Source organism: Grampus griseus (genome assembly GCF_964374135.1).
Source record: "Grampus griseus genome assembly, chromosome: 9".
Lineage (NCBI taxonomy): Eukaryota > Metazoa > Chordata > Mammalia > Artiodactyla > Delphinidae > Grampus > Grampus griseus.
Window position 1 is genome coordinate 98,055,686 of NC_139003.1, and position 288,358 is coordinate 98,344,043.

The following is a 288,358-nucleotide window of genomic DNA, read 5'->3' on the forward strand; positions in this document are numbered from 1 at the left end:
CCAGAGGGCGGCCACCACCTCGGATCCGTGACCTTTAGCCTCAAGGGTGCCCGACCGCCTGTGTCAGTCCTTTCCCACCCCCTCCAGGCAGCCTCTTCTGCTGACAGACGACTTGCACCTTCCTCCGCTGTCCCACTGCTAAAATAAAGTCCAGCCTCCCCCACTAAAGAAGACCCGCCTTCACTTTCTTCCATGGACAGCATCAGGCTTCAGACACCCCAGCCCCACCCCATCTCCAGGTGTGATAGCCACGACTCTGGCAGTGGGGAAGCTGGCATCAATGGGGTGCTCAGCTCTGGAACCCCACTTAGGGGACTTCCCTGGTGGTCCAGTGGTTAGGACTCTGCGCTTCCACTGCCAGGGCCCTGGTTCAATCCCTGGTCAGGGAACTAAGATCCTGTAAGCCTCGTGGCTTATCCAAAAAAAAAAAAAAAACACTTAGAAAATGCCCCCTTCCTCAAAGCCTTTCTCCTTCCATGGCCACCCGGACAAGGCTCCCCGCCTCACCAGGACAGTCGGCAGGCTCTGTGGATCCCCCAGCCCCAGGTTTGCAAACTTGAGGATTTCATCCCCACACCCCATCAGAAACAAAATGCCCCCTTCCTATGCGCTGAGCAAGCCTCTGTGAAGGTGGCCTGCTGTGTTGTTGCTCTTCTTGGACGCCAGCACCATCTCAACGAGCGTCCTCAGAGGATAGGAGAGACATCGTCTACCAGCTAATGGTTGCTCCGAAAGGGCAGAAGGGGCCCGTTCCCTCCCTCTCTCCTTTCCCACTTGCCTTCCTTCTTCCCTTCCTTCACCCCGCCTTCCCCCACTCTCTTCTCCTCCTGTCTTTTTGGCCTCCTGATGCTCTAAATGCCAGGAACTCTGCTGGTTGTTTGACATTTAACTGGCATCAAGCCATGGCCCCTGTGCTCAGGAAGCTCAGACATGGGCAGCGGGAGTCAGCCTGCCCCCCCAGGGCTCCCTGCTGGGGGGCTGGAGTCGGGCCCAAGGCGGCAGCTGCCTTGCAACCTAGGCACCCCTATGCCAACCTCAGCTGCGGCCCCAGTCAGAGTTACCAGAGTCAGCAAGTAAGAGTTCAGGAGGCCCGGTCAGACTCAAACAACTGGATGACTCAAGATAAGCCATCTGGTTTAGCAGAAGTCCTCGTGGGGGATTGTCAGAACTCCAGAAACTACAGCATGGGGTCCTCTCCCACAAAGCCATCCACCGTGAGCTGGTGAAGGAACGGGTGATGTCCCAAAGGACAGCCAGGCTAGGGCCAGGTCACAGGGTTCATGTGCCCCGGGAAAGTACCGTCTTCACTCAGAGAGAGGGAATCAAGGCGTGAGAGGGGACGTGGGGTGCCGTAGCCCAGGCCCCTTCCTGACCCTGCCCTGCTGGGGTGGGGCGACCGTCCTCCTGCCTGCAGCATCACACCGTCTGCTTGCTCTGGCATGTGAAGCAGCTGGGCTGGGCAGGCGCCCACTGGGGTCCTCACAAGTGACCTTACAGGGAAAGGAAGCCTTAGTTGCACAGCGAGCCCTCTGCAGGTTCACAACCTCAGTCACTACGTACAGAATGCTCCCCTTCTGCTTCTGTACTTAAACCTCAGGACACGTCACGGGAATCGCTTTTCTTCCCCCTTTCTGCAGAGGTGGGGAGGTTGGCGGGGGCGATGTGAGCCCCCCAGGACGGTGCGGGGGTCCCCAGCCACCTGGCCTCCCCTGTGGGATGGAGACGCCTTGTGCAATTCCGCGAGTTAATCGTGCAAAGCGCCGACACGTGCCCGGGCCCAAGAAAGCTCTGTGGAGGACCCCCGCCACCTTCTCCTTCCGCCGAGCGGACGCCCGAGGGGTTCAGGCGGGGCTGAGAGTTCCTTACGGTTCCCGTCTATTCCGGATGACGAAGCCCTCCCCCGGCCAAGCATCCCGTTTCCCCGGCCCTGAGGTCCCGTTGGGGCCCCATCGCCTCCCCGGAAGGCTCTTCACAAGGCTGGACTACGGAGCCAGGGCTCAGGCCCGAGGGGGCGGTCCGCGGACCCCAGCACCTCCGCGCGATCTCCCTCCCGGGCTGCCCCAGGACCCGCCCCCGTCCCCCGCGCAGACCACCCACCCCTCCCCCAGCCCCGCGCGAGTCTCGGTTGGCGCGCGCCCCCTGCAGGCACTCCGGGAAACTGCGCAGACCCGGCAAGGAGGCATTTTCCTTAATATAAAGCTTTTTTAGCATTACAGCCGATTCTGAAAACACCCGCCCCCCAAAAAAAGACACCCCCTCCAACTACAGCTATCATTTTGTGTTTTTCTCTCAAGCCTTCCTTCCACGGTATTTGTGCTTCCACATATGACAGCAATGACAGGAAAGGTCCCACAGGCAGCAGTCGGGCAGGTTGTAGAAACCGGACAGTGGTTGTGAAGTGCAGGCTCTGTGCGCCGCTTCTCACACCCCTGCCCGGCAGCGGGAAGGTCCTGGGGTCCTAGGTGACCCTCCCTGCCTGGTGGCTGCTGAGGGGCAGGAAGCCCTGAAACTCTGTGGTCCCTGTCCGTCCTGGTCCACCGTGGTCACTAACCTGCAGGGCTTTGAGGGTGATAAGGAAGACCTCCGATGCATATACACACACATGCATACACACATATACACAGCAAACATGCACGCACTCACACATACTCTAGAGAGCAGACCCCTCCTCCAGAATCCCTGGGCCCAGTGGTGGCAAGGGGAGGAGAATGATGGACAGGGATGCAGCCCTCTGAGCCTGGGGGCACAATCCCCTCCAGGAGGAGAGGCTTCCACAAAGCCAGGAAGAGAAGGTGTCTTCCGACAGCAATGCTTGCAGCCTGGCACAGCTCCTGCTGTTGGGAGCACAGAGGGTCCTCCAAGACACAGAGACCAGCGGTCAGCGATCGCCTTAACTTCCACCTTCTCACCCTGGTAAATGTCTGTATTTGTACAAAGCACGTGCGTCCCTTGTCTTATACCTTGGCCTGCAGAGGCGCGCCTCTGTCACCTCCCTGGGTGAGGGTGCCCCATAAAGCAGGCGGGGGAGGAAGGGGGCGGGACGGCTGCAGACGGCAGCGCGTGGAGCGGTGCTCAGGCTGTGAGCATCTTCTGGATGACCTGAGCTCTGCTGGCCGCTACTCTCTGAGCCGCCTTCAGGTTCTCAGCCCTGCAGTGGGGCTTACCTCTGAGAATCCACCTCAGTGGGGTGTTTTGAAGATTGGAGGAGATAATGCCTGGCACAGAGTAAATGCTAAATAAAGTTTAAAGACTCCTATTGCTCCGAAAACTCATGGGCCTCTGTCCAGAAATGAGGCCTCATATCCTGTATTTATTTTAATTTACATACAGTGAAATCTCTCTCTTGTTGATGTAGTTCTGTGAGTCCCCACAAGCATGTGGAGTCACGTAACCACGGCCACGAGATAGGGAACAGTTCCACCCACCTCCCAGACCTCCCTCGTCACCCTGTCCCCAACCCCTAACCTGGCGTGTTCTCCCTCCTGCAGTTCTGCCTTTCCCAGAAGGTCACGATCATACAGTGGGCAGCCTGGAGCCTGGCTTCTTTCACTCGCCATAGCTTTTCTGAGATCCATTCAAGTTGCTGAGTGTACCTACAGCTGTTCCTTTCTTGCTGAATACATTCCTTCACGTGGGTGTGACGCAGCTTGTTATCCCCTCATCAGTCTAAGGATGTTGGGTTGTTTCTAGGTTTTAGCAATTACGAATAAAGCTGCTCTAAACTTTCACGTATAAGTTTTTGTGCGTACGTAAGCTTTCCCTTCCACTGGGTAAATGCCCAAGACTAGGATTGGTGGGTTACGTGGTAAGTGCATGTATTAAGTTTATAAGAAATGTTTCCTAAGTGGTTGCATGCCTTTTACGTTCGTACCAGCAATGGGTAGGAGGTCCTCCTGTGCCCTCACTTGGTCTCCTCGGCATTTTTTTAATTTGACCACTCTAAGAGAGATGGAATGATATCTCCTTGTGGTTTTAATTTGCACGTTCCTAGTGACTCATGACGTTGAGATGATTTTCTTGTGCTGATTTGCCATTTGTATCTCTTCTTGGTAAAGTCTCTGTTCAAATCTTTCCCCATTTTTTTCCAACCTTCACTCTTATGTGTAACTATGCCCATTTTCCACATATGTTTTCCTGCTTTCCTTTGGATAACTGGACGGATGATAGGCCCATCTAAGAGACCAAGCATATGTAAAATGCAAACACATGTTCATGTTTGATTATATGCCAGGAGCTCTTGCAATTCTCCTTCCTTACCAAGGGGGCAAGCAGACGCCCCGGAGCCGCACTCACACAGCGAGTCAGCATTCCTCAGCTATTTCACGCTGGTTACCTCTGCCCCTCCATTCAACTGGGTCTGGTGGAGGAGGGAACCGAGTACTCCCAATCTGACCCCCATGCTCCAACTCTTAGGAAGCAGGGTTGGGGACTCGTCATACCTGACATCTCGTAACAGGAAAGATGACAACGATGACACTGACGTTGATGGGGATGGTGACGATGCTGCTGGTGGTGGTGATGATGACAGGCATGGTGGGTGACGATGATGGTGATGAAGATGCTGGTGATGTTGGTAATGGTGACGATGATGGTGACCACTATGTTCCAGGCTTTGCACTGGTTTATCTTGTGCAAAACCTCATTCCACCTTCATTGCAACCATTTGAAGAATTGGAGTCTGAGGCCCGTGATCACACTGTGGGGACTGAGCAGCCCGACCGCACCCACGTGCAGAGCGGTGGAAAACGTGGAGATTCATCAGTGCACACCTCTGAGACGCTGCAGCGCTCTGCCACCCAGAGCCACCATTCCTCTTTAAGTCATTCCTGTTTAAAGTGAAAACACTTTCAAAGTACTTCCTTGCTTTGCTTTCTCTTTGTCCTTAAATGCTATGGCGGGACTTCCCTGGTGACACAGTGGGTAAGAATTTGCCTGCCAATGCAGGGCACACGGGTTCAAGCCCTGGTCCGGGAAGATCGCACATGCCGCCGTGGAGCAACTAAGCCCACGAGCCACGACTACTGAGCTGTGTACCATAACTACTGAAGCCCGCATGCCTAGAGCCCATGCTTTGCAACAAGAGAGGCCACCGCAATGAGCAGCCTGCACTCCGCAATGAAGAGTAGCCCCTGCTCGCTGAAACTAGAGAAAACCCATGCGCAGCAATGAAGACCCAATGCAGGAAAAAAAAAAAAAAAAGCAATGAGATCAGCAACTATACCTTCACTGCACTTATTTGGTTGGCCCCTCTCCACCATCCAGAGAGGTGATTTTCTTGGTATTTCCATCTTATAGACGAGGAAAGCCTTCCCCTCCGTCACCTTGCTCCTCTGTTTCCCAGGATTGCCAGGTCCCGGGCCGTGTGTGTGCAGCACACCTGCTGGGATAGACACGGCTTCTTGGCTGTCACCTGCCCGCCAAGGCCAAGCAGACGTGGAGCAGGCAGGGCCCATGGGGTCATAGCACAGCAGCCGGATTTTTGTCTTTCTTTTTCCTTCATGTCAGCTCAAGGGGAGCAGGCACTTGAAACTTCAGGAGGACCCAGTGACTACTCTGGTCACGTTTATACATAAAATGTCACTCTTGCTCGAGGAAAGATCCAACTGGTGTTGAGGACATGCAGGCCCTCGTAAGAATTCAAGTTTCCAACCTAACTCAGAGTTGTTCACCTTCCCCCAGGATTCATTGCTGGGCCCTTAGGAGGGGCCTTGGGAGGGAAGAGGGAAGAGAGTGAAAAGGCGCTCGTAGCTGGGCTCTGAGCTCCCCGTGGCCTCTGACAGGTCTTCACAGCCTGGATGCCCCACTGCCCTGCACCTCCCTGGACCTGGGCGAAAGTTCTCTCTTTCGAAAATCACTGCCGCCCTCCTGGGCCCCGATAAATCCGGGCCACCTCCAGCTTCTCCTTGCTCAGACCTGTCCCTCTGGCCGCTGAGGTACGTGCGAGGTTGAAGGCTCTCTCCCGGCTACAGGTCTCCTCCTGCAGCAAAACCCGCAGCCCAGACCCGAGCCCACCCACCTCCTGGTCAAGCCCGAGCCTCTGCTAAATTCTCACCAGTCTCCTCTTCACTGTCATCAAGTTCTGCCGCCCCCAGTTTCCCAATGACAAAAGGATGACCAAAAACACATCAGACTCGGGCTTCCCTGGTGGCGCAGTGGTTGAGAGTCCGCCTGCCGATGGGGGGGACACGGGTTCGCGCCCCGGTCCGGGAAGATCCCACATGCAGCGGAGCGGCTGGGCCCGTGAGCCATGGCCGCTGAGCCTGCGCGTCCGGAGCCTGTGCTCCGCAACGGGAGAGGCCACAACAGTGAGAGGCCCGCGTACCGCAAAAAACAAAAAACAAAAAAACCACATCAGACTCCTCCTTACCTGGCTTGAAGCAGTGGTGCCCACCTGTGTGCCCCCAGGAAGTTCTACCTGCTGGGGTTGGATTTCTTAATCTTCCCCTCCTGTCTCTCAGCTTCCCTTCCCCCACCCAGGTGTCTCCCCCTCCCGCCCCCACCCCCACCCCGTTCACTTCGCTGCACAGGCCGCCCAAGGGCTCCCATGACACAAAGGAGGAGGCCGGCCCTGCAGTTACAGGTTCGTCCTCTGGAGGCGCTTCGTATTTCCCAGCTGGAGAGTGTTGGTCAGAGAAAGCACATCTGCGCTTGGTTATCAAGTTCAGGTCCTGGAGGCAGCTGCGTCGGGTGGCGTGGCAGGGCCACAGCGGCTCCTGGGCTCTCAGGCTCGGTTCCCTGGCTCTCTCCACGCAGGGATGCTTGGATCGCTGTCTATCTCTCCCAGGGCTCTCTTAGTCTTGTAGATTCTTTCTGCTTTTACTTTTATAACAGCTTTATTGAGATACAATGCACACACTACACACTTCACCCATTTGAAGTGTAAGATGCAATGGTTTCTCGTATCTTCACCACAATTCACTGTCAACACCATCAATTTTAGAACATTTTCAACACCTCATAAAGGAGGTTTCCTTTGTTTTCATTCCTGGTATTTCTTTATACCTGTGCTCAGATGGCAAGGATGGCTGGGACGTGGGTGGAGGGCAGAAAGGCCGGCAGGTGGGACAGGAGGGAAAGAAAGTGTGGCGCACCCTCTCCTTCCTGCAGGAGCTTTGCTGGCTCAGCCGCTATTCATGCTGAGACAGGGAGACCACCAGACCGCCACGTTAGTCACTCCGGGACAGAAACCTTCTCAGCCCCAGCAGTTTGAGGCTCATCCTGACGTTTTTTCTTTACGCCAGTGCAGCACATCTGCCCTTACTTGGCAAAGTTTTCCCACCCTTATTGTAGGGGGTCACTGCTACAATGGATAATGCCTCGCTTTTTATTTTATTTTATTTTATTTTTTTGCGGTACGCGGGCCTCTCACTGTTGCGGCCTCTCCCGCTGTGGAGCACAGGCTCCGGACGCGCAGGCTCAGCGGCCATGGCTCACGTGCCCAACCTCTCCGCGGCACGTGGGATCTTCCCGGACCGGGGCATGAACCCGCGTCCCCTGCATCGGCAGGCGGACTCCCAACCACTGTGCCACCAGGGAAGCCCCTGCCTCACTTTTTGTACAGTGGGTCTCCACTTTAATCCACAAATACCATCAATCGGCCTGTTAAGGATTAAAGACTCTAATAATATTTTTTAAGATAACTATAGCTATGATTGAGTGCCAGTTCCCTAAAGAATTGCTGTTCTAAACTGTTTACATGGGTTCCCTCATTTAATTCTCAGGACGACAGAGAAAACTGGTCTGGTCAAGTAGCTTGTGAAAGTCACAGAGTGAACAGGCAGAAGAGCCAAAATTTGAAGCCAGACAACTCGGCTGCAGCATCCACGCTCCTTGTATTAAGACAATCTCTTTTCCATTCCACACGCTCTCCATTTGTAGGTTAACAGCTAACAGACACCGCGCTGGTCTTTGCGGTTTTGCCTGCTGTAGTAAGCGATGCTGCCACCAGGGGGAGATGCTGCCCACGATATACTCAGCCACCACCAGCTTCAGCACAAATCCTGGGAGACTGCGGATATCCCTTCAGCTAGAATCTTCCTGTCCAAATGGAAGGCAAAGTGCAGAAGGAGGGAACCATCTCCTTCAGTGAGATGGCTCACTGGGGGAGAGTGTGCAGGGATGGCTTCTCAGGGCCACAGGGAGGACACAGGCTCTGGAATTGCCTGCTGCCTGCTCGCAGCCTGTGGTCAAGTCTCTACACTCTTCCCACCCTGAGCTTCATTCTCTGTAAAAGGGCAGACCCCACTGCCGGCAGCTATCTGCAGCTGTTCATTTGCAGCAGCTAAGATCACCTGACTTGTCCCCGCCCCATTTGGGAGCTGTTGCTGTATCTTGAAAAAGGTAACCATAGCCAGCTTCCATAGCTTCCGGCCGAGGCTGTTGGCAGACTCAACCCATGCCTCTCGGGGGGTTCTGTTTGGGGCTCACATCCTGGCCCAGTCAGCAGGAATCACGCTCCCATCCAGCCCCACTCTGGTTTGTGCTGGGTGGATTCCTGGGCTCTTCAGCAGAGGGGAGCTTGGCCCCATAAACCAAGCTAACTGGCAAGTGGTTGCCCTGCACTTGGCAAACAGTAAGCACTCAACCCATGTCTGCTTTATTGTCCTAACCAACTCTCCAGGTTCTAGGCAACTTGACATGGTCTGTGAAACCCTGAAGCCTCCCCAGAGAGGACCCACGCCCTTTCCCAGGATCCCCCCGCCCTCCACTTTACGGCTCAAATTCTGGTCTATTTGGTGAATGCTCCACGGGTTCTCAAAAAAATGTCTATCTTGCTGTTGAGTGGGGTTCAGGATTTATCATTTAGATCCTGTGACTGTTTGTATTGTGCAGGCTTTCCATATCCTTCCAGATTTTCTGTCTATAGTAGTTCTATCAGATGCTGAGAAGGGCATGTAGAGTCCACACCTATACTATGGATTTGTCTGTTTCCTTTTAGCTCAGCCAGCTTTGGCTTCATGTTTTGAGCCTCTGCTGTTTGATGAGTGTCCATTTAGGGTCCTCATGTCTTTCTGGTGGACTGATCCTTTTATGACTGTATAATGTCCCTCCTTGTCTCTAGTAATATTCTTTGCTTTAAAGATGCTTTATCAGATGTTGGCACAGTGGTTTCTGTATTTTTTAAATTAATGTTGGCATGATACGTATTTTTCCATCCTTGTAATATCAACTTACCAATGTCATTGAATTTGAAATGTCTTGTAAACAGCATGTAATTGGGCCAGGCTTTTTGTTTTTGTATTTTCATTCTGCAATCTCTGTTTTTTTTTTTTTTGCTGTGTGCGGGCCTCTCACTGTTGTGGCCTCTCCTGCTGCGGAGCACAGGCTCCGGACGCGCAGGCTAAGCGGCCATGGCTCACGGGAGCAGCCGCTCCGCGGCATGTGGGATCCTCCCGGACCGGGGCATGAACCCGTGTCCCCTGCATTGGCAGGCGGACTCTCAACCACTGCGCCACCAGGGAAGCCCAATCTCTGTTTTTTGATTGGTGTAGTTCAAACGTTTACATTGAAGGTAATTACTGATAAGCTAGGGCTACATTCTGCTATATTATTGTTTTGTTTTTGCCTTGTTTTTGTTTCTCTGTTTCTGTTTCCTTGCCTTCCTTTGGTTATTGTTTAAAAGTTCATTTTGATGTATTTAGTGCTATTAAGTATAACTTTTTGTACAATTTCTGTGGTGGTTGTTAAATCACTTATTTAATCACTAATTTAATGTAGCCTATTGCTACATATATATGTGTGTGTGTGAGTGATTTGTCATTTTCTGCTGGTATCAGCATTTTACCACTTGGACTGATATGTGGAAACATCACCTCCATTGAGGTCCCTTCACCTTCCTCACTTTGCAATATCACTGTCTTGCGTATCGGATGGTAGTGTAATTTTTGTTTCAATCATCAAATCATATCTGAGTTATAATACCTGTGAAGAAAAGCAGAGTCTATTTTTCTTTCCATTGTTCCTTTTTCTTCCCTGATGCTCCAAGTTTCTTTCTTTCATCATTTCTTTTCTGTTCTAAGAACTTCCCTTAGCCCAATTGTTAAGAAGAGGCCTGCTAAAAACTAATTCTTTTAGTTCCTTCACCTGAGAATGTCTTTATTTTCCCTTTATTCCTGAAGGTCGTTTCACTGAACATAGAATTCAAGGTTGATATTTCTTTTCTTTCAGGCTTGAAAACTGTGTCACTTCCTTCTGGCCGTCATGGTTTAATATGAGAAATCCACTGTCGTCCTTCAGTATACATAATCCACCACTCCTTTCTGGCTACTTTCAAGATTTTTTCTTTGTCGTTAGCTGTCCTAAGGTTCATGATGATTACGTTTTGCGTGGATTTTTGTTGTTGCTGTTTCTCCTGTTTGGGGTTCACTCGGCTTCTTGAATCTGCAGGTTCATGTCTTTTGCTGAACTTGGAGAGTTTGGGTCATTTCTTCAAATACTACCACTCTCCTTCCCTTCACCTTCTAGGACTCAGTGATACAAAGGACGATTGTCCCACAGGTCCCCTCATCCTTTTAAAGTCTCTGCCATTCAGCTTGGAGACCTCGTTGCTCAGTCCTCAAGTTCTCGGATTCTCTCCTCCTTCATCCCCACTCTGCTACTGAGCCTCCAGTGGGCTTTTAACTTGTTTCATACATGTTGGTTCTGTAATCTGTTCGGCTTTTTTCATCACTTCCAGTTCTCTGCCGTGTCTGTTTCTGTTTCTCCGTGCATTTGTGACTTGCTTGTTGAAGCACTGTTGCAGCGGTTGCTTTAAATCCTCACCAGCTAATCCCAACACCAGATTCCTCTGGAAGCTGGCCTCAGTCAATTGTTTCTCATTCAGCTGTAAATTTCCTGGTTCCTGGTGCAATAGGTAATTTTCTGTCATATTCTGGATACTTGGGCTGTTATGTTAGGAGACCCTGGGTCCAGATTAAGTCTCATGTGTCAGCGGGCATGGCCCTGTGTAGGGGCAGCACCAGGTCCCAGCCGCTATGGGCTGCGTTCCCATCAACCGTTCAGGCTTTTGCTCAGCCTGGCTCATCCGCTGCTCTGAGGCTCTCACTGGCCCCCTGGGACTGCCTGAGGGGAGGAGGGGGTCTCAGTGAGGGAGGGGTGGCAGGCCTGCGGCTCAGAGAGCCTTCCCTGGCCTGGCATTTGCTGTGGGGGACCCCCTGCCTGTGGGAGACACAGGGTGCTTCCTGGATGGGGCAGGACCCTTGGCAGTGTCCCCACCACTCCAGTGTCTCTGGGCTGGGGAAGGCAGTCTCAGGTCCATGGGAACAAGAGGCTTTGGGAGCCAGGTCAGTTGTGGCAGAATCCCTTTTACTGAACCACCACAGGTGACAGGCTTTGGGGGAGCCCATCCCACCCCTACTATTGCTCCAGCCCAGGCTTGGGCTGTGGTCTGATTCCTCAGGAACTTTAAGGCCATTTGTTCTTGGACCTTTTTTCTTGTTACCAATTCAACAACCCTGCGCCTCAATTGTGTCCAGATACAGCCCATTCCCAGGTCGTAAAATGTCCCTTCCCAGTACCCCAGGTGCGCCTGGAAACTCCAATTCAGCCTTGACCCAGGCTCCATTGCCCTTGCTTTGTGAAATGTGACCCCTGGGCCATGGGGGCAATTTATCCGACGACCTATGAAACCACACACAAACCTCTAGGAGACAAAACACCACGACGACAAAGGGTCAGAACTGATGTCCCCCAGTGGGCAGGTGAGGGGCCTGTCACTGATGGATTCAGGGCCTGAGTGGGCGGGGTGGAGGGGCCGTCACTGATAGGTCCAGGACCCGAGTGGGCAGGGCGGAGGGGCCGTCACTGATAGGTCCAGGACCCGAGTGGGCGGGCGGAAAGGTGGTAACGGATAGGTCCAGGACCCGAGCGGGCAGGGTGGAGGGATATATCCAGAACCTGAGTGGGCGGGGCAGAGGGGCTGTCACTGATAGGTCCAGGACCCGAGTGGGCAGAGTGGAAGGGTGTTCACGTATAGGTCCAGGACCCAAGCAGGCGGGGCAAACGGGCCGTCACTGATACGTCCAGGACCCCGAGTGGGCGGGGCAGGGGGTGTGGTCACTGATAGGTGGCTAAGTGATGAATAGGGAGTGTGACGTTCCCCACATGGCAGGGGCCCGTCCAGCAAGGCTGGGAGTGCGGGGTCTCAGACAGTCCTCTGTGCAGCCTGGAGCCGTGGTGACAAATCCAGACTGTGTCCTTGAAAGCGCACCCGTAAGGGCAGTAGAACCAGAGCTCCTCCCACTTCACTCTCTGCTGTGACACTGATCAAGGGTCCAGGGCCCAGTGGGAACCTTCTGTTGGACAAGACTCAACCCATCTCCGCCCGCTCTGCCTTCCACTATTGGCATCAACCCCGGGGCCACTGCAGCTCCCGCTTCACAGCAGAGTCTCCTGGGCACCTCAGTAGAGCAGAAAGCAAAGCCCGCACGGGCTCACCCTGCCGCGAGGAAATGGAGTTTGGGTGAGGGAGCCAGCTCCTATCTGTCCATGACCAAAATGGGCCCGGGCTCTGTTTCTTTCCTGAGCTGGAACAGAAGCAGCCATGGGGGTTAAGCCACGTGGATGGTCAAGCCTCAGCCCTGAGCCACATCTGTGCCAGAGCCTGCAGGAGGAGAGGAAGGCAAGGCCAGGTGTGACCCAGTGTGTGTGAAGCTCTGGGGCCTGGCTAGGATGCAGACTTGGGCCAAGGCTTGTCCAGTGGCCACCCGGCATCGTGCTATGATAGTTGCTCCAGGCCTTAGGACGCAGAGGAAACGAGGGCAGCAGAGTCCTGCGTCCATCACCAAACAAGGGAGGGAGGTCAACCTCGGGAGGGGGCCCAGACCTGAGAGGGCAGAAAGCCAGCACAGTGGGGCTTCACCTGGTTGGGGGACGAACCCCACTAGCCCAGGAGAGCGGCAGGGTGGCGCTGGGACTGTCACCAGTATCTATTGAAAAAACAGGTGAACCCACCACACATCTTATATTCAGGTTCAGCACCCAACTCGGTAGACACCTGGGGAGTCCCGTCAGAGGCTCATCTACACGGGTAGCTTTCTCCTACGGCTACTGGAACAGGGGCTTTCTATCAACATCAAAGATGTAGCAGCTCCTATGATCAGTACCACACATTATTATGAAATTCTTAGAATCTCTGAATACAATTTTCAAAAGTCTCTGGGCAGAAATCAAACTATAATCCACTGATCCATAAACAATCCCCTTCAAACCCCCACATACACACACACACGGGCACACCCAGACCCGCACACGCATGTCCACACCCGCACACGCCTTCTGGGGTCTTCCCGTTCAAAACGGCAAACAAATGCCTGCCTCACTGAGGCTTCCCAAGTTTATACTTTTATTATACTCTGAATAGAGATGGTATTTAAAGAGCAAAGAAAATGACTATACAAAGGATTTATAGAACATTCATTTACATACGGGATACATTCTTTACAATATAAGAAAAGTAAAGATATCCACTACTAGGTAAGGCAGATAAGGAGACACGATGAGGTCTTTGATGCCGAGGATACGCACGGAGACCCTTAAATGCGGTGACTTAACACAGTTATAGGTTAACACTGGAGGAATACAGCGTAGGTTAATGAGCAGGTAAACAGGCCCTGGCTATGACACCTGTGGGGTGCAGTCCTCGTGCATGCCCCAGGACAGTACCCCTGTGCCCACGGGCACCCCAGAAGCCAGATGCCTGGGGATGCTCCTTCCCCCGCCTGCCCCAGAGTCAGTGTTGGCGGTGGGGCTGCCTGAGGTCTGAGCACGAAGTTCATGGACTCGTTCCATTTCATGCATATGTAACACACTGTCGTACCAGCTCCTCAGAAGACAGGGAATTGGCTTCCTTTCATTCCACCTCAGAGGGAGAGCCACTTGCTGGGAGGACACCTGCTGATGCCTTTGACTACTGAGAGTAAAAGTCTCAGCTGCCAGTCAGTTTCAAAAGCAAATGTCATGGCTTGTATGCTCTGGACGAGGACGGCCTCTGTGATTGGGGTGGTTGACGTTTCTCAGTCCTGCACCCCTCTCTTGCTCTGATTTCAATATGAGCCCTCTCTTCCTTCGTCAGAAGGATAAGGGACCTGGCCTGCGGTCCCTGGGTCAAATCTGGGGACAAGCATCTCAGGAGGAGGCCCCTCTGGGGGACAGCACAAACCTCCGCTCCCCCTGGCTGAGTTCTAGCTGTGAATGAAAAACGGAAATGCTAGACACCCCCAACCCCGGGTACCAAGGCATCAGGCCTCTGGAAGATGCCGGCACGTTCTCCTTAGCCAGGCCGCCCTGCGTCAGGGTAGAGGGTCCGCGAGGACCAAGGCAAACATTTGGCACAGAAATGAGGCACTTGTGTTGGTGCATCAATAGGAGCTAAACAGTGGACTCACCCACCTGCTTTCACGCACACACTCACACTCATACACGCGTACAACGCCCACTGCGACTCGGCCAATCCCACCTCTGCTGTCGCCGAGTCTGTCTCTGCCCCACTTGAAAACAGAAGCCACAAAGCACGTTTCCAAACGCCAGCGTGGTGACCGCCACAGTGATTCCTGGTGTTTGAAGAGCTGGTGCTTGATTTGCGAAGTGGAGGAGACGGGCAGTTCACGGGGGATGGAGAGCCATGGTGCAAGTGTCTTGGGTGACGGGGAAGGAGACTGGGGCCTCTTGCTATGGGATCTTGCAGGACCATTGGCTTCTTCTCCCAAACCTCTGACCACTGCCGGATTCAGGTGGACAGACCACGGCTCTGCGATATGCACATCAGCGTAAAGAGCACAGCCGATTAGGTGGCTAAGATGATGCAGAAGAGCTGGAAACAGCGCGGAAGGACTGAGATTCGTCCTCATCTTCACCCTGCTCAGGGGCCAGAACACAGGGATCCCGACGGGCGCCAACAGGCTGGGTGGAGACAGACCAGTGTTCCCTCAGGTCAGTGGTTCTCGGGATGATCTCTCCCAGGCCCCCGGAGGGCCGAGAACCGCGACGTGGAGGACGGCTGAGTCTCCAAGTAAGCGTGTCCCACCCCTCAGGACCCTTCCCCCCGCAGCGAGGATGTACCCACAGCCTGGAAAAGACACGTGGATGGTCAAGCGTTCGGGAAGGCGGCTTGAGGCAAAGTCAGCTTTCGGCAGCTGCCCGCAGGCAACGACGGCCCACGGAGCGGTCAACAGAGTCCGCACCACCCGTCTTCGTGCATCCGACACGGGGACAGATGCTCCTCCCGGAGCCCCGGCGCGGCAGGCGGCAGCTTTTGGACACCAGTACAGCACAGCAATGGCAAACCGTTCTCATAAATAACTTGGCATTACGTAACACATAAATTACACGGAAATGGGGTTTTACTCCTATCTTCTCACTTTCCCCTCTCACGGCCCAGGGCGCCGTTCAGCTGAGGCACGTGCGCAGACGCGGGGAGCCGTCCCCACGCCCAGGCTCCGGCCTCACAGTGGCCGCACGACCTCCCTTGTGCTCACCGCCCATCACGTCGTCCCCTTGTCCATGATGCCCCAGTGCCCCGGGAGAGCCTGACCCGCATAAACCTTCATCCAACATGCATCCCCTTCTCAGGTTAATCAGCACCTCCGTCGTGGGAGGACAGAGGCCCTGAGGTGCCCGCTGGACGGGAGCCCTCTGACATGACAGCGGCAAGGCACAGCCGGTCACTCAGGGCCACTGAGGAGCGGGCGGGCTCCCCTCCTTCCCACAAACACCAGAGTTCGAGGAACACGGGTCCCCACGTCCCCTTGCATGGTCCTTTCCTGCATGGGGACCGGGCGGGCACACCCGATGCCCAACTTCCTCCACCTGGAAAGCACTGGGCTACAGAAATGCGTCCATGAGCAGTGGCTCTCAGCTAAGGCCAGCTGGTGGCAGGGTTGTTTGTTTGTAAGGTTGGAGGAACCCCTTTCCCTCCTGGGCCTGGAACGTCAGGGTCACACAGGCCCTTCTGGAGTCTCCAGGCTGTGGGGGCTCAAATCTTCTTAGGGGAGCCGATCATGACCTTGGACACGAAGTTGACGATGGCACTGGCCGGCTGCTCGGGGTCATGCTCTGCAAACAGGTGGCACACGTTGTCTGTGGCGCTGCCCTGCTTCCGGGCCACAAATCCAAAGACCCTGCAAAAGGAAAGCCAGGTCAGCGTGCCAGCCGAGTCCTGTCCACCCCACAGGATACAAACCTCCGCTTCCTGTCGCACCGCCGCCACCTCTAACCTCTGCTTCTCCAAAGTCTCAGGGGCCGAGTCCCCTGCCGGACACCTCCAGATGCAGGTCTGCGTCCTCTCTGCCTCGCAGACCCTGCAGGGAGGATGCTGTGCCCAGACCTCACAAGGGAGGAACCTGACGGGCAGGACCGAGGAGTGCCAGTCACGGGTCTGGGACCTGAACCAAAGCCGCTGCTCCAACCTGGCCAGAACCCTCCGGTTCTGCCAGCTCCTGAGCTTCACTCCCGAGTCTCTGATGGGGAGGACCCTGGCTCTACCTCAGGAGCCGCCTACTCCCTGCTCACACGATCAGAGCAGACGGGCACACAAAACTCCAGGTGCCAGCACCCCAGCCTCGGCTCCTGGGGTGCTGGGGGCTCTCCCTGGATGCCCACGATCCCACCCACTGGGGCCAGAGGATGGGAGGTTAAAAACACGCCAGGGGCTCCCTTCTCCAGCCTCATACCCCTGAGTTACAAAGTACGTGCAGGTGAGGAAACTGTTTAAGAGCACGGAACAGGGCTTCCCTGGCGGCGCAATGGTTGAGAGTCCGCCTGCCGATGCAGGGGACGCGGGTTCGTGCCCCGGTCCGGGAAGATCCCACATGCCGCGGAGCAGCCGGGCCCGTGAGCCGTGGCCGCTGAGCCTGCGCGTCCGGAGCCTGTGCTCCGCAACGGGAGAGGCCGCAACAGTAAGAGGCCTGCGTATCGCAAAACAAAACAAAACAAAAAAGCACAGAACAATCTACTATTTTTCTTAGAAGAACAGAAGCCTTTATCTGAACAAGCTTTCAGGAGCCGCAAACTTAACACAATAACTACCATTATCCAAATCCAAATCCCTGGACTTGGATAATGGTAGTTTTTCCTTATCTGAGGTCTTTCTTCTCCTTCTCAGAACAATGAAGAATTTTTCTGTATGAGCTGAGTGGGTTCCACACCACGGGAGGGACTGGCTGACGGCACTCAAGTGACCCCCGCTGGGGCCACACACTCCACACGGCTGGGATCGCCGTGGGCCCTGTGAGCCAGAGCGGCCTGGGGGCACCGCCCCCCCCCGCCGGGGGCTCCGACCACTTTATCAGATGCCAGGACAAACGGCCAACGTGAAATTGGAATCCTGGGATTGGACCCCTGCAGTTAGACATTCGTGGTAATCAAATTTAGGTGACGCGGAGGACGCCCACCTGTGGGCATGCAGACAGCTCTGGAGGGTTCCGAGGCTGCGTGGCCACCGCAGAGCCTGGGCCAGGGCAGAGCCGTGCTCCCTCTGGGCTGACGCCCGCTGCACTCAGGCAGCGCCCCCTTCCAACACCCCGGCCTCAGCGCTGCTGCAGACTCTACCCCTCCTCAATGGCCAGAAACGCTGTGCAATCTCTTCACGCTATTTATACCATATTTTACGGGTCACAGGTAAGTACTGCTCATTCAGAGAAGAGCAAGCAGAAAAGTTAACCCTTCGCAGGCCCTTTCTGCCTAAAGAGAACACTTTCATTTCTGTTTAATGCCAAACGCACTAACACAACATTGTAAATCTATACTCCAATAAAAATTTTTTTAAAAAGGCCACACCCAAACCCATCGGCATTATTTAGTCATCTTCCTCTTTGGAAATCTGGGGCAGAACTCAGCTTTGGAGGCAAGCGTCTGTCTACTAAGAAAGAATGAAGACAGGCTGGCAACATACCTGGAGCAAGGGCCGTCTGTGATCCACCTTGCAAATTACAGAATAAGAGGAGAGTCACGTTAATTTCTTCATTAACTTAAAAAGCAAAGGAAGCACATGCACTGCTTAGTACAGATACAGACGTCTTACTTCCTGTCTTGTGGATCCAACGCACAGAAGATCACGCCGCTCACGGGGTAGTGCCTCCGGAAGAAGAGCCTGCCGGGACAGGGAGAGGGAGCGCCCATTACTGGGGTTTTGCAGTGACAACGCTGCCCTGGGCAGACCCCCAGGAGGCGGTTCGGTGGGGGGGGTGGGGGAAGAAGCCTATTTTATGCTTTTACTGGTGGTCTGGAGAGAAGAGCAGAGTGTACGTTTGTTAGAAATCAGCAGACCTACGAGGCTGGGCAGAGTGGTTCCGGGAAAAGTGGGCACTAGGAAAGGAGTGCGTCTCGGGGTGAAGGGAAGCACCTTGCCGAGTGAAATGGAGAAGCTGCCAGCTGAGTGGAGGGCGGGACCAAGCTGAGTGAGGCCCTACCTTCCTGCCCTCATCCCAGGAAAACACCAACTGTCTACAGCCCTCGCAGCTGCCTGTGAAGAGGGCGTCTGGTACAGACCACCACTCTCCCAGGACAGGAGCCAAGTCAGCCCCAACGAGGCATCTGACAGCATGTTGTAGACTGTCAAGGGCTGTGCACGTGAAACCCACTGGGAGGTGCTACTACCGCCAGGCCAGCACAGCCGCTGGGGGACCCACCAGAGGACTCCTCTGTCCTCGGTCCCGGCTCCTGTCACTCGTCCTTTGTTTCACTGTCAGCCCTCCCCGCTCCTCTGAGCATGGCCTGCCCTGTGTGCCCCACTCCAGCTGGGCAAGCGCCCCTCTCCTCTTGGGGGAGGTGGTATCTCCAGAGGCTGGTGGCTTTGATCTGGGCAAGGAGAGAGCTCATCAGGAGAAGGAAAGAAAGAGGCCAGCGTACGGGAAAGGCACAGGCAGAGCCGGGCATCTTTCAGCGGGAACACGGAGGACACAGCCTCTTTTGTCCAGCGTCAGCCAGGCTGAATGCGCGTTCCGTGTCCTGCGACAGGGAAGATCCCGGGTGCCACGGACGCGGCCCACCCCCATGGTTTTATAAGGACACAGGGAAACTAGAGATACAGAAAAAGCACACAGGTAGCAGGAGAAAAGAGAGGCTGTGGAGGAAGGAGCTGTGATTTCCTGCCCGACCCCCTGTCCACGCTTCAGCTGAGCCGTACCGGCACCTGCTCGTGGATATCTCATTCGAGTCCCTGACATCCCAAGACGGTTACCTCAGTGCAGCTTGAGAGGAGAGGAAACCGAGTGCATGGCATGAGGAACGTGCCACGGTGGCCCGTCGGGTAAAGCGTGGGGAGCAAGGACCCCAGTCCGAGTGGCAGGACCCACGCTGCACCTGACACTCCACGCCCACTTCATCCTGAGAGCAGTGGGTGGGAGCTCTGGGTCAGGGACCCTCCCAAGCCCAGGACTAGCTCTGGAGCAGGGGCCGTGGCAGGAAGAGCTCCAGGGCGCTGGGGTGAGCGCTGCCCCGCCGGCTGGTGCGGGGACTGGCCGCCTGCCCCTTGAAGCTCCGGCCATCACTCTGCTTTGAGGGTCGCTGACCTGGCTTCCTCATTAATCACAGCAGGCTGTTTCCATAACAAATAAACAATAACTGCCTCTGAAATGCCTTGGATCCTGAGGTCAAAGGCTCTGCTCGTGGGAGGAACACGCTTGCCATTGTTCCGTCCACGCACCTGACCCTGCTCTGTGCTCACCTGGAAACTGAAACAGCATCTACTGTCTAGATGTTCAAATGTTGTTAACTAAGATATAACAATAGACAATATCTAGATGATAGTTAATAATTAACATTAATTATTCTTATATACTATAATATTATTACATAATAATTAACATTATCTAGATACTGAAATAATATCTATCGAGGTCACACTCTCACCTGAAATGGGATGACCAAGTGTTAGAATGGGATGACCAACGATACAGAAGCAAAGATGAGTGGATTCTATCATAGTCTCTGAGTGTTTTTACAGAAATGACAAAAGATTTTTGCATTTGCAAACTACACACACGCACACACACACACACAGACACGTGTGTGTGTGTGCGTGTACGTGTGTGTGTGTGCGTGTGTAAGAGATACTCAAAGATCCATGTATCTTTTTAAAAATTTTACTGACTTCTAAAAAAACAGCATTTGGGCCTAATGTCAATAGTTTATATGTGTCTCTGGGGACATACAGGACCAAGCACAGAGTGACTAGATCATTGATTCGTTCCAGGACCGCTGAGCTTTGCCGGGGTGACCACCGCACGTGCAGGGGCCTGGGCAGAGCTGGTGGAAGGTCTCACCCCAAGTGGGGTCAGAAGCCCCGCCCTCCCCGCAGCCCGGCCGCCAGACACACTCACTTCCTCTGGTTGTCCGTCAGGGTGATGCCCTGGGCTGACACCTTGAAATGCACGACCGTGGACAAAGGAGGCGGCTCTTGGACCAGGGTGATGCTCAGGGCCTTCTGGATGGCTTGGTGGCCCGTGAGGGACTCCATCTCCACGGAGTTCAGATACCACACGTTGCAAGCTGGAAGACGCAGGGGGAAGAGGCGTTAACGCGTCTGCCAGACACGAGGGCCCCGGGGTTTATGAACAACATGCACATATGTGTGGCCAGGTATGTCTGAGGCAAACGCCCTTTACCCCTAATTCCAAAGGTGTGGAGTGACCCAGAGATGCACATGCCCCGAGGCCAATGCAGAGAATAACACCCTGTCCCGCCCACCCCCAACACACACACTGGAGCCAAGGAAACTCCTCCCACTGGCCCAGGATGCGTCTCCACCCCTGCGGCATTATTTACACCTGGTGTCCCAAGGGTGGGCTGGAGGCACCCTCCCCCGTCTCAGTGTGGGTCTGGGTGGGATAAGAACCCCACCACACCTGCAGTTAAGGAAACGTCCCCAGAGGGGAGCCTGCAGCCTGGAACCCCAAATATCCACCCCGCACGGAGTTCTGAAAGCAGCAGGCACCCAGAAGGAGTTGCTGTGAACGAATGACTTGCAGAGACTAAGAACACGGTCTGCGCGCAAAGAGCTGGGACGGCTTGTCCCGTCCACGTGCTGCCAAGGGGACTGGGGTTTGTCCACCGCCACCTCCCCTTGGGGGAAGCAAACAGCTGAGTGCGAACGAGACTTTGTAAACAGACTGATGGCCCTTTGAGCCTGGATCCCTGCAGCTCATGCAGAAGCTAACGTGGGACTTCGAGGCGTGTGACATCTGTGTGACTGTGGGACATTCAGACTCTCCCTCAAGCTCAGTCCTGCGGGAGCTGTGGCTTTGCCTGGCCACCCACCAAGGACGTGTCCCCCCAGGAACAGAGCCGCTCTTGTTCCCCGCTCTGCCGGATGCAGCCTCTGCAAGTGCGTGGGCTGTCTTAACTCCATCTCTAAAGGTCTTTAGATTTTCACTAAACAGAAAAGAAAAAGCTTCCCCTTGACTGGAGCAATAAGGTGAGCGCTGTGCCCTCGCCTGCACCATTTTCCTTGGGAGAGTCTCCCGGAGGCCCAGCCTCGGACGGGCTCCGTCTCCACCCCAAATTCTAAGACTCAGCAGCGGTCACACCTGTTGGCAGGTGTGCTGCCGCAGGCCCGCGAAGATGGGTTAAGAAGAGCGGAAATAACGTACAATGTCCCTGGTGTCGAGATGCAGGGCCGCTTAGGAGCTGCCAGCCCTCTGTTCTCTCCACGGCCAAGGCGACAATCCACAGGTACTCTTTAAGAAGCTGAGAAAGTTTGAGGATTTGGAAACTTCCACTTCAGCGAGGACACGATGATGAAGAAAGAAAGCAAGGCCTGGGGTGCGTGTAACCAATTCATCAGAAGAACGAGGCCCCTCCCTTTACCCTGGGTGGGGGCATCAGAAGCGGGCAGACCTGAGCCGGGAGCAGCTACAATCCTCTGATTTGCCGGAAGAGGCCTGCGTGGAAAGGCTGGGTCTTGAGGGAAGGTGGGAGATACCAGAGAACCGCCCAAACGCATGTTAACTGAGAGTTTCATCCCAGACACCAACCTCCCTCTATAACGTTTACTGAACAAGTCACTTTTACTCTCTGAAAAAGAGCTTTGTATTTCACTCCCATAATTATTAAAATGACATGGTGCCATTAAGCAAAGTCTTCAAAGAAGTTCCCCAACACACCAGTTGTCATTTCTCCGAGCTCCACCTGACACGGCTCATTCATTAGGACACTTACTCTGTGTCAGGCCTCGACCGAACGTCTGAGACAGACTATCTCATCACATCTGCATCAGGGTCCTGTGAGGAAGATTCTGTTATCATCCCCAATGTACAGATGAGGAAACTGAAGTGTAGAGAAATATGCCAGAAGCCTGGCAACTCCCCCGGGGGCTTGCTGTGATACCCAACCTTCGTGCTGGCTCCTGCGGTGCTGAGGGACCTGGTACCACCAGGTGCCAGGTAGAGAACACGGGCTCAGGAAGAAATTTCGCTAACATTCCTGAGGATGAGCTGTGATGTTTTCTTTTTTTTTTGAGCTGTGAATTTTACTTCGAGACATTCCTCAGCCATAATGATGCCGTCAGCAGCCCCATGTGACTGTCCTGACAGAGTGGCATCTTTTAAGCCACTGTCCCTCCTGCACATCTTGAGAGGCAGGGAGAAACCAGAGAGCCCTCCCTGAACGGCTGAGCTGCTGTGGCCACTGCTGCCCTCTCTGCATCCTCTTGTCCCAGCCGGCGGCACTGCCCCATCTGAGGATGCCGGGCAATGAGACACTCCGGGGAACTGCAGGGCCGGAGGCTGACCTGCACTTCAGCTCCTGTCTGAACTTGAGGGGTCTACTTGTGTCGTCTTGAGAAAGAGAGTGAGTTGGCCAAAGTCTTTAAAATTGCAGTTGCCCAAAGCTTTGACGAAATCGGGTGCTTTTATGAAATGCTCGCGTCCACCCGGACAGCCTTTCTGGAAGATGATTCGGCATTATTTGTCAGGAGGAGCTGAAGACCTGCCTGCACTCGGTAACCTGGAGGTCCCGCTGCGAGAGACCTGAGACAGGAAATATTCCATAACCAGCTGAGACAGCTAACCTAGAGGTGAAGATATTTGAGCCCCATACTCATTTGGTGGGAAGTTGGTTGGAAACAAACTATGTCCAAAAGGAGGGGAATGGTGAAATTAGCCCCTCAATGGAATACCAACTAACCAGCAAATGGTAATCACGAACCCTGTATAGCAACGTGGAAAAATGTTAGCGGTTTCTGGGAAAAGCAGAATAAAACTATCTGTGCCATGATGAGACCTATACAATGAAAGGCCTGTGTGCCTACGAACGGTTGGAGGTGTGCCTGGAAAATTTAAGACGGTTTGAGTTTAGGAGGGTGAATATTCTGCCTTGGATTTCATTAGTATTACTATAATGCTACTCGTGCAGTTACAAAAGAGAAAAAAGAAAATTCTGATCTAGTCACAATGAAATCCCAGAAAATTGGCACGAGCTGAACCTGGAGCGGGCGCACGTTTGCCACGACCCAGACTCCTGCTTCCTTGTAGCAGCACAGATCGCCTTTTGAGAAGGAACAGCCAGCCTGGGGGGCATCTCCCCCCGACGCAGAGCGGCACTGTCCCTCCTCGGAGCAGAGAGGGGAGCCCTCCCTTCTCCCAAGCACGTCTGGGGCAGCTCTGCTGAGCCCACGCCAGCCCCTTCCCTCCCCAGCAGAGGACAGGTGGGCCTGCTGTGCTTGTCCCCCGGGGCCTGGCCCAATTCGTCCAATTCCACCTGAGGGTGCATAGCTGTGGTGCGATGCTGAACGGGAAAGCGCCCGTCAAACCCGCGGCGGGAAGCAGAAGTGTTAAGGTCACAGGTTCTCACCCAGTCCTACCGCTGCCAGAAATTCAGGGTCTGAAGGTCACAATTCAGAACTCAGAGAAAGGAAGTGATGCAGAAAGGTAGCCTCCCAGTGCTGTCTGTGGTACTGAGAAGTTAGACGCACGCTAACTGGGCAACCGTAAGGGGTGGAATCAGCCGGCGGACGGTTCCTCAGCCACTGAAAGTGAGACCTAGGCTGTGTCTGCCAAAAACATGGGTAAACCCCTTATGCTAAGGGGGAAAAGGAAAACAGCCAGTGGTTGTACCTGGGCGACAGGTCGGTGGGGAATTCATTTCTCCCTTTTCTGTGTCTTCCTTTTTTTTTTTTTTTAAACTGGAAGAATTCCTATTACTTTTATAAAGAAAACATCCTTTACAGTACGGTACGTTAAAGACACAGCCCTAACGTTTATGGGATATCGTGTGGGGTCTGGTGCCAGGGCCTTCAGCTGCATTCCACTGCTTCAACAGAACCAATTAAGAGCTGACACTAAAAACATGAACAGCAATTCTTTTAGAAACTGCAGCAACTCACAACGGCCTCGGTATCAGATTCGAAGGGATTAAACTGAAGAGAACTGAACGCTGCAGACACCCCTGAGTGTCAGCACCTCACCTCCACGCAGAGGACACGGGCCAGGGAATCTCGAGGAGCCCTTGCAGGGCCAGGGGTCTGGGATTCTAAGTGAATTCAGACAACAAATGAAACTTAGTTTAAGGGGAGAAAGAACCACTCAGTTTCCTTAAGGTGGTCAGAGACCGGACAGCCTGATCATCTTCTCACCACGGTCACTCTGCACTTTTCGAACCAACAGCTAGGACCCAGCGCTCTCTGTAGCATCCTCACCCTTCCAGCTACATATCTGTGTCCTGACTCAATTCCTTGCCTTGTCAGCCGTGAAGGCAGCTGGATGGACATTTAAACCTTTGGATGTGTTCTAGAAACAAGAGATTTTAAAAGGACCTAAGCTCAGGGCAGTCATAATTTAACCCCGAGACATAAATGCCCAATCAGATGATTAAATAAGACCTCCAGGTTCTGCGTGAAGTCCTGTCCCTGGGAGGCTCACCCTTTAAAAAAGCAAAGCTTTCAGAGTTACTGATACGTGCCATAGATTATCTGAAAAGACGATACAGTGTAACTAAAAATTATAAGCCACAGCAGAAGAAAAAGCTTTAATATCTAAAAATAAAGGCTATTATAGTTCCATTAGGATCAACTAATTCATTGATTCATTTACTAATTCAACATGTATTGGGAAAATGTTAGGTAACAAGGAAGCTTAAGGAGAAACATGAAATGCTGCTTGTAATGAGATGATAGTGAACCAAAGTGCAGAACCCAGAGGCGTGTGTGCCCCAGTGCTAACTGCCTGGGGTGGGTGAGCAGGGCTGTAACCCTGAGACACCAGGTGGTGCTCCGATGGAAGCCCAGGCTCTGCCAGCCTCACAGGGCACGTACTCTGGAAGGGTTTGCTGCCATCATTCTGGAGCACTTTTCTTGAATGAGGTTGATACATGAGGTTGCAATTTAAAAATCATTAATGACATGTTTAAAAATTTTTTAATACATTTTTTTAAAGGTGCAGCTGAAACAAACATGTCAATCGGAGCAGACCTGATTTCACAGCCCACCTCCAAGGTCAAGTGCATGGGTGAGCAGTTCACCAGTAAGGCCTGCAGTAAAGTCCAGCATGTTCCCTGCAACTTTGCTGGGACCCAGAGACATGGGGACAAAGCTGCTGCTTTAACGTAAGGTAGCAATGAGCCCTAGTGGGCTCCAGGGACCCCCTGAAACAACCTGCGGGCTGTGAGCTCATGGTCTTTGGCGTGGGGACAATGCCTCACAACGCTGCTGTGGGACCAGCCCTTTCAATCGCGTCTACGTAGGAAAAGGATGAGGCCACTGCACAGCAAAGGCCACTCCTCTTGGGCCAACACAAGTGTTTTCACACGAAAGCAGAGCGGCAGGAGCACAACTACAGCTTACGTGACCACGTTACAGTTCCCAAGGCATTTTCAACATCCTATTCAACTGGTCCTGCAGCCACTGTGTCGGGGACCGATTATTATGATTATGTTGAGGTCTGCACGGCTAAGTGACCTGCCAGAGGCTGAGCCCCAAGTGGCAGGGCCTGGACTGGAACCCAGACTGGATACAGGCAGACGCTTCCTTTTGAGGCTTCAAGTTCTAGCATGCTTGCTATCTTGGACAAACTCCTGTCACCTTTGTTCTGGCCACGGATAACTTATCCTTTAAGGATAGTCTATGAAGAGTTCAACACTAAAAAAAAATTCCTTTTGAAAACAGAGGGATTTGACTTTAGCTGGGTAATAGAGTCAGTGATGTATAGTTTTACAGAGAAAAACTGCACAGACAAATAATGCAAATTGTACAGAGGAAGCAACAAGAAAATACCTGTATCTGCATATTCCTTCATTACGGAGTCACAGCTATAAAGTACGCTACAGACGTGAGGCACAGATAGAAGTACTTCTAGTCAGTCCTCCTGCAGACTCAGAGAATCCCTCCCCAACATTTCTGAGAGTAAATGTCTACCTTGAATGAAAGACCTCCAGTGGGGGAACTCAAGGTTTGGAGCCAGGGGGCCCCATAATTCTCTCCAGCTGTGTCTCTCCCTCACAGCCACACACCCACAAGAGCCCTGTGGTCTCTGGCTCGTCCACAACTCTCTTAAGCTGGGGTCACTGGGACTGCATCTCATGCTGCAAAAATGACCTGGCCTGAAACTAATAAGCTATTACAGCAGGGTTGCAGGATACAAAGTGAATACACAAGTCAATCACTTCCCTATATAACAGCAGAGAACAAGTGGAATTTGTACTTAAAAACACAATCCCATTTATATTAGCACCCCCAAAATGAAATACTTAGGTATGAATCTAATACAATATGTATAAGATCTATATGAGGAAAACTACAAAACTCCAACTAATAAAATCAAAGAAGTAAATAAACTAAATATTCCACATTCATAAATAGGAAGACTCAGTATATAATTCTGATGTCAGTTCTTCCCAACTTGATCTGTAGATTCAATGAAATCTCAGTCCAAATTCCAGCCACTTACTTTGTGGATATCAACAAACTAACTCTAAAGTTTATATGGAGAGCAAAAGACCCAGGGCAGCCGACACAATATTGAAGGGGAAGAACCAAGTCAGAGGACTGACACTACTTGGCTTCAAGACTTACTCTAAAGTGACAGTAATCAAAACAGTGTGGTATTGGTGAAATAACAGACAAATAGATGAATGGAACAGAATAGAAAGCCCAGAAATAGACCCATATAAATAGTCAATGGATCTTTGACAAAGGGACAAAGGAGATACAGCATTGCAGAAATAGTCTTTTCCACAAATGGTGCTGGAACAACTAGACATCACGTGTGAAAACAACTAGACACAGACCTTAAACTCGTCACAAAAATTAACTCAAAATAGAATGGCTATAAATGTGAAACGCAAAACCATAAAACTCTTAGGAAAAAATTTAGATGACCTTGAGTTTGGTGATAACTTTTTAGACACAATACAAAAGACATGATCCATGAAAGGAAGTATTGATAAACTGGATTTCATTAAAATAAAAAATCTTTTGCTCTGAGAGACACTGTCAAGAGAATGAGAAGACAAGCCACATGCTGGGAGAAAGTATTTGCAAAAGACAAATCTCACAAAGGACTGTTATCCAACATATACAAAGATCTCTTAAAATTTAACAAGAAGACAAACAACCCTATTGAAAAATGGCCAAACAACCTTAACAGACACCTTGCCGAGGAAGAGACGCATATGGCAAACAAGCACATGAAAAGATGCTCCACGTCATATGTCATCAGGAAAATGCAAATTAAGACAACAAGATACCACTAAACACCTATTCAGAATGGCCAAAATCCGGAACACTGACAGCACAACTGCTGGTAGGATGTGGGGAAGCAGGAAGACTCATGCATCGCTGGTGGGAATGCAAAACGGTGCGGCCACTTTGGAAGACAGTCTGATGGTTTCTTACAAAATAAACATACTCTTACCATGCGATCCAGCAATTGTGCTCCTTGGTATTTACCCAGAGGCACTGACAATTACGTCCACCCTGAAACCTGCATGTGGATGTTTATAGCGGTTTTATTCATAATTACGAAAATGTATAAACACTCGAGATGTCCTCCAGTGGGTGAACGGATAAACAAACTGTGGTACATCCAGACGATGGAATATTATTCAGCACTAAAAGGAAACAGCTCTCAGACCATAAAAAGACATGGAGGAATCTTCAAGGCATACTACTAAGTGAAAGAATCCAATCTGAAAAGGCTACGGAGACTGTATGATTCTCATCATATGACATTCGGGAAAAGCAAAACCACGGAGACAATAAAAGGATCAGTGGTTGCCAGGAGTTAGGGAGGAAGGATGCAGAGTTGGAGCACAGAGGATTTTTAGGACCTTGAAACTATTCTGTGTGATACTATAACGGTGGATACACGTCATCAAATGTCCAGACCCATGGACACTGAAAATATTCTGTGTGATACTATAACGGTGGATACATGTCACCAAACGTTTGTCCAGACCCATGGACACTGAAAATATTCTGTGTGATGCTATAACGGTGGATACATGTCATCAAACGTTTGTCCAGACCCATGGAATATACACCAAGAGTGAACAGTGATGTAAACTATGGACTCCGGGTGACTATGATGTGTCCATGTAGGTTCATCAACTGTAGCAAATGTCCCACTGATGGGGGATGTCATGAGGGAGACTGCGCATGTGTAGGGGCAAGGGCTATATGGGAATTCTCTGAACCTTCCTCTCAGTTTTGCTGTGAGCCTAAAACTGCACTAAAAAATAGTCTAGTAAGAAGAAACGTGCCCCGGGGAGCTCGCTGTCTGGAGGTCTGTGTCACCCTGGGTCAAACTGCGGACTCACTGATCTCTTTAACATTTCCAGCTGGAGGGGCAGGTCGCCCACACTCTCCCAACTGAAACACAGGCTGTGACATTTACTCCACTGAATTTGGTCATCTTTGGCCTGCAGAGTCCTGGCCCTGCTGCCAGGACACTTGAAGCCCCACCCAGCCCAGCCCTGTGGCGGTTTCCACAGAAGGAAACCTCCTCTGACACAGCAAGGAGAGGAACCCAGACCGAGGTAAGAAAGGAAGCTGTGTCCCTGAGCCCATCTCTGCCCAGGAAACTGGAGGAGCGGAAAACGCAGCGGGGACTGACCTGCCCCCTGCTTCAGCAGCTCGGCCGCAGAGTTGGCTACCGTCTGCGGAGAACTTTCGGCTCTTTCCTCCAACGGGTCTGCAGGAAGGAGCGAGAAAACGCAGAAGTGAGTCCACCTCCCAGGCCAAGAATGACCATGACATTGTGGATGCTCAGGACCGAGGCCCGGACGGTGATGCACAGGCTCTGCAGAGCTGGGCCTTCCTCCTGCAGACAAGGGCCCAGCGCAGAGAACCATCACCACGTTCCAAGCAAAAGCTGGGATGGCATAGCCCAGCAAAATAGCTTTCTCACCTCCGAATTAATTAATGTGAACAATTACATTTTAAGAGGTAAGTCAGGGCTTCCCTGGTGGCACAGTGGTTGAGAGTCCGCCTGCCGATGCAGGGGACACGGGTTCGAGCCCTGGTCTGGGAGGATCCCACATGCTGCGGAGCAACTAGGCCCGTGCGCCACAACTACTGAGCCTGTGCGTCTGGAGCCTGTGCTCCGCAACAAGAGAGGCCGCGATAGTGAGAGGCCCACGCACTGCGATAAAGAGTGGGCCCCGCTCGCCGCAACTAGAGAAAGCCCTCGCACAGAAACAAAGACCCAACACAGCCAAAAGTAAATAAATAAATAAATAAATAAATAAATAAATAAATAAATAAATAATAAAAATAAAGGAATTCCCTTAAAAAAAAAAAGTTAAGTCACATTTGCCTGTATTTTAAATTAATGATGTTTCTGGAATATAATACAATTATGTGAACTTGAGATTGTCTAGGAAAGTGGGGATATGCCTGATCGCCTGCTGTGGGTGCTATTTTTAAAAATCTTTTCACCATGAATATTTTGAAACAAACACAAAGGTAAAGACAATAGTTCATCCAGCACCTGACGTCAACAATATCAACATTTTGCTGATTTTGTAGAATTCTAAAATTTAAATGTAAATGACCTGGAAGGTCTCTGAGCCCAGGCATTTTATAACTTTGAGCTACAGAATCTTGGCTCCAAGGAAACTTTTCACAAAGCCATGACATAAAGACATGACCGGAGGCTGCAGGGGCAGCGGGCCACCTCTTCTTACCTGACCTGGGTAAACTATTCAGGGTTTACCCACAGAGTACGTGATGGCAAGGAAGTTCTGGTCTGATTTTTCTCAAGGAATCTCTTCGGATCCCAACACCCTGCGGGTGACCCCACACAGAGCCAGAGCAGCCCTCAGGCCCCGGCAGCGTACCTCTATCCGGAATGAGCAGTTTGCAGGGCAAAGCCAAGGGCGTGATGGAATGCTGACACACCAAAGCCGTCAGGCTCCCTGTGAAGAGATGAAGAGCAAACAGGCGTTAGCACTGCCCTAAATAGCCAATTTATCTCCTGAAAGGAGGCTGCTGTGAGGGGTGACCCCTTATAGTTTTAGCACCCAACGTGCCCCATTATTGTGGGAATTTGTGCAAAACTTCAACGAAGCCATAAGTTCAGCAGACGGCAAAGGGGCAGATAAAGGGAACTGCAGATGATTCTCAGCAAAGACACTTCATCACCAATTCATAACGAACAAGTCGCACAGTCTGCTGAATCTGAGGCAGCTCCCACCGGTACCACCGAATCATCTCTGTAAGGTGATGCTTTTCGCTCAAGCTCTGCCTGTGAGTTCATGCCGTCTTTCGGACATGCCCGCGGGGGCGGGAAGGCTCTCGTCTTACAGGGCGCCTGTGCTTCTCTTGTGCCCGGAGGGTGGGGTCACACTCAGGCCCCAACCTAGTCCACCCTTCTCTGCCCGCCTGCCTGGACCGTACCTTGTGGAATCTGCATTTCCAGTCCCAGCACCGTGCATTTTATTTGCTTAGTTTTGAGAAAGTTTTTAAGAAAATTTAATATCCAGTTTATTTTAGAGATGAGAATTGAGGAATCTCTGAATGGGGATGAAAAGTAAATGCTCTGCGTGAAGCCCCAGCGGAGCGATGGCAGTGAGTAGAGGCAACGCGTGCTCGTGGGTTCAGAACACCAAGTCAGGCTCTCAGCCACTTACCAAAATACGGTTCGTTGGAGCACCCTTTCAACCGCACCCCTTTTGGGGTGCACTCGATCAAAAAATGCCGAACGAGTTCATTGGCCAAATCTCCAGCTGTGGTAGAGGTTTAAAAGAAAGAGAAGAGAGTTTTAAAACATGAGAGCAGGGGAGGATGAGAGAGAAGGAAGGAGAGTCTGGCCCCCGCAGTAGGTTGGCTGCCAAGAACCACTCTAGGAATGGTAGCTGGGCTGCAGGAAGGCTGGCTGAGCACTGCCCGATGGGCAGCTAGAACCCCCTCCAGTGACTGTGCTTACAGGTGGAGGAGTCCTTAGGAGACAGCCTCAAACACTGCAGAATTCCCCGCGACGGAAATGAGCAGCTAAGAACTGGGAACATGGACCTCCAGCTCCTTTGCCTCCTAAGAGGAGAACTTAGAAAGACCCAGACACAGCATGATGACCAAGAATGAATCACTGGAAAGAGTGGGAAGGGTGCCAGTCTTCTGGGTAAGATTTAGCCAGGAGTCAGGTACACAAACCCCTCTAATCATATTGCTGCTACACAGACCTGTGTTCATGCCAGCCCACGAGCCCAAAGAGAAAGTGCATCACGAAAAGCCACAGAACGGCAAACTGTCTGATGGTGGAAAAGTACTGCACTATGCTAATGAGTCCCACAGACATTCACATTCACACTGCGCAGTGTTTCCGTCCTGCCTCGTTCAGCACCCTCCCTGGGAACGTGTTTCCATGGGAACGTGTCTCCATGGGAACGTGTCTCCATGAGAACGTGTCCCCATGGGAACATGTCTGCCTGCGGTAACTTCTAACATTTCTGATGGCAGGACCTGCTAGAGGTGGGTTTGGGCTCCACACCTGGGCCATGGCAGGCTCCCCAGCAATGCTTATTTTAAACAACAGTGACAAATATCAACAACATCGGTGTCAGCATTTCACAGGGGCAGTATAGCTGGTAGGAAAGGAGATGATCAGATTCCATAAAAGGCAGTACTGAATAAAAATGGGGACAAGAACATTTTGCCATTCAGTTGTGGGAGGAAAATGATCCACGGCTTCCAAACTGAAGGCAGACACAGAGTGTGGTCTGGATGCCAGTGGTGAGAAGTGAGTCAGTGGGGAACCCAGCTGCATGGGGATTCGGAGACCAGCACCCCACACATCTGTCGCTGTCCCGTCTCTGGGGTGCCAGGGGTGGGTGGTGACTTGCTGGGCTTTTTCCCGGTCAACTGTCCTCTCAGATCTATCCTTAGACTGTGAAATCCAAATGCCAAATCCAGGGGTCGGGTGAAGGCAAGGCAACCAGACAAAATTTCGCCCAGAGGATGCGCCTGGCAATGTTGCATGTCCTGAACTCTGCTATTCTAACATCCTCTATTTTGTTGCCTTTGCCTGAAGATTGAGACAAAGTGGGCCTTAGAGGCGGGATGCATGTCTGGAGGTAAGAATTATACACCACCATCTGTATTTCCAAAAAGATAATGCATGCAGTAAAAAAAAAAAAAAAAAGTTTTAAAAGCTTCAGCTGAAACCGAGGAGCCTGGGAGCTGCCATGCACTCACTTCTGCTCCCTCATCACCCATCCCTGAGGTTCCGGTCCTGAGTCTTTTCTGATATAATCATCACTCAGCATGTTTCCAAATACTGCCAAGTGCCTTACATCCTCCACAATCAGGGCCGAGTCAGCTCCTGAGCTACAAAAGCCTCTATTTAAACCACTCTAAAGCCAGTGGAGTGTTTGGTGGAGTTTCTCATGCAGGAATTCTGGATGCCCTGGGGCCCTACTTCCGAGGCGCCCCTGTTCTGCCTGATCTGCACAGAGCCTTCTCCCCCTTCACTTCCAGACATGACAATAGCCACAGATCTGGCCTCTGAATCACCTGCTCCTCTCAGCCTCATCCCCCCCCTTCTATTCACACAACCACTACCTTTGCCCAAACCGACCATCTAAGTTTCCTGAAAACCCTGTGGCCATGCCTGAAGCCAGACCCCTTGGAAACCAAATCTCATTCTTCAAGGTGTAACTCACTCCAAGGCAATTTTCTCCAGGAAGCTTTAAGCAGAGATTTCATCCCAGGATTTGGTACTGGGCACAGAGCGTGAGTGAAGCAGGTGAGTGTCATTTGGTTTAAACACCAAAGGTTCAGAATCTGTGCTTATTCTGATCTACCCTCGCCCCACCCAGGTGAGCCCAGGTGCCCTAGGAAGAGCCATGTAACTTGCTGACATTCCAGTACACAATCTCCATTTAGGGGAAAAGAATCTTTTCCCTTTCCTTAGAGTTTGTGGCATAGTTGGTTAAAAAAAAAAGGGCAAGGAGGGCAGGGTGCAATAAAAAGAAAAAAAAAAGAATAAACCAGAAACCGCATATTAGGGGACAGAGAAAGGGAAGATGTGTATTGATTTGTTGGGAACCGAGCTCATCCCTGAAGGAGAGGTGAGAAAGGACCTGGTGATACTGTATGTGAACGGGTGGTATCAACGTGAGCTCAGGAATTTTTTAAAAGGATACATTCCCTAGCTCAGGTCCTAGAGAGAAGGAGTGGTACTCGGATAGCAAAGAGCAAACCTAGCGATTAGATCTTGGTTTCTAGATACCGTTCCCCAATAAAAAGAACCAAGGATCTTTAGAGAAATGGCTGGGGCAGGGAAAGTACAAAGTAAGCCTAAAACACGTCTGCTGTTTCAGAAAGCTGGCGTGCTCAGGGACTAATGGGGGGTATGTCAGAAGGACAAGGGGCCGCTGGAAGGGCCTCACCTAGTCAAATCCAGGATCCTTGGAAACCAAAAAGTCATGGTGGCGATGGATTACAACACACAGGAAAGGGCATGTAGGGGCTTCCCCACAAGGTTGTGGCCTATGTTTGGGTACATGCATGTCTGCTTCATAGTAATGCTTACCTGTGCATGCAGGCCTCGCAAACTCTTCTATACATGGTTATGTTCATGACAAAAAGCATTAAAAAGGTAAGAAGAAGCCTTGCCTGTATTACACGTTATTCGGCTAGTATTTGCCCCTTGTGCAGTGTTGGACCAGAGAGGAAGAAGGCTTTGTCCTTTCCCCTAAGGAAGGATAATCTCATGACTCCAGGCTTGCACTGGCCTCACCTTCAATCCATCAAAATACTCCACTGGGTGTAGGAACAAGAACCGTGTATATAGTATGCCACATTCTATGTAAGCTTAAAGGAAAAACGCATGTGTGTGTGCATTGGACAGATAGTGAGAAGAATTTATTAGAGATGTCTACCCACAGGAAGCAGGAGGGAACTGAGGCATACAGGGCTGAAAATGGGAGCAAAGGTACCTTATCAGAGGATTTGCTCCATTGTTCTCACATCTGATCACCCATCAAAGCAATAAAAAAAAAATTACAAATAATTAACCTTCCTTCTTGAGCCAAGACAGTACTTACCAAAATACACCAGAAAAAATAAATAATAAGAAGAAAACCTATGAGTGTTGTTCCGGGTCACCCACCATCTCACGGGCACAAAGGTAACTGACAGGCGAGGTGCCGCTGAGAAGAGCCGGCGGGACCCACCTTTCTTGTTCAGCTGCAAGACGGAGGGTGGGGGCGTGGCCACCTTCATGGCCAGGCCATAGGCGCCTCGGAAGGAGTGGCTGTCCCTGACGATAAATGACCCGGGTTCCTTGTCCTTCAGCATAGCGATGGCTGCAGAGGGGAACAGAGAGACTTGACTGTGTGCCGGGGGAGGCCACGGCCTGTCTCCACTCAGGGCCGTGACAAGGGTGAGGGAAGCCTCTGTGATGACCCGAGGTTTCCTGGGGGCCTGACTGTAAAGGACACAGGGGCACAGGGTGGCACGTCCCTTTAGATCACAAAAGTGCTGCCTTCACACACGACTCCTGTTAACCCCGCAGCACCTGTGAAGGCCAAATGAGGACCCCCCCCCCCCACACACACACACCTGACAGCCCAGGAAACCGAGCCTCACTGGCTCAAGTGCCCAGACCAGGTCCCGGTACACACAGTGTGACCCGGCAGGAAGTCAGGCGGGGCTGCCACGCATTCCCCGCCGTGGCCCTGCCCTACGTCTCCCCGCGTGGCATTTTTCTTAGAGATTTTAGAAAGTGCGCTTTCAACTTTCAAAAGAAGGTAAGAAGTTTCCAATCCCACTTTCTGAAGACTGTGAGAGTGTACCCCAAAAGTTACTGAATATCTAATACGAATTCCAAGATTTGCCCCAGGGGGATCGTAGGTGGCCCTCCGTCCCGTGGCTCTGAGGCAGGCGTGGCAGTTATGGCCAATTGCTTCCAGCCTGGACGAGGCTGTGAACCCGTATTCGATGCGGCCGTCACCAGCCAGTCAGGGCCACGAGCTGCACCTGGCACTGCACCTTCCACCTGCCCCTGGTGAGGCTGGGAGGCATGTCACACTGTCACCTATGAAGAACATCCCTCCCCTTCAAGCTCAAAGTCTGGCTCCCCCAGGTCCCATGCTCAGGATACGGGAAGAAATCGGGATGGATGGATGGGTTAGGGTGACAGTAACCTCAAGGTGACGCAGCCCAGACACCGGCGAGAGTTTTCTCTAGTAACCAGAACATCTCTCAGAACGTCTCTTATAAACTTTACGTTTTACAAAAAGAAAACTAGGGATTTAAAATATAAGGCACTAGAAAATTACAGCCGTGGAAATGCCGCCTTTCTGGAGAGCCCGAGGCCCTGTCTGGAGCAGATGGGGGGCCCGGACATAAACTCAGGAGTGGCAGGAAGCCCCGTCACGCCTCAGGAAATAACCCCAGGAAGCCCTCTGTCCCAGGCCCCTGTGCATCCCGACTCCAGCCCCAAGCCCCCGGCGTGGCATTTGCTCGGCTGCAGGATGAAACAATTGGTTTCTTGTACACACTCTTCCATGGCAATGCCCCAGCCCCTGCCGCAGCACAAGGCCGTAAGGCAGGAGCCTGTACACTGACGCACACAGGGCATGAGGGACAGGAAAGCACAGTGCTCTCCAAGGGGAGCGGGTTTGGTAGGACCCTGGGCGGTGCAAGCCTGACACAGTGGAGTGAAAGCCCACCTGCTGCTCCAGCAACTCGAGGCCCGGGAGGGGAGGGTGGGTGGACCCCACGGGGCACCCCAGGCCTTCGCAGCTGGTTTTATCTCATAGCATGTTTTCTAAATATGGGGGCTGAAGACCTATTATGTTTTTAAAGTAGGGGAAAGACCACTTACAGAAGTTATAGTTTTCAATTGTGATAACCTCACCAGAGCTTCTTCTTTGTAAGTCACGATTTTACTTCACTGTGGTGGAAATAAGCACCCCAGCCTCATGGGAGGCCGACTTCTGGGCAGCAGAGAGAAGGCCAGCTCTGCTCCGGCCCGTCCTCCCCTCCCAGACCCCATCCCTGAAGCCAGGCCAGCCGGGCACAAGGGAGCCGGGGTCTCACGCGCCCGCAGAGGGAACCTGAGGGCGATGCTGGGCTCATTGTTTCTGGAGCAGAAACGAGCCCGCATTGAGGGTGTGAGAAGGAGCTCGTGCACACCCACGGGATCGTCATCGCCTCTCTCCCTGCAGCTGGTGTTTTCAAGGATTCGAGGGCAGAGGCCTGAGAGCACGGCTGGAACAACCATACTTAATTTCTACTTTACTTTCCTCCTACGGTTTTTATGTTCACCTTTAAAAAGTCCCAAGGTACTAATCTTGCCATAGTAATATGTGAACAATTGTGCCCCTAAACAGGCTATAGGGCTTTTTTTTTCCCCTCCTGAATCTCCCTGAAATTTCAGTACAGTTTTTCCAGAAAAAGGCACATCCCAGCAGTTACAACAAAACCCAGGGATGGCTTTCTTCCATCTGGAGAAGTTGACACACCCAACAGAACATTCATCTGTGTAGGTGTTGTCTATACAAAATATCTAGAAAATAGAGGAAGTTATGGTTTTGGAGTTCAACTGGAAAAATCAATGCCCAATGCACATATTAACTATTTTGAGATGGAATCCACCCCAAAGAAATATGTATATATTTTTTGCGGTACGCGGGCCTCTCACTGCTGTGGCCTCTCCCGTTGCGGAGCACAGGCTCCGGACGCGCAGGCTCAGCGGCCATGGCTCACGGGCCCAGCCGCTCCGCGGCACGTGGGATCTTCCCGGACCGGGGCACGAACCCGTGTCCCCTGCATCGGCAGGCGGACCCTCAACCACTGCGCCACCAGGGAAGCCCCCCAAAGAACTATTTTTAAATGTGTGGCTAAGATTAGGCAAATGACAACAGTAATTGCTACCGCCCAGCAGGTACCACCAAGGGAGGTCCCCTCCACCCAGATCGTCTCCCCCAAACCCCACGCGGAAGGCTTTCCCATCGCCATTGCGCAGGACGACCCGCCTAGTGCTCTCCAACCAAGCCTGCCTCTTCCGGAGCCGGAGCCTGGCTGTTCAGTCAGAGAAGGGGGCAGCCCAGCCCAGCCTTCACCCTGGTCTGAAAGGCTGAGCCGCCAGAGTAGGAGGGTCTGCTCAGAATACTCTAGGGCAGGGTCCCCAACAAGCACTTCTCAGGGTCTGTCGGGCTGGATGAGACAGCTGGAGCTAAGGGCCACAGTCCTGGGGGTTCTTGTGACCAGAGCAGGGAGGGGACGAGGAGGAGCATCTGGCCACAACAGAGCCTGGAACGTGGGGAGTGCACGGCACAAAGGCCAATTCAGGGACTCAGAAACCTCTCCAGGCCAAGCGAGCTCCCCTCATAGGAAATGACAATAGGTCCATTGAGCTCATGGGAAGAAAGGCACATTCTTACCATTTTTATTATCTGCCTAATTGAGTAGAAGGATTTCAGTGACAACGTCGGACAGCGCTGTCTTCCGGCCATTTAACTGTTCACGTCCAGGCACTTTTGAGAAACACTCCCCCGGAGAGCAGTTGCGATTTCTTCCCCACTGGCTGAGAGCAGCCCCTGGGGTATCTCCTTTCTGGGTATCCTGGCCAGCATCTGCCAGCCCCAGCCAGCTCCACGGCATCCTCTCTCGGAGGGACGTCCGGGAGTGATGAGCCCACCCACGGGCGGCCGTGTCGTCACCCCCAGGGAGGACGGTGGCTCCCGTGAGCAGGGCCAGCACGTCGCAGGGATCCCACGAATTCTGCCGGAGCGAGTGCTGTTCGCCTGAAGGGCTGCCCCAGAGGGACCACCGCCGACGGCATGCCAGCGTCCCTCTGGGACACCTCTTCTATTCGTGTTCCCGTAAAAAGTGACACGCGACTTCGCTGCTCAAAAATATTAACCATTTCTCATTTTTGCCAGCTGTCTTCCGACTGTACCGCGCACCCAGAGCTGCCGTGCTGCGTGTGACATGCTGGACTGAGTCCGCCAGCAGCTTGTCTTTCCAGCGTGACACAGGCAGGTGTGCCCATGAACGGTGTTAGAAAGACACCTCTCCTTCCCCCACCGGCTGGGGCCCATGATGTCTTCTCATCACGTCATCATTGGCAACGCTGGCCAAACCTTGTCTGGTGGAAGCCACCAGAAATTACACCCCACACACTAGAACGATCGTGGCCGGTGCCCATCCCGGCCAGCTCCCTCATTAGGACTGAGCTTTTCCAAGAAAAACGTAAAGGTTGTAGCCTTTCCCTCAAGGCGAGTCACGAAGTGACTTCCTCCAGCTCATCCGTCCCACCCTGACGCTCCCACCCCCGCGGTCCTGCTTCCCGGATGCAGAGCCCTCGTCCCGCCCACGCACCTTGCTCTCTGGAGATATCTGCCTTGTACCAGAACTTGGATGTATCTTGGACAAAGTTCACGGACACGTGCTTATCACCTGGATTATCTGCAAAACAGAATTCAAAAACAATAACTGTGAAGGGCGTTTTTCATTGCAACTCTCACCTCAAAGGGACCTAGAAATTCAAAGTCCCACCCTGGGCGAGGACGGGGTGCTCTGGGGAGAGCGCTCTCTTTAACTACAGGGGAGAAGCCTGACTCGGAGCAGGGAGTGGCTGTTTCATAACAGAAAACACAAAGACAGCGGGACACTGCGATCAGGCCTCTGCAACGTATTTCAACAACACGTAGTTAGAAAGACAGGAAGCGCACAGAGCAGAGCGGGTGTTGCTTTACTCCTGTCAGTGTCTTATTATACCTTTTACATTTGAAACATTTCATAATAAAATTTCAAAGGTATTTGTTTCATGTTTTTTTTTACAGTTACTGTCACAGAACCCTGATTCCAAGTCAAAGGGGAAAAAAACAGAACCACCCCAGGTGTCTGCATTTTCTGCTGTTGGAATGAATCTAATGTGAACGAACGCACAAGCCGGATGAATTGCGAGGCGGTGTTGTGCTTCGGGCTAGTGAGATGGAAAAGACGCCTTGAAGGCTCTGGATTCTTCTCTCAAGCCGCTCAGCCCAGCCCTAGCACTGGTGCTCACTGGGCAGGCCCAGCTGTAGCCCCAGGGTCCGTCCCTGCCCAAGTGCACCTGTGAGCACAGGGGCGGGCCCCCTACCCGTGGAGACGCGCCTACCTGGGGAAGGTGCAGCTCCCTCCGCAGCCTTGGGAAAGTCCGGGAGGATGTTTGGGAAAGGGATGCTCATGGTGCTGCCGCTGTGAGGGCTGGAGAAGCCGCTTGAGGATGGAGACACCGAGCCGAAAGAACGGTCCCCCTCCGAGGCCCGCTTCTTCTCGGGAAGGGGCGGCTGCCCGGGCAGGGTCAGCCCCGGGCCCTGCAGGCCGGGGCTGTGGTGGCTGCTCTGTCCAGGTGCCACCGTGAGAAAGCTGTGGGACAGGAAGCCGTTGTCGGCAGCCTCAGCTGCTGTCCGCGGGGCGCCGGGGGCCTGGGACGCTCCGTGGGAATTGGCCAGCAAGGCCCCCGGGTCCTCGCCGGGGGGGAGCCCACCTCCTTCAGGGGCAGTGCCGAAGCTCAGGAAGGCCTGGCTGCCTGGGGGGCCCAGAGCTTCCGGCGGCTCCGCCAGGGACAGCTCGTGGCCGTGGAAGGACGTCTGGAGCTCGGCTGGCGGGAAGTGGGGCCGCCCAGGGCCGTCCTTGCCGGGCCGGCTGCTCCCCAGCAGGGTCAGCGTGGACCTGGGGCTGGTGTCCACCCACTGGTGCTCGGCCGAGGAAGGGCTGTTCAAAAGACAAACCGTCAGGGGACAACACGTCCAGGGAGATGCCTGGAAATTAGCAACGGTTCCCACATGGCGGGGTGGGGGGGAGGCTGGGTGCCGAGGCTCCCCCTGCAGCAGCGCGAGACTCCCCGAGTATCTGAACTCAGGCCCTGCCCTTCCAGCCTCCCCCCTGACTGTTGACCCCAGATGCTCAGTCTGCAGCCTCAGGGACCGGGTGGGGGGTGGGGTCCGACCCTGCCTCCCCAGCCTGTGTGCCTCTTCCATCCTCGCTGTTCACCTGGCAAAGTCCCCTCTTCTCTTCAGTTCAAGACGTAGCTCAACTGTGTCCTGACTTTGAAGCCCGTGTCCACGTGTGCACAGGGATTAGCTGTGTCCTCCCTCTGGTCCCACCACGCATGCACCAACCATGGGATCTGCTTAAACCTCCCTCCCCCCGTTCTCTTTTTTTCTTCCCGATGCCCAACACAGGTGCCTGACATAGTCAGTTTTCGTAAGTGCTTGCAGGACAACCAGCTGATAAAGGATACATGGGAGATTGCCATATCGAAAATGGGAAATTCCAATATTAAGAATATTGGAAATTACTCTATATTTCGAAATATAGAAAGACAGCTAACACACTAGCAAACATGTATTTGCTCTGTGTGTGATGTCGAGTCCCGATACGCAATGTCCCCCTTTTTTGTAAAGAGAAAGGAGGTGGAATTAGGGTGGTAAATAACTGTAGGGCCATGTGCCCACAAGTAAAATACTAAGAAATGATTCCTACCCTGAGCATCTGAATTTGCTCAGCGGCAGTCCTTTGTGAAGGAGAAATAGGACATTTCTCTCTGGCTGTCTGTGGCCCATCCTTTCTGTCCTCCAATCCCACTGCGGGGTGTTCCTGCACCCCCCATGCTTTCCCGAACACCTGCACAAATTCCATGTCTCCGAGAGCAGCACGTCCTGCCTGCCCTGTCCACCCCAATCTGCAGCCCCGGGCAGGCCCCTTCCTAGCCTGGCCACTGCACCCCCTTTCCAGCCTCAGCTCAGATAACGTTTTCACAGATGCTCGGTCCTGAGCTGGCCACTGCGCCCAGACTCTAAGTGCAGTGTGTTCCTTGAGCACTCCACCTGCTAACAGTGAGGGTGGACTCAGGAGTTTTTATTTTGACTGCATTTTTGAAAAGTGATGGTGGTCAATCCACAAGGCAGCCCGGTGTCATGTGGAGGACAAGCCCCCGCCTTCCCTCCGTGGTGCTTGGGTTTGGGGTCTGTAAGAGCAGCCTGTGTTTGGTTCAAAGACCACCTTACCTCCCCCTCCGCTGGCTGGGGCTGCGGCCAGAAATCGTGCAGGAGGACGTGAACGCCCGCTGGAAGGAGGGCGCCGTGGGCATGTCGGCCCGGAGCGTCGCAGGTTTGGGTCCAGCGGGGCTCTCTGACATCCCCACAGAGTGACCAAGAACCTCAGGGCAGCCTCGTGGTTCTGGATCAAGGAAACACGAGCAGGCTGTAAGAAGCAGTGCCACTTCCGAAGCTTTCTGCAGCAGGAGGAGGTGCCCCGGCTCCGCCAAGTGCAGCGTCCTCGTGTCTGGCACATTTCCAAAAGGAGACACACCTGACCAGTCCCTGCGCGCGGCTTTCAACACGTACTGATAACCACCACCCACTGACGATGTGCGTTTACAGTGAGACGGGAAGGAGCCCAGTGTCTCACCCGAGGAACAGTTTGCCCTGATATACTTACCGTGCTGATGAGGTAAGCCATTTCCCACCCTAGAAAGGGTAAGGCCTCTGTGCAAACCACAGAAAAGACCCGCTTTCCATAAAGTGCCCGCCCAGCAGCACTTTGTGCCCCAGGTTGGGTCGCATGCTTTCGGCTAACGCTTCCCTCCGCCAGCACGGTCCTGCCTGCGGTGTCTTCACCCCCAAGAGGTGCAGAGACCACTTGGCCTGACCCCTGTCACAGGAGGAGGAGAAGCTGAGCACCAGGAAAGCCTGCCTGTCTGACACCCACACACCACAGGGAACTTCACACGATCCGCTGACCAGATGTCCGTCCCGCTCGCAGCCTAGCATCTCCACTATTTCTGGGTATTTTTTTTTTTAATATTTTGCCTTTTTTTAAAAAACTAAGCTTTGAGAACTGGACAAATCTACCATGGTCAATAAAATAATATTGTGAGAAATACAGGTTATTTTGCTTTCTGTCTTAAAACAAGGGAGGACTGATCAGAAAATAATAAAGTTGAAAAAATTTCACATCACTCAGTTCCATCTATCATCGATCGATCCATCCATTCACCCATTTATCCATCCGTTTACCCATCCATTTATCCAACCATCTGTCACCTATCCACCCATCTATCTATCTGACATCTATGCATCTATCAATCTACCTACAATTTTATGGAGATAATATCAAATATTTAATTTAAAAAAACTGATCAGGCATGCCAGGTAACAAAACAAAAACATGAAAATGAAAACAAAAAAATGAAAAAGAAAAGGAAAAACACCCACAGCTAATACAAACATTGGAGTTAAAAGATACAGACTTCAAAATAACTAAACTGAACATGTTTCAGAAACAGGCTCCATGCTCACAGGGCAGGAGAAGCCCCCAATGTTCACTGCTGGCCCCTCCACTGCGCTTGCAGCTGGTGGGAGCTTCAGGTCAGTCATGTTGTGAATTAATGAATGAGTTAACAAAAGCACCGACGGAAAAGTACAGGGCAGGGCAAAGCGTGGAAATATGGTTCAGGAGGCTGGCCCGAAAAGTGGGAGGAGGATCGAGACGCCAAGCAGCCCCTACGACCCCACGTCAAGGAGCAGCACAGAACCATGGGATCAGAAAAACAGTTTCCCCATCAAGTCTAGCGCACCCGCCTTCGGGCTGTTTGCGCGAGTCACGGGCGCGCCGGAGAGCACATGGCACGGGCATGCACACAGCAGCTCCTCGCAGGATCAGTTCCTCCAGTACCGAGGCTGCTCTCCGTGCTCCCCGTGCAGCGACGGGAGCCGTACGCTGGCCGAGTCCCAGGGCCGCGGCCACCTCAGGAATCCCACACCACACTCCCACGGCGCCCAAGAGCCCCAGCAAAAGAGGAGAAGCCGAGGGGAAATAAGATCCCGCTTTGTGCTCTTATCATGCTGCCTGTTCCAGAAAACAACCAGCACCGTGCTTCCCATGAAAGTGGCTTTGTTCCTAACTCAGTTAGAGCCAACTCTGGGGCACGTGGCTGGGTTCTGTTCCCTCTGGTCAGATCGGCCTCTGCCCCCTGCCCGGGCAACAGGAGTTAACCCCTAAGGGGGCGGCCAAGCACCTCAGAGTGGAGGCCCCGGCTTCCTGGCCCCTCCACGTGCTCAGAGATGCAGACAGCACGGGGAGTGGGAACCTCGTGGGAGGTAAGGGTACACCCTTCACTCTCCAAGTGATGGAGCGCTGGCCACCGGCCCTGCTGGGAATCCAGAGACATAAGAACGGGAGACCCACGTGGCTGGAGAACGACCTTGACATCGGGCTGCAAGCCCAGGCAGAGGCACCAGCTGCGTGAGTCGAGCCTGCAGACCCTGCTGCGTGGATTCCCCTCATTTCTCGAAGCGCACGCGCCCGAGAGCAGACAGAACGTGTCCTGGTTGGGGGTTTTCTTTTGTTTTTTTTTAATTAATTTATTTATTTTTGCTGTGTTGGGTCTTCGTTTCTGTGTGAGGGCTTTCTCTAGTTGCGGCGAGCGGGGGCCACTCTTCATCGCGGTACACAGGCCTCTCACTGTCGCGGCCTCTCTTGTTGTGGAGCACAGGCTCCAGACGCGCAGGCTCAGTAGTTGTGGCTCACAACCCAGTTGCTCCGCGGCACGTGGGATCTTCCTGGACCGGGGTACGAACCCGTGTCCCCTGCGTTGGCAGGCAGATTCTCAACCACTGCGCCACCAGGGAAGCCCCACCTGGTTGGTTTTTGTTCAACTTGCACATTTGCTGTTCACGGTTGAACGATAGGTGAAATTTCCAGAAGGACGACTGTACGGGGGCCCCGTTGCCGGGTGGAGGTGGGGATCGGGGCTCCGTCTTCTCAGCTCTGGACCCAGAAGGAGGCTCAGGGGTGCGGTGACGGCCACGGGAGCAGAGGAGAGTTCCGACACGAGGGAGGTCCTGCAGGCGACAAGCGTGCAGGCGTTGGTCCCGGCTGCCCTCCTCCCGCCTGCGGCTGGCAGGCTTTCCTTGGCTCCAGATGCCACAGAGAGCACGTCTGTCTGTCCTAAACCAACCACATGAGGGGCTCCAGGGTAGTCAGGCTTCTGCGGCCACAGCCCCCCTTAGGGCGTGTCCACAGAGTCGGGGGACTGGGGACCACACGGACCCTGCTGTACACCCCGTGCACGCCAGAGCTCTGGTGCCCAACCCGATCTGGGCTCTTTTGGGTCCCTGGCATCATCCCGGCAAAGTGGCAAGTCTGTTCCTCCTCTCACCACATTCTCACATTTTCCCTTTTCTGCTGACGCCCAGAGGAGGCCGCATAATACCTTCAGTGGTTGGAAATCCATCGACCGCCTCACTTCCTGGTTTTCTCTGTGCAGATGGTGCGTCCTGGGCTGAGGGCTGGGAGGAGGGGCCTCCCTTTGGGCTCCCGGGATGTCCAGCCCACCATCTCCCCTCTGCTTCCCCTTCCTGCACTTCCTTTACCCAGAACAGGGTGAGAGAGGGTCACAGGCTCTTTTCCAAAAGGCCTATTTTTAGGCTCCATTTGGGCCGCTACAGGAGGTTCTGTGGGAAGCTGGGTGACATTTGCTCTCTGGTCACCACTATTTACATCACATAGTATAAGTTAACAAGAAGAAAGGGAACCCTCGCTGCTCTCAGCTCCCTGTCATCCAGACCCTGGTGCTGAGGCCTTCACGGGAAGGGAATGGGCGGGCAGCAAAAGTAAAGGAGGGGCCCGCACATCAAGGTTCATCCCGTATGCCTCTTGTCTTGGAGGTAGGAACCACTACTTGCTAACAAAAGTCAGGGCATGTGACATTTAACAAAAAAAAAAAAAAAAAAAAAATCAACATTTTCCTGTCTCCTAGGTACATAAAAAAATCTTCAAAACGTATAAAAATTATTCACTCATATATTACTTACTCTTAATAGTTACAAATTGCCAATACATTTTTATATGACCTTTAATGAAAAAGAAAATATATTTAGCTGAGGTCAAGGTTATTCTTGCCTATCCAGGTGATGACACTTGAGTTTTGTTATTTAATTATCTAAACCGTCTCAACCTTTGGCTGGCATGTTCACAATAAACCTTTAGAAGTGAATGAGAAAATCTATTGATGGAATCCTGGAAGGCTGGTGGCATTCTGATAGACCAAATGGTACATGTGTACGCATCTATCTATCTATCTATCATCCGTCTATCTTTTTATCTATCTGTTCACCTTTCATCTATCCTTTATCTATAGCTATCTACCTATCTTTCATATCTATATCTATCACCATCCCTCCGACCTTCCCTCCTGGGATGACGTAGTTAACCAGGAAGTTCCCTTCTCCACCATTTGAGAGAGTTCTGCAAAATGGAACACTACCAAACCTTTTTTTCTCTCTCACTCTAGTTCTAGGTGTGAAACTGGGGCTGCTGGAGAAGGAGCACACAGATTCCCAAGTTCTAATCTGGGTTCCACCACAAGTCATGGACCACTGAACACACTCTCAACCTCTGGGACCTTAGGTTCTTCATTCACAGAATCCCATCAATTAGGATCAGAGCAGATGATTTCTTGAGTCTCTTTAGCGCTAAATTTCTCTCTCCATTGTTTCTTTTTCCTTCTGGTTTTGTCTCCTTTTGTAAATTGGTGGTTTCCACCTATGGTGATTTGCTCAGTCCCCCCTTTTATGTGTGTCATGTCTCAGCTCTTGATTTTTGCTTTATGGTTACCACGAGGTTTACATAAAACATTTCATATGTAAAATGGTCCTTTTTCTGCTGTCTACCTCTAAATTTAAAGTATTTTAAAAAGCAAGATTGCATGGGAAGTTCAATAGTAGTGATTTTTAAAAATTATTTATTAGATATTTAAATTTTGTAGGCTTTATACCGTGCACTTTTCAAACAAATTATTTATTTATTTATTTATTTTTTGCGGTACGCGGGCCTCTCACTGTTGTGGCCTCTCCCGTTGTGGAGCACAGGCTTTGGACGCACAGGCTCAGCGGCCATGGCTCACGTGCCCAGCCGCTCCGCGGCATGTGGGATCTTCCCGGACCGGGGCGCGAACCCGTGTCCCCTGCATCGGCAGGCAGACTCTCAACCACTGTGCCACCAGGGAAGCGCTATTTAGTTATTTTTATTTTTGGCTGCCTTGGGTCTTCGTTGCTGTGTGGGGGCTTTCTCTAGTGGTGGCGAGTGGGGGCTACTCTTCGTCGCGGTGCTTGGGCTTCTCATTGCTGTGGCTTCTCTTGTTGTGGAGCACAGGTTCTAGGTGTACGGGCTTCAGTAGTTGTGGCACGCGGGCTCCAGAGTGCAGGCTCAGTAGTTGTGGCGCACGGGCTTAGTGGCTCCATGGCGTGTGAGATCTTCCCGGACCAGGGCTCGAACCAGTGTCCCCTTCGTTGGCAGGCGGATTCTTAACCACTGTGCCACCAGGGAAGTCCAATAGTAGTAATTTTTAAAGGGAACTCTTATCTTGTAATTTTTTAGTTATTTGTATATGAACAACAGACCACTTAACCAATCTTCTTGAAAGCAAGGGAAAGATGGGCAGTCAGCCAGATATAATGTCAATTAAATAGAGAAAAACCCTGGAAGACTGAAAAAACAATGCTGCGATAGATGCTTTTTGTCAAAAATCAAAGTCCTGCATCTCTGGCCCCAGAGATGCTCTACAAACAGAGAAGGAAATGATCAACGGCCCCCATATGGATAAACACATACTTTCTTGATCTTGAATTTTTTCTTTTGTAAATCTTTGTCACAATCACATCATACGAATGTGTTCTACGGGTTAAGGTCACCATTTTCAGTAAGTACTAGGAGTGCTCTCCCAAGGATGAACTGTCTCTCTCTCTTCTAGAAGCATCAATGTTCTCATGCCCCCAGCAGGCCCAGAAGTGCCCCAACCAGCACTGCAGTCAGGGCCCCTGTCTGTTAACTGACAGGGGATCCTTCTGTGAAGTTCTCATCCAAACCGGAATTACCCCCTTCAAAAAATATATGCCACAGTTTTCCCTTTACTCAATAACACAGAAGAACCAGAAAATGCAGATAAAATAGCTCACTACAAGCAGGACCTTGTTTCTTCTTATTCTTTTAAGATGTCTCATTTCTATTCAGAGGTTTTGATTCAAGCATGCTGGAAAGAAAACACATTTGCCCCCATTGCATTGGTGTTGTGCGGGGAATTCTAATGTGGCAACAGTGGAAACAGTTTTTTCTTCACAATTGAGTCTTTCCAGGCAGTTTCTACTCTGATGATGCACTAAGCAAGGCCAGCTTCTCAAATGACTAACAAGGGCTCTTAGCAACCTGTAAAGAACGAGCCTCTTTCCAAAATGGGCTTTGGAGTGAGCTCTCAGGAAAACAAACTCCATCCTTCCTGCTAGACTTTAAGGAAGAATGGCATTGGCCCTGGAGGTCCTGAGGATACCTGAGACCCCCCAGAGCCCAGGGATGAGGGAGCCTGCACACAGAGCTGAGAAACTGGGGGTCAGGGTGTGAGGCCTCCTGACACCAAACTCGAGGCCGGAACTGCCCTCTGTTCTGGCCTCACTTACATTTCCGTTTTTTAAAAAACTGAGGTGGAACAGACATAACACACATTACCATTTTAACCATTTGTAAGTGTGCAGTTCAGGGGCATTAGGTACAGTTCACATGTTGCACCACCATCACCACCATCCATCTACAGGACTCTCGTCATCTTGCCAAACTGAAACTCCGTCCCCATGAAACAATGACTCTGCATCCCTCCTCCCCCAGTCCTAGCACCCACCCTTCTACTTTCTGTCTCTATAAGTCTGACTTCTCTAAGTACTTGATGTAAGTGGAATCACACAGTATTTGTCCTTCCGTGTCTGGCTATGTCTTAAAGGTTCATCCACGTGGCAGCATGTGTAAGAACTTCCTTCCTTTTCAAGGCTGAGTAACATTCCATCGTATGGATGAATCACATCGTGTTCAGCCCTTCACGATGGTGGATACTTGGATACTTGGGTGGATACTTGGGCTGCTCCCACCTTTTGGCTTCTGTGAATAGCTTCATGTCCTCCTTTCATGTTCCTTTGCCCAAGATTGAGTGGGGACTGGTTACTTGCACCAGAAAGCAGCCTCAGGGATACAAGAGCCTTGCCTCAAAGCTACTTCCAATCCAGCGGGAATCCAGGTAGACAAGAATGATTACGGCAGCTGTCAGGCTATGGGGAGAGATGGCGCCAGAGAGAAGAAAAGAGGCATTGACACAGGGAAGCTTTGCTTGGGCTGAGCCGAAAAAAAAAAACCACCAGAGGGAGTGTGTTCCAAGCAGAGGGAGAACCTGTATAACTCATGTGCAGAGTAAGGGGCTGATGAGGGCGACAGTGCGGGGAGCCACGAGACTCACCCAGGAACGGATAAACTGTCAGCAGGAGGCACAGAACATGCGAGATGAGGCCCGATCTATCTTGGTGAAGATGCTGTACCCATGACCCCCGGTTGGTTAGAAGTCTTAGGTTCTCAGAAAAACCGCTTTCTTCCTTCAGGCAGAGTCCCCAGTGGCTCTGGCTTTCCTCTGGAAATGGGACATGGCCTTCATGCTAAACTTTGTCCTGGATCTTCTAAGGACAGAGCCATCAGCCTGGAGAAGATGGCTGACACAGGAGCCCTGAAGCGTCTTCATCGGGATGAGAGCTTCCTCACATCAGGACCGTACCATGGAGACTTAAAACCACGTTCCAACAGAGGGCCAGGGCTTAAAACCCTCCTGTAATCTCACAGAGTGTCTTGTGAGTGGAAAGCCCTATTTCCTGTGGAAGACTTAAAGGCATCCAAGACATCCTCATAGGATCCTCACCTCTCAGAACCCCTAGGGCACCAGGGGGACCCGCATCCATTAACCTCCCACCCTACACAGTAACTGGGGCCCTAGGCGGCCAATTTCTCCCCTAATTTCAGAAGCCAGAAGTCTGCTGTTTTCCAGAGATTATCACTGCTCAGGTTCTAAAACCAGGTCCCTTCCCAGGCAGTGGTGTCTTCGCCCGGTCCTTCTAAATCACCCCGATTACACAACGTACGTAGCGCCGTGAACCCCTCGTTAGGTGGGCACCAGCCCTCTCAGTTCACACGGGCGGCTCGCTGCAGTACACGGCACTGCTGCGTAATTTAACCTGGATTTTCCCAACGTGTGCAGAAAAAGCAAGCTTTCTTCATAAATTACCAAGACACTACTACTAATTACTACCTGGGGGGTACCTAACAGGCTTCCTCGGCGCTTGAAACAAGCCCTCAGGGGTATCATGTCCTGGGCAGACCCAGGAAGCTAAGGCTCAGGGCGTGCTCTCACTTACACCCGGAGCGCACACTGTTTCCTCCTTCTAGTGGCCCAGAGATCCACCTGCCTTGGATTCAATGTAAGAGACCCTCTCTCGTTCCCAGGGTGGGCATGGCGTCTTCCCACAGGACAGGGCATCTTCCAGAGGAGGCGGCGCTGAGGGACGGGTACAAAGGGGCTGGGTGTCCCTGGCCCGGTGGAGCTGGGTCCGTGCTGCCCCTGACCCCGCAGGAACGTGAACCGATGGTACCCCTTCCACGGGGCTGGGGCGTGCTCTGGAGAACTCGTCATCAGGGGTCACGGCCTCCCCACAAGATGACCGTGGGACGCCACTCCCACTTCCTGTCCAGGAGATTTCTGGGGCTGTGGTCTTGGGACTGAGCCTCCCCTTCTTCCCTCTGGGCAGTGAGGTGGCAACAGGTGGCATTCTTTGGTTTTCATCTTTTTATTATAAAACTCTGCCCATGTGCTACCTCAACCCCACCTGCTCTAGGAAACAGGATTCTGTCCCGAGCTAAGGCTTCACATTCCACACAAGGATCTGATTATGGAAGGCCTTCTACTAAATTCCTCTTCCTCACTAACTTTGTTATGTATCTCCTGAACTTGCGTTGGATGTTTCAGGCGTCTGTGCATCCCTTCTCCAACCAGCCAGTGAAGTCCCTGCAGTGAGACGCATGCCTGCTTCACCTTGGTTTCCACAGTCACCCAGCACATGGTAGGTGTCTGTGCGGTAAACGTTTACCACATTAGCAATGCCGAAAATAATAATGTTGGGGACTTGTGGTTCCGGCCAAGATGGAGTAGCCCCACTCCCCCCCCCGGTCCTTGAATTTACCACTGCAGCCCTGGACATCACACAACCACACGCACAGGGAACTCTGACAGATGGAAAGAAGGACCTGGGCACCTGGGGAGGTGAGGAAGGACACCGTGGTGAGTTCCTTGGTTTCCTTACTGCCTCCCATAGATCCCAGAACTGTCAGACAAAAGCAGCTCCAGGAAAAGCCTGCTCGTCTAGCCAAAGATCCAAAACCAACCCATCCGAAAAGAGCAGCCTAACAGCAGAAAACCTTTTCGGCAATACCTGTCCTATTCCAACCGAACACCCACAGGACCCCCATCCCCCAATGCACAGGAGGAGGTGGCCCTTGACCTCCGCACCAGGCAGGTGTCAGCTGGGCGCAGGGTGAGCCAGCCTCCTTCCCCACCCAGCCTCAGGCCCCAGTGCAGTTGTGCGAGCAGACAAGCTGCATTTGCTCCTCGCCTGTGTCAGCAGGGCCAGCGGGAAGGTGCAGCTAAACATCGAAATGTCCACGTGGCCCTGGAACTGCACCTGGGCAGGAACACCGCCTAAAACGAGAAGACGGGATGAAAGAGAATCGAGAGCTCACAGCACGGTATCAAAAAAGTCCAGGGTAAAACCTAAAAGCCACTCATCACACCAAGAACCAGAACGTGAACAGGCATCAGAACCTACAGGACAACTGGAAAACCGTGGGAGCTTCTCAAAGCGACTGCTCTGAGACAGAGGGACGGCTGGGTGACATCAGGTCTACTCCTACCAACAGACGCACCAGGTAGGGACCCCGAGACCCGCACCTTCCAGGACCAAATCTTGTCCTGGGGGAGACTCTGCTCTCTCACCTTCTCAGAGCTGTCAAGGAGCCCCATGGCATTCTAGAAGCTTCTCTGTGTACACTCAGTCACCCAGGAAAGCCAGCTGTCCCAAGATGCCTGGGTCCTCCACCCAGTTGTGTCCTAATCATACCCTAACCCCAGTCCTTCCAACTCATTCCGCTGTCTCCCACTCCAAGTTTGTAAAATCCTACCACATGCCCTCCCTGCGGCTAAGCAGTCTCAGATATCAGAGAACACTGCTCCAGGCCACAAGTTCCCTGGTATTTAGTGGCAGAACTGGAAGCTGAACTGGTTCCCTGAATTCCACTTCGTCCAGTGCCCTTAAACTTCCATCTGCAGGATAAAGTGGGTGATGGCCCTAAAGGAGGAAACAGGAGCGTAGTCTGTGAAAGGAGGTCTTCTGGAACCCAGCTCCTCTGTAAACTGGGACTCAGTTACCTTTAAGTCACAAGAGAATGCCTGGTATAAAGACTGTCTCAGGGGCCTTCTGCAAAGTGGGTGGGACCGGGGACTCAGAACCAACCCTGGACGCGCCACTGATGGCTGAACACCAGCTTCCACGTCACTTAACACCTTTCAGCCACACACACAAAACCACCGTCACCAGCCAACCTGATTCCAACTCACCTGAGTGGCTTTACGCCTTTGGATGTTATTTTACTGTTTTCTTAAAATATAGGGAGGGGAAACTGAAGGGTAGGAGAGAAAAAAGACAACGTAGGCGACAGTCAGGACGACGGTCAGTAAACACTTCTTAATGTGTAAGCTGCTTGCCTAGAATTTTTGTTGATCATCAAACCCAAGTCCTACTTTCTTCATGCTTTCAGAGCAATGCTGCGGTGGCTACAGGTGCAGACCTGAATGTCCACGACTTGTAAATCACAGATTTCTCAAAGATGTTTTAAAATCCCGCTTATATCATGCATATCAACATTCTTTACAAAGAGAACGATAATGGAAATCAGAATAATAGCTGCTTTTCGCTGAGTACCTACGACTACATGCCAGGCGCTGTGCTAAGCTATACGCAGCCATCATCTGATTTATCCTCAGAAAAAGGTTTCCATGTGCAAATTTATCACCCCAATCTTATGGACGTGGAAAGAGAGGTGCTGAAAGGTGAGGTGAAGAAACTTGTTCAAAGGCAGTCAACTCACAGTTCTTTCCACAAGACACCCTTGCCCCGCATTAGGGAGATCTCAAAGTCAGCAGCCTTAATGTAATAGGATAACCGTGTCCTAAAGTCACTGCCTTTTGCCTCCAAGTATAGCGTAACGCTACCTCGGAGGAGCCTGCTGTGCGAGTTCCCCGCGTGCAGAGAAGGCTCGGGGCCTTTGGGAGTAGTCTGCAGCCCTGGGACCGCAGCTCCCACTTAGAAAGAGCGTCTGTAGGAAGCGCCCCAGAAGCCGGCTCCTGGGATCCCACCAGCCACCGTCACCCACAGAGGAAGAGAAAGATCTCTCTCTCCTGATAGAAACGGACCAGAACTCTCTTAAATACACCTTCGGAGTTGGAAAAGTATTTCCATCCTAACCAGATAATTTGTAACATACTGATATACATACGGAATTCATGGAAAACTACTCTCGTGTATATACTGCACTAGAATGTCAGGAAACATTTGAACAGACAGTATCATCCACTCAGCTGCGGAGAAACCTCCCAGTCCTAGAAGGGAGAACTTACAAGACTTTCAGGCCGGAAAAAGTGAGCAGGCAGACCGCTCACTGGCCTGGGCTTCCCTTTCTTAGAGGGAGTGTTCCTCTGTCTCCCTCTTGATCACCCTCATCCTTCCAGCTAAGACACACACACAGCGCTGTGTCAGCCCAGGGTCAGCAGATGCTGAACACCAGCGGGATCCTCAGGCACAGATGCCCCAGGGTGGCCACCCTGATCCAGGCACGTGCCACCCTCAGAGGCTGGGCCCATGGTGCTGGCCCGGCTCACCTCGGACGTTTCAGAGGTAAGATGCATGGAAGGGCCCAGACACTCTACCGTCTGGAAGCTCTGCTAATACTGTGGGCAGGTTATTTCAGTGACCGTGTGTCTTGTTTCACAGTCATGGATTCTGAAACCCTCCCTCTGATTGTTCCGAGAGTGGGCAACACAACGGGCAAACTCATTCTGAAACCCCAGCTTTGCTCCTGAGGCTGGCTTGCTGCATTTAGTAAAAGCACTGCTTCCCCTAAGAAGCAGGGGCACCTGGGAACAGCCTCGGGGCCCTCTGCCCTCGGGGCAGCCCGAGATCCCTCACGGGCTCTGGGGGTGGACGGACGGCCCTGGAACCGGGCAGGCAGGCTTTCTCGGTTTCAGCAAAAGAATGTGCTGTGCTGGGAAGCAGCCCCGGCTCCGGAAAGCCGCACATCTGTACACCAGGCTTTCCTCTGCCCCAGTGAGTCTCGGCAAAGACAAAGCATGGCTTTCTCCTGGAAGGAGGAGCCCTCCAGGCTCTGGGGCTGCGGCGCTTTGTCCCACAGCCTTCGGACCTGAGGGCTGTCCTCAAGTGACAGGAGACACTGGAAGGGTCACCCTCCTCCCAAGTCCGGTCTCCCCTGCTTCCTGGTCCTGGGACTCTGCATCCCACCTCCTCCCACTACCTCCGTCCCCGTCCCCTCCCCCCCCCACCACCCCAGAGATCAGGTTTCAGCAGCATCGCCCCGGAGACGTGGCCAGAGGCTGTGGAGGAGAGCTGGGGCTGAGCGCGGCGCTTACCTGGGCACCTTGGGGTGCTGGTCAGTCCATAGACGGGCCCGGGAGGTCAGGGGCCGGGCGGAAGGCGCTCCCAGGGCTGTCCCCAGCGGCGTCCCCCACCCACCGGGGCAGGGCGACTCTGGGTTCCGGCGTCCCGGGGGAATCGGGGCGGGACGCGGAACGGCCGCCTCTGAGGAGGCCCATTCAGAGGGCGGCAGGGAAAGAGCTCGTCCGGGGAAAGAATCCGGGCTTGCTGGGCGGCCGCTGGCTGTCGCGGGCAGCCTGCCCACTGAGTGCCTCCAAACGGCAGTGGCCCCGCCTCGCTCTGCTGCGCAGTTTGCTTCCTTTTCATTTCTTTTCCCCTTTTCCCCTTTCCCTGCCTCTAATCTCTTGCAAACTCCCAGCTGAAACCCTCTGCAGCTTAGTTTCAGCCCCAGACCCAGCACTACTCAAGGGACAAGCAGCTTGCGCGCACGCGCAGGGCTGGAGACTCCTGGGGGTCGCCAGCACCCCCCAAACCGCCCCCTCAAGCGGGCCTCCTGTCCAGGATCTGCGCCTCAAGAGGCATCTCCCCCAAAGGCAGACCTGCTTCCCCGGGATCCAATGCTCACAAAAGAGAAGCTTCCGCAACCGCCGAGTCCCTGGTCAGCTCCGCACTCCACCCCTGCCAGCCAGGGTCCACGCCCCGTCCCTTCCCCCCGGGGCAGGGGCATTGCCTCTCCTCCGCCCCAGTCCCCAGCCCCACGGCCTTCACTCCATCCCCTGCCCAGGGCAGCCTGGGGGACCTTCCTCTTGTCAAACCCTGCAGGTTTTCTTCCTGGCCACAGCGGCTCCCATGTCCTACCACTCCCAGTTTGCAGAGTCTCTTTTCTAACCACGTAGCCTGTTTCACCTGGCTGGTAGCTTAGTCCACCAACAGGCTGTTGGTGGGCCTAAACACATTCTATCCCTTTCTTCCCTCTTCTCTGCTCATGTTCTTCCGACTCTCTGAAAGGCCAGCCCCACCATGCAGCAATCTGGTGGACTCCTATATACTCTTCAAAGCCCGTTTCAAATGATCCCACATTTTTATAAGACTTGGGACACTATCCCCCTCATTCAGGTGAGTCCACGCTCTGTCCCTCGTGACCTGAAATCTGACAGTAACAAATCTCTATAGCAGAGTAGAGAGGCTCTGTTCCGTGTGTGGCTTTTGCGGCCGAAGCTCCAGGCAGTAGATACGTGCATTACTAGGTTTACACCCACCAAGCGCAGCAGGGAGTGGGCACTCGCCCCTTGCCTCTCCTGCCTTTCGGGCTGGGCACCGTCCCACTCATCTGTTAAATCCTGGTGCTTATGTCACCTACCCTAAAGTCTTCCCTGAAAGAGAAGGCCCCACATCCCTCCCGGGAGGCCCCTTTCCTGCTCACAGGCTGGCACTGGCACTGCCTCCAGCACACCACGATGGGACCAGGTGCCTGCAAGCAGGCTTCCAGGACACGCTCCAACCACACTGTGCGGAGTCACACCCGCCCCGCCCTGGTGCGACCCTCGGACACACTCATCAACCCGGTGACAGCTGACAGGTACACGCCTCTCAGCAGGAGAGACAGGCATGCCTGGGACCTGCAGGCTACCTCTCTAAGTTACAGGCCAAGAAGATCGCAAGGACCCTCTGCTCCAGAGGTCTGAGCAGGGCACACCCTCCAGCCTGTTTATGTGCCAGCAGGGCAGTGGCTCCTGCACAGGATCTGTAGGAAATGCCACAGCCCAGGGCAGCCCCAGCCAGCGGATGGACAGGCCTCTCCCGTGGCCCACCGCTCCCTGAACAGAGAGGAAGGTGGCCGTCTGGCAGCCAGGCCCAGGAAGGACAGTGACGCAGCAGCGCTCCCCAGGGTGGGTCCTTCCCTTCATGCCGGTGGACTCTGTGGGCCTGATGAGTCTGGGGCAGCCCATGGCCGGGTGGAGGGGAAGAATGCCGCCTGCGCGCTGCAGCATCTGTGACCAGGACAACTCCGGTGGGGATTTACAGGCACTTCACAACCTTCTGGAGATCTGTCCGCCCCTTTGCCTTCTCTCATGCTTAGCTGGAGCTACAGGGAAAAAGATTTCGTGCTTGTGCTGCAAGTGGCAGCAATTCTGATGAAAAGTCACATTCGGAAAACTCTTCCCCTAAGACTAGGCTGCCCCTACCTAGCACCTAGGATCTGGGTCAGCGGGAGCTGGGTACCCATGGGTGCTCACACCTGCAAGGTCACCCACGTACCCCTAGTGGAATCTTGGATCAAGTGCAGACACGGACTGTCCATTGTCAGCAATGCCAACCCTCCCCTGCACACGTCGTGCCGGCCACCGAGCCATCGACCCCTGCTGCCGTCCTCCACACTCCTAGAAGCCGTGTGCCTGCTTCCCTTTAAGTAAAAGGTGTCTCTCTCCTATTCACTCACTTATTTACTCAATTATGAGAAAACAGCACAAACTTTCATGTCGAACCTTATCTATGTTAGATGCCGGGAGGTACTGATGAGTGAAACACAGACAGACAATAGTTTGGAAGCTACAGAGGGAGAGGGACATAACCCCAATCCAGGCCCCCGTTTCCTGCAGGCTGGGTCCTTACGGAGCCCACCCCACTGGGAGGCACATCCCAGGGCGGGTGAGGGCCGGCGGGCTGTCCCAGGGACGGCCTGGGACCCGCTCCACCGTGGCAGGCGGGGCCGGACGGTCCTCCGACACACTGCACGGTCATGGCCGCATCACGGGAGGTGACCGCGGAACCGTGAAACACTGCTGGGGAGGGAAGGGGCGGAGAGCAACTATGGGGCAGGAGGGCGAGGCCTGGGCTGCCGTGAGAGGAGCGAGGTGGCAGGGCAGAGAGAGAGGCGACGCGAGTTCCTCTTCCGGGGGAAGCCTCAGAAAGCCTTAGCCATCTGGGATGTGAGCGGGAGGGCAGAGAAGCGTGAGGTGAGCCACGGACGCCAAAGTGATGGCTAAAGCACCTGGAAGGGCACGGGGAGGCCAGCAGGGTCCCCCTCGACGGCCCCCTCTTGCGTCTCCAGAGGGGCGTGTGCCGTCCAAAGGCACCAGCTGGTCAGTGTCTTCCAGCCCCCCAGCCCCTGACGGGCCTGCCGGCCTGACACGTCCTTACGGGGGGCCATGTTATCACCTCTCAGCACTCCGTCCCGCCCAGCGTGCACTCAATGACACGGAATCCAGGGCCGCTGCTCCCCCAACAATGGGGTATCTGCAGGGTCTCCCTTAGGACTCGGTACGTGACACAGCAAAGGAAGCTCAGAAGCCTTACGAGGAAGCTGCTTCAGAGAAAGGGGGCCATGCAGACAAACTGTGGGCTTCCCCCGCGTACACAGGAGGGCAGGGCGGGGACCACCGAGAGGAGATTCCCAGGGACCTGCGCGTCTTTGGCACAGGCTCTGCCCTAGTGAAACAGAACGAGAAGGGATCTTAGAAAGACCCCGAATGACCAGTACATCAGACAGGGATCCTCAGGGCCACTCTGACACCCTCCTGCTGCTTTCCCAGGCATTACGTGCCCGCCAGCACCCAGGGAGGCACTGCTCTGGGCTTCTTAAGGTCCAATTCAATGGTCTGCTTTTGCAGAGAAGAAATTAAAGACAAACCCAAAAAGCCATCCCCCAGGACCTCAGTTATACACTGACTTCACAGCAGCCCAACCTCACACTCCTCCAGGAAATCTAACTGTAACATCACACGGTCCGTCTGTCCCAGTGCGTGACCCATGGAGACCTGAGGACACACGACATTCACCCCAAGATGCCCAGCAAGTGCCTGCTGGGCCCTGGAGCATAGGAAAGGTTTTCCTTTTCGTCAAACTATGGAATTCTCATATTCCCCTGGCTTTTGTGTTTTCTATAAACTTGCTCTTTCTCTACACAGGCACCTATGTAAGTGCACGGCACGTGGTAAGAGCTGAAAAAGCAATGAATTCCTCAGTCCGAGCATGACTGTGAATATATACATCCAAGGTGCAGCTGAGTGCTATGCAATATGTATATGCAAAAACATACCAGCCCGTGACAGGATCTCAACCAAACACAAAGCTTCTTTATCTCATCACGGTGGTTTGGCCGGTGCCCCTCTCCGTCAAGGAGGCACCCTAATCTGGGGGTACCAGCTTCCAAAGGCACTGAGCCGGGTGGACCACAGACAGTAACCAAGGGTGAGAGGCAGACGGCAGATTTAAATCTTCACCCTTCTCAGGTCTCCTAATCCAAAATCTTCCCACGTGTATCCAGCAAAACGTGGAGTTTTCACCGGGACTGCCAGCCTGAGGTGACGAGAGTCACAGATTCATTTACCTCACACCATGCTAGGAATCCAGGCAGGGCAGCGGAGCGCCTTTGTAAGGAAAGGAAGAACTGCAAGCGGCAGGGGGTGAGTGCTTCCAGTAAGAAAACACCTCAACTGCTACCGACCAAGGCTGCACGTGCATTTTCTTTCAAGTCGTTCCCAGTTCTCAGAGGCGTCCTATCCCCATTCAGAGGGAAGGTGAAAACACACGGGGCCCGAGTGGTGGCTGGGTCTGCAGGCCTGCAGCCCACTCCAGGGCCGAGACCCACCCACGTCTCCAACCCCGGGGCAGAGCACAACTTTGATAGACAACGAGGCTTTGGAAACGCTTTAATGACAAAGTGCGTTGGGCATTTAAAAACTATATTGCAAGACAAGTTTCTGGTACATTCTCACGTACGTTATCACATACAAATCAATGTACATTTGGTACATTACCGTATATATGTAAGCTGAAATCTACCTTCATTTCTAAGAGATGACACCATGCACAGTGCTGCTATGATTAATTTGGCTTAAGTTTAAAAAATGTCTTAAGAGGTCTGCAACTTGTACGAGAGGTGTATAATGGCGACTGTGGGCCCACATGTGTCTGTCACCAAGTCTAGGGCCTGGTCCCAGGTTACTGGCCTGCGGGGCTCAGAATCAGGACAGCAGCAAAAACCCCATTGGAAGCACATCAGAATAACTTTTACACGCTGAGATTCGAGAGCAGTCCACCAGAGGGGGGACGAAGCGAGCTGATAAATAAATTTAGAGGGACTTCCCTAGTGGCGCAGTGGTTAAGAATCCGCCTGCCAATGCAGGGGACACGGGTTCGAGCCCTGGTCCGGGAAGATCCCACACGCCACAGAGCAGCTAAGACCGTGCACCGCAACTGCCAAGCCTGCGCTCTAGAGCCCGCGAGCCACAACTCCTGAGCCCGCAGGCCACAACTACTGAAGCCTGTGCGCCTAGAGCTCGTGCTCCACAACAAGAGAAGCCACCGCACTGAGAAGCCCAGGCACCAACACGAAGACCCAATGCAGCCAAAAATAAAAAAAATAAAATAAAAAATCTAGAGAAACAAAGACGCCTTTAAACTCAGAGCACGCAAACAAAAGATGCATTCAACGCGGTTGGGAAATCATCGGCTCACGTGGGGACACTTCCAAGCCTGCCTGTTTGGTGGATGAGGTGTCAGCACAGAATGCCAACATCTTGTATGTTCTGAGCTTCATCCCACTCGAGTGAATGAGTGCTCTCATCTCTGCGGACTACTGCTCACTGCACATGCACAGGCCAGCACTGCACACTGAGCTCCAGCAGCCCAACACTGATGTTTATTTTTAAATATAGTTTGAAGCTATCAACCTTCCTGTTTTCCATTTTCTAAATCTGGGGCAGCAATGGGGGTAGTAGCAATAGTTACTAACCATGTCAGTCACACGGGGTCACGTTCACCAGCAGGCGTCCTTTTGCACAAATCGGAGGGCAAAGTGTATCCCATGTGTATACAGATGTGGATATTCCTATACGTAGTTATACACACATATGTACCTAAATATAAACATGTTATAAATACATATATAAATGTATGAGCTTTGTAGGTTCTGCAAAATTCAAAGTCATCAGGGACATCTATAAATGTCACACACGTTCACATTCAGTACATGCTTTTATTCCTATTATAAACACTCTCGTTAAGTTTGTAAAATTTCAAAAGAAAAACTGAGCTGGGTCCAGGAAGAAAGGGGAGGTCTGCTAGAAACATTTTACAATGTGTCAAGCTTTGAAGAAGGACAACTTTTTTTTTAAAACAAAAATAAAGCATTGCCTCAAAGTAACCTCTCTCTTTCTCTCTCTCTCTCCCCCTCTCTCTCAACAAGACTTTCCTGGATATCCCTTTTCTTCCTCCCTCTGGCAAAACATCACCCATTTCTACCCTTTGAATCCAACTCCAAGAGGTCGCCACAGCACTAAGCAAACTCTGCACCCCTCAGGCCAGGGCCTCCTTCCTGCCAGTTCAGAGTTGCCCTGGGTCAGAGGTCTTCCTCCACCTTCAGTCCCTGCCCGCAGCCCCAGGCAGGGCCCTGAAAACACCAGTCCTTCTCTCCAGAACAAGGGTATATGAACTAGAAGCTGCAAAATGTATAAAGGCCTTCTCTTTCAGTAAACTAACGTTACAGTTAATGGTGCTCATTGAAGCCAAAAGTCCCCAAATGTTCCCTAAATCCCACTTGTAAAACCGTCAGGGCAAGACAATGTTCTGGAACTAAATAAAGATGACGGTCCTCCACGCAATGAACCGTTCACTTCAAATCGGTCACTTTATGTTACGTGAATTTTTCACTTCAAATCGGTCACTTTATGTTCTGTGAATTTTTCACTTCAAATCGGTCACTTTATGTTACGTGAATTTTACCTCAACTAAGAAAAAGAATCTCTTATGGATTAGTTGGAGGCTGAGATATAGCAGAAACAAATTTTTAATGAAACCTTTCTTCATATTTTTTTCCCATTTATTTTGAAAATATCGTCAAGACTCCTTAGCCTTTCAGCTACGAATAACAGTAATTTATATCTTGAACTTCACAATTTTCTCTCTTTTGCCTTCATGAGGATTGAGATTAAATGACCCCTTTACTTAAACTCTTACTAATATTTTTGTTTTCAAGAAACACATTTCCTGCTGAGGCTCTAAGATGTTCTGCGCCCAATTCAATGTTGGGGGTGGTTCCCCACACCAACAAGCAATGCTCCGACACCAGCCGGGGGTCCTACAATTCAACTCAACTCTACCTGGAGACAGCGTCAGAGCCCACAGGCTAAGGGCTCCGTCCCACAGGACTGCCCTCCCTTCAGACCAACCGGCTATATAGATCAGAGGTGGTCACGACCCCTTCCTCAGCTTCCAATAATTTGCTAGAGTGGCTCAGAGAACTCAGAGAAACATTTTACTCACTAGATCAACAGTTTATTCTAAGAGGCTATAACTCAGAACAGCCAGACGGAAGAGATGCACGGGGCAAGGCATGGGGAAGGGCGTGGAGCTTTCATGCTCTCTCCAGGCACCCCACTCTCCCCAAATCTCCACATGGTCACCAGCTGGGAAGCTGCCTGAACCCTGTCCTTTTGGGTTTTTCTGGAGGCTTCATTATATAGGCAGGATCGACTAAATCACTGGCCACTGGCGACTGATTCAACTTCCAGCCCCACTCCCCTCCCTGGAGGTCAGGGGGGTGGGACTGAGAGTTCCAACCCTCTAATCACAAGGTTGGCTCCCCTGGCAACCTGCCCTCCATCCTTTCCAAAAGTCACGTCATTAACATGACAAACATCGTTATGCTCTAATCACTTAAGAAATTCCAAAGGCTTTAGGAGCTTGGTGCCAGAAATAAGGAAAACCAAATATATATTTCTTTTTACAAATAAGAGTATCACAGACTCACATCTGGCATTTCTAAGGATGGTGGCCCCGGAGACATGTGTTTCCTGGGGTGTCATGTAGGCTGTGTCAGGGATGCACTGAACATACAGTCCCGAGGGCGGCCATTCCAGGCTCCTCCTCGAGGGTCCCAGGTGGGTAGAACCTGCTGTCTCTCCCCATGGAGCTCACGGTCCAGCCCCTGGTGCCAGCTGTCCTCCCAGCACCTACCGCCGCCCTGCCATCTCCCCCCGCTACCCGTCCCCAGTCCTTCAAGTTACGGCCTCCTCTTCTAGTTACAACACACTGCTAGGAGAACTCAGCAGTATGTGAATTCATATTTAAGTATTCATTATTTGAGTAAACATTTAAATATCCCTCACTCTCCTGGGGCAGGTACCGTAATTTAAAAGAGGAGCTTGCCAGGCCCAGGCCCAAGGCATCAGGAGCACATGCTGGGGAAGGGCAGGCTACTCTGGGCTCTGGTCCACCCATCACCAACCTCAGCTTGCTTTGTTTACTTTGCTTGTTTACTGCAGAGGTGAGGGGTTGGTATGAGCCGCCTGTGGCAGCGACGAGCCAGGCAGGCTCCCGGGACCCCTGGCACTGGAGTCTGGGGGCTTAAACTAAGTGCCACAGGACCTGGAGGGACACAGAACAGGATGTGTGCTACCCAGAGCAGAGGGCAAGAGCTGCAGGCAAAGGTGCACTGCCAGGTTCCAGGGGATAACATGGGCCTCTCCTGAGACAAACTCTCCCTCCCTGACCAAACCTGGAGATAGGGTCCTGGAGCCTCGATCTTGGCCTTTGATGTCTATCCTCGGAGGGCCCCGCCTTTAGCAAGGATTCTGCTAAGTCATCCCCCCTGCCTGCTCTCTGATCAAGTTCCTCAACTCCTCCTTGATGTCTAAGCCCTCTGCCTGTCCTCAGCAAGATCCTGTTGGGCCAGTTTGGCAAGAATGTTCCTTCCTTGATGCTCCTTAGTAACTTTTCATCCCCTGACCCTGTCACTGCTCTTTGGCTGTATCTGCTGCATTAGGATTTGAGCTCAGCTCCTTCCCCTGCTGCAACAGTACCAAATAAAATCTGTCTCTACCACCTTTCACTGGTGTCCTGCTCTGTTTCTCCCCGACATTTGTCTGCTGGTTGTCTGGGAAATAACCCGACACACCTGGGTTTACACTGACTAAGCGGGTACCTAGTTCAGTTTGATGTAATAAGACACACAGAGGAATTTTATGTAGTTAGTGTTGTACTAACTGCACACTAACTAAAGGAAGCCAGAACATAGCTGCCGTCGTAATATTAATAGCAACAAAGTCAGAAATCGTTACAAAGGCCCCAATCCATTCTGCTAGGGTCAGCTGATCACACCACCTGCATCTCCCACAAATCCAACCCGCCTCCTCCCACCATTTCTGAAATTGTTTTGATGCTCTACCCCACTGCCTACTCCGACTCCGGATCAATGCGTGAAAACAGAAGTCTGAGCAGTTGTCTCCCCGTCTCAAGACATACCCCATTCTTCTGTGGCTGCAGAGAACAGCTGTGGCTGGGCCTTCTCTCACCCCTCCACTGCCCTCCAGAGCCCCGTCTCCATCCCGTCCTGGTCCGCAGTACCCTCTGCCACAAGGCCCGCCCCTGCTGTATTTCCATCCCAAACGCCCCCCTCCATTCACCTAGTTAGCTCCCACTTACCCTACTCGCCCGTCAAACCCTCAGACCTCCTCACCAGGTAAACAACCAATGCAAATTGCCAGAGTGCCATCGTCCTGTCCTGGGCTCTTCCCTGTCGTGGGATCACTGGGCGCATCCCTGCTGTACCTACTGCCCTTCCAGGAGGGCAGGCCTGGGTCTCTGGGCTCACACCAACCCAGCAGAGCACTGCAGAACAGAAGTGCTCAATAATAAACACGGGCAGACTGCACCCAGGTCCACTCCACACCAAGTATTCCTGCATTTTATACTTTCACTTTTCATTATAGAAAATTCCAAAACATACGAAAGGAGACAGAGTAGTATGATGAACCTCTGTGAAGACGTCACCAGCTTCAACTGCTGTCAACTCACAGCCAATAAATACTGTTTCAACCACAGCCACACCATTTCCCCCAATGGGATTTAAATTAAACTTTTAATGTTGAGATCATGGTACAGTCACACGGAGATCCCCTATACTCTTTATCCAGTTCCCCCCGATGGTAGTATCTTACTAAGCTATAGCAGGATGGTGATATTCATACAGTCAAGATAGAGAACATTCCCACCCCACAAGGACCCCTCCACTCCCCCTCCACCTTTACCCCCTCCAAACTCCTAAGAAACACTAATATGTTCTCCATTTCTATAATTTTGCCATTTAAAGGATATTACGTTAAGTGGAACCATGCAGGATGTAAACTCTGGGGAATGGCTTTGCTCTGAAGATTCACCCAGGTGTGGCACCACCGCTGCATCAACATTCTGGTTCCTTTTCATGGCTGAGCTGTGTTCCATGGTGTGGATGGACTGCAGTCTATTTATCCACCTGCTGAAGGACACCCAGGTTGTTTCCAGTTTGGGGCCATTTAGAATAAAGCTGCTATAAACATTTCTGTTCAGGTTTTTGTGTGAGTGTTAAGTCTATTTCTTTGGGACAAAAACCCAGGAGGGCAACTGCTGAGTCACACGGTGGTTGCATGTTCAGTTTCTTTAAGAAACGGCCAAACTCTTTCCCAGAGAGGCTGCACCATTGTCCGTTCCCACCGGCAGTAAATGAGAGTTCCAGTTTCTCCACATCCTCACCAGCATTTGATGCTGTCACTATTTTTATTTTGAACCTTTCTGACAAGTCTGTAGTGATGTCTCACTGTGGCTTTAATTTGCATTTCACTGAAGGCTAACAATGCTGAACATCTTGTCGTGTGATTATTTGCCACCTGTACATCCTCTTGGGTGAAACATCTCTTCGCCTCTTTTGCCCATTTTCTAATTGGATTTTTTGTTTCTTTACTGCTGAGTATTCACAGTGCAAATATTTACTCCCAGTCTGTAGCTTGTCTTTTTATCCTCTTAACATGTTCTTTCCATAGCAAAAATTTTCAGTTTGAATGAAGTCTAATTTATCAATTTTTCCTTTTATAGATCATGCATTTGGTGCTAATCTAAGAGCCTTTGCCCGGCCTGGACCCCAAAGATTTTCTCCTATTTTCTTGGTAAAAGTTTTACAGTTTTCCATTTTCCATTTAAGTTTTTGATCCATTATACATTAATTTTTGTATAAGATGTGAGACTTTGGTTAATGTTCTTTTTTCTTTTTTTTTTTTTTCGCCTGTGGGTGCCCACTTGCTCCAGCATTATTTGTTGAAAAGGCTATCTTTCCTTTATTGACTTGTTTTGGCACTTTTTTCAAAAAAAATCAATTGGGCATATTTGTATGAGTCTATTTTGGGGTTTTCTATTGGTTTCTGGGTCTATCCCTCCACCACCACCACACAGTCTTAGTTACTGTAGCTATATAATAAATCTGGAAATTAGGCAAATCCATTCTTCCCACTTTATTCTTTTTCAAAATTGTCTTAGCTACTCAAGTTCCTTTGCCTTTCCATATAAATTTTAGAATTATCTTGTCTATATCTACAAAAAAACCTTGTCAGGAATTTGATAGGAATTGTGTTAAAACTATGCATCAGTTTGGGAATAAATGGCATCTGTACCAGGTTGAGTTTTCCAACCCATGAACATGTCTCTCCATTTATTTAGATATTCTTTTATTTCTTTCATTAACACTGTGTAGTTTTCAGCATATAAGTCTTGTACATGTTTTGTTAGCTTTATACTTTAGTATTTCAATTCTGATCTATTATAAATGACACTGTATTTTTATTTTTTTATTAACATTTTTTTTTGATGTGGACTATTTTTAAAGTCTTTATTGATCCTTCTGTTTTTATGTTTTTGTTGTTTGGCCGCGAGGCATGTGGGATCTCAGCTCCCTGACCAAGGATCGAAACTGCACCCCCTGCATTGGGAGGCGAAGTCTTATTAACCACTGGACCACCAGGGAAGTCCCGACACCTGTATTTTAAATTCAGGTTTCTACATGTTTGTTGCTACCATATAGAAATATAACTGATTTTTGAGTGCTTATCGTAATATCCAACAACCTTGCTGAATTCACTTATTTGTTCTGGGAGGTTTTTTAGTAGATTCCTTAGAATTTTCCCCATGGACAATCATGACATCTGCCAAAGGGACAGTTTTACTTCTTCCCTTCCAGTCTGTTATCTTTTATTTCCTTCTCTTGCATGGTGCCCCTGGAGAACTTTCAGCGTCATGTGGAGCAATAGTGGTGTTAGCTGTAGGGTTTTTGTAGATGCTCCGTTCTATTTTGCTGGGGTCTTTAGTCATTAATGGGTGTGAATTTTGTCAAATTCTTCTTTTGCATCTATTGACATCATGTGATTTTTCTTCTTTCTCCAGATAATACAGTGGATCGCACTGATGGATTTTCAAATATTGAATCAGTCGTGCATCCCTGGAATAAGTCCCACTTGGCCATGGTGTATACTTCTTTTTATATATTACTGAATTCTATTTGCTTCTATTTGGTTAAACAGTTTCGTGTCTATGTTCATAAGGGATAATTAGTCTATAGTTATCTTTTTTGCCATTGCCTTTGTCTGGTTTTGTTATCAGGGCAACATGACCTTCAAAGAATGAATTGGAACGTGTTCCCTCCTCATCTATTTTTTGAAAGGGATTATGTAGAATTAGTGTTAATTCTTCATTAAATATTTGGTAGAATTCCCCAGTGAAACCATCTGAGCCTGGAGATTTCTTTTTGGGGAGTTTTAATAAATTACCAATTCAATTGCCTTAATAGTTACAGGGTATTCAAACGGTCTGTTTCACATTGTTTACAATTTGTGCTTATCATTAAACACTACATACGTTGTCTGTAATATTCCCTTTTTGTCCTTTTGGCTTCTACAGGGTCTTCAGCAATAGCCCTATTTCATTCTGATATTAGCATATGTGTCTTCCCTCTCTTTTGTCAGTCTTTCTAGAGGTTTGTCAAATTCTTTGATCTTTTCCAAGAATCAGCTCTTCGGGTTATTTTCTGTTTCCCCGTTTATAATTGCACTGCTCTCTGCTTATATTTTTAGAAGAGGGGTGAATGTAGTCCCTAAGTGTGAGCCACCACCATCGCTGTGCCTCAGGGGTCAGCCACCACCCACCCCTCGACTGTGCACAGCACACGGGGCCCCCAGCCAGTGCTGTGTGTGTGTCTCTGAGCTCCCCCTGGGCTAACGTCCTCAGGGACTGCCGAAATGAAAACACGGAAGACTCGGAAGGTGTTCTTAAGATTAAACGGCTCCAATTTCACATGTTTGCTTTTTGTATCTGAAATCAAAGCCCTACTTCTTCCAAGCGGACACCTGCACACCCAAGTTCCTTAGACACACTGGCTGCACAGACGCCTAATCCACACTGGATGTGCGGGGCCGCACAGTCACACACGGACATGCTGGCCCACGCAGCCCACGTCTGTCCCAGGGCCTGATGCTCCAGGCCAGGACGGTCACCCCGCGGCGCACACAGGGCACGCCGAGCTCGTTCAGCCCCCAGGCCCTTCTCAAGTTCAGGAAGGGCTTGTGACCTCTACCCAAGGGCCCTAGCGGCCCACATTCGGAGCTGTTAGTGAGTCTGAAGGTTTTCTCTGGTACTTTCCTTCCTCAAGCTTATCATCCACCCTCTACTGCTGTCACCAGCATGTTTCCAGTGAACCTGGTCTTGGAGTGGTGGGATCTGACTGAATTCCGTGTCAGAGGCTGGGCTCTAGCCGGAATCCACTAAATACGTTCAAATTAGCCATTAATCGTGGTCGACTCCGGGAGGAGGGGGCTGTGTGGAAATGGAGGCATGGCCCTCTGCTTCTATCTAAATTATTAAAACACAGAAGAACAGACACACGGCTTCACGTGTGTGAGTCCGTGCACCACACACACAGGAACACAGGCACTTCTCATGCTGTGCTCCTACATGTACAAACAAATGCACCAACACAGCGCACGTTTCTTCTTACCCTTCATTTCAGTTACACCTGCTAAGAAAGACGTGCAGTTTAATTCTATGCTAAAAGCAAGCATCTTTGGGAAGAAAACTGGCCCTTCTCTTAAATGACACATGGATCTCGTTTTCTCTGGAAAAAGAAGGAAAATGGAGCTAGCTGTCATCACTACAACCTCCCCTGCGTAAGAGGTGGGATTTAAACACAATGTCTGCTTCCCCCTCCCCCAAAAGTGCATCTAATGAGCAGAAGTGGGAACCCTCACTCAGCTTCCCCAGGGCAGAAAAGCAGCCGCATAAGGAATCCACAGTTACAGAGAAGAGCGATTTTAAAGTGTAAGTTCAGCTTGAGCTACGTCCCCTCCCCTCCTGCCCGGGGCCAGGCCCGTCCTGGACTCTCAAGGCAGGTGGGGAATGTCCATACCAGGAAGGGGTGCTGAGGAACCCACCACTGCTGCGTTAACTCCCTCTCCGGGGCCAGTGCAAAGACAAATTTGACCCCGCAAGTATGACACGTGCCCAGGGAGGAAGCAGACCCGTCCAGAAGCGGCCACTCGCTGGGGAGATCCAGGATGGTGGCCGAGAACGTAAGGGGCCAGGACAGGTCTGTGTGAGCGGGCGAGGGCAGCCGTGCCACTCAGAGCAGGGAGCTCGCTGCTCTCTGTGGCCCCCACTTCCTCTGAAAAGGGAGGGTCGGGTGTTCCAGCTTCTTCTTTCAACTCCAAGTAATGCCACAGGGAGTTGAAAAGCACCGATGTTCGGCTGCTGAGAGCACCATGACCCTCCGCATCAACGCTTGTAAGTGCCCAGTGAGCAGAAGAAAACAGAAGCACACCTGCAGGACGCCAGGCAGAGATTCAACACCACTGCTAACCCCAGCGGACTGCACAACAGTGTCCCTGCACCTTCCCCAGCCAGAGCCACATTGCTGAGATGTGACACAACGTGGAAATATTTCTGCATGAGGGGACATCCAGAGCGGAGGAAAGGAGGTGGGTTTCTTACCAGGAGCTCCTTTGTACAGACCGCTGGGGCTGCCCATCTGCGGCCCGGATGGGCTGAACGGAGGATAACGTGGTCTTCTTGTCACTGGAAAGAGAAAGCAGAGTGACGAGCTGTTCCCCTCCGCTCCCTCAAGGAGTGGGATTGCACGCTACGAGCTCTGCTTCTTTCTTACCATACGGCGTTTCTGGAGACACAGGAAATGCTGGTGTGGGAGAGATGGACTCACTGCCACTGCTGGTTGGAGAGAAGATCCTGCCGTCGATCACACCCAGGTCTGGGGGATACGTGGTGATCACCGCCTGAAATCGGCAGGGGGCATTGGTTAGGTGAAGGCCACTCCCAGACAGCTGGGGGCCCCTGGCACCCACTGAGCCAACCCTTGTCTGAGACTGGAGACAGGAGGCAGCCATGGAAAACTGGAAGAAGCTTCAATAACAGTCAAGGTAGAGGGAAGTGTCTTGTGGTCAACATTACACAGCTCATAAGTGGAGTTAGCAGAGAGTCTGTGCAGCAGAGGGAAAGTGAGCGTTAAGTGAAAAAGGCAGGGTAAGTGTGTCCACAGATACGCAAAATACCCAATGAATTAAAAACACAGGCACAGAAAAGAGGCTGGCAGGACGTAGCCCAGATATTAGCACTGGTTCTATGTGTGTGTGTGTTAAGACTACTGGTGACTTTCTTTTCTCGTCTATTCTAGGTTCCAACTTTTCCACCATGAGAGTCAATGAAACCCTAATTTCAAAGGGTTCATCGTTTGGGGGTTTGCCAACCTGTCTTACTTCAATTCTGAATAAAAGCCTTAAGTACGCCTCCCCAAAGATGCTCTGTAGATCTCCCCACGGAGCACACATCCACGCGGACCCGCTTTCTTCCTCCCTCCCGGGGACGCCGGGAGGCCTTGGGTTGGGGACTTGGGGTCCTTTGCGATGACTTCTGTTTGCCCTTTGCTGCCGCCGTCCAGCCATGGAGCTCTGAGACCTCTACCCTCACGACCCACCTGCATGCTGGGCCCCTCATCCCCATTCTACAGATCAGAACACAGAGGCTCAGATGACTGCAGTGAGTGAGGTGCACGTCCGCATGGCTCTCTCGGGAGAGCGGGGATCCCACCCAGGATCCCGGCTGGTGCACAGCTGGGCTCCCCCCAACACCACCTGCCTTCAGGGAGGAACGCCGTGTGTGAGACGGGGGCGAAGGCGGGTGGGGAACTGAACTGGTGACTTGGGACGGGGCTCAGGCCAGGCTCTGGGGGGCGGGGTGCGTATACCTCCTTGGCGTTGTCTGAAGAGAGAAAAGGCGCCAGGCCTGGGGCCTGTTCCGCACTGGTAGTCTTGCCCCAGCCGCATGTGGAGAAGGCTGGCTGCTCCCCAGCATTGCTGTCATACTGCTCGAGGCTCAGCTTCCGGAATCTTCCGCCCAGCAGCTCGTCACCTGTTAGGAGAGAGACACGTGGGCCGCAGGCGTTTTCATCATGGAGGAGAGCACTGACCCTCAGTTAAAACTGACTTTAAAACTTCCCAGAGGCATTCTTTGTTTTATTTTTTCCAGTTCCAGAACATTTTCATCACCCAAGATGAAACCCCATCCACGCCCATTAAGGGGAGCGTTCACTCCCCGTTCCCGACCCCCAGCTCCTGGCAACCACTAAGTTACTTTCCGCCTCTACGGATTTGCCTATTCCGGACACTTCATGTACACGGAATCACACACTCCACGTCCTTTGCTGTCTGACGTCTTTCACCCAGCGTGACCCTCTCGAGGCTCATCCTGTTACTGTGTGAACTGGCCGTTGTCCATGTTCCTGGCTGTTTCTCCCAGCGTCAGCTCCACCAGGGAATCGTGCCTGGCCGGTTCCCCAGGGCCCGGCACACAGGAGGTGCTCAGGAAGCATAAGGAACAGAGAAAGGCTGGGACCCAGGATCAAGGCTTCTTTCCCCTGGCTAAGCGAGCAAGACAGATTCTTGGTGGTGGTCAAGCTTCACAGAACCCAGGGTGGGCCCCCTGACGGCCACAGGCCCTGGGACTTAGTCTGAGACCTCTGCCCGCATAATCCGTCTTCCCCTTCTCAGGGCATCTGCGGTCAACTTTGGGGTCACAGTGCCTGCACCTTGCCTTATGACCGCCAAGGAGGTAACAACCACTCAGACCAGAGACACAGAAATCTTTCTTTGAGTCACAAACATAAATACATATCCATTTGCCTACACAAACGGTCACCTTCTTGATACGTTGTCCTGCAACTTTAAAAAAAATTGTATCCGTTCTTTGTGACCTCTATGAATCACCTATTTGTTTATGCTCAATCCCAGTATACAGGTATAGTGATATCAGAATTGTTAACCTGTACACTTTTTATTTCCAAGTGTCAGAGATACTTTGTATTTCATAGCTGGTCCACACTGGTTGCTCAGGGGAGCCACGGGGGCTGCTGCACGTGGACGTGCAACCGAGGGCATCCTCAGACTCACGGGGCAGGGAAGAAGCAGCCCCGGCGAGCCGGCCTACTCCCTCCGGAACCGGCTTCTGGGCAGGACCAGGCACTAGGACGGCACCCAGGGCTCTGGGATACGACCAGGCTGGGTGTGACCTACAGCATGCCAGAGCTGTGTGCGAGCCCTGTCTGCCCGCGCCCCGTCAGGGCCAGAGTGGCCCGAAGGCCACACCACCTGCAGAGCTTCAGGGCTAAGTGAGGACCCTGCACGTGACAGCTTGACACTTAACAGCAAGAAATCCTGGGAGGAAAAAAAGCTTAATTCAAGCACCAACAGTCGGCATTCACTGTCCCACTGTCCAGTGCAAGAAATGTCACAGATCCTCAGCCCTCTTCCAACCAACTAAGATTCACTTTATGGGGGATGGGGGAGGGGTCGGGGGCTGCAATCGATCTGTGGACTCTCACGACTGGTGGTTTGGGAAACCTGCTGCAGGCTGTTAGGATGGCAATGTTTCTATCGATGATATCCTCTGAAAATTCAGACGTGTTAAGGGTTTCCCCTACAGTTCAGATTTAAGCGATGTAATCCCTACAACTGTGACGGTCACGATGACACTGCATTTAAAGATGGGGTTTAAATTACCAATGGCTCATCTGGAGAGACTCTGCCCGCGGCTGTGAACACGCTGTCACGTGAGCACCCCGGCAAGCGTCGTGCCCCTCCCTCAGCAGGGCCTTTCAGAAGCTGCGTGGAATTCAAAGGCTGCCGCATGAAGGGAGCTCCGTCCACAGAGGGAGAACACTCAACAGCTGTGCCCAGTGAGGAGAGGAGTGCGACTCCTTCGCGGGCGCCCCCCCGCCAAACCCTCCAGCTTCCCGAGGGTCCCTTCCTAGGACAGAGGCCAGCCGGGCATAGCCCTCCGTGTCACACAGGAGGACATCTGCTGGGTGCCATTCAGCTGGTGACCCAGCGGGCGAGATCTAAACCCGGTCTCCGAGTGGCCAGCACCTCCCAGAAGAATCCTTCCACCCCTCCTGACATCCTTCCTCCGTTTCCAACAGCTGCCCGCTAAGACCCGGCCTGGAGGGGCGAGGGGAGAGGGCATTAGGATTCGGGATTTGGAGGCTCGTGTCCACCCTCACCAGCTGGAGGACCAGCCGCAGGGCATCCTCCAGCCCCCGTTTCATTATGTGAAAAACGAGCACAATGCTCGCCCCCTTTTCTCCCCTGCAGAGAAAAACTGGGCTGAGGATGACATAAAATGGGTTTAACACATGCACACTGACACAGCGCCACCGCCGTCCTGCGGTCCTCTTCCGGGTCCCTCCTCGGGTTACCGCCCTCCACGAGGCCGGCGCTGCAGGACCGGCCCGACGGCCACAGACCTGCCCCCGGATGGGCACCTGGAGCCACCGAGGGAGCGGGCGCCGGGAGGCGTGAGGCCGCAGGGAGAGGCTGGCCCCCCGCAGGATCGGGGCCCAGGCACGGGCTCGCGTGCTGTCACCGGGGCAACAAAGGTGCAGAGTGGGGACAGAAGGGGCCCGTGCGAGCCTGGCTGCCCTGAGAGGCGGAGTGCCAACGCCCTCCTCCAAGGCTGCAGGGGTTACACAGAGCACGGAGCACCTCATCCAAAGGAACACCTCCACCCAAATCGCGCACTGACACCTGCAGCCCATCACAGCCAAGAGATCCAGAGCCCGCGCTGCCCCAAAGCCTTCCGGACAAGGATCTGGGGACGGGAAGACAGCTTCTGTTCAACATGCAGGATAATAAGTGGTGTTCTGTGGAAACAGCACATTGCCATCACTCCAACACGCTGTGTGGCGTGAAGCCCCAGAAAGGTGCGGAGAGTGTGGGCATGCTCCCCGACCTCAATGCCCCGTGACCTCAGCCCTGACCTTTGAACCAGAGGGTTCCAGGAACTGAAGCCCCATTCCGTGTATGGCCCTGCGAATAAAAACCAGCCAGCACAGCCTCGAGGATGTACTGCAAAGGCCCGGCTATAAAAACATGTCCAGGTGGCACCAGGGCCCAAGAGGGAATATGCAGAACTGAGGAGGGAGCTCCACAGAAGGAAGCTTAGATTTGTTTTTTTAACTGAAGGACAGTTTACAATGTTATGTTAATTAGACTTTTAAAACCTCTCTTCAGGTTTCCTGTAACAGTCCAGTTTCAGAGTAGCCGGGGAACTCAGTCTGTCCTTTCAGCTGATTCGGAGCCACGTGTGGCCTCAGTCCTGGGCTTCCTCCAGATGAGGCCCTGAGACAGTGTCCGTGAGTGGCCCCAGAAACGTCCCTAGGGAACACAGGGGTTTGCAACCATTTCTTGATGTTCTCTCTCTCGGGCACAAATGAAGATAACAAAGAGACTTTTCTTCACTTAAAAATCTCTCCTGGGGCTTCCCTGGTGGAGCAGTGGTTCAGAGTCCACCTGTCGATGCAGGGGACACGGGTTCGTGCCCCGGTCCGGGAAGATCCCACATGCCGCGGAGCGGCTGGGCCCGTGAGCCATGGCCGCTGAGCCTGCGCGTCCGGAGCCTGTGCCCCGCAACGGGAGAGGCCACAACAGTGAGAGGCCCGTGTAGCGCAAAAAAAAAAAAAAAAAAAAAAAAATCTCCTGTAAAGTGTTCTTCGTATCAAATACCACCTCGAGTGCCTTCACTGAACCTAAGTAATAGGGCATGTGGTTCAGCAGCTAGGGGCTTTATTCTTCAATAGTCATGGATCGATACTTCTCTGCTCCCCGGCCTGCAAGAGTGTGGTCACAGGCGGACACCGAGGGTCTATGCCAGGACCAACATTGAGAGCAGGCGTCGGGGCACGCACACAAGCTCCACAGGGGACCCCGTTTCCAGGCTGTGACCTGCACAGAGCATCGCTCTCCCCGCAGAGTGTGTCTTCCCTTCCCAAAGAGGCAAAGATACAGGCACCACGGTCATCAGAGACCAGGCCCCCGCAGGCGACAGACCCTGCCCTCCTATCAGACTGCAGTGTAGACAGGAGGGTCCCCAGCACCACCCCGACCCCAGGGTGATGCTCCTGGAGAAACGACGAGGGGTGCACGACGCAGCCGCGGCGCCGGGATATGCCCACATGTGCCCACCTCTGCCCGGGAGGAAAGCGGGAAGCAGAGCCCGGCCGCCTCACAACAGCCAGGCGGTGTGCTGTGTCGTTTCTGCCGATGAGGAAAATGGGGTCTCGAGTTGAGACCTGCCCCATCCCACACAGCAAGCTACAGACAGGGGTTTGGTGCACCGCGGAGCCAAACAAAAACCCCCCACTGCACACTCCACTCCCCCAGGGCGGCTTGTCCTCGCTCACCGGTGCCAAGCGAGGGGCGGGTCAGCCAGGAGGTGCCACTGTCCCCTCCCACTTCCAAAGGCCTGCTCAGTGCAGACGGTGGCCCACAGGCCTGGGCGGCGCGGCCCACCCACACAGACGAGTGGTGCTGTCGGCACCTCAGTGATTCATAATGGCTAACGCGGATGATGGAAGGGACACCGGCTGAGATCGGGGACCCTTCCTTCTGCCCATGTGCCAAGGGGCAGTGGACGCCCGCTTTGCTTCTCAAATCCTTCTACCCCTCAAGTGAATTTCAGATTAACAATGGCTTCTTCCTTACGATCTCTGGAAACGACCCCTTTGGCATTTGAGTAAAACCACTGGCTGGGGGTGTAGTTCCCAGAGCAGGTGAGCGCAGAGCAGCCTGGACCAAAGGTAAGAGGAGGCGGGTTTAAAGGCTTTCCTGTCCGAGAATCGTTGGTCTGACGGTGGAAGTGGGGCTGGGCAAAGGGCATGTGACCCCAGGCCCACCCGCTGGCAGACACCGGCTCCCCGGCCCGCTCGGGCAGTCCGCCTCTGGCCAAGCGCGGAGCAGGTCTGCCTCTGTGCCCACTGGACGGTCCGACAGACGTCTCGGGGATGAAATGAGGACTGGTCCAGGCTCAATGAAATAATGCAGCAAAAGCCAGTGCAGGATACAAGCCCACAGCAAGAACCAAATGTGAAAACTGCGCCACCAAACATGCCAGAGGAAGATTCATGCGGTCACTGAAAACCCTGTTTGATGGAATGTGAAGGGAGAAAACATGCTAAAACGTTATGTGAAAAGAGCAGCGTGGAAAAGTGAGCATGTGGCATTCTATCTATGAATTCATTTTGATTTTTAAAAATAAGAAAATGTACCAAAATGTTCACAAGAGTCTGTCTCTGGGTCGTGGGATTCTAGGCACTGTGAAGAGTTTTCTTTTTAAATATCTAATAGGTTGGCCAAAAAGTTCGTTTGGGTTTTTCCGTAAGATGTTACGGGAAACCGGAACGAACTTTTTGGCCCACCCAATATATCTTCTAAAGTGTTCACTAATAATAGGTCTTACTTTTAAAATCAGGAACACAAGATCCAGATCATTTTTAAGAAGAATAAGTTTTCTTTACATTTTGTAGAACTCTGAGTTGACCTCACAGACGTCCCCAAGTCCTTCTCTCCTAGTTCTAATTCTAGTAGAACTAACTCTGTACTAGTACAGGCACCCTCATTTCACTGCACTTTGCAGATACTGTTTTTTACAAATTGAAGGTTTGTGTCAACCCTGCATCACGCAAGTCTATCGGCACCATTTTTCCACGGCATTTGTTCACTTCACGTCTCTGTGTCACATTTTGGTAATTCTCACCATACTTGAAACTTTTTCATTAGTATTATATTTGCTATGGTAATTTGTAATCAGTGGTCTATGATATTACTCCTGTAATTACTTTTTTTGTTTTGTATTTTGAAATTAAGGTATGTATACTTGTTTTTTAGACATAATGCTATTGTACACTTAATAGACTACAGTACAGTGTAAACGTAACTTTTATATGCACTGGGAAACCAGAAAAATCTGTCTGAGTCACTTTATTGAGGTGATATTTGCTTTATGACGATGGTCTGGAGGCCAATCTGCAATATGCCTGACGTCTGTGGCCGTATTTAGTCTCTATGTGAAGCTCCACAAACACAAACGTGTTTGGTGTTTGATTAATCTATCATTCTGACAAGTCAGCTGGATCTTCTCATCCGATACAGAGACAATCCTATGGGAGGTGGCTTTCTGCACCAATAAGCTCAGAGGAGCTGTACAAGTTACCTTAATTTAAAGAGAGAAGGACTAGGGTGTCCGCGAGGTTGGGACGTGAGCACCGCTGGGTGGGGGCCCCCACCCCTCGGGTCATCCAACAATGGCCGGATGCAGGCTGCCCACCCTCCCAAGGGAGGGCCTTGATTCCATTTCACTCGACGAGTTGAACTGTATTCAAGAATCCACTCCATAAATCCGGCCATGACCATATTTCTCCTTCTCAGTAGAGAAATCAGATCCAAGAAAAGAGGAAACGGGAGATTGAATGAAAGCAGGAAAGAGTCGCTGCACTAAAGCCCTGTGCCTGTGCCGGCTGGGACCCTGCAGGTGGCTCGGCAAACTGCCCCCTCCCACGGGCCTTCCTCAGGCAAAAGGCAGCTGGAGCCGGTGCCCCTGCCCCTGCCCTGCTCGGCCCAGGTGCGGCCACTAGAAAACGCCCCAGGACACCACCGCCCTCCAAGTCACAGAAGCAGTAGGGTTCGGTGCAGAAACCGTGGCAACCTAGGACCACAGAGTTACCAACAATCTCCAGTGACCCGCACGTCCCCGCACGAGCCCGGCTCACATTCTCGGCCGCGGTGCCCGTGGAGGGTCGGTGTGGGAGCAGCTCTTCCTGTACAGAATGCTGCCTTCCAGTCTCGTGCTCGGGGTCTGCTTTTTTCCGCCAACACGTGGCATTGTGACGTGGTCTGCAATGGCCACACAACCAGACAAGGCCCACTCCTGGCCAGTCCCTACGCTGGTCTTCGGACCTCTCTCCTTTCCTCCTGTCACCGGAACGATGCACTTCAGGCCTCGGCACCCACCTACCCAGGCTGGAAAGGGGGGCAGGTGTCCCCAGGTGTTCCCCTCACTGCCACTCCCAAAGACCTGAAAATCTCAGCATTTTAACAATTCACTTTACTCACAGGTGGAGCTGGGGTCAAGGACACGTGCTGGGCCTGAGGGCATCCGGCTTTTCCAGGCACTGCCTTAGCCCAAGCCAGGCTTGGGGGGTGGGGCTGAGCTTCCCTATGGGACGTAGGAGCTCGCTGAGCCTGAGAGACAAGCAAGGCTTGCTCGTCCAGTCATTCAGGCCACTCGTAGGGATGGAGCCCTGCTGAGATCGGGGTCGGGTACTGCAACCTTACACGGGCCACCACAAGAAAGTGGCATGGGGTCAGTGCGGGAAAGTTCGGGGGTGCTGAGGAGAGAGCAGGAGGGCCAGTCCTCATACAGGGGCACCCGGATGCCCCCACTAAGCCCTGGAGACGTGGGGTTTTCAGGCCAAGACTGCGGGGTGCCCGTCAAGCACTCAGCACCTAGCACTGAATCCAGCCTAATTCGGGAGGTGGGTGGCATTGTGTTCACCAATTTACCCCTGATCCAACAGAGGTGCAAGCGGCGACTTTCTCGGACGACTAGAAAACTGTAAAAATACTAGAAAACTGGATTTTACAAAGCCAGGAGCCCCTTGGCTACTCTGCACCGAAATACAGTGAACTCCCAATTATGTAACAGAGTGCAGACACATGGTCGTAGGTAACTCAGAGCACACCTGTATTTTCCTTGCGCTGTGCTAGGGCATATTCAGATTTATCCGGTCGACTATCTGATCCTACTTAAAGAGGAACTTGAGAAGCAGTGAGGCAGGGTCACAGCACCCACTCTGCCTGCCCAAATAAAGCTTGCACCTGCGGCAGGGCCAGCACAGGGAGTCACTGCCCAGACCTCTGGCACAGGATACCCGCCTGTCCTTGAAGCTCTACAGCAGGGGGAAGTTCTCCTGCCTCACCAAACAGTGGGTCAGCCTCCAGGTGATTGGGACACAGGCCCAGGATGAAACACAAATGTGAAACAGTGATTCTCAAACGGGGCCGCACACCAGAATCACACTAAAAATGCGACTCTCGGGCCTCACCCCTTACCTGTGAAGTCACAACCCGCGGGAGTGAGGCCCAGGCGTCAGCATTTTTTTTAAACTCCCACGTTTCCAATACACAGACAAGCTCGAGAACCAGGGCTGGTCTCAACCCTGGATTCACACTGGAGTTACACAAGTGGGGAGCATTTAGAAGAATTCTGACCCCCCGAGCCACGACCCAGGCCAATTCAACCAGGCCTTTCGGAGGCGGAAGCTGCGTGGACACTCTCAGCACCTGCGTTTTGTTAAGTTCCCGGGTGAGTGCACTGTGCAGCCAGGCGGCAAACGCCTGCTCTGACAAGCAGGTGGAAACTCATGAGCTCCTAGAACATGACCTTCATCTTCTATCTGGGCCACTGCAAGCTGAAGCACCCTTAAGCTATTTATTTATCTTTATACGATTGTATAAGAATGAAGCCTGCATCAGCAAGGCTTGCACGGATGGGTTCTGGAAACTTCCTCGAATTCCCAGGAGCAAAAACAATCACCAAGGATTCATTTGGATTACTTGGCTCCAGAGTTAGTCTGAGGCCTCCTGACTTCAGCTCATTCAAATAAACATGTGCATCCTCTAGAGAGAGAGTGGAAAACGGAAAACGACAACAAAAAGCCCAAACACTCTTCCCAGCTTAAATGTTCCCAGGATGACTTAAGGAGATTTTCCTCCCTTAAGCTGAAATAGGGATTGATTCACCGGCAGGGTATATTCTTGAAGAGCTGGGTGACGTCTGTTGGAAATCCCTAGTCAGAGTGCAGAATGATGTTGAAGACCTCGGCAGGAGCAGTGGTTCTGGGGTGCCCTCTCTGACCCGACCGACCCCAGAGCCTTAGGAAAGCGTACAGGAACGAGAGCGGGCTCCAGCAAAAGCACACCAAGAGGCCGAGTAAAAGAGCCTACCTTTTGGGTTTCCCTGGTGGCGCAGTGGTTGAGAGTCCGCCTGCCGATGCAGGGGATGCAGGTTCGTGCCCCGGTACGGGAAGATCCCACGTGCCGCGGAGCGGCTGGGCCCGTGAGCCATGGCCGCTGAGCCTGCGCGTCCGGAGCCTGTGCTCCGCAATGGGAGGGGCTGCAGCAGTGAGAGGCCCGCGTACCGCGCAAAAAAAAAAAAAAAAAAAAAAAAAAAAAAGCCTACCTTTTGGATTGCAAAAGTGAAAACCCTTTCCACTGGGGAACTCCAAAGTGCTTGGTTAGGTGGTAGCATTTCCTCTAGAATGACATATTTAAAAGGAAATGATTGTGTCCAAAAAGCTAGGAAGGATACCCTTCTACTATAAGAAATTTCAGGAATACGCTCATGGTTTTTTTTGGTTTTTTTGTTTGTTTGTTTTTGCTGTACGCGGGCCTCTCACTGTCGTGGCCTCTCCCATTGCAGAGCACAGGCTCCAGATGCACAGGCTCAACGGCCATGGCTCACGGGCCCAGCCGCTCCGCGGCATATGGGATCCTCCCGGACCGGGGCACGAACCCGTGTCCCCTGCATCGGCAGGCGGACTCTCAACCACTGCGCCACCAGTGAAGCCCTACGCTCATGTTTTACTCAAAGTAAGCTTGTAATATAAAGCACAGATGTAAAAAGCCGCACAGCAACCAGAAGGCAAGGTCACTACTGGCCTCCAGGGGTCTCCAAAGCGGACTTTCAAACATCTGAGGGGGCAGCTCCTCGGCAAGGTAACAAAAGAATTGCCACGTGGCCCAGCAGTTCCACTCCTGGGTATTACCCCAAAGAACTGAAAACAGGGGTTCAAACGAATACTTGCACGTGAACGTTCACAGCAGCTCTATTCACAACCACCAAAAGGTCACCATCCAGAGATGACTGGATAAGCGCAGTGTGGGCTGTCCATGCAGTTGAATATCACTCAGCCTTAAGCCTGCAAAACCTTATGCTGAGTAAAGAGGCCCGATTCAAAAGGCCATACAATTCCATTTATGTGAAATGTCCAGAAGAGGCAAATCCCTAGAGACAGATAACAGATTAGGGGCTGCCAGGGGCTGGGGGAATGTGGAATGGGGGTGACTGACCATGGGTACAGATTTCCTTTTGAAATAACAAAAGTGCTCTGGAGCTAGACAGTGGTAATGGTTGTACAACATTGTGAAGGTACTTAATGCCACTTAATTGTACATTTTTAAATGATTAAAATGGTAAATTTTACATTAGGTGCATTTTTCCCCAATAAAAAAGATTTGAGGGGGTGATTTCTGTTTCCTAGGCTGGCCTGCCCAAGAGTTTTCACCTTGAGATGCATGTTGTTTTATTTTAAATTGCTTTCTTTTTATTTATCCTTTAACACGAGTGTTAGGGTGTTACATAGGTTTTTTTAAATTATGTGTTTAAGTAGTTTGCATCAGCTATGACTGATTTCAGGGTAGTGAAGATGGCATCAGAAAACAGATGTTCTAAGAACAGGACCATGGGCTTGAGGGGTTGAGAACCACAGCTGCAGGCTGGCCCAGGCAGTTCAGAGCAGGCAGGAGAGGCCACAACTCCAGGCCTTTCAGGGACGTCGGAAGATGTCCGTCAAGGTGACCACGTGGGGCACCCGAATCTGCCTGTTTGTGTGGTGAGGGTCACTGCAGCGAAAGGAACTGATTCATCAACTCTCAGATTTATAATGTGCCTTTTTTTAAAAAATTTGTTGATTTGTATTTATTTTTGGCTGCACTGGGTCTTCATTGCTGCTGCACGGGTTTTCTCTAGTTGCGGTGAGCAGGGGCTACTCTTCGTTGCGGTGCGCGGGCTTCTCACTGCGGTGGCTTCTCTTGTTGCGGAGCACGGGCTCCAGGCGTGAGGGCTCAGTAGTTACGGCACACGGGCTTAGATGCTCCGCGGCATGTGGGATCTTCCCGGACCAGGGCACGAACCTGTGTCCCCTGCATTGGCAGGCAGATTCTTAACCACTGCGCCACCAGGGAAGCCCCTTTAACATATAATTTAAACTGACAGGCTTTCCACTATCAATTACTGAAAGTTGATATATTGTGAATTTCCTTCAGCATAAATGAGCTCTCTGCCAGGAGCACTCATGCAGGGATGTCTGTCTGTCTGCAGAAGCACATGGGGAGCCCTGGCACAGTGTCCTAGTGCCATCTGCAAGCAGAACACGGGGTCTGCCAGGGTCCGACAATTGTGGGTTGGGGGTTGATGTACCATGAATAAAATATTTTGACAACAGGAAACAAGGAGCCCATAGGTATGAGGAGAACAGAGCTGGCTTCCTGCCATCCATGGATTCATAAACTTCACAGATTGAGTCATTTCTTTTGTTGCTTGGGTACTATCAGTTGAAATCTCCCCTCATTTAAAAAATGTGATCCAAGAAACCCACCGTTGAGCAGGGCTGCAGTGCAGCTGGGCGACCTGGGGGCTGGGGCGGCATGAGGCCACAGCAGCGCTCAGACGGGCTGTGGCTGAAGCACGGTCTGGTGTCAGCCCAGAGCAGGGGAGCTGCAGAGGTGCTGAGCGCCTACGGGGAGTGAAACGCCACCACATCTCAACCCATTTTACAAGGTCTCCCAGGGCTTTCTGAGACCCCACCTCTGAGGGGCCACTCTCGCCTCTGGGTGGGGACTGGCTCCCTACACTGCCCATGATAAACCTCGCTAAGGTCCCCGTGCCAATTCAGCAGAGACACATGGGTCTTTGGAGGGTCACCTGCATTTCCACCAACACCAGATCCCCTCTATTTACAAACATTCCACGTGTCAGGAAACAAAATGAGTAAGTCACTGGCACTGCCCTCCAGGGGTTTTGATCTGGTGGCAAAAACTGAGTTTAGTGGAATAAGGGCTCAGCCATGAGATGCATAGTGAGACAGATGGACGCTGTTTACACATTATAGTGGGCATGTAGGTCAGGCGTGATGCAGACAAGCTTCAACATAGCACCTAGAACAGGGCAGGAGCTGTGTGGCAGTGGTCACTATCATCTTTACCATCACCATCACCACCATCATCATCATCACCACCACCATCACCATCACCACCATCATCACCATCACCACCATCATCACCACCACCACCATCATCATGACCATGACCACCATCATCATCATCACCATCACCACCATCACCACCACCATCATCATCATCATCACCATCACCCTCACCACCATCATCACCATCACCACCATCACCATCACCGCCATCATCACCATGACCACCATCATCATCACCATCACCATCACCATCACCACCATCATCACCATGACCACCATCATCATCACCATGACCACCATCACCACCATCACCACCGCCATCATCATCATCACCATCACCCTCACCACCATCATCACCATCACCACCATCATCATCACCATCATCACCAGAACCACCATCATCACCATCACCACCATCACCATCATCATCACCATCACCACCATCATCACCATCACCACCATCATCATCACCATCACCATCACCCTCACCACCATCATCACCATCACCACCATCATTATCCCTACCACCACCACCATCCTCACCAGTATTATTATTGTGCTGATAGCAAGCAGACTTTCTCAGAAGATGCTTAGCCTTCACAAATAATTTTCATCTCAGAAATAACCAGAGCCACAGTGGGCATGCTGCTGCCTGCAGAGCTGGTGCAACGTGAGCTGTGCAGGACATGCAGCAGGCCCCAGAAGGAGCTCCAGGTAATACCATTCCCAACTCTCCACCACCAGATAAGTGGTGGTCTTTCTCATAGTCAGGACATGATCTGCAAAGAGTGAAGGATTTCAGTAACTTCAGGGTGCTGAGGTCTCTGCGACACACCTTTATTTACAGCCAGAATTAAGACACTGTGCAGCAGTCAGCATCTGGGGGCAAGATGCAAGGCAGGCCAGGGAGGGTCTCCCGTAGAAGATACAGCGTCTTGGAACTTTCCGGCCTACTTCCCATTTGTGTGCAAGACGTGAGGCCACTCTGGCCAGATACTGCCCCACATCAATAGGGCTGAGCCTCAGGCACACAGACATGGGACAATGCATCTGGGGCATGACAGCCACCATCCTGGGAATGTCATGGAGCCTTTCAGATTCATCGTCCCCTTCCTACTCAGCACGGCAGAACCGAGAGCCACATGTGGACCAGCTCAGCTCGGCAGCCCTGGCCTCCCCCACCTACGGGATGGATGTGTGACATCTTCCAAGCACAGGGTTCCAGCATCCCCAAACCTTCTGGAATGTTCCACAACTCAGAATCAGTTGGTTAGTGGTACACTTTTATGACTTTCCGTGCCATCCAGTGATTTTTTTTTTCTGCTGCTGGCTGATCTAGCTTTTTGCAACCTAGAGGTGTAAATACTGACATTTAAATATTAAAATCAAATGGGCTCCAGTGTCCTCTATACCAGCCAGGGAGGGAAGGAAGTTCTCTCTCCACCTCAATTCAAGTGGCCGAAAGCTACAGACATGCACATTCTTTTGATGGGATTTCTATCGATACAAGATGTCCCGGAATGAGAGCCAGAAGTCTGCATGCAGGCTGTTCTGAGAACCCTTTACACCGTCCAGATCCTTTTCATCAACGTAGTGCAAGTCTCAAAGGCACTACACTTCCCGGCTTGGCACTCTCCTAAAACAGGAGCTGACTCTGGAGTTGAAAGCCAAGCTCCGGGTCAGAAGGCCAGTCCTCGTGCTGTGAGCTATGAGCTGCCCCGCCGGCAGGTGCTCATCGCTGCTCAGGCCTCCTACCAGAAGCTCACGTGCAAATTTCAGAAAGGTGTCAGAAGATTAGCACACACATTGCTTATACCTAATCCACTGACATCACCATAGTTTTAAAAGTATAAAAGAAAACCGGCAAAAGCCCGAGGTTCCTATCAAACATGAATGGATTAATAAACACTCTAACTGAATTTGCATAATTAATAACCTAACGTGCTGAATTTTACGGGTCTGTTGAAATATTCGAGTCCTTTAATTTAAAAAATGTCATTATTTTTATAAGACAAGGAACTAGGAAAGATCTAAAATTAATATTCCAATAATTACAGCGATGAGTTTATCAGGTAATTTAAGAATAGCTAACGAAAGGGTGGAGGAAATGAAGAGACTTTCTAACATCCCAGGCTCTATGTTTTATTGCTACAAGAATAAAGGAGAAGTTGTCACTAGGGACTGAGTTCCATCAACTGGAAAACAAATGAACTAAAGGAGGCTGTCAGACTGTAACCTGAGCCTTGGAATCCTTTTCCCCCTATACACTCAGCTGCCTCCAACTGCTTCCAAATCTCAAAGGAGGTTTTAATCCAAAAAAAAGGTTTTTGGTTTTAATTTTTCCAAGCAATTTCTTTTAAGTAGGTTTGGTGAGATAAGAGACAGGGTGAAGATAGCTTTGTTCCCAATGAAACCTTTTTTTTTTTTTTTTTAAAGAAGACGTTGGGGGTAGGAGTTTATAAATTTATTTATTTATTTTTGCTGTGTTGGGTCTTCGTTTCTGTGCGAGGGCTTTCTCTAGTTGTGGCAAGCGGGGGCCACTCTTCATCGCGGTGCGCGGGCCTCTCACTATCACGGCCTCTCTTGTTGCGGAGCACAGGCTTCAGACGCACAGGCTCAGTAGCTGTGGCTCACGGGCCCGGTCGCTCCGCGGTATGTGGGGATCTCCCAGACCAGGGCTCGAACCCGTGTCCCCGGCATTAGCAGGCAGATTCTCAACCACTGCGCCACCAGGGAAGCCCCTGAAACCTTTTTTAAACTCAGCATCTCCTGAATGTGTCTGATTCCATGAATTCATACATCCAAATCCTTCCAACTATTTAGATGCTGCTATTACTACCGTTGTCCTACGGCTACAGGGTAAAGTCTGATAATCTACTCCCAGGAGGCTCTTCCAGCTCCGTCGAGCTCCAAGTTACTTACACCCAGGGGCACAGGTACTCCGGGAAGAGGGGATGCCACACACTTATGATCCAGGTACCCTACAGGGGCGTGCGGACCAGCACGTCCTGCACTTCCACCAGCCGGGTACGTGATAGGGTTTCTTTTAACAGAGAGAGCGAACAGAAATTCAGAGACTACATCCTTAACCCAAAGCCACACAGTCAGCCAAATGCACAGCTAAGCAGGACCAAGGTCTGCAAAGCTCAGGTAACCCAGGCCATCTGGACCCCGGAGGTGGGGGGGGGGGTCTGAAATCCACTCCATCTGACTGCAAAGCGGGCAGGGCCTCTGGGTGCAGCCACAGGGGCTGAATCCTGCTCTACTGCGAATGACCTATGTGACCTTGGGCAGGCCACTTCCTGACACCTCTGGAAACTCAACTGTAAGACAGGATCCGCCCCTGTAGCCGAGGGGCCTAAGAAGATGAAAGAGCCCCGAGAACAATGCCTGTGGGAAGAGCGGCACCCCTGCCCCATCATTATCCTGGCTCGGCACTCAGGGTCAGACCCGGGAGTAGGGGGAGGCGACAGAGCTCTGTCACCCCTCCTGTCTTTACTTTTAGGGAACCAGCTGCTGCCCCAGAGGTGGACGCACGCCAACACGCCGACGCGGGAGGGCCTGGCCTCACTCTCAGCCCCGAGGTGACCTCTGGGTCCTTGCAGCGCCACACCTCCCCCAGACCCCAGCAGGCTTGGACGTCTGCCTTGGCCCCATCCGCCTCCTCTGTGTGGAAGCTTCTAGATGGACACTCCATTCCTTGACCCGGACACCCCACCTCTGTCCCAGTGCCCCCGGCCTGCGGGGCACCCTCCCAGGCCGCCCTGGCCAGCTCTCCGGGGCCCACAGCCTCTGCTTCACCAACGTGGAGAGCCTGTCACAGGCCGGATCCCAACTCCCTGCCCCACGTCCACTCAGCCGTACACCCAGAGGCCACCTCTGTCCGCCACAGCTACCCCCAGCCTTCCCGGGTCTCGCAGGTGGGCAGGAAGGCCTGGCCCTGGCCTTGCACAGCCGTGCCCTAAGGGTGAGAGCCTGCACAGTGCCCACCTCCTATCCAGGACAGCCCCCAGAGCTGCAGGGTGCCCACAGGGATGCCCTCAGGGCCCGCGACCCTGCAGCCGGGCCTGGTGGCCGGGATTCCCGCCGCGCCTCTCGGCCCCGACTCTCCGGAACCTGCCCCTCTGGCATCCCTGCCACTGCCCGCCTCCAGCCACCCCCATGGCCCTGGCTCTCCAGCTCGCAGGCTGCTGCCCCACGGACAGCCTTCCCGTCCCCTGCGTGGCCAGCCAGGAGACATCTTCGGTACCTGGAGTGCACGGTTACCTGCCTGTCCCCATGAGGCTGTGCCCAGGGCCCCAACCGTCCTCCTCATTCCCCTCCCCCGGACCCTGCGTCGAGCCCGGCGCTCTTCCATGAATCCCCATTCTGCAAAACCCAGACCCGGGCAAGCATGCATCCCACGGAACAGCGGCTCACCTTGCCTCGCGGGGGCCCTGCCAGGGCCTTCTCCCGTGTCCTGCAGGCGGCCACTCGCCCGCAGCCCACCTCCCACACCGTCTGGGGCTGCGGGGCCGTTGGCCTGGCTACCCAGCATGTTCACGTGGGTGGGGATGGGCTCAAAGGTGGGGTCCAGCTCCAAGATCAGCCTGTTGAGCTGCTCGATGGACTGGTCGATGTCCAGGGTGGGTGAGCCAGGGGAAGGGTCTGTGCTCAGCTCCGGGCCAGTACCATTCACGACTCTGACATCTGGAATCCTGGGTTTGAGCGCTGCTTTGCCGGGAGGGGGTCTCTGCGTGTCGGGGGGATGTGGCCCGGGGCCTATGCCCCTCTGGACGGCCACTCTGCTGCTGGTCCCCCGGGTAGGGGTGAGCGGGACCCTAGGCTGGGTCTGCGCCAGGCCGGAACCGTCAGCGGTGCCGCGGCCGCCGAGCCTGGCCTCCCCGTCGGGGGTGAAGCCGTACTGGTGAGCGGCCACCATCTGCTGCTGGCGCACCCAGGTCTGCGTGGAGTAGCTGCTCTGCCCGTAGGCCTGCGTCGGGGCGGGCACGGAGGGCTTCCTGAGCACAGGCTGCGGCGGCTTGGGCTCGCGGCTCCCGAAAGCCTGCTCGCGCTCGTACGGGGGCTCCACGGCGAGGCCCAGATCGGGGGCAAGAGCGCCGTGCTGATCGTCGCCAGCGGCGCTGCTGCATCCATCAGACAGGAGGGAGTTCTGGCTGCTCTGGTGGCAGGTGAAGGGGCCCAGGTGGGCTGACTGGTGGCCCTCGGAGGAGGAGAGGGTCCCGATGCTGTCCACACTGTGCAGGTCGTGGCTGGGCATCTCGTCGTCCAGGATGTCCGTCTCTCGGTCCTTGGGGGTGCTGTCTCCGTTCACGTGGACCTGGGCCGGTACGACGTGGCGGGTCCCGCTGTACTTGCTGCAAGCATCACTCATGTCCTTGAGGGGGCTTCCAGAATCTTCGAGACCAAAGCCACTGAGCAGCTGATCCAGCTCGGCCTTTTCTTGGGGGCTCAGGCCCCTCTTGGGTCCCGGAGCCAGGTGCTCCTCGGTCCTGTCGGTCCTCACCGAGGCCGTGGAGTGGCCCGAGTCACTGCTGACAGACAGGGTGTGGTCGCTGTGGTCTGGGCTGCTGGCGGCCGGGACAGCAGGGGACCCACCTGGGACACTGGGATCCGAGGTGCTCTTCTTTCCCACCTTGGCATAAAGGCTGCCATCCACAGGGCCCTGCGTGTGCACCACTGGTGGGGAGAAAAGGAGAGACGGAGAGATGGACTGTAAGTCAAGGACGGAAAGGGGCTTCGCACTCTTGGAACAGGCCTATATTTCTGTCGGAACAAATAAACGGATTCACAGCAGACAACTTAAAACAATCAGGGCCAAAGATGCCTCTAGGGTCCCCCAATTCTACACACACTCCTGCGAAGCAAACGCCAACGAAAAACACTGAATAATCAAACATTTTCAGGCCCTGAATTGCTTCTACATTTTTATGCAAAGAGAACAGTCATTTAGAGAACCTCTGGGCCTCTCCACACTGGACTCGTCTTGCCTCGAGGGCTCACTGTTGATGGCGTCCTTAGTTTGAAAGCTGAACACGGCGCTGCCCACAAATCTCTAAGACTCAAGGATGGGTGGCGCCTGTGACAGGAGAGAGCTTCTGTCAGCATCTATGAAGCGGCCTCCAGGGATGCGGGTGACAGTCCTTGGGAAGCGGGACATCTGATTTAGGAGCCTGCCGTCCTCAACCTTCTGAGATCCTCTGAAACCTAAATATGCGACTCAACGAAAAGAGAAAACACAGGACTCGTCCCAGCCCTGCCTCCCCGTTAGGGCAGCATCTCTGGGCCAAGGAGGTGCTGATAAAGACACGGCAGGACCTCAGAACACAGAAGGGGAAGCACTGATCTCCACACGTCAGAACGGCCGAGAAAACAAAATGAGGCCTCAGAGGCAGATGGGAAGAGCGCTCCTATTAGTCCTGGCTGCGGCAGTCACCACTCCCTGGCTCACAGCAAAGAGCCGGGAGGGCACCCAACAGCAGAAGAGAGCTTGAGGTCAGCACCTCCCTCCCGCTCCATCCTCCTCTGCCTCCCTGTTTGCCCAACTGTGAAATTGCCGGCATACCACCACAATAACGGAGCTGCAGAGGGCTTGACCCACGCTGTCTGGGGTCCTGGGAGCCACTGCATGCCGGCAGCAACCGGGCCTGGAGCCGCTCTGGAGGGACCCGGCTCGGCTCTGGCCCTGGTGGGCTGCGTGCACTCCACCATCAGCAGCTTCCGGCTTTTTTAAAAAAATACCGGGGTGACACGCCAGGACAGAGATCTGTGGGGTATCTGGGGGTGCTGTGCTGAGAGCACATGCGAGCCCGGCTTCCTTCTTATCTCAACTGTGCCCGAGAGGAAGAAGCGGGGCTAGAAGTGATGGGGGATGGCAACCAAACACCGGAGTGCAGGCCGGTATGAATCTCAGCGACCCTCACCTTAATGCAGCGCCTGGAGGGGAGGGCTGGGGGGAGAAATGATACATAAAATACGGTAAATAAACCAAGTCTTCAAGGCAGGCAACTGGTGACGTGAGCATCTAAGTCAGAGGCAGGAGCTGGATGCAGCTGCGGGGTAATTGGGGCAGGTGTCAATGACAGCTGGTGACCACGAGCACCTATCACGGGGTGTGCACTCAGCACATTTCCTCTAACCTTCTAGCATATTCCCCTTCTAAAGAAAAAGAATTGATGCTGAAAGAGCATCAGTAACTTGCCCAAGGTCAAGGGGAAGCCCAGGTGGGACCAGAACCCATGCTCTCCGGCTCTGCAGCCTGGGAGCCCTTGGCCGCCCGGGGCCCTGCTCACAAAGAGGTAGCACTCGGTCATGATGCTCTGCGTGGGGTCAGCGAGTGACCCAAAGGTGCCAGAGGGAGGACCTGCTGCACCCAGCTTCGCACACAAGGACCGCGGAATGAGCGCCCCCAAGTTACAGGGCACCTGCAAACGTCACCCCTACAACCGTGGAAGTGCAGAATCAACCCATGTGTGAGCCACTAGGTCATCACGCTTAGGACGCTGCTGGGCTCACGCAGAACGGCCCGTGGGTGAAGCGGGAGCTGGAGCGTCAAACAGACACCAGTTCAAGTCCTGGCTCTACCCCAGCCCGGTCTGGGGCCACCAACCCTGTGTCGGCCCAGCTGCACAACAAGGGTTTGGCTGTGCTCTACATGAAGCTCAAACACGGGCACTGAAAGTCACAGCACACAGATGAGTGTCCTTCTAGCCCTTCTAGCCTTCTAACGTGGCTTCTGTGGGAGACCCTCTGTGGCCAGGAAAACTCAACTAAGGCAAGACCTGGGGAACCAGGTGTTTCCCTTCTATTCTGCAGAGAGAGCAGGAGAGCACACTCCCCTCTGTAAGAATCCCAGTCCCACCAGAGCGGAGGGGAGGCCAGGCCACACGACCAGCACACAGCCAGCCAGTGGGGATTTCTAGAAACAGATGTCCATGCGTCCATGACTCAAGTTCTTCTCCCTGAATCTAAATGAAAACGGACTGGCGCAATGAGTTAAGGGGAAACAAGGAAGCCAAGAAGCAGCTGTACAAAGATTCTTCTGATTTAAATTCACGCAGTGCCCGTTAATCATTTTGAGTAGAACCCCGTGGCGACCCCACGTGAGGGACAGTCCATAGGGCCTGCAGGAAACGGAACAGGACATTTCCCCTTGGCTGCGAGCTACGAGTAATCCCATTCTTATTATTTTTATTAGTAGCAGAAATCTTAAAATGATAATAAACGCATTAAAAAACAGCCCGCTTGCCACGGACTAAACACTGGCTCTGTGCGAGGCCGGGCGCTGGGCACTTCGGCCTTGGTCTCATGGGCTCTCAGAGCTGCTCGGGGTGGGGGGGGGTGGCGAGACACCACCGCAGACCCTTTGCTAAACGCCCTACCACACACACGGGTGACTGTCTATGTCAGAAAATGTCCGGTAAATGGTATATCTATAGGAAAAGGATACGAACCATCTCCGAGAATCCTCAAAGTCAGACTCGCCCAAACTTCTGAATCACTTTGTAGGAGCTCAAATCTTCCCAAAGGCACAGGGCCTCTGGGGGGCTGTCCAGGGGCCTCCAGAGACACCCTACTGCACCCATGCTTTGTGATCCCGGGGAGTGTGGGAGTCAGACTTGGGGTGAGGAGGAAAAGGGGCCTCCGGTACCCGCTGTCGCTGCCCTGCACTCCTTGCAAAAGGACTCGGACTGAGTTTCCCTGCACCCGGAGATGGACTCCTGTTCTGCATTTACTCTGTACTTTCCTGGTCAGGACATTTAGACTGTTCGATCCCCTGATTCTTCCCTTATAAAAGGGAATAATTAGTCTTATCTTTCAATGCACTTATAAGAATTAGAGAACATATATAAAGAACCCAGGACCTAGGCTCCTGAGATGGGTAGCCATAATTATCTTTTTTTTTAATTTTATGTATTTATTTATTTTATTTTTGGCTGCGTTGGGTCTTTGTTGCTGCGCGCGGGCTTTCTCTAGTTGCGGTGAGCGGGGGCTACTCTTCGTTGCAGTACACGGGCTTCTCATTGCGGTGGCTTCTCTTGCTGCGGAGCACGGGCTCTAGGCAAGTGGGCTTCAGTAGTTGTGGCTCGCAGGCTCTAGAGCACAGGCTCAGTAGTTGCGGCGCATGGGCTCAGTTGCTCCGCGACATGTGGGATCTTCCCGAACCAGGGCTCAAACCCATGTCCCCTGCACTGGCAGGCGGATTCTTAACCACTGCGCCACCAGGGAAGTCCTGAGGGTAGCCATAATTATTAAAAGCCCCTTCCAAGGTGGACAAGGCCTGGCATTCCCTGACTGTGCTCATTTCTTCCCTGTCCACCTTGCTGCTCTCAGACCACAGCAGGCACTCCCCTGCCCCAGGGCCTTTGCTCGTGCCGTTCTCTGCCTGCTGGGTGTTTGTCTGTGGCACACACCTACCTTCAGACCTACTGCAGACTGTCTCCCCCACAAGAATGTGGGCTCCAGGAGGGCAGGGTTTGTTTTTTGCTCCCTGTGGTGTCCCCAGCATTAGGAACCAGCCCCTGGCACCCAGTGGGCAGCGAGTACTGACAGACTGAATGCTCTGGCTTGTTCTCACAGGACAAAGCCTGGGGAGCTATTTTGGAAAGATGTTCAGCTGCCTTAGCTGGTTAAAAGACTAAAAATAACTAACCAACCTTCTGAAGGTAGAAGTGCCCATAGCCCTTGGCCACCTGCAGCCCCAGGGCCTCCGCTCCCCAGACGTCATAACCACCTCTCCCCCAGGTAGACCGCACAGCCCCAGCGAGTGGGCCTTCAAATGCAACCCGACTGGAAAGACGCCGACGTCAACGCGTGGATTCCAAAATGTCAGAGAAAACAAAAGGTGCAAACCTAATTGTGACCCAGTGTGCAGGCAGAGGGGCAAAGGTCCGAGGGACGTCTGAGCACTACCTGTGCAGCCACAGGACTGCGGGTGTGAAGAGGGCAAGACAGAGCCCTGGCATACAGTAGGTGCATAACAATGGCACCGCACCTTTGCTGTTTCCCGTCTCCTCCATCCTCCTGCCATTAAGATGGACCTTCCCAAGCAGGTTCGTCCCCACAGCTGCAGGGATGGGCGGGGTGCACCCACCTACTCATGGCCCGCCTCTAAACCACATCTAGAGAAGGGCGACCTTGCCTACGGGGCTGGTGTTTTGTTTTCTGAGACCCCATGTGAAAACTGCAGGGTGAGAGCAATGAAAACAGAATCACAGCCAGGGACAAAAGTTATCTGGGGGGCGTGGGGGAGGGGGTCACTGCACGACTGACTGACTGCCAAACCCTCCATGGAAAGTGAGACGCAAGCCCCAGCCTTGGTGTATGAAGCCCCCCAAAACTTTGCTCAGTCTCTAAGGACACCCTGACTTAATTGATGGTACAGTGCCCCTTTTAATTCAGACTTGGAAAAGTGATGCAGAAAGTAATTTTCAGAGAACCGATAGAGCCAAACTCCCTCTGTGATCCCTGGCACGGCTGGGGTCCCACTGCCACCACCAAGGGCTCCCAGGGGAAAGGAGGTGGGACCCCTGGGGTGAAGGAGGCTTGTGGGTATGAAGCTCAGCTCCATCTCGGAGCTCAGAGTGCTATCAAAGCTGGGGTGAGCGCGGGGCCAGCAGAAGACGTCTGGAAGGCATTCACTTCATCCGCCCCTTGCATCCTTTTGTAGATTTAAATGACCCATTTTAACTTTGTGCTTCCAGCTCAAGGGGAGTTTGGGGGAACTGAATGAATCCTCATTCTGCAGATGAAGACCCCAATCTCCAGGTAGAGATGCGACCCGCCCAGGACCCCCAGCTTTTCCACTGCAGGTGCAGGACAAGAGCCTTTGCCTGTGCCAGTGCAGGATCAACCACTTGCTCTGTGTCCTGTCCCTTCCCGCCATCCCTGCCCCACCGACCAGAACCCAGGGCCCCTTCCAAAAGGAGGCCTGTGAGTTTTCTGTTAATGATTTCCCTGCATCCGGGGGCCTAGTTAAAAATCAAACAAATGTTAACTACGGCTCTGATCGCTTCCGCTGAATGACACACCAGGAAGGTTCCCATCTGGAAAAGAACCAGAAGAAAGAGAAGAGCCAGTGGACATTCTTGCCTCGTTAAAGGGCAGAAGCCGAAGCACGGACTCCCCGCCCCTGCTCTGCTACCGTGGGCCGGTTCCCTGCCCGTTCCCACCCGACTTTTGAAACGGGGCTATCTCACAAGAAGGAAAAGAGACACCCCCCAAATATTTCAAAAGTAAGCAAAGAAAATGAGGCAGACCTAAAAAACGAAAACATTCCTTCTCATCCTGGCTGAACGCAGATTAACCGATGCCCACCTGTGCTCACAGGTATGTGCTCACAGGTGTGTGAAGAATTAGCCAAAGGGAAGGCAGCATCTCAGCTCCACCGCCACCCGAGCACCAACCACTCGGCTACCAAGAAGGCGTAGAACTGATCTGCAGTCAGTTCAGCTGTCCCCTGGGCCTGAGGCCAACACAAAAAATCCATTTCAAACAAAAGAGCAAACCGGAGGGCTTCGTTAAGCTCGCTGAAATCTTTCTTTCTTCTATATACTCACTCTACGCATCTTATGTTTTACTTTTGTGAAAGGTTTGCTTGAAAAGCAACTTTTCATTTCGAAAGAGCTAACAGGATCCTCCTTGCAAGTCTTCAACAGAGAAAAACAGAAAACTCCTCTCCAGGAACAGTCGCACGAGTTTACTGAGCACTCGCCACGGCTGCTAGTGAGTTGTTTGTGGAGATTGAAATGGAATACTCAGTAGAGTCCCGACAACATGCTGGGATGAACCAGCCTGGGGAACAGGGAGAGGGTCAAGATACGGAGGGCGGCAGGCACACTTCACGGCATCTGACGGGTTAGCAGAGGCAGAAAGAGAGAGCAGGACTGCAAGAAGGGATGCATCCGGGAACAGCTGCTCTCAGGTGAGGCTGCAAGGAATCGTTATTTCTATCATCAGAGAAAGAGAGAAGGCAGGAAAGCCGTCTCCTGCAACGGGGCTGACACTCTAAAGACAAAGGCTCTGTTTAAGCACCTCTTATGTGCCAGGACGCTGTCACGCTCCAGGGATGGACCGCACTTAATTCCCAAAGCAATCCTGTGAGGCGGGAATCGACAAGCCCATCGTATAGATGAGAAAACAGAGGCTCAGAGAGGTTATGCTAATATTTAAGATAATAAAAGGCTACTGAATAGATCATCTGGAATTCAAACCTACCTCTGCTTTACTCCCAAATCCATGCTTTCTGTTTTTTTAAAACACTGGAATTCTAAACCTGACCAACCACTTTAATGTGAAATTAACAATTTAATTTTGGAAAGGAATTTCCCTAAATGTTTTCTTTTTACAAACACACACACAAACACTCCTTAGAAACTACTTAAGCACTCTGTATTCCTCCCTAACTCCCGAAATGGTGCACTGTCGGGACAGGATCCTGTGTTTTGAGGCTGCCGGGTTGATGATGGCAGTGTTACGTCTGTTTCCTAGGCTACAGCAGCAGGAGCCATGGCAGGCTGCGCGTTTCTGTCCTTACAATGAATGAGCTGTTCCCGGGTACACCACTTGGTCCCTGCCTACCGCACCCACAGCCCCTTGGGAGCCCTGATAAAGGGAAGGCTCCCCGCCCACGCTGACTCAGCAGGAGACAGGCTGCGTCTCCGGGTGCAGACTGCTGAGCAGTCAGTCACTCCCGCCTCCTGCGGCCGGCCCCGCATGGACCACCTCCAGCTCGCCCCTCCAATCGGCTCACTCACTACTCGAGGCCACTCAGCTAAACCAACTGACCCCATCAAAATGTCCCAATACCAGACGCCATGAGTCTACCAGTCGCGGGCTTCCCGGGAAAAGTGTCTGAGAAGAAAGAAAGACAAATGATGCCATCACCTGCAACTACACCCAAAGCACTGAGTGAGCAGCCGGACTCCAGAGGCTTCCACGGACATCCTGAGGGAAGAGATCGGGGGCAGGCACTGGGCTCGCGGCAGGGAGGCTGCTACAAAGGGCCACCAGGGATGATTGGGGTGACAGACGTGTTCTTTGTCTTAGCTGTGGTGGGAGCTGCAGGATAGGAAGTCAAACCCCTAGATGCACGGTAACCAGAGTGAACTTTACTCTATGTATGTATTGGGTTGGCCAAAAACTTTGTTCGGGTGTCTCCATGCTACAAAAAACCCAAACGAACTTCCTGGCCAACCCAATAAATTACACCTCGATTTTTAAAAAGGTCATGAAATCAAGACAGAAATGAGGCTCACAGTGCAATGGGCCACCCCCCATGCACTGTGTCCGCCTGCCCCCTCCTGCCCCCCATCTCCTTTTCTCTCTGCTCCCGCCGCCGCCGCCTTGAATTCCTCCACTTTCTCCCTCTCTTCCAGGACCTTCCTTCCTCCTCCTAGACTCCCTGAGATGGTGAGAGCTCTCTCCTCTTCAGGACAGTTGTCAGGGTCCCTTCGTGCCCCCCTTGTGGCATAGAGCTTGTTTTAACTTTTTCACTGGAGTGATTTATGTGCACATCCTCAGTCCCCTTCTGGACTTTCTGGCATAATCCACCTGGGTGTGAATCCTAATTAAAAATCCTCCCCGCAGCTGTGTGACCTTGGGTGAGTTACTCAACCTCTCTGTGCTTCACTTCCCTTATTGGAAAAGTTGCCAGGCAACAGGTGTCTGATGAGGTTTGCCCCAGGATCACCATGGCGACTCGGTGAGACCAAACACAAAGGGAAAAAGCACAGGTGGGCACTGGGTGAACACTGTCCCTGCCCATCCCCACAGTTGTCCTGGTGATTCAGGGTTCCTGTCCGTGTTCCCTCCAGCCCAGAGCCTGGGGAATGATAAGAATGCCTCGTGCTGTCCCGTTAATGAGTATTCTTGACTCAGCCTGACTGACCTTACACTTCGGAATTATGTTGAAGCATTGCTTTTTAATAGAGACCTAAAGTAAAAGATGGAATTTTACAAAACCTACCTGAAGGTTCTATAACCCAAACTGCACAGCGCGGCCCTCCGGCCGGCCAAGCAGCCCACCTCCAGCTCTCACCAGCTGTAAAACATTGTTCGAGCCACGTGATCTGCTCGGCTTCTCAGCTTCCTCTGGGACCAATAACCACGAGGACAAAAGCCGTAGCAGTAAGCTAGCTGAGTGACGCCAAGGGCCTCTGCATCGTCTCAGTAGGCTCACCACAAACTCGCCTCTGCTGAAGCCGCGCGGTCGTGGGAACTGTGCCCCGTTCCACAGGGCTCAGAGGCAGGATGACAGCCACATGGGCGGATCTTCCAAAGCACACCCAGGGGCCTTCCTTACCTCTGCACATCTCGGGACCCTCACCCTAGTGGTTAGAGACCGTTTCTCCCAGACCTGCTGCAGCGGCTCTGACTGACCAGCTGTGGAACCGGCGACAAACTGCCCAGCTTTCAATTTTGAGAATGGGCCCTGGCACTGGCCCAGCCCTGCAAGACGTCGAGAAGCAGGCGAGCATCTCAGTGCCTGCTGTGTGGTGTGCAGGCAGAGGGGGCACCTGAGGTCCCAGTCTCTGAGGCCTGGCGAGCACTGCCACAGAGCAAAGCAGCTGGAAGGGGGACGGGCCCAGGGTAGGAGGCTGGGCTGGGCGGGGTCAGTGACCCTCAGAGCTGCAGGTGGCTTTGGAAGTGTCCCAGGGATGCCTCTTCCCTTGGGGGCCTGTGGAGGCTGCAGAACCTTCACAATCAGGAGAAACACCCAGGCTTGGCCGGCGTCCCTCTCAGCGGAGTCCTTGTCATCTCACCAAGTCAATGAGACTACCCTGTGTTTGCACGGAATTAGTTCCTATTCCAAAACTATCGAGGGCTAAGAAAGGATGGCCACACTGGGGCCTCTGAGAATATTACCTTTAGCCTACAACAGCAAAGACGGTGACTGATACGTCACAGGGGAGGTGAAATGTGCCTTTTACCCCTAAACAAAAAGGCAGAAGATGGTGATTAGCTGCTAGGAACCCCAGGGGTGTGAGAGCCTGGCCCAAGCCCCTCCTCAGGCCGAGTTCCAGAAATAACTCCACAGAGCACGGAGCTTCTCTGGATACGCTATCCTCATACCTTGCGAGCAAACGCCTGCCCGAACCCCCGAACCCAAAACTACCCCACTGAATGCCAGGCGGGGAAGTGGCACCTGGCCTGCCAGGAGGGCAGATGGAAACCGCTCCCTCTGGAGCCAAGTCGAGCTCTGTGTAAATGTTTTCTAAAACCGAGGCAGGCTGTAAATTCTTGAAAAAAACAGTGAGAGCAGGAGGGGGGGCGTTCCAGCCAGAGAGGCACAGGGCTGTCCAGGAAGGGACGCGCCAATGTCAGGGCCCAGCACCTGGGAAGCTGCAGCCACACCGATTCCAAGCGCTCCTGGCGGTCCCCTGGGCGAGGCCCGGAATGCTGTGATAAAGGAGCGTTGGGCTTCACAGTGGGGAGGCAGCAGGCGTGTCCCGGCCGCAGTGACATGCCCCAGACACGATGCTGGCAGGACCACTCCTAAGGGGGCCCCTCTCCTGTCCAACCAACACCCCAGCTCGGGCCATCCTGTTGAGGGCGCTTATCTTGGCTGCCGATTCCCTTCCAGGCACTCCAGTGAAAACAGGAGGTCCTGCGGCCCCACTCAGAGGCCACCTGGGCCAGCCAGCCGCAGAGCCGGCCACGAGCTTCTGCACATAAACCCCACTTCAAACCATCGCTGAATCTCCAAGGGCAGAAGCAGCTAAGACTCCTCTAAACTGCAAACAGTCTTCCCGGAGGCCTCCCTGGCCTCCCCTCTTGCCAGGTTAAAACTGCTGTTCAGCTCGTTCCTCACCAACGAACACCCTCTCCTCTCCCGGGAGCGCCATCCTATCCCTCTGGTACTTTTTCTGGCTGGCAACTCTCTGGTCTCAACTGAGGGTCTCTGCAGCCTAGCAGAAGCCGTGCACACGCGCGCACACACATGCTCCCTGCTCACCTTCCTTCCAGACAGCCCTGCGGCTTGTTCAGCCCACATCTGTTGGGCCCTGAAGAAAGCCTTCAACCCCAGAACGCAGCATTCCGGGATGGGGGCATGTGTCCCCCGCAGGGACCCAGCCTCCCTCTCTAGGTAGTGGAAGGTGGAAGATCTTGTTAGCTAAGAAAAGGACTTTGGTTCCACCCAAAAAGGCCAGTGCGATGTAAACACGAGGGCGGGGTTTCCTGCAATCAGGTTTAGTGAAATTTGAACCCTGGAGGCTCAGGAGGCGGGGAAAAGGCTTCTATTCGAGAGCCACCCAGCGGGACCAGCGTTCCCTTCCAAGCCTCCCGGGCTGACAAGCTGACGTGCAGAGCCAGCACCAAGCTGCCCGGGTTTACAAAGCACAGTTTCAGCATCGCTTGCTTTCTTCGGCATGTCTGCCAGGAAGTCTTTGCGTTTACACCCTCCATCTCCTGGGGCTGTGTCTCTCTTTCAAGCTCGATGTGGCCAAGTTCACTGTCAGTGTTAACTGCACACGGCCTATCTTTCGGGGATTCCTTGCACACCCAGACCTCCACGTGCTGCCCAGCAGCACCTCTGCACCTCAGGCCTCTTTCTGTGCAACTTAGGTGGGCTTCAGCGAACGGTTTCCCTCTGTGCCTTGATCGCATGTGGGTCACAGCACAGCCAAACGCTGCGAGTCTTAAATGAACCTAAGACACCAGAGCAAACAAGCAAAGCCGTTCTGCTGCCTCCAGGATCCCAAAGCACAACTGGAACCTTCACAGACGTCACCACCCAGTCAGCCTGAGGGGGGACACGGGACAGAGCCAGCAGGTCCCAGACACAGATTTCCCCAACAAACCCCCCCAAACGGCCACCAAGGCACAGTTACACCTGTGCTCAGGAGAAAGCGTCTCTTTTATTGCGGAACACAATGCACTGCTTGTGCAAGAAGGTCTATTCAGTTTGGTGTGTGGCAAAGGGTCCTGACCAACCCCCGTTCCTGTCGAGGGAACTGACATCATTGTGCCCACTCTGCAAATAACACGGTCACTGCAATAAAGGAAGTGACTAACTGATCACACAATACTTTGCGTCAAAGAATTCACATCAAAAGAAAAGACGTTAGAAACGGAAATCTGAAAGATCTGCTTTGAGGACTCAGAAAAATGGGGCCTGGCCGCGTTGCAGCACGTCCAGAGGGCGTGGAGGTCCTAGCCTTCTACAGGAGAGAGTCTTCAGGTCAGACCTCTGCATCCCAAAGCTGACAATCGTGTGAAGAAAACATAGAATAAGGTACCGACAATGAGGAAGAGACAGAAACAGCCGTACCCTGGCCAGTGGTCTCTTTTCTCCATTTCTAACAGAACGAAGCTGCGTGACTAGCTGTGTGTCAGAAGAAGCCTGGCCTTTCGTGTGGCTCATTTTCTACTGCGTGGGGCGCAGGGTGGGTTTTCCTCATGTTGACGGCAGCTTCACAAATGAACCACGACAGCCTCCGTGAATGCATGGCAACCGGCACCAGTGTGACCTTCAGATCTTGGCAGTTGTGCGGCTACTCGCGCCCAAAACACCGTCATGTTTCCTCCGCTCCCACCTGTGGGTTTCCATCACACAGAGCCCATTCAGGCTGTTAGTGTCAACCTCTCCTGAAACAACATGGTCTTGTGACACGCTGCTGATGTGTGGCCAAAAGGGAGCCCTGTGGCCCAGTGTTTCTGAAAGGCCTCAAACCTTTCAAAGCTACAGAGGTAGAATTTTGTGCGTGGGGTGACCTAACTGATACTAAAGAAGACTTGGTGGGTTCCCGAACGTTCCTGGGAGGAGTCGGCAAAGTGGGACAGGAGACCCGCAGAACGTTCAGTGTCATTCCTGGTGTAAGACCCATAAAGACAGAAGAAATATCCAGAAAAGGAAAACCAACTGGGACTAAAAGAAGTGGAAATTTCACAAAGTAGTAGGAAACATTGGCAGTATAAGAACAGCCCAAGGTCAAAACATGTACAAGAAGGCTCATAGCAGCATTAATCACAATAGCCAAAAGGTGGAAGTAACCCTCATGCCCACCTGCTGATGAATGAACCAACACAATGGGGTCTAGCCACACTTTGGAACATTATTCGGCCATGAAAAAGGAGGGAAGTACCGAAACATAATGAATGAACGCTCAAATCATCAGGCAACGTGAAAGACACCTGTCACAAAAAGCCACACACTGCATGATTCCACTTGTGTGAAATGTCCAGACGAGGGAAATTCACAGAGAAGGAAGACGAGGTCACCTGGGGCTGGAAGAGAAGGACTGGGGAGTGACTGCCAGTGGGCACGGGCTTTCATTTGGGGCTGACAGAAATGTCTTGGAATTAGAAAGTGGTGACAGTTGCCTGGCCAGACCCGGCCCCAGGCCCCAGAGGGACAGCTGCCCACCACGAGGCCGGAAGAGGTACCTCTGCCCCCGCCCCACTCCTTCCAAAACTCCTTTCCCTCTGGAAGCCCATGCTTTCCCTCCAGCCCCTCCTGAAGTACCTGCTTGGACTCCTAGAGCTACAGGACATAGAGTCTGACCCCAGGAACACCCTCATTGCCACCATCAATACCGTCGCCAAGAGAGCATCCCAATAAATGGCAGAGACCCATTTATTTAAAAGGAATAGGCGCGTGATAACTGTCTCTACAGAGACAAAATAAAGGATTTTCCCAGCTGCCCCTTCTTACAAAACACCTCCCTTTTCCCTTAATTCATGGGGAACTTTTCCCTCTTGAGGACCCCTGGGTCCGCTCCAATTTGCAGCCCTTTCCAAAGGGAGCGTGTGATAAAGTCACATCCGTGGGATCTGAAAGCCCACCCCCTCCATTCGGTAAGTCTGAAGAGATGGGAGGCAGGGTGACACTGCAACCACATCAGGCATGAGACGGAAGGAGGGGATGCGTGCACGTGCTGGGAGGAGGACGCTTACGTGCAGCTCAGCCCCTTTCTCTCTCAGACTTTTGCTTCTGGTGGTCAAACACTTCAAGTCTGGAGTCATTCCCGTATTGGTGACATTGCCAAAATGCCTGAGCCCTGTCTTGGCAGAAATGCACCAGCAGGCTCTGCAGGGAAGGCTGCAGTCCTGCCCGTTATTGAGGAAGTTCTCCCCACGGAGGACACAGAAGGAAATTCACCAGATTGGATCTGAGCTTAACTCACCCAGCCAACGTGCCACTGTCCAGGCCGGGAGGGAAGCGGCCGGGAGGGGCTCGACTGAGATGCAATCTGGTAAAAGTGGGTCTGCAAGAGCTTTTAAACAAGGGGACAGGAAACAAACCCCTCCCCACGCCACACGTACACACGCTCTGAGTTCACTCTCATGTACAAGTTGTGTGACTTGGGGTTTTAGGGAAACCAGGGGGTCGGGCCCACTTCTAGTTTCATCTCTCAGAGAACCCCCCAGCCGCTGGTCCCCAAGGCAGGGCGCCAGTGACAGAGTGCTCCAGAGACGGGATGCAGGGCACAGGCGGGGATCCCCGGGTGCCTGCTGCTACAGCAGGTGCAGCATCGAAGGGCAGGAGCGATGCCGACGCCAGTCATAAAGGGCAGGAGGAAAAAGTGAGAGCGGGAAAAACATGCACTTGGCTGGAGTCTAGGGAGGTACTGGAGCTGCAGGCAGGTCAACAGCCACCTGCCTTTCAGAACCCTGCCCCAAAGCACAGGACACGCTCGCTCCTGCGGTGGGTCCCACAGGACACGCTCGCTCCTGCGGTGGGTCCCACAGGACACGCTCGCTCCTGCGGTGGGTCCCACAGGGATGGGGGCAAGTTGGGGGCCAAGGACCCCGGTGAAGTCAAGCCAGCTCTCAGTGCCTCTGTTCACGGTCTGTCCTGGGGTAACGCTACTTAATGCTTCTAGCCATGCCCGGGAGACTGACACGGGCTACTTCATGCAAACTCGTCCAGGACGACATGAATTCTGAGTCGATCTCTCTGACACCACTTGGGCTAGAAAAGCAATGGATTCTGAGATGGCAGCTCAGGGCCGGTCATGACTCATTACCAGCTTCTGACATCGCACTTAACTCTTCTGACAGGATCCAGTCCATTTCAAAACGCTAACGCCCGAAGGACTTTACGGTTCTTAGCACAGATGGTGAGACTCTTGTATTTCAGATAAGATGAAGCCACGGCCCTCCATCCCAACCGCTGCCTGAAACCCCTTATCAGGGGAGGATTAACTCTGGGTCAGGGGTTCACACCTGGAAGGGGACCTGGCAAGGCCAGGGGGTCAGAGGCTATAAATCAAGAGAGCACAAGGAGGGTGCTTGCTGAGGTCTGAGCGAGAGGCCCACCTCATCCATCTACACGCAAATGCCATCAGCATTTGACACAGCGTGGGCTGGGTCAACGCCGTCACTCTGCTCCGTCAAAGCAAGCCATGCTCGGAAAAGCCTGGCTGGGCGCAGGATCTAAGCAAATTCTTCTCAGTCTGGATACAGAGAGTGGAGGCATTCAGTGAGTGGTGGCCGTGGCCAGACACTGATGACACATACACACACGTGCGCACACACACACATACACACATGTACACTGATGAGGCAGCCCCTACGTTCTGGAAGCTCAGCCAGCAGCGTTCCCAGTCTGCCAGCGGGGAGCCTGGCCTTGGACAGAGAACAGATCCAGGACCTAAGGTCCAATCCCCCAGGTTCCAGTGGACCCTGCTTCTGCTAAGTCACCAAAGCTTGCTTTGCTTTTCCAAATCTCAACACCCAACCACAACTTCTGGGAAGAAATGCTTTCAAATCCACGTTCAAAATGGCAACACCTAAATGTCACAAATGGACCTGGTACTTCTAACTCTGCACACACCCGTGGCCAGCCGCTTCCTGACCCAACTTGTCAGCAGGCCAACTGCCGCAGGCTCTGCAGAGCGTCCTGCCTGGGAGGGTGAGAGGACTGCGTCTTATTGTGAAGGTGGTGAGAAATCTAAGTCTCCCTTTCCTGCAACCAGCCCCCATGAAGCTCTGGGACAACTGTGGTCACCTGGGAGGCCGAGTCTGACTACAGGATGTTTATAAGGTAGCAGCTTGAAGTAGCAGAACCAAAACCTGGGGGACGGTGGCCCCCGTCTATGCAACCTTGGATCCACGAGTTTTACCGGTGGCCAGAAACTCATTCATTGGTTAAAGCCAGGAACAGAGGAAAGGGGGGCACAGCAAGGCTTCACGCCCAACCGTGGGCTGTTCTGGAAGCTTCCCTGCCCCAACCCCTGAGTTGAATCTGGCGGAGAATCTTAGTCATCTACCTCCTAAATAGGAAACCGCCTACTGCCCACCCAGAGCCACACCCGAATCCAGGGCCTCCAGAAGCCTCTTCACTGCTGCCCTCCTGTCCGGGCCCTGACACCGCCCTTCATCCAGCGCCTGCCGCCTCCTGCAGCATGCCTGCAATGAGGCAGGTACACGCCGGGCTCCCCCACGCCCCCTTCCCGCACCCCTGCCTACAAGAGCCATCTTCTTCCTGCACCTCCCTCGAATACACAGGCTGAGCAGCTGCTTCTCTTCCATACTTCCCTAATTCCTGGTACCTAGTCCTCCCAAGGCACATGGGGCATCTTATGGCCACTGCTGAGGTAGACAGAGAGAAAGGTACACATACACACACTTGCGCACACATACACATCCACACATGTACACATAAACACACATATGTACACACGAACACACACACACACCATGTATGTTAAACACATACACATATATACACATATATATGCACACGCATACATCTATACATACATATATACACACTCACATATACACACACACATATGCACACACACACATATGCACACACACATATGCACACATACATACACAAATACACACATAGGTATGTCTGCTTATTTTCTCTCCCTGAGCTCAACACAGCATCAGAAACATGGCAGCCCCTAAGGAAATCTGAGACGCGTGAAAAAGGGCAAATATATGTAGAATAGAAAAGAACTCCCAGAGCTGGGGTTATCTCTAGGATGATCTAATTAAAATAGGCCATTTCAGACAAGCACGTGCCTTGTGGAGCGAGACAGAAAGAGCAGGAGAGCAGCCCCAGAGCCGCAGCCCTCGTGGGAGAGAGGGGCGGGGCTGTGCGCACTTGCTTTGCTGGGATCCTGAGTCACTCCCGGCCTCCAGCGGGGGCTCAACACTGCCTCTGGGCGTGGCACCCCGAGTCCAGGGACCCGTGCGGTGCGGTGGGCACCCCCCCAGCCATCACAGCCTGCTGGCGCAACGCGCTCTGTGCCACGAGAAGTTGTAGCAGCAGCGACATTCATCGTTGAGCAGCGTCAGCACCAAGATGAGAGACGGGAACAGAAAGGTTTTCTGGGTGGAACAGAAAAGTCACCAGAGCCAAGAGCAAGGCCCCACTTGGTGTCGCCATGCTGTGCTGCCACCTGACCGTGCAGGGAAAGACAGACACGTGCTTCTCCCACATCTCAGGGTGCCACACACCTTCACCGACCTCATGTTAGACCAGGGTCTCCATCAATCTCTGGGCTTCAGAGGAAGTGATCACACTGTTTATAGGACCCCGTCATCTGAAGGATGTGCTCAGTGCCTCGTGCTGACCATTTCACTGCATCCTCTCAGCAGCTCTGGAGCTACACTATTCCCACCGCGCAGAGGAGGAAAGGACACAGTAACTTGTCCAAGGCCACACAGCACAGGCAGAGAGGCAGGAAAACAAACCCAGGCAGCTGGGGCAGAGCTGTGACGCTTAGACCTCCCTGGGACGGGCCGGTTGTGGTCCCTGGGCGCAGAGGACTTAGCCCCGCGGGAGGGACAAAAGGAACAGAAACAGTAAGTACAGCCAGTCCCCATCATTCGTGATTCCATATCTGAAAATTCACCTGCTCACTAAGAATTCCTTACTTGTAACCCTCAAATCAATACACACAGCATTTTCGTGGTCACTCACTGACATGCACAGAGTGGTAGAAGTTTCCCGGGTCCCACACACAGGCTCGTAGCTGTGGTGGAACAAAGGGACCCCTGCCTTCTGCTTTCAGCTCTCACACCATAAAGTGGCCTGCTCCAGGCCTATTTCATGCCACACTTTTTGCATTTCCGTGCACTTTGGCGGTGCTTTTTCTATTTACAGTGGCCCCCCAGCAAAGCACTGAAGCGCTGTTCCACAGAGCCGGAGGCCACGAGGTGCCTTACGGAGGAAACACGGGTGTAGATCAGCTCTGCTCAGGCACGAGTTACAGGGCTGCCAGCCAGGAGTTCAATATTAATGAACCACCAATATAGAGTCGGTAAGGGGTCTTTAGACAGAACAGCGCTCGCTGCCCTGTCCCGTCACCCGACGCAAGTGGGGCCGCCCAACGCAGCTCAACTCCATTTCCTGGGCCCCGAGCAGACGGCTCACCGTGCAGCCGGGGCCCCAAGGGCAGCGCCCAGAGATGGTCAAGCCCACTGGGGTAGACAGTCACATCTGTCCAGAAGCTCGCCACCCGGTGCCCTAGAAATACATCTTTTCTCTTCAAACTGTCTAGAGGGGATTATGCTGTCCGCAGGCCTCACCCTGGCCCAGGGACCAGCAGGTTTTCAGCTGGAAGGATGAGGTTTGCACCAAATAGCAGTGGGGTCAAACAGGCCCAGACTTGAGTCTCGTTTCCACGGTCTCTGTCCTGCGTGATCTCGAACACACGACAACTCACTCAGCTTCACCCGTGATCACCAAGAGTACACCACCCCGAATGGCTACCAGGACCCCTCACCAATGTCTAGCTTTTGATTTCTCTTGGGAACTGCCCCCTTTATCTCTAAAATGGGTCACAGGTTCGATGTGGATTAAATAAAATGGCATAGGAGAGGCTCCGGCAGGCTGCCCCGCTGTCTGCCCTCACCCCTTCCAACACCTCTCTCCTTGAAATAGCGCCCCACGAAATGCTGATGGGGGAGCGGGACCCCCATCGCCCCGCCAGGGCCACAGAGCCAGGAGCAGAGGAGTGACTCTCCACAATGAAGACAGGACACTTGGAATCACTTGTCCACATCCTCACTCAGACATAACCGGAGGGTCAAGGTCCCTGACAGAAGGCCACCGTGGAGGGTCCATTCCAGGACAGCAGGGATTTCCAAAGATAAATACAGCTTGCGTGTGTTTTTGGGGTTTTTTTTTTTTTTTCAATCAGTAGGGACTAGGGATGGAAGTGCAGATAGAAGAGGGCTGCAGCATCATTTTCTAGCCAAAAGACACGGTTCCACAGGCTACCAAACCCTGGAGAGAGTTTTGCCCTGATGGAAGCATGGCTGAGACTCTGTTTCCTGCCGGCCAAGGGCCCCGCCTTTGCAGGTCTGGGGGCCCAGCTGCACCTTCCTCCAGGGACCCAAGCAAGGGGCTGCAGCTCCAGGTGAGAGCTAAGGGCATCAGGAATGAGTTCGCCGATGCAGGTCAGCCTCACCGAGGAGCCCTGGAGAGCTGGGGGAAGGGAGGGAACTTCAGGAAGGGTAATGTTTCCATGTGAGGGAAGCTGTGTATGCCTTCTGGAAGGTGGCTATGCGAGGGGCTGCAGGGCCTTGGCAGCAGGGGCCACAGAGGCAGCACTTAACGACCACGAGAACTCGGAACGCCACGTGAGTTCCACCGAGATCAAGTGCAATTGAGGAGGGGCCAGATCGGGGTAGGGTATTAAGGGGTACAAACTACTATGTATAAAATAAGTAAGCTACAGGATGTATTGCACAGCACAGGGAATAGAGCCGGTATTTTACAGTAACGAGAAATGGAGTATAACCTTTCAAATTGCAAATCACTACGTCGTACACCTGTAACCTACATAATATGGTACATCAAGTATACCTCAATTTTGGCTTCCCTGGTGGCGCAGTGGTTGAGAGTCCGCCTGCCGATGCAGGGGACACGGGTTCGTGCCCCGGTCCGGGAAGATCCCACAAGCCGCGGGGCGGCTGGGCCCGTGAGCCATGGCCGCTGAGCCTGCGCGTCCGGAGCCTGTGCTCCGCAACGGGAGAGGCCACAACAGTGAGAGGCCCGCGTACCGCAAAAAAAAAAAACAAAACAGTATACCTCAATTTGGAAAAAAAGTAGATTCGAGCGGTCTAAGAAAAAAAATCAAGAGCTCCCTCTGATGGAGTGCAGTGTGGTGGGTGTACCAGGCACTGGAACAGTGCTTAGAGGTATGTGCGGATGCTTGACAGGGGCTCCAAGGGAGCAGTCAGGTGATGAAACCAGACAGGGGCCACCCCTGCCGTGAAACACACAGACGGCATTTAGAAACCGCGCCTGAAGTACGATAGTGACGCGGGCTTCACCTCTAGACAGCAGAAGGGTCTGCATCGCAAAAATACTGACACGAGCCCAGACATCCCCGGTGGACAAGTAGAGGAGCCTCACGCCCCCTGGCGTGGACCGCAGACATCCCCAGCCGCCGGTCCCTGCGAGCCCAGAGATGCACAAAGATGGGCACTGGCGGAGTTACCTCCACAAGACTTGCTTTTAGTTATTTAATGTCTGGATGAAAGTAACTGGACAAAAATGTTTTGATTTTTCTCTCCCAAATCAGGTCTGTTCTCAATTGGTGGCTGAAAAAGACGAAAGGCCAGTGTTCTCAAGTGCCTAGAAGAAGACTGATCCCTCTTCTTTGAAATCAGCCTCCAGGGGCTTCTTTCTATAAACCTGGCAGATGCCCCCCTTCATTCCTTTCCTCCTTCATGATACTTGTGACCCAAACTGCATATCCCGTGGCAAAGAGAGAATATGTTTGAGAGAGACAGACTCACAAAAACAGAGATTAAACGATGCAGCCATACAACCAGGACACCAGAGTAATGAGCAAACAGAAATAAAACCAAGCCTGATTCCCACGAGTGCCCTCAGACTCACAACGGCAGGGGTCCCGGACGGCAGGGTTCCCAGCCTCCAAGCAGACTACAAGGAGATTTCTGATCTAAACGTGAACAGGCTGCTTTTTCTGGGCCCTCTTCTCTGGTAACTGACACAAGGTAACCAGACTCACCTTCACCGTCTGCACTCAGGTTCTCGTACGAGTCCCAGCGGATCAGCGGGTCTGCCGTGTTGAAGTCCACAATCACCCCGTGGTCGTTTTGCAAATGCTCACACCCTGCAGGGCGGTGGGATGGGGGTAAGTTAGTTAGAGAGAAGCCGGTGCCTCTGGGCATCTGCCAGCGATGAGGCAGAGAAGCCTAAGTGTCCAAGCCCAGCCCCCTCCCACAAGCCCTCCAGTAATCAGAGCTGCTGTGCACTGTTTGGGATGAACTGAACAACAGTGAACACCACTTGGCAGAAAGGAAAGACGAACATCGGTCCTCCACCCCACTGGGTGCGGGGCTCTGGGCGCTGTCTCTGCACTAAGGGATCACCCGGATGGCTTGGCAGGTCAAGGACCCAGAGGATCGGCCTCAGGGCAGGTGGACGGAAGGGGCAGGTTTGGGCCCTCCCTCGAGGCTCCCTGATCATTCTGAGGATGTCAGGAGGGTTCTTACCCCACAGCCTTGCATTTAATAGTTCACACCTAAATCTATGGCACTGGGCACAGAAGTAGGGTGCTTCTTTTCCACAGCTATTAAAAACTGAATTAAAACTTTCACGAGTATGGACCTTGGTGATGGAAATGAACCATGTGCCTCCACGACAAAGGGACTGATTTCTCTTTAAATGTATCCTTAGAAGAAAGGAGAGAGTCTGTTTTGCTCATGAATATTTGCAGTCTACTATATTTCTAATCCTCTGTAAAAACATGTCGCTGTTTGTTGAGGGAGAAGTAAACAGGGCATCAAGACACAGCCCCGGTCCTAAGGTTGGGCCCTTCCTTGGGTGAGTCACACCACCTCTGGGGTCTTATTGACCCACCTGGGCCCTACTGTCTCTAAGGCAATGCCCTCCCACTGTCTAATATCCTACTATTTTTTAAAATATATTATATTTCCAATTATGTGCAGAGGTGGGAAGCCAGACAGAGGCCCCAGCCTAGGCACCACCCAGCCAGGACAGCATCCTGCCCCCTGGTTGCAGCATTCTGCATTCTACCCACCTTGAATCTTCTCAGGAGTGGCTGAGAAGACTAACTCAATCTTCCCATTATCAGGAAAACGGTCATCTAAAAAAGAAATCTTATGTCAACAAATTTGGAGACAATGAGACGGGAAAAGGTGGATGAATTTCGTCCTCATATTCCAACCAGGAAAACACCTTTCCCAAATCTCCAACAGAGCACCGATGACAGAGGAAGTATCAGTAGTTTCACCGTTTCTCTAGAAATTTTTCTTTGTTGGGTCAGTTGCCAGTCTCTTGTGAGACTGGTAATGATTTTGTCAATAGGTTGACTTACGGGTGGAGCGGGGGAGAACAGTGAAAGAAACACGTGAGGCCGCCGGGGGTCGCCCGCCGAGGGTCCACTCCCCACACCCACAGTCTGGACTCGGGGCAGGGACCTCACCTTTGCTGGCGTTGTCCAAATCCTCCTTTGCAAACACAAGTCCATAGCCCTGAACAGCCCCGGTGTGAAACTGCAGGCGGAAAATGACGTCTCGGGTGGCCGAGCGGTACTTCTTGTGGTAGCACTTGACCTGGGGTAAAGAGGGTGTGTCCTCAGGGGAGCCCGTGCCCGCGGAGGGCGCTTGTCGGGGGGTGCACAGGCCGCTCCCTTCCAGGAGGGGCTGGGAGTGCGCGCAGCCGCCAGCAGCTCCCAACCCAGGAGACGGGCTGCAAACGTCACCGCGGCTTTGGTCCTTCCGGAGGACACCTGCGCTGTTCCAACAGGACAGGAATCCCACAGTCCTCCGTCCTCAGACGGCCCACACCTCTACTTTGGAAGACAGCTGAGGAATGAAATTCCGTGGCCTCTTCCTCCTCGTTTCATCTAAACTCCCCATGTTTCACCTTAAAGCCTTTCTGTTCTCATGAAAGGAGGAGGTGGTCACCACTTTCTGGACTACGCTCAATATTTATGTTGCGTGCTATAATTCAGAGAGAGAGAGAGAGATGGGGAGAAGGGAGAGGAAGGGAAGGGGAAAGGGAGAGAGGCCTTGGAATTGAAATTCCACTGCTGGGTTGTCCAGACATCCTGAAGGGCCACTTGAGACCAGTCTCCAGAATCACCAGGGATGTGATTTGAACTCAGGCTGTGGCTCCGTGGTCCTAGGTCCCTGGGAGCAGCTCAGGCCCCTGGAGTGACTGTGCTGCTACGGAGGGTGGAAGCACCCCTTCCTGGCACGTGGCAGGGAAGGGTGGGCAGGGGAGGGGCCCTGGCGTCGTTTCCCACCTTTACACGGGGGCCTCCCTGCCCCTGCCTGAGGGGTCTGTGGACGGCGCTGGCCACGAGGAGGGCTCGAAGGTCATGGCGGGGTGGCGTGCTGCAGGAGAGGGGACCCTTCCTCCCTCCCATGGCAGGGCAGGGCTCCTTTCTAGGGCCACCAGGGGTCCAAGACCAGAAGCAGGCTGGATCTTGCCCTCAGACACTCAGCAGAGGTGGCCACTCCGTGCACTGAGCGTGCCTGGGAGGAGGGGAGCCTGAAGGTGCAGGGATCTCAGAGGCAGCCATGCTCACAAGAGAGACTCTGCTCGGAAAAAGCCGGGCTTCAACGATTCTGTGCAAGGTCACTGACCGTCCAGACCAGCGATGCGGGAGGATGCCTCAGGTGACCGGTCTATAACCTTCACCAGTGAAACCACCAGTCGAGAGAAAAAATAAAGGCCCAAGGAGCCGCGGCCAGCATGTCAGGAACTGTGCCCCTTAGGGTGGACCCAGAGGTCGTCTACCTTTGTGCTATCTACAAGGAGACAGTCTGATGAAAAAATGTAAACAGACCGTCAGGGGAGTGTTTCACGTTGACACACACGAGCTGAGCATTGACGAGGCGGGAGGTGCCAGGCGGCCTGTGCACACGCGGCCGGTGGGGATCGAGACTCAGGCCTGGCCTCCGGCCCCTGGCCAGGGAACCGGCCAACGAGAATTCTGCAGAAGCGTGAAGCCTTCAATTTGCTTTCCAACAGCAAATGGATCGCCGGCCGCAAGTCCTCTCCCGCCCCGTCTGGGGTCTCTGGATCCTCAGCAAGGCCCCCTCAAAGGCTGTCCTCTCAGCCTTCCTTCCAGAGTGTGCTACCCGCATCCTCACCCCTCCAAGGCCCTCGCCCCACACTGACCGCGCTGACCGCTCAGCAGAGGTCCCACACGTGCTGCGGTGGAGCCTCCCACGCAGAGGACGTGCCCATCTCTGTGGGGTGATGGACCACCCCCCCCGTTTGCCTTTTTCCACTGGTACCTTGGAAGTACGAGGGAAAAAGGGGAGAAGACTGGAGAAAAGGAAAGAGAGTTTCAGGCGCACACCAGTCTGGCCCTTAAATCTTTATCGATACTGAGGGGAACTGAGGCTGTAAAGTAACCCAGCAAGGCCTCCAGAAGCTGACATCCACTAAGGGAAGCAGCCCCAGGCCAGCCCACGGGGTCACGCTGCACAGAGCTGGCAGCTCCCCCAAGCTGGCCCCAGGTGGACACAGGGGCGTCGCAGGCGCTGGGTAGAGGCATACGCAGCCTCGGGCAGCGCAGAAGGCCCAGCGACAGCTCCCTTACAGGAACACCTTCTCCAGCTCTGAGTTAAAGGGTTCATCTTGCAGACAGCTCTTGACGGCAGCTCATGCCAACCAAGAGCCCCCGGGCCCGGCTCCCACCTTCCCCAGAACGCAAGACGTTCTGTGGGCTCCCCTCCTCTGGTCTCACCATCACTCATCACAGCAGACACACACACGCGCGTGCACGCACACACACACAAATCCCAGCCCACTCCAGGCACCGGGCAGGGGAAGGCAGAGGTCACCACACGCCCTGGGGCACGGGAGGGACAGCAAACGGGTTCACCCTCCCTAGGCTGCTAGCTCCCAATCATTCTGGGGCACCGGCACCTCCCCAGGCCCAGCACGACTCTAGTGGCTAAAGACTCCCAGTTTTTCACACGACAAGGGCTCAGGGTGGGCGGAACAGAGGGGCATCCCACTGCCGCAGAGCAGCCGCCCTCTGCGCACACGTGCCCTCGCCGAGGGGTTCCGGGGCCTCCTGACAGCCCTCGCTGGCGGAGACCTGAGCCTCCCACACTCCCGCCCGTTGTTTCACCGTGGACTTCTCTTCCCACTGCTCAGGACGGTACCCGCCATCCCCTCCAGTCCTCCTGGCCACCTCAAGAATGACCCCCACTGTCTCCTGAAGGCACAGAAAACCGCAGACGTCTCGGTCACATGGGGTCCTGGCGGCTCCAGCTGGAAAGGAGACGGACCCACCCAGCAGGAGCCCCGCCCGGGGGCCTCTGGCACCCCCTGCAGAGCCAGCAACGATGCGTCATCCGCACCAATAAATCTTCTTAGCATCAGTGACCAGAGACCAGAGTCAGGCTCCTAGCACTCCACGGAAAGGACCGTCAGCATTTTGCTTCACAGTAGTGCCCGACATGCGCCTTTTAAGGTAGGACGTATTGGTCACATTTTGCACCAATTAGAGATTGAGGTCTGTAATACCCCCTTCATCCCTCCAGCTTAGCAGTTCTGTTTACCTAGATCTCCCCAGAGAGTTTCTAAGAGCACATCAATCCTCTGCCTTTGGATCTTAGAGTATCTGCATTTGAAACAACAATTTCAACCCGCTTTGCTGGCGGCCCCGGCGGCTGTCTACACAGGCGTCAAGGAATGTGCGTGCTCGAAGACGATGCTACAACCACACAGGCTTAAAGGTTTAATAAGCTGGACGGCTGCCTACCTAAGTCAAAACACCTGCAGTATCCAGCGCCAGCACTAACCCTGATTTCACTTGGAGGTGAAAATGATTGCAGAGGGTGGCAAGGCTGAAACTCACTTCCTAAACCGTTAGTAGGTCAGCAGTACTGGCTGTGAAGGAAAACACAAGTAGATCCACTGGGCTGAGATGCAGAACGGAGCAGGCCCGATCCAGGTCCAGGAGACCCACGGCACAGCGACGGGGAAGGATGTACACACAGCAAGTCCCAGGACAATACGGCACAACAGCAGTCCTTTAACGACCCCCGCGGGAGCAAATCCAGAGGGGCCTGCGGACGCCTTCATCTTCCCTGATCTTACGTAAGTGCCCTTAGCGAGAAACAATACACTCAGGTGCTGTTTGTTTGCAATGGCTCCTTGAGAAAGGTCCCCTCTGTTTAGAAGCCGGGTCGCTGGAGCCAGGTCACGGAGCCCCGCCCCACAAGGACAGAACGTAAGTGGCCACGGGGTTTGCACAAGCAGAGGCGGCAAGACGAGGCATGTGGCTGGGAAAGTGTTTACAAGCCCATCAGGGCTCTGGACCACAGCCAGGCTCCTGACGGGCCTGCGGCCCATGCGAATTCCTTAGCGAGGTTACATAATGACACGGCTGTGCTCTCCAACGCCTCTGCCCTCCCACCCGACAGAAGCATGTTTACTGAACACCTGAGGCTCTGCCCTTTAGAAGTTCTGGGGTGGACTCGAAAATCTGACCCTCGGTGCAAGCACATCGCAAAGACGGGCGGGTCAGGTGTGCAGTGGGAAGGTGCCGGCAGTGTCCAGGCAAAGCTGGACAGCGGGTGGGTGTCACCAGGGCCCCCAAGTCGAAGGAATGACAGACGGAGCCCCCTCCACTTTCCCACGTAGCATTCTCAACCCAAAGAGCTCACGAGGCCTTACTTCTTGTAAACGGGACCCCTGTTACCTCTGTTAACCAGTCTCAATGCAGAATCCCTCATGAGGAAAGAGGCAGGTTTATCTGTGTAGGAGGCTGACATCTACCAAAATCAAGGAGGGGAAAAAAAAATCAAAGGAGAACATTCTGCCTCACAGGATGGTGAGCAAAGTGTCAACCTTCCCTGGGAGCTCCCTTCCACTTTGCAGAGCAGAGGAAGGCTCTGCAGACGCCAGCCCAGCCGAGCCCTCTGCCGCTGGGGGGGTGGGCAGCCTATCAAAGCATTCTCTGCAGCTTAGGATTCTGTCCAAGTCACAATCATTGCCAAATTCTTGATGAGAAATTAAACCGCCTACACATTTGAACCTTTACACAGAAAAGGCCCTGAGACATTCCCCATCTGCAGCTTTCTCCACTGAAGGAACGCCCACTGGGTTCGCAGAGGTGCGCACCAAGCGATGACTCCCTAAAACTGAAGGACAGGGCAAACCGCAGTGCAGGGGTCTCCCACAGCTCATCTGCGCCCAGGGGCTTCTCCCGCCTAGAGACTCTGGAAACCAGAGCCAACCTGCACAGCAGAAGGGGAGACAGCTCACGCTGCTCCCCAGGAAGCTCGGCAAACACCAAGGAACGTTCTGCCGCCCAGCTACTTCCCTGTGTTGATCCCTGAGGTCATTTTCAGGTTGAACCAACAGCCCTGGGATTCCAAGGAGCCCACAGATCATGCAGCATAATGTGTCCCCCAGAGATTATGGTCTGAGTGTGGGGATGCCCTGGGCCCGTCCTCCAGGCACGGCCTCAGAGACTCTCCTCCTCGGACACACTGGAATCCTCTCTCCCACCCGTGGACCTTCAGATCCTGCCTCTGGGCACTCGCGCACACACCAAAGCCTACTTGCACGAGAGTGATCTGCCAGCTCATCTCACTCAACAACTGGAACCTAAACTCTTGGAAGTAGGACCTGTGTGTGATTCCCGTTCACATCCACCATGTTACCCGTTCAGGACACACGCTGTGGGGAATGAACGAGAGAACGAATGACAAATCAGAGCCTAAGGTGCCGGAGAACGAATGGTACCTGATTTCACTATTAACCTTACTAGAATAGGTTTATTCTAGAATGGGTTTATTCAATGGACACAGGTATTACGGGCTGAATTCTGTGCCCCCAGAATTCATATGGTGAAGTCTTAAAGGTGGTTAAGGTAAAGTAGGGTTATATAGGTGGGCCCTAATCCAATCTGACTGGGGAGATCAGGACACAGACACAACACACACACACACACACACACACACACACACACACACACACACACGAGGGAAGATGATGTGAAGACACAGGGAGAAGACAGCCATCTACATACCAAGGAGAGAAGCCTCGGGAGGTACCAGCCCTCTGACACCTTGATCTCAGACTTCCAGCCTCCAGGACAGTGAGAAATGTCTATTGTTTAAGCCACCCAGTCTGTGGTACTTTGTCATGACAGCCCTGGGAAACGAATACAAGAGGCTAGAGCTACTCTGAGACTTCTTAGAGATCAATAGCTAAACTAAACCTCCTAGGTCATCATTTCCACGAATGGTGCAAGGAAAAATTACCCTGTGTGATGGAAAATTACCCATGTCCAGCTGTAACCCACATTGTCCTTCTCCCATCTGATAACGTTGCAAAAAATAAGTGCAGAGTGTACAAAAATGAACTGTAAACACAGGAAGTATAAATCAAATAATAATTCAGTCCGAAAATACTCCATGTTAAGAACATGGTGCAGGAAGGGGATGGTTTTATCAAGTTAAGCATTTCCTGTGAAGAGATCCCTATTTGCCGGCCTTTCCAACGAAAGCAAAAGTTCACAGACAGGGTGACTTCACGGCCCAGAACATTCCCCTCAAGAGACCCCATGGCGACAGGACACCTGAATGCCAGCCCTCTCGGGTTCCTGCAGCATCGCTCAGGGCTCATGCAGCCGGCTGTCCCCTCACGCAAGAGGCAGCTTGCAGTTCTTGCTGGGGTGTGGACTTGCCCAGGGACTCCCGCTTCAGGGGCGGCTCTGGGCAGTAAGCTGGGGACGATGGCACACTGGGCACAGGGTCCCCTCCTGGCTCCCAGCAAGCGTGAGCCGCCACCCCTGAGGAGCACAATTACTGGCTCGGGAGAGGCTGGGACCAGTCAGCCGCCTGCCTCAAGGGCTGGGCACCCACTAGGGAGGCAGACGAGGTACCCAGCCATGACGCATCATCAAACACGGCCTCAGGGAGGGCACAGCCGTGTGCCCCAGTCGTGCCTGATGTGGGTGACACGGGTGCGAGGCATTAGCAAGACCCAGAGGAAAGGGCCATGGGGCCGTGTGCAGAACAAACCAGATAATACGGGATCTCTGGGGCTAAGTGATTGAGGGCGCAGGACACCCAGGGGATCCTATGCCACATACAGGAGGCCTGGACCCTCTCCTCCCCCCGCGGGGAGGATGCTGGGCCACGGCTGCGGAACGCCGTGCTCAGACGGGGTCACGCTGTGAGGGCCAGGGCTCAGGGATTCAGGATCCATGTGGGGAGAGGATCTGCACGACTGACGAGAGAAGTGGAGCCAGGGGACGCCAGGACGAAGCTCCCACGCGGAGTCTGGGGAACCGGTGGGGACGGTCCTAGAAAGCAGCAGAATGGAGGCCAGGGGGCTGGCGGGTACCAAGGGCTGAACCTGAGGCCCGAGGACCGAAGGCAGAAGTGGAGAAGAGGCAGCGTGGGCCCAGCGAGAGAGACACGGGGCCAAGAGGACCAGCACTCGGGGGAGACGGATGCCCAGAGGACAGCAGCGCGGAGACCCGCCAGGAGCCGGAGGGGAACCGGCAGAGGGGCTCCACAAAGAGAAAGGGTCCACGTGACAGGCAGTGCCACAGAGACGGCCACGGGGATGCGGTCCCTGGGATGCGGCCGGAGGGAGGAGAGAGGGCGCGCAAACCATCCTTTGCCAAAACCTGGCCAGGAAAGCGGGCAGGCAGAGGCAGGGGTGCCCACAGGGGAGGAAAGGCCTGATCGCCAGGCAGAGAGAGGCCAGTTCTTCCACCCCAGAACCTCCGAGGAGGGCTGCAGCCCACGTGCTGAGGCCCACACCAGCCTTCTTGCCATTGCTCCCACTTGGGCCTGTGCCGCACCCCACCTCTGTGCCCCCGTGACCGTGAGGGCCCCTCCCAGCGCTGTACGAGGAGGAGAGGTCCACCCACTCTGACGGCTCTAGGCCGACGGCCCCCTAGCCACACCGATGTCCGCCCTTCACCCTCCCCACCCGGGCCTCGCGCGCCTCCAGAGGTCTCGGGCAGGTGCTCCCTGAACCCTCGCTGGCCCGACGCCTTCACCTGCAGCTGCTGCTTCAGGATGTGCCGCTCAGCACCGAGCAGACGCACACGTGTCCGCTGGAAGGGAAGCTTTTCGAGCAGGGCCTGATAATCACACTTGCGGACTTCCCGCAGAGAAGTAGCAAAGCAGGCACAGGGAAGGGCGAGTACCATTGGGCCACTGGCTCGAAGCCACTTACCAATATACCTGAAAAGAGCCAAGGGCTGAGCACACGCGGCGACAGGCGCCTTTCACGTGGCCATGGGTGCCCAGAGGCACCATCTTTCATCTGCAGACGGTGCAGGCGACCGCATCCCAAACTCCCAGGCCGGTGCCTCCCTGCTGCAGCAGGGCCGGCTTCGACAAGCTCGCCGTGTGCCGGGAGACGGCTCCCAGCGCCTGCAGCGGCACCGGCTGGCGGACACCGCGGGGTCCAAGCATGTCTGCCAGCGCCTCCTCCCCCAGCCCCGCTTCCCAGCTCCCCAGGGCCAAACGGCAACCACCCACCTGGGTCCCCTCAGAACGACCCCACCCGCCTGCTCCAACCACATCCCAGATGAAGCTGGGTGCACGTGATACTCAGGTAGGCGCCCTGCTCGCAGGCGGCGGTGCCGACGTGGGTCTAGGACAGCAGTGAGGCGCGTTAGGCGATCGCCCGGGGGCACGGGGAGGTGGTGGCCACCCCCAGGCCAAGCCTCAGTGGGCCCTCGGTCACAGCGCGAGGCCCTCACCCCCCGCCGGCTGCCCCAGCTCATCTCATCCCCACGACGCTCGCCTACGGTACTCATGCAGCAGAAGGGGGCTCGAGCGTGGACAAGACCCGTCTGAGGCCACCCAGTCCCCTTAAGCCGTAGACCTGCTGGGAGCCCAGGCGTGGGACCCAAGCCTGCCAGGCTGCGTGATGCCCCTGTTGGGCCTGCAGCTCCCAGTCTGCTGTCGCTTGTACGTAGCTGCAGGGCTTCCTTCCTTCCACTCGAGACCAAGGCCTTTCTCCCCCGCGTTCTCACTACCTCTCTAAGTCACAGTCCTATAAGGGTTACTCTCAAGGGGTGATTCAGGGCATTTTCAGGACACAGAAAAGAGCTCTGCTAACACCACGTTTCCCAAAAGAAGACGGCAAAATCCAAGTCCTGCACGATCTGGCTTCAACCTCCCGGGACAAGTAATTCCCACAAGGTCATCCTCAAGGCCTGGGAACTGCTGCACCCCCTGCCCAGGGCCTCACGCACACCTCTGAGGGCGCTTCCGGCTGGACCCCCGGCCGCCGGCCCCAGCCAGCAGGACCCACGCTGCGGTGCTCTCTGGATGTCCCGGCCGCGAGACGTCCACTTCCCCCGCCAGGCTCCTTTGGGACATAGACGTCCCTGCGTCCCTCCCTTCCTTCCTGTGCTAGGGCCCAACTCAGACGTTCCGAAAGCTCAAAATGGGACCTCTGGACAAATAACAGTACGAAAGGAAGCAGGGAGGGAAGAGACAGTGGGAGGGAGGGAAGGAGGAGGAGGGAAGGAAGGAGGACGGAGGAGGGAGGGGCGCAGGGATCCGGGGCAGATGAGGTGACTCGCCACCACCGGCCTCTGGGCTGGCAACCTCCTGCTGCCTCGGGAAGACCCTGCAGCCACCAGCCCGCAATCAGGTGCTCTTTCTTGGAGGGGGAGCCCCTCCCTCGGGTCATCACGAAGGGACCCGGCCGACTACTCATCACGGACCCCAGGGAGCACCCAGCCTGGCCATGCCGACTCCAAGCCCTCTCCCAGACCAGGGGCAATGCCCAGCCGGGCGCACGTCCCAGCAGCAGCTCCGCCCTCTCGCAGACGCTCTGGGTCTCTTGGCCTCCTTTTTAAAGGAGGAAAACTAGACCCAGAGGACAGAGCTGGTGAGCGACAAAAGTCACAGCCAGGTAAAGCCCTGGCTGGCGCCCAGCACACAGCAGGGGCCCAATAAGTGCTCAGCCCTTTGCCCAACAATCCCGGGAGGTCCAAGGAGACTCGGCCAGGGCTGCATGCTGGGTAGAGGAGCACAAGAGTAGGGGCGTCCCTCCCCTGCCCCGTCCCTCCCCTCTCTCCTAACCACAGAGATGGGGAGGCCACGAGCTGCTGTGCAGAGCCAGGAAAGAGAACCCAGCCCCAAGCCCTCCTCCCTCGGGGCAGCGCAACACCGTGGCTGAGAAAACAGGCTCGTGGAAACGTAGCAACCACCCTGCGCCTCGGCTCTCCCACCCATGAAACGGGATACTGGCTCTTCCATCTCAAGGTCGAGGAGAGGGTGAAAGACCATGACTGTAAAGTGCTCAACGTGCTGACTTGGAAACAGAGCCGTCTTGCGGTTGGTCTGCTTCTTCTTCCCCCTCATGCGCCTTCTGGGCCTGCAGGTGCCTCTCTGGACACAGACCCCTGAGGCCTGGAGGTGGAAGGGGCGCCCCCTAGGGAGCCCGCCAAGGGGGCGTCAGCTGTGAATGTGCCCGGGATCTTTACCTTTGAGAACCTTCCTGAGAACGCAGGATGGGGCAAGGCGGGAGTGCACCAACCACGAAGAAAGGGTGGAAAACCCAAAATATTAGGAGAAGTTAACGAGACTCCTCAACAACACTGGACGAGCCACTTAAAACAATAAAAAGCCAACTTGTGAACCGTCTTATCTTCTCGTCATGGGGTGTCCTGGGGCTCAAACAGATTCCAGGAGAGCTATTCTGTGCCCGCGGGAAGCACGCACGTGCCTTAAAGGTTTTCCTGATTTCAGACAAATTTCTCTTTTTTTAGATGCATGCACTTTTTTATATTCAAGATAGAAAAAAGGCGAAGGTGGAACAGAGCAGGGTGTTGCTTCTGCCCCAAGAATCAAAACTATCTGGAGAAATCACTGTTTCAGTCATAAACCAAGCTGCAATACACTAGCTGTATTTCCCACCTAGGCCACTAACGATAAAAAAACATTTTATGTCTATGCCCAGCCCTGGAAGGCCTAGGTCATGTTGAGACTGCACACCGTGCTCAGGTAACTGGAACCCTGGGAAGCGCAGTGGTTGAGCTAGGACTGTAATTTCAAGGGTGCACACAGCAAGCGGCTCTACCAATTGATCTGTTCCTTTCATTAAAAGAGGTTCGCTCAGAAAATTAACCCACTGCCTTAAGGTAGAGGCGACTTTCCATTCTCCCCTCAGGTTTTGTCGGGGCCGGGGTAGGGTGGGAGGAGGCTTTCATGTTCTTGCTTTAAAATGAACTTGCTTTTACCTTTCCAGGTATGATTACTGGCAGCAGAGGCAAGGCCGTGACACTCACCATGATGTCCCCTTTCAGGAGCTGGGCTGGCTCTATGGCGATATAGATCCTGCTTTGGTTTTCTGGGCCGACGTTGCTTTGGAATAAATGAGAAGGTACATCATTACGCGATTTCATGATTTAATGGAAAGAATACGTTCTGAGAAAAGCAACCCCACAATTGAAATTAAACAAACTATCCTGCTTGGCCCAGGAATCCAATTCCTCAGACTCTCTCCTACGAAAATGAGTCCAAAGAATGTATGAAAAACCAACAGGGCCAGGCAGGGCCCTGAGAGCAACGTCACAGCCAGCGCCCGCCGGCCCGCCCCAGGCCCGTGCACGATGGAGCGTGCGGCGTAGAGAACTGGCATGCCGATGCCAGCAGCCTCTGTGGTAAGCAGAGGGGGAGGCTGCCCAAGCTTCACCGGTGCCTGGGTCCAACAGGGTCCGGACACGTGACAACAGTTCATTCTGAGTGAGGACACGTGCTAAGAACATTTTTTACCTTTATTCATTTTCCATTGATGTGCATAAAACGCTTCTCCAAACAAAAAAAGCAAAGCAAATAAGTCTAGAATTAGTACATATTCTGGAAGTGTCTGCCTGACCTTTGTCTAAACTGCAAAGGGGAGAGAAAGGGAGACCACCGTGGCCCTGTCCCAAGACCCCAATGTGTTTACTTCCACACGGTGTGCGGGGCCCTCTCCTTCCCCCAGGTCCCAGCGTCCACGTCCCTTCACAGAGCCAACTGTGTGACCGCGGCGAGACACCTGCTGGGCAGGATGACGGGGGCACTGCACCCACGGCTCCCCTTCCGTCCCCTGCTCTTAGCTCACCTGGTTTCCCCCCCCTCACCCCTCCAGAGGGAGAGGCAGCCGGGAGCGGGCCCCCTCCCCGCCGGGCCCTCCGGAGGCCCCCAGGAAAGCAGCCACACTTACTAGATCCCCGACGTGTACATAGGCTGCATGGCTTGGTAGAGCTTGAGAAAGGGCCGGCATGCTGAAAGACACGCAGAATCGGCTGTCAACACGTGGAACTGAGGGCCAGCGCCAGGCGGCGCGCCTCGAGACCCTCACCCCGCGGGAGACACCCACCTCCGCCAGAGTCGAAGTTGGGGGTCCCATGCAGGATGACGAAATGCAGGAACAGGGGCGAGGCGTTCATCTTCACCGTTCCCGACAGGAGCCCGCTGAGGAACTGCACGTACCTGCGAAGGGCAGCCAGCTCAGGGCCCCTGCACAGCTCCCGAGCCCAGGTGGGGCCGGAGGGCAATGAGGAAACCCGCCTGCACTTCCGGGAGAGAACCCATCCTGACCGCTCACAGCAAGGAGGGTGGACGCACCCCAGGCCCCGGCCCACGCTCTGCAGAGCACGGCCGAGCCCACAGCCCACCGGGCGTCTCTGGGCCTTGCACGCTGACATGGCCGATGACCTGGAAGCACGGCCAAGGGTGCTTCCTGAGCGTGAGCCCTCACACGCGGCGCCTCTCGCTCTGCACCCCGAGTGCCGGTGGCATCGCTTCTGTCCATGGAACCCACAGCCAGGCAGGGCTGGGCCACGGGGCTGGCACGGTCTCCCCGCAGAGAAGAGGAAAGCAAGAGACCTGCCGTCCCATGGGCGCGCTCTCTGAACCAAACCACACGTCTGAGGGCATGAAGGTCACTCGGCTCAACTCTCAGTCCTACCCACCCCGCCTTCTGCTCACACTAGGAAGCCTAGTGGGAGGCTGGGGTCCACACCGCAGCCCACAGGAAGCCTTCGGATGCCACAGCCCACTGCGAGAGCCTCCCCTACCATAAAGGGCACGAGCGCCCCTGAGCTGCACTGCCCTCCCGTCTTCCGGCTTCTCTGTGCCCTCCCTCCTCAAGGCCCATCTCAGCGGCAGAGCACACGTCTGCCGTGTGCCGGGAGACCTGCCTTCTCTCTGAACACCGCACACAGCCTCGCGCGCCATGCTGACGGCCCCGCACCCTGCATGGGTGCCTGGCGGCCTAGAGAGAAGATTGTACCCTGGAAGCATTGCCTCACTGGTTCCTCCCGGGGCACAAGGTGGCAGCTGTGACCCCAAGTGGGCACACACCTGCCAACTCTCAGATGCCGCCTGGCCTCGGCCTCTGCCACCACCTGGAGTGTGTGACTCCGGAGCAGAGCCAAAGCCTACCCTATCCAACATCTCTGTGCATCTCTAATGACTACACAGAGCCGCGCAGGCGCAGGAAGGAAGCGTTCACTGAATCACCAGGCTGTGCGGCCAGCACGGCGTCCTCTATACCCTCCAGCCAGCCCACCGCAGTCCACCCCACTAGGAGGACCAGGGACCACCCCTTCCTCCCTAGGACCGAAGGCTAGTCAAGCTCAGCCTACTTAGGTTACAAAAATGCTGCTTTTCTCTCTCTGGCTTATTTCACTTAGCATGATGTCCCCAAGGTCCATCCACGTTATCACAAATGGCAGAATTTCATTATACTTTATGGCTCAGTAATACTCCACTGTGTGTGTGTGTATAAACACACACGCGCACACACACACATGCACACACGCACACACACACGCATTTTCTTTATCCATTCATCCACTGAGGGACACTTGAGTTGTTTCCGTATCTTGGCTATTGTGAATAAGGCCACATACAATAAACACAGGAGTACAGATAGCTCTTCAAGAGCCTGTTTTCATTTCCTTCGGATATATACCAAGAGCGGAATTGCTGGGTCATGTGGTAGTTCTATTTTTAATGTTTTAAGGAACCTCCGTACTGCTTTCCATAGTTGCTGCACCAATTTACATTCTCACCAAGAGTGCACAAAAGCTCTCTTTTCTCCATGTTCTCGTTACCACTTGTTTTTTCTTGTCTTTTTTTTTTTTTTTTTTTTTGCGGTACGCGGGCCTCTCACTGCTGTGGCCTCTCCCGTTGCGGAGCACAGGCTCCGGATGCGCAGGCTCAGCGGCCACGGCTCACGGGCCCAGCCGCTCCGCGGCATGTGGGATCTTCCCGGACCGGGGCACGAACCTGTGTCCCCTGTGTTGGCAGGCGGACTCTCAACCACTGCGCCACCAGGGAAGCCCTCTTAACTTTTTGATGACTGGCATTCTAACAGGTGTGAGGTGATGTCTCCTTGTGGTATGATATCACTCATAATATATGGAATCTAAAACAGCCAAACATATAAAAGCAGAGAGTAAAATGGCAGTTAGCAGGGGCCGGGGGCTTTGGGGACAGGACAGAATTTTTAAAGGGTACAAACTTGCAGTAAGTAGTAAATATGCCCTAGAGATACGATGCACAGTGTAGTAAATATTGTAGTATAATTATCAAACTTGCTAACAGATATAACTTAATTATCCCAACCACTAAAAAAGAAATGATAATTACTGTAACGCGACAGAGGTGCTAAGTACGGTTACAGTGGCAATCGTATGACAATACGTGAATGTAACAAATTAACCCCGTAAGCCTTAAATTTACACCATGTCATTTGTCAAATACACCTACATTTTTAAAAATATCGAATTTACACCAGCAATTCAGATGCAGTCCGTTATCTCAAGCAGCTGACTTTGCATACAAAGGAAACTGAACAAGAGAACATTTCTAGTAAATTTCAAAACCAAAGTTTAAAAACTCTACTTGAAATGTATCCTTTTAGAAAAAAATGTTAGAAAAGAACATTCACTTCAGCTTAGGGGCCCCTCCCGGTGTTTCAGTTTTCCTGGTGGCAAACCGCTCTTCCCTTTCAGAAGAGGACAAAACCTCACCCAAGTCACAGAGTCCAGACGCAAGCCCTGGAGGGCCCGGGAGGCCACGTGGCCGGGCCGTGGCTGCAGGAGCCTGGCCACCAGATGGCCCCACGTGCCTTCCCATTTTATCTTCTATGTCGACAGCAGACGTGCAGACACGAGAATATTCAGGTGACCTGTCCAGCTACTTTTTATCACCTAAGTGCCACGCACTGCAGATTTCTGGGTTCTCCGGCCATCACCACCCCCACTGCCGGGTCATGAGCACAGGAAAAGGGATCACAGACGCTGAGCTGGGGCCATGAGTCGCCACCTGCTCTGGACAGCAGTCTCCCCGCCTCCAGCACGGGTCACCAGACAACCCGCTTCCTCGGCCTTGTCTGTGGCCCGGCTGCTGTGTTCACTCTGTGGGCGCCTGGCCGTTCGCTCCTTCTACACTGACCTCAGGTGGCCCTTCACTCTCTGGACATCCAAGGGACCCACGAGCACACAGACCAGGCATCACAGAGGAGGGTGAGGGTCAGTTTCCGTTTTACGTTTTGATGCAGCCGTGGAGGGTCCTCCCCTTGCCCTGACACAGCCTGGCCGGCGCCGTTGCCCAGCAGCCAGAGGGGATATGAGAAGGTGCTTCTTTTAGGTGGCGTGTCGGCATGACCACAGAAGAATGTTGATTCCCTGCAAGCTCCCGAAGAAGGAGCCAGAAGACGAGGGCCAGCCCTCACGTGGGGTTAGGGACCGAAGGGAGGGAGTGCCCAGTCCTCTGCCTGGGACCCAGACACGGACGCCTGCCCTCCTGACCAGTCCATCATGGAACCAGTGCAAAAAAGCCCTTCTCATCTGCCCTTTAGAGAAGGCTGCTTTATATCGATTCCCATTTTAGGTAAATCAAAGACGTCAAATGTTATTATAAAATGCAACTTACTTCTTCCTTCACATGCTTCCTTGATAAGGAAAAAATACAAAATCGTTTTATATTTCACGGCACTTTCTATTAATGAAGCGCTACTTTCCAGCAATTATACTGCCTAACTTTGTGGAGCTAAAGTCATTTTGGGTGCTTGTTCATAGGATGCAATACAAGCACGATTTCTGAGTCCAAGTTCTGGATTTTGTGATCCTGCAGAAGTTTACCATAAGGCTTGTTAGCGGCATGACTGAGATCAGAACAGCCTTTAAAGAAAACCTCATGCCAACCCCATCACCCCGCCATCCACCTCTTAAGAGAGGGACAGGTGACAAGGGTCCTATATGTACTAACTTTTGTAAAGCGTATGGACAGAGTGGAGACAGCACCCTTGTCCCTTCCTTCCAGCTGTGATGAGTACAGTTCTGTGGCTGACGGTGGACATAAATGAGCCGGACGTAAGCCTGGGGGTGCCTCACCTGTGACCCCAGCCCACCACCAAGCACCCAGGCACGTCAGCATGGCCACCGGGGACAGCACAGGCCCCTTGCTTATCTCCGGGGCTTTCCTCCAGGGCCTGCAGGCAACTACCGGCAAATCCGAAACTCCAGATCGCACAGCTGAGCAGCCGTCGGCCCAGGCTCCCCCGGTGACTGTGGCCTCAGCCCAAGGGGCACTCCTGGCCCCCTGGGGGCTCATGGCAGCGGGTGAGGGGACACTCAATGCCATAAATTAAGCCTATCTCCTCTCTATGCACCACCGATGAGTGTGTGTGATGGGGGAGGAGTAAAGAAAACCTCTGTATGGGAAAACACATTTTTCAAGAATTTTTCATTGGCATGGCCTCATCCTGCTATTCCCAGAACCCTTTCACACCCTCATCGGTCCCTCTGACCAGCAGGCTCAGAAGCTCTGCTGCAGGCCACCCGAGCGTGACCCGGAAAAGAGAATGCTGTTCTTAAGTCCCAAAGACATCACATACAAAACGCCCGATAAAAACAACAAAGTTCATTGCTAATATACGCCGTAATTGCTGCTGCAGTCAGCAGTGGAGCTAGCCACCACCTGCACCCTGGGAGAGAGAGGACAGGTAAACAGGGCCCGTGTGGCAGGAAACTACCTGGAGAGCCGCCATCACTCCCAAAGAAAAACAATTCAGGCCACGGCTGAAAATAAGAGGGAAGAAGAGCAAAGGCCAGGATTCCACAATTAGTTCCTCCAGAAAAGTGTGGCAAGGATGAATGTCAACTCTTGTCTATGTGATATTCACCCACAGCACTGAAGGAAAGGTGTGTACGAATGAACGGACAGGGTGTCAGATGGCCTCTCAAAGCCCATCCCAGTGTCTTACCCGAAACAGAAAGTCCTCCCTGGTCAGCGCAGCTCTCACAGCCACACACGTCAGACAGCTCACCTGTCTCCCAGCTGTGCTCTTCTTTCTTTCGAGGGAAATAGTTCCCTGGGGATGAGGTTTTCCCCACCTCGTCGCAACTAGCAAGTACGATTAAGAAACCAAGCTTGCAGCTGGCAGGGCACTAACAGAAGAGCACACGCTTCCTTCAAGTTCCAAAGCAGCTGGAAATTTGCAGTTGTTCGTTGCATTATTTATAACCTCTTTCCAAAGCAGAAACTTACATGTGGAGTTTCCCTAAATCTTCCTACATATGTGAGTTGTACTTGACATAAGCTTAAATATCCCTGAAAACAAGTGTGAAATGATACTTTTGTAAGCAGAAGGAGCCACTGTGTCGGCCCATCTCTCCCTAAGGTTTCCCGGTGTCACCTCCATACACTCAGAGTGGCTACAGCTGCAGGGGAAGCACGGATGGCGGGGAGACGTGGGCAGGGCCCCATCAGCTCTGGCCTGTACGCCAGACCCAGGCTCGCTGGTTACCTAACGTTCCCCGGCACTTCCCCGCCCCGGCCGGGCTGGAAGGATAACACACCTCAGACCTCTTCCAGGCGACCCCCTGAGGGATGGCCCCGCTCCTCGAGCCCGCCCTGCAAGCCGGGGCAAGAGGACATGCGGAGTGGACGAGGCACAGGGAGCCTGCTGGCCTCAGCGGCCGCACTCCCTCAAAGACACATCCTCGGAGGAAGGATCTGCACATCTGCTTCTCTCGGCAGCCTTCTTGCTTCAAGTTCAAGGTTCTTTCAGACACTCAAGGCATCATGTCAAAAACTACAGAAATATCAAAACCCAAATAATGCTGTAATGTTGGGGAACTTTCCAGCAATTAGAAACACCCAGGAATCCAATCCTGGTGTCTGCATGCCCAGACTTTTGGCCTCCCTTCCCTCTACCTCATGGGACACAGGAATGACCCCCGCCCAGGACCTCCCTGGGCTCCCTTCTTCCGCACACCCTCAGGAGAGGTTTGCTATCCCCAAGAAAAAGCCGGTTACCTGTCATTTTCCCCACTAAACTCAAAGGGATGGGACCCGCTTGTCCCAACCCCTTCGTGGAAGGAAAGGAAAAGCGGAGAAGGAAAGGAGGTCAGAATTTCATTATTTAACTCCTCACTTCCATGATGCTGATGATAACTAATGCTGGAGGAGGATTTTCTTTAATTACTTATCGAAGTGAAAGGGACTCCAAGTTAACGGGAGCCTCTCTGACACAGCAGGCTCAGCAGCCCTGCAGGAGGTTACCCGGGGGCCTCCACAAGTTGCTCCTGGGGTCTGCTCAAGGCGGCAGGTGCAGGGAGAGAGAAGCGCTGTTGCCCGAGGAATTCTGCTGGAAGCGAGCAACCTCCAATGGGCCATTGCTGGCCAGGCTGCTGCAGGCCAATGGCTCGGTGGCTTTTAGGAGTGAGGCACAGAGTGACAGAGAATTTGCCGCCTGTCAAATGGACTTCCTGCCTCTCGAGCTCTTAAACCCAGTATTAATTAAGTGAAGGGCGGAGTAGGCTTACTGCTGAGGCTCTAAACTTCTTGGACCACAAACCCAAGCTCTCACCACAAGATGGATTTTAAAATGGTTTCTTGAGTTCAGTCCTAAAATACCCTGCAACGCTCCCTCCCCCTGTGGGCATTTGGGACCACGGCGATGGGTCCCATCACCACTGTGCCTGTCCCCACAAATGCGGTCATCACACATCCTCCGGGTCTGAAATATTCCTCCAGAGGTACTTATACATTCACTCAATCGTTCACCCGCTTCATTACGGGGTGGCAAGCGTCTTCCGATGCAGGTGCTGGGCGGGCTGGCATTCCCCTAATCTGTGGGTGCGGGGAGATTAGCCTCAGAATGCAAAAATTAACCCATGCCACCCTCATAAAATGTAAATACTACAGCTTCTGTCGTTCAATGATGCAGGAGAAGCATGGGCACGTTAAAGTGAGATGTTTCCCTTTTTCCACACTCCTTCAATGGTATTAAAAAGTCTGAAGCATGGGGCTTCCCTGGTGGCGCAGTGGTTGAGAGTCCGCCTGCCGATGCAGGGGACACGGGTTCGTGCCCCGGTCCAGGAGGATCCCACATGCCGCGGAGCGTCTGGGCCCGTGAGCCATGGCCGCTAAGCCTGCGCGTCCGGAGCCTGTGCTCCGCAAGGGGAGAGGCCACGACAGCGAGAGGTCCACGTACCGCAAAAAAAAAAAAAAAAAAAAAGCTGCAGTAGGTAGTAAGAAGAAAATGAGGCAAACATCCTTCCCCAGTGCATGCTGAGTTTTGGGGTGCGTTAGCCCGTTTACCCTCACGTCTCATGGAGGGGCTCACATGAATGTAACCATTGTGGAAACTGCTCAACCAAGAAATGACACTTAATGGTTCGAAATAGATCAAGGGTCCGTTTAACTGTAATACTAATAAAATGCTGGTTTTTCCCAGGCAGCTCACATGCCCTGTGGGATGGCCAGGGCACGGCCAAGCTCTGACCCGTGGGTCCTACATCCACCAGACATTCTGGTCTGAACACAAACAGACCCAGCCATGGGAAACACCCGGGACAAAGCAGGAGGTGCCTCTGGTGGTCCCTGAAATCCTTTTTTCCCAAGTGGAAATACTGAGACTCAGCTCTTGATCAAAATATACCTGTGACCCTACCTCCTGGAACCTTCAGTCCACCCAAGACCGCGGGTCCAGCCCTCTGGCAGTGGGGGGAAAGATGCGAGGCACAGGAAAACCATCTTGGCAATTGCCCGGACAATGCTTGTGCAAATGCCCTGCCACTTGCTTTAAAATAAAAATGCAGGGCTTCTCTGGTGGCGCAGTGGGTGAGAGTCCGCCTGCCGATGCAGGGGACACGGGTTCACGCCCCGGTCCAGGAAGATCCCACATGCCGCGGAGCGGCTGAGCCCGTGAGCCATGGCCGCTAAGCCTGCACGTCCGGAGCCTGTGCTCTGCAACAGGAGAGGCCACGACAGTGAGAGGCCCACGTACAGCAAAAGAAAAAAAACAAAAAAAAACGCAGTGTTCTCGGTTCCCATCTGCAGAGGAAGTGGGTCTGGAAGGCAAGTGGCTGCTGGCTCTTCTCAGGCCACACACCTGACCCTCCTCTGGTTCTTCTCCACCTGGGTCTGCTGACAGCGTGGATTCGCCTGGGAGCAGGCGGCAAGAGGAAGTCTGCTCCCCAGGGTCCCTCTGCAGCATCTGCCAGGGGCCACGCCGAGCAGGAGAGAAGGGCAGGTGGGCCAGGGGGCGCCGAGGAGAGAGAAGACTCCTGGGCCTCTGAAGCTGGCCATCAACAAACTTGCGTGTGTCGACAGCTTTACTGGACATAAACCGCTTTCACCTGCTTCCTACTGCCCACAGACCCTGTTAGAGTGGCCGTGACAGAGACCACGTGACCTGCAAAGCCCAGAGCAGCCGCCATTCAGACACAGTTCACAGACCCTCGTCCAGGAGACACCAGCCAGTCCCAATACAGAAATGGCACCAACACCAGCAGAGAGCTTGGAAGACCCGATGGCTACGCGTGTGGGGAGGGAGCCCTGCGTCCACGCCGGAGCCAGCCAAGGGACCCCGGCACCCACACGCAGGGTGGCTCACACTTCACCACTGGACACCGAGAATCCCTTCCCTCCTCATCTTGGCTGGTCCAGGGAGGTGCGTCTTCTGTCCCTACATTTTTTTTTTTTTCAATTGGAGCACAATTGCTTTACAATGTTGTGTTGGTTTCTGTTGCATTGGTTTCACTGTACAAGGAAGTGAATCGGCTACATGTATACATATATCCTCTCCCTCTTGGACCTGCCCCCCGATCCCACCCATCCGGGTCACCACAGAGCACCCAGTGAGCTCCCTGCACTATACAGCAGGTTCCCACTAGCTATCTGGTTTACACATGGTAATGTATGTATGTCAGTCCCAATCTCCCAGTTCATCCCAGCCCCACACACACGCTTTTAAACGTAAAATCTCATTCACTTTTCCACTCTGGCTCTGGGACAGATACATACCGTTTCTGGGACGGCTGCATTAAAGCTGAAAGTTTATCATCATAAAATTTCTTCATTGCAAATCTGTCGAGGGCTTGGTCAGCACTGGGGAAGCAGAGAGAGAGAGAGAGAGAGAGAGAGAGAGAGAGAGAGAGTGAGCACACGCTTTAACTCCATGGCCACCGCAGGAGGCCGGGTTGTGGGGAGTGACATGAGACAGGCCCCGAGGCTGTTCTGAGTGGCTGGCACTCACTAAGAGCTCCATTTTGCTACACCCCCTCCCCAGGGAAAATCCACTTTAGCCTCTCTTCTAGGGCCTCATCTCCCCCAGGAAGACGTTCAGGGCCAAGTGGAAGCCAGGCTTGCAAGGTCTGGAGTCCCCCCTGCAACAGCAGCACCCGATCCTAGGATGTGGCACTTTCTGTGCAGCATGTCCGGCAGGTGGGGGAGTCACCTGCCTGCCTTTTCTCACCTGTGGGCACAGGCCACTGTCCTATCTTAATAACCATCTAAAATAATAACGTTGTCTAAATAAGGGGCTGGGCTGGCAGGGGTGCACAAAAGCAAGGGTCACTTAAGAACTGAATATTTAACATACAGAGCACGTAAGTTTTTCAGAGTAAAAAGTATAGTTACATATTCACCTATACATTTTATTTTTTTATTTGTATTTTTTTTGATGTGGACCATTTTTTTAAAGTCTTTATTGAATCTGTTACAATATTGCTTCTGTTTTATGTTTTGGTTCTTTGGCTGTGAGGCATGTGGGATCTTAGCTCCCCGACCGGGGATCAAACCCACACCCCCCTGCACTGGATGGCGAAGTCTTAACCACTGGACCGCCAGGGAAGTCCCTCACCTATACATTGAAAAGTATTCCTTTTTCTGGAATTCACTCGTTTTATTAAATGCTGATAACGCATTTTGGTCAAGGTTTACGTTCAGCATTAATATTGTTATCAGCATTCATAATATTAGCAACAACTCCATCTTTATGAACTCTTATCTTTCTGGTGCTGGTACCAGAATGTTCTTCCTACTTTACTTTGTGACTTGAAGTGTCTGTTTTGATCTGGACACAGTTTGTGACAAAGGCCTTAAAAACGTCTGCTCGCTACGATTACTTCTGAGAACAGTATCTAAGGGGAAAATAGTAGAAATGATCGAAGATGTATCGAGGAGAATTTGTTATCACGGCATGCTTGAGCGTACAAGGTCATTAGACAGAGGCAACTGAAATTCTAAAGAAAACCTGCAAACGACCTGGATCGGCAGAATTGGTAAATGCTAAAATACATAATATTCTATTCATCTATTCATACTGTTAGTCCTACTAGTACCAGCAGCGTTAACAGCAGCTAATACCAGCACCGATGCTATTCCAACTGTCTTACGCGAAACGACACACTGAATTGTCACAAAACCCTGTGAGGCATAGCCATCATCCCCGCTTCCCAGGTGAGGACCCTGAGGCTTAGAGCCTTTCACGTGAGTTGCCTGACACGTGAAGCTGAGACACACTTCGATTCTTCAGAAAAAGTGGTGCGTTTAGAGACAGTGTCATTGATAAGCTGTAAGTGACTAAAGCTTAGCCTCTGTGCTTTCCAAAGATGCCAGGACTGCCCATGGCGCATGGAACTCTGGTTCCACACAGAGCTGCGCTGTTGTGAGCAGGTAAAGTCTGCTCTCTGACCAAATGTCTTTGGCTCAGCAGAGGGATGTGACGTGACCAGGAATCTCAATTTGTCTGGCACGCACACAAGTACTTATTATCACCAAGAAAGGATCTCATTTTTGCTCTGGGGTTGGGTTTCCTGCCTGGCAAGCCATGGGCTCCCCAGTTTGTTTCCAGAGAAAACATTGGGAAAGTCAAATTTCACTCCTTAACGCTAGAAAGGAAAGGGTTTATCGGCTAATGTGAATAGGCTTATATTTCCTCAGAATGGAGCGGTTCATGCTTCACAAAGTGGCCATTGAACAGAGGGAGCCGACGCAGATGCAAAACCCATAAAGAATGATATTTCTGAACTGGGTCTCAGTGTGAGCGGAGACGTGTGCTCGGAAAGGGCATCTGGGTCCACCAGCACGGCCAGCGCCAGGAGGGCTGGCACGCGGCCGCTGCCTCACTCGCTGGCCTCGCGGTGCCTGTCGTCCCCAGTGGACGGGACCGGCCTCCTGCTGGCGGCACCCACACGCCCACGGCACACCTCCTGAGAACCGGGCCAGACCAGGCTTCCCGCTCACGGGCCATGAGATCATGAGCAAGCTGCCTAAGTCCACCAATCCTCCGTTTCCTCATCTGTGAAGTGGGAGCAATGACTGCTCGCTCCTAGATTACCTGGGAGGATTGAGCAACGAAAAGGAAACGTGCAAAGTGCTTCCCAGAGGCCCACTGCATACAAACATGGCAGCCATGCATGCAAACCATGGCGGCCGTGGCCACGGCCATGTACAGAATTTGAGGCATCCAGTGAGACAGCACTGCTCTTCTTTACTCACGGTAATGTTTGTCCCTGTTGTTCTTGTCAGAGAACGACAGTGCACTCACTTTATCTTTGACGCCTCCATGAAGTCTTCAGTGTGAATCACTGCACACCTACGACAGTGTCTTTCTCACAAGTGCAAACCCTTAGCTGCAGCTGAGCTTCTAGGCACCAGGGACACGAGCCTCGGCCTCCAGGTCAGCTCCCAGGCTGACCGCCCCCCGCCCACCCAGCCTCAGAGCGTCCCGATGCCCACGGCGGTGAGGACGCTCCCCTCTTACCTGGCCGAGACATTGGTGAAGTGCATGTAAGATGATATGACCACGCCGATGCGTCCCTTTCCGCCCTGCAGGAGACAAGAGAGGTCATTAGAACAGGAAAGCACTCGTTCATGCACAGGATGGCAAAGAGCCTGCCTCGGAGGGGAAGCCAGCGTTACCCCCCTCTGGTCCCTGTTCTGGGGGACGGCAGCACCCAACTCAGCAGAGAACACAAATATGGGGTGCTGATGGCGGGAGCAGGTGCTATCCGGGACATCCGAGGACACCCCCGAGGGCAGGTCTGCACAGAGGCGGCCAGTCAGTTCCTCATTTCCCAGTGAGGCTGGAAAAAACCGTGTTGGGCAGAAGCCATTAGCGTGACTTAATCACCCAGGTGAGAGAGACCCGAACGCCCCACGCACAGGCTGAGAGGGCTTTGAGGGCTGCACACAGAGCCCTGAGACGTCCAGAGTAGCAGGACAGCAGATCCCAGGGTGCTGCCAGCATCACTGTCCCCACCTACCCAGCCCTGCCCTGTCACACACAGGGGACCCCCATCCGAGGCAGCGTCATGGAAAACGCATCACTCGATCCGTAACCACAGACATGCACAGCCCGGACAAGGCAGCCCGGCAGGGCCTCGGACCAACACTGCCAACAGGAGAAGGTGCCTGGAAGCACCGCAGCTCCGTGACCTCGACCACCACCTCGACCAGGCCACCTCGACCAGAACCGTGGACTGCCACCTTCTGAAACACACTGCCATGACCCAGAACGGCGACCAGCAAACCGCAGCCCACCAGCCCACTTCTGCCCACCACTTGTGTCCCTATGAGTTAAGGGCCACCTTAACATGTTTAAACAGTTGAAGAAAAATCAAAAGAATAGTATTCCAATGACACATGAAAATCATACGAAGTCCAAATGTCAGTGTTCATAAATAAGGTTTGATTGGGACCCAGCATGCCTGTTCGTTCAGGAGCTATTTCCACATGGCAGCGGCAGGTGGAAGGAGGTAGACTGTGGTGCCCCAAAGCCTTGAAAGTCCTGTCTGGGTCTTTCAAGAAGAGGCAGCAACCCCTGATCTAGAGTCCCATGAGCCACCATGGCTGTGACAACAACGTGCAGATCGTACGTCTATTCTTGAAAGGGAACGATGGAGGAAATTCAGGTCCAAATCTGGCATGTGACCGTCACCCAGGAGCGATCTCCTCTCTGTCTCATCAAGGGCATGCCTTACAGAAACTCAGTGCAGACACACACTCAGTCCTTCACTGCTGAACCCTGGCACCTGCAGTTGTCACTGCGCAGCTACTGGTATGTTTCTTGTATAAATTCACCTGCAAGTCAGGCACGCGGGGCGGCTTCACTGCCCCCATCTCCAGTGCTTTTCGTTACGTGCGCACAGGAAGTCTTCGAGCGCAAACAACGTTCTTTAGGACCAGAACAGCTTTTGTCTGCTCTTAACAAAAATCAGAATCGCTGACTACACAAGTCCCAGCGAGTATCCTCCGCCAACAACTCAAGACTAACCCGTGTGGAGGTGGGTGAAACTGTCCGGAAGAACCGCAGGCATTATCTACTCCAAACTAGTGTGAGGGGGGACTTGGGAACAAACACCACCCTTTGTATCCTGCAAGGAGACAGGGGTCTCACAGTCTGGCCTCAGTCTGCCCTCCCCAGGCCAAGACGGTATTCCTGGCACTCCTGGCAGTAAGAGCACATTCTGCAGGGCTGGCAGGTTTTGGGGAAAGTCAGCAATCTCACCCCCCACAGCAACTATGATGAACTTCCCTTAATGTCAACATCTGTAAGTTCAAATCACCAGAGGGCTTCTCTCTCATGGCATGTTTTCTAGCTCATCTTGGAAAGGGTTCATAGGTCACCAGAATTAGGGCAAGAGATGAGCAAACTGTTCCCCAAAAGTTTCAACATGTTCCAGTTTAATCCCACCAACAAGACTTTTCCCAAGAGGCAAGCGTAGTTTAGAGGAGGGACACGTTTTAGAGAACTCTGTGAGCTAAGTTCATCACTTGTAGCCCGGATGTTGTAAATAATATTATAATTTGTTTCATTAAAAAAGTGAACTGAAATGGAATGCATGGTGAAGGGGGTGCGTCTCAAGGCCCAGGGACCAGAATCCTCTGGAGACACAGCCGGCAGCAGGTCTGGGTGCACCGGGCGGGCATTTCTCCCCAGGGTCAGGCACTGCGGCTGCTCCGGGTGGGTTAGGGGCCACTGCCTCACAGGCCTGTGAAGGGATCTTAGGCAACAATGGCCCCTCAGTATTATCCTCACTGTGTCAAAATCACCAAGCCAAGCCCAGTGAAAAATACAGACGTTTTTTAATTGACAAGAATTTTTTTTTTTTTAAAGTCTCTTTCTTTAAGTTTTCACCAAAACATAAATGTGGAGAGAAGCTCCTCAATATAACACAATCCTTGAATAAAAGCTCTGGTTAACTTAATTTAGTACTAACGGGACTCCCTGGCTGTCTGAGGGAGAATGTAATCAAGTTAGATGTCAGAAGAAGGAACAAAAGCAGAGAGCAGCAAACGCACTGTGTGTACCCAGCGGCTTTTCCTCCGGGCCGAGTGACCCTCAAATGCCCCAAGTGTGGGAGCTCGGAACATGGTCGGCCCTGTCTACCCTCCTCATTCTACAGGCAGATCTCAGTGCCCTTGCAGGAAACTCACACAGCAAGTCTGATCCTTCGAAGGGAAGGTTCTTTCACACTAAGCTCCCTAACGCAAAGGGTTTTTGTGCAGCTTTTGAGTGTGAAAAGTCTGAAGGAAGAAACACTTTAAGGTGGAAATGTCTATTTTTTCGAGACGTCCTGATGGTCATAAGAATTTGGTGTAAAATATACAGGGCAGGGAGCAGCCCCCTTCTTCTGGGAAGGAGACCCAGCCACTGCACTCCCCGCCCCCGCTTCTCAAAGCATTCCTCCCACACGCTGCATGAGCTCCAGGTGTCTGGGAAAACGGATCAGATCTGAGGAATCCAGGGTAGTGCAGGAAAAGGCTACGGACAATCCAAGGCAGTTGAGAAACTGGAGAAGTAAGAGGAGAGGTAGGTTCCAGAAGATGGGAGGGCGGTAGGAGGAGGGAGGGGTGCAAAGCAGGTCAGCGCAGCCAGGACGATGCGCTGCTGCGCTCACAGCCAGCCCCGGGCACCCTGCAAGGGTAGACATGTCACGTCCCCTTCGGGCTGACCTGCTTGGAAAGGACCACAAGCCAGCTGCAGCGGCATCCTGCCCACAATGCCAAGCCAGTCGACTAGCATACCTCAGGCGGCACAGAGCCCAATGCCATGCACCTTAAGGGCCCCCTTCACTTTTTCAAAAGCGCTTCCCATGCAAAACAAAAATGCATGAAAATGAAAGGATTCCCTCCCAGGGGTCCCTAACCTTAGCTTCACCATGTGCAGCTATGCATTCAGGGACCTCCATCCTATACATTCTGAAGCCACACTCTGGGAGACTGGATGACTCTTCCCCCCCACCGACCCTTAGAATAAGTATGAAAACCTAACCACAAACCCCTAAAGAAGCTGGAAGTTAGAGCGAAAAGGTGGGCCCCCTGGGCCCCCGAGCGGGCGCTCACCCTGCAGTGAATGACGACCACGTGCTGGGGGTCGCTGTTCAGCCAGGCCTCCTGCGCCTTGCAGATGGTACACACCTTATCCAGGGGCGGCGCGTGCAGCTCTGGCCAGCCCACGTCCAGAATCTGCGGGGAGAGAGAGGAGGGTTCCTGGTGTCCATCTCCAGAAGCCCTACGAAGCCATCTCATGACGTTTTTTTTTATTTACCAAAATATTTCATTTTAGAGTAAAGAACAAGGCTGCATGCTCCTTTTCTAAAACTCAGTGGGAATTATGGCTCCTTCACTGGAAAGAAATATATGAAGGATTATGTTTTCCCCAGGAGACATCCACTCCCGGGTCTTATCTGCTTTTCTGCAGCTGGAATGACAATTCTAGAAAGGGCTTTCGGGAGCCGCTAATGGTGCGTGGCTCATGGGGAAAGAGGCCCAGGTCTGGCAAGATGTGAAACAGGAGTTCTCCGCAGGGGCTGCCAAAATTCCTCCCTTCAGACGAAAATCGCAGTTTGGGAAAACGCTGAGAGCCATTCCTCCACACAAAGGGCAGATAACTCCTCAGAGGGAGATGCCTATCACACGTGACACTCCCCAGAGGAGAGGAATGTGCCCAGGAGGGAGGGAGGAAGGCCTCCAAACCTCGGTTACAATTCAGGAACAAAGAAAGTCATCATCACGAGATAAGGAACCTGGCAGGTCTGTGGGCAAAACATGGCATCTCTGAGCCACCTGACACGTTCCCAGCTCTAAAGCTGAGGGCCACGCAGTGCTGTTATTTTTGCTTTCCGTTTACTTTTTTAAGAGGGGAGGGGAAGGCAGAGCTCTGTCTTATTATAAAAGCAATAGAAATTGTGTAAAATGATGGAAAAATTCAGAAAACCGCTGGAAGCAGGGAAAGGCCTACACCCCTTCCACCACTCAGAGCAAAAGCCTGTCCTGGTGAAACCCTTACACTCTTTTTCTATGTACAGTTAGCAAATACATAAATTCTATACTCTGCCCTTGTTAACGAGCATTAAAACAGGCAATTCCCCATGTTACTATTTTTTTTATCCTAATGGCTGCAAAATGTTCCAACATATGGAATACGGTATGCGTACATATACCATATATACCATAACTTATGCTTATGCAATCTTAAAAATTTCCCCCTAAATCTTTGCTGTTAAAAAGAATAATGGACGGAGAGGGAGTGCATGGATGTAGGGAGGTGGCAGGAAGATCTTTGAGGTGAAAATGTTCTGGATTTGATCGCAGTGGTGGTGACAGAAATCTACATATTTGAGATGGTACAGAACCACACACACACACACACACACACACACACACACACACACACACACAGCTGTTGCTCGTAAACCCAGCGGAAGTTGCATGCAATCTGTGGATGGTACCAATATCAACTTCCTGGCATTAATATTTTACTATAAGTTATGCAAGACAGTACCACTGGGGAAGACTGGGCCGGGGGTACGTGGGATCTCCCTGTATTCTTTTTGCATTTTCCTGTGAAGTTATAACTATTTCAAACTAAAAAGTGTTAATAAAAAAAATAAGCCACGGATATGAACAGTTCCTAATACCCCTCACTAAGTCATATTCCACAAAGACTTGCCACAAACCCTTTTTGCACAAGCAGGATAAGCATCGTGGACCTTTAACAAAACTCAGAATATAAAGGGCTAAGATGCATACCTTTGGGTTAAGCTTTGTAAGGTCATATCTCTTTTCCGAAAGGTTTAACACCTACAAAGGGGAAATAAGAAGCTATTAGACTAAACACGGTCCTCCGAGATCAAAGAGGATACAGTTGCATTCTCACACGCTACTCGCTTTCTAGATGTAGAGGATTGTAAAAGATTGAAATGTACAGATATGTAATTGTCCCAGAATGAAAAGCAAACAAAATAAAGAATGACAGCACACAGATCCTACGGAACTGGACTTGGCCCCCAGAAAGCATGGGCTTCGTCAGAGGAAGGACGTGTGGGAAGGAGGGCACCTGGTCCTCGGGGAGCCCAGGCCCTGACACTCCGAGGCAGCCCAGAGACCCTCGCGCTCACGGAGAAGCACAGCTGCCTGCGAAACCTGACCACACCTCGAGGAAAGGAACAAATGAGGACAACATTGGAGCAGAAGGGGCTCCCCAGCCTTCTCTCTCCGGAGGTGGACACTGCGGAGAGCTGAGAGGAGGGGTGCTCCTGGGGTGAGGGCCCGTGGTCCCTCTACCCCAGAACAAGCTGTCTCCTACACCTATGGACCGTGGGCCCCATTAGAACCTTCTTCAGAGGGCCGAGGCCTGTGGCCTGACAAGACAGCTGTGGGCAGGGAGGAGTTCTGTCCCCACAAGCACCTGTCAGGGCACACAATTCAGACGTACACGGGGGAAGAGATGCACTCACCCCGGGTTCTGAACTCAGAAGCCATGGAAGACACACAGGTGTGTCTTTCTTCAGATTGTTCAAAAAGGTCCCTGTCCCCAAACAAGGTGAGCACCCGGCAGCCTCGCCATTGTGCAAGGGGGCCTCTGGCCAGCGTGGAGGGAAGAACTGCCCCAGCTCCCGGGGCCCAGGCCCCAGGCCTTCGCGGGCTCAGTGAACAGCGCGTGGGGCAGGAAGGACGAGGCGTGGAGGGGACCCCCCATCCTGGGTCAGGTGTCAGGACGAGGACACCAGTCCTGCAGGGCAGGCGGCTCTGGGAGCGAGGATGGGCTGGGGTGATCTCAGGGGCTGGACCCCACCTTCCCTGCCTGTCACCAGGCCATGCTGAGGACGGGCGGGCGTCAGGGGGAAAGGCCACTGGGCCACGCAGGGGCTGCTGGAAGCCACCCGGAGGTCACCTCACCCTGCTCTGCTTCCAGGGCCACCCGCCCAGCCCTTCCAGGAGGCCGATAAGGATGGCAATAACTACCCTGTCGTTTAAAGAGGTCTTACAGGCGGGTCTGGAGAGGTGCGAGAAGCTGTCATTTAACTCAAAGAGCGGAAGACGGAGCCGCAGGGCCCTGCTGCAGGACCGGCACTGGCACGGAGGGAACACGCAAGAGCAAGGGGCGAAGGAGGCCGTCCAGGAAGACTCTGCTCTTCCGCGGTCTTCCTCAACTGGGGGCTCCATCCGACAGCCTCACGTGTGTTTGAAGTGGGGCCGGGACAGACGCCGGCTCCTGGATGCCCACCCTCCGTCCCCCGATTCCCTTCAGCAGGAGGGAAGGAACGGGGCTTTGGAGATGCGGACGCCAAGCCCAGCAGCCGGGGCAGAAGCCGGCGGCCCTTGGGGCGCAAGTGCGGAGCCCAGACGCCCCAGACCACCGCGGGCCGTGCGCGGCAGCCAGTGCGGCCTCTGTGCGGTGCGTCCCCCTCCCCGGCACCTCTCCCCATCCACCAGGCCCCCAAGGGCGCTGAGCTACGCAGGGATCGAGACGCCTTCCTGCCCACAAGCTCCTCAGTCCACGCATGTGGGCGCCTTCGCCAAGTTTCAGCCAACTCAGTGTCCCCCAACGTCCCCACCCTTGGTGTCCCCTCAACCGTCCTCACGCTCTGCGTCCCCGCTCACCAGGTAGTTGTCCCCATGCTTGGACCGCAGCATGCGCGTCACCTCCTGCAGGCTGTGCAGGTACGACTCCTCGGAGCAGCCCGCGGGGAAGGACACGGCAATGATGCGCTCGGTGATGTAGGTGAGGTCCAGCTCGCGGCCGTCCTCCATGGCGGGGCTCAGCCCTGCAGGCCTGGGAGACACACGGCAGGCTGTCAGGGGAGGGGCCGAGTGCCAGGACAGCAGAAGTCGAGGGACCTTCGCTCACTGTTCGCACCTGGACCTGATTACAGGCATCTGGGAATTTACTGTGCCCCATCCCAGGAGGGCACACATCTCAACTTCCTTAACGGTCACGACTGGGGCACTATAAGCTACGAGCAGGGAATACACAGAGGAAGAGAGGCTCGTGGCAGAGCAGCAGGCCTGATGGAGAACCTGCAGAGGGAGGGCCTCAGTGGGCAGGCGTCGGCTCAGAGAGCCTGGACCTTGGAGGGAGGAGCCTTCCTTGCTCTGGGTATCATGGCAGGAGTAGGCAGCAGGGGAGAAGCTCATGGCAGAGCAGAGGCCAAGACTGGGACACACCGGCAAGTGACTCGTCACGTCGACATGTAGCATCCTGCGGCAGGTGCGGAGGGCCCGCGGGCCCAGGCAGGAGGCTGGCCTGCCCTGCAGGGGGGATGAGCTGGGAGGGAATCTCAGCAGCTGGGAGGCAAGCGCTAGCGTCTCTGAGAAGGGCTGTGCGCAGGCTCTGCTGAGACCGCGCGTGGGTTAACCCGGGGCGTGCAGACAAGGGCAGGCATCAGGTATGGGAGGATGGGGCCTGGAGGAGGGTAAAAACGCCAAGCAATGAAGCCAGCAGAGGGGAGAGCTGCTGGTGTGGGGAGAGCCCGGAGCCCGGTGAGCCCGGGCTAATGCTTCCTGCACACAGCATCCAGGCTCTGCTTCACTCATCACTAGGACGGTGCTCTGGGGACCACGGGCCTCAGAGCCCCTCCCAGGAGAGGGCCCTAGGACTGCGGGTGGTGTCAGGGACGGAAGGTAAAACAACCAGCGGAGGGGTGCTGGGGTCAACCCCAAGACAGTGACAGCCCACAGTGAAACTACAGAAGGGTGCAGGACAGTCACGGGAGAGCGATTTTCGTCCATCAAATTCCCCACCACCAGCTTTAGGGGTTTGTACTTGTTGTTCGTTTACTACTCTTGTTACATGGGTTTCTCGCCTAATTCTGAAAAAATTTTAAAAATACACCAAATGGTTTTAACAAACTTCCAGGCACCCAGTCATCCAACTTCAAAACTGACACAGAGCCAACCTTTTTCCATCCACACTCCCTGCTACCTCCTCCATCACTTTGATGGCATTGAAGAAATCCCAGATATTATACGTCATTTCACTTATAAATATTTTTGCATTTATTTCTAAAAGACAAAGATATTTTTAGAAATATCTACAATGCCATTATCACGCCTGAAAGAAACAATATCTTTAAATACCCATTATCATAAATGTATTTTTTTAATTGGTTTATTCGAATTCAAACAATCACCGAGATTTTTCTTCTCTCCCTTATGCATCAGACATGAATGTAAAAGAGTTTTGTTTACTTTAAAAAATCAAATCACATTTTTTGACACTGGTATTAAAAAATAAAGAGCTCATCCCCAATGTTATGTTTCACAATCCAATCACAGCTACACAATTATTTACTGAATGTTTCCACAACCAGCGTTTCTAATGCTGGGAGATTACATCCAGAAAGAGACATAAACATGATATTTATCACCTTTGAGCATTTATCTTTAAAAATGAAAACGACATTAAGCTCACTACAGAATAAAATAACACTGTGCCCAGGCTTCGTCTGTGAGATCTGACCCAAGGCCAGAGGCACACAAAGGAGTTTCCGTGATGGCCACTCACCTGGATGGTTTGTCACAGCACAGAGAAGCAGGTGGTGAGGAGGCCCCCGGAGTCTGCAAATGACAAAACAAGGGTCATTCTCAAGTCCCCTGTCCTGCCAGCCCGCACATCGCAAACCTCACCGAGAAGGAGGGATGGGAGCCCGATCCTCTGTTTAATCATAGATGGTTCAGACCCTGAACTACTGGCTCCTCTTATCACCCGGGAGGGTCGACGGCTTATCAGGTCATCTCGGCCCTAAGACTCCAGATCCCAAGTGACAAAATTCCATTAACCAACAGCAGGACGGCTTCCCACGTGGGACAGCACAACAATCCCCCGTCGGGCGTCGGGGCAAGGTAAGCGGTCCCAGCACATGTAAACGCTTGTCCTGCGTGTCCTGGTATACAGGAGGCGCTCAGTCAACATCGGCCATTATTACTATCATTCCTGAGCTGTGTCCTTTGCCAACTTACACTGAAGTAACACACACCCATTTAGGATAAGCTGACACCATCCATAAGCGTAAGTTTGTCAATAAAGAACGAACTCCTTGAAGGCAGGCCCTCTATGCCTTCCAGTACCTGCCCCCATCACCTAACTGGATGACAGGGGCTGGGACTGCCCCATACATACCGACTGTTCACCCCAGCCTGCCGGTGAGGCTCCTGGCCACTCCTTAGGTGAGAAGCCTAGCGTGGAGGTGGGCTGAGGGACATCACATGAAGGCGATGCCACTCAGGGGGGTGTGGCCAGTGCCAAGGCCCTGCGGTGGGACTGTCTGCATCTCAGGGACCAGCAAGGGAACCAGTGAGGCCAGAACAGGTACACAGGAGGGGAAGAGTGAGGAGGGGATCTCTAGGATGAAAAAGGGAGGCCCTCCGGCAAGTCAGGGCCCCCAAGAGGCTGGAGAGAAAGTCCCTGCCTCCTTTCCTCGCCGTGCTGCCCCTGCACCCCACAGCAGCCAGCCGTGCCTGGGGCGACAGGGCCTGGGTCCATCGACCACGCAGCCCCCCGGGCTTCACTATGGGAGGCAGCAGTGTTCCACCGGCACTGTCCTGTAAGAGGCCACAGGTGACTGAGGTCAGGAAGCAGACCCACTCGTGGTCGGCCACCTGTTTCCCAGCAGGAACCCCAGGACGGAGATGTGATTCTCCTCACTTCACGGTTTGGGAAAAAGCATTCAGAAGTACCATTAGGTGTCTAGAATATCACAGTGAAGATGCAGTAGCAACTTCTGACACCAAAATTCTGGACTCTTTCGATCCCCCGGCCCCCGATGGTCCACAGCCCACCCTGCTCAGCCTGTCCCTGGGTCAGACTGGAATCACTGAAGTTAGCGGAGCTCTTCCCTGGGGAGCTAGTCTAGCCCTACGCTTGGAGGATTAGAGCAACCGTGAGCAAATTACCACTTCTAAGCCAGTTTCTGAGATTTGATGTGCATGAAATCCTGCAACGGGAGAAAACTTCATTCTGGGGCTGTATCTGGAACCAAGCAGATGATACGCAGGGGACGGGACCCCAGATACACTGGATAGAAGCCCCTTGGCTGCCCGGGGAGCTCTGCCGTGAGCAGATAGAGAGGGGCACGCCCCACGCCCAGTGGAAGGGGCCTGACCATGCCCAAACACCGTGCTTGTCAGGAAGGTGACATGTGATGTCTCTGTGAGTCTTTACTTGGAAGCAGAGAATTTATCTACTTCTGGGGCTAAAAAGCCAAAGTCTCCCTTTATCATCACAGTATATTTCATGCCTTAAGAATAACGGAGAGGGCTTCCCGGGGGCGCAGTGGTTGAGAGTCCACCTGCCGATGCAGGGGACGCGGGTTCGTGCCCCGGTCCGGGAAGATCCCACATGCCGCGGAGCGGCTGGGCCCGTGAGCCATGGCCGCTGAGCCTGCGCATCCGGAGCCTGTGCTCCGCAACGGGAGAGACCACAGCAGTGAGAGGCCCGCGTACCGCAAAAAAAAAATAGTAATAACTGAGAACCAACGTACAAAAGATTCTTGAAGACAGTCCCTTGCTCATGAGAAACCCTGCATCCTGAGCTCGTGGAAGTCTGAAGAAGCCTCTCTACTTGTAGCCCCCTGGCCCCCAGATCTGTGCTGGAAACGTCTTTTCTCCTGCTGTTTTGTGAGAAGAGAGCTGTCCGCCAGGCTTCCTGGGGAGCCTTCGGAGGCTGAGGGCTGCAGGCCACCACCGCTCTCCGTAGACCTGTGCCAGCGCCCCGGGTGATAGCAGCACAGCACCTGCCGTGTTCCTCCTGGTCTCCAGGGCGATGCAGCACCATCCCCACCTGCCTCTGCCCTGCCCAGCCTCCTTCACCTGTGTCCCCTTTGGCACATGCTTATCACAGCTCTCAACTTCTAAATGTGCTAAGAAAAATAAGGGCAAAGGGAAGAGACACAGGTGGAATCCGTGCTAAAGGTTAAACATACGAAAGGTAACCCACAAAGCCTGGGCTGCTTGAGGGGCTGCTTCTCCTTAAAGGTGCTGCTTGAGGCCCAAAGCTCATCTGCTTAGACCACTATGTAGTCCTGGGACCCCAATGAAGTCACTGGCCTCCCTGATAAAATGACAGCTTTGGATCCAGCGCTTCGAAGGTCTGGTGCAGCCCTGCAAACCCTGAGTCCACGGATCCAAAACAGAGAGGAGTGAGCCATCCACCAGATAAAGAACTAGATGACCTGCCCGGGGGCTCTCTCGTTTAACATATTTTTCAAATTATTAAAACTCATTTATTTTCCTAATGAGGTTATTTTTATATTTGAAATAGATGTAGCAATAGCAATTCTGCAATCATGTGGCCATCTTTCAAGAGAGCACAGTGACCACCATGACATTTGCACGCCGACACAAACTTCTGTTATTAAAAGAGAACAGAGAGGGCTTCCCTGGTGGCGCAGTGGTTAAGAATCCGCCTGCCAATGCAGGGGACACGGGTTCGAGCCCTGGTCCAGGAAGATCCCATATGCCGCAGATCAACTAAGCCCGTGCGCCACAACTACGGAGCCCGGGCTCTAGAGCCCGCGAGCCACAACTAGTGAAGCCCGCGCACCTAGAGCCCGTGCTCTGCAACAAGAGAAGCCACCACAATGAGAAGCCCGCGCACCGCAATGAAGAGCAGCCCCTGCTCGCCACAACTAGAGAAAGGCCGCGCGCAGCAACGAAGACCCAGTGCAGCCAAAAATTAATTAGTTAATTAAATTTTTTTTAAAAAAAGAGAGAACAGAGACTGGTGCACCATTCGCCAAGACCAGGGGTAGCTCAGTCCAGAACACATGGTGACACTGGCCCAAGTATCGCTGGGAGAGAAATGCTTTGCCACTGATAATGGCGCTTTTCTAAGAGGGCAGACCGCTGGAAGGAAGGCTGGAGTTCAGACAGGCACTCCACCGTTTGGGAGCAGACGAGGGACAGCCACATACTTCCAAACAACAGAGGGAGAGAACAGTGGGGTCCTGGGGTCCTGGTGGGGACGACCGGCGTGAAAAGGCCACTGGAAGCTCGCGGGGGACGAAGGCCAAAGCACGTGTCCAGAGTGGGAGGGCAGCTGCTCCCCGGGCGCACACCCTGCGGGCCCCGCCCGGGCTGAGTAAAGACAGGCACCCACGGTGCCCGGCGGGGAGGTGGTCCCCTGCGCTCACAGACGTGCGTGGTGTATGGGGCAGAGCGGGAGGCGGGATCCTCATCCACTGGGCAACACCACCTCCCAGGAGCCGCTGGCTCCCCAGGGTGCGTGGGGCTCCAGGCCCCCGGGCCCCCAGCTGACCTGAGGCTTACTTGGTTCAGTCAAACATCCTGCACCACCTCAAATCTACAGCCGAACCTCTGCTACCCCGACAGGAGGCCAAGAATTACTAGGGGCCCTTGTATCTTATACTTTTTCAAGGAAAAGATGTAGTCGATGCATGACAGTAAACAAACCCCTGAAAACCTTACTCTGGATGCAGAATGCGCCGTCGAAGGGTTTGGAGGAGGGTGCTGCAGTCAGAGCCAGCAACCGTGTCCAGGCCAAAGGACGCCGGGCTCCGCGTCTCCAATAACCATCCATGAGAGGCGGATCGCTGGCTTCCTGTAGGCTTCCACGAAAAGTGCTTGACAAATCCAACGCGGCAACGACACCGCACCCACGCCGCATCGCCAAGGGCCCCAGCAGAGCCTCGGGGACAACCTGAAAGGCTTACGTGAGGGCTCGGATTCAGGCTGCAGAGACAACAGCTGCTATAGGCCATGTGCCCCGTCACCCTCCAACGCAAAGGGCAGGAAAGAGGAAGGGAGGACGTTCGGAGTAAGCCCCACTACACAGCAAGTAAGCAGTGCGGCCTGGGCTAGAACCACACCCACACTGCTCACCATGGCCACCCTCCGGGCATCTCCCGGAGTCCCTTCCGGCCCTGGCGGCTGTGAACGCAGGGCCACACAGGGACAGCCGGCTGACCCAAGGCCAGGGTTAGCCACGTAGGCTGTCCCTGCATTACCAGGCCCTGCTCTCCTTCAGATGAAGGCCTCTAAGTACAGGTAACAGAACCCTGAATGCTCCAGCTGTGTGACCTCGAGCAGGCAGCATGCCCTCTCTGTGCCTCATGCTCCTTACCCATAACATGGGCTGATAACTACAGCAACCTTCTCCGCAAGGTTGCTGTAGAGTTAAAGCAGCAAAGGCCCGTCACAGACCCACAACAGGGCCCAGCACAGAGTAAATGCATTAATAGCATTTACAGCGACATATTCTCATGTGTTTTCTGGGAAAGCATGAAATGGTGTGAAAGGAAAATGGAACAGAGAAAGCAGTGCCTTAATGAGAACCACTCAGGGGTCAGTGAACGCATGTCGGCAGAGGAGAGGAAGCCACGGACACTTCCCTGTGAAGACACAGCAGCACCCATGCCTGTCACAAGCACACTTAGACACACACACACACACACACACACACACACACACACACACACACACGGTGGACAAATCAAGCCTGTGCTGCAGGGGTTGATGCTAATGCAGCGTTCTCATGTCCCCTTGCCACGGGGTGAAGGGTGGGGACTGGCCTGGCTCAGGAGGCCCTGGGTGAGCCCCAACCCAGCAGCCTACCTCATGGAGTCTCCCTCACTCTCCATCCTCACCTCGCAGCCCTCCTTTCAGTTCTCCCAACGCATTCGCTCCCTCCTGCCCCAGGGCCTTTGCACATGCTCTGCACCCACTTATTCAAGCCCCACCTGCAGCTCTCAGCTCAGATGTCATCTCCCCAGCAAAGGGGCCCCGTATGCATGTTCTGTCTACCTTGGTCTTCTCGACCGCACTGACCTCAACTGCACAGAAACAACCAGGGTGTGAATTCTTGTCTAAGCTCTACATTCCCCCCTTGAAGACACAGCAGAGGCACTGGCCGCTGGCTCCCAGATGCAGCTCAGCCCTGGGAGCGGTGTCCTGAAGGCAGGCAGCAAAACACAGAGGTCTGCAGGATGAAGGAAGGAATAAACCAAGCAATAATTTCAAAGAGTCAGAGGGGTGATCTGGCCATGTTAAGAGGCAGGGGGATACTGTTTAACATTTCAGTAACGAATATCTACCTAGCTTTATTTTTAGGATAACAAAAATAAATGGGGGACTTCCCTGGTGGCACAATGGTTAAGAATCCGCCTGCCAATGCAGGGGACATGGGTTTGAGCCCTAGTCTGGGAAGATCCCACATGCCGCGGAGCAACTAAGCCCGTGCGCCACAACTGCTGAGCCTGTGCTCTGGAGCCTGAGAGCCACAACTACTGAGCCCACATGTCACAACTACTGAAGCCCGCACACCTAGAGCCCATGCTCCGCAACAAGAGAAGCCACTGCAATAAGAAGCCCACGCACCACAACGAAGAGTAGCCCTCGCTCACCACAACTAGAGAAAGCCTGCGCGCAGCTACGATGACCCAACGCAGCCAAAAATAAATAAATAAGTAAATAAATAAATGTATAAAAAATAATAATAATAAATACATGGGGTACATTTACTATTTAAGTGGCTTAAACAGACTCATCATCTAAAAGAATAGCAGTCGGGCTTCCCTGGTGGCGCAGTGGTTGAGAGTCCGCCTGCCGATGCAGGGGACACGGGTTCGTGCCCCGGTCCGGGAAGATCCCACGTGCCGCGGAGCGGCTGGGCCCGTGAGCCGTGGCCACTAAGCCTGCGCGTCCGGAGCCTGTGCTCCGCAACGGGAGAAGCCACAACAGTGAGAGGCCCGCGTACCGCAAAAAAAAAAAAAAAAATTTAAAAAGAATAGCAGCTGAAGAGTAGCAACTCTCTGCACCGCCCCAAGGTTATAACATATGGACTCAATGAAAGGGGGGTGGTTGGTTATTAGGAAGAAATTTTCCATTGCACAGCCAGGTGGTGAAACACCAACTTCAGACAACCCATTGACCATCAAGTACAGCCTGTCCCCACAGACCGTCAAATATGGCTTCTTCTCACTGGCTGGGTGGGACTCACGCTGCGCCCACCCGGGTACTGGCTACTGTGACACACGTTCTTACCAACAGGATCCTCCAGATCACCCCGTGGAAGCGTTTGGTGAGATCCCCGCAAGGCGAAACCGGAGCAGAGGCCTTCCTCTCCAGGCACACTGCCGACCGTACTGGGGAGCTGGTCACAGCTCTCACCAGGCTCGCTCCCCGCGCCCGCTCACGGGGAGAAGGGTGGCACTGGGATCCCTGGGCTGGAGCAGGTGAAGGCTGCACCCCTGCTTCCCACCTCCCCTCGCCCCCTCTGGCTTTCGGGTGAAGAGCAAAGAAAGAAAGACCTTTAGTGAATACCATACCGGGACCCTGGCCGGGCCTGAGAACACATCAAGGGTGCCAGCTTCCCCAGAGTTGCCGGACCCGTGTGCCGGTCCCAGCCACGATGACCAGCCCCGAAACTTGCGTTGTGAAAGGTCTTATAAAAAGGAACAAAAGGCACGTTGCATAACCACAGCCAGATTCACAAGGAAGCACGGGACTTGGTGGCAGTGCACAGAGGTCACCGCCAGGCTGGGGACTGGGGAGGGGGCTCCATTAAGATCAGCTGAACATCTCTGTACATTCTGTGTTTGTTTCTCCAGGAAAATGGAGTTAAAAGTACATTTAAAAACTTTTTGAGGGACCTCCCTGGTGGTCCAGTGGTTAAGACTCCACGCGTCCACTGCAGGGCACATGGGTTCGATCCCGGGTCAGGGAACTAAGATCCCGCTTGCTGCGGGGCAGAGCCACGAAAAAAAAAAAAATTTGAAAGGCAACAGCTACCCACATCCAGTTCAAATATAAAGGCATTCATTTGTTCACTCATTCACTCACTGCCCGGATAGCAGGGTACAGGGGTGATGTGCACCTGCTTTGGAATCCTAACGCCTAGGTGAGGCCCCAGCTGTCTGACCTTCAGAAATTACCTCTCCGTTACTCAGTTTTCTCATCTGGAAAGTGGAGGTATTGGGAGGATTAAATAAGGAAACACGTGCAGCGCTAAGAACAGCACCTGGCACGTAGAAAGTGCTAAATGAATATCAGCTTTGCACTCAGTCCTCGTGTTCGGGCACCAGGCAGGGATTGGCCCCCGAAACGCAACTTCCCCACAAGCCCACATCAAACACAGTAACCATCCAGGACCACAGCACCGTTCAAAGAAATAAGACTCTGGGAAAGAAATCTTCCCAAAGTCAGACAGCCAGCAAGACACCGTTCCCTTCCAGAACGAGAATACCAAAAAACAATTCATCATCAGGACTGCCCACCTTAAGAATTTTTTTAGGATTGCCCACCTTAAGAATTCTTTTCTTAATGCTCCTACAGGTGAGCAGCGATTACGAAGAATTACTAGAAAATACACACCCCTCTTAAGTTAGGAAACTAAGGTAACCCCCAAGCTCAACTATGAGAAGCAAGGTTTTGTTCACACTGAGATTATGTCTGTGTTTATTTGTCACCAAATAATCAGAATTCTGAGCTGCATAGGCTGGTCTGAACCATATGTAACCCCGAGGCTGATGAAGGAAGGGAGGGAGGCGTCCCCAGGGCAGGAGGGTGGGGACAGTGCTTTCACAATCAAGTCCGATGTCCCCAGAGGGGTTGATGGGCAGAGGCCCTCAGCTCGGGCAGTGGCCGCCCCCAGGAAGCAGAGGGCGGGGGCCAGGGTCAGGGCTCGGTGCTCCACGCGACTTTCACTGCCCCATTGCCACTCAGCGAGGACAGGGGCAAACAGAGGAGAGACGCCAGGGACAGACTCGGTGCCAAGTGCAAGTGGAGGCCCTGCAGATCCCTCTGGGGAGGAACTCACTGTGCTGCGGAGGGGCACAGCCAGCTTCTCCTTGCAGAAGCAGCTCCCTCCTCGCGCCCTGTTCCCTCCCTGCCACTGGCCTGATGCAGGCGGAGGAGTGGTGACAGGAGGGGCAGCTGGGAGCACAGTCTCAGGGCTGCAGCACAGGGGCCCCAGCCCCACAGCAGAGCAGAGGGCTCAGTGAAAGCACGTAGGCCTGCGCTCAGGGCAGGGACACGGGCTCTGGCTGAGGGCTGCCTGCCAGGGCCCTGCAGGGACCGGCGAGGGACCAGGAAGGACCACACAGGGCGGGGAGCCGCGTCCTGCTGGCACCGAGTCCCACCTCCCTGGGGTGCAGAAAGGTTAGGTCCATCCTCGTAAGTTCCCCCAGGAAACTTGCCAGGGTTCCTGGGAAGGCAGGTGTCCCAGAAACTAACAGGTGCGTGCCCACCCGCCCGCCTGCCCTCTTTCTGTTCTTTTTAATTAGCACAAAACCAAGAAACAAACACACAAACGAAGTCAAAGAGCATAGCTGGACCAGAAAGAAGAAGCAGGCGCCACGATACCTCCATTAGCTCCTGAACTGTCACGCTCCTTGGGCTCCGAGTTTCCAGGAGGCCAAAAGGAAAAAGGAGGTGGTGGCTGGACACATGTCAGACTGTGGGGAAAACCGTGGCTGAACAGGTGGCCCAACCTGTCGAGGCTGGATTCAACCTGCTCACAGGACACCCGGAGCTACAAGAGGAAGGACAGCCAGTGCCGGGCCAGGAGCGGCCGAGAACCAGAGCCCCATCCCCCACTTCAGAACCAGAGCCCCATCCCCCACGTCGGAACCGGGGCCCCATCCCCCACGTCGGAACCGCCCTCCCCTCCCCAGCTGTCTACCCTAGAGGCTGTCTGATGGATTTCATTTTATGAAATGGTCGGATATGCTCCTTAAATTGAGAGGGAGATTCATGTAAGCCCATTTTATAGTTACATCTAAACAGGCATTCTTTTATTTTTTATCAATTATTCCATAACAAGGACATTTCATTTCTTCCCATAGAGGACCACGGGGAGGGTTGTGGGAGGCTCTCACAGCCCTGTCCCTGGAAGGATGGCCAGGGGGTGGAGGGGTCCGCTCTGGAGGAAACCACGTGGGGTCTCCTTCCAGGCCAGACGCAGTGGAGGCCCCGAGCTGAGGGGCTCCAGTTTCTGTCTTAGGCCAGCTCGGTCCCCATAGGACGGCAGGGGCTTCCTGAGAGGGGCCGCGGGGGTGAAGGGTAATCGGGCCACCTGTCCCTTTACCTGTCACATCAGCAGGATTTTTAACTCTTCTGAGCATCGTTTCTCACGTCTGTGAAATGGGTCAACGATGGCAGCCTCCTGGCTCCATGAGAGGACCGGAGAAGTCCAGAGGCACCTAGCCCCGTGTCTCATGGCGGTATCGGCTCAAAGCCAGACTCTTCACCATCAGGGGCCCCAGAGGGAGAGACGGTCCTAGCCCAACTCCCGCATTTCACGCATGAGAGACGTGATTGGGAGGGTAAGTGCACTCTGGTGGGGGAGCAGACGGGGCCAGGTGTGGTGCCCCAAGGACAGGCTGTTGACTCCTTACTCCGTGGTGATGGAGAACACGCCAAGCCTGGGGATCCAGCTCTCAAAGACACCATCAAATTCCCAACAGGAGCATTCTCGGTGCCAGCCAGGGATATGAGGAGCCCAGGAGTGACCTGCAGCCCCAGGAGAGACCAGACACACTCTCTAGGAAGTTAAGGACCTGTGTGATTATCGCTGGGGTAGTGTCACTCATCCTGGGAGGGCGAGAGCTCTCTGCAGAGAGAGGGCTTCAGCAGCAGTGACATGAGGCCACTCCGGGTGGTGCCCAGTGGGGCAGTGTCCTGTCCTGCAGGCCCATCCTGCGCCAGTGCCCAAGCTTCCCACCAAGGATGGCCCCACTGAAATCCAGGGGTCCAGAGGAAAAGGCAGGCCCCCTTTCTGAGAACATCTCTGAAATGGTGTTCCCTTTTTATAGGTGAGGATATTTCCCACATTTAAGTTGCTTAAAATGAAACAGAGAGGTAAATATAAGACTGTGAATGTGGAATTAAATGCTGGATGACAATGGATCACATTTAAGAAAAGACAGGGACTTCCCTGGTGGCGCAGTCCTTAAGAATCCGCCTGCCAATGCAGGGGACACGGGTTCGATGCCTGGTCCAGGAAGATTCCCACATGCCGTAGAGCAACTAAGCCCATGCGCCACAACTATTGAGCCTGCGCTCTAGAGCCCGCGAGCCACAACTACTGAGCCTGCGCTCTAGAGTCTGCAAGCCACAGCTCCTGAGCTCACGTGCTGCAACTACTGAAGCCCACGCACCTAGAGCCTGTGCTCCGCAACAAGAGAAGCCACCGCAGTGAGAAGCCCGCGCACCGCAACAAAGAGCAGCCCCCGCTCGCCGCAACTAGAGAAAGTCCACGCAGAGCGACAAAGACCCAACGCAGCCCAAAAAAAAAAAAAAAATTTTTTTTTAATAAATAAATAAAAGACAAACACATGTTGAATTAAAATGGAAGATGAGTCTTGGCTGGAGCAGCTGGGAAGCCACGTCAAAGTTTGGGACCTACTGCTCACTGATTGGAATTAAACTCTGTCTTGCCCTCGGAGAACCAAATAAATGAGGTCACACCATAACTGACTGGCCCCCCCACCAATCAATAACTGTATGGTCACTCCATTCACTCTGGAAGACAAATGCCTGCTACCCAGGGCTGCCCAGCCTCCACAATCCTGTACTGCCTCATCCACCAACCAGCCCACAGACGACCACGTCGCTGGCTTCTGTCGCTGCCGAGTTTAGGGAAACATTGTGCAAACCACTGAAACGTGAGCCTCAAAAGAAAGAGATCTGTTGTTGCTACAAACACGGGTGGGTGTTCACGTCCCCGGAAACGCACAGTCATCAGCGCTCTCGACCTAACCAGTTGTGTAAAACCCAGGGCAAATCCAGAGGACTGATGTGGTCAGATCATCCCCTAAGTCTCCTTAAGCTTTCATAACACTTGGAGGGAAGTTTAGAGGACTCATTGTGGGTGTACATTATGCAAAAACAGGACAGGGGAGCCTCAGCCACTGGACTGAACTCAAGGACAGGGCTATCAATACACCAAGGACATACGGCGACTGTTGTCTGTGTCGACAACTGTTGTCTGTGTCGACACAGTTAAATACTAAAGTGAGTCACGGTCAGGATTCTGCGGGTTAACTGACAGGTCAATTCAAGAACCACCTACACATTCTGATCATTTTTAATGACAGGTTTGACTGAATGTGAAAGCAAATCGATGACATGTGACCATCCTCCTCATGACTGTTATTACATGGAGCAGAGAAATGGTTAAAGCCACTTATCCCAGACCCATCCTAGTGTCTTCCTTGCACTATCTCTCATGACCCATATGGCGGCCCCCTGAGCCGGGAACCCTTACCATCCGCACTTTGCCAAAAGGGAGCTGAGGACCACATGCCCAAAGTCACCCAGCCAGTGAGAAGCAGCGATGGGACTCAGCTCAGAGGCCACCATGTCTGCTCCCAAACCTGTTTATGCCAAATGCATAAGAGGTTCCCAGCTCTTACTCACCACAGTGGGCCGCCAACTTCCCGACTACCCTAGCACCCCAAAAGCCAAGACCACTCAGCCCTCCACCGCGAATTCCTCCCAGCTTGGCCTCTCCTCCTGCCCGCCTCTCAGGTTTGTATGAGAATTGCCCACTGCAGGTTCGTGGGGAGGCAGCTGGGAAGTGGGCTAGGGTCTCTTCTTTCTGATGGGCAAGTGAGGGGAAAAGGTCTGAGGACCCCTAATCAATAACTAATCAATTGGGGACTCCCCTGGTGGCACAGTGGTTAAGAATCTGCCTGCCAATGCAGGGGACACAGGTTTGAGCCCTGGTCTGGGAAGATCCCACATGCCACAAGAGCAACTAAGTCCATGTGCCACAACTACTGAGCCTGTGCTCTAGAGCCCGCGAGCCACAACTACTGAGCCTGCGAGCCACAACTACTGAGCCCACGAGCCACAGCTACCAAAGCCCACGCGCCTAGAGCCCGTGCTCCACACAAGAGAAGCCACCGCAATGAGAAGCCTGCACACCACGACGAAGAGTAGCCCCTGCTCACCGCAACTAGAGACAGCCCGTACATCACAACGAAGACCCAATGCGGCCAAAAATAAATATATAAATTTATAATTAAAAAAAAAAAACTAATCAGCTGTAGTTCATTCAAGGTTGTCACGTTCTAAAAAGTCACCATGACATTGGCCGGCCTTCTTGTGCCTATGAGCAACAGCCATTGTAAACAGAAATCACTAACAAAAAGAAAAAAATGTGGCACTAAAAGAAATATACCTTGAAAAGGACACCTGTTTATTGATACTATTAGTCTGAAGGCTGAAACAAGAAGGCACCTTGTACAGCCTCAGCTGGTGACGTGCCCACAGGCAGCTCAAAATTTTTGCCCTTCTGCGCACATCCCTGGACAACCACAGAATCACAGTGAGTGTTGATTTGTGGATTACAAATAAAGTCTAGTAAATAGGCAAGTTTGCAAACATAAAATCCACAAACAATGAGGTGTGACTGTAATTTAATCTTTTTAAATTTGTAGGTGATTCAATCTTTGATTCACTTAAGAACTATCTGGAAAACTTCCCAATTCTAATGTCCCCATATCTGTCACAATAACATTATGACAAGAATCATAATCACAGTATCCAGTCATAGTTGTAAGTTTATGTGATATCATTTTTTTATACCAAGGGTGCCTTATGCTCCTTGGGAAGCTAAGCCCTGGAGTTCTCCTTCCTCTGTTTTTTTTTTTTTTTTTTTTTTTGCAGTGCACGGGCCTCTCACTGTTGTGGCCTCTCCCGTTGCGGAGCACAGGCTCCGGACGCGCAGGCTCAGCGGCCATGGCTCACGGGCCCAGCCGCTCCGCGGCATGTGGGATCCTCCCGGACCGGGGCACGAGCCCGTGTCCCCAGCATCAGCAGGCGGACTCTCAACCACTGTGCCACCAGGGAAGCCCTCTCCTTCCTCTTTGGAAGGTAGAGGCTGACAGGTTGATGCTGCCACGCTTCCTTCTGAAGACATGCACTGTCTCTGCCAGAGCTTTGTTTCCACCTGAGGACTTCCGACGCCATGCACTGAGCCGCTTGGAGCGTTTTCTAGACAGAGACCCTGAAGAAGCTGGCTCTGTGTTCTAGAAAGCGGACAAAAGGACTACAACATCGTCTATGCAGGAGGGAGAGGACAAGGGCATCAGGAGGTGAGAGACTGTTCCCAAGAGGAAGGGATCTCGGTGAGGCAGCCCAGCCCACCCCCTCTCCGTCCCCCTAGGCTGCAGCGTCCTCAATCATCCCCACGCCCAGCTCGCACAGCCCGCCAGGCTCGCTCAGAGTGGCCGCACCCCTGGAAGACATCTCCTCGTAGAGCTGGTGCTCAAACTTCAGCTGGCAGCACAGTCACTCGGCAGGCTTAGGAAAAGAGAGATCTGGAGTCAGGGGTGGGACCAGAGGATTTGCGTTTCTAAGTTCCCAGATTCATGCTGCCGCTGTTGTTCTGAGATCACACTTTGAGAACCACTGACTAAATAAACTATCTGTGCATTGCTTGGTTTGGACTAAAACCTTGTTATCACATACTCTGCTGGCTTTGCTAAAGCAACCCTCGCTGTCGTTTTCACTCAGTCCCCCAATCTCCCAATCACATTCGGAATGACCACTGCAGCAGCGCTGTCAGCCTCTACTTGAATATCCCCAAGGACAGGGAGCTCGCCACCTCACACACTTCCATTTTTAACTCTTAATTTTCCAAAGTCCTTTGTCACATTGGGTCTAAATCTGGGCTCACTCAACGTCTGTGCCTCACGAGCAAATCATATTGAAGTCAGTCCCTCTGGGGAGGAAGATGTACGATCTTCCCAAAGAGAAGAGTAAGAATGCACTTGGCTAGTCTGAAACTAACTTCACGTAGAATGACGGTTTTAAAAAGGCTTTATGAAGCAAACATTGCCATTTTAGAAAACAACGTATCACCTCTGTGTCCTGTGCTGACGAACTCAGCAGGTTTTCAGTGAAGCATTTCATCAAGCAGACACAGTGTCCTTCCAGATGTCAACTAGTCAGGAGGCCACACTGGCCGCTGGCGGGCAAGGCTTGAGCCCTCAGGAAGATAACTGGGCAGGATGGGGAGCTGGCAGCGGATCTCGAAACATGGTGGGCGATTCATATGGTGAAACAGTTACTGGCCACTGGGTGTCCATCACCAGCCCACCCTGAGCTCTGTGCCTTATTACTTGCATCCTGCACTATAACCCTGGGATGTGGAGACCAGGGTCCTGAGCTTCAGGTACCACCAGCTTCCAATCCCCACAGCTCCTCACTGAATCACTGTAAAGCCAAACCCAAACGTCACATCGCTTCATCTGATAAGGGTTTCAGTACCTTTAGAATGAAGACTTTTTAAAAAATACAACAAAATACCAGTATCGTTAGCAATATATTCCTTAATGGAAGCAAATATGAAATCATGTTTGTACACAAATATGGAATCAATGTTCAGATGTCCCTGTCTCACAAGTTTTGTTGTGGTTTTGTTTTTTCACAGTCTGATGGTTTGAATCAGGACCCACATCAAGTCTTACAGTGTTTATTTAACCTGTCTCTTCATTTCCTCGGAGGAGCACAGGTTCCTCCTCTTCTTGCAGTGTATTTGAAAACAACTGGGGTTCTTTTTACCCAGTAGAATTTCCCTGTTCTGATTTTGCTGACCCCTCTGGAAAGATTTTTCAGATCACTCTGGCCCCGTATTTCCTGTAAGCTGTGGGTGGGTCTGGGCTTGGTGTGATTCTGGTTTGATTTCTGGTAGGGACTGGGCCAAGAGGCGGCCTGTCCTTCACGTGAGGTCCACGTGACCCCAGCAGCTTCCTTTTTGTGAACAAGGAGGTTACAGAAGGTCACAGCCTAGAGCCAGCTGTTCAGTTACTAGTGGTCTGAAACATGACCTGTTCTAACGCTATCATTTTCTCAACATTTGTTAGCCGAATTCCTCACCAAATTAAACTTCCGCCCTTCATCTATTTTTAACTCTGAGGTACAGTTCGTACAAGAAAAGAAGGTCAAATGCTTCATTGCTTCTCTCATCCGATTTCACAAGCTTGTCCCCTAACATCCCACCAAGGGTAACTAACAAAGTTTTGTTGCTTGTTTAAGTAAGTGCTTTTTAAAGTCTGTTGTACAGGTCAGAAAATGATGTCTCAAAGTCACAAAGCTAACAGCTGTTACAACGCCGATTCGGGAAATGTCTGCACTCGGGGGATCGCTCCAGACCCAGTTCCGGAGACGGGCCCCCGTGTCCCAACGTTCCTTGGGTCCCAGGAGAGGGCCGGGGAGGAGGGCCCTAGGGCATATAGAACTTGGAGAAGAATCTGACTCCACACCCCTGGGCTCCCAAAATGACAGCCAGGGTCACTCGCCCCCCTGCCATTGCTCCCGGGCAGAGACTTAAACTTGGGCGAGTTCGCCGCTGTGTGCATTTTTAAGGAGTACTCCTCTTGCAGGTAAAAATACACTCAGGTAATTCAACTGCTATGGCAATATGACGCTTCTCCTTCGTCCCAATCCGGGGCATTAAAAAAATAAGCAGTTGTTTTTCCCCTTCAATGGTTACTGCTATTTCCACCACTGATCACACAGAACCATCGTCTTCAAGCATCCCTCCCACACTTAAAACCTGTGACTGCTGCGGAACCAGTGTCATAAAAGAGAAGAAACAACACTCAACCTGCGTTTTCTTATCCACTGCAGACTTCCAGCCCTCGGACCTGGGGACACCCCAGTCATTCCTTGAAAACATTTCCCAAGGCCCTTCCCTGGGAAGGAGCTGTCACGCTGGACGCTGCAGGCCCTGGCGAGCTGACCGCTGTCACCCCAGAGCGCTGGGCACGGGGGCCCAGGACGAGGATGGACATGGATGATGGGCAACCCGAGCCAAAGTGGTGGCGATGCCACGCCGTGTGTGCCACACCTGGCGGTGGATGTGCAGGGGATGCCGACATCTGACACAAGGACGGGAACAGACACGGGGAAGCAATCGCCGGAGTGACCGTCTGCAGCCGGGGTGGGTTTTAATCTCTAGCCGGGCTCCGTGCTGCCCTGGATGCAAGCTGACCCTGAGTTCACGTGTCCCCTGCAGCCTTCTCGTCACACCTGCAGGCGGGCCTGGCGGCCAGCAACACATAGCCACCAGCTTTCAGACCCCGGCTACAAAGGGGGTAGCTTATGATGGGGGGTTTTCTTAATTTGAGGAGGGTTGTCCCTCCTTCTCAGAAGATCCCTGAACTGAAACTTAAGGAAAGGCTCCTGATGGCCGACCTGGAGTTCCCACTAAGGAATTGCAAACGCCGGGCCTCTTCACCGGGCCACCTTCCCAGAAATCCTGACAATTCCACCCGCAAAGGTGACCAAAGCCAGGGGCCTGGATGTTATTTCAGGTGAGGGAGGGACCGGTGAAATCAAAGCTAGCGTAGACCCAAGTTTGGCCGGCAAGTACCTCCTTCCTGGAAATCTACGGGAACACACACCCAGCTGTGGGGATGGCCCAGGGCCGTGTTTAGGAGAGGTGCTGATGGCAGCTGCAGCCAGAGACCGGGCAAAGGTCAGGGCCCCCTTCCCGGAACACGAACTGGCTGAGCTCTGACCAGTCTGGCCTGGGTCCTGCTGATTCCTGGAAGGAATGGAAGGGGGTCTTCCCATTCCCACTGTGGGCTCACCCTGACTTAATGCCAGTCCAGCACCCCAACCTTCACAAAGGACGCTGAACTGAGAAAAGTACAACAAATGAGCAACTGAGAAATGAAGTAACAAAGTCATCAACCCAGCCCAGGAGCCCGGCCTGCTCTGAGATGCCCTGGAGGGGCTGGCGGGCATCTGGATCACCAGTGCACGGGAACCTCAGGAACAGGGAGCCCCCGGGCCGCATCTCAACTCAGTTGTTCAGCTTTTCCTCAACACTCCTCACTCTTCCCCCAAGCTGTAAATCCCCAGGCACTCCTGTCCATCCGTACTTGCTGAACACACAGCAGCAGCCAGCGTGTGCCCCCACTCGGGTGCAGGAGCTGCGGAAATAGGGCGTGAGGCTCTCCGCGAGCAAACACAGAGCCTCCAGCAGCACCGCAGGGCTAGAACACCCTGCCTCTCCAGCGGAGATGGTGCCCCAAGCTCTGGCCTCACACCTATCCCTCCATTTCGAGTGCTTGGCCATGCCCCAGCCCCCCGAGGCCAGGTGTGCCTGTCATGCTTCTCCCCTCCTAACTGAGCCTTTCAGTCTCCACAGGCCCCTTCAATGATCCTCCATGGGGCTCCTCAGATGACCCATCCCTGTGTAGACAGGTTACTTGGAGCACAGCTATCAGATGACTTAGTTTCGAGGTTAAACTCCGGGAATGCAGCATCGTTTATACTTTTATCTCTGGGTCTCACCCGGCTTTTACCAAAAACATAGATGTTAAGTTTGGTTCTCTTGATCGAGTGGAAGACTTGGACTTTGATCCAACAGGATTCTCGAGACTTTTTCTCTACTTCCTAAAGATCAGAGAGATTAAAGAGCAAAGGAAGTTTGCACGTCTCTGTTGGCCTGAAACAAATTAATATCACTGTGATTCTGGTCAAATATGTTCCTATGAGATATACAGCCTCTGAAGGGGCAGCCGTGCGTCCCAACGTGTGTGTGCGTGCACACGTGTACACGTGTTTGTGACTTTCAGAAAACAGCATCTATCTATCGCTCAGCTAAGACTCTGCTGTGGTAGGCAGATCCATGTCTACGCTTCTGAAGGTTTACTATTGGGGTGGAAACAACCTATAAGCAGGAATAACCAGCATCCAGTCGAAGACCTGCACTTATAGACGAGGACGTGAAATTCGTTCAGAGAGCCTGCTGTGGAAAGGAGCCAGCAGGAGGGACCAAGCTTCCAGGAGCTGCAGTAACACTTCTTTACAAATCAATATCTGACAGATAGAAACCTTGAAGTGTGTAGTTGTTACCAAATTGCAATAAAATAAAGGGAATGTCATCAGAGTAGGACTCCTTTCCCTCTGTCTCAAACTTCCAGTTATCCAATTTGGTAGGCATTCTTTCTGAAAGAACTCAATCCTTTTGAGAGACGCTGTCACGCAGCCACTGGTGGGAAATGTGACACTGACAGCACATGCGCATGGGCATGTGTCCTCAACAGTCACGCTGCCCTCGTGTTAACCTCATCGTTCATCACCACTTCCTCTGACTTTGTGAGTTTAAGCAAACGACATTGAACAAAGTCCCAACACACACACACACACACACACGCACGCACACACACACGCATACATACACGCCAATACAGAGGTGTAGCTGTCAGAACCCAGGTTGGAACCTCCAGCCTCAGACAGTGTAATCTGATTCCTAAGGTCACCTTTGACAGAAACCACCCATTGCCTTCACTTTAATTAAACAAGGAGAAATAAAGCCATCTGAGTTCAGTAAACAGCTGACTCAAATTTCAGCAGCTATTCTTAGACAACCTCTTCTCCAGTGGGAGAGACCACAATGGCCCAACCAAACAATGGGTGTGTTCGTGCCAGCCGCCAGGTGAGGGCCTGCACCTGCGTCCTCGGCGGAGGCCGGCACTGCCCTAACCGCCTCCCGCACGTGGCCCCGGAGGCCGAAAGGCAGACACACGGCCTCTTTCAAGGACGGCGGCTGCTCTGAAGAGAATGCACCTCTCAGACGCAAAGCAGCGCGGGGCTTCCGTAGGGCTGGATGCTCTGGGGAGGTGGCTGTGTGCTGCCCGTGGGTGCGACTCATACACGTGGACTCACAGTGTCCCAGCGAAAGCTGCACTGGCACCTGGGAGAGAGTTTCCGTTGGTGCCCTGATATGAATCCACTCCCTTGGGTAGCAGTGGAAAGGCAAAGATAAAATGGAAAAACAAACACTGCCCCGACGTCAAAAAAAAGCTGTCAGGCCAAGTACAGAGCTCCACGAGGCCTGTGTTGTGGAAAGATCCCGCAGTCAGTCCACCGACCACCAGCTGGACGCTCTCACGCCACCTACAGCCTGACCACAGGCTCTTTTCCACGGGCTTACTGAGTTCCTCTAAGCCTCCAAATGAGGGATGGCAAGAATCAAGGTCTTAGAAGTGCCTGTCCAGGGGCCATCACCCTCCCGCAGCAGAGGGCACGCTCTGGAACCGATCGAACTGGTTCTCTCCCAGCAGACGGCAAGAGAACAACCATCAAAAACAAAACACAAACAGCAAAGGCTACGGGGAACTGAGACCTGTTATCGCCCTCTTGAATTCACCGAACAACAAATAAGGCTTTTCCCCGCTCACTGTGTACTTTCCTTGTGCCAGAGCCGGAGTTAAGAATCTTCACACGTTATTTCATCCCATCCTTATCAGCGAGCTGCGAGGAAGGGGGTCGTATCCCCACTGTACCGAACAGGGAAGTGGAGCCCAGAAGCAAGAGGGCTCAGTTCAAGGTCACTCCTGTTGTCACAGCTCGCGTGAGACCCCGATCTGACTCTAGCCCCACATAATCACTGCTATATTCTGTGCTATACATGCATGTGAACATGTCTGTAGATCTACAGAAACATCTAGAACATACACATGACTCAGTCTTACAGAGCCTGACCACCTCTCCCATCACTAATGATCATGGTTACCTAGAAAAACAGTGATGCATCCACTGTACAGCTCAGTAGACCACGTTCTGTGCAAGTCCCACAGGTATGACCCAAACAGGCAATAAAGTATTGGGTCCCCTTGCCTGTTTCTAAACGCCATGCCAATGGGTACGGCCACATAATGCCAACGGGTTTGATAAGCTGCCCTTCAAAGCTTGTATCCGATGTCCCTCTGAAACAATAATTCGTCTCGATCTGGGCACAGGCTGGAGCATTTCTGTGCAGCTGTGGTTCAGCACCTTTCCCAGACGCAGTCAACACCCTGCATAACTTCCCACGTGGCACCTTCTCCACTGAGTTGCCTTTTCCCTCCTTGCCGATAAGGCACATGCCAATAATGTGGTTTCCTTTTTACACTGGCTTCCAGGAATCTCGGAGGCCTGTTTGCACGTTTCAGCCGCTCAGTTAACATTTACAAAGGGAGGTTTGCCTCCCAGACCTTTTTCTCAGCCCCACTGCCTGCCATTTTTAGTCGAACTTCACACCCACTTTTTAAGGCATCGCAATAAAACAGAGGATCTGCTACCAGAAAAGGCCTAGGAAAACGAGCATGGGGCAAACATCCAAGGGTTCAGAGCATGACAACCACATGAAGATTCCTTGATTCCTGTGTCCCCAACACCCCAGGTGGTCACAGAGGTGCCTTACCCGGCAAAGACTCTCACAGAGCATAGCTTTAGCAGGTGCAGGGCACCCGCGCCATCAGAGGCACAGGAAGCAGGAAGGTGGGCGAAATCCCCACCAGGACTTTGGATTCTGTATACGGCGAAACCGGGGCCAAGGGCAAGGTGCCGCGTCCAGCCTGGGAAGCACAGAGGACGCACCTAGTAGATATCCTGGAGAAGGCGCCGGGGCACACCTGTCTCCTCTCCTCACAGGTGAGGCTGGGAAAGGCACACACTCCCCGCACAGTGAGTCACTTCCAATTTGCAATAAGAGGGCTGTCGGCATCCCGTTGTCCCGAAAGTGCGCTGCGCCAGGTGTCCCGCAAGCTGCTGCTACGTCATTAACACCAGGCTCAACCCCCTCCAAGGGTTGGTAAGGAGGTGGGGGGCAAAGAAAACACCCAGCGGCACAATGACATTCAAGGAACATATCCATTTAAAGAGCAGACAAGAATAAAGATCTGCCAAAGTGAAAGTGTTATCACGGAGTTTACCTTCAATCTGATAGAAAGCAGGCATCGGTCAGAGCCTCTGCTCCAAAGCCACTGCATCGTGCCCTCCACGGACACCCTGGACACAAGTGCTTTGCCCACTTCTCTATCACTAAGAAAATGAACGAGGAGCATCTTTGCACTACAACAGGGGAAACTCGGGCTCAGGGAAAAGAATCCCTGAAGTAATTATCGCTGCTGGGAAAGGTAGTTCTTACAAAGGAGTGTATGATTCACTCATCTTAAGGAAAGTGTGCAAACAGCTACTGCAAGGTGGTCCAGGGTCCCTACAGAGCTCTGTGAACAAACGCTACAGCTCAAACAGAGGGAGAGGATCCTGGAGGGGTCGGGAGACTCCCCAAAGAGGGCACGGCAGGAAGGGCCCCAAGGAAATGCCAGGGACTTACCTGTTCCAGGTGGACTTGAGCACAGTGGGGACTCACCACCTAAAGGGAGAAGAAATACGGTAAACAGGTGGGTTCTCTCAAGAAAAAAAACGCAGCATCGTGATCAAGCGAGGCTCCCAAACCTGAAACTACCTCTGACCACATCCACACAAAGTTTCGCATCTCAAGACAAAAAAGACCTAGCGTTTACAGAGTCCAGATTTTTGTTCACTTTTGTAAAGTCCGCGTGCTTTTCAGAGAATGTCATGAAAACCATGGAGCCTCTCCCCAAGAGAAATGTCCAACGCTCATAAATACAGGACTTCATCTTTAATGTGGAAGACGGAGCAGACTCCCAGGCTAGGAACTTCTGACTAGGGTGAGCCCCTCTTCACCAGGCAGCAGGGGGAACGGGGGCCAGGAGAGGGAGCCGGGAGCTCTGCCTGGGGGGGTCTTCCAGGTGCCCCAGGACCTCACAAACACGCTCAGGGCTCGCGTTCTCTACAAAACAGATTGCCTTTTCTAGAACTATTTCCACAAGCGGAACCAAAACCAGAGTCTAAATGTGGACATTTCACTCTAGGCTGGAGCTTAGTGATCAGACAGTGGGGAGGAGTCCCTTGGACTCCACCCCGGCCCCCTGCAGACGTAAGCACGTTAAGAAAGACACACAGGCCAATGTGATGAGGCCACAGCTGCAATCACGTCAGAAGAAACACAGTTACAGGCACCTGGGACAACAGACCCAGTGGAGATAAAGACCCCAGCTCTGGAGACCCCGTCTTGGGTAGGACTTCCGCTCCACCACTTCCTCGCCATGGGCCCTTGGGCTCTAATCGCTCTGGGCCTCGGTTTCCCCATTGGAGAACTGGAAGTTGTAAGAGCTTGTGGCGCTGAGAACAGGGGCTGACACAGGGCAGCTTCTCCTCCGGGGAACACGGTGCCCTCCCTGAGCAGAAAGGGCTGTCGGCAGGTGAGGGAATCAGACCTGCTTCCTGCAGTTCTGGAAGGCCACGATCCTGGCACCTGCAAGCAGGATTCAGCTGCCCATAGCTGCGTCCTGGCTCTCCTCCCTCCAGACCACGTGTAGCCCCATCCTCAAAGAGTTTTCTAAAAATGTGTAATGGCAGGAGAACGCCCAGGGATCTGACTAATTGTCCTCGTGGGTTGCAGTGGGCAGCAGTGCAACCTTGGTTCTTGCCATGGTAACTATATATAGTCCTCAGCTTGTCTTACAAAGTTCCTTAAGGAGCGTGATACACACTCAGTCATTTGTCTGGGTCACATTATTACTCCGCCAGGATTCTGACTCATGTTCTCGTCTGGGACAGGGGCCCTCTCTCCTGGCACCCCATCTTCTTCCCCCCTACCTAGCATACACTTAGCAGCCGCTCTCACTGTCCAGAATCGCTGAGCTCAGAGCTGCTTCACTTTACACTGAGAATTCTTAGGAAGCAGGAACAGTCTTTGGAAATAGAGAGAGCTACACACAGATGCACGTAGGATGGTGCTGGCAGTCAGACAAGGAGCCCCTGTGGTCATGGAGCACGGTGATTAATTTTCCCCTGTGTACAGTCCTCACGTGGTGCAGGCTTGTGTCCTGGGGCTTCACTAAACGCTTGACACACTGGTGAGAAGTGTGCAAGCCACCAGAGCTCCTGCCTTTGACAAATCGTTATCTGTATTCCACGCAATGGAATACTAATCCAGCAATAGAAGGAAGTGAGCTGTCAGGCCATGAAACGATATGGAAGAAGCTTAAATACCTACTTGCGAAATGAAAGAAGCCAATCTGAAAAGGCGGCATACTGTATGATTCCAACTTTGTGACATTCTGGAAAAGGCAAACTATGGGGACAGTAAAAAGGTCAGTGGATGCCAGGTATCGGGAGAGGGATGAGATGTGGAGCACGGAGAAGCCTTAGGGCAGAAAAACTCTTCTTTGTGGTGCTGTAATGGTGGGTGTGTGTCACTATACATTCGTTCAAATCCTAGAATGTATAGCACCATGTAAATTATGGACTTTGGTTAATAATGTATCAATATTGGCTCATCAAGTATAACAAATGCACCACGCTAATGCAACATATTAATAATAGGGGAAATTATAAGGGAGGAAAATGGGTATAGGTTAATTCTCTATACTACTTGTCTAATTTTTCTGTCCATCTGATACTGGCCTAAAAATTAAAGTCCGTTAATTATTTTTCATTTATTGTCTGGAAGATGTGCTTGTTAAGAGAACAAAAGCAGGGCTTCCCTGGTGGCGCAGTGGTTGGGAGTCTGCCTGCCGATGCAGGGGACACAGGTTCGTGCCCCGGTCTGGGTGGATCCCACATGCCGTGGAGCGGCTGGGCCCGTGAGCCATGGCCGCTGAGCCTGTACGTCCGGAGCCTGTGCTCCGCAACGGGAAAGGCCACAGCAGTGAGAGGCCCGCGTACCACAAAAAAAAAAAAGAGAACAAAAGCAAAAGCCCTATGCAGTATCAGAAACTTGAGTTTTAAAAAGAGCAACCACTAGGAAGACAGTCCAGAAGCCAGGCGTGTCCTGCACCTCCCGTGCCCCCTAGAGCCGCATGAAGTGCAATGACACCGACCACCTGGCATGGCCCCAGAATGTCCTCCAGAGAACGAGAGAGAGCTCTGTGCTCTGGGGCTCTCTCAGTCCCACCTCCCGGGACCCCCACAATAAGCCCCATCTGTGGCTGACATCACCAAGCGCTGTGCAGTCCGCACCCCAATCTTCTCATTTATACTGAGTGCCTTCTCTTGCCAGGCGCTCGCTGGCCTTCACGGCAATACATCAGTAGAAAAACGGACAAGTCCTCAGGAAGGAGACACTGGCTAACACAAACTGCATAAACTGTACTCTTCATTGGGAAGTGAGCTGTGGCATGGGGTGCGGTAAGTGGGGCTCCCCAGTTCAGGGGAGCAAATGTCAAGCAGCAATTCTCTGCGTTCCTGCCAGAAAAGAGCCTCTGGTCCAGGGAACCGATTACAAGCCCTACTGTCTTGTTTTTACACGCTGCTGTGAAATGCAGACAGCAAATGTCTGAGGAAGGACCTTGAGTTAGAATGAACTTGCAAATGAAAATGCATAAGAAGTACCAACTCAGAGAAAAAGGGATGGTGGGGGGTGGCGGGGGGAAGCAACCTGTCCGTAGAGAGAACACTAATGTTTACATCAAGAACTGCAAACACCCACTTTAGTAAAGATCGTCATCAAGTGGACACACGGACACGTGTCCCTTCACACCAAAATCCCAGGATGGGAACTACATGAAAACAGATGAGATTCTTCAGGTACATTTCCTATTTCCTCCCTTCAAATAAGAAAGAGGGAAGCAGCTGACCACGGTCTGGCAGAACCACGGAGCAATCGTGGTCAGGACACAGCATGTTCTCACGTGGACCACCCTGCTCGGCATCAGAGAACGTAAGCACCGTGCAGCCTGACCAGAGGGACAGAAGCGCACGGCTTCTCCGGAGGGGCTACCTCCAGTGCTGGAGCCCACGTGGCTGCAGGCGCTCCACCGCCCCTCGGCTCTGCAGCCCCTGCCTGCTTTCCCCCTCGGGGGCTGCACGTCCTCGGGATGGAGCTACCAGGTAACCATGCCGAGGGCTGCTGTCCCGGGTTCAGGTCGGGCCAGCGAGGGCGGTGCAGGCTCACCTGCTTTCTCTCCCCATCTCCAGGGCGTCCTCTGATCGCATCCCTCACAGGACCGTCTGGGTCTTCTATTTTTGTTTGACAAAAGGAAAGACAGTGGCTCTGGGTCATTTGCGGGTGGCCTTGGTCATCCTCAGCGTGAAGGAGCTGGTGCCGCCTTAGCATTCGGCCTCTGCAGGGCCAGTCCCATCTCACTGATGGAGCTGAAAACCGAGCAGGCCCACAACTCCCTGAGGGCATGGCCAGCGCGTTTTTTCAGAGGGATCTGGCAGTGCCCCCCCTCGCCGAGCCCCTTGCCTGCTCTGTGAGGGGTCCTGAGCCAGTGGCAGCGGAACAGGGCTGCGTCACCTCCGGCAGGGCAACCCCCCGGGGATGCCTGCGGCTCAGTCACAACTGGGCCAGGGAACCCGCAGGTCCTTCTCCCCGGCCCCGCACAACCCGGGTAGCTGGTGAGCGTCCCGTCAGTGCCCCGGGGCGCTGAGTCCCAAAGAGGCCGGGCCACGGATCCTTCCAGGGAGGAGACGCGGCGGCCACAGAGGTCAAACTCCACATTCCTCTCCTGATACAAACGGATCCCCTTTCTCACCGGAAGGAGCCCGGGAGCAGGGGGGGGACACAGGATGTGGGAGGGACAGGGCAGGAGGCAGAGCCAGTGCCCACTAGTGACTAAGGTGGCCCCAGAGGAGGCCCCGGAGGCCTGGCCTGTCTGGGCTCCAGGTAGGGCCGAGTCACCGTTACCAAGGGCAACCACAAACAAACAGGGCCGTGCCCAGCACACCTGGCGACGTGGCGCCTGCTGCCTGTTGATATCAGCAACCTCTCCCGAAGCCAGCGGGTGGACAGGTGAGCAGGACAGAGGAGGGACGAGGGGGCCCTGCAGAAGTGACTGTGCCCCTGGGGGATGGAAGTGTGGGTGAGTGTGTGTGAGGGGGAGGGAGGGTAGAAGGTGAGTGTGACCGTGTGTCTGTGTGAGTGTGTGAGTGTGCGTGTGTGTACACACTACAAAAGCCCAGCCCTGCACTTCACTTCCCGGGGGGAACCATGGTGCTTTGTCTGCGGCGAGGCTCTTTCTCTGGAGGGGTGAGGCCGCCTCTGACAGCCCGCGGGGGCACCTCTATCTGCTTCTGGAGGTTAATCCTGGAGAGAGACTACAGCTCAGGTCTCCGCGTGCCTTACGGAGATTTGCTTCCCTTCTCATGAGTGCCACGAAACGATGAGCTCAGCTGTGCTGCCATTGCTTCTTATTAAATTTTACTATGGACAAAGCCATATAAAGAGTGATGTTTTCTCACCAGCTTCTCCAAAAACACGCATGCATCCCTGGTGCCCTGCCTATCACTGTGTGCACAGAGTAGAGATAAATCAGGGTACAACCTCTTGAACCATCGGGGATCCCAATTGTGCTGAGTCCTGTGAACGAGCTCCACGGAAGCCCAGACATCAGTGCCCTAGAGCGTGTGGCACGTACCACATGTTCAGCCACTACCACAAAAGTCCCCGGCTTGGTCTCTCCTCCTGCCATGTACTTAACTCTGCCCACAGCTGAATCCCTCCAGTTTGGCATCAAACTGGCCTGAGCAGATCCAATTCACACCAGGATCTTGGAAGGGTGGATAAGCAGCAGCTAATAGTTATCAAAGTGCATCCTGTAACTGCATACACGTGCCAAGGCAGAATGGTCCTCCAGCACGGAAGTGCAAAATGAGCAAACGGGGAGAAGACGGGGTGAGCCGACTTGCTCGCAGGGGGGATGCCAGGCAGTCTGCTGAGCTACGTCAAGTATAAAGGCATCGCTCTGTGCACACGTTGCATCATTAAATAAAATCACTTCAGCACAGTAATTTGAATTCTAACATAGACTGCAAACTCTGCAGTAAAGCTTACCTCTGTTTTATCTTTGCAAAGGTGATTCTTTACAAAGGAAACTCACAGGGAGATCAAGACTGAAGCACTTTCTTTCCCACATCAGCCTGTTAAGTCACAGGCCATCTTCTCCATCTCGGGCTCTGAGCCAGGAGCTGGAGGAACGGGTACGGACACACTGGCCATGGGGACGTCACACTAATGGGGGGGGAGGGTGACACTTCCCTCATCTCTGCACAGAGCAGCAGCCTGGTGGGAGGAGGGTGGGGCCTTTCCTCAAGGGACAGAAACTTTATCATCACCTTTATCTTGCATTATGTACAGCTTTTACTTCTTGCATTTTATGATAGTGATCAACGAAGTAGCAAGGTGTTTTATGTGCCCATCACAGATGATTGAGTAAAGATAAAAGTTCAATTATTTCTATGACCTCATTTATTATAAATAGGGGGGTAGAATAATGAGAAGAGGAAAGCCCCCCTCTGCCCTAGTGCTCACATCATGAGAGAGAGCACGTCTGCTTAAATATCAGCTATCTTAGAGGCTCAGGATGCCGTAACTAACACCACAGCCTGGGCAGCTTAACGCAACAGAAATGTATCTCCTCAGTTCCGGAGGCTGGAGGTCAGAAACCAAGGTGTTGGCAGGGCTGGCTTCTCCAGATTCCTCTCTCTTTGGCATGTAGAAGCCACCTTTTCTCCTCACCTGGTCTCCCCTTTGTGTGATCTCTTTTTTTTTTAATAAATTTATTTACTTATTCATTTATTTTTTACTGTTGGCTGCGTTGGGTCTTCTCTGCTGCGTGCGGGCTTTCTCTAGTTGCCACGAGTGGGGGCTACTCTTCATTGCGGTGCATGGGCTTCTCATTGCGGTGGCTTCTCTTGCCGCGGAGCACGGGCTCCAGTAAATGTGGCTCGTGGCCTCCAGAGCGCAGGCTCAGTTGCTCCGCAGCATGTGGGAACTTCCCGGACCACGGCTCGAACCTGTGTCCCCTGCATTGGCAGGAGGATTCTTTTTTTTTTTGTGGTACGTGGGCCTCTCACTGTTGTAGCCTCTCCTGTTGAAGAGCACAGGCTCCGGACGCGCAGGCTCAGCGGCCATGGCTCACGGGCCCAGCCGCTCTGCGGCATGTGGGATCCTCCCGGACCGGGGCTCAAACCCATGTTCCCTGAATTGGCATGCGGATTCTTAACCACCACACCACCAGGGAAGCCCCTGTGTGATCTCTTCTTGCAAGGACACCAGTTGTATAGGGTTAGGGCCCACCCATACCATCTCATTCTGGGGGTTGGTGCTCCTACCTATGCATTTGGGGGTTGGGCGCACATTCAGCCCACAGCATCCACCATCAAAGGCCTGAGAGGGCCACACAGGCCATTCTCACAAGGTCCTCCAGGCAGATTTGGGCAGGTGGCCTGTAAACGCTCCTCTGGGGTCTCGGAGCACCTGGGGCAGGGGAGCTCCAGCGAGAGGTCCAACACAAACCTCCAAAGAACAACAGGACCCATGCAAAGGGATGGTGCCCAAAATGCCGACCTTCCAGGCTTTATTAACTTATTTGCTTCCTTCAAGCACTTTTCCTTAACTTTATCAGGTGTGGCCCTGGAATCCCTAATCAGGTTCACATTCCTCAGGAAACTGTTCTCCCACTGTGCGTTAAAGCCCAATTTAACCTGTCTAATCCCCATAAGAACACACCACCCCACCAATGCAATTAAGCCTTATTGGTCCTGCCTGTTCCCCCCATTCCGGGGGTGGGGTGCCGAAGAGAGAGAAAGAAAATCACTGCCCGCGGTGGGCAGGCTGCACACAGCAGCCGGGCCTCCCTGGAGCTCACGGCCCCGGAAGGGCATGGGACCCCGCACTGCCACTCCACTCCGCCCTCACCTCCCCTTCTCCATCGACACAGGCCCAAGGTCATCTCACTCCCTGAGGCGTCTCAGGCTGGCTCCTCTGCTGAGAAAGCCCACCTCTCCCTTCCTACCTAGCCACGCCCCTACTTCAAGGCCAGACCAGAGGCTCCTTCTTCAGGAGACCCACAGGTAAGATAGATGGGCCTGCTCCCCACCAAGCCCCTCCACCCATCAAGACCTCTCCTCCCCTCTCTTCCCAACAAGCCCCTCCCTCCCCTCTCCCCACCCCCAGTAAGCCCCTCCCCTCCCCTCTCCCCACCCCCAGCAAGCCCCGCCCCTCCCCTCTCCCCACACCCAGCAAGCCCCTCCCCTCCTCTCCCCACACCCAGCAAGCCCCTCCCCTCCCCTCTCCCCCCACCAAGCCCCTCCTCTCCCCCTCTCCCTCCCCTATGCCCCCAGCAAGCTCCTCCCTTCCTCCCTCTCCCCAGCACCAGGCACCAAGCTCCTGCCTTCTCTCTCACTTTACAGGGACACCTGCAGGGCTGGGACATCTATGCAAACAGCAACACTGGAATAAGGATCCCCTCCCCCAGGCTTGAACAGGTCAACCAGACCAGCCTAAATAACAGCAACTCTGTGTTGTACAAGGTGGGCGGAGCCAGGAGAAACAGCCAGGAGCTGCACTAAAAATTCAGGACAAATACAGTGTATGCTTTTGCTTTTTTTAAGAGAAGAGCTTAGAAATGATCATGACACCACCCCCATGACTTTAACACCCTCCTTCTTGTCACAAAGAGGAAAGGAAGAAAATGCACAAACAGAAACAACAGTTTTTAAAGGATGGAAATAGTACATGCCACAAAGTGGGATACCAAGGAAATTTCCCCAAAAGTATTTTGTTGAAAGTGTCTAAGAATACTATAATGAATAGTGTGGTTTTTGCCACTTGCCCTTTGGCTGACAAGAAAAAGAAAAAAAATGACAAATTTTAATAGCTCGTAACTTATCCTCAAATCTTAATAGAAAATTTTTTTTTTTTTTTTTTTTTTTTTTTGCGGTACGCGGGCCTTTCACTGTTGTGGCCTCTCCCGTTGCGGAGCACAGGCTCCGGAAGCGCAGGCTCAGCAGCCATGGCTCACAGGCCTAGCCGCTCCGCAGCATGTGGGATCTTCCTGGACCGGGGCTCGAACCCGCGTCCCCTGCATCGGCAGGCGGACTCTCAACCACTGCGCCACCAGGGAAGCCCAGAAAAATTTTTGAATTTAGCATTAGGCTGCATAGGGCCAGCTAGCTTACTCTGAATGTCCACAGAAATATGTCCCACTAAACCCACAGGCGTTCACCCTGATGAAGCTAAATCTCTATCCACGTTTACCAAATCCTGCTAATGGTGTCACTCTCCACCCAGAATCCCAAATGGAAAGCCTAAGAACTGCCGGCAACCCTGTCCCCATCTAAGCAGGACACCAATCCTACCTGCCAGTTCTTCCCTCAAATGCCCATGAGTCCCTTCCTGCTGCCTCGTCCGCTGGACCAGGCCTTCCGCCCTCGCTGGGCACCACTAAGCTTCCAACGGGCCTCCTTCAGCAGGGCAACTCCCCCGAGAAATACTTATTAAAAGTAAAGGAGGGACTTCCCTGGTGGCGCAGTGGTTGAGAGTCCGCCTGCCGATGCAGGGGACACAGGTTCGTGCCCTGGTCCAGGAAGATCCCACGTGCCGCGGAGTGGCTGGGCCCGTGAGCCATGGCTACTGAGCCTGCGTGTCCAGAGCCTGTGCTCCGCAACGGGAGAGGCCACAACAGTGAGAGGCCCGTGTACCCCCCCCCAAAAAAAAAGTAAAGGAGGGACTTCCCTGGTGGCGCAGTGGTTAAGAATCAGCCTGCCAACGCAGGGGACATGGGTTCAGTCTCTGGTCCGGGAAGATTCCACATGCCGTGGAGCAACTAAGTCCATGCGCCACAACTACTGAGCCCGCTCTCTAGAGCCCGTGAGCCACAACTACTGGGCCCACGTGCTGCAACTACTGCAGCCTGCATGCCTAGAGCCCGTTTTCCCCAACAACAGAAGCCACCACAGTGAGAAGCCCATGCACCGCAATGAAGAGTAGCCCCCGCTCGGCACAACTAGAGAAAGCCTGCACACAGCAACAAACACCCAACGCAGCCAAAAAGAAATTAATTAATTAATATTTTTTAAAATGCTTTAAAAAAAAAAAAAAGTAAAGGAGAAAACCTCTAAAAGGACAAAAGGTTCTAGATAAAGACTCTGGAATCAGAATTTCTAACTTCATAGCCTGTACGAGGCACTCAGACCGTCTACCTCCTACCCTCCAAAAAGGAGCTATTGTGAGTTTATCCTAAAGATGGTCTGAGCAGGGAAAGGAGAGGCTGACAGCCCAGAGCCCAGTACTCAGCTCTGTTAGAACAGAAGGGAGGCCTGCCAGCTCCAGAAGTTCCTGGGGGACTCAGGAGTTGAAAGGTGCAGAGATACACAGGGCACATGAGAAGGCCCGAGTCAAAGTGCCTAGAAACACACAAAAATGAACCGTGCTGGCTGCACCCAGAGGTGACCAGAGGGCATCCCAGGAGCTATTTCTGTACTTGAAGGAAAATGGGAGGCAAGCACTTCCTGAATCCCTGCTCAAAATAAATAGCTTTACTAGAGAAAAAACAAAGCACAGGGTGCAACTGGAGTTTACCTTTACAAATTAAAACGTGAAGCTGGCGACTCAAATGTGTGGTTGATTATTTCCATCCTGCTGCTAAAAATGTAAAAGAACTGGGTTTTTTTTTTAATATGAAACCTATCCTCCAGAAGTAGCTACACAAAAACAAAACCAGCAACTTGATTAGAAATGTCCTTCTTCGTGTACAACTGTAAGCGATTTCAAATGAGAGGCTCAAAGATGCCGACACAAACCCGCGTGAAACACCTCCAAACACACGCTGGTCATCACCAGAAGTGGGCGAGCCACACTGCGGGTTCTGATCTCAGTGCTGGCCCTCTGTCCTCGGGGGCCCTCACCCAGGTGTCGGTGCTGTCCACAGACACACATGTTCAGAGGCAGGGAGCGGGTCGGTGGTACTGCCGTGAGGCACAGGGTGTCCAGAGGTACGGTGGGAATGGGTCCAAAGCCAGCGCCCTGAGCACAAGGCCTGCAGAGGTCCCCAAGGCCCACCAGCGTGTCCTCCCCACAGGGAACAGGGGACAATGAAGTCGTGCAGGGTTCGGTCACCTCTCCCAGCCTGAACGTAGTGCTTGGGGAAAACAGAGGGAAAGGGCAGCAGAGAGGTGACCTTGGAGAACAAGAGCTGGCTTGCACCTCCTCTACCGGGCGGGACGTGTCGCCGGCCAGAGCTGGAGCGCACCCCCAAAACCTCCAGGAACCTCCTGGAACCTGCCCCTTTGGAGACCGCACGCTAGGCCCCAGAACAGAGGGCATGGGCACGGAAGGAGGGCGCCGTGAGGACCGTCTGCCAATGCATGGAGCACACGCTGCAGCGCCTAGAGCGTGGGCCAGGGCCGGCAGGACACGCTGCTTTACTCCTATTTGTAGAGGGGGACACCCAGGGTCACAGAGATGCCACGGGGCCATCAGAACACAGACCCAGGTCCCAGGGCCCCTTCTCCGCTGGCTCTCGTGGCTTTTGGAGCTGCTTCCAACAGCTACGTATGGAAATTTCCATTTTCTGCTTCTATTCTCCCCAAAAGACTGCAGGTGCAGGGAAATAATCACCTATTACAGAATTTCATGAACCAGCAAATCCAGTCACTCACACTCAGAGAGGAGGGAGGGAAATCGTCACTGAGCGCTTTTTCTTGATTTTGTTTATATTTGAGGGACAGGTGCCCGCAGCAGCCTGGCCCCAGGACAGCTCTTCCTCTGCGAGGTGTCCCAGGCCGCACAAGGCACCCTCCACGGCCGGGCTCCCGCCCTGCTGTCTGACCCAGGACAAACACACACACACCTTGGTTACTCGCATCACAAAAGTGACGTCTGCTTTGGATCGCCGGGCCCTGCAGTCCTGGGTGCCCCTGCTCTGTCATCAGAGCCCAGCTGCGTGGGTCAGATGGTACCACGCTCCTGACGCCCTGCGGGCAGGCGCCTGTCCCCGCCCCATCTCCGGCCTCAGTGAGCACGCTTGCCTGACCGCGTCTGATCATCTCCTGTGTAACTAAGTCCCCTTTGCAAGGCAGCTCCAATAATTAACTAGGATCAATGCGCTAAAAATATTCCAAAACATTACCGCGATCGTTCCTCCCGTCCCCCCTAAGTCCTACAGATGACGGGGAAGCAGGGCAATGGCTAATTTGTCACGGGGGCCTCACCCAAGTGGTCTCTCTAGAAAGGACCACAAGATGCACTGGCCGAAGATGACGGTGCAGGAAGCGCTGGGGTTTTTTTTGCTTGTTTTTATTTTTTTATTTTTTTTGGAAGCGCTGTTTTTGAAGGAACCTTCCCGAATAGACACATTTAAATGACTGCAGCTCTTCAAAAGTCATCTTGAAACACTATACACATATTCCAGTCATTGTGTTATTAATTAAAACTAAAACCCTGCTGCAACTGCCTTTGGGATCTGAGTCAGGTCCTGGAGCAGAGCTGTGACTGCAGGCAGGGGCAACCTGCACAGCGTGCGAGCACCACCACGATCGATCGCAGAATTCAGCAAACATCAAGTGTCCTCCCAGAAAGCACGCAGCCCCGCCACTCATGAAGTCACAAAAACACCTGCTCCCAGGATTTCAAAAGGTATTCTGGGAAACTTGAGCAATGCCTAGGCTCAGGCGCCCCTCCCCTCACAGATGATGTCGCCAAGCAAGAATTTGTGACAGCTGGCCCCAGGGGCTCCCCCAACCTCGGGTTTGGCTCCAGGGGAGTCGGCCTGGAGTGAGAAGGATGTGGCTCAAAAGTAGGTTCCCAGGGCACCCCAGAGGCCCTAGTCTAAATAACAAAGCGCATTGGACCCAGAGCGGCCCAGGCTTCCTCCCGCTGCCCTCCCCGCGCCCTGCTCAGGATGGAGGACCCCTGCCCATTCAGTAACCAGCCAGAAGGTCAACTGTGCAGCAGGTGAGTGCAGTTAAGTATGCGTGGAGGCTGCCCTGTTAGCCACTACATGATGCGGAATGAAAAGTGACGATTTCAAGAAAACAGAAGGGCCTATTTTTAAATTATATGACTTATTTAAAATAAATAAATTTCAGATGAAGATTATAATTCCCTCTGGGCTTTTTTGGGAAAGGGCTAGTGAATCCTACATAAATATAGCTTAAACGTAGGCTGCTCTAGAGAGCAAATCAGTCGTGATGGAGTGAGAGTGTCAACTACACGGCCACTCGGTCCTGTCACCTGGCTACACACCACCGCCAGCTTCAGCGGCCTCTGTTTGTTTCCTCCCGTGTAAAATGAACACAGTGCCTGCCGGCCTATTCAGTGCTGCCCGTCAGGGTTTGGTAAGGGCCCTGCACAGAGAAGTGCCCAAAGAAAGGAAGGATGGGCTTCCCTGGTGGCGCAGTGGTTGAGAGTCCGCCTGCCGATGCAGGGGACACGGGTTCGTGCCCCGGTCCGGGAGGATCCCACATGCCGCGGAGCGGCTGGGCCCGTGAGCCATGGCCGCTGAGCCTGCGCGTCCGGAGCCTGTGCTCCGCAACGGGAGAGGGAAGGAGGCTCCAAAACCACCTGGAGCAGTGCTATTCAGGGGATGAGCTTCTCCACGTTACAGTGGCTCCGTCCTGCCGGCCACCTTCAAGCCCAAAGACCCCACAACCAACGCCGCTGTTCAGGCCCAGATTATCTGGGATTTTAAAACATTAATTCCCATACAAAGAAAACTGCCAGGTTTATATAAAATAGCACTTTCCTAGAGCAGCTGCATATGGCTTGCTGACTGAAAAGCAGACCCAGCAGACCCCCTGGTAGGAACTGGCACATGGAGGCCATTCCCCAAACTCTGGCCTCAGAGTAACCGTTTCCAGTGGGGCAAGAACCACAGCCGTGAATGTACCTTTAGCAGCGTGAAATGGGTAAGGTGACTTTTCTTCTAGTTGTAATGAGTCAGACAAGGATCAGTGAGGACAGCCTATCAGGGAAGGGATCTGAACGGGAAAAGAAACAATAATGCCCAGAAGAAGTGCAGAACTTACCAGGGCTTCATGGCTCTTCTGACCCCAGTGACAACTGGCAAAAATAAAAAACAAGACACAGAAGCAACCGAGATGTCCTCCAGTGGTTGAATGGATAAATAAACCGTGGTATATCCAGACAATGCAATGCTACTCAGCACTAAAAAGAAACAAGCTATCAGGCCATGAAAAGAGATGAAGGAAACTTACATGTATTTCACTAAGTGAAAGAAGCCAGTCTGAAGAGGCTATGCACTGTATGCTTCCAAGTATATAACATCCTGGAAAAGGCAAAACTATGGAGAGGGCAAAAAGATCAGCAGTTGCCTGGAGTTATGGGGGAGGAGGGATGAAGAGGGGAAGCACTTTTAGGGCAGTGAAACTATTCCACGTGATACTGTAGTGATGGATACCTGTCATTATACGTTTGTTGAAATCCACAGAAGGAACAATGCCAAGAGTGAACCCTAATGTAAACAATGGACTTCAGTTAATAGTAACGCCTGGATACGGGCTCATCGACTGGAACAAATGCACCACACCTGTGTGGAGGTTGATGGTAAGAGGGGTTCTGTGAGAGTATGTAAATTCTTCGTAGCTTCCCCTCGCTTTTATTATTTTACTATTAATAAAAAACAATCAAACAAAAGTCAACAGCCAAGCATCAAAACAGACGCAACATCTGTCCACCACGGGTGGGTAACTGGAATCCTCTACCAGGACTGGCCTCCCTGGGTGGTCCTACAGCAGGCCAAGATGGACCTGCGGTCCAGCAAGCTACACCGGGGCACCCAGCCCGGGGCCTGAATGACAGCAAATCAGGAAGTGTTTGTTGAATTGGGCAGCTCGAAGATTAACCTCCTCTTGCCTTAGGGCAAGGGGTGGGAGGAGGGAAGAGAAGTGTGAACATTCACTGAGAGGGCAGAGAGGCCAGGCCAGGGTTTGCAGCTCGGGCCGCGTAGGACACGGCTCTCAGGTCCTATCCCCGGGGCGGGTGGTGTGACTATTTCAAGTTCCAGGGTCACCTGTAAGGCTGGGACAAAGGACACGATGCCCTCCAAGGGAGGCTGTGACGATCAAAGATAGAAAAGCAAAGGCTCAGCACATTACTGATCATCCCTCAATACCGTAGCTGATTTCTCTTCCTTCTGAGCCCAGGTCAGAAGCCACTCACGGGCTAGATATTTAGCTCTCTGACCTCACATCACCCCCAAACCACCCTGCGGGATTACAGTCAGCCATCGTGCTTCACAGGAGACTCTCAGGCTTGCCTGTGTATGTGGAGGCCTGGGGTGATGAACACACAGACCCTCACAAGGCTCTGTGCTCGACCGACCGCGAGTGTTATGAAAACATTCTCACTCTTTCCTTTTTACTAATTCAGGTCATTTGTTCCCAGGAAACGATTTGTGTCCCAGGAAAGAAAGGTCATCACCAACATCCTGTGGGGAGGTAAAGACAGACTCCCCGCCCCCATTCCTTCCCCAAATGCCTCCGAAGGCCCTGAGCAGGCAGGGAGAAGGCGGCCCTGGAGCCGGGAAGGATGGGGCGCTTCGCCCAGGTCGGGGCCGGCTGGTGGGCTTCTGGGGAGCAAGGGCCTCGGGGCCTCGAGGCACAGTAGGATTTGGACATGAAGATGGGGCAGTGCCAGGCCCCCCGGGGCTGGGGGCTCAGCGCTCGGGCAGGCTGGCTTCTCCACCTCCTCTGTGCAGGGACGCGCCGAGCTCCAGCGGCAAGGCCATCGGACGTGCCCACGCACCCCGGTCAGCACGGGCCCCGCACGGCTGACGGGAACTGCTCCCGCCTGTGTCTCCGGGGAGGGCTGGGGTCTCAGAAGATGCCATGGATGTGAGGTGAGCAAAGCCGTGTGGGAGGGGGCAGGCAGGGGGCACGGATCCTCAGGGCATCCTTCACGGCAGAGAAAGAAGACGCGGGACAGGGAAGGGCTCGACCCTCGAGCCAAGGGGGAGCCTTGCCCATACCTACGTGTGGGTGTCTCAGGGAAGCTGGCCACGGGGCTGGAGCTCCCAAGGGGGGCTCTGGAGGCATCAGAGCAGCTGCACCAGGTGCACAGGCCCACATCAGCTCCACGGCTGATCCGTGAAGAGCGAAAATACGTGGGGCGGCAAACACCTGAACTTGGAAGCCCAACACCCTTGAACCCTGGCACCTGGATGCCAGGTGACAGTGGGTAAGTCATTTCACCACCGGGGGTCTCTGTTTGCTCATCCAGTGAAGGGAGGGGCTGGCCGACAAAGCCTGGGACAGCAGGCCCCAAAGGGCAAGCTGCTGCCCTTATTACTCGGAGAAGAGAGCTGTCTGCAGACAAAGGTTAATGACCAGACATGTAAGTTAATTGTTAAAACTCATGAATGAAGGCAGTGGGTAGCTGTTGACACCCAGGAGAGACGTCTAGGGTGGTCTATGAGGAAGTCGCAGGCTGTGGCCCTCGTCCTTCCCATGGCACAGAGATGCCATCTGAAGCCAGCCTGTCTGATGAGGTCACTGAGGCTCCTGCATCAGCCACAGCCAGAACCTGGGGTCACTGGGCCGAGGGGCCAGCATGGCAGAGGAGGTGACGACAGCAGATCCTGCAGGGGTCCCGAGGCAGGAGAGGCCCCAGGGGTCCTGGGGTCGCCCAGAGCCACACCTGCCTCACATGGTCTCTCTTCAGGGAGAGGAGCCCATGACAGAGAGTTCTGCTTCTACGGGAGGTGGAAGTGGGCAGCGGGAGGTGGAAGTGGGCAGCAGAGCTACCGCGTGGTGGACGGATGAAGAAGCCAGCCGAGCCCGGGAATCCTCTCCTGTCCGGAAACCAAGTGGCAGCACCTGCAGTCCTGGTCTTTATCTCCAACAAGGCGCACCGTCAAGGCAGGCTCAGAAAGAGAAGAGGACAGCTGGCCCCGGGTTGTGTGCTGTGCAGGCCAGGGACGGGACACAGGGGGTCCGAGGACAGTCTCTGAGCCGGCGGCAGGCAGCTCAGGGCAGAGAGGGCTATTCCACACTGCGTGTGCGCTCCAACTCTGCCGGCTCAGCCCCTATGCGGGGCCTCACATGTGCGGAAACCTGCTGGAGGCACGGTGCTCTCGCCAGTGCACCAAAGCTCAAGGAACACCCCCTCTGCCGCACCCCCATCCCCCAAGTGTCTCCGCACCAACATCTGCCTTCCTGAAACAGCCTTCTTTCTCCTACTTCCTCTTTTCTCTTGCCAGGGAGTCAACCAGGGGCCAGGAAAAAAAAACCCAAGTCACTCTGCCCAAACAGCTCATGTGGCACCCATGAACAAGCACAGCCTCCCAGGGAGCAAGACAGTTAGAATTCCAAACTTTCCAGTAATTATACGTACATTATTCTGCTTCCTTAAAATTTAAATAATTACTACTACCACAGTTAACAGCTAAAAGCAAGCTGTTTCAGGTGGGTTGCAGAAGTTATTATTGACCCATTGTATGCATGAAGAAACTGAGGCTCTGGGGAACCGGACTTGCTCCAGGAGACAAGGAGGATGAAAGCCCAGGTCTCTGCCTCCGTGTACCCTGGGACCGCATGGCCTCCCCTGGGGGGGTCATACTACCCGACGGCCAGGAAGAAAATGCCCTCGGTCCTAGCTCAAGGCTCCGTTTCCCTGCCTGAGCCCCCAGTCCATAGCTCAGCCCCTTTTCTGCAGGATGGCCCTCTCCTTCCACATCTCCTGCTCTACCAAGGGGACATCCCGGGCCTGGCTGGGAGCCTCTGATGGTGGCCCTGGCAGCAGCAGGGCAACGACAATGCCAGCGGGGTTAAACGCTCCAGGGTTCGTGCCGTGCCCTCGCCTTCGGTGTTCCCAGCGCAGAGGGGACCCACAGCCCATACCATCCCCAAGTCAGTAAGTGGATGGATGGGCCAGACGTTAGGCCAAAGCCTGTGTTTTTGACCAAAGCTTCACGTAAGCTTTCTCAGTCTCAAATAAATCCGGGCACGCACGGTTAGGCACAGACGTGTGGTGATCAAGGACCCAGCCGTCTGCGGGAGCTGCGTCTCAGCTCCTGGGAGACTGAGCTGCCCTACCCCCAACCCCGTGCTTATCTCCAGGGGCGGCCCTCGTCTGCTCAGCAGCAATGGCATTATAGTTTTGGAATAAGAAGAGTCTTTGTTATTGCTAGTGGCATTCTCTCCTGCCATTCAAAGCTGCGTTATCCAAAAAAAAAATGACTACGGATACATTTCCCCCTCCACCATGATCTAATAAGAATAAAAGCTTATCTATCCCTAGCAAACTGCCAATTACTGTGGCTAGAAATGCCACAATCAGTGATAGTTAAGACTTTTGGAATATTCTTTGAACCAAAGAATTCAATCCCCTAAGTAGCTGGCACAGGGCCCCCTTTGAGAAACAGTGCCAAGGGCAGCAGGGCTCAGTCTGCAGCTGCGGGTCAAGAATGGCCGGGCCAGGCAGAGTGTCACGGGAGGAGGCCTGTGCACACGACGCACACTCACACGTGCAGCATGACACGGGACAAGCAGGGCTCTGGCAGTGGCTCTCCCCACCGTCCGCCCCACCGGGGTGACGAGGCACGAGCTCCGCAGGACAAGGCTTGCTGCAACTGGGACCCTCGGGGGCTGGGGGCGCGTCCAAACCCTCGGCAGGCAGACGGGGGGAAACCCTCTGGGGAATCCGAAGTATTCCCCAAGGTGGCATCTCCCCACCTCCACTGCATGCAGGAATCTCTGCTCTGACACAGTCACTTAGGTTTCAAGTACACAGCACACTGGAAAGACAAGCAATTTGTGGGCAAAGCAGACCTACAATAACCAAGGTCAGAAATCATGCTGCCCAGAGGTCAGTGTGAGTAAGAATGCCTGGCCTTGGACAGAAAGGCCAAGCCTTCTCCACAGTGAGACGGCAAGTGACAGCAGAAATGTCCCAGAGCTCCGCCGCGTGGCCTGATCCTGAGACGACTAAGACACACATCACGTGACACCTCGGAAGAGACGCGGGCAAGGGGGCTGCCGACCTGGGGGCTGGATAACAGTGCAGCGCAGAGCTCCATCCTATAGCCTCGCCACTTCCGCATGTGTCCCAAATGCTCCATGATGAGAAGTTTAATAAGCAAAGTCATTTAATCTCTTTCTTGAAAAAAAAAGCAGGGAAAGCAGGGCTAGACCCACCTGTAATTTCTCTAGCTTTGTGCGTGTGCATCTGTGTGTGCGTGTGCCCGTGCGGGTAAACTGCGTGCATATGTGTGAGGTGTGTGTGTGTGCGCGTGTATGTGGGCACGTGTGAGTGTGGACTGTGTGTGAGTGCCCGTATGAACGTGAAGCGTGTGCATGTGTGTGACTTCACGTGCGTGCCTGTGTGGATCGTGGGGACAGTGGAGGAAAGCAGGATCCCGGTCCTCACAGGGAGAACGCACGCACGTGAAGCCAGCCCACAGTTCCACGAAGCCTGCGTCCAGCACACGTTCCTTCCACTCGGAGCCCAAGGACCAGTTGAAAATTCTCAGGAGAGGCTGAGCCGTGAGGTCCAGAGCAGCAGCAAAATCCCAAGACTCTCTAAAACCCCATCTCCCTGGACCTCCACCCACCAGGGGCAGCCTGCAGGGCACCTGAGGGGGTCCCACAAAGGTGGGACCGGCCAGTCAGCAAGGAGCGACGCGTGGGCCCTGGCTCCACTGAAGGTAACATCGTACCTGGAAAGCGTGAGAGGTGCAGACACCTGGACCTGCGTAGAAAACCAGGGCCCCGTCTAGGGGTGCCTGCAGCTTCCATATGCCATTTCCAGGCCTCCTCGTTCCCCACTAATCAAAGCCTTACACCCAACCCAGCACACCCAGGCCTCAAGCCACCCTACCGGGGAATGCAGGACTCCGCGATTCAGGGTCCCCAGACGTCCATGACAGCCTGAAAACCCCAGCCCGTCTATGAACTACCCTCAGAAAAGAAGCCAGAAAAATTCTCAAGGCCAGGCATGTGCCCTCACCCCTATCCCCACCCCCTCTCTGCCACTAAAAAAAGCAGTACGTCGATGTGATTGGAAAGAAGGGATCATTTGTTGTGGAGAAAGGGCTGTGAGATGGCCAGGACAAAATTACCGAATTCTTATCTGAAACCAAATTCTTAAGAGCTATTTTTCTATAATTAAAAACATGGATTTCATAGCTCCTCAGTTTATTCTTCAGATGAAAACTATACACCCTATCGAAAAGCATCTAGCAGCCGTTTCTTAAGCGTTCCGTTTCTGTGGCCGCGGTCCAAAGCAGTCCCCTCCCATGTACATCATTCAACGCGGGCCAACTCGGCTCCAGAAGCCCCATGGGAGAGCAATGCAACACTTACCTTGGCTTCACACTTCTTGTGGCAGGAGTACTTGCAGGCTGCAAGAGAAGGAGAAAGAGTGTGTGTGTGCTGAGCAGTCTCTCGGTACCTTCTACATCTCCAAATTCTCAATCCTTGGAGAACGTCCGGACTGAGGGAGGTTTTTCACTTAGACACCTTAGACACGACGCCGAGTTCAACAGAGTGTGGGATGGATGGACACGGCGTCCAAGAACCCAGACACCCTCTGCAGTGTCAGCGACGGCCCAGAGGGCGCAGGTGGGGACGCTGGGGAGCAGTTACAAACACACTGGCTTTTCCAGGGGTTCAGGCGGCCAAATCAGGGCCTTGCAGGAGAAAGGCGGTGAACCTGAGCAGTAGAAAGCATCCGTGTTTGGCTGGAAATCACAGCTTCTCCCTGAAGAAAGGAGAGAAACTTGAAAGTGCCCCAGAAGACTCGGGACTGGCGCCTTTAAATTAGTCAGAAATTGGACATTTGAGTTCCACGCTCCTTCCACTTCCGGACAACTTAAGAACTGACTGTCAGAACAAATCCACGTCTAAATTCCTGCAGGGGATCCTTCAACCCAGGCCATTGTGTGGACTGAGAGAGGCATGTGTTGGTTCGGAGGCCCTAACAATGCAGATAGAGCCGGAACCAATGTGGATTTCACAGGCCCGCCGTCCAGAGGCTGCAGCTGTGCTGACAGGACATGAAAGGCTTCACCCACACCGCACTGGCTCGGGGCACGGGGGCCTGCCTGCCGATGCTTCCAGGCAGAGGCAGCAGGGCAGCGAGACAGCACAGAATGAAGCCACTGCACCAGATAAGCCCAGTGCAAGCTCCCATGTGGGCTCCAAGCGGGCATCCATCTGGCGAACCCGTGGGGCAGCTGTGAGATGGGGAACAGGGACCTGGGCTTAGGGGCACGGGACCTGGGGGCTTCCTGGCCCTGTCCAGCTGGGCTGCTCTAGGCAGGACCAGTGACCTCTCTGGGCCTCTTTCCTCTCCCAGGGTTATTGTGATGCCAAAACGGAATCGTTCACGGGACGCTGCTTTGAAACTGCAAAGCACAATGTCAACGTATAGAAGTGTGTGGTCCTGGAAGAATAAGGCCTTGGAGGTCAGGAGACGGGCCCAAAATCCTGGTTAGCGCTTCGAGGCCCAAACTTTTCACCAACCACCCCCCCCCCACACCCACCGTATCTTCCCCCTCTCTTGTGTATGAGCTGAGGACAGAAAGCCGGAACTCGTAGTCTACCTGGGCCCGAATGAGGGTACAACAAAGTAACAAAAACAGCCCGTGCCTGGGGGGTGGTCCCTGGAACTCCAGCAGGGAAGAGCCAGGGTTATTATCTTTGCAAGATCTATTTTTTGAACTCTCTCTGTGCATCTGAGGTTTGTGAAATTATTCACAAAAACAAATATTTATTCTACATTTTCTAACGGGTCCCCCCTTCCCCCCCGCAAAGGCGATGAGTGATTTTCTAATTGAGATAAGCTGGCCATGGGAATAAAAGAGGCTTTCACACCAGATTAAAATCTCAGACAGAGGACAGCCAGGGGCCAGAGGCCAGCCGGAAGGACTGAGATAGAGAGAAAGGCAGTTGAGGGGCCCTTTGGCCTTTGGGAAAGTGAAAATTAGCAGAAATGCAGGTGAAGACTTCCCCCTGCCCCAAAGGAAGCTCTGTCCACACACGCTGGATGGGGCAGGCCTGTCCACTCAGCAGGCAGGACAGGAGCACGACCTCCCGCGGCTGTCAGCCGGGAGATGGCCTCAGGGATCCTCCTGGCACCTGTGACCCCGCGCAGTCCCCTCACAGTGACAGAGCTGGTCGTGCGCCGAGGCAGGATGGCACAGGGCATGGCAAGTGACCTCCGCCCTGGTCTCCCGGATCGCCCCTCTGAGGGGAGCCTGGCCCACGCTGTGAGGCGTTGAGGCAGCCCTGGGGAGGTGGCCCACCTGAAGGAACTGAGACCTCCCGCCAGCAGGCAGCTCCACCCTGCCAGCCAGCCGTGCGTGCGAGGGAGCCAGCTGGGAAGTGGGTCCTCCGGCCTCGGGAGAGCTTTCAGATGAGGCAGCCTCTTAAGGGATCCTGAGCCAGCGCTGCCGGCCCACGTGATGCCCAAATTCCTGATCCACAGAAGCAGTGAGAAGAGAACCTACTGTCACGGTAAGTCACTAACTTTGGGGGTAACTGCTTATGCAGCAGCAGATCGACAAACCAATTCAACCCAAAAAGGGCTGTGGTCGGTGGAAAGCAGGATGACAGCGGTGTGACACATTCATGGTGGATGGCCCACTGGGCCACGAGAGAGCCTCAGGCCGTTATAGGGCAAATCATCACATTCACAAAGCTTAACTGATCATAGTGAATTGCATAAACCACCCGCGCGCTAAGGCGGGGGTCCTGAGAGGTGAACCCACCATTCCTGGGATGTAATCAGGTGACCCCACGGTATTATGAACTTTCCACCCAAATGCCAGCAGCGTGGATGGCCCCTCAGGTTTTCCTCGGAGTAGCAATTCACCCTCAGCTTGTGGGAGCTGTGGGCGACCCCAAGCGAAATGCTTCCCGCGTGTTCCTTGCCTTCAATCCTCGGGACCACCGTCAGAGAGAAACTGGGCAAGTGCCAGGACCCAGCAGGGCCTATGCAGGCTGGCATTCCAGCCCGTATCTGCCCCCACTTTTCACCCCGCCACACACTGCCTTTCCAACATATTATAAATACTGACGGGAACAGCGTCCAGACCCAGTTTCCAATCCTGTTGCCCACAGTAGCAAGGGCAGCTCCTCAGCACAGATACGACATCCAGCACTCCCAGCCTCCCCGGCTCCAGCACCTCGGACACACCCTCCTCAGACTGCGAGTGCTGCTGCCTCCTCCAGGAAGCCCTCCCTCCCTCCACCCTGCCCAGCCAGGCAAGGCTAAGTGCCTGACAGGGTTGCGGGAGCCCTGGCCACATTTCTCCCTCCAGCACCCATCCCATCGTGCATCATTTCAAAGTAGTTTCTGTGCGTCCATATCTCCTGACCAGGCCAAGCTCATCCAGGGAAGGTATCATCTGTTGTGTACCTCCAGCTTCCCGAAACAGCGACATGACAGGAGGGACAGAGGCTAACAGACTGAGCGCCCACCATGGACAGTCTGATCACAGCTCTCATCCCACAGCCACCACCAAATATCACCATATCCCACAAAGGCGCTACAGATCTTCTGCCTAATTCCTGATGGGAGCCTGGAGCTCATGGATGAGACCTGGGGTGTCATTCCCTGGACAACGGCGTACGACCCTTCTCTGTTCCGAGTCCGCTTTCAGAAGCCAGTGCCCAGCAGGACCACACAGGGCGGGAGCCTCTTCACCCGACTGCCCCTCTGTGCAGCACAGCCCCGAGGATAAAGGAAGGCCCCGGAAGGCACCAGAACTTCCCCAACAGAATGCACCCCCCCTAACTGCAGAGGCCAAAATGTACATGAAAAGACAGAATGTACACGTTTACTCTGACCGTCAGCTTCTCCTCTACCCCTTCTCTCAGGAGCCAGCCACTGGCAGCTCCTACTTTGCTGGTTTTTTCTCCGCTTTACTGAGGTACAATTGACAAAGCTGTATGTATTTAAAGTGTACAGTATGATGATTTGATATACATACACACTGCAACATTCACCACAGTCAAGTCAATTAACACATCCATCACCTCACATAGTCACCATTTTGTGTGTGTGGTGAGAACACTTAAGATCTACACTCTCAGCAGCGTGCAAGTACACAAAACAGTGGTGTTAACTACGGGCACCACGCCGTACATGACATCCCCAGAACCAATTCGCCTTATGACTGGAAGTTTGTACCCTTCGACCAACACCTCTCCATTTCTCCAGCCCCCAGTCCCTGGCAACCGCTCTCCTACTCTCTGTTTCTATGAGTTTTCTTTTTTTTCAGATTCCACATATAAATGATACCATACAGTATTTATCTTTCTCTGTCTGACTTAGCATAATGCCCTCAAGGCCCATCCATTATACCTGAATATTTCATTATTCATACACACACATACACACACATACATACACCCACCACATTTTCATTATCCAGTCGTGCACTGATGGACACTTAGGTTGTTTCCATGTCTTGGCTATTGTAAATAATGCTGCAATCAGCACGGGAGTGTAGACATCTCTTCAAGATACTGATTTTGTTTCCTCTGGATATATTCCCAGGAGTGGAATTGCTGGATCATATGGTAATTCTATTTTTCACTTTTTTTTTTTTTTTTTTTTTTTTGCGGTACGCAGGCCTCTCACTGTTGTGGCCTCTCCCGTTGCGGAGCACAGGCTCCGGACACGCAGGCTCAGCGGCCATGGCTCACGGGCCCAGCCGCTCCGCGGCATGTGGGATCTTCCCGGACCGGGGCACGAACCCATGTCCCCTGCATCGACAGGCGGACTCCCAACCACTGCGCCACCAGGGAAGCCCTATTTTTCACTTTTTGAGGAACCTCCATACTGTTTTCCACAGTGGCTGAACCAATTTACATTCCCACCACCAGTGTAGGAGGGTTCCCTTTTCTCTCCATCCTCGCCAAAGCCTGTTTTTTCTTGTCTTTTTGATGACAGCCATTCTGACGGGCGCGAGGTGTTATCTCATCATGGTTTTGATCTGCATTTCCCTCAGCATTAGTGATGTAGGACACCTCTGCATGTACCTGTTGGCCACTTACATGTCTTCTTTGGAAACTAAGCTTCAAGAAACTAGCATTCGATTTTTGGTGTAATATCAAAAGAGAACATGCTTTCTTTTCCAAATACGTATCTGTATAGAGCTGGATTTTCTTCAAATACTTCAACCAAAACAATGTTTTGTCCATGTTTTCTGATGGATAATTTTAGGTGTCAACTTCACTAAGCCACAAGATGCCCAGATATTTGCTTAAACATTATTCTGGGTGTGTCTGGGAGGGTGTTTCTGGATAAGGAAAATATTGGGAATTGCAGACTGAGGGTCAATCCACTGAGGGTCTGAACAGAATAAAAGGGGGAGTAGGAAAGAATTCTTTCTCCCTCCCTGACTGTCTTCAAGCTGGTACATCGGTCTTCTCCTGTCTTGGGACTAGGACTCAGAAAGGAACTACACAGTGGCTGTCCTGGGTCACAGCTTGCCGACTACAGGTGGGACTTAGCCTCCATACTGTGTGGACCAATTCCTTACAGTAAATTTCCTTCTCCATATACATCCTGTTGGTTCTTTTTTGCTGAAGAACTTTAACTGATACCGTGGGGAAAAACACTGAATGCAGACACAGCTAGGAAGATCCAGCCTCTTAAGTCACACAAAGCATGTGTCATATGTATATATGCAAAACAATGCCACTCCTCTCATTGTACGTAATGAGGAGTAGGACAAAGGGATACCAAAGACTTGTTTCTGCCATGAAAAAAGAAGTTACTGAAGCAATAAAGAAGAAAATTTATATCCACAAATAAAATATTGAGTACTATTGAAAAATCATAACTTCTAAAGAGCTAATATGGGACAATGCTTATAACAGGCAAGGTGAAAAGATATAAAACTATGTACAGTACAAACTCTGTAAAAACAGACATGTGCCATGGGCTGGTCCTCACGTGAGAACGCGGCATAGGGGAAAGACATTGTCATACTCAGTTACAAAAGGACGCGCGAGCTCCACAATAAATCATGCTGGAAAAACCAGCTCGCTCATGAAAAATAACCTAAATAACATGAATTCCAGATGAATCAACCATGAAATTGTGAAACTGGATGAGAACTGGAAAAGCAGAAATGGATATTAGAATAAAGTACGGTAGAACAACGTTATGACCATAGAGAAGGGAAGGCATTCTTAAATAGGAACAAAAACAGAAATGAAATGAAATGACGGGTAGATTTGAATAAGCGGAACCTTAAAACTTGCACATGACAAACACTCCACAAACAAAATTAGGCAAGCAACTGCTCGCAATGTTTGCAATACGTAAGTTGGAATTGGTAAGGAACTGACATTTCTGTAGGTCAACATCCATCAAAAATCCGCAAAAGTCCAGCCTAATTTAATGACAGAAAGATTAATATTATAATATAATGAATTCTTAGAAATCAAGAAGAAAAATTATCTAAGTTTTTAAATGAGCCAAGGACTTGAAAGGCTAGTTTACTAAATAAACACGACAGACATCTTTTCTGTATTTGTTTAGATGCTGCGCCTCAGTGATAACCAGACGAATGAAAACCGTTAATAAAGCGAGACACCATTTTTCATCCATTGACTTGCAAAAATGAAAAGCAGAGAGCAGTCAAGCGAAAGAGTGGGTTGAGCTCAAGGCCAAGGTCCAGGGTAGACTCCCTGACGCTCCCTCAGCATTTCCCATCAGGAGCCTTTCTCCACCCTGGGAGGGGGTATGTTCCCAGTGCATTTCTCATGAGTTTCCTGCAATTAATGACACACGAATCCTCACCTCCACAAGTCTGGGGTCTGCATTCCACACTCGGCTCCCTGGTCAAACAGGGGCTTCCAACGTCATGGGGAGGAATCCGCTCCCATAGCAGCCGCTGCCCAGAGCGTCTGGCTCTGAAACGCCCCACATTGTTCCACGTTGTCTTGGAACTGCTATTCTCCCGACGTCTCCAGGAGCCTTGGGAAGCCAGGCCACTGGCTTACGGGCCTGTCATACAATACTCTACACATATTTACCAAGAGAGAGACGAGCCCCGGGCGTCACCTCTGCTTCTCCTGCCTCTGCCCTTAAGCTCACCAGCTTATCCGCGTCCACAGTCACCAGCTACATGTGACGGGGGACCGGACGCCCACAGCAGGGGGCAGAGGGCCCAACGCCACATTCGCTGCTTGGCCACTCGCTCCTCTTCCCTGCCTTGTTGGTCATCACTGCCACCACGTCCTGCGGTTCTAATTCAGCACCTGACACAAAGCAGCGCTGACTATCACACTTACCGATCTGCCCATCCAGCCCTAAGCTTTGTCTATTTATCCCTTAGGATATGGTAGACAGTGACGGCCTGACAGACAGGACTCCCCCCTCCGCCTCGGAGCTCCCCCCTCACAGGTCACAACTTTTTCACCTTTTTATTCTAGCGGGTGCTTAACATGTGTTCCGTTAACTGAAGGGGGAAAGTCATTATCAAATATTCCTCACAAAACCCCCTCCGTGCCCTTTTCCCTCTGGTTTCGCTCCTTTTCTCAACCTTCATTCCCTTCAGGCTCCTCCCTACGATCGAGAAGCGTTTCTTTATTTTTTTCCATTCCAGTCTGTTCTCTCCTATTCCATTATTAGATCCAGGCTTGATCTGACACTGCATCCTCTCTGGACCCATCTCCCCCATGGGGCCAAATCTCGCAGAACTCACAGTTCTCGACACCCAGGAAAAGACTCGCCCGCTGAGGTCTAGAACGCCATGATCCACCACGCCAGCGCCCTCAAGTGTGGGTCTGCAGCAAGACCGTCCGTGGAAACTGGGCCACGTAAGCCACCCGAGGGATCTTGGTGGAGCAGTGAGGAGAGGTCACCTGTTCAAAGCCCTGGCTGGTGGGGAGGGCAGAGCAGGAACCACTTCAGCGGGGTTCTGAGCAGCAGAAGGCAAACCACACCAGACACTTAACCCATCACTCACCGGCCATCTGAAGCTTTCCCTGTAGCTACAGTTTGAGAAGTAGGGGTAAGGGAGCCTCGATGTGCAAACGACAGCTGCTTAAAAATTAAATTTTTTCGGGCTTCCCTGGTGGCGCAGCGGTTGAGAGTCTGCCTGCCGATGCAGGGGACGCGGGTTCGTGCCCTGGTCCGGGAGGATCCCACATGCCGCGGAGCGGCTGGGCCCGTGAGCCATGACCGCTGGGCCTGCGCGTCCGGAGCCTGTGCTCCACAACAGGAGAGGCCACAACAGTGAGAGGCCTGTGTACCGCAAAAAAAAAAAAAAAAAATTAAACTTTTTCTTCTAAGTTAACCACATAAAAAACTTGTGGCAAAATAGGTTAATAGGTGAAAATAAGGGACTTGAGGGTCAGGAAGGAACTAGAAAAAAACAGTAAAAATATTAAGCCCGAGTCACAGAAGACACACCTAACTCTTCTCCACCATCACCAATGTCACCATGACCAACAGGAATAACAATGCCGACACGGTCGTCATCACTAACACTACTGGACACTTCCTTGAGCCAATCAATGTTCTTTGTGTTCCTCGTGCATTTCATCTGTTACTCACAATGACTCTAAAAGAGAATTCAAGCACAGGGTGGCAGGGCAGGAACCCTGGCAGCCTGTCTCCAGGGTCCATGCTCCCCTCCACCATGCCCTGCTGCTTCTCCAGAAATGAACCAAAGGAAGGGTCTCTTCGCCGAGACCCCACACAGCTTGTGCGTGGTTACTGAGAGAAGACACATGATGTCTACAGGCAGCGCACACACACGGCCTCGACGTGCACATGTATATGACATACATCTAAACTACAGGGAGAGGAAACGACTATACTGTCCGAGTGTTTCACGGTACCTATATAGCTTACTGACAAAAGGAAGAAATCCTAGACATTAACTACTCGACACGCAAATTGTAAAGGTCACCAAATTCAGGGCCGGGAAAGGGGCCTGTCCAGGGCCACAGCGACTTCTGCAGGAGCCAACCACTGACCCTGCCAGGCCCCGTCTACACCCGCAGAGACTCTGCCGGGCTCCCAGTCCAGCAGCAGCCCCACTTCACACACGGTGGCATCCGTGAGAGGCAGACTGTCACAACCACCCTGGGATGGAGTCTTGCATCTCCCGCACACAGCAGTTTAATTTAAGAAGGTAACGTCTAAAGGACTCCTGGCACATAGAGTTCTTTCCTTCTCAGAAAAGAGTAGCTACTGTTTATTCACACAATTATTACAGTTAGGTACATAAATACGATAATCCGTTGAGTATTCTCATAGGTGTTTAAATTCCACCGTATGAAGTTCTAGAAAACCTTTTTCTGAAGAGAAATCGGCAGACATCTCACTAACAGTGATACAGGCAAGTTCCCAGCCCCTCAATGCACATGGGCCCAAGGGGTGACACTCAGCACATTAGGAACGGCCTCCATGCAGGACCCAGAAATCAGGACTTGATGCCTGCACGGGCACCCGCCACTGGGCTTCCTTCCACACCGCCCACGGCCTGCCCTGGAACCCACGTGGGGCCCCGGGCACACAGGCATCCCTGATGTCAGCGGGCCTCCCCACCAAGTCCTGGGCCTTGGCCCTCACGCAGACCTGCTCCCGGTTACTTCTCCAAGTAGCGCAGCTCTCCGGGGCCCACGTCCAGGCGGCTGAGTCCTTGGGCCAAGGACGTGGCTTCCCCAAGCCACACAGGCCCCAGAGGTGGCCTCTGCGAGCCAGCGGTCCCGGCCACGTGCTTCAGGGCAGCAAATGCCACCACCCGGCCACGAGGGATGGACCCAAGGCCCCTCAGGGAGAGTCCGTACGCATCCCCTCGGCTGGAGGGCTCGGAACAGAGGAACGTGGCCTTGAGAGAACACAAGGAGAGGCCAGGTGTGCACACAGCGAGCGTGGCACATCTGCTAGGGCATACGCACCGGGAAGGGAAGCGTGAGAGAGGAGCTGCCCCGGGACCCGCGCCCAACCCCTGATCTGCTTCCTTTGCCTCCAAACTATGCAAACCGTCCCAGCCAAGCGCTGGGGCGACACACGGGTGCGGGCGCCTTAGGGTCACGTTGTGTTTGCCCTGGCTTCCCTGCACAGGAGACAGTGGCAGAGTGTCCCTGAGGGGAAATGAGACGTGGAGATGAACCCCCCTGAGGGAGAGGGCACCTACGGGACAGTTGTCAGTGAATGATTTTCTTCAAGGAAAAGAAAACTAGGTGGGTCAAAAAAGTGATCTCCATGGGGCTAGACTGTGAGATAAAACGTAACCACACAGCGATTCTTAGAGCAGAGAAGTGTGGGCCACACAGGTCACGAGACGGCACTGCACAAGGCCGGACCGTCACCGCCCTGCCGCCCTCCCGCCCTTCCGTGTTGGGCACGCACAGGGTCCTCGGGGCCAAAACGGCCCCAGGCAGCACAGCACGCAGTGGGATCCTGAGGTCTGGCTGCCCTCCCCCAACAGAATTCCAGAGGGTGCACAAGCAGGTGCATGCACAACCACGTGCCATCCACACCAGTCCGACAGGCCCCTTGGTCCTCCCTGACATCTCACACACTACACACTAAAAATGCCCTAAAACAGACCGTTAAGAGTCAAAGGATAATCTGGGACCCCTGCTGGCCCCTATGGGCCTGGGAAGCTGCAGGACAGGGAGGGAGGCACAAGCCCGGACATGCACTCTCACGCCAAGCCCTGGACGGTGCTGGGGGCCGTGAGCATCCTCGGGACCAAGCAGGGAGCCAGGCCCTGGCCTGAGAGGAGAGCCTGGCTGCTGGGCACCGCCATCTCCAAGCTGGTCAGATCTCACTGCTTCTATTTGCTTTGAAAAGAATAACTGTCTCTTGTAGGTGGTTAGAGCAGAGGCACTGAGATTTTAAAAAGGACATTTGGGATAGCTCCTTAGTCAGCTCGGGCCTCAGCTGTGCAGAGATGAGAAGGAAACTGGCTCTCCACAGAGGCAATCTGTCACAACCAGGCCGTGTTAAACGTATGTGGGAAACAGAGCCCTTGCGCCTATGGAGCTAAACCACCGTCACTTGTGCTCATGACCTGCACGTGTGGACGGCAGCCAGCCAAGGACCCTGGGTGTCACCCACGTGGGAATCGCCCATGGCACATTCAGTTGGGGGCATTGAGGCAAAAGAATCCTCACGGCAACTGCAAAGCTAAGTACCAGAACGTGGGCTAAGCACCTCACACCTGTCTCATTCGGACCTCGCACCAGCCGTCCAGAGGAGGAATGGTTACAACCCACGTCATGGACTCACAGCAGGAGACTTTGCCCCTGACAGACTCAGAGCACCAGCTTGTGCTCCTAGCCCAGCCACGTCTCTGTCACACCCTCCTCTACGTTTCCGTGTGTGTGCATATGTGCCTGTGAGCACGTGTCCATGTGTGTTTGCACATGCACACGTGAGTGTTCGTGTACGTACACACCCATGCATGCCTGCTGATGTGGGGAGAGGGCCCATGCTGAGGAGGCCTGGCGCTGGATCCATGTCCCATGTGCACCTCCACAGGTGACCCCTCAGCCCCCGGGGCCCGGCTCACCCTTTCTACATGGAGAGGAGACACCAGGCCCCGTGAGACGGGCTGCATCCAGGGACAAGGTGAGAGGGCCATGCATTCTGAGAAGCAGGTGTGTCAACTTTGAAAGAGAGACCCCTGGGGGGCCGGGGAGGGAGGGGCCTTCTGGCATCCCCACGAGGCCGCAGCGGGGGAAGGACAGGTGGGAGCTGGTGATGTGCTGACGGCACCAGGGCACCATCATCACTGACCGTGGAGGGGCCCTTCAGAGGAGGGGCCACAGCTGCCTCCTGCCCGCTCTTGGGTCCCAACGAAGTGTGACCATCGTGCATCCTTCCTCGAGGCTGCCCAACCCCAAAGCAGCCATCAGGGACCGTGTGCCAGGGTGTCCACAGGCGGGAAAGGGAGCCTGGAGGCAGCCCTGAAAACGTTCTATGGAGGAAATCCTAAACCCACCGGTGATGAGAAGCCCCGGAACAGCCCAAAGCCTTCTGCCAGGTCCCCCAACCTGCCTCCACTCTGTGACACAGAACCACGGTTCTAGGGTTCAAGGGAAGCAAGAGACGTCCTGCTCACATGTCCCTTAGACAGATTTACTAACGTGAAAGCACAAAAAGTAGCAAGTTGCCTTGATTACCTGGGGTTTGAGCACCAAAGAGTGAAGCTGGTGGCTGTTTACCGACAGGAGCAATGCCTGACCACACGCTGAAAGGGCAGGAACGCGATGACCCTCACTCAAAAGAGCCGAAAGTTTTCATCTGTAAACTCTGGTAAGGGATCAGAAAGTAGAAAAACCCGAGCTCCCGACACTACAGGGCAGACGGAAGGTACGTCATGAGCCACTCATTGCTGCGCCCTCTCCCACAGGACTAGCTTTGCTCTTGCTGGAAACATTTCTCCTGAGTGCATATCTGTGTAAATATGGTCAGTCCCGGTCCAGTGAGGACAGGGGGAAACTCAGGCTGAGACGGGGAATTCCGCGATTTAACTTTTGGAAACTCCTGCAAGAAGGTTTCATTTTGGTTTTTTGTTTGTTTACTTGCTTCGGTTTCATCAACATGGGAACGATAAACGCGGACTCACCTCGGCATGAAATCCCTTGACCTTCGATAATCTGTTTGCAAACCCCACAGACTCTGGCTTTTTTAAAGGCCTTGTTCTTAAAACTGTGCAGACTCGAAGTTAATTCTTCTGGCTGAAAAAGTAGAGAGAGAAAGTGTCAGCTCTTCCGTTCGTCGTCCGTTTGCTCTTTCTTTTCCCTTTCAGGAGATGATAAATCCAGCCGAGTTGGTGAAGGGTTGAAACAGGAACTTGACCAGGCAAACAGAAAAGAACAAGACAGCACCCTGCCAAGGCTGGGATCCCAGGGGCCTGGGATGCCCCGTCAGCACGCCCGGTGCCAGGGCCCTGGTGGCGGCCCACACGCTACCAGTTCATAATCGCCTGGGTGAAGGGCTTATGTGATTGCGTATTAGCTTACAAACTGCAGGCTTACAGCCACTGCTTCTGTGACAAAGGAATCCACATGCATTCCCAGAATCTTAACGCTTCTTCCTCTGGAAGAAACGATCAGCAAACAGCACAATTATAGCAGAGGTCACTAACCAACTGGCCTTCCTGGCCACTTAGCCTCTCTGAACTGCTGTACTGAGGAGAAGCTGTCACCAGACCAGGGTGACAAGATAGCAGCTCCTCCTTAAACCTGGTACAGAACTGAACCCATTACACACACCGGCACTGGGACGAGGGGAAACACACACGCACCAAATCCGTGTTTGTAGAGTCAAGGCTCACAGCGGTTGCTGAGGATCTTATAAAAATTCAATTTGCCTTCGAAACCAAACACCAATCATATTCCCATTTGCTGATACGTGACAGTGTATTCTAGCGTAACCTGTATCCACATGGACTCACAGAGGCCATGACTCACACCAGAATAGCTCAAATTCATTAAGATGACACGTTACCGAGAATGGGAGACAAATGGTACAACTACTTTGGAAAACGGCTTGACGATTTCTTATACATATTTTTAAACCTACACCAATCTTATGACTCAGCAATTCCACTCTTACAGACACCAAGATACATACGTCCACAAAGACACGTGCAATAACGATCAGAGCCACCTTATTTAAAACTGCCCCAAACAGGAAGTAACCCAAATGCCCATCACAAGGAGCCTGGATAAACAAACCATGGTATATTCATAAAATGGAATATCACTTGGGTATACACAAGAGCAAGCTACTCATACATGTAACATCACGGATGAACATCAAAAGCATTATTACGCTAAATGAAAGAAGTCAGACACGAGCACACAGTGAATGATTCTCTTCATAGGGTGTTCATGAACAGGTAAATCAACCTATCTAGTGCCTCAGAGGCAGGAAAAAAATTAGGTGAGCTCTATGAATGCCCCAAACTCCTACATGGAGAAAGCTTCCAGGATGCAGAGAGGGAAGGGGGAACCAGCGTACTACATGGATTGAAGGAAAGGAGTTAAGAATTCAGGCTGGGGCTTCCCTGGTGGCGCAGTGGTTGAGAGTCCGCCTGCCGATGCAGGGGACACGGGTTCGTGCCCCGGTCTGGGAGGATCCCACGTGCCGCGGAGCCACTGGGCCCATGAGCCATGGCCACTGAGCCTGCGCGTCCAGAGCCTGTGCTCCGCAACGGGAGAGGCCGCAGCAGTGAGAGGCCTACCGCCAAAAAACAAACTTCCTAGGATATACAAAAGCTGAAAGCTGAAATAATTTATCACCAGCTGACACGTACACAAGACATGTTAAAGACAGACTGGGCGAAAGGAAAATGATATCAGATGGAAATACAGCTTTACACAAAAGAATGAAGACCACTAGAAACGGTAATTACATGGACAAATATGTAAGATTTTTCACTTATTACTTAAAACTCACTAAAAGAAAATTAACTGTTTAAACAAAAACTAATAATGATGTGATGTGAGGTTTAACATAAGTAGAAGTAAAATTTATGATAAAATAGCACAAAACTCAGGAAAGGAGAAATGGTAGTATACTACAGTAAGACTCTCATAATATACGTGAAGTAATAACACTATCACTTGAAGGTAGACTGTGACAAGCTAAAAAAGTATAATATAAACCTTAAAGCAACTACTAAAATAATGAGTTATAGGTAATAATACAACAAAGAAGATAAAACAAAGTTATTTTAAAAGTTCAATTAACTTAAAATGATAAAAAAAAAGAGAAAAAGCTGTAATAAAGAACAGGTGAGAGGAATGGAAAACAAGTAGCAAGATGATAGATTTAAACCTCACCATATTAGTAATCACATTAATGTAAATAGTTTAAATCTCTTAATTAAAAGGCAGGGATTATCAGATTATTTTTTTTTCAAAAAAGACAAAGGATAGAAAAAATATACAATGATAATGTTAATCAAAGGAAAGCTGAAATGACTATATTAATAACAAAGTCGATTCTAGATTAAAGAACATTCCCAATGATATAGAAAGGCACTGCATAATGATGAAAGGGTAAAAGCAACAAAAGAATATAACAAACCTGAACAGTTATGTATCTAATAACAAAACTTTCAAAACATATGAAACAAGAACTGACAGAATTGCAAACAGAGATAGGCAAACATACACAGTCTGAAATTTCATTACCCCTTGTTATAGACTGAACTGTGTCCCCCAAAATTTCATATATTGAAGCCCTAAGCTCCAATGTGACCATATTTGAAGATGGGGCCTTTCAAGAGGTAATCAACATTAAATGAGGCCATAAGGGTAGGAAACTAACCCAAGAGGGCTGGTGTCCTTATATGAAGAAGAGACACTAGGGAAGCTTTGCACACAGAGGAAAGTTCATGTGAGGACACAGTGAGAAGGTGACCATCTACAAACTAAGGAAAGAGGCCTTGGGAAAAATCAAACCTGTCAATACCTTGATCTGGGACTTCCAGCCTCCTGAACTGTAAGAAAATAAAGTTCTGTTGTTTAAGCCACCCAACCTGTGTTATTTTATTATGGCAGCCCTAGGAAACTAACATACCCTTTCTCAATAATTAATAATTATTTTTATCAATAATAATAATTGATAATTATTGCAGAAAATGAGCAAGGATACATAAGCTTTGAACAATATTATCAAAAACTTGACCTAATTGACATTTATAGAACATTTGACCTAACAGCAGCAGAATACACATTGTTTTCAAATGCATATGGAATATTTAGCAAGGTAGACCATATTCTGGGACATAAAACAAGTCTAAATAAATTTAAAAGTATTCAAGTCATACTAAATGTGTTCTCTGACCACAATGGGATTAAATTAGGAATCAGAAACAGAAAGATCTCAGTAAAATTCCCCAAGTATTTGGAAACTAAATAACACACTTCTAAGTAGTGCATAAGTTGATACATCACAGCTAACTGGGTTTCTCCCAAGAATGCAAGTTTGGTTGGTTTTACATTCAAATGTCAATCAATTAACTAAAACAAAACACAACACAACAACAACAACAAAAAACCTCTTATTCCATTTCCTGGTAAAAAAGCCAAATAGGAATAACAAGGGACTTCCTCGACTTCATAAAATTGTCTATGTGAAACCTACAGCAAACATCATACTTAACGATGAAAGACTAAATGCATTCCCTTTAAGATCTGAAACAAGGCAAGGTTTTCTGCAATCAATATTTCTATTTAACCTTGTCCCAGGAGTTCTAATCAGTGCAATCAGGCAAGAAAAGTAAATAAGAGGTATCCAGTTTGGGAAGGAGAAAGTAAAAACTGTCTTTAATCACTGATGACATCACTGCTTATGGAGAAAACGCTGATGAAATCTATGAAGAAGCTCCAGAACTAACAAGTGAGTTTAGCAAAGATGAAGGATACAAGATCAAGGAATGTACAAGCTGATTGTATTTCTACATACCAGCAATAAACATCCAGAAATTGAAATTCGAAAAATATTACCATTTATATTAGTATGAAAAATATGAAATACTTAGGGATAAATCTAACAAGACTGCAAAAGACCTCTAAACTAAAAACTACAAAACACTGTGGAAAGAAATTAAAGAAGATATAAATAGATGGAGAGATATACCATGTTCATGGGTCAGAAGACTCAATGTAATTAAGACACAATTCTTCCCATAGAATCTATAGATTCAACAAAATCCCAATCAAAATCCCAGAAGGTTCTTTTTTTATAATTGGCAAACTGATTCTAAAATTCATATTTAAATGCAAAGCACTTAAAACTCCCAAAACAACTTTGAAGACTGCACATATTTAAGTGTACAGTGTGATGTTTTCTATTATATTTTGAAAATGTGTCTTTAGTATGAAAACATTAAACTAAAGAGTTTCAAAGAAAGTATGTTCTTGGGATTCTACATAACTAATAAACATGAGGTACTGAATGAACACCTTGAATCCTAATTTTCAACAAAGCAAACGCTCCTCTGATACTGATAAAAGGAAAAGCAAATACCCAGCACACAGACCACAACCCCGTATTCCTTGACCAACGGCTGACAAGGAGAACCCCACGTGCAACTACTAATGGACTGGAATTGGCAGAGGACCCTTTCCGACATGCCATTCCAACTTTAAAGCATGCTTTGCCCATCCCCAAACTTTCCCCTGCTATTCAAATTGTCGAGAATGCTGGTAACTTCTAGTTTTCTGTTGTGACCATTTCTAGTCCCACCCTCCCCCAAGTCCTTCCTGACCACTTCAAGTTCCTCAGGAATCCTACAGCAGTCTCATCACTCAATCATATCCCCTGGTGTTGATCTTGTCAAGCCTGTCAAAGGAGGCAAAGTGTCCTGCCCCAAGCAGCAGTCTTCTCGCCGGTTCTGCCACCTGCAGTACGAGCTCTATGACCCAGGGCAAGTCATACCTCTCTTCAAGGGAAAGGATACCGCCCCCTCCTACCTATTAACCAAGCTACTGTAAATAGTCAAATGCTACGGCAGGTACCAGTTATGAACGCTGGCCGTCTATGGGAATCACTTGGGCAGAGTTTTTAAAACAGCGGTGCCTAAGCTCCACCCCAGACCAATTAAAACAGATTATCTGGAGGTGGGACCAGACGACAAATTTTTTCAAATCTCCTCCAGGGATTCTGAGCTGCATCTGGGACTGAGAGCCTCCACGACATAATGGACCACACTATAAGAAGCTATTCCTCCTACGTGGTAAGGCACTGTTATTACGTGCTTGTTCACATGTCTGTTTCTGGTTTTCTCAAGAGACGGTATACTGTTTGATAGCAGGGCTCTTGTACTCCATGCCTATAAAAGAGGGACGAAGGTACCGCTATCATGAAGTTCATGACACTGGCAGGGCCCTTCTGTGCTGTAACCACTGCTCAACAAACGGGGCACCAGCATGCAAGATCAAGACCACACAGCCAACAGATAAGGGATATGGGCTCAGACCCAGTCTCCACCCGGGTCTCATGCTCAGACAGGAGTCAGCATTCAAGTAGCTGACAAACACAGCCCTCTATCGTAATCCCGCAGCTGGTACATACTCGCCCCCTCCCTCATATTTCAGTTACTTGTTTACACGCCTTCTCTCCTGTGTCATTTCCTAGAGGCAGGACACCAGGCGCTTATCCATGTGTCTTACGAGGCCCCTGCACAGTGCCTGGCAGACAGTGAACCACGGACCCTCAATTAATATTTGTTGACTGAATGAACTGGCCGTATTCTGTGGGCCAGCGGGGTAGACTGTGACCTTTTATTCCTTGCAAATACCTTTATTATAACGAGGGAGAAAGAGGCACTGTGTTCCTGTGATAGTCTTGCGGGCTGGGCGACAGCTAGAAGCCTGGAGGAAGGAAACAGCAGAGGTGCTGTAGGGAGGCCGAAGCCATTTCAATGGCTGGATGGCGGAGGAATTCATTTCAGATAGTGTAATAACATCTGCTCACGCTTCATCTGTACATAACATCTCCATTGTGAAGTGAGCCTAGACAGGATTAGACTGCCTTTGTTTTCACCTGATACTGTGCTTTCATTTCTCCCAAAGAGGCGGGGCCAGTGAGTGCAGGGGGGAGGGGGGAGACGGGGAGGGGGGAGGGGGGAGACGGGGAGGGGGGAGGGGGGAGGGGGTGGGGGAGGCCAAAATGCTGCAGCATTTAGCAGGCTCAGTTCAGGAATCTAAATTGCATTTAATTGTTAGGAGCAGGCAGTTGGAAGGGTAGAGAGCAAGGCTGCGGGTTCCACAAGGACTCCCTGAGGGGTTCAGGGTAATTAGTGCCGGTCTTGATTGTGAGGTCTCTTTTTAGAAAGAAAAATCTCTGCAGAATTGAGCGAGTTTAAGTGCTCCACAGCAGCGCAGAAGGGTAACCTTCTGCTCTGCGAAAATGCAAAACCTCACAGACCTCTCTGCTAGGTTCTCTGGGCTAATGTTCCGGAAGCAACAGTTACCCACACAAAGGCTAAATTAGCACAATCCAGCTATATTTTCCTTCCAGGAAAGAGGATTTAGGTGTGGGTTTTCATACCTGGAAGCTTTCAGTAGCATTCTGGGGGGGGGCGGGGGCAGATACTGAGCAAAAACACCAAGCAACTTGACTCTGAAGTTAAACGCGAAAAAAACTTCCTGCATAGGCAGAGTGGACCTCAAACCTCTGGGGTGTTCCTGCCCAGAGATGTTTCCACCCACCAGCAGCCACAGGACCCAGGGTTCAGGGACACCCTCTGCATACCACACACTGTCCCTAAGCTTCCCAGCAATAGTGTTTGTTAAACTAAAAACAGAATGCAGCACAACTCAAAGTGATGTGAAGTAGCTGACATTTTGACAAACTCTCACTCCTCAGAACCTTACATAAATTTCCGGGAAGACGAATGCAATAAATGCCTAATTATTAGACTCAGAGAAAGGACTGCTGAACCTAGTAAGGAGCCGCCTCCCGGCATCTGCTCTGTTTAATTCAAACGCCATGGAGGACCGTCCCAGGACCAGGTATCGTTACATGGCTCTGGTTAACTTACATTTCTGCAACAATGCTAGTGCACCCTCACATACCCATAGAGCTAAGCACCCTCTTCCTTTGCAAGAAACACAGGCTACGAAGCGAGTCCGCGAAATTGCCAATGTCCTACTTCCATTCCAGGAAAGGAGTCCAAGGAAGTGTGTTCAAGAGGGAGTTGAATCAGAAAATTAAGCCAGAGCTGTCCCCCACCCCATGTGGGCTCACCAGGGCGCCGCCGGCCTCCCACCAGGCAAAGCCCTGCTCTCCCTCTCTCTTCCTTTCCTGCGCAAGTAACACGCGCATACAAGGGCACACGCGGGGGGACACGCGCGCGGAAGGGCACACGCGCGCACAAACAAGGACACACGCGCACTCGCGGACACATGAGCACGCGCAGAGACAAGGGCACAGGAGTGAACGAACGTGCACGCGCAAACAAGAGTGCACGGGCACCCGTACACACTTGCACGTCGGCACTCAGACTGGGGTACGCGGGCACACACAAGCACACGCGCACACCAACCCAAAAGTGCCCCCACCCCGTCCCAGCGCCCGGCGCGCCCGCGTCGCCGCTCCCAGCACCCTGACCCTTGCTCCAGCGCCCCTCCCCCGTCTCGGGGCTCCCACTCACCTGGCGCCGGTGCCGGCGCACCCGCGCCCCGCGCGCGCACCCTCCAGGCGGCCCGGGTGTCAGGGCGCGCAGCCGCATGGCCGCCCTGGCCCGCGGAGAGCCGGGCCGGGCGAGGAAGGCAGGGGAAGGCGCGGACACCTCTCCGGCGGCGGTGCCAGGCAGGTATGCCTCCTGAGCCCCTGCGCCTCGGCGTCAGGAAAAGTTCGACCCCGTGAGCCCCGGAAAGAAGCGGCCGCCAACTCCAAGTCCACTCTGCCGTCAGAAGTCAGATGCCGGGAACAAAAGCCAGAAGAGTGAGCGCACGGTCCCCCGGCGCCCCTCCATCTGACACGAATTAGCCCTCCCTCCCCCACCCCAGACGCAGCTCCAGAGAGGAGGCAAAAGGCTTCTCAGCCAAACCCGGGAAAAGTGGAGAAGAAACGCCTCCTAGGGCAGGGCTGGGGGGCAAACCTTCCATTGCCCTCCGTCGCCCTCCGCCCTCCCACTGGATTTACCCCCGCCTCTGGCTGGAGTACAGCTTGACTAGGATTTCAGACCTCTCCAAGAATGCAGGCCCTGGGGCTTAAAATCAAAACCCGCAGGCTCTTTGCCTTCGGGGATTTTAAAATCTTGTATACTGTCCAGTAAACCTGCATCTGTAATGGTCAGTATCACTGGTAATCTACACTGCTAGCAAACAGTGGCTTTGGAGTGCAAAGAAGGAAAACTCTCATGCAGAAAGGCCTCTTTCCAATTTGCTTCTTCAACTAAGGAAAGCAAGCATTAGCAGCCTTGCCAAAGAGGGTTGAGAACCAGGTAGAGGTCCCAGCAAGCTCAAAGTGAACGGTTATGGCGCCTGGCACACCTGGGGTCTGGGATCCACCGCACCCCTCCGTCCCCTTCCCATCCAGAGTGCCATCCAGCTCCCAGCAAAGCACAACCCGTTTTCCTCTCTGGGTCTGTGATTTTAGAAGGAAATGAAAAGCCTGTTCTTAATGTTTTTTTAAGGAGATGGAGGTGACTGGGATGGTGGGGTCCAGGTGTCACACGAAGAGGTAGTCAGACACCTGGAAAGTGGAAGGGTCACTTCGCCTGAAGGACAGCCCAGAGGGGTGGGTGGGCATGATCCACAGACAGAATGGCCCTGTTTCGATGCCTGTCAGACCCCACAGGACTGACTTGTCTTGGGCTGGGGTCGTGGAGCAGTGGATCTAAGCTTTCCACCATGGAAAGCTCTGGCAACCCACTCCTGGGAAAGGCTCCCTTGATCGTGGACATGTTCAGCTGAGGCCACGTCCTCCCTTCCGTGGGGTCCTGTAGAGGAGGTCCATGCACAGTAGCACATGGCCTCGGGAGCTGTATGGCCTCAGCCATAGCGGAACTGTGTGCCCTAGTGGCTTGGCCGGCCTCCACGCCCAGCCCAGGGTGCGATACTAATGACCTGTGTTGGTGTAACACTTCAGATCTTCAACTCCGCTTGCAACTCCAAATGTCTTAGCTTCGGAGAGCAGTCTGGGTGGGCTAGACCTGGGCCTTTATGGTTAACACATGTGCGAATTCCAGCCATCAATTCAAAGGCCAGCATTAACCTCTCAGGTTCTGGCACTGAATACCCATCTTTCCATTTCTGGGGTGGAATAGCAAAGCTGCTCTTCAACTTTCAAAGACAAAGACACACACACACACACACACACACACACACACACACACACAAAACAACAGGAACACACCATTCTGATTCCTTGCCTGGCAGCCACCCATTCATTCTCATTTCCCTCCATCCTTCAGATAAGATGATTATTCATCTGTCTCTATAGTCATTTGTTCGTTTGTTCGTTAATTCATTTTCTAGATTCATTCATTATTATTCACTTTTCCTATAGAGTAGTTAAACTTTAGTTTTTGCAAACATCTCTCAGGGCTATTTCTTCATAGGTGTCCCTCACCCCCATGTGACTGCAGGATCCCTAAGAACGCACATCTGTATCAGATTCATTTGAGTCCCCAACATCTAACACAAGATGGAGCCCAGAGCCGTGTCTGCAAGCTGAGCTAGACGCACATGATTCTGCTGTCTGGGGGCGCACGGTGCAAACACTTCTTCCAGACGTCAGCTGGATCTCTCACCAGTCTCACCCATGGAACCAGCAGAAGGAACCTGAATCCCAGCAAAGAACAGGTAACTCCCAGAATGATAAAGCTCCTTGAACTCGAGGACCGGGCTCCACACTCCATGGGGCCCCTGGAAATGATGGTCCTGAGCTCCTAGGCCCGTGGCTGCCAGACTGGAAGACAAACAGGTGTTTCCACAGGGGACATCCGAATCTCCTCTCACTTGATTAAAAGGTACATCGTTCAGAAGATTCCCACACTTTATTACTAATAACCCATCAGATGCATGCGACCACACCTCACAGATAATGACAACAAAGTGAGAACCAGGGACCAGAGACAGTCGTTGGGCTACAGCCCAGACCACCCCAGCCCAAGCGAACTTCCCCAAATACAAAACTGGGACCCCTGTCGGACGCCCCGCTTTGCCAGCCGGCCCCCTCTCTAGCCCCCTAACCCTCCACCCTCCTGCACCAGCCGGCCCCACCCACCCCCAGGCTTCTCCTGCTCTGCGTCCCTCAGAGGCAAGCTGAAGTGTGAGGGTTTGAGGCCAGCTCAGCCTAGGGGCCCCAGGGGACCCCAGGAACCAGGCAGGTACGGAGCCAGTACTCTAGCCTCTCCGGACTCACCCACTACTGTGCTGCCCGCCTGGCCTGCCCCTGGTAAGACGGCGGTCCTCCCTGATTCTCGCGGGCCGGACCGCCTGCCTCTGCCTTGCGGCTGCACCGAGTCCCCAGCGACAAAGGAGGCTCTTTGTGCTCAGGACGGACTTCAGGGGGCCCGGGTCCAGACCGTGCGGGCAAAGCTCCCACGCCAGGCCTCGGGGCTGCACCATCAACCCGGGCTGGGAACCCAGACTGGACTGGGGACAGAGCCCTGCGGTGAGACCGACCCTAACACGGGATGCAAGGCTGGCCCATCCAGGACCCCGGGGTTCTCGTCCGACTGAGCGGAGGGAGGGCTGCTGCCACACGGCCCCTCGTCACACACTCACCCAGCCATCCCGGAACGCTGACGAGCAGCCTGTGTGTGCCTGGCGCCACGGGGACTCTGGTGACGAACGACTCCTCTTTACCTGATGGCACAAATATCTGCATGTGGCGTTATGAGGGGGCACTGAGCCACTCAGGGGACTTTCGGGAAAACGGGCGACGGGTGGGCTGAGACCTGGAGGAGAAGTGGACAGGAAAAGAGCCGGGGGACCAAGCACTGTGCATAAGGCAGGGTGTTTGCGTGAACTGAAGCACAGTGTGCGTTCGGGGCATGGACCCCAGGCAGGCGGGCAGAGGCCGCATCCTAAGGGCGGGCATGGGGGTGGTGAGCTCGGTCCCGGGAGGAGTGGAGAGGAAGGGGACCCTCAGTGCAAGCCAGGGCCTGACCCCGAGGGCAGCGGGAATCTCTAGCGGTGAGCGGGAAGGAACCACATGAACACCCTGTGTCCTGGGGACCACCTGGTGGTGAAGGGGTTTACTAACACGGAAAGGAAGAAAATGACAGTGATTGCTGTGTTGGGGGACTGGAATCGGATGCTGGTGTAACTCGTGGTTTCAACGTAGAGACACAGATACTGACAGAAATCAAAACTGATGCAAATGTGCACACGCACATGCACACACACCCATGCACAAGCATGCACCCATATACACACACGCATATATACACTCCCCAGCTTTGTCCGTGGTGGGTGGCCTGAAGCGGCCCCCAACAGTAGTGGTTACATCCAGCACCCACGTCCCGGTTTTAAAGTAATGTTTCCCAGTAAAAGAAATCAGGGCTCCTTGGAGACACGGCTGGTTTCAGATCTGAGCCAGGGATACTACAAATGAACCTGCAATGTTTTTTTTTGTTTGTTTTTGCCAGAGGGTAAAGGAATGCTCCCAGAATGACGGGGCTGCATCACCAGGGGACTGGAGTGGGCTTGCAGAAATTGCCCCTGGCCAAACTGGGGACAACTTGAACATCGAAATAAACAGTGATAATATTGATTATAACCCATTCAATTAAATAGGAATTCATGAGTCCTACTGATAGAAATAAATAGCTAAATGAACACACTGTGGGTCTGATGAGACGTAGATGCCTGCATGGTCTCAAGGCACCTCCTGACCTGGAGGGACGAGGGCAGGAGAGGGCGGCAGGAGACAGGTGGAGGGGGCGGGGTACAGAGATCGTGGAGGCTTTTAGCCTCTACTCATTATGGGAACTCACAGAGGAGAGCCGTGATCCACCATTCTGCCCCTGTCACTCTTTGGAGAAGATTCACATAGCCTCAAAGAATTGTCCCTTATTTGTTATAACAGGGAAAACAGCAAGTCTGCGACAGAGCCGGCTGGCCATGCCAGCCTGGGCGACCGTGGCCTTCGATGGGACACACCCACCATGAGAGCACGCCTCTACCGTCGGTGCTCCTGCAGAGGCACAGCCTGACTCTGATCTTGATCAGGCATCACCAGATCCGAGCGAGGGACACAGGGGCCAAAATCTGGGGTCCCTGGGAGCTGAGCGTGGAGGGTCCATCTGCTGGCTAGATACACCCTCATTCCCAGCCCCAGAGTCTGCAGTGGGGGTCACCAAACACTCCGGGCAAATGACTCCTGTCTTCACCCCTCCATCCCCATCACACAGAAGATCCGCCACGGGCCGGTCACACCCATCCATGGCTCTGTGACGCCAAGTGCCAAGGTGTTTCCAAGAACCACCTAAAGCACTTTCAAAAGCACTTTGCTTCTGGTAACAAAAAAGACTCTTGCTTGAGCTTTTTTTAATGCAATTCTTTTTTTAAAAAAATAAATTTATTTATTTTTTTGTTTTGATTTCTGGCTGTGTTGGGTCTTCGTTGCTGCGCGCGGGCTTTCTCTAGCTGCAGCGAGCGGGGGCTACTCTTCGTTGCGGTGCGCAGGCTTCTAATTGTCGTGGCTTCTCTTGTTGGGGAGCACGGGCTCTAGGGCGCGTGGGCTTCAGTAGTTGTGACGTGTGGGCTCAGTAGTTGTGGCTCACGGGTTCTAGAGCGCAGGTTCAGTAGTTGTGGCGCACGGGCTTAGTTGCTCCGCGGCATGTGGGATCTTCCCACACCTGGGATGGGACCCGTGTCCCCTGCATCGGCAGGCGGATTCTTAACCCCTGCGCCGCCAGGGAAGCCCTCTTGCTTGAGTTTAAGGAGCTTCTGATATCAGTAAGCTGTCGCCAGCTCTCATCTGCAGAAAACTCCATGCTTCGCTCTCTCTCCTGGTCGGAAGGCAGGGACACCAGTCATGCTGGCCCTGGAGGCCCAGGGATCATCTCTAGAGGCCGGCCTCGCACGTGGGCCCCGCACAAGCACAGCCCTTGGGCAAATCCAAACTCTCAAGACCATCCGCCTCCACCCCTCCCCGCTCAGCCGGCCCCTGCTCCATCCCACACCCGGGAGGGCAACAGGACACAGTGGGCCTCGAAGGGCACTGGTCGCATTTCAGTACTTCCTGACGACACCCAGGAGCCCCATGAGTCCATCTCACTGATGGCAGTAGGGCCTGTTCCTCAGACGATGAGGGAGCGCAGGATGGGGCACAGGACACAGGGGAAACCAAGTCCCCAGGGGATCCAGGGATGTGGGGTGAGGGGGCAGAAGACTGCAGAGCCAGCGAGCAGAGGCACCTCACCTAACCCGGGGACATCCTTGGGGCAAGAGTCAGATTAAAGGTGCCACATGTTGGGAGCTGGATCGGCGAGGACAGTCCAGCAGCAGGAATGACCTCCTCCTAGAGGACACAGGACTGTAGGGCTGTGTTCCCACTCCAGGTTTTGTCCCCCACACCCCTCTGTGTTTCACCAAAGTCATAGTAAATCAACCTCAGTGAACCTGTACCATGAGTCCCCTGACCTCACGGGAGGTCATCTAGTCCAGCCAATTAAGCCAAAATGTCTTAGTTGGCTACAGAATTCAAGGCGACTCCCAGCCTGAGCTCACAAGCCCCTCCCCTCAAGGGGAGTCCTGCGGCGGCGACAACGGCGGCCCCGTGGGGTGGGCGCGCCACCCAGGGACCCGGATCCTCGGGCGCGTCAAGTGCGGCTCTTCAAGCGCACGTCTCGTGGCTCCCTTTCAGGACAAGGGGACCTCCTCGGCGAACCGCTTTGGGCCGCTGCTAAGAAAGTGAGAACTGGTTCGCATTTCCCCTCCACTCTCCCCTTTCACGCGTTTCCTTCCCTCGCCTTCAAAAAGCACAGAAAACGTGCTTTCTCTACAAAAATCAGCCTCCGGTATGTGCTTTCCCCCCCTTTCCTGCTCAAAAACAACAACTGTTTCATTAAAGAACAGGCAGAGAAGAGCAAAAGAAAGGGATGGATGAAAAGGCTGGCGCCTCCCCCGACCCCCGGCGGTTATGTCCCCCTGTCCCGGCCATTCCTCCTCTGTCTCCTTGTCATCCCTAGAGATGACACGGCTGCTTCCTGGCGGGGCGGCAGAGGCATCCTAGCTGCCTCACCTGCCCTGTGGAGGGAGACAAGGGTGCGGCAGTGAGGATAAGGGCAGGGTCTGTGGAGACACCAGCAAACCACGGGGGCCCTGGCTGTGTGCGCTCCTGCCCGAGCGGACACCAAGGCCTCATACTCAAACCTAAGAGAAGAAAGCGAACCCCGCGCACCATGTTCCTGCCTCTGCCCTCACAGGCACGGAGGACATCCTCCCATCCTCCCACCTCAACACGGACAGGCCCCCCCTGCTCTGGGGGAAAATATCTGCAGGAAGGGGCAGGGGATTGAAATAATAAATATCAGACTAGTGCCTTAAGTCGAGTTTTCTCTCTGCAGACCGAGAGGACCCCACCGGGAGGGAACTCTAAGCCTGGAGGGCCCTCTGCCCTCCGCGAGTGATTCTGGTCTCTCACACTAGAATCTCACATGCGGAGACCTGCCCAGGGTCGCAGAGCTGAAGACCCCGAGCCCCCAGCCCCCAGTCCTCATGTCCATTCTCAGACCTCTGTGGTGTCTGACAGTGTCCCGGACCTAGCGGGGGCCCCATCCTACCCTAGCTAACCTCAGGAAATGGGCCAGTGGAAAACTGGTAGGTGGCCTTCGTTTAGTACTGAGGGGAGATGAGCGTTAGGACAACCAGAGCTTCCTCCTCACTCGCCACTAAGCATCTCTGCACCATCCCTTGACCCCAAGTGCAAAGAGACTCCCCAGAATAAGCTCCTAAGCAAGACCTTGAGACCCACAACTTTAAGACGCATTCTGCTGCTTTCAGCACAGAACACCGAAAGTGGAGAGAGAACGTGCAAGTCCGAAGAGAACAGACATGGCTCACCTGGCCTTTTAAATTCCTCCCAGTATAGACAGACCTTGTTTTGATGGTACTTCGAAGCTACTGCATTTTTTACACATTGAAGGTTCATGGCAACCCTGCGTCGTAGGTGATGGTTAGCATTTTTTAGCAATAAAGTATTTTTAATTAAGGTATGTCCATTGTTTTTTAGACATAATGCTACTGCACACTTAATAGACAGGAGTATAGCGTAAACGTAACTTTTATACTCACTGGGAAACCAAAAACTTCACGTGACTCACTTTATTGTGATATTCACTTTATGGCCACGGTCTGGAACCAAACCCGCAATATCTCTGAGGTGTGCCGGTACAATCAAATTGAAATGCTTCAGAGTGGGTTTCCCCTAACAGAGGAAAATCTAGATCATGGTCAGGTCTGGTGATGGGCCGCAAAATGCCAGCAGTGCAACAGACAATCTCCACCTCCCACCCCCTCCAGAAACGCCGGTTCTGCGGGGGTGTCATCCCCATCTGTTGGCGACCAGCGGAGGCTCTGGGAAGTTTAGCCTGGTGAGCAGAGCCAGCCTCCCATGGGTGGTCCCAAACCCAAGCCATTTCCCCAGGCGGGGTGTGAGGACGGAGGGGCCACACCTGGCCTGTCCTTCTGCTAGAACACAGCAGCCGGGCAGCCCTCCTGTCCACTTGGCCCCAGCACATCCTCCCCCGGTGTGCCAGGGAGCTGGCTCCTACGAGGAGGGTATGGTTGGAAAGGAGACACCGACAGAGCGCCCTCTGAGTCACCAAGCCTCATCTCTGGATTAACCCCAGCCTTTTCCTTCCTCCATAGTTCTCCTGAGGACCAAAAATGCCCCAGTATTCCCTGGCTTTGACCAAACCTGGCTAGACCACATCTGGAACTCTGGGGAGGGACTCTGCCCATAAGAGCGCTATGCTGCCTCCTCCGAGATGGGCTGGACCGAGGTGGGCTGGAGAAACGGCCGCAGAGAGCACCTCGGGGCACCCTGGACCCGTTCTACTCCTTGCTGTGTGTCTGCGAGTCTATTAGTCATCACTCTGGGCCTCTATTTCTTCATCTGCTAACGAGAATGATAAACTCACTACTGACCTCAAACAGTTCTTGTGAGTTTCCCTCCAGATGATGCCCGGAGAGGCTTTGGTACGGTGCCCACTAAGTATTCCTTCTTCCCCTGCTAAGAGGGGTCCCTACACAGCCAGAAGGGTTTGGGGGACTATGTTGGGGGGCCCCAAATAGACAATGGGAAGATAACATCACAGTTTCTGAGACAGTTGGGCTGTTTCCATCCATACGAACAAGTTTTGACTATTCCTGAAGTTGAAAAAAAGCAGACCTTGTTTCTGTTTATTATTGTCACTGTGAACCGGTGTTTGTATTCCCGGGCGGGGGTGAGGCAGGCAGGGCTGGGTCCCATCTTGCTCAGGGGAAGCCAGGACTTTAGGGTGACTCCCCGGTAGCTGGGTCACCCTCAAACTCGGTTAGGCCATGACGAAGCTGGGAACACACCTGGCCCAATCAACGTGTTCTCAAAGAGAGCTAATAACTAAATCCTCTGATCTGAATCCTGGCCAAGCAAGTTCCCCAGCCTAGGGTGATGCTCTTGACTTGAAGTAATCTCTACTTAACCAAATCATGCCCCAAGATGCTCCGGCATGTGGAAAGCATGTTTCCAGTAAATAACGCTGCTCACGCAACTCAGAAAAAAGAAACAGCAAAACCTCCATCCAAGCCCAGAGAGCAGGAAGCACCCACCCGACACGAGGGGCAGAGCCCTCAGCCGCTCGCCTGACCAGCGCCTTGGTCTCCTGCTGGCTCCCAGCCCCAAGAACAACAGCCCGGTATCAGCCACTCTCCAACAGCCGCGACGGGCCGTGTGGTGGGTTAGCTGGTGATTTCCATGTCAGTTCCCAAATTTTCTGAAACGCCAGTCAGGTTGCATTGATAATCTTTAAAACTTAGGGTCAATACAACTTTTATAACTTATAATTTTAAAAAGTTAACGCTTATAAGTTTAAAAATATATCCGTAGCACAGTACTGACAGTCCTCTTAATTCTCCTTTTTTTTTTTTTTTTAAGTTATTCCAGTTCCAGTCCCACCTGACCACTGGGGCTTCTCATCTGGTGTCTAAACTAGCAGAAGACACCCGTCCGTCGAGGTCAGACAGACAAGGGACACTGCCTGGGCCCTGTCCCATGGCCAGCTTTCTCTGGGCGTCCCTAGGCCCCGCACCCACTCACAGCAAACTACACATGTCCTCCCGGGAGCCAGGCTGTACAGGACACACATTCCTGGCGGAATGAATGACTGTAAATCAATAAAGACAGACGCCAGGTTTTAAGGCAACGGTCACTGGAGGCCACACCCTGTGCTCACAGCTGGGCTGGGCCTTGGAACCTGTGGCCTCATATCTGCTGCCCTTTGATTTCTGAGTAGCTGACGGACAATGACTCACAGCGCCCACGCACCCTCCCTTCCATTCATTGCCCACAGTTCACTGCGTGGGAGGGACAGAGTTGATAAAGCCCGCTAGAAGGAGATGGTACCAGTGATGAGAAGGCGAGGGTCGGGGCACTGGGTGCCAGGCTCAAGGTCAGACTTGACTCTGGAGAAAATGAGGAGTCAGAAGTTGACAAGCAAAGGGGTAGGAGGGGGCAGAGGGTGGGGATGGGAGGGGGCAGACCTCCCGTGAAACGGGCCAGCAGAGAGGGGAAAGGTGTTTCAACCAGGACCCTGCTGGTGCAGCAGGAAAAATGGCGGCTGATTCCGAGGGGGTCACAACCACCGAAGCTGGGCTGGGAATTAAAGGGGAAAGATCCAGTTTGGTGGAGACGATGAGGGGTCTGCGTAGGGCCGGGACCTTCAGAGGTCATCAGCACTCACTGGGGGACTGCAGCTTCAGAGCTTAGATGTCTGCAGTCTCGGGTGGGATGGGTGCGGATGGGCCCCCGTAAGCACGGGTGCAGGGCTCTGCTCGCTAGCTCTCCGATCTCCTCTATTACGAGTATGGGGTCTCAGGGCCCACCTTCTGTTCAATCGGCTGGCCAGGTCCACTGCGCACCCACTGTGCATGAGCTTGGGAAGGCCAAGGCCAGGGACGCAAGCCAAGGTCACTGCCTGCAAGGAGCGCTCAGCGTGGCCTCGGGAAACCTCCCTAAGTGGGTGCTGCCGTCCACCGCCCTCCACAGTCGGCTCCCAGCGGTGCTTCGTTGCCCCGTGCACACCAGCACGCGGAGCCTGGTGCTCCCGGCAAATCAAATGCAGAAGAACGTCTTGACCCTTTGCCCAGCTCGCAGGAGGTACACCTGGAGGACGGCAGGTGCCCGCACCGTGAGGCCCTCCGAGCAGCCTTGACTCTCGCTCCCCCGCGGTCAAGCCTCACCAGCGTTTTCCTCCCTGTGCTGACTCCCCAGCAGACACAAGAGGCTGCCTGACGCCCATCTTTAAAGATGGCCCTCCTGGGGCCCGCATCTCGGCCCATTTCCTAATCCCCTTCCAGGGAAACTCCTTCAAGGGTTGGCTGGAGTCCATGCCCACTACCCAGGGTCCATGCCCAGGGTCGACAGCCAGACTTCCCTCCCCATCCACCCAAACTGCCCCCCAGTCCCCACCTAGCTCGCGACACCCAGCCACCGACGCTGCTCTTCACCTGCCCCAGCTCTCAGCTCACCTGGCTGCTTCCCACCCGCCACACTTCCCTCTCCTGGAGTCCATGCCCCCGTGTCCTGGGTACCTTCTCTCTCTTGGGGCCTGCCCTCATCTCCCTTGGAGAGCTCTTGTCCCCTGGGCACCTCTACATGTCCTGGGCTCTCCTCTGTGCACGCTCCCCCCGCAGCTGTCCCCTCCAACCCACCCTATCATCGCTGATGGCATCCCACCTCCCCTCCAGGCCTTCTCTCCCGACCTGCTGAGTCCCGGGCATCGCTAGCTCCACACCTCCACCGGGCCGTCCCCTCAGCATCATTAACCTCAGCCCTCCAAGTCAGAACTCTGGGTTTTCTCTGCACAAGGACCACACAACCAACGTGTCAGCAAGCCCTACAAAACAAACCCCCAAAAGACCTTGCCCTGGTCTCCATCCCCACCACCCCAGTCCCCCCATCAGCAAGCTGACTGGCTCTCTGCGTCCACAGGCCCTGCCTTAAATAGGAATCAGGACTGGACAAAGCTCCAGCACAGGCCACTCCCAAGCTTCCACAAGGACACCTTTAACCAAAAAAACCCCAAACTTCTGACCCTGGGCCCACAGACCATTTTTGCCAACCCCTGCCCACCTTGGACCTGTTCAACTCCTCTGCTCTTTTCCCACCTGCTGGGCTAGCTGCTGCCTCAGGACATTTGTACATGCTGTTCCCACCACCTGCAACTCGTGTGGCTTACTCTTCTCTTCCTTCAAATTTTTGCCAAAACGTTACCCTCTCCGAGAGGCCTTGCACAACACCTGAGGACACAGTCCTCCCACCTCGGCCCATACTCGCTCCCCCTATGCTGTCTTGTTCTCCTTCAGTATCCTTATGGCTACCTAACTTCCTGTCCCGGGGGGCAATGTGGATAGGTTTACTGCCTGTCCATCCAAGAGGGCAGGGACCCGCGTGCCTGGCTGGCACAGGGTTCCCTATGCCTGGAACAGCGCTAAGTACCAGCTGAGCGATGAATGAATGAATGAATGAATGGTGCTCCTGAGGGCCCTCGGCAGGCCCCTCCCTGACCCCTTCAGGGCTCCCCACCTCTCAGAGCCCAGTCGCTGCGTGTGGCTCCTCCCGGCAGAGGGCGCCCACCCCGCGCCTGGTCTCCTCTCTCCCCTCCTGCCTTCCACCGGGAGGCCCTTCATCCCAAACACCCACACGCGTCTCCCTGCGGGGTCCTCTCAAGGTGACGTGGGTGACGTCCGCTGGCCCCCGCCCATTAAGTGCGTACAGCGCCCCGCGCTCGCCGCCGCTCCAAGCATGTCACGCGTCACCGTGGGAAGGCCCGCACCTATTTACTGCATGAATGGGCAACGGAGGCCGGAAACGGGATCAGGGACGCCGCCAGGGCTCCCGCCCAGCAGCGCCCGCAGGACAGCTCGGCGCACTGCCCTTTGCAAAGTGAAGCACGTAGGGCAAGTCGGCGGCAGCCAGACCACAGGGGTCCTGTCCCAAAGCAGGAGAAGCACAAGACATGCTTAGGCAGCGACTCCACCACCACAGCGCATGCAAACAGAAATCCCCGTTTCTTCGTGTAAAACAAGCACATGGCGGGCGATTCCACGTCCAGGAACGCATTCTAAGTCACTGAGCACACAAGTAGATCGATTTAGTTGGAAGGCCCTTCATCACAGAAGTATGCACAGCAGGAAAAACCGGACGCAGTTTAATATCCAACAAAGTGCCTAAGGCAACTGATGGCACTAACACGCCGAGGAATCTGTAATAGTACACCGTCAGAAAAAACAGCAATCAGATGCGTATTCACTGACGTGGAAATACCCAGGATAAATTAACAGAGGTACAAAAGAATCCAAGTTTCTCAGTTTTGATCGTTCCCGCCGGTCTTGCCCCGCTCCCAAGGCATCTCGCCACTGCAAAGGACAGCTGGCTCTGGGGTGACGGAGATCATCGTCCAGGTTCATTCCCAGCCCAGGAGTGTGAACTTACTTCGCAAAGGGGCCTCCAGGTGAACCCCAGGAGCACCCCCGAGGCCCCTGGCCCCCGAAGGAGGCCTCTCTTTGCAGTCCCCCACTGCTCTTTCTTGACAGACGAGCAGGGCCCCCTGTCACCCAGCAGACAGACAAACCCAGGGCCCAAGCCTGGGCGCCGCTGGGTCCTCCCCATGTGCACATTCCCCTCAAGACCCCGGCCATGTGTCCAAGTGCTGGCGCTGGATGCCAGCAATAGAGCATGAACACAAAAAGGTCGCGGGCTTCCCTGGTGGCGCAGTGGTTGGGAGTCCGCCTGCCGATGCAGGGGACGCGGGTTCGTGTCCCGGTCTGGGAAGATCCCACATGCCACAGAGTGGCTGGGCCTGTAAGACATGGCTGCTGAGCCTGCACGTCCGGAGCCTGTGCTCTGCAATGGGAGAGGCCACAGCAGTGAGAGGCCCGCGTACCGCAAAAAAAAAAAACAAAAAAACCCCTGACAACTTGTAGAGCACTCTGGAATTTTTTTCATCCTAGTTCATTTTTTTTAAACACTGAGTGATTTCCCTAGCCGCGAATAATTGGAGAGATGTCGGGGGCATTTGCAAATATGCGGAATCTTTTTTCTTTCAATCATCACCACAAGGGGGGCAGCCACTAACTCGCACTGAGAGCAGGTAGGGATGCTGTGCAATTCCTAGTGCAAACCCTCCGACAAGAATTATCCCACCACTGCAACGAAGACCCAGCGCAACCAAATAAATAAAATAACGAACTAAAAAAAAAAGAATTATCCCATCAAATGCCATGAAGCATGCCCTGAGGGCTGCCCTCACACGGTTCAAAAGCAGGTATCATGGAATTTTCCAGAGAAAGTCTACAAACTGGAAGGATGCCCTATTTCAGGAGGTCCAGGTAGGAGGTGGGCGGTAAGCAGGTCCCCAGGACCTCTGCTGTCTGCCTGCCTGTCTGTCTGTCAGTCCTGAGCCTCGGGACCACTCCCACCGCCATCAACGAGGCCGCAGCACATTCTCCCCCTACAGACAGGGCAATGCTTCCCGTGAGCAAGAGGAAAGAAGCGCTTCCAATTTCAGAGCCCTGTGTGGGTTCTCAACATAAAGGGGGAAAGGAAATTTGCTATCCTGATGGTAGCAAGTTGCAGCAAGCCCAGGGCACGCGAGATCAAAGATTCTGGGTCACCTCCAGGTAATCCCCACCAGGAATGCTTCCTCTGCTCACAGTTTTCTTTTCTTTTCTCAGCCTAAGGCAAAATGCAAAGCTCCCTTCTGTGCCCCTCCTTTCAGCTGACTTGGTACTCTTCAGAGCATCACGTGCTCACCAGACGCTCCCACCTTCCTCACAAGTGTCCATAAGCCCAGATTTCAGGAGCCCGACCAGGTGCACTTCTCACTAGAGCTACGTGGTATGGGGGGCAGAAAAGGGCACCAGGTTTTCATTGCACGGACACAGGGTTGAGGCCCACTTTTGCCTTCACTTGCTTGCAAAATTCAATTGTGTTTCCTCCCTAGAAAAACTGGGACAGAATCACCCCAGCCCCACTCAGCAGGCATAGGACAGGCAGGTGACCGGTACAGAGGTACTAGCCTCACTCATGGTCCCAACCATCTCCATCCCTCAGTGCCCGCTTGGGGGTCCCCTGTGGGGTGTCCCTCTGTGCACACCCAGCGGGAAAACCTAGCTCTGCCACCAGACTGAGCCTCCTTACAGGGCAGGAGGGGGCTTTGCAGGACCTCTGGGAGCCAGTCCATGGACCAGGGCGTGAGAAAACCAGCTAAAACCTCCTAGAGCCCCAAACCACGTCAGGACATACAGATGTCCTGCCAGCTAGGAGGCGGCACAAAGAAGCTGACCTTCCCTTTGTAACCACCGTGACCCACCTAGCAAGAGAAGAGAGCCTTGCTGCTCTCCAGGCCTCGAGGCCTCCATCAAGGTCAAGGGCATGACCCCTGACCCACCCTCAACACCGCACCACACGGACTCTGAAGGCTGCTCCCCGCCCCGTCTATCTCTGCCCACCCCCTACCCCCTCCGCCCATGCCAAGACCCACTCCATCCAGCCGTCTTCAACAAGAGAGAACAGGGCTGCAGAGTAGATGGCTGAAAAAGGACTTAAGAGAGAGGCACGCGCAGTGTGGGACCTCGTTAGGACCCCGATTCGAACACACCTACTGGAAAAGTCATTTTGAAGCAATCAGGGAAATCTGAATACAGTACAGCAACTGGGTGGCGATGCCAAAGAATTACCGTCACCATAATATAAGCAAAGTGCCTGGGACTTCCAGAGCGCACACACCTAAGCGTGCAGGTGAAAAGTCACGTTGGCTTCAACATCACCAAGATTATCATCACAGGGAGAGGAGGTCGGGGAGCAAGTACAGCAAAACCTTGGTAAATGTTGAACCTGGCTGTTGGGTTTTATGATTATACTCCTTCTACTTTGGGAAATGTTTGAAAACGTTCACAATAAAATATTTTTTAAAAGGAAGGAAGCCATAACACACACAAGGACAGCACTCAGCCTCAGGTTTGCACAGAGCTCAAGCTCAGGCCCCTTTCCTATAGCTCCCTTCCTATAGCATCACGATAACTCTGTGGGGTTTCGGGTGTTAGTAAGGACAACTACTAATAGTGACAGCTGCCCCATTTTACAGCTGGGGAAACTGAGGCTCGGGTTGGCAAGGAGGGGAGAAAACAGAGCCAATGCCCTCGCTAAAGGAGAGGGGCCCAGGATGAAGAGGGGCCTGACAGCAGGTGCCTAACAGCCTGGACCCCGCGCCCGAGACAGGTCCTTCACATCAACATGAGACTTCATGCTTGGGGAGGGTGGGGGCGGTCGTGATTATCTGATGAACCTCCAAGCCCCTGAAAGCCACAGCCCACACACACACCTTCACATTCCCTTTGAAGGGTCTCCCAACACCAAGGCCAGCCATGGCCCAACCCGGGCCTTGTCGCATCCCTGAGTACTGCACCAGCTGGCCTGGGGCCTCCCGTCCCGCATCCCAGCCCTCGGCTTTCCTGAGTTGCCCCGCCCAGCACCCCGCAGGCTCCCGCCACGAACTCCTGGCATGTGCGCACCTGGGCCTCCCCGTGTGATTTCTCCGAACCATCATACCACCTCCAGGAGGAAACAGGCAAAGAGAAGTCAGCTCCTTGGCCAGGATGGGGACGTGCCGGACTGGGTGGGCAGCCTCTCTGCCAGGGAGCTGGCCGGCCCTGCCTGACCCAGAGGCCTGCACACCAGGGTCCGTAGCCTCTTGCTCCCCAGCTCGCCCAGCACCCGACCGGAGCCCGAGGCACAGGCAGAGTTCTGTCCGTGCTGGTGACCAGAGGACAACCTCACCTCCTCTCCCCTTGGCTGGCCACCGAAATAAACAAATAGGAAGCGGAGTGAAGGCAGACTGTAGGCCAACTTTAAAATTTCCTTGGCGATGGTCGATCCCAGCAGCAGGATCCACGAAGGAACTGCTCAGAAGAGCAAGGAGTCTCAAAACCAAAATTCCCAAGAACACGTGAAATCTCACCTCCTCTCACCTCCCCGGCAAGGGAGCAACAGTAAGGACCTGAGAAATTTAAATAATACCCACGATGACTGAATAACTACAACAAATGTTCACCGTCCCCCCAGAGTCCAGGCCCCTAAGTCCAAGGGTGCCTTGGGAACACTTCCTTGTCCCTGAGAGGACGGCTACTGACTTGGCCTCTACCCCCGGCCCTCTTATTCTAACTCGCTAGCTGGAGAGGGGGTGCACCCCAAGTCCAACGCACAGACGGAGACCCCGGATGCACATGGCAGCACCCTCTCTGCCCCAGGGTCAAGAGGGCGCCAAAGCCAGGACATCTGGACATCCCTGGACCCACGCTGCCTGATGGAGTTATCATACAAGCCACATAGGTCGTTTTCCAATTTCTCGTAGCCACGTTTTGAAAAGAAACAGGTGATAGCAATTTTTAATGATCTATTTTATTGAACCCAATATATCCAAACGGTTATTATTTCACCATGCAATCAACATGAAAATTATTCAGGTTACTTTTTTTACCTTTTTTTTTGTACCGTCTTCAAAATCTTGTGTGCGTATCACGCTATCAGCACATCTCAGTTTGGACACTAAATTTTCAAGTTAAAGTGAAATGTAGGCCTAGCAAAACAATAAAGCTGTGTTCAGTGGGAAGATATCAGTACCCTGCTACAGCTTTTTGAATGTAAATGACTTAAAATTAACAAGGAATTTGGAATTCCCTTCCCCGGTCACACCGGCCACACTTCACGCACATGGCCGTCATCAACGTGCTGGACGGGCAGCCCTGGGCTCCTGAGAGCACATCCTCAGCGGAAACTGTTCACTCATCATTTTCAGAGGAAGATGAAGCAAAACGCAAAGGAGGCAGCACAAATGCTCTCTGCGAGGATCTGCTAAATTAGCAGTGTTGAGGCAGTTGCTATCCAGTCACTGGAAGCATGGGTCCCCCACGGTGCCTCCAGGGGAAGCCAGCGGGGGCAAACACAGCTTGTCAGGCACAGAGGGGACCGGAATAGATCTGAATGTCTTTTTGGCCCTGCAGAACCCTAGAGTTCATTCTCCTGTAGCTCAAGGGCAATATTCTAGCCTTTTATCTTTGTATCTAAGTTGTACACCCAGAGCAGCATGCTCATATTCCTTGGAATGTTCCTCTTGCAGACCCGCATTTCGTCACAATGCCCTTGGCCACCACTGAGGTTGTTAAAGAGACTTGTACTCTACTTCTCTACCATGTTGGTTGTAGGATGTGACTGACAACACTGCAGGGACCCTACAGAGGCATTCCCTCAAGATTCGGTCTCAGGGCTTCCCTGGTGGCGCAGTGGTTGAGAGTCCGCCTGCCGATGCAGGGGACACGGGTTCGTGCCCCAGTCTGGGAAGATCGCACATGCCGCGGAGCAGCTAGGCCCGTGAGCCACGGCCGCTGAGCCTGCGCATCCGGAGCCTGTGCTCCGCAACGGGAGAGGCCGCAGCAATGAGAGGCCCGCGTACCGCAAAAAAAAAAAAAAAAAAAAAAAAGATTCGGTCTCAGGAACATCTCTGCTCTTTGGAATAACTTGTTTCTGATTCTGTTGTCTGTTTTTCTTGAATTCATTATTTTTGTCCTATAGACATGATGAAGCAATTGAAAACAACTGTTTCCCTTATCGAACTGGCTGCCAGGTAGCTCACAGCTAAATCATTGTGGTAACCAGGATATTTGGTATACCCACTGGATGCTGACCTTCCACAGGCCTCACAGGCTTCTCAGATCTGTTTTTTCTCTCTTTCTCTCTGTATTGCTTTCTGAATACTTAATCCTGATATATATATATATATATATATATATATATATATATACTTCCGCATGCTTTTCAAATCATTTTGGAAATTTTAAAATTCTGTGGGTTTAGAACATGGATTTGGAGGTTTCAAGGATAAACATAACAAGCACATTTATGTCTGTGTTAAAAGGCATGTGTCTGGGCGACCCGGGCTCTGGGGGCTGCCCCACAGGTTCCCACCCAGGACAGCAGCATGAGAGTACCATACTCCCACACAAACACCAGCAAGACTGCAGACACCAGAGCAGAGGACCAGCCCTCCCCTGAGCCATACCAGTTCCAGATTTATTCTCTCTGTTTCTAGATCACCGTGAACTAAAATCATCTTCACAGACCTCACAGGCTACTCTCCCAGCTTACAGATGAGACAGACACTTCCCAGACGTAAATCAACTGACCCGGTCACACAGCAGCTCTCCCACGTCCTCAGGCCACACACACTTACTTCTGGGTGAAGGTGGCCATGACCTAGGCCCTGAGCATCTTGCAGGCTCCACACCTGTCCTCACAGCCGGGCACCTGCTCAGAGGAGCGTCAGCTGACAGGTACAGTCAGTGCATCCACGGAACAAGTGGTCCCCAGGCCGCGGGGACCCAGAGTCAGCTTCTGGACTCGTCTCTCGGCCACGTGCCCCCGGGGACCCCCATCTTGGAAGTGGTGCTGAGCACGTAACCTCACCCCTGGTCTTCTGAGAAGCAAACCCTGTCCCAGGATGCTAGCCAACAGCACAGCCCATCCCTACTGGCCTTAGGAGGATGAAGGTGCAGTAAGAAGAGCCCAGTGCAGACACGGGAGGAGGGGGGAAGGACGAGGCGAGGGCCTGTTCTTTCCAGCAGGAAGACTGGGTGACGTGGTCCCATGGCCCCAGCACACACCCCGACCCAAGGCCCCAAATCAGAAGGAGCTGGGTGATTCCCGACGTGCGTGCGCCGCTGGTATCAGCAAGAGGCCAAACAGTAAAACGGAATGTGCTCCATCACTAAAGGGGGCGCCTAGCAACGTTTCAGAAAGAAACGCCGGTCCATACTTCCCACCCAACAGGGGTCCTGAATCCGCATGGATCTTGCTGCGTGTGGCCCACAGGAACGGCTAGAAGTTCTGGCACGCAGGTAGGGATGGCCCACAGCTTCTGCCTTTGACCCCTTCAACCCAAAACCTCTCTACTGAGGAGCACCCAGGACCCGTGGCCCTAAGGACGGACAGGCCGGTGGTCAGACCCCCTTCTGAGCCCAGCTCCATCCCCCATCCCAGCCTGCCCGCCAGCAGCCATCCCCCCAGGCCACGAGAAATAAATCTTGTCGCTTTAAGCCACTAAGTTTGGGGTGGCCTGTGTCACAGTGGGCAACTGGCACAGTCACCCACGCCAAACTGTGAGTGGCCCGCATAGGTCAAGCCTATGGACAGCTCAAGGCCAACAGGGAACTGGGGCCCCAATGCAATGCAGTTTGATAGGAGAACACTTCTCCCTTTTAGCAGTGAGGGCAGACACCCCCTGTACAGCCTTATCTCCAAGGCGACAACTCACAGGGCAGGGTGATCACTTTGGAAATGTAAGTTGGCCCACTTTTCCTCAGTGGGATTCTGCAAAGAATATCTCTGGCACCATTTACCATCATTTTAAAAGACTTCAGGAAATGGAATTAGAATTATTTGGTCCATGATGGACGGGACAGATGCTTGGACAGCCACCTCCTTTATCCTGCTGAAGTGGGTCACTGGGTGAAGCTCTCCAATCCGCTGTGTGGACACCCACGGAGATGGTGTGCCTTTCCAGTAGGATTCGTAACTGCCTACAGAGCAGGTCAGCAGTCTCTTAGGCAATCTGCCTGAAGGTAAGAACAGTGTTGAGAAGTTCAAGGCCTGTCACTTTATCAATACTTTGCACAGGGAAGTAGGTGTCAGGTCTGGGCAACTCTATCAGGGCCTGGAGACAACTCATCAGTGGCCAGTTACATGCCAAGCCGCCAGCAGGGGTGGGGGGAGCCCAGCCGTGTGCCAGAGACTGCTGCTCTGGGCACCGTGATGGCCAACCCTGCTTCTTCCCCCACCTGGCAGCCAAGCCAGTACTCACTGGGCACCACCAGGGCCAGGCTCTCTGCCCGGTGCACAGCGCTACCACGGACAACAGAGCTCGGGCCAAGCCCATCAAAGCAGGAAGCAGCATCAGAGCCAGGAAACTTGGAACCCGCTGCCTGGGACTCACCCTTCAAGGACTCTCGAACCCTAAGCCAATGACAACGGTTCTAAACTCAATAGTTGTGTCAACTTCACCAAGTGAGACAAAACATATAAAACTGGTTCCTAAGCTGAGAGGCATTCCAGAAGTGAAGGAAGAAAATACACTTTCACTCACTTCTCATTTGGCCATCATGCCAAGACACACCCTTACAGAGGCCTTATCACCTGTCTTCCAGGAGAAACACGCTGACATGCAGGGAACTGAAGACCATGGGCTGGTAAGCCACCGAGCAGGGCTCATGGGCAGCAGAGAACTCTGCCCCTCCTGCCAGCAAGTCCCCTTCAAGAAGGACCCTTTTCTGGGGAATCCCTGCCTCCCCACCTAGCTCTATTCTAAGCCAACTTCCGGAAGGCCTTTCCTGCTTCTCCAGGGAGGGGATACTATCATCACAGCCCACTTGTTCAGCACTTACGTGTGCTGAACAAGACGGTGCATCATCTCATGACAGCCCTGGGCGGAGGCCACTGAGCAAGGGGACACAGTTGCTGGCTTTTCTGGCTCACATTTCCCAGCCCACATAAATCTTCCCCTCTTCCACCACAGTCACCGACTCCAGGAAAATCCTACAACTTAGGCTTAACCAGTCAGTGCAAGGCTTACTGTGGCCAAAGGACATCTGTTGAATGGCCGCAGAAGAGACACACTCTCTCTGGAAGTAGGCAACGGGCAATTGGCTGCCATCTTGTAGTCACAGGAGGCCCACTAGGAAAAGAAAGTGACAACTAAACAAGGCAGAGAAGAGTTTCTGGGCGGTGACATGGTTGAGCTGCTTGATCAAACCAAGCCTGATGTCCACATTACCTCTGGTTATTCTACTTATATAAATCAGTAAACAGCCATTGGACGACCTAAAGAGCCCTTAACCTCAGAGGCTCAGAGAAAAGTAAACTGTCCAGGGTACCCAAGGTAACACACAGCAATTCTGCGATTTGAATCTGACTGCGTGTAGTCCAGATTCCCCTCTGCGGTGCTGAATTTTATGTGTCCTCATAGCTAGGTTATGGCACCCAACGTCTGTCTAGATGTAGCTGTCAAGGTATTTTTCAGATACGATTCACACTGAAATCAGCAGACATCAAGTAAAGCAGATTTTTCCTCCATACTTGGGTGGGCCTCGCCCAATCAGTTGAAAGCCTTAAGGGAAAAGACTAGGGGGAGGAGACAGAGGGAGGAATTCTGCCCCAGATTGTTTTCAACTCAAAATTGTAACATCAAGACCTGTGGGGATCTCCAGCCTGCCCTGCAAACTTCAAACACACCAGCCCCCCACAAATTCATATATTTATCCAGATAGATAGATAGATCTATACAGATATCTGCCTACAGATATCTATCTCTCTATATATAGCTCGTGCTGGCTCTGTTTCTCTGGAGAACCCTGCTTTAAACACTAGGCTCTCTGCTGCCTCACTCTTAGTCACCTCTCAGTGCCCACAGCACCTTCCTCTGCTCTTGTGGACACGCCCCCTTCCTACATCAAGTTTCCTGTGTGCACAGGGCTAAACTCCTGAGCTCGAAGCAACTCCAGTCCCACTTTGTATGAAGAGCACACTGCCTTACGCACAAAAGAAGTTCAGTCTACATGTGTTTGATGAAGAATCAACTATCCTCAACCAGTACAGCTGGCAACAAAGGCCTCCAGAAACATAGAGTATCACTCATTCAGGCAGGAAGCCAGTTAGTCGGGGACAAAGTTAAAATATGAACGAATGCTGAAAACATGCCCAAATTTATACTTGTTAATGCGAACCTCACTCTGCAATCCCACACTCTGCTGGGTGTTCTAGCCTTGGGCAGGAACAGGAATTGGGGGTTCAGGTGGCTGAAGGATGGAGCTCTCCTAAGGAAATGCAGCTCCTTCCCGGCACAGACCCCTGGGAGGCTTTGGAACAGCTACCAGCCACAGTCTGACACAAAAATATGTGTGGATTACGGCAAAGCCAAACTGAATTTTAAAGATATCTGACTGAACAATGTCACTGGAGTTCCACAGCTAGTGTTCCATACTGGAGAATGCAATGGATAAACTTAACGAATGGCTCTCAGACTTGAGTGGGCATCTGAACGCCCTGTAACTGTCATTCCCAGCCCAGAGTGTGTGGCAGAGGTCTGTGGTGGAGCCCAGAGCTGGCATTTCTAACAGCCCCCAAGGGATGCTCACGTTGGTCCCGAGACCTCACTTTAAGAAGCCCTGACTTAGACAAATGTCAGCAAACACAGACTCTCAGCAAAGCCACCCAAACAGTGGGCTGAGCTGGGCAAGTGAGCCCTGGGTAGGTATCTGCTGCGTGGCTGTGATGACAGCTACAGTCTCGTTCCCGAGGAAGGTTATGTTGGGTGCACTGGAGAGCACTGTTGCAACGTTACAGTTGCAGACAAACTAAAGAGCATTTTTCTTTTGCCAAATTTACAGGCCATTTAAAGAATAAACACAATAAATAAAATTCTCTTACTCTACCCAGGTAAGAGGATTGGTAATTAACAGTCTGATTACTTGTGAGATAATGTTTCCAAAGTACTTAAATGGTTAAAGTCCAACATTTCATGATCCCAATATAATTACTGATTCAGGCAAGGACCACCCTTGGATGCTGAACCACTGAGTGAAAGGTGGTTAGGAAGAGGAAGCTCAGAGTCTCAAAGGAACAAAGGGGAAGAGGTACCTGACACCAAGGACCTCTAGGAGGCTTCACCAGGTAACTCAGCTTGGTGGACCAAGAGTGGGACAACAGACACTGCACCTCTTGACATGAAGTGAGCAGAGTACCTCACCTCACACCTACGTGATCCTGAATGTGATGATAAGAAAAGACTCAGACAAATCCAGACTGGGATATCCTACAAGGACACTGCCCTTGTCTCTTCAAAAGGTCAGTGCAAGGGAAGAAATAAAACTGTCCCTATTTTCAGATATGATTGTCAACATAGACAATCCCAGGAAATCTACAAAATAAAACTCGTAGAACAAATAAGTGAGTTTACCAAGAACACAGGATACAACATAAACATACAAAAGGCAACTGTATTTCCATGTACTAGCAGTGAACACATGGAGACCAGAATGAAAAATACAGTACCATTTACAATCACTCAAAGAAAAGTAAATACTTAGGTGTACATCTAACAAAACTCATACGTTGAAATCTACACAATGCTAGTGAATGAAATCAAAGATCTAAACAACTGGAGAGACGTACCATGTTCATGGATTGGAGACACATATTAGTAAAGATGACCTTCAACCAGTGAACAAACAGTGGTCCATCCACACCACAGAGCAGTACTCAGCAATGAAAGGGAATGAACTATTAAAACAGCAACAACCTGGATGGATCTCCAGAGGATTATGCTGACTAAAAGAAGCCAATTCCAAAAATCTACATACTGTATGATTCCATTTATGGAACATTCTTTAAATGACAAAATTACCGACCTGAAGGTTAGTGACTGCTGGGGTGAAGTTTGGGTGCGATGGGTGGGAAGTGGAGGTGGCTATAAAGGGCGTGTGAGGGATCTCTGTGGGGATGGAATGTTCTGTACCTTGATTCTATCGATGCCGACATCCTGGTTGTGAGATGGTCCTACAGCTTTTCAAGACGTTTTCATAGGAGGAAACTGGGTCAAGTTACACAGGATCTCTCTGTCTTATTTCTTACAACTGCCCGAAAACTACCTCAACGTAAAAAATTTAATGAAAAGAAAATGTCTTCAGGAAAAAGAAAAGTCATGAAAAATAATAATAATATTAAAGAAAGAAAGCAGGCAGCCTGCTCCCACTTTCAGAGCACAGAGAAATGAAGTCACCCAGTGTGACACGTAAACCACAAGTCAGAGCAGATTAAGGACAGCAGGAAAGCACTTTGGGGACCGGACATTAGCTGGTGTCCACAAATCAACATTAAATTGCTTAAAGGGATCATGGTCTTGAGGTTGAGGGATGTGGGAAAGCGTCCTTGCTCTCAAGAAACACAGGCTAAAGCATTTGTGGGTACCGTTCACAATGGGTACAACTTTTCACTTTTCAGATAAAGCCAATGTGACTAAATGGCAAAAAAAAAACAACCCAGCAAATCTAGGTGAAGGGTATACACATGTTCATTATGCTATCTCCAGAAAATGTGACCATTTTCAAAAAAAGAAGTTGGGGAAAGAACAGTCTTTTCAGTTCATTAACCATCCACTGGGTCCGTCTGCACTTCTGCAGTCTCCTTTTCCTCTCATGCTAAAGCACAGATCCAGCCAGTGCTAAGTTCTCAGGGTCCCGAACGATGGCAAAGAAGCCTCACACACAGGAGCCAAAGGGCCCCTTGGCCCCGAGACAGAGCCTCTAGCAGATGTAGCCTCAATCTCAAAATGACAGTGAGCATTCAGAATCGGATAATCAGAAGTAACTAGAGATGGATACGAAGAGAGCCGTGAAGGGACGGATCCCCCAGCTCTGACCCCGAGGTCCTCGAGACGCCCACCAGCCCCGTGGCCCTCAGGACCCCCCACCTCCACGCTGTTCTGCCACATCCAAGCTTAGACAGCAGTCAAGCCACAGCAAGCCCTGCTGAGTGCTCCTTTCTTCAGTGTTTGTGAGGGTTAACCGTATCTGGGACACAGTCAGCACTCAATAAATGTCAGCTGCCTGAGAGTGAGGGAGTGAGTGAACCAACAAAGGAAGGAACCAAGGAGTCACTCTCTGACAGAGCCTCACACACAGTCAATAATTAACGTCAGTCAGCCCGCCTCTGCCACCCTCAGGTGTGTACCTTTTATTCCCAGCAACCAGCCTGAGGTCTATGAACTGCCAACACACCACATCTCATTCATCAGGCTGGGAACGGAACAGCATCATGGAGACGGAGGCGAGTGATGGGGGGTCATGTACCACCCGGCCATGCGTTTAGCCAGGGCTAAGGCCCTGAAACGCCTGCCGGCCATTTGGGGCAGGATAGATGGATCAGCGGATGAAGAGATCCAGCTTGTGGAGGGCAATCAAAGCCACGCTCTTGCCATCAGCGCTCCCATCTTCATCTGAACGAGTTGTGTGCCTCCAGGCACCAAGGGTATCATACAGCACATCCAAACTTCCCTCTAAAATCTAGCCATTTTTTAGGACTTCCCCAGTGGTGCAGTGGTTAAGAATCCGCCTGCCAATACAGGGGACACGGGTTTGAGCCCTGGTCCGGGAAGATCCCGCATGCCATGGAGCAACTAAGCCCGTGCACCACAGCTACTGAGCCTGCGCTCTACAGCCCGTGAGCCACAACTACCGAACCTGCGTGCCACAACTACTGAAGCCCTCGTGCCTACAGCCCGTGCTCAGCAACAAGAGAAGCCACTGCATTGAGAAGCCCGCGCACCGCAACGAAGAGTAGCCCCCGCTCGCCGCAGCTAGAGAAAGCCCGCGCGCAGCAACAAAGACCCAACACAGCCAAAAAAATTAAAAATAAATAACTGAAAAATAAATAAATAAAATGTAGCCATGTTTTAAAATGCATTCAGTCCCACAGAAAGAATTTGTGAACATGATCTGGGCAGAAAGCAGGTAAGTGGGAGAGGTGACTCTTTTCTCAGCACGAGTCTGGTGGATGCCCACCATTTTCATAAGAACAAAACTCTCATTTAAATATCGGACAAGAGATTTATACATTGCTAGTGGATCTGTATGGAGACTGGAATCCATTCTGAGAGAAAGACAAAGGAAATGATTCTTGCCATTTAGCACTGTGGATTTCAAGGAATCCCACAACACATTCTGTCCGACATGAATATTCTTTTGTGCTACCAAGATAGTAAAGTAACGGTTTTGTGTTCCCAACTCTTGTCAGGGAGCCCTCATGAATTCCTAGCAGACATTTACCATCAACTTTCTATAATAGGACAACTTGGAACATGGCTGTTTTCCAAGAAAATTACAGTGGGCTAGATTCTCAAGTCTGTAAGATAAGCGTCAACTGCCCTCCTCTGAAAGTTCATGGAGTATATTGCAAAGCAAAACTCCCAGCAAGTAGAAAATGGTGGCCCTGAAAAAAATTAATGAAACCCTGGGAAAATATGCAAGCACCTCCTTCTCTTCTAGTAAAGAGCCAGCTTCTCAAATGTTTCCACTTAGATGTGGCATCGTCCACTCCCATGCTGAAGCCTCAGAGTAGGGAGGCTCCAGTGGCAAAGGCCTTGCCCAAGGTCACGGAGCTGTCCCTGGGCTCCTTCCAAAACCCTTACCACACGAAGATATAGGACGCCCTGGATCTTGTCCTTGGAAGAACTCAGATTTTAGTGAGGAGAGATACAAACAAAATATACACAGCCCAATCCCAGAGTACGTCAGAAGACCAAGGATGTGCTAACTGGGCGTCAGGAAGGGCAGCGTGGGCCTGTGACTGCCAGGTTCCACCCAGAGGACATGGGCCTGGCTGAGAAGAGCTCGGGGGTCCCACACCCTCACCTCCTTCCCAGGAGCTCTATCTCTGAGGCGGGCTAGCATGGGGTGGGGAGTGGGTGGAAGGCTTCTCCTGGATTCAGCTCCTCGAAAGGCTTAATGACTAAAGAGGAGAGAAGAGTCATGACTACGACACCTAGTGTGTACACGACATCACAGTTACCGCAGCAACCTGGTGGGGGGGGGGTCCGTGATATCAACCCCCCCGTGTTCAGCAACACTTCAAGCGCAAGACGGCTGTCCCAGGGTCACACGCAGAGGCAGGACCCAGGCCACAGTGGTTACTGCAGAGCACACTCCCTTTGTACCGCGGCCCCAGAGCAAACAAGCAGGACCATGCCATTTCCAGCAGCACCAGGGTACACAGAGAAGCTGAGGTTCTGAAAGCGCACGGGTCTGACAACAGACAGAATACATCAGAAACAACCAGTGAGGCCAAATGGAAGGAAGGCAGTAAACCAGGGGTCACGGGAGAGCACACAAGAAAGATCACCATTGGCCAAAAGTCTTCGTCAGCTCCAGCCCGTTAATCCAACTCATCTTGGCAGTGAAACCTGAAAGCTGAGACTGTCTGGACCCCACTAGAACATTATTGGTTGCAGAGCTGAGTTCAGCCCCGACAGGTCCTAGCTGGACACTGGCCAAGATTCTTGGTCACAAAGGCTCCCAGAGCCGAGGTCAGAAGCACTGCTGCTCCAGTGCACGTAATTCCATCAGCACACAGCAGGCCACAGGGTGCGGTGCTGGGCCCTGACCCCGGTGCCTTTGTGAGGACCTAACCAAGCAAGAGCCACGCTCACCTCCGCCCACTGTGGCGCGCAGGCCCCGCAAGCTGGAAGGAAAACTTGGCCCCTTGGGGCAGGACAAGCAGCCTAGGCAGAGGGAGGGGCTGTGTCCGGGCCAGGCCTGAGGCTGCACAGACCTCCCCGTGGGCTACACACAAAACCAGAGGCCGGCAGGTCCCCAGCAAGCCGGAGCCAAGCGCCTTCTTCTTTCACCTTCTGAAAGAAGCAGCTCTAACGAGAATCACTTACCCGCAAGTAGCCAGCCCAGCGGCTGGGAGCTCATGCAGGTACGGTCATCACGCTGAAGGGCTGTAAGAGTCATCGCTGTGAGAACAGTGAAGTCGAGGCAGATACACGGGAAATGCTTAGCATAGGATATAGGTTTGGGAAAACCACCAGCATACAAATACACACCCCACCCCTAACGCTGAACTGTTACAAAAACCAAGCCGGGAAGAGGAAGACGATCCTGTATCACGATAGTGCCTCTAGCAAGAAACGAATTCTGTAGAAGTGACTTAGGCTCTTACAGATGACCTATATTTTGGATTTTTTCCATTTAAATGGCGGTGGGGGGAAGTGAAGTGCAAGAGACATCAACCCTCTTGTTGCCAGTCACCCATGTCACCCAAAGTCTTCATCAGCCTGGCCAGCCCTCAGCCCAAGACGCTCCTATTGTTATGCTGAGAACTGCCCTTCCTCAGGGGCCCGTGCACAGCGGCCTTTCACGAGCAGAACAGCACACAGGAGCTCTCGCAGGCGGGCGGCCTGCGGTCTGGCGGGCTCAGTCCCTCACTCCCCCGAAAGCGGGGTGCACGCTCCTTTCTCCTGCACGCCGAGGCCCACGCATCCCAGAATCCCAGCCCGCCGCAATGGGCATGCTTCTCATTCTGGGCCACGGGATCTTCGGGGTTACAATATCTCCAGGCTCCATGATTCTCCAACCACCTGGTTCAGCAAACTGTCCTTCCTTTGTGGGCTGCACTCGCGCACATTCCTGTGTAGACTCCCCGCCCTCACCCCAGCTCCCACAGGCCCCAGGCTGGCCAGGACTCATGGCGGACCTGCCACCCCCATTAGCACGGAAGGCTAAGGCTTTGACACGGTGTTGCTAGTATCAGGAGCAGAATGCTGGTGTCTTCTTATTCCTCCGCCTTCCTCAATCCCTTCCCTGCTCCGGGAACGCACCAGGCGGCTCCCACCTGAGGCCTCTGCCCTCACTGGCCCTCCACCCAATGGATCCTTCCCAGAGAGCCCAGGATTGACTCCATCACATCCTTCAGTCCAGCATCTCCTTCCAAAGAAGCCCCACCGGACCACCCTGCAGAGAGCCCAGCGCCCAGGGCCTGAACCCTGCCTGGGCCAGGGAGCCTCCATAAATAGGGGACAATGTAAGGATGTCCCCCCGCCTTTGAATCCCCCAAGCCTGACCAATTCTGCAAATGCCCACACTGGAAAAGATGCCAGTAATTCTGGTCCAACGTGTTCCAGTGCCGGGGGTAGGGCCTGCTGGTTGGCATTCCTGACTTGAGACTGTGAACACGTTCTTGGAGGGTAAAAATTAACCAGCATCCACCTGGTTGGGCCTCGGGCCCCGCAGGCCCCAGGTACTGATCAGAAGAGTGGTGTCCCTCTAAGGCACAGCGGCCGTCATCGCCATTGCACCAAGGCCAGGCCAGAGCAGGGCCCGGATCTGTGCTGTTCCTGAGGAAACCCGGAATAATTGCACTCATACATCATAGGTTCTGGCATGCGGGTCCCAGACTGAACCATTTATCCAAATTAAAGCCATTCTCCAGAAACAAAATCAGACCCTTTTAATTGAAAATAAAACCAAGCAACCCCAAAGGCTCTTTTTTTTTTTTCTTAATGAAAGACATTCTTCCTGCTTTCTCATTCCATTAATCACTGAGTTTACACAATCTGTCAAAATAGCTCGGTAAGAAGTCTCCCTCTTCCTTTTCCTGCAGGCCTGGTTTTTCCCAGCGTGCGCCAAGCCGGCCGGGAGTTCAGGCACCCTGGGAGACCACGAAGAGGGTTCTGCGAGCACGCTGTTTCTCGACTACAATCCAACCACGTATCTCAAGGGGCTTCAAAAACCTTGTGTTCACTTCTAGGCATACACCCCAAAGACGTGACAGCAGGGATCCAAACGTATACCTGCACACCCATGTTCAGAGCAGCGTTATTCAAAACAGCCCAAAGGTGAAAGCAACCCAAGTGTCCATTGGAGGACAAATGGACCAACAAAAGGTGGCCTTTATGTACAATGGAGTATCATTCAGTCTTAAAAAGGAAGGAAATTCTGACACATCCTACAACACGGATGAAACTCGAGGACATTATGTTAAGTGAAATAAGCCAGTCCCTCCAAAAAAACAAATATTATATGATTCTACTTCCATAAAGTACCTAGAGTAGTCAAATCCATAGAAACAGAAAGTAGAATGGTGGGTGACACGGGCTGGCGGAGGAGGGATGGGGAGTAAGTGTTTAATGGGGATGGAGTTTGTTTTGCAAAATGAAAAGCGTTCTGTTCACGGATGGTGGTGACGGTCTCACAATACAAAAGTACTAATGCCATGGAACTGTACACTTGAAAATGGTTAAGTTATGTTATGGGTATTTTACCACAATCAAAAATAGTTTGTGGGGCTTCCCTGGTGGCGCAGTGGTTGAGAGTCCGCCTGCCGATGCAGGGGACGCGGGTTCGTGTCCCGGTCTGGGAAGATCCCACATGCCGCGGAGCGGCTGGGCCCGTGAGCCATGGCCGCTGAGCCTGAGCATCCGGAGCCTGTGCTCCGCAACGGGAGAGGTCACAACAGTGAGAGGCCCATGTATCGCAAAAAAAAAAAAAAAAAAGTAGTTTGTGTTCTTTGACCTCGAACCACCTTAGGAGTCCCTCCAAGAACATGACTGGCCAGGATCTTGCCCAACGATCTCCGTGCAAGGATGCACGCAGGCCGTCCATGACCAGAGGACAAATGGTCATCACGTACTTACTGGGCTCTGTACTGTCATCAACACTCGTGTGTATGCAGAGTTAGTTACAAGTGGGGAAATGCTTATATTGCCACATTGATGCTAAAATAATACATTGATCTCAAGTTGGTAAACATGAAAAGCACAGAATGTACACAGCATACAAGAGGGTGAAAACATCGCTCCCTGGGTGGTAATATTAGGACATTTTTCCTGCATTCTTAACATTTCTCCCTCTTTTCCAAGTCTACAGCAAACGTATTACACAAAAATTACTTTGTAGAAAAAGAATCAAAAAATAATTTAGGAAGCAAAGGCATGTCCGTTCCCTGCGAATCCTCTCCCACCCCCTGAGCAACACAGATGACAAACGTCCCCTCCCCTCCTAGGGCAGGACAAGAGAAAACATGTGCCTGGCCAGCTGAGAGCCGGGCCTGCCTCACTCAGCCGCCAGCCCAGTGGACGCGAGCAGAGGTGTGTTCCCTTTCCTCCACCCCCAGCCACTGGGCGCTTCTGGTCTTTCCAGAGAAGAGAAACTGGAAACACACCTGTCCAAGCTCATGGGCAAACTCCTGAGTCCCCACCACGCGTCCTCCTGTTATCACAAAGGCTTGTCCCCAGGGGGACCAGATAGGGCCTCCGAGAATGGGGAAGTGATGTTTCAGCCGGAGCCCCTGGGGCGGTGGAAATTTGGCAGAACCAGAGTACGTAGAGGCCCAGGAGCTGGCAAGCAGGAGGGATGTGCAGGGCCACGCGCGGGACCCCCGCAGTCAGACAAAACAGCGCCCAGGAGGAGCGCCGGTACGAGTCACGCAGAGGGCGGCGATGTCCCCGGGCTGCAGGTGGGGAACGAAGAGGGCAGTCACGGGACAAAGGGCGCCTTCTACCCCAGACCTGTGGCCGCCAGAGCCCAGCTCTTTCCTCCCAGCACGCTGCCTTTGATGTGCATCCAAAATCACCAGTGGTGAGGGGTGAGCACTCAGGAAACCTCTGAAAAAGGTGATGGATTGCGAGCGGAGGAGAACGCCAGGACGGAGTCAATGGGGCCCTTTTGTTCCCGCAGCCCGACGGGAGGAATGTGTACAGAACGCAGACGCCCCAGCTAATGGCCCAGCCTGGCCCCGGGGCGATTCGCACGGCCAGCTGTAGGCTGCTCCCCCGCGCCCTGGGAGGCTCCACCATGAGTGAGATGCAACACAGAGCAGCTGTGGTCCAGGGTAATGAGGGGAGCGGATTCCTGAATCCTCCAGTGTGAAACAACCGGCTCCCGAGTTTCCGGGGCACAGCCGCCTCTCCTGGAAAGAAGAGGCAGGCGGGCCTCACTGCATGCATTGCCTTTGCCTCCCCCTCTGCCCCTTCTCCAGAGCCTTGGCCTTCTTCCACTGGGGCACCTAACTCATTCGTGTGTCTTTAAAACCTCGGGGTTTGTTGTTCATCACCAGCTTCGGAAAACCTACGCTCAAGAGGTTCCAGGTCTTACCCTGTGGCTGCCACCCCCTAAGACACGACGAAAGGAGGTGACACCCTTCCCACCTGGGGGGGTTCCCCCAGCACACGGGCGCAGACTGGCTGGGAGTGGCACCAACAGGCTGCCACTCGGGAAGCTGGAATGAGGATTCCCTCATATGTCTCCTCAATCTTAGAAACAGAGCCGTGCCCGCACAGGGCGTCCTGAGTGCTATCAGCTCCCCCAGGGAGAAGAGGAAGGGGAAAGCAGGCAGCTGGCCACGTGCCATAGTCAGAGCTGAGGAAGGAGGAAGAGGGGCGAAGGCTCCACATCCGAGGAAGCAGCTGGGGCCGGAACCCCGGCCAGCTACGGACGGCGGGCACTCGAGAACTTTCAGAGCCTTCGCCAGGCCCTCGAGGAGGGGTGACACGGGCAGGGGACCATGGAGACCCCTGGCCTTGGGAAGAAGTCCCAGCATCGCGGAGGGACCTGGGTTCCACTCTGGGACCCCGCCCAGCACCACACCACCCCCTCCATGCACAGGCTCAGGTCCCTGTGACCAAGGGGGCACTCACCTTCTGTGGATGAGGGCCAGGCACAGGCTCTGTCCCCAGACAGACCTGGGTTCCAACCAGCCCCATGACACAGGCAAATGACTTCAGCTCACTGCGTCTCAGTGTCCATTCCGGAAAACAGAGACAAAAATGTTATCTTGCAACGTTGGGTGACGATCTCTCTGATCGCGGATAGCAAGCACCCCATCGCGCATGGGTAACCACACCATCAAAAGAAGGCATTAATCTTGCAAGGTTACTGGGCTGGGAGCCGGGGAGATACTTGCCAAGGGCTCCCAGGGCTTCCAGCCCAGGCGGGCGGGCGTAGGGGGATTGGGGTGGGTGGGCATGGAACGTGAGGAAACCTCTTCTCCCAGAGTTGGTGGCTCTGGGGGCACCTCCTTGGCACGATCAGGAAATGCTCCACCAGAGGGAATTTTCCTGATCACTGACACAGACTCCTTAGACATAAATTTTTCATTAATTTAGCCCATTTGGGACCAAACATATTAATACCAGATCATCGCCTTCTTTTTAAAAAAATTAACATAGCTCTTTTTAAATGTCTAGGGGTCATCACAATGACTATCTTCCCCTCAGTGACACAGTAGGGCATTCTGATGGCTCCTATCAGTGGCCCCAGGTGGCGGTCACCCTCACCTTCACTGGCCTCCTCCCTCCTATCCAGCAGAGGCAGTCCCCAGCGGGGGTCTGGGACAGCAGGTAGGAGACATCCGGCCGGCCTGCACCAGGGCCAGGCGTGCAGTGGGGACCCCAAGTGCACACAGAGCAAGAGACAGAGATGTCCCTGCAAGAGGGCCTGGCTTGTGGCCCTGGCAGGCGGACACCCGGCCGACCCACACCAAAATGATGCGTGCGGGGGGCAGGGGGAGGGGTGCGGTTCGCCAAACTCAAGTGCAAAAGGAAGCTCCAGAAACCTGGAGATTCTAGTTTTCTGCTTTTATGGGGAAAGGACAGACATCAAGGAAATAAGTGTTCCCACGCTGAGCTCACTCACAACTACAGAGCAGCAAATCTGCCTTTTCTAGGGACTCAACAGCCTGGAAGATTCAAAACATCTTCTGAACCCTAAGAGACGGTTCACTCACATTCAGCAGCATTCTGCCTGAGGCAGTTTTTAATGTCTAGGTGTTTTAAAATCAGTGAGGCAGCACGGAAAAATACACCCTCGCTGTCGGACAGCTGGGGTTTAAATGTCACTCCACGTGGACAGGCCACACGACGCCCTCTCACACCCGCCTCTGCTTAACTGAGAGGATTCAAAGAGGTGACTCTTTCAGTAGCCAGAGTAGTGCCCAGAACCCGGACAATAATGAAAGCAGTGATGATTCTGAACACTCTTGCTAACCACCAGGAACATGTAGCGACTCTGAGTTAACAGAATGCCTATTTAACTAACCAACTGGCCACACCCCTTATTCTGGATCAACAGAGATAACCGCAAAGGACTCCAGGGGGACAGGGCCGGCTCCAGGTCACGGGATGACTCCCGTGCTTACCAGGTCGCACAGGAAAGAGCCTAGGGTTCAGGGTCTGTGTACCTCCGGGACCCCATCCCAACCCACCGCCTGGTACCAGAAGACCCGTCAAACGCAGCCACAAAACAGGCGCCTCTCCGAGAGAAAGCAGAGCCGCTGTAAGGAAGCCTCTCTACTCAGGGAGCTGTGGATGCACTGGGTGGCTGGGATACAACAGTAACTTTCTGCCTGCTGGAGGCGGGCTATTTCTCTAGCAGGAAGAGCTGGCACCTCGCCCGCACAGGAGTTTGGGGGCAGGGGTCAGGGGTGGAGCAGGGTTTGGTTCGGGTACAAAAGGCTTTCTCCTAGCGTGGTGGTGGTTTTTGCCAGGCTGACCCTAGAGGAGGAGCTGCGCGCGCAGGGAGAGCCAGAGGGCTGGGTCTGATCTAGTCCCCAGCTGTTTTGCACTTTAATAAATGTACGCACCTGTAAAACGGGCCTTGTGTACAAGCTGCCGTCGCCACATGGTGGGTCAGAAATCGTCCCCTCTTGGCCTTTCCCCTCTCTTTTCTTGCCTTTTTGCCTTATTCCCAGGCCATTTTTAATCCCATCAGTAATATCTCCTGCAGCCCAGGAACATACTTTGACCTGGTGACCTTTAGCTCCCAGGGTCACGTGTGCAAATAGCTCCATTGAAAACCCGTAGGTGCCAAAGCTACACTTTGTAAGAGCCAAGTCAGTTTGCATCCAGGAACACCAGGTCCCTGAGGCTACTGCTTTTTCTATCTTTTCCTTGGTTTGTAAAGAAATAACTCATCTGCTGCTGCTGCTAACTTTGGCACCTCAGCTGAGGAATTTGCGGCCAGGACATGCATCCACTTGACAGACAAGCAGCAGCAACTTCGGGGCCCTGGAACCCCACTGTCCTGGCCAAATCCTGGGCTGCACCACCACGTGGGGCGACAACTTGGACAAGACACTTAGCCTTTCTTTGCCTCTCAGTTTGCACATCTGTAAAATGGACCACGAACCCCAGCTCCCTCCAAGGGCTGTTATGTGACTGAATGCAACGAATGGATGCAAAGCATTTAGCCCAAGCAAACACTCCATAAGCATTTGCTACGACCATGCTATTACTTCGCTATTACTTCGTCTCCGGGGTCACTATTACTTTGTAAAGTTACTAAGTACGATTACTGTTACTTTGTCTTTGAGGTCAGGAGCCTGGCCTCCTGCCAGATCCCACAGTCAGCTCCCTGTGCACAGAGGTCCCCTCGTTCTCCGCAGAATGGCCTTGCCCGCTCCACCCTCCAGCTGCAGCGACTCCCTGGCCCCTCCAGGCCTCCGCACAGAAATGCCTTTCTTAATACTTGTTGATTGATTTGCAAATATAACCTCCCAGGCCCTAAAGAGGAGAGAATCACAAGGACACACAAGTCTCTTTCAAAAGGCAAAGAACTAAAGCACTTCACAAAGAATAATACGCACAGACCATGTATACCAAAATGCCAAGACGGTTAGTTCTGAAGGGCTTTGCGATATCCATGCAATGATAATTTTCAGTCACATTTTCAGAATATTTAAAGAGTCCTCCATGAACACGCATTCACATTACAAAAGAGTGAAAATGGGGGAAAACTCTGCCAGAAGATCAAAGTGTGTGAAGGACAGGGACACCCTCAGGGTCTGGGGGACTTCTAAGTGGGCAGTGACCTCCCTCAACAGCGGTCTCTGCAGGCCACACACCCCATGGGCTTTTATTTTTTTAACCACACTGGAGAATGGGGGGCACCCGCCAGCGCTGTCTCAAGAATTCAACGTGAGCTCTTCAGCCCCTTCCCGCCACACAGATTTTCAAATCACTTCAGGCAAACGACCCCATCTCACTTATCAGACCCAGGCGGCGCCCACCGAGCCCCGGACCCTCCCTCTTCCTGCCTGTCAGCGACAGCGCCGGCGTGGCAGCAGGCACGTGCCGCAGGTGGCCCCGGCCCCGCACGCCCCCGCCCGGTTCCCGCTCCTTCAGAAGTCAGGAAGGAAGCGCCAAGGGACCCCCTACTTCCCGCCCAACACAGGGAAAGGGAAACAGAGACGCACCGGAAAGCCCGCTTGCAAAGAGCGGGAGAAGGGTTCTGAGCCTTCCCACTGAAGCTCCAACTCGGCTCTCCGCCCCGGAGTCTCGGGACCCGTCCTGGAGAGCGAAGTCCACCCGGGCGCCGCCGCGACAGTGCCGCTCCGGCCCGCGCCCGCCGTCCAGGGCGCCCCGGCGCAGAGGGCCCCTGACGCACACGGCCCGCTCCGCGGCTGCGTCCGCGCGCCCCAGCCGCGTCCCCGCGCCCCCGTCCCCAGACCACGTCCCGGACCCCGGCCGAGCCCGCCCGCGCCCCCCGCCGCGTTCACCCGACTCTGTCCCTGAGCCCCGCTCCCGCGTTCCCGAACCCCGGCCGAACTCTCGCCCCCAGCTCAGGTCCCCGCGCGCCCAGAGCTCCGTTCCCCTGCGCGCCCCGAGCCCCCTGCCCGCTCCCCAGGAGCAGACGCCGGAGCCCGCCCGCCCGAGACAAAGAGGTTGGCGGCGCGTGCCCCCCTCCAGTACCTGGGCGAGCGGCGGCGCGGTCCCGTGGGGCGATGGCCGCAGCAGACAGGGCGCCGAGCAGCGCGAGCAGCGCGCGGGCGGGCCCGTCCTCCTGGCTCGCGGCCGCGCCCGCCGCAGGGCCCCCTCGAGGCGGCGCGGGCAATCGCCGCCGCCACGCCCGGGCCGGCCGGTCACCTGGATTCATCGCCCTAACAAAGCAGCGCGCTCCAGGCGCGCCCGGGGCCCCGTGCGGCCCTGCGACCTCTCTGCGTTGGCCAGGTGGGACTGAGAATTATTAGACCCGTTGAGCAGCCCAGACTCAAAGTGTTCACGGGCTGGCGGGTCCCGAATAGGCAGGCAAAGTCCTGGTTCCTGCACAACTGGTTCGTTCGTTCATTCATTCGTTCGTTCATTCATTCGTTCGGCGCCATAATTATTGTGCTCTAAGAAAGCGAAACCTCGCTGCCCGCCTGTGACTTACAGTCTACTGGGGGTAGTGCACACATAAAGCAGCACGGCCGTAACAGAGGAAACCCAAGATGCTTTGGAAGCCCTGGAAAGTCTGGCCAACGGAGGCAGAGGGTCGGGAAAGACTTTAGAAGGCACGTCTTCTTGAAATTAGCAAGATTTAGGCAGGCCAGGAGTGGACAAGAAAGAAGGTCCCAGACAGAGGGATGCTCAGAGGAGGAAAGGCAGATAGATGCCAACATCCCCAAGACACAGATGCCCCTTACTCAGTCCCACAGCCTCGGTTTCCCCATTGGTGAAAACTGGGAAGTGGACAGCATGCTCTTGAAGATCCCCTTGTAAAATGTGGGCCCTTCTGCAGAATTAGAAGTGCCCTTCCTCCTGTACAAAAGAACAGTTTCATCAACACTTTATCTTGTGAACGCACAAAGCCCCTTACACGAGGAAGACGTTTCCTGGAAGGCACTCCACCCTACTTCCTGCAGAAGAGACATAGATTGCATCTGTCACCCGGACCAAATGTTCTTAGAATCCCACCTGGAAAAGTGGGCACATCTTGGAGTGCAGTTACCAGGAATTGTCCCTGATTCAGGAATGCAACATCCAGGCCCACCCTGGCTCTTCAGGAGCAGCCCTGCCCGTCCTGTCCGAGCACAGAGCAGGAAAAACATGGCTTGTCGGGACCAGTGGAGAGACTGGGCAGGAAAATCATCTCTGAATGGACTTCTTTAAAAGTAGCCAGCCACCAAAAACCTTGTGGCCCTGAATCCAAAGTACAAAGTAAGCGTGTCCAGGGAGGAGACACGACAGACGCCTTGTTCGCTTCCCTGAGGGCCCAGGCCAGGTACGCTCAGACTCTACTCGCACTGTTCACCGTCTCTTCAGAAGGATTTGAAGAATCCCTGCAATGCTCTGATTTCTCAAGAAGTCAGAATCCCTGGACTCTCATTCCCAGCTGAGTAGGGCATTCATTCCTTGAGGCCCTGAGCCCCAGGCCTCGGAAACAGAGCAGACATTTTTCCTGCCCTCTAGGACACCCCAGCCCAAGAGGTGACAGGATGAAACAGGAGGTGTGGAGGAAAAGAGCCTCAGGGGAGTTGGGGAGGTCGCAGCCAGCGGACCCCTCAGTGGGAGTGAGGCAGGTCCTGTTACTATCCCCTTTTTACTGATAGGCTAAGATCCTAGGGAACTTGCCCAAGGTCACCAGCTGGTCAGCTACAGAATATGATAAGGACCCAGGACCATCAGGCCAACAAGCTACCCTGATTTTCTTCCAAGCTGCCCTGCTCTGCCCATCCATCCAGCTCAATTGCACTGAGTTGTGTCTTTGCTGAAATATCTCTTCCACTAGACTCCCAGGACGGGGGCAGGGGTTGATGGTGGTGGTGGGAACCTTCAGACCCACAGCCAACAAGTCTATCCATCTTGCATCGCGGAATCTATCACAACATCAAGGTTCGTGTTAGCCGAATGACTGAGTGAATTTGAACTTCATGAGGTGTTACAATATCCAACATCCGCTTGCAGAAGCTGCGTTGGTAAGTTTGCCTAAGATTTCACAGCTACGAAGCTGGGGTTCTTTGTCCCTTTCGGGAAGGCCCTCCTACCCGCAAATTGCTCCCCTCCCCTCCCCCACCAGGGCCAGCCAGTCCCACTGACCCTGCTGCCCTCTACTGGGCTGGATGCCTTGACCACACCCTTATTTCTGGGACCACGGTGACTTAGATGCCAATTCACGCAGTGTCTGTCTTCACACCTATACAGTGTCCTCAGAAGGTAGAAGGCACCCTGGACCTGGTGTCCTCTCGCCATCTCTGCTAGCCCATGCAACTGGCTCCCTGATTCACCAAAGTGCAGACTCTACACCTGGCCCAGAGTCTCCTAAGGGTGACCCATGCCCCACGAAGCCATCCTGGGTCCAGGGACTCCACACTTCACAGGCTGAAACTTTGAGTTCCCAAGAATTTAAACAAAAACAAGGCACGCAGCAATTATCTAAAAGAGAATGCACAGTTCTTCCGTCCTTACCCACCCAAAAATGTCTCAAACCTGAAAACAAAAGTCTCAAACCAATTTAAATGAGGGAAAAGCAGGCGTATACCAAGAATGGCGGTTCCCTTCCCAGCACTCCATAGGGAGCAGGTTGCAGGGGTGGGTGAGGAGGGAGGTCTGGGCAGGAAACCCTGGTGTCTCTGTCCCTCCTCTCTGCAGCTTCACTCTTGTTCTTCTCAGCCAGGAGTTCTGAAAGAACTTTTTAGAAACTTGTCGTTGCCATAAAGATGGTCTTGGCCATGGCAAAAGTCTGATACGTTTTTGTCCTTTATTTATTATTATTATTATTTTTTTTTTGGCGATACGCGGACCTCTCACTGTTGTGGCCTCTCCCGTGGCGGAGCACAGGCTCCGGACGCGCAGGCTCAGCGGCCATGGCTCACGGGCCCAGCCGCTCCACGGCATGTGGGATCTCCCCGGACCGGGACATGAACCCGTGTCCCCTGCATCGGCAGGCGGACTCTCAACCACTGTGCCACCAGGGAAGCCCTATTTTTGTCCTTTAGATCAAAGGGAATATGTGACCAATGACTTGGATATTTTTCCTATTTCTTATTTTCTTGCCCTGAAAATTAATATTGTTCAAAGAGCCCCTGAAAGGGGTAGCTGGAAACATTACATGCGATATAGCTGGATTGGTAAATTTGCCCAAGATTTCACAGCTAGGAAGCTGGGATTCTTGGTCCCAGCTGTAACAAATGCTGTGAGGAAAGGGTGGGGCAGGAGTGGGTGCACGTGCCTTAAGATACCCTCAAGACGTCCCTGGGCAGGCTTCCCTGGTGCCGCAGTGGTTGAGAGTCCGCCTGCCGACGCAGGGGACGCGGGTTCGTGCCCCAGTCCGGGAAAATCTCACATGCCGCGTAGCGGCTGGGCCTGTGAGCCATGGCCGCTGAGCCTGCGCGTCCGGAGCCTGCGCGTCCGGAGCCTGTGCTCCGCAACGGGAGAGGCCACAACGGTGAGAGGCCTGCGTACCGCAAAAAAAAAAAAAAAAAAAAAAGACCTCCCTGGGACTGTCACCCTCTCCTCACTTTCCTTCTCCCCCTCAACACACAGTCCTTACCCCCAACCAAACGCCTCGCCTTTTCTATATCCGCAAACCTTTTGCAAACCTATGGAACCTTGGTACCCTCTCCCCCAAAATGCACAGACACACCAACTTCTGCAAGGTGGGCTCCAGGAGACCACTGCCTGGGCACAGATTAACTCTCTGTGCCGCTGGTACCACCCGGTCTCTGGGAAGTGGGCTCCTAGACAGCCATGATCCGGGATCACACCCTGGGAAGTGAAAGGAGGGCAGGAGACGTGGGGTGGTAGTGCTGAGACCGCCCTGGGGAGTGCTGCAGCAAGGCCACCCTTTGCAGCTGAGGCTGTCCCCAAAGGAGGCTGATGACAGAGGGCTGCTTCCCAGTGGCCGGGCCAAAAACTGTTCACTGAGGAGGGATCTGAGTCACTACTGCAGGGCCGGCTGCACTCCCTTGGGATGCTGTTTGCCCCAGAGCTGTGCCCAGCGCTGGGACTACCCCAGGAACAGCTGACTGGTCTCTCCATTCTCTCTCCATATTGAGAATGGGAGGATTGCCCACCCCGTTTGTGTCCCAGGAGCAGCCTGCTGATCGAACCCTGCTGGGCTCCATCCTGCGAGTGCTGGGGTGCTTTCCCTTCCCCCGTGACAAGCAGGCCCCATGGGGAAAGCAGGAGTACTGCACTTTCCTACCTGTTGGTCCCCCAGGGTGACCAGCTTAGAGCAGCAGCCCAGGAAACCATGGCAAAGAGCATGAGGACAGATACGACAACAGTAGAGAGGAAAGAAAAACGGACTGTCCTGAGCAGACGCGAGCCAGATGTGTGTGTGTGATTGTGAACGTCTGGTGCTTGCCAAAGCCTCAACAGTGGGGTTTGCCGTCCCTGCAGCCGAGCGCACTCCTAACAGAATCAGGACGCGCGGATGCGTCTGCCCGTGCTTCTCGCACCGTCTGGAGGGAAGGGGAGATAACAGGTCCACTCAAGGAGGAGCGGCTAGATTCGTCCTCCCCTCCATGCCATTCCCTTTGACCACCAACACCTCTACTCCCACAGTCCTCGCCTTACACATCTGGTCGGCGGGGGACCCTTGCTCAAGAAGCCATCTCCCTGCCTTCTAGCTGGACTGGCCACTAGTTCCTTGTGTGCAGGGACTCTGTTTCGCAGCTCTGCATCCCTAGCAGACATGGGGGGATGTGGTTGGTTCTAAGACCGGGGCAGGCAGCCTACGAGGTGAGCTGGAGGGTCTTGTAGCGCCAGAAAGTAAGGATGTGTTCAGAGAACAAAAGGATCAGGGCCGCCCCGTTGAAGGGACACAGCAGAGGGACCAACTCGAAAGAGCGCCCAGTGGCCAAACCTGAGCAATTTTGGGTTAAAAAGTGTAAAATTAAATGCCCATGAGTCCATACTGACGAATGAATGAACGAATGGGGAGAACAGGCAAAACTCTCTTCCAGAAGAACTCCAAATAAGTTTTGTAGATAGCTCCCCCTGCCAAGGAGATGCCCTTTATTCCCCAGCCCTAGAGGGTGGGCTGTGCTTAGGACCTCCTTCCAAAGAGTCAAGTGTGAAGGGTGGAGGGGGTCTAGGAGTAACTGTAAGGTGGAGAAACCTGACAGACGTGACCTCAGCCAGGTGATCAAGGTCACCAGTGGTGAGTCACCTTGAGAGTGTGTGCCCTTGACCAGACGTGGCGAGAATGGCGCTCAGGTCTTCCTCCCGGTAACCAGGAACTCCAGCCTAACTGTGAGTGAGCATCAGACACGTCCCAACTGAGGGACGAAACACCTGACCAGGCCTCCTCAACACTGGCCAGGTCAGCACGAACGAGGAAGTCCGAGAAACTGCCACAGCTCGGGAACCTGAGGAGACACGGTGAGTAAATGTCACAGGGTGTTCTGGATGGGATCCTGGGACAGAGAAAGGACAGTACGGGCAAAGCTGTGGCCTCCAAATAAGCTGCTGACCTGAGCTAAGAGCGATGTCCCAATACCGGTTCCTTAGCCGTGACCGTGTGGCATCGTGATATAAGACGTTAAGGGCTGGAAAAACTGGGGTGGGGCAACCGAACAGAACTCTGTACAGTCCTTGCAACCTTGGTGTAAAACTAAAGCAATTCCCAAATAAAACGTTTATTTTTTAAAATGCCATTGAAGCTATAGGAAGAAAGTGGCTTCTCTGCAGGTGGCAGCACGGCTGTGCTTCTCTGACTGCAAATATCCAATGCAGAGCCGTCACTGTGGAGGGGCCCTTTGTATCCTCGGGTAACCCAAGTCCTCCCAAATTTTCTATGAACCTCTGGCTACAAAGAAACGTGCTTACCTTACCCAGGGAAAACTGTCCAAACTAGAATTCATGGAAGTGCTAAGCTAGTTGCCTCAGTTTCCCTTTCACCTTCATATTTCACCACTTCTTCTTTTTTTTTTTTTTTTTTTTGCGGTACGCGGGCCTCTCACTGTTGCGGCCTCTCCCGTGACGGAGCACAGGCTCCGGACGCGCAGGCTCAGCGGCCATGGCTCACGGGCCCAGCCGCTCCGCGGCACGTGGGATCCTCCCGGACCGGGACACGAACCCGTGTCCCCTGCATCGGCAGGCGGACTCTCAACCACTGCGCCACCAGGAAAGCCCCATATTTCACCACTTCTTAAAAGTTTTCTTTCTTAAGTGAAATTCTAGATTTATTCAAAAAGAAATGAAATTTCCTGGATGAAGCATTTGTGTAATAATATTACTTCTGAATCTGTGTCTTGGAAATAAATGGCCGAATGGTTATATTTATACTTTTAAGCATTAATAATAGGCACTATTCAGGATACACACTGTGAAAAGAGACATGATTTAGTCTTTGCTAAAGATAATCGCTAAAACGTACATATCATGATTACTTAAGATAACATGGATGTTTAATTCAAATTTAGAATATAACAACATCTGACTCTTATCCTGTGGACATGAAAGGAAAAATACAGTAATTCATTTTACCCATTACATGTTACAAAATCAGACAGAATGAATTGATAAGCAGTGTTTTATAATAATAACAGCAATTTCATTTTAAACAAATATATTCCCGTCCTCTTCCTTTATGCTCTATATGTATCTAACCAGTAAAGCCTACTATATTGCTGAAATCAGTAATAATCCAATCTATGGTGCTTCAATTTTTTTTTCATGCTCAGGACCTAATTCAAAAATACCGTGAAATGAGCGGTTCACGACATTCACGTCAAGATAAGTTATGATTCTTGCACAGTGCCCTCATCAGGGGCCCCCAGAAGACCCAGGGGTTACCCCAACAGAGCCTGCAGAAGGGGAGTTCATGGTTGTCTCTCGGCTGCCCACTTGTGCTCTCAGGTCCCAGCAGGCTCTGGGGGCCACCCAGACAGAGCCCAGGACCGCTGAGAGCTGATCTCGTGCACAGACCCCTCCAGGCCTGCTGAGGTCAGCCCCCCGACCATGGCTGACCAACCAAGAACCAGGCTGCGCTTGGATCTCCTGGCCAGTTGCACAGTTATCACCAACCCGCCCAGTGTCCAGATGGACCACCTGGACAGCAATATTTCCCCACCAAAGAACAGAAGAATGAAGGTGTTTAGGGCAGGGCCCAGGGTAGTGGACACAGAGACCCCCCTCCCTATAGACCCACAGACATGTTCCCATGTCCCGTGTCAGCCCCACCTGCAAGGCCTCAGACAGATCACGTCCTCGGGTCAGGAGGGGACCCTCGTTAGGGAAGGCTCGCTCCCACTCAAACACAGGGAAGCCCCCTGTTTGAGGCCAAGAAAGGCCAGGAAAAGCCTGTTTGTGTAACCAAGCAGGACCCCATGGGGCCTTCCCAGGACAGACTCCTCCCCCATATCCTCTGCTTTAGCTCCTCTCTGAGGTACCTAGATAATAGTATTTGATGCACATTTCCTGAGTTGTTTTACGGATGTGAAAACCCTCACCAAATGGAAGAGGTTAACTACTTGATGACCATGAGCACAGAGCCCCCAGGCCTCCTGGAGCCTGAGGGTCGATCATGTTAACACCTGTGACAATGCCCTGTGACCTCACCATCAGCCAATCAGAGAACTCTGCACTAGGTGATCACACACCCTGCGACACCACTCCCTCACCTGGCGTTTAAACATGATTTGCCAAAACCCTTGTAGGACTTTGGGGTTTTGGGGGGCACGAGCCACCCGTCTCCTTGCATGACCCTGCAATAAACCTTCCTGTGCTCCATACTCTGATGTTTCGGTTTGTTGGACCTCACTGTGTGTCGGGCACACAAGCTTGCGCTAACATTTGCGAGCCCGTCTGCCGTCCCGGGCCTGACACTTCAGAGGATAGTGAGAACAGAGGAACGAGACTGCCAAAACTGAAGACAGAAGGGCTTCACAGAGTCCCCGCCACTGCCAAAGCCATTAGTGACACGGACATGAGCACGCGGAAGAGAGCTTCGGGGCTCAAGGGGTGAAAGGCCACATGAGGGGCAGCAGGCAGGAGCTCCCCAGCAAGGAGCCCCATCAGGCACCCCTTCCTGCAGCTCACAGGCATCTTCAGCCACCTCCTGCTAGTGACTTATTAGTCAGAGGCTGTTACGGGCTGAACTGTGTACCCTAAAAATGGATGTGTTAAAGTCCTACCTCCCAGTGTCTTATTGTGACTGTACTTGGAGATGGGACCTGTGAAGAGGTTATTAAGGTAAAATGAGGTCGTTAGAGGGGACTAATCCAATCTGACTGGTATTCTTATAAGAAGAGGAGATTGGGACCTAGACACGCACAGCGGAAAGACCCTATGAGGACACGGGGAGAAGATGGCCGTGGACACACCAAGGAGAGAGGCCTCAGGGGAAACCAACCCTGCAGACACCTTGATCTTGGACTTTCAGCCTCCGGACTGTGAGGAGATAAACTGTTGGTTGAGTTCCCAATCTGTGGTACTTCGTTATTGCCGTCCAGACAGACTAATGCAGGAGCCCCAATTGTTGGCTTAAAGCGCATCATGGAGATCATTCTCTGATTCATTCATTCATTCATGCATTTGTGTATTCAATGAAGGGTCGGTCACCAGACACCACTCTGCATCAGGCGCAGGGCAGTTAGATGCTGTCAGATCCTTCACTTAACATCCAGCCGACAGAACTTTCCAGAGCGCACATGCTTGCCCAGGCTGTGCTGGATGCCCAGCCCTCACGGTGTGTTTGCAGAGTTGAACGTTTACCCTCATCCTGTGGCAGCCCGGGCTTCTGGGATCACCCCAGTGAGAGGCCGGGGCCTGAGATAGGTGACTGACAGTAGGCAAAGTTGGGTGGGTCTGAGGATCCCAGAATCTTCCAGCTGGAAGAGTCCCTCGCCTCTACCCTGCCTGCCAGGATGTCCCCTCTACCGTCCCTGACACAGGCTCACTGGGCTCAGCTTGAAGGCTTCCAACAGTGCAGACCACCCAGCTTCGGAAACGCCCGTCTGTTCCCGTGAGGAAGGGCTTTGGCTGGCAGTGAGGCCCTTCTGGAGACTCCGCAGAGGGTACGGGGCACAGGGCGGGAGCGGATGCCCTGGGGAAGCTCCCTGGAGGAGCTGGGAGTGTGCAGGGTACCCCTGGAGAGCGGGGAGCAGACTGCAGGCACAAAGCAGGGGCCTTGGTATGGAGGGCAAGGGTGGCCTTCCTGAGCTTGGGCACAGGCATTCGAGGACGTGGCCTGGAGCGGACAGCACAGGGACAGAGGTGAGAGCCCAGCTGGAGGATACGAGGTCCAGGGCAAGGAGGGGAATTTGACAAAGAAGTTTGGAGCTGTACCACAGACACGTCTGTGACCCTCGGTTTTCCAATCGGGAAAGTAAGGCTATTAAAACTGAAGTACAGGGCTTCCCTGGTGGCGCAGTGGTTGAGAGTCCTCCTGCCGATGCAGGGGACACGGGTTCGTGCCCCGGTCCGGGAGGGTCCCACATGCGCGGAGCGGCTGGGCCCGTGAGCCATGGCCGCTGAGCCTGCGCGTCCGGAGCCTGTGCTCCGCAACGGGAGAGGCCACAACAGTGAGAGGCCGGCGTACCGCAAAAAAACAAAAAAAACCCCAAAAAAACCTGAAGTACAGCCTGCCCGAGGACGGCTGAGACGGTTCTCCTGCAGCCCTCGCACAGGGTGTCACACAGTGTGAACCCTACGAACAGCCTCGGTCGCCGTGACTGCGTGGGATGCGGAGGTTGGCTGAGGGTGGGGCTGAGGGCCGGGTGCCGGGAGAGACCTGGTTTGCTAACCTTGCTTGGTCCCATGGGGTCTGGGGCCAGTCCGTTCTCTTGTTCCCATTTCCAGAGGACATCATAGAAATAAATATTTACCAAAGCAGACAGACCATTGGCCTGGGGCTTTGTAGTTTTGCTTTGCTTTTATTTATTTATTTATTTTTTGGCCTTTAAACAGTTACGAATCACAGAAGGAGTCGCTCAGATATTTTATGTTCGCTCAGCAGTTTTCCACCGGGAAGCCTGAAGCACTTTGCAGACACGTGATGCGGCCAGGACTCCCATGTAGGGAAAATCAGGCCAGGCTGGCACCCGTCACTCTGCCTGGCAGGGCCCCTCCTGTCCCTTTTAGACTTCGTGCAGACGTCCTGACTCCAGAAAAGCCCAGCAGGTCCACTGGCCACTGTGGGGTCTGCCCAGCCTCCCCGGTTTCCCCTCCCAGGCCTGCCAGCGTGGCAGCTCCTGGCCCAGGCCTTCACCGACTCACAGCTCAGCACATCCGGGAGCGAATTTCGTCCTCACAGCACCCTTCCTACAGCTCCTGCTGTGTCATTTGTACGGTGTACCACAGTGTCTAGGGGGCTTGGAGCACAGTTTCCTAGTGTTCTGGGCAATCATGCCATTTTCCGTGGAGAAGGAGACCCTAGGAGGGAGCCCTCCCACATCTCTGTCCCCCTCCTGAGGCAGCATCTGCCCCCTCACTGTGTCCGGGTCCCCGAAGTGCTCACCTGGGGCTCTCGGGGGCTCAGGCCCTATTCCCATATTAGTGCAAGCACCATGATAACGACTTTTAAACTTCCCTCAATTCTATAACCGAGGAGATTTTCTTCAGAAGCACCTGGAACTACAAACACTCCGTGGATCAAAGTAAACATTGTCACTTAATTTTATCCCGATTTTATCCCTCAAGAACCATCAGAGGAAATGAGAAAGACCTAACTCTGGGTTCTCTGGGCAGAAAAGGGAATCTGGAAACTTCTCTGCAGGGTCCTGACCCGTTGGTCTGCCCTGGTGGTGACGCGCTCAGGGCGGCACGGCTAACTCCCAGCCTCAGCCTGGGATGCTGCTGGCACAGGCTGGCGGGAGCAGCTAGCAATTAGGAACCTGAGAGCAGAAAGACGAGACCAGAGAGGACGCTTCTCCCGCCTCCCTCTCCTTCTGTCCCTCTCCCCCCGCACCGCAGACACACAAGTTCCAGGAGTTATTGATAAAATGGTACTAGTTTACAAAGAGTTAGTCAACATAACATTCCTTCTAAACATATATTCCTTTGAAAATGAAACATATGATTTATTAAAATGCACATGCAGCATCTCAGGAATACATGTGTCGCTCATAGTGAGGGCCTGCCTCACCCCTGGCTGAACTCTGGCTTCAGGACGCCGTTGGCCTCTGTACCAGCAAGAGAGGCAGCGCTGGGACCTGGGCACAGCCCACCCATTACACCTCCCTGACCTCAGGTGGCGTGTTGCACGTTGATCTTTGTTATGAAGTTTGAGATTGTTCCTATGCTGGACAAGTGGGCATACCTACAATAATGATAAAGTCCAACTGATCTGTTTCTTCTTCTACTCGGGTATCTCTCTGCATCGCTGGGGACCTCTGCACCCCCTAACTGGCCACAGCACGTTTTCACACTCAGTGGGCCCCTCTGTCTTCTCCGCTTAATTGAGAGCTCCCTGAGGACACAGCCTGGAGCCACGCATGACGCCTGGTTTTGAAATCCTAGAGGGACCAGTTATTCGCTGTGTGGCTTTGGCAAGTTAATTAACCTCTCTGAGTCTCAGATTCCTCTTCTGTAAAAAGTGGAAATGATAATTGAACCAACCCTACGGAGCCATTGTGAGCACTGAGCATGTTCCGTGCTCTATTTACAGCAGCCTGCAGCACTCAGTGCAGATGTTGGCCATAACGGCCACTCTCCTGGCTCCCCCAGGGCCCACCTAGACCTGGAATACGCCCGATACTTGCTTAGGGTAGCCGAAGAAAACACAGCAGCAAAAATCGTGCCACAGGCCTTCCACCTCCCCATCAAAGAAAGCTGGCTTGATTTTGTACTCCCTGAATCTTCTGCACTTTGGCCCCTCCTCCCAGATGCCAAAAACCCTCCTGCCTGAGGTGTGGATTCCAAACCAGCAGATCATCAAAATCACACTGGGGGAGGGGCGGCTAAACAGGCAGATTCCTGAGCCCAGACCTCTGAATTCCTGGGCTGGATCCAGGAATGCACTTTAAAAAAAACAAGTAAAGGTTCCCATTTTTTGTAATTATCCTAAGAAAGAGATGTGTGTATGTTCCAGAGAAGAGCTTTGCTTTCCTGAAGCATTATTAACTGGTGTTTCTTTCCTGTTTAAAGACGGTCTTTCACTGGGGGACAGGGAAGCCTGAGCATTGAAAACTAGCTCAAGAATTTAGATGGGCGTATTCCCAGCAGATCCCAGGGAAGAATTCTGACCTGCTGGATTCCTTAGCTGAGCGAACTGCATGGGATCAAAGCTCTTGGTGGTCCCCAGCTCTCTGCATGGCTCGCTCATACAGGGGTGGGAGGGGGTAGGGGGAAGTGGTGGCAGGAGGGGCTAGGAGCAAACCTTTAGCAACTGAGGAGGTTTTGACAATCTGAGAGGCAATCCGACGCTGAACGATGTGTGTTGGTTTTCATAGAAGGGGTTTAGAAGGAGCTCAAATAAATACCCGCTTTGCCACCAAGGGCAGAAGAGTGTCCCCTAAACCCGCCCTCGGGAAGTCGCCACTGCCCACACCTGGCCACGCTCACTGGTGTGTTACTCTCATGACTTCCTGGGGACCTTGCAGTGGTCCCCAGCCCCCGGCCAAAAGGAACGAGGCCAGCTTGCCCAGAAGCTGCCAAAGAGCCCCCAAGAAACCCCAGGCCCCCCCAGGATTGCAACCCAAGGAACTCTGGGTCCCGCAGGGTTGCATCTTGAGAAACCCCAGGGCGCCCCAGGATTGACTCCGATACATTTTTACTCGCATGAGAAGACATAATGTCACCCCCTGTGTTTCCTGCCAGTCTCTCTGTCCCCTTGCATCTCCATCCAAGTCTTGTAATTCCAGGGAAGCAAGTCACTGACCGGGAGCTAGGAGGTCGGCACTGGCCTGTCCTGGCCACGCCGCTAACCACGGGGCCTGGTGGGTCACTGTCTTCTCCAGCAGCGTTCATTTTTATTTCTAAATAAGGAAATAGATAAATACCCAGCAATGTTGCTGTTTTCCTTCCACTTGGGAACATTCCAAAGTCCAGCGTGAAGTCTCCTGCCTCTGCCCCACCATCCCTGCCCCACCCAAAGGCCTGATCAAGAGCGAATTATTCCTCAGAAGTCAGATACCTGACAGATGCCCATCGCCCCTTACAAAAGATGAAGTGTTTCCAGAGGTTGGGGGGCAGAGGCAGTGAAGGGCTGAGCGAGGACCACATGCCACAGACGCACATGCCACAGAGGCCGCGGCGCAAGCCCAGCACCCCTCTCCGTGCTCATTCAGGAGTCAAATATCTCCTAAGAAACTCAAGCAGTTGGATAATCTACTGATTAAAATAAAACTTTCTTATGAGCTTTGCAGGCTCCAGGATTCGTTTTAAGTGGAGACCCCCTATTCTGTAAAGGAAAGCCGTCGAGTGTGATGACCATCCCCACGCTTGCCTGGGCCTCCCGTGAGCCAGGACTTCCTGGGTCCCGCCCACCTACGGGAGGGGAGGTGAGCCTTGGGGCTGCCTGAGGTCCTCAGCCCCCTGGCCACAGCGTGTGTGTCCAGCCAGGCCCCGCTGCTCTTCACCAGATTTGTGTAGGAAGAAGTGCTGGAACATGTCTGTTTATATACGGAAATGATGGATTTGACTTTCCAATACTGGGGCTCTTGTGTGTATCCACTTGGTTGAAAGAAAATCCCATTAAAAAAGGCTTGCAGGGCTTCCCTGGTGGCGCAGGGGTTGAGAGTCCGCCTGCCGATGCAGGGGACACGGGTTCGTGCCCTGGTCCGGGAAGATCCCACATGCCGTGGAGCAGCTGGGCCCGTGAGCCATGGCCGCTGAGCCTGCGCGTCCGGAGCCTGTGCTCCGCAACGGGAGAGGCCACAACAGTGAGAGGCCCGTGTACTGCAAAAAAAAAAAAAAAAAAAAAGGTTTGCCAACCATGAACCTGAGGTTCTAGCATGCGATTCATAGGTGAGAAAACTGGGCCACAGGATGGGGCAAGTTGCTAGATGTGGCTCCGGTTTCCATCTCCAAGCCAGCTGTGCCCCACTCCTCGTCCACCGGACCCTTTCTGCTCAGTTCCACCCCTTCCCCGGGGCCCAGCTGGGGGCCAGGCCACTTGTCACCTCGGCAGTGGTTATACATTGTTTGAAATCTCAGAACCAAATTTCTGAGTGCTCAGCTCTGAGGGCTGTCCTGACCACCCCAAGGACCTTCAGCAAAGGGGGAACAGATTTTGTGCCCCCTTAGTTGCAACCCGAAAATGTTCAAAGAAAGAAAAAAGTGAGAGTGGCTGTAATAAAAAGACTTTCCCTGGAATGGGTCTTGATTTCAACTTGTACCCTCATGGTGAAGGGCAAGAAGTGAAGAAGTCTTCTCTGCAATTTCATATTAGTTTAACAAACAGCTTAGTGGGCACTAATTTCAGTCCTGCCCCCATGTTGCCCAACTCCAGGCTGCATGACCCCACGGAGGAGCCCAGTGACCCCCGGGACCTGGGTCTACCTTCGGACACCTGCTCTCCCAAATTAAGCTACTTTCTTTGACTACCACTTGACCCCCAGAGGAAGGAGGTCATTTCCTGCTTTGGACCCTCCGTCGGACGGTGATGAAACAGCTGCTAGGATTCTACCCAAGAAGGTTGTCAGAGACGCAAACTGAGATTTAGGTACAAAGATGTTCCTGACAGCATTGTTTATAATGAGGAGGAATAGAACAACAGGTAAGCACTTCCTGAGGACACACCTCAGGCAGGGAGCCATCTGTGCTCTACAAGCATTAACTGGTCTTACCCTCTCAACAGCCCCTTGAAGTAGATGCTATTGCTGTCTCCATTTCAAAAGAGGGAAAACTGAAACTCAGAGAGGATGGGTTTGAACTCAGCCAGCACTGGCTTCAAGCCTGCTCGACTCTCCAGGGGGCGCCCAGAGGTGCCACGTGACTGAAGTTGGATCCATCCATTTAAAGAGATGACTTCAAAGAATTTTCTTAGCAGAAGATTTTGCTCAAACTAAAGTTATTCGGAAAAGATGTGCTTACATACATGAAAATATGCTTAGAAGAAATCTTGGAAGAAGATGTTGAGTGATAACCAGGGTTATCTCTGGGTGGTAGGATTATGGACAATTGTTAACCTCAAGTTACACTTTTCTTTAGTTTTCTCATGTGCCGCCGTGGACTTGTATTACTTTCATAATGTGAAAAACACCACGACATTTTCCAGTATTTTAAAATGATGTTTACTACCTCTGTGTTACTTCCTCCAGCCCCTGCTTGATTAAACGTGGAGCCTGTTTCTAAGCAAAGCAGATTTCACTTCTCCAAACAAAAGTGACAAGAAGCAGCTTTTTTATCCTGGCCACCTCATAGTGGGTATGCCGAAATTCTTCCAAATAGCGTGGAAAGTCCCAATGACCAATCTAGATGTCAACTCTAGGTAAATAATTTTACTTGTCAACCTTCCTTTCTGGGGTGAATCTTCCAACTTGTTCATGCTATTCAGTCTCTAGTTTCTGCTCAGCGTCAGGACCTGTAAGGTCCTGCAGTCGGCAGAGGGCTTCCATCTGTGTCATTAAGGAGCTCAGGGTCCAGACCCTCTAGTGTGCTCAACGTAAGTTTGAGAACTGCCATTTGTCACAATAAGAAACTGCTGAAGATGAGAGTGATTTACTTAGAAAGTAATGAAACAGCAGAATCAAGGTCATTTCTGCAGGAACGTCATCCTCACTCCAGTTCATGTTGATACTTGTGCGTGGGTAGCAGTTAAGGGTCAACTTGCACATAATCCTTGGTGCACCCGTGGAGCATGGCCATCATCCTTCATGCATGTTGTGGTGGATGGAAAGTTTGAGAGTTCAACTAGCATTTCAAACATTGAGGAATGAGCCTGCTCTCTCCAGCATTCTGTCTAATATGGCATCAGAGCGGAAGAGCAGGTAGACCAGATGACCTCATGGTGTGGCACATTACCAGGCAGATTTGCTGAGTTCAGGGGGCACTGGCAAGGCACAGAGGAAGCCAGGGTGCCATCAGGGGGTCTGGAAGAGAGTTATGGCTTTCAAAGTGACCAATGTAAAGACGGCTCTGGGGTGGGATGTGGCGGGGAAACCCAGAAGCCAGCAGGAGACACACAGAACAGGTCAGGAACTGCCTGGAGGGCATTGTTTTCTGCTGAACTTTCAATGCTTGTCAACTGTTTACAATTATAAATTATATATTTTTAAGAGAAAGACGACTGGGACAGTGTTATGGGCTGAGTTGTTCCCCCCCACCCACCCAAATCCATATGTTGGAGTCCCAACACCAAGGACCTCAGAATGTGACTGTATTAGGAAATGGGGGTCTTTAAAGAGGTGACTAAGGTAAAATGAGGTCATGTGGATGGGCCCTAATCCAATCTGACTGGGATCCTTATAAGAAGAGGAAATCAAGACACAGACACACACAGAGGGAAAATGATGTGAGGACACAGAGAGAAGACGGCCATCTACATGCCAAGGAGAGAGGTCTCGGGGGAAACTAGCCTTTGATCTTGGACTTTTGGCCCCCAGAACTGTGAGGGAATACATGTCTTGTTTAAGTTGCCCAGTCTGTGACACTTTGCTGTACAAACAAATAATTCTCTGTGTGTGTGTACTCCATGCCAGACAGTACAAGCTCACAAGAGCTGATTGCTAAACTTTCAGGAATTTTGCCGATTGTTAAAATTTCAAGTTGATAAACACAGGCATCATTAAAAATAAGTTATATAAACTTACAGTGAAATGAATCTCATTAAAGATAGGGGTGATAAATTCTCAAAACCTATCACTTCCAAATGATTTTACTATATACCACTATTATTGGTGCTCTAGGGTGACCTCCGTCTGTTTCGTCTGCATGGTGGAAGCATGTGGTGTGATCTTGGGCATTTCTTCCCAACTTTGTGCTCAGCAGTATCACGTGACTCCAGCCATGGTGGAACTATTTCCACCACGAAAATTGGCAAGTGATACACATCAGGGTTTTACACTTTTTTCCCAGAGAGCCAGTTGTTGAGCATTTACTGGTTCCCCATTGGCCTTTCCCTGTTGGTCGGAGCAATCATAATCACTTCCCAGATTCCAGGGAGGGTGGGACTGGTCACATGAACAAGACCATGTGTGATGAGATAAGTACATGGGGGCAGCCATCTTTGGGACGCCCGATCTGTCCAGGGATGATGGAAGGATTGCAGAGGGAGATGAGACATAATTTATGCAAACTGTTTCTCTGAGTACCAGGGATGTGGACTCCTCAGTAAACGGCCCCGTTATAATGACGCACTTCACTTTCTGTGCTGAGTGTGGCAGACGCCCTTCAGGAGGAGCTTTTCCACGTGACTTCTCCCACCACCAAGTGGTAGACTACCTGAGGGAAGGGCTGTTCACCTTGCAACCCTGAAGCCTAGCACACAAGGTGTGTGCTCATTAATTTTTTTGTGAGCAGATGAGAAATCTCCTGGCCATCTGGAACTCAACTGCAGCAGTCGGCGCAAATCTTTGCAAACCTGGAAGCGCTGAGCACAGGCAGTGGTTCCGGTGCCAAAGTCTCCAGTGTTACCTTTGTGGGTAGCGTGTCCTTCATGTGTGCAGTGTCATCTCAGCAAGGTCCGCAGGGAGCTCAACAACGCAAGTGATGAAAACTACAGTAAGTGTTTTAAAGACTTACGCATGCCTGATCACGGATCCCTGATCATGGACCGATTTTGCCGGTGCGGCCCATACCTCCTCTCTGCCTATGTGTCCTCCGCCTGGAGCGCTCTCACTCCCAGTCTACTTTGTTACCTAACCTCCAGTTTCCCTTCAGCACCACCTCTGTCTTTCCTTCTCCCACCTGAGCTGGTGTGGAGCCTGGCCCTGGGGCTCCCACCGACCTACTCTGAGCAACAAGTTTGCCTGTTAATTTCTCAACCAGACTCATGGGCAAGTGAGACGGCAGTGGGCATGGAGAATTCTACAGGAGCCCTGGAGGACCTGGGGTCCCCCATTGCTTTGTCCCCAGCCCATCCTGGGCTGGCCCCTCCTGGTCCCAGAGATACCCTGGCCTTCACCTAACAATGGCCGAAGGCTGGAGGGAAGGAGATGGGCCCCATGCTTGGTCACACATTAAGAGGGAGGAAATGTCCCCAGAGGCCTGGGAGCAGACTTAACTCGTCTTTCACTCACCAGAGTCCTGCACACGCCCCTCCTGAAGCAGCTGCTGCCCAGGGCAATAGAGCCACAATGGACTTTACCGGACTCACCGCTCAGGCCCTGGGGACAGTGGGGCCTCCAGGCCTGAGGGGGCCTGATGGGCACTGCAGAGAGAGTCCTGACCTCAGTCCTGAAGAGCCCAGCCCAGGTGGGGAGGTAGGACTTGAAGGGGAGCCCTAGAGAAGGACACATTTATCCCTACCGGCTGCACAAGTTGGGATGGTGGGTCAAGAGGATATGGGGCTGAACAGAGGAATTATTGGGGCGTGAGGGCGCAATAGACAGGCCCTCACCTCAAACAGTATTCATTTTAATCACCAAACTGAAGCTCATTTCTGTTTTCCTTTGTCCCCTCTCTCTCTCCCCCTCTGTCTCTCTTTCTTTCTCTTTCTTCTTTTTAAAAACTCTTTCAGTGCCAGCATTGTACAGAGCGCCAAATATTGACACAGAAGGAATGTTATGTTAACTCTTTTCAGGGCTGGGAATATATTAGACTCAGGCCCTTTTAGATTTTTCTCTCAAACTCTGAGCATTTTTGTGTGTGTGTGTCTTGGTTTTTTTAACAGATGAGGTCAGGAAGTGCCTGAGAACAGATCCATGCAGATTAATATTCAGAGCTCCATTCTGTAGAAACAGGAAGCGAAGGGCTGTGTAAGAAAACGAAGCTGGCCACGGATATGCTCTTGGCTGTTTGAAAAGACCCAGCACCACTTCAGCTTCAAAAATAACTCTGTTCAGTGTAGTCGCAGTCGGGTGCGGGGAATTTTCTGAAATCAAAAGCAGCTGTTTCATCTTATTCAATCATTAGGCTGAGTTTCACAGACTCACGGCAGGCATCACAGAGCCCTGAGAGTCCCTGCTTAGAGCAGCCTTATTTTCCAGGATAGAGTGAAGCAAGTTCCTCGCCGGCAACTGTTTACATTTGTTTGCTGAGCACCCATGAATCCTCTGAGAGCAGAGGCGAGGCCGTCACTCTGAGCTTTCTAAGAACAGATGACTTTACTGCATGAGCGTCGGGTACACGGGGGTGCAGCACGTCCTCCCACATAATCCTGGCCGAGCCGAGCAGGGCACCCATGGCAGTCCTGCAGGAACGCTTCTCCCTAACACTGAGGTTCAGAGCCAAGACTTATTTTGGAATTGCATTTATTTTATTGCTGTAAAAGTAGAGCGTGTGCGCAGTAAAAATTCAAGCGTTACAGAAAGGCTATACAGTGAGTATTAGAAGCCCCCTCTCTTGCACCCAAATCCCCAGGCCATCTTTGCAGAGGTTACAGTTCCTAAGTGTACCAGGTGCGTTATCTCAGCATCTCTGAGCGTGTGTAAGAGTGAGTGTGTGTGTGTGGCATATGTTTCATATGTATGTATAGATACCTGTATATGCGGATGTACTTGCACACATATTTGCATTCAGAAATAAATATATATATATACCTATAAGTACAGTGCAGCAGTGGGCGAGCTGACGTGAGCTTCTCGCAGGTTCTGATGGCCTTGTCTCCCTCAGCATTTTGGCTAATTGGAGCCAGGTCTGTCTTAGGGACGGGGAGATAGGGAAGCAGTGCTTGTGCGTTTTGAAGGCTGATGGCCCGGGTTCAAATCTAATGGAACCAACTCTTCCTTCAAGTAACTGGCTCTGTGACCTGTGACCTTTCAACTCAGGGCCTCGGTTTTCTCATCCGTGAAATAGGGGCACAATTTGCTAACTCACAGGGTTAAATGAGGTGATGCACGTAGCACTCTCGGCACAGGGCTTGGCTAATGCGTGCTGATCATCTGTGTTACGGTACTACTGACGTGGTGAAAGAGCGTATCCCCCTCCCACTCCGCACTAGCACGTCCACCTAACAGCGGTCACCACCCCTGGCTGGGCTCTGGGTCTCAGCCTCTTAGACCTGTTCCCACTGCGCTGAAGTGACTTTTCCAAAGCGCAGGCTCCAGCACAGCCCTGCTCTCTCTTTGAATTCTTCCCAGAACGTTCCCCGAGCCAGGGCCCCTCCTCCACGCTCCTAGACACCTGGGCGACACTTAGTGTGTCTGTGGGGGCCCAGGGCACCTCCGCACGCTGGGATGCTGTGTATTTGTTTTGTGTGTCCAGAATCTCAGGTGTAACTGATGCACAGCTCACGCTTGTTGATGAATCAATCATAGATAAGTCTTCAGATGAACCGGTTTGCAGGGCAGAAATAGAGACACAGGTATAGAGAACAAACCTATGGACACCATAGCGGGGAAAGTGGCGGGGAGGTGGGTGGTGGTGGTGTGATGGACTGGGAGATTGGGATGGACATGTATACATTAATATGTATAAAATAGATAACTAATAAGAACCTGCTGTATAAAAAAATAAAATAAAATTCAAATATTAAAAAAAAATGAAAAAGAGATCTTCAGTTGTTTTTAAGCTGAATCTTCAACCATGTTCCTCCCATCATCTCTGCCATTTACAGAGCACATGAACCTTGAGTACTATGACCAGGAGGTTGCCTCTTGACCAACATTAAAGTCGGCACAGGACTTCCCTGGTGGCGCAGTGGTTAAGAATCCACCTGCCAATGCAGGGGACACAGGTTCGAGCCCTGGTCCAAGAGGATCCCACATGCTGCAGTGCAACTGAGCCCACGCACCACAACTACTGAGCCCACGCACCACAACTATTGAAGCCAGCATGCCTAGAACCCGTGCTCTGCAACAAGAGAAGCCACCACAACGAGAAGCCCGCTCACCACAACGAAGAGTAGCCCCTGCTCGCTGCAACTAGAGAAAGCCTGCGCACAACAGTGAAGACCCAACGCAGCCAAAAATAAATAAATAAATTTTAAAAAAAAGAATAAAAAAAAAAAATAAAGTCGGCACAAGACAAGCAGGACAATGAGACTAAAAATATGATACATCGGAAAAGTAATGGGTAGGTCCCATGTCTCTGGACAACAGCATCAACTGGTACTTAGACATGATGATATGTTTCTCTGAAGTGACAAGAGGAAACACAGTGACCCCTAAAGTTAGGTCTATGACATGGCCAGCCCCTGACCACTGGTCCCCTGCCTTCCCCAGGTGACACACCCACCTCAGGAGCAATAGGAGGCCAGAAATTCTCTCCCCCAATGTCAAGGGGATGTAAGACACCTCCCCTCCACACGGCACCCAGAGGCCTACCCCAAAACCTCACACTTAACAAGTGGTGGGGCAGGTGGATGCGATTCCGAAACTTGTCCCCTTTCTGTGGAATCCACTACTGCCCTCAGGATCTGGACACCAGAGAACGATCACCAGCTGAGCAACTGCTTGCAAGATGCTTAGCAGGTTAACTGACATGTCCCCATAGGGGACAGTCGGGTCAGCCATGTAGCAGGAGGCTGAGCTGGACTTCTTATCCTGAAATTGTTATTTCCAGGGGTTAGACAATGCGACTTGTGCAGAAATCGGTCCTGGACGATGTTGCAAGTGCCAAAGATGGTCCTGATTGCCCTTCCTGCCTCTCCTCCTAAGGCCCTGGTGGCAGGGGCCAGGAGCCTCCCCTGTAGGGTTCTGTCTTTGTTTCTCTTGCTCTGTGTGCACTTCTAGACTCTCGGAACCCTGATGGCTGGGAGGGGCTGTTTTCCAGATGCCAAGGGGACCAGGAAGCCCGCTTTTAGGGGCATGAAGTCTGCCTGTTCTCTTCAGGCTAAATGTGCTATCAGCTCATCCTGGTGAGTCAGACGTGCTACTGCCCAGAGTATGCGGGGGTTTAGGTATTTAGGGTTTAGGTATTGTCTTAGTCAGCTCAGGTTCCATAACAAGATGCCACAGTCTGGCAGCTTAAACAACAGATGCTGATGTCTCACAGTTCTGGAGTGGGCAGTCTGAGATCAAGGTGCCAGTACGGTCAGGTTCTAGTAAGAGCTCTCCTCTTGGCGTGCAGACTGTCCCCTTCTTGCTGTGTCCTCACGTGGCAGAGAGAGAGAGAACTCTGGTGTTTCTTCCTCTTCTTACAAGGACACTAATCCCATCACGGGGGCCCCACCCTCATGACCTCGTCTAACCCTGATCACCTCCCAAAGGCTCCCCCTCCAAATATCATCACATTCTGGGTTACAGCTGCAACATATGGGTATTCTGGGGGGACACAGACATTCAGTCCACAACAGGTATCCTATTTTCCAAAAGCTAATAGTCTGTGGAGAAGTTCATGTTCAGGTAGAATGATTTTCCAGCTGAGACCCTCTCTGACCCTTGACAGGCTTCGGGGACGGTCCACGTTGGAGTTGTGGACCCTGTGTCCTCTCTGTGCAGCTGCTTCCTGTTAACGACCATTTGGTCCCCACGTACTCTTGGGTGACAATGCTCTTACGACCCACTTCTTTGTGTGTGCCACGAGGAGAGAGTGGCCCCTAGGGAGGTGGAGAGGGGTGACCAGACAGTCATCTGACAAGTGGCAGGGTCAGAACATGAGGCCAGAGCTCAGCCTAATCCCCACAGTGAACCTGCTCTGCTTTGGCGGCCAGCGTGTGTACGTTTCTGAAATTGAACTTCAAGTGCACGGGGCATGGCCTGTCCACAGCCCCCAGGTGGGCCCAGGTCTCAGTGGCCTCTGAGGAAGGAGAGGAAGGTGCTGTCTCAGAGCTTCTGAAGCCCAGGCTTGGGCTCTCCAGTCACCTGATGGATACCGGGGAGGACGGGCCTTAGGCCTCAAGTGTCTGTGCAAAGTGGGTGGACGGGAGGGCTGAGGTCCAGGACAGTGCTGGGGGTGGTGTTTTGGGCACAGTGGAGCTCAAGGGCACCACCATTCATGAGCCCACCGGGAAACGCTGGCAGCCCCTTGACCAGGGAGCTGAAAGCCTTTGTGGAAGGTGGTTTGCAGGAGGCTGGCCAGGTTATGTCTGAGGAGACGTGGACTGGAGCCTGGGGAGACTCTGAGCGGAGTGTGAGGCCCCAGGGGAAAGGCTCAGGGCCAAGATGGGCAGGACACAGGGAGGGAGGGAGAGGGCGGTGGTGCCCAGACCTGGCCCCGCGCTCTCCAGAATCCCCTCGGTCCTCCCAGTGGCCCCTTGGGGGGGCAGCATTGGAGCTGTTTTCTCAGGGGAAAAATCAGGCTGCAAGTGGCAGAAACGGGATTTGGGCTGCAGTCACCAGCTGCAGAGGGAGCAGATGGGTGACCCTGGGCTGCACCCAGTCGTGTGCATGGTTCGTTTGACCCACGTGGTGGTGTCACACTGTTTTAAATTGATTTCATTGCCAGCCTTTCAAACTCAGGTGGCTTTACACAGAAACCGGGATTCTTGGCTTCTTTTGCAACAGGGAAGTTCTGGCTCAATGGAGTCCACGTTGAGAACTTGAAGGGGAGACCAGGCCCTCGTGGTCAGACTGCCTCTGGATGCCTGAGTTTGTGAGCCCCAGGCCAGGTCACAGGGCCATTGATTCATCCCTGCGAGGGCTTTGCCCAGCGCTGAAAGGTGTCTGGGCTTTCCTCTGTGCCAGGTCCTGTGCTCTGGCCATCGCTCTGCCCATGTGGGGTTGGAGCCTCAGATCCCAGGCTGGCAGCAGTGAGCCCCACGTGGCTGGAGTCCCCTGGGCTCTGCGTCAAAGGTCTGCATCTGAGAGGGAATCCGGCTTTTAAGAAAGTCACTCATCCAAGAAAAGCAACGCCGAATCTTTTTTTTTTGCGGTACGCGGGCCTCTCACTGTTGTGGCCTCTCCCGTTGCGGAGCACAGGCTCCGGACGCGCAGGCTCAGCGGTCATGGCTCACGGGCCCAGCCGCTCCGCGGCATGTGGGATCTTCCCAGACCGGGACACGAACCCACGTCCCCTGCATCGGCAGGCAGACTCTCAACCACTGCGACACCAGGGAAGCCCCAACGCCGAATCATTTTGAAGCAAAAAGCAGCCCACTGCTACCATCCTTCTTGGTTCTTTAAACACCAGGACATTTTCATTATTTTTTTTCAAGGCAATGTCAGGCAGAAGCGTTTTCTCAAGTCGCTGGCAGCCAGTGGTCTGGAACGCGGCTTTCCTCCCACTCTGGCATTAGCCGTGGCTGTCACTTAAGACGAAGAGGAAAGCTTGCGTCTGATGTCTGATTGCCTCCAGGCCTGGCTCCGTTTGTGGGAGAAGATTGGGAACCCGGGTAGTCTGAGCAGACTCAGAAAAACCCATATAAGAATGAACTCTTTCAGGTTCCAAAATTTCAAAAACAAGACGGGTTTAGAGGTGGGAACGCCATTGAAATGTCAACACTAACAGCTTGTGTGCTGGCGTCCAAGCAGGTGGCGACAGGCCCCGTGACGTCCGGGCTCCCACTCGGCCAGCTCAGCCGCCTTCCTTCCTCACCTTCATCCCGTTTGCTACAATTCCCAAATTCCAGATGACCTTTGAAAATTACTCATGGAGGAAACTAGTAACAAACGAATTTCAGCGACCCAAGTCCAGCACAGGAGGGCAAATGACCAACATCTATTTAATTTCACATCCTTATCTGCAGAATACTGTATTCAGTCATTTTTCCTCCATGTCTTTGTTAGGAGGAACTGCCAACATACCGAAAACTTGAAAACATAGTACAAAATGCACCACATGCCATCCCTCCCCCGCAAAATCCTTAATAGAACGTTTTGCTACATTTGCTCTGTCTGTATGTTTTTCTCTGTTTCTGAAACTAAAACATTTATCTCTCATTTTGATTCAAAAGAGTACAGAACTTAAAAGCTTACAAAACGAAATCAAGTAATAAAGTAATTTGATATATTTTCAAATCATATATTCAATCCTGAACATTTTAAGTGGGTATTTCTTTTTTTTTCTTTCATTCTCCTTTTTCTGAACCCCTTGAAACTTTAAACTACACAGCTCATAACCTAAATATTACAACACACATCTCCTGAGGATGAAGACATCCTTTTACCTAACCAAAATGACATTATCATACATAAAAAATACACAGTAATTTCCTAATATTATCTACTATGCTGCCGTATTCAAATTTCCCCAATAGCTCCAGAATGTCTAGTACGGTTTTCTTTTCTCCCCCTGAAGCAGCATCTAATCAACATTCATGCGTTGCTGGTTTTGTCTTTCTGGAGTCTTCCAATCTGGCGTAACCCTCCACTTTTGTGATTTTCTTTAGAGACACCAGGGCAGTCATCGCAGACAGTTCACTTACCGCAGAAAGAGGTCCAAGTGCTGCCCATTGCTCTTCCAAAAAATCCGGCTGTTTCTGCGCTCCATTCTCACTTCCACCGGTCTGGGACCAGTGCCCACATCCACCACCCGGGCTGGCTCCATCCACACCACCCCCAGCGCTGTTTCTCTTCAACAACGGTGTGGGGATTGTACGTATGGAGGCTACAGGGAAGGTTGGAACTCTTCCGTGGGAGCTCAAGCTTCCATGTGTTCCTGACATGACCCCCTATCTGACCTCCCCAACCCCTGCATATCCCAGTACCTCAACCTCCATCCACACGTACTCTTTCCTCCACCATATGTTGGCCATGCTGGGACACTCTTCTTTCCTTTTCTCCTCGAAACACCCTCTGCCCTTTCTCACCCCGTTATCAGCTGTGCTCTGTCTCCCACAAGATTCGCGGTATCCCTCTGTTACAGCACGCCATGCTGCACTTCATTCCTTCTGTACAAGTGCGCCCCACAGGGGAAGGGCTTCTCTGGAGGCTGGGCCCAGGCTTCCTATGAGCAGAGCTGCAGAGAGTAGTCTCGGATGCATCTCCTTGGGCTGCCGTGCAGGAGTGTGGCTCAAACACAGGAGCGGAACGTCCAGCACGATGCAGGCAGCTCCTGCCGGGGGTTCCACTGTACATTCCCGCTGTCTGAGGTTGCCCCTTTCTCCACTCTGTGATCAGCTTTCGGGACCGTCACGCCTTTTCATACTGGCCGAGCGGATGGATGTGAATTGCTGTCCCGCTGTCGTTTCCGTTCACTTTTCCTGATTTTCAGGGAGGCCGGGCAGCTTATACTTTCATGGCCACTCAGTCTCCCAGTTCTCACAATCTCCTGTGGGTTTTTGTGCTGTTGTTGTTGTTATTGGAGTATTTGTCTTCTTCAGAGGAAGGCTCACATGCAGTTTATCTTTTCCTCCTGGTTCATGTATGTCGAGCGCCTGCAGTATAGCTGCAGCTCAATAAACATTTGCTCAGCAAATGTGTTCACGTTGGAAATCCATGGAGTGCATGATAGCAGAGGTTCAGGAGTGTGTGATGGCAGAGGTCCAGCCCTCAGGTCCAGGAGCTGCAAAACTATTCTCTTAGTAGAAGGCTGTGATTTACATTGGCTTATCATACCTTCAACTTATGTGAGGGATTCTGTCGCACAGTTTGTAAATCAGTGCAGGTGAGAGGTCACTTGGTAGAGGTCAGAGAGTGGGCAGTCAGAGGGAGAGGTCATTCTTACTGGCTGCGTGAGTGTCAGGGAACACCTGCTGTGGAGCTGCCGCTGGAGGCCTTGGAGGGTGGGCAGGTATGGAAAGAAGGCTCTCTTTGTCTCTCTGTCTCTCTCTGTTGCCACTTCATGCACATGAAACAGGAGAAGCAAAGGCAATGGGAAACTCCCATGGAAAACAAGAAACACTTCTATTTGGCTGGACCCGAGGGACAGGTCTGGGAGAGGCATGGGAACAGCAGCGGACAGAGCAGCTGGGGTGGGCCTGCAGAGAGCCTGCGTGCGCCGACACATGCACGCTGAGCCGTCAGAGCTGGGGCCTTGTTGCAGTTTGCGGTGTGCCCCAGCAGGGACGCGATGGACCCCTCCATTCTGGTCTTTGCCCCATGAGGGAATCCTGTGTCTGGGTAAAGCCAACTGCTTTTTTTTTTTTTTTTTGCGGTACGCGGGCCTCTCACTGCTGTGGCCTCTCCCTTGCGGAGCACAGGCTCCGGACACGCAGGCTCAGCGGCCATGGCTCACGGGCCTAGCCGCTCCGCGGCATGTGGGATCTTCCCGGACCGGGGCACGAACCCGTGTCCCCTGCATCGGCAGGCGGACTCTCAACCACTGCGCCACCAGGGAAGCCCAAGCCAACTGCTTTTATACCTGCCGACATATCAGCTCCAGGGTGAGCTGGCACCAGTGCTTTTTATGTCAGGCAGTGGCTGCATAAATAAGGGCAGCATACACGTCCACAAGAGGCAAAGAGCCTCAAGATATCGGTAAAAAACACAAGGCTGCTGAAGGAGCAGGAGAGGGCAGGTCCTGGTGAGAGGGCTGGATTGAGCCCCAGTGCTGCCGTGCATGGGCTTGGGAACCAGGACCTGGCTAATAGGGCTTTATAACATGTATGGCGAAGGACTGGAAGAAAAATAAAAGCACGATATATGTAAAACTCCTAGTGGTGTCTGGTCCGGAGGAGTCTCGTAACCCTTCCACTAACCCTCCTTTCTCTCTCTCTCTCTGTGTGTGTGTGTGTGTGTGTGTGTGTGTGTGTGTGTGTGTGTGTGTGTGCCTGTTCCGCTTGAGTACTTCCATCGCTGGTTGGGGGCTTTGCTTAGGGGTCTCCCTCCACCGCTTGGGCTTCCAGGTCCCTGGCTCACTCACTCAGTGTGGCCCGGGAACAGGCCGTCACCTGGGCGTCCTCTGGAGGGCAGGAGGCCACTTCAGGATCCTGTGAGTAGAATGAATCTGTTTTACTTTGGCAGCTTCTCACTGGAAAAGAAAATAAGAGGGTGGGGTGGAGAAAAGCCAGAGTCCCCATGCTCTGCTGCCACTCAGCAGCCTTTACATGAAGGTGTTGGAGGCCTTGGGTTAGGGAAAGACACTTTCCTATGGATCCTGCAGGGTGGAAAACACCAGGGCCTTCCAAAAATAATGTGTGATGCATGAAGCTGGGTGCACGGGCTTGGAGAGTAGTTGTTTCATTGAGTGGCCAAGTGTTTGTTGAGCCCATCTTAAGTGTCATGTCCTGTTATCTGGTGCTGGGGGTGTAAGAGTGAGCCAGACATCAGTGATAACGGATGGGTCACAAGGAGCTCCGAGGCCAGTGGACACCACAGCTGTGCATGGCAGAGGCCACTATGAAAGCTGTCTTGAGACACAGATTCCCTTGACACTTAAAATATAATTAAGTTTGAAAACACTTGCATGTAACTTCTTTAGAAATTCATCGTTGCACAGACTGAAGTGACATAGAATACGGCAGCCAACCAAATTACTATGTTTTTGCACCTCCTGCACTTGGGTTGAACTTTCTGGCTATCGCCCTCCTCGCCATGTGTGTGCTCCCGGAGGGAAGGGCTTTATCGTGAGCCCTGCTCAGATGTGAGTTTTACACCCACATTCTGCACTTTCTCCTTTCTTCCCCTTTATTTCTCCTTTACTATTTCTGTGCATTTCTGTATATTTTCATTACAAGGTGATGTCCTTTACGGGCAGGGATTTTATCCAATGTTGTAATACCCAGAGTACAGAGCAAAGGCACTGAATATCTAGGTAATTAAGGACATAAGTATATTTCTGTGTATACTCTACTCATCATTACATTTCTTCATTTTAAAGCTTCTGCTACTAGAAACTTCTGGCAGCACAGTGGATTGAGCTGATGCCACTTTCTGGTTTTAAATACGTAGAAGTAATGAATAAGACATTGTGACAAAAGACTTACATAACCAAGTGTCAAAAAATAAAGGCCCATTTCTTTCAGATGGAAACAAAGATCAAACGGTAAAGGCAGAATTGTAGGAGAAAGCTGAACCAGCAGTGGCCACAGGGGTGGATGACAGCATTTAGAATGCTCTTGAAAGGAGAGCAGACATGATCCAGCCCCGGACAGGACAGAGGAAGAACAACTACTCTGTGTGAGGCCTGGAGACTCACAGTGTCCCCTGTCCTCCCAAACTACAAAGAGATGGAGAAGAGGTTAGCGGCCTTTCTTTGGAGTTTAGTCAGCAAAAAATTACCCTTGAGAAGTTATCACTTTGGCTGATACTGCACAGAGTAGGAGATCTGAATTCATATCATTTGTGTAGTATAGGAATCTCCCACCTGAGACATTAATACAAAAACTGGTGCCCGGCTTCCCTGGAAACTAAGAATATAGTCCTTGGTTAAAAATTCAGTGAGAGAGAGAAACAAAAACTTAAACACAACCAATAAGAAACTTAGTGATTTGAAGAATAAATCTGAGGAAATCACACTAAATGTAGCAAAGAGGGAGATAAAGAGATGGAAAATACGAAAGGCCAGTAAAAAGTCTTGAAAGAGACAGTGGGAATATTCCATTTTCATATAAGAGGAATTTCAAAAGGAGAGACTAAAGAAATGCAGGAGAAATATATTCAAAGGGAGAATGGCTGAGAATTTTTCAGAACTTAATAACCAAGCCAAATAAATAAATCATACCTAGAGAAATCATCCCTAGAACATCCAAGACAGAAAAAAAAAAAAAAGATCTTATAAGCTAGTAGAGAGAAAAAGTATATTACCTGAAGAATGTATTATCAGGTGGCCCCCCACCTAGGGTTCCACACTCCTGGGCAGCTTGACCCTGGGCTCTGCTGCACCAGGAAGTGTGATGGTACTTCCTGGTGTGACTGTTCTCCATTAGCCCTCTTCACTTTTCCACTCTTTGTAACAGCTCTCCTAAATGCCACTTATTGAACTACCTTGGGTGGGTTCTGTTTTACAATTGGACCTTATAATTCCTCTTGTTCATTTCCCTGCCATTGATTTGTTTTAAAAAACAAGACAATTTTTTCATTCTAGATTTGGCTAATGACTTCCCACCCTACTATTCAATTGTCTCTCTCTTTTCCATATTTCCCACAAACCAACAGATGCATCTAGAGACTTTTTAGATTTAGAATCAATGGCGGTGCTACTCACCTCCTACCACGTCACATTTTGGCGCACATAGCATCTGGTTGTCCCACATTCTAAGATTAACCATAGGTTTAGGTGGTGTCAGCCTGATTCCTCCGCTTCCTTGTCAAGTTCATCTCATGGGTTTTTACAGCTATTAACGATAACCGTTCCCTAAATTTGTTATTTTATTAGGTGTTGCAAAATAGGGGATTTTAATCTATCATACCTTCTGCATTTATTAGCTGAAATTCACCTATGAAGAAAAAGATACCTCCATCAACTATTTTGTTTCCTGATATATAGGCTATGTGTTTTATTCCTTCTCTTTCGCAGTTTCCAGAGTAACGAGTTGATGCTCTGAAAATGACCAGTGGTTTTTGAAAAGTGTGATATGGATTTTTTTGTATTCCCCGTACAGTTGTTTTCCTTTGTGATGTTCTAAGTGACCCACGATATGCCAGAAGAGACCCTTCAAGCTGGCTCCTATGTCTTTTGACTTGGCCTGCACATTTCAAGACGTTTCAGGATCCTCCTCTACCTTCCATGCCCTGTCCCTGGGATCCTCCATTTCTACAAGGAGCCTGGTGCCTTTTAGTGGGAAGTAGTATATGAAGAACACAGTCTCGATAGTAAGGACCCCATGTACGTTCAATTCAGCAAAGCTAAGACAGTTTTCTAAGACTTGATAGGTTTTCAAATTCATCTTCCAAGATTAATTATGGAGACGTAACTCCTGCAGCCTCCATTTATTGCATGCCTACCATTTACAGGACTTAAAATGCAGCATCTCTTGGGAATCCCTGATGGTCCAGTGGCTAGGACTCAGGGCTTTCGCTGCCGGGGGCCTGGGTTCAATCCCTGGTCAGGAAACTAAGATCCCACAAGCCATGCAGTGTGACCAAAAAAAAAAAAAAAAAAAAATACACAGCATCTCTAACTCTCATCACAACCTTCAATGAAAATATTATTAGCCCTTTTGTAGAAGCTGCTAATTTTGCCTGTCTACTATGGTTCCCCCTGCTCCTTTAAAAGAAAAAATCCAGGGAATGGTTCATTTTCTATTCCAAATGGTCCATGAAGGGCTGCTGATCAGACTATCCCACATGAACGCATAAAATAACTGGTGTTATTTAGAATCCTTTCTTGAGAATTTATACCCATATTCTGCACAAGAAAACCCCTCTCTTTTCTCTTTAGTCACTAAGATGACGTGATGCAATTTGGGAGCCATCTGTGGCCATGATGCAGAGAGAATTTCAGCCAATTTGGGGAGACAGGGTATGGGGTAGAGGGGACAAGTGAGGGTGAAGGCACAAGCAAGACTGAGGATGCCAAAGGCATCCTCTGAATCCCCAAGTCTCTGAGACCAGCATCACTGTATGCCTCCCCCTCTGAGAGAGGGAAAACATCTCTTCTTTGCTTATACCTTTTTCTCCCATTCATTTATATGGTAAAATATACATAACATAAAATTTACCATTTTAACTTTTTTTTTTTTTTTTCGGTACACAGGCCTCTCACTGTTGTGGCCTCTCCCGTTGCGGGACGCGCAGGTGCAGCGGCCATGGCTCATGGGGCCCAGCCGCTCTGCGGCATGTAGGATCTTCCCAATCCGGGGCACAAACCCGTGTCCCCTGCATTGGCAGGCGGACTCTCAACCACTGCGCCACCAGGGGAGCCCTAACCTTTTTTAAATGTACAATTAAGTACATTCACATTGTTATGCAACCAGCACCACCATCCATCTCCAGAACTTTTTCATCATCCCATGTTGAAACTCTGTATCCATTAGGCAGTAACTCCCCATTCCTCTCTGCTCAGCCCTTGGTAACCACCATTATACTTTTTGTCACTATGAACTTGACTGCTCTAGGTAGCTCATAGAAGAGGATTCATACATTCATACATTCATTCATTCTGTGTCTTGCTTATTTCATTTAGAAAAAGTCTTTAAGGTTCACCCATATTGAAGCATGTGTCAGAATTTCATTCCTTTTCAAGGCTGAATAATATCCCATTTATGGAATATTTACTTATATGTATGTAGTAAATTTATTTACAACATTACCACATTTTGTTTATCCATTCATCTGGAATCTTGGGTTGTTTCCATCCTTTGGCTATTGTGAATAATGCTGCTGTGAATATGGGTGTACAAATTACTGTTTGAGTCCTTGCTTTTAATTCTTTTAGATATATAACCAGAAGTAGAATTGCTGGATTATCCAGTAATTCTATTTTTTTGTTTGTTTTATTTTTTTTTAGGAAACAACATACTGTTTTCCACAGCTCCTCTACCATTTTACATACCCATCAGCAAAGAAAAAGCATTCCAACTTCCTCACATCCTCGTCAACACTCATTTTCTATTTTTAAAAAATTATACCCATGGGGCTTCCCTGGTGGCGCAGTGGTTGGGAATCCGCCTGCCGATGCAGGGGACGCAGGTTCGTGCCCCGGTCCGGAAAGATCCCACATGCCAAAAAAATTATACCCATGATAATGAGTGTGAAGTGGAATTTCACTGTGGTTTTGATTTGCATTTCCTTAATGATCAGTGATGTAGAGCATGTTTTCGTGTTCCTATTGGCCACTCCTATATTTTCTTTGGAGAAGTGTTTATTCAAGTCCTTTGTCCTTTTTCACATCACATTGTTTGCTTTCATTGTGGTTGAGTAGTAGAAGTTCATCATTTATTATGGATAGCAATCCCTCTTAGGGTATATGATTTGCAATATTTTGCAAAATTTTAGAAGACATTTTCCTCTATTCCTTGAGGTTGATGGTGTCTTTTGATGTACAAACATTTTTAATTTGGAAGTACATTTAAAATTTTGAAGTCCAATTTATCTTTTTGTTGTTGTTGTTGACTTTTTGTGTCATATGCAAGAAATCATCACCAAATCCAATGTCATGAAGTTTTCCTTCTAATGTTTTATTCTAGGACTTTTATAGTTTAGCTCTTACTGTTAGGTCTTTGATTCATTTTGGTATAATTTTTGTATATGGTATTAGGTAAGGATCCAACTTCATTCTTTTACATGTGGATACCCAATTTTCCCAACACCATTTGTTGAAAAGTCTGTCTTTTCCCCATCAAATGACCTTGGGACCCTTGAAAATGTATAATTGAAAATCATTTGACCAAACATACAAATGTTTATTTGTTAGTTTTCTATTAATATTTTATTCCACTGGTCTGTATGTTTGTCTTTATGCCAGTAACACACTGTTTTGGTAGCTTTGTGGTAAATTTTGAAATCAGAAAGTATAGCCTCCAGATTTGTTCCTCTTTTTCAAGTTTTTTTTTTTTTTTTTGGTGGCTATCTGGGATCCCTTGAGATTCTAAACAAATTTTAGGATTGACTATTCCATTCCCACAAAAAATGTTAGGATTTTGATAAGGATTGCATTGAATCTGTAGATGGCTTTGGGGAATATTCACATCTTACCAGTGTTAAGTCTTCCAATCCACAAACACAGAATGTCTTTCCATTTATTTGTGTCTTCTTAATTTTCTTTCAGAAACGTTTTGTAGTTTTCACTATAGAACTCTTTCCCCTTCTTAGTCACATTCACTCCTAAGAATTTTATTCCTTTTGATGCTATTGCAAATGGAATTGTTTTGGTAATTTCCTTTTTGGAGAGTTCATTGTTAATGTATGGAAACACAATTGATTTTTGTGTGCTGATTTTTATATCCTACAACTTTACCAAATTTATTTATTAGTTCTAATAGTTTTCCTGTGGAATATTTAGGGTTTCTTCTCAAGTGCACATAGAACATTCTCTATGATAGACCGTATGTTAGCCACAAAACAAGTCTTAACAAATTTTAAAAGGTTGAAATCATACAAAGTATTTTTTCTGATCACAATGAAACTAGAAATTAAGGCAGAAGGAAACCTGGAAAATTCACAGATATATGAAAATCAACACACTATTCAACAACCAATGGATCAAAGAAGAAACCACAAGGGAAATTAGAAAATATCTTGAGACAAATAAAAATGAAAACAGCATACCAAAACTTACACAATGAAAGCAATGAGGGAAATTTATAGCCATAAATGCTTACATTTAAAAAGAAGAGAGGGGCTTCCCGGGTGGCGCAGTGGTTGAGAGTCCGCCTGCCGATGCAGGGGACACGGGTTCGTGCCCCAGGCTGGGAAAATCCCATATGCCGCGGAGCGGCTGGGCCTGTGAGCCATGGCCGCTGAGCCTGCGCGTCCGGAGCCTGTGCTCCACAACGGGAGTGGCCACAACAGTGAGAGGCCCGTGTATGGCAAAAAGAAATAACAAAAAGAAGAGAGATCTCAAATCAACAACCTAACTTTAAACCTTAAAGAACTAGAAAAAGAACAACAAACCAAATCCAAAGCTAGCAGAAGGAAGAAAATAATAAAGATTAAGCAGCGATAGATAAAACAGGGAATAGAAAAGCAACGGGGAAATCAATGAAACCAAGAGTTAGTAGTTTTTTTTTTAATCAACAAATTGACAAACCTTTAGCTAAACTGACAGAGAGAGAGAGAGAGACTCAAATAACTAAAAACAGAAATGAAAGAGGAGACACTACACCCAATTTTATAGGGATAAAAAGGATTATAGGAGAATACTGTGAATAATTGTTTGCCAATAAATTGGATAGCCTAGACAAAACAGATTCCTAGAATCACACAACCTACCAACCAGCCAAGACTGAATGATGAAGAGATAGAACATCTGGATAGACATACAATTAGTAAGGAGACTGACTCATTAACAAAAACCTCCCAACAAAGAAAGGCCCAGTGCCCGATGGCTTCACAGGTGAATTGTACCAAACATTTAAAACACTAACACAAATTCTTCTCAAACTCTTCCAAAAACTTGAAGAGGATGGAACATTTCCTAACTCATTATATGAGGCCAACATTACCCTGACAACAAAGCCAAAGACACTACAAGAAATGAAAACTACAGGGCTTCCCTGGTGGCACAGTGGTTGGGAGTCCGCCTGCCGATGCAGGGGACACGGGTTTGTGCCCCGGTCCGGGAAGATCCCACATGCCGCGGAGCGGCTGGGCCCGTGAGCCATGGCCGCTGAGCCTGCGCGTCCGGAGCCTGTGCTCCGCAATGGGAGAGGCCACAGCAGGGAGAGGCCCGCGTACCGCAAAAAAAAAAAAAAAGAAATGAAAACTACAGACCAATATCCACTATGAATACTGATTCAAAATTCTCAACCAGATATTAGCAGGTCTAATTCATCAGCATACTGAAAAGATCAGACACCATGATGGAGAGAGATTTATTCCTGGGATATAAGAATGGTTCAAGATACAAAAATCACCCAATGTAATAACCTCATTAACAGGATGAATTAAAAATACCACATTACCATCTCAACTTATTAGATAAGCATTTGACAAAACTCAACATCTTTTCATGATTAAAAAAGTACTCAATAAACTAGAAATGAAAGGAGACAACCTCAACATAATAAGTGCCTTATATTCTATAATCTCAGGCCACACCTTGGAATCCCAGATCAGCCCTTCCTTAGGAGGGACTCTGCGCAGTCTGTGTCTTGAACAACGAATGCCAGTCCCTGGTCCACAGTTGTCCTCCTCAGCTCCCTGAAGGCAGCCAAACTGGGGTGACCATTGAGGAAGCGCATCCCTGTGCAGTAACCTCAGGAGAGCAGGAAATTGCCACCCAAAGGCAGGGGAGCCCCTGTGCAAGTCCATGGACTGAGGGAGACTGAAGGGGCTCTGTGAGGTGAAGGTGCTGCAGTCAGTATCAGGAAGAGGCCATCGGGGTCCCTCTGCTTCCACAAAGGGCAGTCGTTGTAGTGTCCCCATAGGAGTCCATCAGTGGGGACCGTGCCCATGTGGACCCTACGAGTGAGCAGAGAATGAATGTCCTAGGATGGAGCAGCAGGCTGGGGAGACTGGGGACAGAGTGTCCCCAGGTGCCCACAGGGCCAAACGCAGCCTTTCCTCTGCGTGGCCACAGGCCTGTGGACTCAGCCTCACGATTGCAACCACCCACGGTGCATGGAGCTGCCAGCAAAGCACTTGCGGTCTGCCCCTGGGGAAGGGCTGGCCAAAAGGTGGCTTGGATTTGGGCAAATGTTAAAACAGATTCTCCCTCTGGACCAGCTAAGCTCGTGGGAAATCCAAAGGGAGTTGATAACAGTACAAGGGAAAACGAGAAAGTGGTTGGCATTCCCGCCTCTTGTCCCCGGCCCAGGGCCTCACCTCTCTGGTGTCTGCAGCAGCAGGGGGAGTCCCGGCCAGTTGCTTCCTACCAAGTGGCCTTGCCTGGGGCCATCACTTCCTTAGCTTTGGCTTCTTCATGCGTCATTGCCACCTCATGGGGAGTGCCTTACCTAACTAGTCTTCACTATCTGGAGGAATTTTGGAAGATGATGTTTAGACACTGTTAAAAGCAAACACAGCGTTAGAGAAAAGGGACTGCAGGTCATGCGAGTGTCCATGACTAGCCTGAGGCCACACTGTGTTACGGAGAGGGTCCTGGCCAGCTTCACCTATGGATTTAATCGTGAATGAAGCGACGGATTGTTTGTTTGATTGTTCATTTCTTCAACATTTACTGAGCATGTGCTATGTTGTTAGCTCTGCGGGACACTTACAGCGCCCCCAAAATCAAGCTAAAGAGGTCAAAAAAAACCCCTACTCCCATGCCTGCTCTGAAAGGACTCACAGCCCAGACCCCAACCGTCTTCATTTCCAGAAAGAGCTTCCATTTCAGAGTCTACTTCCAAGTTATAAAAAATTCCGCCTTCCGTATCTCATGGCCTCAAAACCCTGAATAATTGTCCTTTTCTTACTGTTGAGAGACAAGCTGCTCTTGAAAGTTTCCCTGGCAGGCAGTACCCCTCACCTTAGTCAGGGACGCATGGGGCCCCAGGAAACAGGCTCATGGGAACATCCTGTACCTTTGTCTCCCACCGGCTGGCCTATTTCAGCCTCTAAGATCTCCATTCCATGGAGGTTTCTTAATTAGAGGGTCCCAGCTCTGGCCCTGCACTCATCTTCTGGGTGATACCACACTAGGAGAGAAGAGCTGGTATGCTTCTGGATTATGAAACAGCCAAAGAAACCCCCAAAACGCTGAAAACAGAAATGACTACAAATCCATAATTTCCCAGGCAGACCCATGGAGACCAGAGTTATGGGAATGTCTCAGACATGCTTGGAGCCCCTCAGTTCTATGCTCCTCCCTCCACGCAAGACGGATGTGTGGGTTTGATGTTTCAGCAAGACTTTCATCAAACCAAACCGCAGGAGACAGATGGATTTTCATTCCAAGATTTCCCCTTGTTTTTGTTGAGAAAGTTGTTTCAAAACTCTGTGTCTACATCTCAAGATTGTCACGTAATTCATAAATACATTCAGGATGGTTTGAGATGATGAGCAAATTGGATTTTGAAAGAAAGCAATAAATTATTCACCCCAAGAAAATTGAAAAAAGGAAAATATCTAAGGAGAGAAAAAGCTTTTTGAAACGCTGACTCAAGGATCAGACATAAAATACTATATGTCGTGACTATTGATAATCTTGTAGGTCAAAAGAAAACCTCCCACACACACCAGCAAAGGTCTCTGTGGGTCCTTCCTGCTGGAGCTAACTTCTAATGACAGTCCATGAGAATTACTGAGGAGTATGTTCAGAGCACAGGGTCTACCCTAGACTTTCTGAATTAGAGCTTCTGAGAGTGGGGTCCAGTAATGTGCATTTCAGGTGGTTCCTCCATGGTGACTCTCTAGTCTAAAAGCTTTAGAATCGCTGGTGGAAATGGTGGGCACGGGGTTTGGCACAGTGGCTTGGCTACACCCAGACTGTGCTCTTGAATTCTTATTTCCCATCAACCAGCACCAAGACACCTGAGGCAATGGCTGATTCCTGGCCTGAGTTGAAGCTGGAACATCTGGTCTTCCCTGAAAAATGGAGGCTGCTGGAGACTGCAAGGGGCAGGTCAAAAGGTAGAAAAGCCAACTCGAAAGGGCTGCCAGGGGTCAAAGAGGGAAGAATTTGAGGATCAAAAAGAAAAAAGACTTCTTTGGACCAGACACATCAATTACTTTAAAATCCTTGGGTTCATCACGACAACAAGAAATGAAAAGTCACTAATCACTTCAAGGATGTTAGACAACCAAAACATTTTAAGTGGGAAAAGTGTATTTATTCTTCCTTTCCCTCTGGGTGACAAGATATCTGGCATTTCACACCTCTAAAGAAGGCATCATTTTCCACCTGTCTTTGCAGCCACCTCAAGCCTTGAGATGCTTAGTGTTGTTAAAGCAGGAGCACGAGGCATTTCTCCACCAGCTTAGACATCTTCCCACCATATCCATAATTACCTTGGCTAATTGAGGGAGTTGTCAGCTCCAAATTCTCAGTAGGAGGCCTGGCTGGTGCACATCCTTAGAAACATGGGATTGTCTGGGGTGCCTTTGCCTTTGCCCTGAGGCTGGAGTCCCTCATTTCCCATAGCAGGTGATTGAGGATGTTATCAACTTCCTAACTTCGTAGGCAGGCCCCGCGTGCTGCAACATTCAGACTTATAACCACTCCATCCTGTGCGGTGCGCCTCAGCACCTCCCTCTGGTTTTGTTAAACTGGATTCTTCTCAAGAGGGTCCCCAGTCACACTTCGTTGAGGAGGGAGCTGTGTCTGAGCCCAGGATGCCCTTGGGAACCTGGATGGGGACCAGGTTCATTTCCTGGGCTCCCATCCCTCTCTGAGGAAGGGTGGACAGCAAAGTGACATTGCAAGACCAGAGTGCTGGGTATCAGGCCCCTGATTTCCAGTCAGTGGAGGCCCCTGAGAGCGTGGAGCTCAGCCTGGGCACCTTGCAGCCCTGGTGCCCACACCACAGCCTGGCTCCTTCTAGAGGTACAATAAATGTTTCCAAATGAGAGGAATACCAGAGCTGATACCCATGTCAGCCACCTGCCAGCTCGGGACATGGGGCAAGTACCGCCTGCTCTGAATCTCGGTGTCCTTAACTTGAAGGGGCAACAACAGGCAGCCTTCTCAGAACACTGTGATAATGAGAAGCAGGTGATGGTGACCATGTCTGGGGTGGAGCTGGTCCTCAATGGACACTGCATTTCTCCTGTGCAGGCCACCTTGACCCGCCAGGGTCCTCAGGAGCTAAGGGCTCAGCTGGGTTTATCCCCAGCTTCTCCTGTGTCCCATTGTCCCCATGCCCCGCTCCTGGGCGGGTACATTTATCCAGCGATGTGGGTGACAGGGGGGCAGCACTTGTGTCACCCAGGGCCCGGCCAACCCTGGAGAGACACTTCCAGGCTGTCGCCCTGTTCCCTGAGGCTGGGCGGGAACTCGGGCCCTCACATCGGTCCAGCCCCTCTGTCCGCTGCCTCACAGCTTTCCATCAGGGTCCTCACCGAGGCTCCCACCGTCTTTGTGAGGCACTTGTACGTAAGCCCATGTCACCATAACCCTCTCAAAAGCCCTGTGATCGGGGCAGGGAATTAACCCCACTGAACAGAGCAAGACAGAGCCGCTTGCCGGTGGTCACTCAGCTGGGGGCCTGGGCCACACAGCAGCAGGTGAACTTCCTGCCACGATTACTGTAACCCCACGGCGCTCAGGCCTAGGATGACCCGTGAGCCCTTACCAGCCCCCAAAGCGTCCCAGAGGACAGCAGGCGCCAGGATGTCACCTCTCGATGTTTACAGCTTTTCTCAGGAGAACTCGGTTATAATATAATCCCTTCAACACAAAACCTCAAAATAAACCCATATGAATTATGGAGTGAATGCCCTGTTCACAGGAATTTTGTCAAACAAATCAAAGTCGTCTAAAGTATTTCAGACAAATGTGAATTGTGTGCCCAGTGCAATCCCTGAAGCCTTAGTAATTAGAGGTCCCTGAGGGGAAAAGTGTGAGAACCAAACAAGCCGGAGAGTGGTACCAAGTGTGGGATCTGAGGCCAGAGGCCCAGGATTCCCTCCCAGCTCCATCCTCAGACCTCTGTGGCCTTCAGGAGGCCACTGAGAACCCCTGAGCCTCAATTTTCTCAACTATAAAATCGAGTGAGGGGCTTCCCTGGTGGCGCAGTGGTTGAGAGTCCGCCTGCCGATGCAGGGGACACGGGTTCGTGCCCCGGTCCGGGAAGATCCCACATGCCGCGGAGCGGCTGGGCCCGTGAGCCATGGCCGCTGAGCCTGCGCATCCGGAGCCTGTGCTCCGCAATGGGAGAGGCCACAACAGTGAGAGGCCCGCGTGCCGCTAAGAAAGAAAAAAAAAAAAAATCGAGTGGTAAGACTTCCTTCAAAGGACACTGTGAGATTTCAATTTTTAAAAGTATACTTAAACTCTACATGAATGTGGGTTGTCCTTTTCTGCTAAAATAGGCAGCTTGACATTTTTTTCCCTGTTCTCTGCCCTGTCGCTAAACTTTGGAATAGAACATGTGATCACCTTCTTTGTATATGATTTTTGGTGACTCCTAAGAGGCTTCCAGAGGTCACTATGGGAGTTCTAAGTCCTTTGAGACTGGCTGGGTTTGTGGTTTTACCTAAACAAACAAGCACAGTCAGAGGAAAACTACTTGTCCTTGTTTCCGATTACCTAATTTCCTATTTCTTACTTCCAGCTTCACATCTTTAAGCCCCATGGCCTGTCTCCATGTCGTGTGCCCTACAGTCTGGAATTGGGCCTTGAACCCCTCCAGGCCACCATCCCCACTTAGACACAACCTGCTTCTTACCCACTGATGTTCTTATTTGATGCCACCTTTCTGCCAACTCTAGAACCTTCCATGTGCACAGCTCCAGGTCACCCCCAAGTCCGCAGGCTCCAGGAATCTTCCCCTTACCAGGGTGTGTCTCCTCCACGACCCCCAGCTCCTGGACTCACCTGCATGTTGCCTACCTCACCTGGAGAATGGGGGCTGAGTTTCACTAGGTGTGATCTGTTTCATTCAGAGGCCTGGAGCTTCTTGAGGGAACAGAGAACCAGCCCACCTGTCCTCCTTTTTTTGTACGCGGGCCTCTCACTGTTGCGGCCTCTCCCGCTGCGGAGCACAGGCTCCGGACGCGCAGGCTCAGCGGCCATGGCTCACGGGCCCAGCCGCTCCGCGGCATGTGGGATCCTCCCGGACCGGGGCACAAACCCGCGTCCCCTGCATCGGCAGGCGGACTCTCAACCACTGCGCCACCAGGGAAGCCCCCTCCTGTCCTTCTTGACGTGTAGTCTTGTAGCTGGTACTTAAGACAAGCCTGTGATTCCAAATGAATTGCATTTAAATGATCTTGTCTCAAAGGATGAATTAGAGCAGCATTGAATGATAGCTATAGTTTCTGGAACCAGATCACTGGATTTAGATTATTAAATATCAAAATATTAAAATTCCCCAATTTGGGAGGATGGATCAGTTCATTTCTATAGATGATACACGTGCTGACTATTTTCTATAATGACCTTTGACATTCCTTTTACATTGACTATGGAAATAATTTCTCCTTCTCATTTCACACACAAACTGTTGTAAACTACATTTTTGTTCCTCTTTTGGTGAAAAAAATAATTAAAATGAACATGAAGGCACAAGATTGTTTTTAACGCAGTTAATGATTTTTAAATAAGTCCAAATAGGCCCTAAACCCCATTTGTCACCCTGCCAGCCCCTCCCCAAGTCTGTCACTGCAACACCCAGGATCAAAATGGCAACGTAGTAAAACATTTGCATCTCCATGTTCCAAGGACAGGGCCCTAAAATAGACGCAGGGACTGAAAATTATAGGAAAGTCAGTGAAATTCTAGGATTGCCACGGTTCCCACAGGCCCAGCCCTCCCTCGTGGAACGTGACGGTGGGAGGAGTCCAGGCACCTTCGTGTGGGAGACTCGGGGTGGGGAGTGCCCAGTCGTGCACCCCTTGAAGGCCGAGGGGAGAGAGGTACAGATCACCTGACACCTGCAGCAGGCTGTTGTCACCTGGCAGCGCATGTCACATCCCAGGGAGGGCCACCCCGGGATCACTGGGCAAAGCCCAAAGCTGTGTGCTCGCCTTGGGGCTTGGGGTGTGGAGTGCCGTGCAGGCTGTGAGGTGCTAGCCTCACCCCTCTCTCAGCGCTTGCCTTGGCAGGAGGTGGTCCAGGGCAGCGGGATGGCAGGGTGCTGACCAAATCAACAGAGGAAGGCCCTGGGAGGCGGTTCTGGCCGTAAGGACAGTGTTATCTGTGGGGACAGGGAGGGTGGGCCCTGGGGGGTGGCCTGGACTCCTGGACCACGGTTGATGTTCTCTGCCCGGGTTTGGGCGGCAGTCACATGGCTGTGTCCACTTTGGGATGATTCAGTAGGATTTTTTGTGCCCTTTTCTGTGTGTTTGTTTCTCCATAAAGGTTTGAAAAAATCCCAGAGTCTTTAGTAAAGCCCAGAGGGGTGGTGGGACCCCCAAGAATGAAAAGACTGTATTCCCACCAGCCTGAAAGGAAGAGGGGTCAGAGCTGTATTTAATCTGTTCAAAGGAAATAAAGAAATCGGGCATGTTTTGCACAAGGGAAAGAAGAGTTGTTTGTCCAATGTCTGAAGTTAACAGGTACTCAGAAAACAGATGACTCATGGCATTGTAGGGCCTTCTGCTGTCCCTGGCAGGCTGAGCTGTCTCCCATCTACTCTGAGGGCACACAGAGGCTTGGGCAGGATTATGTCCATGTGTGTCAAGGGTCGTCTGCTTGAGTAGCTCTGTTCTCCCAGGAATCACCCCACAGAGAGAGAGGAGAGGTGTCAAATGAATGAACAGCAATGATACTGGTGTTATCACTGAGTATCAATTTTGTGGCAAATCAGGAAAAAAAAAGACAACTCAAACCTATGAGGAAGGTATTTTTATTAGCCACATTTTACAGAGGGAAAAACTGGGAACCCAAGCAGGTTAAAAACTTGGACACAGTTTACACAGCCATCCAGGCTGAGCACTGCCTTTCCCTTCTTCAGATCTGGTCAGGGCCACAACAAGGGAAATCCCCTAGTGTCCGGCCACGTTGGCCCTCCAGGTGTGGCCTGTCCTGTCCTACTGCTGCTGCCTCCTGACCCATCTCCTGGTGACCATGAGCTCCACAGGGTTCGGCCTGTGTGCGCCCCAAACCCAACTCTCCCCATGAGCTTCAGGGCTGTCCGTGGATGGGCCCCGCCTATCCAGTCCCATCTCACCCTCCAGTGGGACCCATCCTGCACTCTCCCCTTCCCTGCTGACTCCGGCCACAGCCAACAGTGTCCCCACCCACCTGCAGCCCACACGGGGAAGTTTGCTTTGTGCAAGCTTTACCCTTTAAGAGATTTTACTCTTTCTCTGACTATAAGATTGATATATCCTTTGTAAAAATATTTAAGCCCTATAAAAATATCAGGGAAACAGGGAACGTGTCCCAGGATCCCCCTTCAGGGAGCTGTTCTGAGGTTTGCAGCTCACACCAGGCATGCACGTTGTTTGTTCTCGATGGGCCATTTTGCACACATCTGACTGTGTGGGTTTTGGTGGACGATGCTGGCAGGGGTTGTCCGGGGCTCTTCGTAACTCCAAGATAAAAGCACTCCTGGTCACCACACATCGCCTCTCCAGTTGTTTCTCCTGGCTCCCCCTGCACCCACTGCCTGGGTGTCCTTGTCTCAGCCCCACGGATTCCTCACAGATGTGGAGAGCCGTTCCCTTCATCTCCTCTGTTCCCTGCTCTCCTCCCTGGCACAACGCTCACCCACTTTTCTATGAATTTTAATAGATTCTACGTCTCCTTCAGGGACTCTCTTAACCCCTATGGAGGGGGAGAGGGCAGCCTCCTGCTCTGAGTCCCTGGGTTATCTGTGCATACACCCTCCAGGTGGGAATCAGGTGTATGTTTAGTTTCAGTTAGTTTTATTCCCAGTCTTAGGGAGGTAGTGTTTGGTCTTTTACCATTAAATGTGATATTAGCTGTGGGTTTTTGCAAATGTTTACCTGTCTCTTTCATGGCATCTCCCCTTAAGCCAATGCAATAAAGCAAGAAAAGGGAATAAAAGGCATGTAGGTCAGGAAAGAAGAAAGATGGCACGATCGTCTGTGGAGAAAATTCCAAGGAATCAACAAAGATATCTACTAGAACTAAAAAGGAATTCAGTAAGCTTGTAGGATACTAGATAAACCTTCCAAAATTAATTGTATTTCTATATATAATAGGAGTGAACCCATGGAAACTGAAACTAAACATACAATATCATTTACAATTACTCAGAAAAGAGAGAAATACTTTGTGTGCTGAAAACTATAAAAAGATGATGAAGGAAACAAAAGAAGATTAAATCAATAAATGGAGAACCATGCTGTGCTCATGGATGGAAGACTCAGCAGAGTAAAGGTGTACTATTCTCCCCAAACTGATATACAAGCTTATCATAGTTCCTATTGCTAGAAAGATATTTTGCCAGTATAGACAAGACTGTTCTAAATTTTATATGGAAAGAGACTAGAATAGCTAAAACCATTTTTAAAATGGAGAATAATGTGGGAGGAATCAATCTATTTAATTTCCAGACTTACTACTTAACCAAGACAATCGAGACTGTGGCATGGGTAGAGGAATAGGCACGTCGATCAATGAAAGAGAACAGAGGACACAGAAATAGACCCACACAAATACGCCCGATTGATGTTGACAAAGGTGCAAAAGTAAGTCAATGGAGGAGAGACAGCCTTTTCAACAGATGATGCTGGAGCAATTTGGACACCCATGGGGGAAAAGGAACCTCAACTAAAGTCACACACCTTATAGAAAAATAAACTCAAAACAAATCATAGACTTAACTGTAAAATGTAAAACTATAAAACTTACATTAAATAATAGAGAAAAATCTTGGGATCCAGGGTTAGGTAAAGAGTTCTTAGACCTGACACCCAAAGCATGATCCACAAAAGGAAAAGAATTGATAAATTAGACTTCATCAAAATGTAAACACTTTTGCTCTGCAAGCAAATCTGTTAACAGGATGAAAATACACGTTTCAGATTGAGAAAATAGTTGCAAACCACAATTCCAAAAAAGAACTCTTAAAACTCAACAGTGAAAACACAAGCAACACAATTAGAAAATGAGCAAAAGACAGGGAGAGACATCTCACTGAAGAGGACATACAGATGGCAAATAAGCACATGAAAAGATGTTCAATGTCATTAGCCATCAGTGACATGCAAATTAAAACCACAGTGAGACATCACTACAACCTATCAGAATGGCAAAAATAAAAAATAGTGACAACACCAAAGGGCAATGAGAATGCAGGGAAGCTGTACCATTCCCACGTTATTAGTGAGAATATAAACGGTACAATGACTCTGGAAGGCAGTTTGGCAGTTTCTTTAAAAATTAAATGTGCAGGACTTCCCTGGTGGCGCAGTGGTTGAGAATCTGCCTGTTAATGCAGGGGACACGGGTTCAAGCCCTGGTCTGGGAGGATCCCACATGCCGCGGAGCAACTAGGCCCGTGAGCCACAACTACTGAGCCTGTGCTCTAGAGCCCGCGAGCCACAACTATTGAGCCCGCGTGCCACAACTACTGAAGCCCACACGCCTAGAGCCCGTGCTCCACAACAAGAGAAGCCACCACAATGAGAAGCCCGCACACTGCAACCAAGAGTAGCCCCCGCTTGCCTCAACTAGAGAAAGCCTGTGTGCAGCAACGAAGACCCAACGCAGCCGAAGATAGATAGATAGATAAATAAATTCAGGTGGCTGGCCTCTCTCTTACCCAGTACGTTTTGGTCTCCGGCATTTCATTCCTTTTCTGTGGCTCCTATAACAAATTACCACAGTTTTAGTGGCTTAAATTTTGTTCTGTTCCTTTATAGTCTTAACAGATTTATTCTTTTACAGTTCTGGAGGTCAAAGTCCACAGTGGGTCTCACTGGGCTAAAACCAAGGTGTGGGAAGGGCTGTGCTTCTTCTCGAGGCTGGAGGGGAGGCTCCGTCTCCTTGCCTCTTCCAGGTGCTGGAGGCTGCCCGCGTGTGCTGGCCGGTGGCCCCTTCCTCCACCTTCAGAGCCAGCAATGGCATCCCTCCACCTCTGCTTCCATTGGCGCCTCTCCTCTGCCTTTTCTACTGCCCTCTGTCCTGTATGAGGACCCTCAGGACTACACTGAGCCTGCCGGATAAGCCAGGACAGTCTCCCCATCTCGATTTTTAATTTAGTCACATCTGCGAAGTCCCTTGCCACGTGAGGTTATGTGATTACAGGATCCAGGAATTAGGACGTGGACTTTAACCTGGACAGACAACGACTCTGCGTCTCACAACCGTCCAGAGTTTGCCCAGCTTCTGGGCTCAGCAATCTCCACCCACACACTTTCCAGCGCCCTGGCCTGGCGGCTGGTTCGTGCTCAGCTGGAAGGGCGCACACTCCCCCATGACTTCTCTGCCCAGAAGTCCAGCCCAGGGCCATCCCCCAGGGAGGTGGCTCCGCCCCTCAGACAGATCATGACCTCCCTTTGCATTCTGCCTCCATACCACCTCCTGGGGCCTGGCTTGGCCCTTTCTGTCCTAAGCAAGGCTGAGCCCTGAGGACCTGGGCTTTGGGTTACATCCTTCATTCCTTTCCAAGGACCTGCTGCACGAACCTCTTCCTAGCTCTGTATCTCACCCTTCCCTTCTCCTCCTCCTGTGTTATTTGGTTGCTTTTTTCCCAGCCATAACCTACTTGGATCTCTTCGTCCTGAAAGCCCCCTTCAGGTACCTTGCCCCCTCTTTTTCTGGTGTCCCCTTTCTTGGTGAATGCTGTCACCACACAGGAGCCCTCTCTCCTTCTCACATTATCCATCAGACCCTCCAGATTCTGTCTCCTGGTGAAACCTACACTGAGTTTTCCTGCCTGGGTCTGAGCTGTAACCTCTTGTATAACCTCTTGTGTCTGATGTTACAACCACCTAACAGCTGGTCTCCCTTTCTTCATTCTAGGCCCCTGGTCCTTCCCCAACATGACTGCTAGAATGATCATTTTGCAATGTATATATAATCATATTCCACTCCTGTAAAAAAAACCTCCAGTGAATTTGGAATGTACCAGAACATGTAACACGTATTACTCCCCTCTCGTTCCCTGGAACTTGAATGAGATCCTACTATCAAAAAATATTGAACACTTTATAGCCCTTGCTATGTACATAGAAAATTTGTGCATATGCAGACCCACCAAATCTAGGAGCTGCTCCGTCATGAAGATTAGATCCGAAGAAAATCAAATGGCCTTTAATTTTATGGACCATTTCTTGAGCTTGGTCAATTGAATACAGTGGGACTTTCTCAACAGAAAACTTCTAAGTGTGGGTGCTACACAGAACAGGCAACATTATTCTTTTAACAGGACAGTTTGGAGAGTCCTTTGGTCACCCCATAAACACATTGGGAAAGATCCTCCCTGGGCAGGAGACCGACCCTTCTTGGTCACGCTGTGGCATTGAAGCCAGTATAGGACATGGCCATTAAACAGAACAGGAAGGTAGGGCAGATTTCCTCTCTAGGATTCAAAGAAAGGTGAATTAAAAGGGACAACAAACTTTCATTTTCTCCCCTATATATATATATATATATATATATATTTTTTTTTTTTTTTGCGTTATGCGGGCCTCTCACTGTTGTGGCCTCTCCCATTGCGGAGCACAGGCTCCGGACATGCAGGCTCAGTGGCCATGGCTCACGGGCCCAGCCTCTCCGCGGCACGTGGGATCTTCCCGGACCGGGGCACGAACCCGCGTCCCCTACACCGGCAGGCGGACTCTCAACCACTGCGCCACCAGGGAAGCCCTCCCCTATATTTTTTAGCAAGGATTTTTAAGGCCTGATGCTAATCTTAGCTATAGACATCCTAAGGAGAGAAAAAATTGCCTCTGTATTTCTGAACAACAACGTGGTAGGTATCCAAAGCTTTAAATCTGACAGAATAATTAGCCTCATGCAGGACTTGACAAAGGCAATAAAAATACGGACAAAGATTTCTGTATAAAGAAGTTCTTGTAGAGCCACCCATAAAACTAAACGTTCAACAATAGGAGAATAAACGGTCCCATCAAACATGACGCCTTCATGTGATGAGATATTACGCAGCCATCTGATATGGACAGATGCTCTTCGCCCAATATAAAGGGAAATCAGTGTTCACATAACAGGAGGCCAACTACCCTAAACATCTATGTTAAGGCTAGAAGCATATGAGCCAAAATATTAACTCATCTGGAGTATGGGT

At 52.5% G+C, this 288,358-nt stretch overlaps 1 protein-coding gene across 2 annotated transcripts; it reads right to left on the bottom strand.

Annotated features, from left to right (window-relative positions):
* Positions 1 to 13,329: 13,329 nt before the first annotated feature.
* Positions 13,330 to 240,221, bottom strand: TNS3 (tensin 3). Of its 2 annotated transcripts, XM_082661487.1 has the most exons (31): positions 240,172 to 240,221; positions 195,766 to 195,877; positions 183,515 to 183,552; positions 163,716 to 163,754; positions 142,140 to 142,192; positions 140,237 to 140,408; positions 138,383 to 138,433; positions 136,694 to 136,816; positions 133,110 to 133,174; positions 130,367 to 130,450; positions 121,419 to 121,531; positions 121,263 to 121,323; positions 120,343 to 120,418; positions 109,516 to 109,645; positions 109,111 to 109,176; positions 108,076 to 108,180; positions 86,546 to 87,805; positions 69,998 to 70,161; positions 68,903 to 69,029; positions 68,731 to 68,814; positions 41,431 to 41,602; positions 39,537 to 40,135; positions 38,756 to 38,842; positions 34,600 to 34,731; positions 31,057 to 31,152; positions 30,265 to 30,342; positions 29,040 to 29,117; positions 20,316 to 20,484; positions 18,017 to 18,085; positions 17,888 to 17,914; positions 13,330 to 16,115 (listed from the first exon to the last, which is right to left on the bottom strand). In XM_082661487.1, the coding sequence occupies exons 6-31, from the start codon at positions 140,384 to 140,386 to the stop codon at positions 15,971 to 15,973; spliced, it is 4,311 nt and encodes a 1,436-aa protein (XP_082517613.1). In that variant the 5' UTR covers positions 140,387 to 140,408; positions 142,140 to 142,192; positions 163,716 to 163,754; positions 183,515 to 183,552; positions 195,766 to 195,877; positions 240,172 to 240,221; the 3' UTR covers positions 13,330 to 15,970. The 2 variants fall into 2 exon arrangements, with proteins under 2 accessions (XP_082517613.1, XP_082517612.1); XM_082661486.1 differs by lacking the exons at positions 163,716 to 163,754; positions 183,515 to 183,552; positions 195,766 to 195,877; positions 240,172 to 240,221 and adding an exon at positions 148,918 to 148,979.
* Between the last annotated feature and the right edge of the window lie 48,137 nt (positions 240,222 to 288,358).

Excerpts from the sequence above, each read along its gene's own strand:
- TNS3 (XM_082661487.1), bottom strand. The coding sequence starts at position 140,386 with ATGGAGGACGGCCGCGAGCTGGACCTCACCTACATCACCGAGCGCATC. Across the intron at positions 40,136-41,430 it reads CCCAGCCAGCGGAGGGGGAG|CCCTTCCTCGGCCGAGCACC; the intron begins GTAAGGTGGTCT and ends TCTTTTGAACAG. Across the intron at positions 29,118-30,264 it reads ACTGCTCATTCCGGATAGAG|ACCCGTTGGAGGAAAGAGCC; the intron begins GTACGCTGCCGG and ends TCCTTCCTGCAG.